This window comes from Orbicella franksi, chromosome 4 (assembly GCF_964199315.1).
Source record: "Orbicella franksi chromosome 4, jaOrbFran1.1, whole genome shotgun sequence".
Classification (NCBI taxonomy): Eukaryota; Metazoa; Cnidaria; class Anthozoa; order Scleractinia; family Merulinidae; genus Orbicella; species Orbicella franksi.
The window spans coordinates 8,764,062-9,050,720 of record NC_138148.1 but is presented as its reverse complement, the minus strand read 5'-3'; the positions used below and the strand labels follow the sequence as shown (position 1 = coordinate 9,050,720).

Sequence of the window (286,659 nt, the reverse complement as noted above, 5' to 3'; positions counted from 1 at the left end):
AGTTGGCAAACTCTGTGGAAGAGTTCACAACCAGCTTTCTTGATCCAATGAGAGATGATGAAGGACTGCGTAAAGACTTTGGAGTTCATCTCCTGGATGAAATCCTTGACGACGCCATCGAGTTCGAACAGAAAAAGGTATCACTACAGCAAAACATCATTTATTTTTTGATCCTTTCTGTCTCCTGCAATAACTGTGTCATATCAGTTCATTTTAGAATTGCAATACTACGCAACGTTCCATTACCACGTTACAAGATTTTAGACAATTCTTTGAAAACTTTTTATTGTCTTTAATGTCTTTTTGACAACTTTCTGGCTTCTAGCATAGTTTGTCAATGGAAAAGTAACAAGTGAGGGAAACCGGATTAACAATTATGAGACAGCGAACATTGATCTTTACAACTCCGCCTCTCACATGGCCTGGTCAAATGCAAGCCATCAGAAAGTTGTTCAAAATATGCCAAAAGGTTTTAGGGAGAATATTTTGTAAGGTCAAAATACGTGATAATCAACCGGCGGTTTCCAGATAGCGGTTCCAAGATGAGATTTTGTCAAGCAAAGTTCAGCAAACGCGACGACATTCTAATCATTATGATTTATCGATTAATTGATGTTTGAAAAAGAAAACAAAAACAACAACAACAACAACAACAAAACAGATAAATAACTAACAACCTCTTTCTCTCTACCGCAGTTTTTCACTCATCCAGTCACACACGAAGAAGTTCATCGAAAATGGCATGGTCGTGAAATTGAAGAGATGGAATGGAAATGGTTGAAACCACTCCTCACCATTTGCTGTCTATTCGATTTAGCGTTTTCTCTTATCCTGTTTGCTGTGTTTTCATTGTTGAAAACACCAACAAAACAAGGTATCTGTATGAAAGTGTCTTGGCTTCGCCTCGAGCCTGACTGTTACGCTTTTTTACGGGCTCTCGCAACTTCCCGCACGCAACCATGGCTCGGCAAATACAGGGTATCAACATATTGTTTCTAAAACACTAATAGTAACGAATTAAGGTCTAGACAGCCTTCTGATCACGTTTTAAGTATAAAAGTAAAACTATATCAGCTCCGAGGAGAACCCATTCCTGACTACTTCAAAACGGACAACCTGTCCACCTCCGTAACTTGGACTCACCAAACACCCTAACCTAGAAAGCTATTTATTCCAGCATTAAATATCTATAGCTCCCCTAATGTCAGAAATATAATATTAAAGATTCTCTGTCGACCAACATGCATTGCATACGTCACCCGAGGTTCCGTGGTCCACGAAACTTACAATTTGTTGTTGTCGATTGGTTTCGCTTTTCAATCCTTTATAATCCAAAGCATCCGTCTGGATTATGCGACATGTGTTGCCTTTAACGACAAGATTCATCATCGCCCTTAACATTGAGGAGAACATTTGGTAGAAAATGGTCTGTTTGTGACATATTTGAGAAGCTAAACAACGGCCGGTACGATATGATTTGCGAAGAACCTCCGTGGAAGGTTTAGACCACAGAGACTTTTCAAGAGAATTATCTCAGAAAATATGTCCAGAATTGGTGGAGGAACAGTTACGATGTACTCGGATACAAAAAAAATACTGCTCCCGTCTGCTGTAGACAGGCTAGTGACAGTGAATTGATTTGATTTTCGTTCGTATTTCAGCCTTCTGGAAAGACTATCGCATCGCCTGTCGCATCGCCTGTCGATTGATCCAGTTTCAGCTTAACTGTGGCGAGATTTCTTGAAATTTTATTGACGAGACTAAGTCCTTTCTTAGCTGTGTTTTATTCCTTGGGAAGAAAACTTTTCTTTCAAAATGAGCATACTGAAAACGTTTTACTATCCGCACGTGACCGGTTATCGATAAAAACACTGTAGGGATTCTAAAGCGCGTGTAGGGATTTTTGCATCACGACTAAGGCAGTACTCTAAGCGAAGAAAAAACTGTACATTCTGTATGAAAACGCTTGTGAAAGAAAATAAAAAAGCAAGTTTATTTTATGGAGTTGTTTCAGTTCTCGGCGTGGCGCCTACGGTGGCAGGAACTTTGTAGCTGACAGTTGTCACCTAGCGACGCGAGGTCAGAATTTCAAAATACGAAAGTTCTAAGCCGAAAGGCATCAAAAACAAACATATTACATCTGTTTTTACCAGTAAATTAAATCCAAGGCCGCCAAATGCCCAAAATCCTTTCGATTTCTCTAACGCTTTCTTTCAGAATCAAAACGAAAACAAACGCTCGCAAAGCATTCCGGTCGACAGAGAGTCTCTCAATGCCATTCTAAATTCTACGATTATCGGGGCAACGATTTATATAATTTATATGAAATACAATGTACAATACGAAACATAAAAGCGAAGATATTTAATTTACACATCACAACCATCACCACCACCACCACCATCATCATCGTCGTCGTCATCGTCATCGTCATCGTCATCGCCGTCGTCATCGTCATCGTCATCGTCGTTGTCGTCGTCGTCGTCGTCATAATTTTATTTAGTAATGCAGGTTACAAAATTGGCAGCCAATGAGGCTGATGTGGACCTACAATTAACTAATAAAACGTTTCTCGTTGCTCTGTACAGAAAGTGCGACCGGCAGCTCAACTACATGTTCAATCAAGTGCAGTCGACTAAAAAAAGGTTTGTGAACATTGTAATGTAATATTCATATTGCAATCCGTCAACTCCTATCAAAACTGTAGATTATGACCACGTCTTTCTTTAGGAGTAAAATATTCGTGTTTCCAAAACAGGACTATTTCCTTACCACATGTGCTGCGAATGTAGTTGGCATGATAAATTCGAATTTAAGGAAATTAAAAAGGTACAATTTTATGTGGAAAGCTGGCTGTCCAATTGTGAAATTAAGTTGCAGATGCTTATCTGAAGTACTTGGAAATTCCTTACTTGAAGTTTGCTCGTGACACCTGGAGCTACATAGCCCTCGTTGTACTGCATTATGCATTGTGCCTGGCGCCATCAAGTGTACCATTCAGTGGACTGGAATGGGCCATCTTTATTTTCTTCTTTGGACGCTTTCTGGTAGAGTGGAAACAGATTTTTGACATTGTAAAACGTTTGAGGCGTCAAAGGAAGAAAAATGGAGATCAATCGAACAGCATTGCTTTGGACTCACTCTGCATACATCTCGGGTAAATCAGTTATGTTAATTTTTTTCATCCGTTATACAATGGTACCGCGAGAGAGCCGATCACGGGTTAGGTTAGGAAGGAAATGAAATCGTAGAAAAGAGGTAAGTCTCGTACCCGGGGAAGGGGGGGGGGGGGGAGGGGGCGGCGCGCGGTTGGGGGGTGGGACTTCCGTGTGTAAAGGTCGGGGATACTCGTCATCTCGCTTAGGGTGTGGAAATCAAGCATTTTGATCTCATTTAAGATGTTCAAGACGAAACGTCACTATTTTTAACTGCCAAGCTGTCTTGAAGGGGTGCACTCGAAGAATTAAAAAAAATCGCTGTCATGTCCATTTTCAAGTGATATATTTTAGCTGTAAAATGAAGCTCAAAGCCTCTCCCTGATTGGTCTCCTTTAAGATCTTTTCACATGGCATGTTTCCCCCGAGGGCTCGTGCGTTTAAATTTGATAACTTTATCCGCGACCACCTAAGCCAATTCCAATTTTGTTTGCCATATATTTAATTAAACTTCTCTGTTTAATTAAATTCGTCTTATTACGCATTTCGGTATGATCGTGCAGGGCAACTGGATGCCGGAAAGCGATCATATGGCTTCGTAATATCACTTTTTGATTGATTCATGAATGAGCAATCGATCGATAGGTTGAAACTTAGCTGGATTTATTCAGTTCATTGATTTTGTAATAAGAATGGTTTTACTTTCATTTCAGTGACTGCTGGAACAAGTTTGACTCCGCAAGTCTGGTAGTGTACTTGATAATATTCATACTGAGAATATACGTTGCTACGGGGTCCGCGCGAGATGTGAATGACCGAGCTCTTTTTGTCGCTAGCTTTTTATATGGCTTTAACACCTTATGCCTGACGTTTAGAGCTTTTGGTCACGTCATGGAACAGTCAAAACACGTCGGCACAATCCAGATCGCGTTGTTTGACATACTCAGTGACATTCGCATAGTGATTGGACAATTCATTGTAGCCACGTTGGCCTTCTCCTTTGCTTTGGTTAAAGTGTTCATGGCTGAGCAGACTTTTATTGGGGAAAGCGGGCACGCAAATGACTTGTGAGTCAACACCTTCAAACTTTTTGATCTAAATCTTCACAATTTTCTTTTCAATAGATCACAGAAACTATTTATTGATTTATTTATTTGATTTGCCACACAAACAAAAATAGGATTAGAGTACAATGATTGCTAACTAACACAAATTAATATACAAGGTTACAATGAAGATACAAAACTACAATTTATATATCAAAGGATAGAAAACAAAATAGCGAGGGAAACTAATAAAAACTGTAAACTTAGGTTCCCTCTCAAGAAACACCAGATGACTAATAAGGTAATTAATGACAAGCTTTATTTATGACAGAGTTAATAGTTACCGATAATATATGCTTTAAGTTTTTTCCTAAAAGATGCCAGTGATGAAGAGCCAGAAATTTCCGGTGAAAGAGAGTTAAAAAATTTAGGACCTCGATAGAATACGGAGAATTGCCGGATATTTGTTCTCCATAATGGTAGACGAAAGGAGTTTGCATGCCTTGTATTGTAACAATGGTTAGGTTGTTTATTTTGAATATGTTTTCAAATTTTCGAGGGAGGATAGCGTTCCTAAACGAGAACATAAACTGACTTAGATGCGTTAAATGAATATCTAGAAATTTAAGGAAGTTAAGCTTCTTAAAAATAGGCTCTGTATGAGCATTACAATTGGACTTGTCGTCTATCCTAATCACACGGTTTTGCAAATTTACAATTCTTTGAAGGTTAGTTTTAGAAACTATTTGTGTGGATTCTGCACTGAGAGTCGAATGTTAGCAGTGGCGGATGGTGGGGAGAGGCCCGAGGGGCCCAGCTCCCCCCTTATTTTGGGTGAAAAAAGAAGAAATCAGTTAATTACAAACCGATGTTTGAATGTTAATCAGGATGGAGTAGTAAAACAACGGTTGTCTTATACTTAAAAATTTCTGATTCCTTTGTTTTCCAGTGTTTGTTATCAGACTGGAATTTCATGGTAAGTTCGCAAAACAACCTTTGTTTTACTTGTACTGAAAGTTATGCTGAGTTTACCCTTGTTTCTTTTTGTTTTACTTTGGAGTAATAGTGTTTGCAGTTACAAAAACTGCTTTTAAATGGTGTAATATTTCTCAAGACCGAATTGATTGTTTCCAAACCGGCTGAAGGATTGATCGACTTGACATAGACTTCAACCCGGTCTTCTAGTCTTAAGCATAATCCTTGCGAAGTTGTAGCCATTTCAAAGACTGAGAGAAGTGTTGTTACAGCAGAACGAGGCCAGAAGTGTAAACGGAACTAGCAGAACTAAGGTTGGAAACTCAATAAGTTTACAACGAAATCAACATGAATTGTTTAAAATTTACTTGCATGTATGTGCTGATTTTTAACTTGAAAATGACTTCAGAGGGGTCGAAGCGTCGTTCGTTGTTATCGTTAGCTTTTATCGCCAAATAATTAATCTATTTATTGATTTGTTTATCCATCCATCCATTCGTTTATTTATTTATTTGGCTCTTACTCTAGTTATATATTCACTCACTTATGTTTTCATTATCTGACAGTTGGTGGTCGATGTTCAAGCACCTGGGCTTTTCTCTTGTGGGGTTATCACAATTCCATCCTGTGACATCTGTGGACCTGCCTGCAGAAGCTCTTGCCCAGATTCTCTATGCTGCTTTTCTTATCTGGGGGGTCATCCTTCTCATAAATATGTTAATAGCTTTGCTTTCCCACACTTATGAGCAAACAAAGGTGAGAGAATTTATTTCAAAGCGTTCTTTTATCCCAACGGGCCTCTGGAGTTAAGGGTGCCAACCGTGATTGACTTCAACGCCATTTTCGATGTTCGTCGCTCAATATTCCTGTATCCCAATACAGATATTAAACTGCTGTCGTTTATTCGCCGTTGATCTTGTCGAGAGTTGAATAACGCTAGTTGAATAATCGAATAGTCAAGAGTCGGAGAGTACGAGAAAATTGAGGCGCAAGAAATGCTCGATGCGTATCCCAGAGAAAATCAAACTTCTTGAGTAACTTCACTCTCGTTCTCCGGTTTTCAAATTGAAAAGGATTTTCCTCGCTTACTGAGAGCAAAAATAATTCTGCTGAGTGGCAATGATATAATTTTCCACCAGAAGTTTACAATGCTAGCAACTTTTTCATACCATAAGATTGCGTCCATCGAGTCATGGAACTACACCCTTACAATAACCAAAATTTACCGTGAGCCAAGGAGAAGACTTGCCTACTTCCCTGATGTCCTGGAATATTAAGTCCCTGACCTGACATCGTTTGGCTTTTCACTGAGTTTGGGTACGGTAAGCACCTTATAACATAAGACTCGCTTGGACTCTGCGACTCTAGACCCGTCGGTTTTTCACGTTGTATCCGCCGATCATTGTGACTGATGAGAGATGAAATGGCTAAAGGAAATTTCTTGTTTTAGGTGATATGTAAACAAGGTCGGGAATCAGGCCCTACAGCACACTACCGTCGTAGTCTACTATTAACAAGTCAAAGTATCTTCATACCCGCTTCTTAGAGACAAATTATGTTGCGTAGTGTGTTAACCCATTTCTCTGTCACCGCAGTTCTCCTTCCGGCCCTCTCCGACTGATAGTCGCAATACTGATGCGTTTCGTTGAAAAATTTATAATGCTTCGAAAAAACGCACCAGTATTGCTCATATCAGTCTACGAGGGGTTCGAAGAACCACATCTCCCCGTCAGGTAAGTAACCCTCCGGGGAAATATAATTTTTCTTGCATGTTCTGAAATAGGCCTGATCACGGTTTTCGACGCCATCTTGACGGATAGGCAGAGCGGTCAGAAATTATAGTGTTTGTATGGGAATCCGATGGCAAATAACTTTTAAAAAAATGAATTTTACACAATTTGTGAATGGTAACATTACAATACTAGGTAGAACATTGTATTCACCAAGTTTGAAAGATGTAACCTGCTTAAAAGACGCTCAGTTAATTTTTCTAATCTCCATACATTTGTCTGTAAATTTGGCTGGGTTGCCGAGAAAAAAAATTATTTACAAATGTATGGGAAGTTAAAAATTAACTGAGCGTCTTCTAGCCCAGCTACGTCCTCCAAATTGGGTGAATGCAAACTACTACGTAGTATGGTAAAGTTGTCATTCATAAGTTGAGCAAAATCAGTACTTAAATAAAGTTTGCTATCGATTCCCATTCAAACACTGTACTTTCTTTCTTGTATGTCTGATTATTTTCTAGGAAAAGTCGGTAGAAAAGTGGTCTTTCAAGAGAGCGGTTACAATTAAGGCATACGCTGACTATGATCCAATACCAGTACCTCTCAATATCATGTACAGGTTCGGCCAGTTACTGTTTAGCTGTATGGCAAGGAGATCGAACGAAAAGGATGATATGACAAAAGAGGTAACGTTACTGGTGATTTTGAACTACTTCTTCTCAAGCTTATTAATAATTCATCACGTTTAAACAATGAAATCATGACCGTGACGGTGTTTGGATATCTGATCTCTACGATTTTCTTTCTCCATTTTCTCCTTAATTAAAGTTTCGATTGAAAAGATATATCAAACACTCAAGACAGTGTTTGACCAAATTTCCAAACACCTCGAAGTTGGTCAAAAATACTCCGCTGCGCGTCGTATTTCCAACTCTCTTCTCGGTGTTTGAAAATGTGGTCAAACACGGTCTTTCGAGTTTAATATATCACATGAAAGATTTCTACATTCGTTTTACGTTCATTTAGTGCTTTGTTCGAGGTTTATCCAAAAGCCGTATAACGAAATTTCATACTTGGCTTCACACTAGAGCTTGAAAGTAAAATTTAAGTGCATTTGGAACCTACTTTATGTGTGAAGGGGTAAAATGTACTCACTTGGACTTAAATTAGTGACCATGGAAACGTTCGTAGATCAAAGAAACCGAAGTGCGCCGCCAAGTATGGTCTTCACCACACTTGAGAACACACTTGACCAATAGGAAATGGAAGCCAACTGAAAGCAATGAGCAGCGTTGCTACAATTCTGATGAACGGACTGATAAAACTTGCTTGAATTTCATTTTGAGAGACAGCCTAAACCATCGCTTTTCATATCATACCACACCAAATGCTCTTCTGCAAATCACAAACCAGCTGTTGTTCTAAGTTTCAACCAGGGCATTTCTTTGCACCCGAACAACTCTGTTGAACATTGTACAGGTGACACAAAAATGCATTTTCTCGGTCGTTTGTCGTTTGTTCCTTTGTGTTGCTGCTATTGCTGTGTTGCTCTTTAGCGACGAAGCAACTCAATGCATTTCTTCATGATTTTATTGCCGAACAATCGCATTTGTGATATGTATGACTGATTTTACTGCGAAAATGCTTAATAATAATAATAATAATAATAATAATAATAATAATAATAAACGAATCTTTAGACAGGATTAACCCATCAGTACTATAAAGTACTGTTATCAAAGGGGTCCTGTAAGATTTAAAAATTTAAAAATTTAAAAAAGGTAAAAAGTTAAAAAGGCAAAACTACGTACATTGGAAAACATATAAAAACTCACGACGCTCTGTCATCAGGTGTGAAGCCAAGTTTTCTAAAGTGCGACTTGAGATTTTCAAGTGCACTTGAGGCATCTGCTTACTTGAAACTAACTTAGCTTCTAGTGTGAAGCCAAGTAATATAAGCCCTAGGTCTTAACAGACGAGTTCTCCTGGATAGGATACCACTAATTAATTATTTAACCAACAGCATCAGCTCACCAACTATTTGCCTGCAAATACCGTCGACCGCACTAACAACTACGTTCCATTGATAAACAGTTAGTTAATCATTGCACGTGCAATTATCATTACTGATATTATTACTAATTGATATGGCAATTTTTATTTGATATGTTTGAGTTTAGCTTGATGAGTTTACTTAATTACCCTTTTTAGTTTATTACTTGCGGGGTTGGGGGGGGGGGGTATCTCAAAGATTTAGGTGGGCTATTATATATAACACAGGAACTATCTATCAGATCCCGCAAACGCAACAATCACCGGTCATTTTGGGTTTGTTTTTGAGGAAAACTCGGGCAGGGAAATCACATGATCAGCGTGACGTCTTCGTTGCGTCTCCACTAAGACGCAAGGCCGATGATTTCAAATTCTTCTGTTTTCGCTACGGATTAGTGTGGACGATGGACCTAACCATGGAAATAAAACTGCGTTTTCAAATTTTTCTGGACGGGGCCTAAGTAATGTAACAATTTATAAATGTCGTTTGTCCTCTTGTTTGATTTTAAGTTCAAGAAGAAGGACATTTTTGAAGACCTTGAAAAGGGATACTTTGCAAGTTATAAAAATTTGCTTCCTGTAACAGGTAAATTATACACAGTATAACGTTTCCTTTTTTCTTGGTAGAACGATTATTCAGCACCCGTTGTGAAGACACCCTCTGTAACAATTAGACAGCGCTGGCGAGCTCGACGTTTCCAACGACTGATGCTTGGTGCGGGTTAGAAGCCCCGCGCCAACTTTCAAAGTCGAAAGAAACAGAGATCGAGTTGTCTAGGTATAACCTAGTGTCTAAAATAGTTAATGAAACTCATCTATAGAGATTTTGCACGGCAGCCATGTTGCATGGCAGGAACAATAGATTCTTTTTCCTAGGGAAAAAAATGTTCTTTCTAATGCAAAACATTTCCATTGTTCCTGCCATGCAACATGGCTAGCTACCATTAAAGATTTTTGTGTCCCCCCTCTGTGATTTAAGAACATTTCTCATATTTTGATCTTTTAAATCATTTAGACGAGAAGAAACTTGATCATGTGCTACAGGAGACCGAGAGAAACAGACAAATGGCAAGCCAGATTCTCACTGCTACCTTTCATTCCCAGACAAGTGGTCAAGGAATCCTGTCTCGTGGCCCAGAGGTAATCATTTCAATTGTTCCTCAGTACTTAACAATTCCTTAATAACTGGCCATGTTAAAACAAAGGTAATCCTTGCAGTGACGTTTTTTAGATTCCTGATCTTAGGGTTATTTTTACCATCTTATTTCTCCGTTTTCTCCTAAGTTCTATATTCGATTGAGAAGATATATCAAAAACTCGAGACAGTGTTTCACCTGAAAGTTCGTCAAAAAATATCCGCTGTGCGTTTCTTCTCGGTGTTTGGAACTGTGGTAAGACACGGTCTCTTGTGTTTGATATGTTAAAACAAAAGAGTTTGTGTTCGCGGGGATAATTATGTTTTGGGCCCAACTCAGACTCATTTTAGCCCAAGCCGCTAAACGAGGGCTAAAATGAGCTCTGAGAAGGGCCCAAAACATATTTATGCCCAAGAACATAAACTCTATTACTATCATTATCACTTTGGAGGGCATGAGAAAATAAAAAGTGAAAAAGATAACAACAAAACAGTCCGAACAATCACGCGAGCGTTTGCAAGTTGAATGGCTTTTATTTTCCCTCAATGAAAATACACAATATATCAAGCGAAGCTGGCTATAAATTACAAAATCTTACCATTTGAGTTTCAAAATTGTAGAAGACATGAAAGGAAAGTTCGATAGAGCTTATTTGTAAGTGTTGAAATTAATTGTACAATAGACCATTTTACAGTTGTCTGCTCAGTGACCTGCCTTTGTATGGCAGCGAGGCTAGAGTTGACCTTGTTTTGATACAGACCTCACTGCTTTTATCATGTAAATGCACCTAGTTAGCATCAGAACAACTTGTTTTACACAACAAAAGCGGTGAGGTCTGTATCAAAACAAGGTCAACTCTAGCCTCGCTGCCATACAAAGGCCAGGTCACTGAGCAGACAACTGTAAAATGGTCTATTGCTGAACTGACAGTTTGGCGTAATTGGTGGAACTAAGTGCGTTTGGGTGCGTTTGGGTGCGTTTGCCTTGAAGCTGCAAAACTTACGTGCTTTTCGCCGCCGGCCATGGAGCTACTACGCGCGGTATTTACATCAGTGGCTTCTCTTGAAAGAAACCAACGACTAAGAATGTCCGAACAAGAACGCCGGTTTCTGTGATTTTGATTGCCTGCTTGCATCGTACAATTGTTTGATTCTCACATTTCATTGGCTTATTTCAGCGGGCTAAAATCGGCAAATTCTTCATTTTAGCCCACAAAATGCGCCACAATGCCCGACAAAGTGATAATAATACTTGGTACTCCCATGCCTCCCTTTAACTGAATTACCCAAGAAGGTACATCCTTAGGTGAGGTGAAAGTTTGTGAGAATTAGACATTTCATTTTCAGGGTTTCCATTTTTGTCAGTTACTAGATAAAAATCGTGTTTTGTTTTAAATCCTGAACGATCCGCCGAGAAGTTTTAAGAATTTTTCAACCCATTCTATTTATTTCGAGGCGTGGAAAATACACAAGGGCATTCGAATAGAGGGACAACTTTTGACATGTGAAGGTACCAAGTCTTGCCGAACAGAGAAGTGTTATCACGGAGCTCGTTACTTACAACCCTTTTCTCCAGATTTTCCTCATTTTGAGGTAGGTAACAACAGTATAGTCCACGAACAAGTAAGGTTGTACTTAGAAAATAAAGAGTGTTGTTTGTATCAGGTCAGGTGACACTACACCATGATCTTTATCTATTTCCATTTCTTCATTCTTTTGTCTTAATCAGTAGTGAGTAAGGAACGTAACGAAAATGTGTTTATGTTGGACACGGCAATGCAAATGATTAAGCAATAGTTCTTATTTTGAGAAAGATATTGTAAAAGATATGCCACAATCAAGAAAAAATGAAGAGTAAGTTCAACCCCTCTTGCCACTATATATTGCATCATTTTGATGAGCAACAAAATTGCTCTCAAATTTGGAAACGTTCCTTTTCCTAACCCATTGGTTATTTCAGGTTGCCAGTGCCCTTGTCATTAATTATAACTTTTAATTAGCTTTAATCAATTTTTGCAAGAAGAAGAGTAAATAATAGATGTTGATGTTGTTGTTTCAACCAAACTCAATCCGGAATTTGTGATTGTATTATTATGGCCAAACAAATCTTAGATTGCAATTCAAACAATCCAGGTCTAAAGGTGGGTCGTTCAGATTGGGGACCAAAGCTTGTAGCTATGTCCCGTATACTTTGGATTAATCTTTTTACGCTTGGAATTTTACAATTCTTATTAGTATAGGTGTCCTCAATCAGCTCTCTGTTTTACGGTGAACTAGAATTTTTACACGTTGATAATAAGCACTTCATGGCTGGCCCCAAGGGAAACAGTGAGTTTTGTTTCCCTGAGACCCTCAATGTTCCCCGAGGTGAAGTGAGTCTAAAGTTCAAGTTGTTGTTTCCCGAGAGAGTTAGTGGGTTTTGTTCGCCCTAGGGAGTTAGCGAGTTTTGACCCACGACACGTGACACGCTCTCCTCCAATCGGAAAACGTATTTGAGTTGGGAGGTATAACAAAGTTATTTATTTATCTTATTAATTTATTTATTTTCGTTATCATTCCGCTCAAGTATATTACGGAAAGGGGTTTATTCACCCGAGAAGTCCCGGAAGAGTCTATCTTTTGAAGATGCAGTTGTTGCAGCATGAAACTTTGCCAGGTCAAAAGGTCGTCAGTTTTTGTCAATTTAGCATGTCGAAAATATGCAAATTAGGTCACATGACCTTTTAAGTCCAAAAAAACTGTAAGTAAAATAGGAACACTTTTTTATTTCCTTAAAATTTGATGTTAGTACTAGTGTACATCGTTTCTGTGCTTGGCAAAGTGAAGATACTTTGAAAGAAACTTTTAGAAAGATAGATAACTTTTATGGGGGGACTGGGTACTAGTAGAAAAAGCCGTTTATTTTCAAAATTTCTAAAATATCCAAAGATTGCCAAACATAGTTCCTTTGCTGTTGGCATCGGGACTTGTCCTTTACCAGTTCAGTTGAAACCTTTTTATAAACTGTTCCCATTTTTGTCTAAAGATTTCCCACGATTTTTCGGCCGTATCAGGTCACGTGACCTAATTTGCATAAGTTTGACAAGTCAAAAATAATTATTTTAGGTAGAATATTTGTTTATCAACAAGTTGGACCACCCCGTCACTTCTTTAGGAAAATAACTGCTGACCCCTGCCTTAATTTACCTGAGCGAATTATATCACCTGGTTATCTTTGTTTTTTTTTTTTTTAAACGTCTTTCACAGGCCTATTATCGATCGTTTTTAGTTTTTCTTCCAGCTTCCGTGAACATTCAAACAATCTGGATTGACTAAATCTGAAACTGGATTGGTTAAAAGACACGCTACCTTTAAAAGATTAGAACTGAAAACAAAGGAATATTAATTCAGAAACCAAAAATGAGCAAAGATCGTTAAGACTGGGGACGTTTGAAAGCAACATGTTGACCAATTCTCAGTCATCAGTTAAATCAGTGATGCAAACCTGCATTAAACCTTCATCCCTGCCATTGGCCAAATTGAAAACTCTGACTGAACCTAGAATTACTTTACTTAAGAACTATTGGTTAATTTTGGAGATTTAAGATTATTTTAATATACATGTCCTCTCCTCATCCAGCTCACTTCCAAATTACGGTTGGCTTCTAGAGATTTTAAGTCGGTTTGAATATTCAGCAATAAAGAGGGATTTGTAAAGAAAGAGTCACCGAAGGGGATAACTTCTAAGTAGAGATCAGAAGTAGAATGTACTCTTGTTCTACTTAGCATCTTTTCCTTACCCTCAAGCTATGCCCAAAGGATACCACAGAAAGAACTCTCGTGCGTTCAACTGGTAAAGAGTTCAGTATGGTCAATGAGAGTGCACACAAAATAATAGAAATTACATCATCTGTAAGGCAACGCGAGCAAACTTTCAAAAAAGTTGAACATTTTTTTCGATTGGCAAAGTTTGGGGCGAAATTTCTGACGAAAATCGTCGTATTCAATCGGACACAAAATGATCTCAGGAGCTGTTATTCGCACCCGCCAATTTCACATTGTTTGTTTGTTTGTTTGTTTTTTTCTTGCTACTCTTTCCACCAGTGAATTTCGGTGCCGTTGAAAAAAAACAAGACAAAACTGGACAAAACAAAGCGACCACGTTTCTCCGCGGTCTGCACAGTCTCAGACCATAGAAATGACGCCATATATTTTTAAATTTTCCACTCAAATGTGGCTCAAGTTCGTCTTTGTGTCTTGAAAGTTTTGTGACAACATTACAATGAACTTTGAGAGTGTAGAGCATAGAAGACTTTGATCGATGTGTAAAAATGCCCCATTATAATTTTCTTGCAGTTTGATGTCAGAATTGTTTCTCGCCGGAGATTTCATGGTGGCTCTTACTGTAGATATGTAACGTTTCTATAACATAAGAAATTAATTTGAAACATTGGGTCTTTCAATTTCAGGTTACCATTTTAGAAACAGGTACCAGACTTTGGCCCGGGGTAGGTGTGGTGAGAGGGGATTACGAAACGACTCAAATGCCAGGATGGCGCGAAGAATCTTTAGGATACCACACTGACGATGGAAAAATTTACTACAATGATACTACTGGCAGGGAAACCAAAGGTATTTTTAGATAGTGTAAACGAAACCTGTAGTATGTAAAAAGACTTTGTTTGTTAGTCCTTGTCAGTTGTAGAGGTGTGCTAATGCGTAGTGGATACCTTTTGGAATCATCTGACATCTGCAAGATTGCTTTCAGGTTTTCAGTCAATTATTTAAACTGACCCGATCGCGAAGCCATGAATTTTTCAAAGCAACAATGGCGTTGTCGATAACATTTATTTTCAGATCCACAATAATCTATAAGATACACGTTATTTGGAGTTTAAACTGTATTCTTCAGGGTCAATTCTTCGCGAATCGTTTTGAATGTTTGTTCTTAATGACCACAGGGAGCAGAAGAGTCGCATTTGAACGTATTTCCAGTTAAATTCACCGTACAATTGTTGCGCGAATCGATATGTTGGTGATTCAAAGCATGCGATCGTGTTACGCGTCTCTTGAACTGAAATCGTCTCCTATCCTCACTATGAATGCCGCATATAGTAATGACTGTGGGACCAACAGTGACAAACAGTAAGAAAAGAGACTTTCTCTCAGCACTTTGTGCCTCGCACGGAAAGCTTCGCTTTCCGGAATCGTCGCCCGAAGGGCGACGAACTTTCAAGCGGACAGGATTTCAGCAGACGGGTAACACGGCTGCATGTTTACAGCTTGATCACTTACAGTCAATAAATCGATTCGCGCTTCGCCTGTGGGAGAGGCGGCTGTGACAGGCTAATTCGTGCGACAACTGTACGGTGAATTCAACTTTCTACCGCCCTCGATCCATTGTCTTACGTCAAATTACTTAACAAACGTTGCGTTAAAGTTTTTTAGTGATCCACTATGAAAGACAAGTAATTCTATTTTGTCTTACCCAGGCCATATCATGGCTCGTCGGGGCGACCTCATTCGATGTACACTTAAGTTTGAGGAGAGATTCAACCAGAATGGTCAGGAAAAGGTTCCAGTTTGCTTTACTCTGAATGGTGAAAGAATAATTATCCTAGAAGATGAAGAGGATCAAAGCATTGTTTACAGCCCATCCTTGTTATACCCTTACATAGGCCTGAATGACGGATGCAGTGTGTTAGCCAAGGTTTGAGAGTGCATTTTAAACTCCTGGGGAGTTTTCCATTCTGCGAAAAATTTTGAATTTCCTGAAATTTCCAGTGACGAATGGAACAGCATTTTTCAGAATTTTCGGAAAAGAGCATCACCTCGCGAGTTATACCCAAATTTTCGGAAATTTCTTACCCCCAAAATTTTCGGTTAAATGGTTTGCAATTCAGCGGAAACTTTCGTATTATCCGGAACCTTACCCAGGAATTTTCCTCACCATCTAGGCTCGTTGCGAAATTTACGGATTTTTTTTGTTTGAATGGAAAACTCCCCTGGTTTGCTCTCCTTCCTGACTGGTTTCCACCTCATTGTGCTCTTCTTAACTTTCTGTTACAAAATATTACGAAATGCCGCGATTTTGATCAATTCTCCAGACAAGTTTCCATCGCACTGGGAATCCTGCTTTTCGCCTATCACACCATGTATCCCGTTCCCCGCCCATCACATTGGGGAACCCACTTCCCGCCCATCATATTGGGAATCCCGCTTCCCGCCCATCATATTGGGAATCCCGCTTCCCGCCCATCATATTGGGAATCCCGCTTCCCGCCCATCATATTGACAATCCCTCTCCCCGCCCATCATATTGGGAATCCCGCTTCCCGCCCATCATATTGAGAATCCCGCTTCCCGCCCATCATATTGGGAATCCCGCTTACCGCCCATCATATTGAGAATCCCTCTACCCGCCCATCACATTGGGAAACCCGCTTCCCGCCCATCATATTGAGAATCCCTCTACCCGCCCTTTCCTCCCTTCCCCCCCCCCCCCCCCCACAGAGTAAACTCCTTCCAAATTTTCCAACTCCACTAACCTCAATAAAACGAAAAGTAAACAGAAACGGACACCACCGACGCGTGGTAGGGATCAAGTTTGGCGACCTTTTCCAAAAAGAGGGTGGTTTTGTACACATCGTCATAGTCCGCCGTTGATTAACTGGTCGTCGTCGAGAGGTTATTTCGACAGTTGGGACGGGTTTTAAGGGCCGTTGCCGTTGTGGAGAGGTGGCCGTTGTAGAGAGGTTAAAATAACAGTGAATGTATGGAATGTCCGCTGGAACCAAAAAAACAATTGCCGTTGTAGAGACGAAGCCGGTGTAAAGAGATGGCCGTTACTGGAGGTTCGACTGTATTACAATGTTTCTTTTCCACAGTTTTTATGAAGCTCGATAAATAGGTTTGAAGGAGTTGAATTGAATCAAAACTTAAGCTATTGAAGCTCTCGGTGGCGATCTAGCAGTTGATTATGACAGTTCAAGCAACGTTATCGTTTCAAGGATTTTCTTTCCGCTCTTAATTTTGTCTTTAGATAAAGTTAATATCGTTATCCCTCAGAGCATCAAGACACAAGACAATTCCACTAGTGTTCTTACGCTAATGCTATAATCTGTGGTACGATCTAGCGCGTACACCACCAGGTGTTAAAGTTCACGACTAAGTTTTCCCCGATTCTTAGTTGTCTAAACTGAGCACATGACGCGATAGCGAGCATTGGCCCGTCCGAGGAAAATATCCGGATGGATAGTGCTCGTCCGCGAAAGTTTTTCTGTAAACAAGCGGGCTTATAGGAAAAATTTGAAAGACGAAATTTGTTGTGAAAAGTGGGTTTTGTCTGTTTTCTTTTCCAGATTGTACATTTGGCTTTCACGCCTTACATCTAAGCCCGCGTCCACACTGCGCCAGAGAAATTAGGCCTACCGTCCACACTAATCTGTCACGAGAACGGTGCTTGTCAAGTACGCTTTTCAAACCAGAGGAATTTGAAAACGCTGGCTTTGCGTTTTCGTGTGGACGTAGAACTTTCTGAAAGTGAAGCTTTTCTGAAACGACGACCTGACAACAATCATGTGATTTCCCTGTCCAAATTTTCTCAAAAACATATCCAAAATGACCAATGTTTGTTGCATTTTCGAACTCCTCATGCGTAGGGTGGAAGTGGCCTAAAAAAGTTTAAAATAATTCAATATGCATGCGCGGAAGAAAAATTTAGTAATGAATAACAAACACAATAGAGTGTTTATGTCTCAGAACTGTCGGCCTAATAATAATAATAATAATAATAATAATAATAATAATAATAACGAATATTTATACAAGATAACCCTTCAGTGCAAGAGTACTGTTATCAAAGGGGTCCTGTCTAAATAACATAATATAAGGATAAAAACTAAAATAAGTTAAGAATGACTTCGTAAATAGCTGCCTCTTAGAAATTTGATTTCTTTTTCTTTTCCGATTTAACTTTAATTTTATTTTTTCTTTAACTATACCTTTTAGATGTGCCCTAGGGAAAACAAGGAATACGAAGTTTCAAAGATTGGAAAAATAGAGAAACAGGTGGAGGATAATAATAAACAGCTGGAGTTTGTTAATAAATGGCTGGAGGATACAAACAGAAAACTTGACATCTTGTTAGCGAGAGAGTCATCCAGGGCCAAAACATATGTATAACCAGTTTTTCGAAAGAAATGAGTGGTCATGGCAGTTATTTGAGTATATAAGTAGATGTAAAAATAAACTTTATCGCGAAAACAACACCATCTACGAGTATATTACGAACACACAACGTGACCAGCTCCCAGTTGACTTGATAGCTCAGTTGGTAGAGTACTTCACCGGTATCGCGTAGGTCATGGTTTTGAATCCAGCTCAAGCTTGAATTTGCTTTATTTTCAAGATGCTTAAATCGTGTACATAACTGCGATGATCATTCATGTCTTTAAATCTTTTTACGCAGTTCAAAATTTGTGATCTGTCATATATTCTCTTGCAACCTTAAGCCCTTTTACGGTTATTTCTTCCCCAGTGGCCACGTAAATGTTAAAATTGCGAGCGATCTATAGTTTTTGCTGGAAATTTCCTCGCATCCACGTTGAATTTTGTCATAATGCAAAACTGGAAAAAATAACCGTGAAACGGGCTATTTTCTTTATGGTTGAATCACACACAGTTGTCCAAAAACCTGGGACGAGCAGACTATGACTAAACCCAGGACTACTCGGTCTTCGTTTAGACACAGTGAAGGCAAACTTCTTTTGCTCTTTCTGTTTCGATTTAATTCTCGGCAAACATGGTTTACAACCGATCAAGTAGCGCTTTAAGATTCAAAGAAATCACATATTTTGTGACTTGGTGTTTTCTGCATGCCAGTAAGGAGTTTCTTGATGTGTTTTTAACAAAATTGAGTGTGTTTTAACTAAATAGGGTTTTTTTAAGCAGTTTATACGTGTGACACGATGGAGTTGTTCAGAGTTTGTTATACTGGACAAACAAAGCTACCTTACTTAGAATTTTATACACTCACGTAGGTAATTTACTTTTACCAAACTCCACGAGCAATCTGTGTAGTTTCAGAAACTAACCAATCTTTATATACTGTAAGTCGTCGCAGTAATTAAAGGAGCGTCACAGTTTGCGCATCTTAAAATGTTTAGCGTAATTGTTTCAAGTTCGTCGTTTGTAATCCGTGTTAATTTTCTCCATCCTTAATTAAACCATCCTTGTTCCTTTATGGTTTTTTATCAGCTCTTCTTGTTGATGGGTCACCATAGAGGCCTAGTCCAGATAATCAGTAAACTTTTAGTTGGTCGTTCTGTTTACTTTAATAAGCAAGAGTTTTCAACTCTAACGGTAACTGTAACTGCTGTTGAAGAAACAGTTAAGTGACTTCGGTGTGATTGCTTGTGGAGTAAAATGTCCAAGAAAAAACTAGAAATCAGAAAATTAACTCCGACCTAGAAAAACAACGGGTTACTTTCAGTGCTCAGTGTTACTAGCTAAATTTGAGTACTCGATAACCCACTGTTTTCCTGTTTTGCCACGTGAGGCAAAGAACAAATCATTTTGCTTGGGTGAGATTCCAGCCCATTTGCGATCTCTGGATTAGCCAACGTTGCTTTTAGCCCCACATTCGAGTTAATTCTCTGATTCCAAACTTTTCTTAATCGAGTGCAAGTTGCAGTCAATGGAACAATTAAGGGTCGCATAGTTCCAAGCAACTTTATCACCTGTTGCTTTTTGGTGCTGTGCGAGCAGTGTGTTATAAGGCTTCTGTTACTGAAGCCAAAATTTAATAAACTTAAAAAAAAAACTTTTATAACCAGACAATCAGTATAGGAAATTAATGTTTTAATTTAGACACTGTACAGAGAAAATTGAGAACGATGCAAGTTCATTCGTCACAAGCGTGGAACAAAGGAAAAACTTCAACTTCAACATCTTGAAAGAGAGTCGAACCTTTGATCTTCAGCTCACCAATCAGACGCTGTAGCCCTAAATCTGAACGTCTAATGAAAGGAAATTGTTTTGTTTTTACCGACTTGTCTTGCCTTCGGAAGCGGCATCCCTCAGTTGTGCACGTGTGTTCTATCTCTCGTCGTAGATAAAGAATTTTAGGAATTGATTCACAAGAGAGTAAAAAAGAAAAAAACAGTTTTCTCAAGCTCACTACGCGAGCGGCGTTACACGATATTGTGAAACAACGTAAATGTAAGAGTCTATGGGAATATGGGAGCATAAGGTATTTTTTGGATACGTTTATTGCATTCCCTTACAAAGTCTTATATTTACGTTGTTTCGCACGTATCTTATATCGACACTCACGGAATGAGTTTGGGATACCTGTGGTTAAACTTGGTGTACTCTATCGGTGGGATTGTCAATAGAAGGGGCAGTGGCGTGCTGCAGTCTGGATCGAGCGGCAATGGTTGGAGCCTTGACCGGGGTTATTGAGTTGTGGTTTTAAACAAGACACTTTACTTTCACAGTGCCTTTCTTCGCCCAAATTTATAAATTAATGGGTACCTACCGATATGCTGGGGGGTATCCCTGCGATTGACTTGCATCCCATTTAGAGAGGGAGAGTAGAAATACCTCTACTTGTTGTTTTAGTAATGTTACGGAAACCGGGATATAGGCTCCGGCGGTTTGGAACACTTGGCCCTACGCAGACATAACCTCTCACGCTGTTGTGCATTTAACGAAACCAAAACGGTTATGATCGATTTACCACTAGGCTACATTTAAGAAATAGAAAACGTGTACCGCGTTGCTATCGAGTTTTAGTAGAATTCTACTAGTATACTAATGCAAATGTTGCAATCTGATTGGCTGAGCTACTCGTACACTATCAGCCATTAGTATAAATCTACTAGCGTTCTATCACGAATGGCTTTCTCTGATTGGCTACGTTCTTCACTATCTATTCTGTGATAGATAGTGAGTAGCGTAGCAGTGTACCCTTGTTAACAAAATGACGGCCCCTTCTTGGAGTTTTCAAAGTCTCTTTGAAGAGGATTTAGATAAAGTTTTGAAAGACTAGTAGATTTATACTATAACGATTAAATTATTCGCTCTGATTTCTATGCGTGATAGTATCACGTGATAGAAATCTCGAGCTCATGATCCAATTGTTTATCAGAGTGCAGTAGCTGTCGGTTGTCTATGAACTGGCGACGTTTTTTCGTTTTCCCGAAGTTTTGGAGGAACAATTAGATAGAAATAAATAATTAAGTTCCTGAGATGACTAAAAGAAGGTCATTAACGGTATTTTGACTTTAAAAACTTGAAATTAATGAAAAAACGAGTGCGTGCGCGTAAACAACTGCAAATTTCCAATGGCAATTCAGTGCGAGCAATTTTGTTGAAGGGAGAAGCCTAATAATACGTAGAAAAATAATTGGAAACCATAATTTGCGTTTATTTCAGTTAGAATTCTACTAAAACGTTCGGCCGAATCAACTATCACCTCATAGAAATCGAGAGTGAATAATCTAATTGTTAAATAGAAACGCGAGTGAGAGTTTGGGAGAACGAGAAATGCTGTGGGAATACAAGCCGTTAAGTGAGTGTTACCACGCTTTTTCGAGTGCTCCCAAACTTTCACGAGTGTTTCTATAACTCGATAGGAACACGGAGAACATGTGTTCTATTTCTCTTAGATAATACCGCGATGAAGAAAAGAAAAGCAACTTGTTTACTTTGATCATCAAAATGTAAATTCTCTTTGCTCGCGCCATCATTACGTGAACAGCTCATGGTAGTTTTGTGTTTCTTTCGAGTTCTAGGAACACGATTTTAAACCATTCAGCGCGCGTATTTACACAGCGCTATTTTCTAAAACTACATAATTCGGTACGGTGGCATTATTAACTAACCCCCTTAGTCGGTCAAAATATTACCATAAATGGCGATCTGCCAGTTAAACGACGATAAGTTTTAGTGCGATCAGTCGATGTTCAAAATTCAGAGATTTAAAGCTGAAGAAGATAATATAAATTTAGCTCAGGAATTTATCATAAATAGGGTTACCGCAACACTTTAGCAATCATGTTTTCCTTGTGATAGCTAGTTACCTCAGAATCTGGTGAGTTAAGATTTCAGGAATAAACCATGGTGACGGTTGTTTGAAAATGATAATATTAATATAAAAACATCAGTGCAGATGGTTGCGGATGGTCATGTGCCAAAAACTGAAATCTATTTAAAATTAATTTATACCGAAAAATTGAACGGAAACTGAAAGAGACCTCAGGATCCAAACCTGAAGGCTAAAGTTAAAAGAAACCGACAAAACTTAAAACTTCCGTTTCTCCGAACTCAGTCATACCGAGAGACAATCACGGGAAATAGTTATATGACTTAAGGTTGTGAAAGTCTAGCTGGGGGCCTGGATGTTTTCGAAAAATCCACATCGACGAAAAAGAGTTGGCGAATTTGCACGCAGGGGCTACTTAAAGCCAGTTTCGTTTAATTCTCGTTGGACTACAGGAGCCACGTTCACGAATTAACGTGATTAATATTCAGTTTGACAGAAAAAGCATTGGAAAGCGTCGAAGACTTCGTCCTGTTTTGAATCACAAGTAAGTTATCAGCTGGAAGTTGAATTTCTCGTTGTTCAAGGCATGGATAATGCTATTCACCGGATAACTCACTATCCCGTAGATAGGGTAGTTTGTTTTGTCAACACTTATCCACTATTCGGTGAATAGCGTTATCTACCTTGTGAACACTGAAATCTAACAGTGAAAAAGAACAAATTTATCATTCGATGCATTTTTACTTCCTTTTCATTGACCAAGAGCACACCAGGTGTTCTAGAAATAACCGTCTGCTCATGCACATTACTGTTCGACAGTAATGATTTGACTGAAGGTAATACTCTGCTTAAGCATATTTGTGTCATGTCAGAAGGAAAGACAACTCGATTAAAACCGACCACTTTGCATTGCCTTGCTATAATAAATGTGACTAACTCAGTGATCGAATAATAAAACATTTATTGAACTGAGTTTTCTCAAAAATATCGTGATCTCTGTCAGTGTTTCGTAATCACTTGTTTACCTCAGTCAAGGTAAGTAATTGATCCGCTCGCCACTAATAAATCACGATATTTTTCTCAAATACGAAGGTCATCTAATGAGCTCACAAGAAGGAAGACTGTTTATCAGAATGGGAAAGTTGTTTCACAGTCGGGCCGGAACGTTTCCTAGGATATTACCGGCTAGGTCTAGGAATAAGACAGTTATTCTGGTCTACACTTCTTATCCCATGAGAGATACTTTCGGAAAGCCTAAATTTATTTGTTCACAATGCGCACAGCTGCATTACTCAAAATGACAGTATAGAGAAAACTATTGTGTGTACTCGGAGCATTGGCGCTGCCAGAGGGTGTGTCCCTAGCTCTTAATCATGTCCATCATTGGACATACTTTCTTACATATTTTGTCAATGTGGCTCGACCATGAGGGTATGCCGATAATATACGAAATTGAAAATTGTAGAAATAACTTTTACCTTGTTTTATATGATCCGGCCTTCTAGCATTGGCTCAGACGCTTCAATACGGCAATGTTACTCAGAATGTTTCTGACGTCTCCAATATTTCACTTCTTTTATTGCAACCTGGCCTTATAGTTTCTGGCATTTTTGGTAGACTCTTTACTGAGACAGTTACCAGATTCCGTGCGCTTGTATTTGAATTAAATTTGTGGGAAATAATATTTCGTGTAACCATTCTTGTATTAGAAATGTTTGGGTATTGTTTGTTGTTGTCTGGGTTGTTAACCATTGGATAGTACACGAATCAATAATACGGTACTTTCAGATATTATTATATCTCTTAGTTAGTACGCGCGCTGTGATTGCTCAATTTAGCGGGCCGCACTCTCCTGTACGGCCCGCTAAAATTTAAAGTTAGTTTTGTTGCAAAACTGTTTTGTGATTTATCGCCAAGTGTTCTTAACTTTTATAGCAAGTGAAAGTTTAAAACTTTCCTTTATTTGTTTTCACACTAGAGACGGATAATCTGTCTAGACGGATTATCCGTCTGCTACATTTTCCGTCTTGGTATGGGCCGTTTTCACACTAGAGACGGATAGTCCGTCTAAGACGGGTTATCCGTCCAGCACAGATAATCTGTCTTAGTGTGAAAACGGAACGGTGTTCATTTTAGACGGATTATCCGTCTAAAATGAACACCGTTCCGTTTTCACACTAAGACGGATTATCCGTGCTGGACGGATAACCCGTCTTAGACGGATTATCCGTCTCTAGTGTGAAAACGGCCATTTGTATTAAAGCGTGCTACCGACTTAAAAAAATTGACTCGTTTTGCTTTCGAGGTGCGTCAGAAATTTGAAGCCGTTCCGCGTGAATAGAAATCGTTCCTGCGCCCGTCAGACACACAGTAGAGATATAATAAATATCTAACTAACCTCGTTTTCTCGGTCCGTACTGTAAGTTACGGATCCTATTTTTTTTTTTCCCTTCGATTTATGGCCCAAGCGGGGAAAAAACTCGGTCCGTAACTTACAGTACGGCCCTCGAACTCGGTTAGTAAGAGGTATGTATGACAAATGTTGCTCAAACGTTGGTGCTTTGTTGGTGTTTGAACCAAAACTTTAAGACAACAAGGTGTTATTCGCATGGATAACTGACAAGTCATCATCACACATATTTTGTTATGATGACGGTTGGACGATAACTCATATATACAGGATAGGGGGAGGGGTTTTAAAAGAGAAAGATGTCTCCCCTTTAAACGAAATTTTCAGCATTTTCACTGGCAACATTTTCAGCTTTGCAAATTAATAGGTCAAACTGGCCACTCGGTTCAACAACCAGAGATAAATGTTTAATTTCGAGCTTAATGTTAATGATTAGCTAATTAATGTGCTTTGCCCACTAGGTACGTCGTCGGCCACACAGCCAAATTATTCAGGTGAGCCATCATATACACTAAAATGGTAGAACGAAGTTCTAAAGTAATGCACTACTTCAAGCAACATCTTAGCATTGCAAAGTAGTGGGGAACAGGACAGAAGAAGGACGTGCCTTCTGCAATCTTGGTATTACTTCCCGTAGGCTTGGTGATCTTAAACAAGCCATGCCATCGAATACCACAAGCAAGAACTTTGCATTGCCAAGGAGCTGGGTGACAGGGCTAGAGAAGGGGCTGCTTACGGCAATCTGGGGAATGCTTATAATAGCGTCAGTGACTTCAAACAAGCCATATGGCACCACAAGCAAGATCTTAGCATTTCCAAAGAGTTTGGGGATAGGGTCGGCGAGGGATCTGCTTATGGGAATCTGGGCAATGCTTATCATCGCCTGGGAGATTTTAAACGCCCTATAGATTACAACCAGCAATGTCTTAGCATTATGAAGAAATTGGGGAATAAGGCTGGAGAGGGAGCTGCCTATGGCGACCTTGGCAATACTTATTTTCGTCTAGGTGATTTTAAACAGGCCATTGAGTACCACCAGCACAACCGTTCTATTGCCAAAGAGATAGGGGACAGGGTTGGAGAAGGAGCTGCCTACGGAAATCTTGGCAATGCACATTATAGCCTCGGTCAATTTCAAGAAGCAGCAGAGTACCACAAACAACATCTTCGTATTGCAGACGATTTGGAGGACAGAGCTGGTAAAGGAAGTGCCTTTTGTAATCTTGGCAACGTTCACGATGCTCTCGGTGATTTTGAACAAGCCATAACGTACCGCAAGAAATACCTTGCCATTGCCAAAGAAATAGGAGACAGTGCGGGCGAAGGAACTGCCTATGGCAATCTGGGATGTGCCTTTCGCGGTCTTGGGGAGCACGAACAAGCCATAGTATACTATGAGCAACATTTGAATATCGCTAATAAAGTTGGGGACAGGGCTGGCCAGGCATTGGCATGTTGTGTTTTAGGTTATTCGTTTGAATTATTGGGTTCTTTGCGCAAGGCTGTCGAGTACTATAAGTTCAGCGTAAATCTCTACAATGACATGCGAGCTCTTCTTTTCTCCGAAGATGAGTGGAAGATAAGCTTTCGCAGTTTACATCAACATGTGTACACTGCTCTGTGGACTACTTTACTCAAGATTCAAGACACTGACGAGGCTTTGTGTGCTGTTGCACAAGGACGAGTACAGGCTTTGACAGATCTCTTGAACTACCAATATGGTTTTACGGTGCCTCCATCAAGCTCATTTGCACACAGAGAAACCCTCTCTTATTTCTTAAGAGATGTGTCTCAACTAATAGTATTTGTAGCACTTGAAGGAGACACAATTATATCTTGGGTTTTCTGCAAGGGAAATGGAGTTCAATTTAAACAAAAGAAGATAGACAATATACCTGCCGGTGAAGATGCTACAACCATGTTACAAAATTTAATGAAAACAGCTTTCGGACAAAATGGCATTGGTTTGCCTGTTAAATGCGAGAATCGTTCATTGGATGAGCTAAGAGGTGACGAGGGATTGCTGCTTAATACCCATTCTTGTCAGGATACGTTGCATTCCACATCATTCTGTGACAATAACAACCAGTCTTTGCGACAACTGTACGATATTGTCATTGGTCCTTTTGCAGACCTGCTTGTAGGGAACGAAATAATCATTGTTCCAGATGGTCCATTGTGCATGGTACCTTTTGCAGCATTTGTAGATCCGGATTCCAGGTACCTAAACGATACTTTTAGGATCCGCATTGTCCCCTCGCTAACTAGCTTAAAACTGATTGAAGACTCTCCGCACGACTACCACAGACAGGACGGGGCGCTGATTGTGGGAGACCCATGCGTAGTGGAAGTTACCAACAAGCGAGGTAAGCCCATTTTGTCACAGTTGACACACGCCAGAGTTGAAGTAAGGAAGATAGGAGAAATACTCAATACTCAACACTCCACCCCTCACTGGAAGAGAAGCAACGAAAGACAATGTGTTGAAACGAATCTGTTCAGTTGAGTTAGTACACATTGCAGCGCATGGGGACGCACGAACGGGTGAAATCGTCTTGGCTCCAAATCCCGAATGGACTTCCAGAATCCCTAAAGAAGAGGATTATATCTTAAAAGTGGCAGATGTGCAAGCTGTTCAATTGCGAGCAAAGCTTGTTGTGCTAAGTTGCTGTCATAGTGGTCGGGGGACGGTTACTGCTGAAGGCGTGGTTGGTATCGCACGAGCTTTTTTGGGTGCAGGTGCTCGTTCTGTTCTGGTTTCACTTTGGGCAACTGATGACAAGGCCACCATGGAGTTTATGATAAGGTTTTACACAAATCTAAGTTGTGGGTATAGCGCCAGTTTATCCTTAGATCGGGCTATGAAATCTCTTAGAGTGACAGAGAAGTTTGGCGCCGTTAAATACTGGGCTCCATTTGTACTCATTGGTGATGACGTCAAGCTCCACTTTGGACAAAAGGAATAAGAGCTTTGTAAGTAGCTACAGGAGCCGATGAGCTTTGGTCTTGAAGTACTGATATATGTAAAGTAATGAAGCTCAACACTTTGTATGGACACCAAAAAGTCGCTCAATCTTACAAAGGACCCAGGACCCAGTATGTTCATAATAGACGCATAATGTTCATAATTAGTTTACAGTCGAACCGTTATAAGCGTCTGTACACGTAACTGTTTCTTTGGCTTTTGTTAGCGTTATGGAGCGTATTATAACCACCATTGTTCTACTTTTTCTCCAATTGCATTTGTTTGTACTTATATTTGATAAACTGAAAACTGGACCACGCCCTTCGTTGTCTTCGGGTGAACCTCTATTAAACAGCCACCTCTATTAATTGGCTAGCCTCTTCCAGGCGTTCAGTTAGTTGGGGTGCAGCGCGAAAATCAGCGCGCGAAAATGTAAAAAAGGCGCGGTGAGAGCAAGCTTTTTTGATTTTTTCGCGTGCTGTTTTCCGCGCTGCGCCCCAACTCACTGAACGTCTGGAAGAGGCTATTAAGCGGCCAGCTGTCTCGTGCCCGTGAGTGGTCGCTCAATAGAGGTTCGACTGTACTATAAAATATACCTTTTGAAATGGTCAATTATTTTCGTTCTCAAAATATTTTTCGACTGTCTCAGGCAATTGACCATGCACAAAATCATTGCAAAGTCAAATTACGGAGTCAAGTTAGTCAAATTAGGGATTGAAGTGCGTTGCTTGTGTCCTGCTTAGGTTTTGATAAGTTCACTTTCAAGTATAAAACACCATTAAGCGGCTTATTAGATTATGAGTTCGAGATTTCTATTGCGTGAAGTACAACTATCACGCATAGAAATTGAGAGCGAATAATCTAATTGTTTTAGTATAAATCTGCTAGTCGTTCAAAACTTTAGCTAAATCCCTCACAGACACCTCGAAAACGCCAAGAAGCGGCCTTCATTTTGTCAACAAGGGCACACTGCTACGCTACTCACTATCTGTCACAGAATAGATAGTGGGTAGCGTAGCCAATCAGAGAACGGCATTCGTGTAAGAACGCGAGTAGATTTATACTTATAGTGTATATTCCACATATAAAGCCTTCTTTACATCGTAAAATTTCGAAAGAGGGCCTCCGTTTTCACTATCTAAGGCACCAACTGGTCAAGATGCAAAGATAATAACGTTTACTGTTATTTTGGCAATAGTACACGCGCGGGTATGGTTGTAGCCCATCTCACCGATCAGCCTAGAAAGACCTACTTGTGCAAGTTATTTTGCAGTGTTTTGATTGCAACTTGGACCGAGACGTTTCAGTCAGTGTTTGAAAGGGCGATCAGCAAATGGTTGGCTGACCCCACCGATGTGCGCCATAATTATTTTTGTAGGCATAATATTTGTAAACCGTATGTTTTTGACTAGTTATCATGATAATAATTTCTCTTCTCTAGTTTTCAATTAGCCTTATAGATATCATAGCCTGCGTGCAGGTGACTACTATTGCCTTTGTTTCACAAATATGACCGTTAAAAAAAGTTATTAGCAGGCAGTGGAGGGTAACAACTGTTCGATGGCCATGGGCACCCATTTCGCTTTCATGGTGTTATCAGTAGAGCCGTGAACATAGCTCCCACTATTGTTTTAGCCAGAAAAATTTTCTGTGAAGGATGGGAAATGACCATTTATTATTTGGCTCAATGGCAGGTCCTTGAAATCAAGCTGTTTCCTTGCTAGCTGCCAGTGGCAACACACTGCATTTGCCAAGGTGGATTAAGTATCCAAATTGATATATGACCATCTGTTAAGAAGTTAGACCAGAACTAAGTCCCAAAAGTCGCAAGAGTGATCAAGTCAGATGTAACCATGTAATATCAATACACACTTTATCACACAGGTAATGAGAATGTACAAAATGGCCACCAATGGTAAATAGTATTCATGCTTAAGCTATTCTCCCAACTTGCATTTGTAAGAAATTTATCCAGGGCAATAAGAATTATTTTTATGCTGACATCAGGGATTACAAAAAGGTTAACTGTCATAGGTCTTTGCAGTCGGTGGACACTCACCATCTAGCTAGTGTCGGGGACGAGAGAGGTGCAGTTGCCTAATAAATCAGAGATTGGACTCCTGTCTAAAATGGAGGGTTAGCCTGCAGGCAAGGCACTTAACTCTTGCAAAGCCTCTCCTCATTCAGTAGTGCAGCAACCTGACAAAGATTACGGGTCACCTGGGATGGAATTTGGAGGATGGTGTCCCGTGAGTTCGAATGTACAGTTGAGAACCTGCAATCGTTAATTTGCCGCTGTAACACCTTTAACAAGACATCGCATATGATTGGCCCCATCTGCAGGGGTAGTGCGCTCAGGCCTTCGATACAGAGTACGTTCCCTATTTTTTTTCCAAAGGGTTTTTTTAGGGTTTTCGTATCGGGCAGCCGCACGTCAATTCATCGCCAATATATTATTGGGGTTATTCTTGCTCATATATATTATCCCCAGCCATTTTTTCTTCAAGCCTTAACATGGTTTTGAGTAGATCTCCTCTATGAACGTTTCTTCTATAGATATATACATGGTTACTTCTACACTACTGTCTACAGTAGGCTCATGGGCCGATAGACAGGATTATATTCAAAATATGGCAATATCATTAAGCTGCAATTGGTAGTTTTACCAAATTCAATTTCCAGTTAATGGTCTGGTCTAGACCAGTCTGGTGCTAATTGTCGTACATGGCACGACATACAATGGTGATAGAAATTGCATTGGGACAGAACCTGACTAGTAGACATTGCGTCTTTCAGGTTGACGAAAAGACAATGAACTGATTTAAGCAGGTTCTGGAGCTCCAAAAGAATAACAAACTTCCTCACTGTACTGAAAAGGGCACTATTACATAAATATGTTATTTTGTGCTTGGGGAGATTCTTGCCTTGCATGTATCTGTGGCGGTTAAGTCTTCGGGTAGCGACTTCCCCCAAGCTTTGAGCAGTGTTTTGCCCCTTTCATTTCAGCACCTCCCAATAGTCTTGTCCGATCCGGTGCTGGCTTCCTCAGCACCTGGGAGATAAGTGAGGCTTTCAAGGTCACGCGTTCAAATTTTACCTGCCTATTGGCAGGTCAAACTTGTCCGTTTTGTCTTGTCCGTTTCCAGTGCAGGGTAGTGCTGGTGATAAGCGAGGCTTGGAAGGTCAGCGTATTTACTATTATTATATTGTGATCAACTTAACCTGCCGTTACTCTTATCCGTTTCCAGTGCGGTAGTTCTGGTGACAAGTGAGGCTTTTAAAGGTCAGGCAAATCAAAGTCGCTTCCCATGCCAACTGCACGGTTGTGTCCCCCCACATTACGCCAAATGATATGTGGCTTTCTTTATTTATTGGTATATGTGCTATAATAATAATGGGCTATAATAACACATAAAAGTGAATTCTCACGGAATAGTGACATTAACTATCCTTGCGCAAAGCAGTTCGCGCGAAATTCTCCAAGTAAATTAAAATTGAATGCTTTAGTTTTTTCTTAACGTAAGATAAATAGCTGTTGCAAGAAATGTAGTGGATTTGGATAAATAAATAAAATACAAGAATGGAATACAAATCGACTCCCTACAGAAATGAACAAATGAACAGTTCTAATATGCATGGTCTGGTACGCTAAAATCCTTTGTAAGCCAAAACAGCACTTCTTACGGGAACGCTTGCTACGCAGGCTATATCCTCTTAACTTTGACGTACCCTTTTCAAACTCATTAATTATTCATGAGCTGATGACCCAATCAGCTCGCATCAATTGGGTCAGGTGCATGTATGTTGATACCCAATGAACATACCGATCAACACACGGTAGATTAGTTCAAAAACTGATCAAGACACTGATCAAGAAACTTGAATTTTAATCAGTCTTAATTATAATTCTAAATACAGCATTTTTCCCGCTTAAATCATTGCTTACAACAACAATACAGCAACATATTATTCCTTCTTAGACATCGTTACATTAATTGTACAGTTTTTGAATTTTCCTTTCTGGAAAACAACATCCGTTAAAGATTGATCCTGTTTCTCTGTGGTAAAACATGTAGTTGTACTAACAACACTTGGACCTAGGATCTTTGAAACTTTAGACACATTTTCTTCTGTAGGCTTTTCGTACTGCAACAATGCATTAGAACGATGCCCCGACCTTTCGCGAATCAATTTTTCTTCAACCCCAGAATTGAACAGGGAGGAAACACAAGTAACGCGCAAACTGTGAGCGGTTTTGCGTTTAAAGCCTGCCGCGTCGCACATGTCAGGCAAAATCTTGTTCAAGCTGTTGATGCCTACGGGCGCTTTATCGAATGCGAACCTAGTTTTTGATGGCTTAAAGTAAAATGCAGTAACTTCCTTTGAATGAGTCTCAACTAACCCTACATACAATCTGAATATCTCAACAAGGCACGGCTCGTGCTTTTCCTCAATAGAATGACAAACGTGCTTGACCACTCGCGGCACATACTTTAGATCACAAAGACCTCCATGATAAGTTTTAGAGGCATTTTCTTCAAACTTAATAAAATTTGGACCAATTTCAAAGTTGTTTACAACAATATTTCTGTGATCTCCCCCCCGCAACCCAAAAACTTTTCCGTTGTAGAAATAGATCGTGTTCAATAACGACTTAGCTGATGTAGTTCCCAGCAATTTCTTTTGCCAGAATACTGCTTCTTCTTGCTCGCTCACAAACTCCTTTTCCTCTTTCTTACACTTAATGTGAAGCCCTTCTCGAACGCCATTCTTCATCTCGGCATCTAAGCAACGTCGGAAAAGGACAAACCTTCAAAAAATAACACACAAAATTAAAGTCCTGAAACAGTGCATTTTAAATTACTAACCAATTCGGTCTAAAAGTTGTCAAGTACCTTTTGTCACTAGCGTCCAGAGGATTCAAAGCTTCTGATCCATTTTTCTCCTCCAAATAACGCTTGAGGGCACAAATGATACCATAAACAGACTTCAGAGGGTATCTTTCACCGGACTTTTTAGCTACCTCCATCACAAATTTTGACAACCAATAGTTCAGCGACAGAGCGTCCATTCCAGCAATATCTACACTCACAGCGGTAACATTGTGTAAATCGTAGTCCTTGAAGAGACCGCCACAATCTAAAACCGGAACTTTAACCTCTCTCAACCTCTGCCATTCGGCAAAAATGTTCACAGCCCACTTGTTTTTATACTTAGTTGAAACTGGAACAGCATCATTCACCAAAACATTTTCTTGAGAAGAGGTTTTTGGAACTCGAAAACGTTCTGATCTCCACTCGATCTCCATCACGCGGCATAATGTTAATTTATTAAAAATTCAACCTTTAAAACTTGCCCACATGGCCGCATATAAAAGATTCATTTCATTTACCATATGAATAAAAAACAGACAATAGCCTATTGAGCACGCCTACTAATTACCTATTCTTCGAAAAAAATTTTCATGCTACTTTGAGAAGCCAGCTCAAAAACTCGTGCTTCGTTTTTCATCAGGGGTTCCAAACACCTCGAAACAATAAAAGCACTCCGCCTTCGGCGTCGTGCTTTCATCTGTTTCTCGGTGTTTGGAACCCCTGATGAAAAACTCGCACTCGTTTTTGATCTATTACATAACATGGTAGAAAGGAACAATCGATTTTTTTTTTTGGAGGAATTGCTTACGCCCCCGAGATTTAACCTTAAGGAAACGCTTCCTCGCTAATTATCCTCGCTACTTGTTTCTCTTTCCTCTTCTATTTTCCTATCTGGAACGGATCTAGGGGTGGGGGGCAGGGGGTGGGGTTCGGGGGGTGCTATCAATCCCTAGAAATTAAAACAAATGAGACATTACAACCCGCTGACTTGGTCTCAGAATGCCGGAAATCCCATTTCCGAGGGCCTTTTGGCGCCTCGACCCCCTTACAGGGGACCACCTTTGGCGTTCCCTAAAACGAGCCCCCTTCTCAAAAACCCTGTATTCGCCCCAGTTCTTTAAACGGATCAAGATCTTGTCCATTTATTTGATCCTTTGCTTGCTGTCCTTGTGGTAGGTGATGATCAACGCACACGCAGACGCATTAATGATCCTGGGAGAGCCCTTCGCTAGCAACGAGCCGTTCAATTTTCAGACCCAGGACACCACCAGACGCATCAAAGAACTCCTGCCGATCATGTTACGTCATCGCCTGTCCTCACCCCCAAGGAAACGTACTCGCTCCATCGGAAAATGTCTGGATCGTTTTTGCTGTGTGCAAAGCTGGGCGCGTCTATTGGCTGCAAGCCGTTGTTTGACGAAGTGTGGAAAAAGTACAAATTCGATTGAATGGGACCGCGCGAGAATAACAGAACACTGTCAAGGTGCGGAACTTGGAAAAGATGCTCTGTTATTAGCAGCAAGCCGCGCGGTTCGAATCTGACGGTGCAAGAAGGCGACAAATTGGATAAGAAACATAATTATGATGATGACAGTGAGGCAGTGTTTTGATAAAATGCCGTACATGCCCCCCCCCCCCCCCCCAACCGGCTCCTGGTTGTTTTGCCTTCCCTTCAAAATAGGGGGACCTACTCCCTCTTCCCGCAAAACAGAAAGAAAGCAAATAACAAACAAACAAGAGCATTCTAAAATCATAACAAATAAAACGTTATTTAATATAGAAGGTAAATGGAAATTTCTGATGTTTAAAATCCTGATGTTTTGGTTAAAAGTTCGGCCTAAATCAGGTAGAAGTGATCAAAAAATTTCAAAGAGTACGTTATATACTAGGGAAAATGCAAATTTCAAGGCTAGTGCAATTTGATTGTCAAAAATTGTGGGTTTTCTTAGTAAACAATGTTCTCTTTGTAGTTTTCTAATCATTTCCTTCTGATTAAGGCTGAGATTTTAGCTGAAACATCAGGTCTTTACAATTCAATTGTTATATACTTTTTAAACAGAGCGCGGTAACGTTTTATTTGTTATTCTGAATCCAACTGGTTACAGATCCATTTTAAAAATCATTCAGTTGCAGACTAGTGGTGGGAAATTGTAAATATATTGAGCCATCTCTGAAATTTGTATTGTGTCTTTATTTCTGCATATGTTCTAAACGTTTTGGAGAATACGATATGTAAGGTTGAAATTTGCCACCAGGGTATCTTCCAGATTTTGGTAAATGGCAATCGTTCAGCTCTATAGCCCAGTATCAAGATAGCAATTTTCGTACTGGTTTCCATGCATTACTGTAAAAGTTGGGAGAATATCTTAGAAATCTACACATTGGGTCTTTGTTGATGTTTCCGTATTTGTCCCGACGTGTAGAATTGAGAATGTTACGATAACCGGAAATCAGGCATCTTGTTCTGGGTGTAGCGGAGGAAAGGGTAAAAGGGTGCCTTCTTTTTCTGGTGAATATTACAAGGAAAAGTTAGCAATGAAACTCTCTAGCGGACTCGGTAGGTTTCAAAAAGGAATCATCTTCGGTTGGAACGCTCTCCCCTCCCACGCCACCAACCCCCCCCCCCCCACCCTGCCCCCCTCTGCACATTCCACTTTTTGAATGGCTTGTACTGTAAGTAGTGACGTCACATGTTACCTGACGTCGTGCAGGCGAGTCCCACTGAAACTAGAACTCCCTCTACTTACAAGCAGTAGCTAATAAAACTTAAACCTTTGACAATTTGATGTCTGGTGAAAAAAAAAATGTCCTTCTGTACTGCTGGGGGCAAAGAACAGCTGCTTCTTGCGTTCTCGTCAAGGTTGAGTGTAAGTTTGTATCCATCGACTACATGTTGCTAATTACCATGACCACAATCACCACCGAATGTGATCGCACCAAATTTAATTTTCTTGCAAAGATCTGCTGTCAACAATAGGACTGTCCGCTACTGTCTTCTGCAATCAATCACCAGTGTCTATAGCTGCGTCTACTCTACGGCGAGGAATTTGAAAACGCAGCTTTATTTCTACGGTTAGGCTCACCGTCCACACGGCTAATCCGTCACGAAAACGTCGGAGATGTGAAATCGCGGGCTTTTCCTTTCCGTGTGGGAGAAGATAAATTTGACACCGGAGCTTTTGGAAAACGATGACTTCACGATATTCATGACCGTGATTTCCCTACCCAAGGGTTTTTTTTTTCAAACACGAATCCAAAATGACCGGTGATTGTTGCGTTTTCAGATTTCTCCGGCGTAGTGTGGACGGAAAACATTTGATGCGTTTTCAGAGTGAAGCCTCCGTTTCAAATTCCTCCGGCTTAGTGCGGACGGGGTCCTAATCCTTAATTCTGTAACTTCCAACAGGCACGATTAGCATCCTCGCATGTAACATACCTGAGTACCAGGGGTGGCTTGACCCACGTTCCATAAATTGGGAGTTTAAGCGACCGCGACGTTGACGCCGAGGTCATTAATAGATCGAGAATTTAAGCATGACGTTTTACGGCAGACGGCAAATGGCAAAGATTACCTCTGATTTCTTATTCGTTTCTTGTAATTATGAACTAAATCGCACTAAAATACAAAAATGTCCCCTACTATCCACCAGAAGTACAAATATCTTTACTCTACTGTAAAGACAGCTGAAGACAGACGGCAAATTAAAATTTCATTTTTGCCGTTTGCCGTTTGACGCAACGTCATGCTTAATCTCTCTAATGTGCATAAAACCCGGAAATGTATTACTGTTCAACACATAAGAAGCCAAAGCCTCATTAAAACTGTCAATCGTTCACTGATTCAAAATTCCTCTTATGATCTAGACTGCTGGACCTCTTACATTTCTTGTTCAAGTTTATGGCAGTAGATGTGTGATGTAAGTCTGCTATAGTTTCCGGCAACACTGATCATGTAACATCTGCTTCACAGAACTTAACAACCCCAACCCTTTTTGACCTTGAATACGAATAAATCCGTTTCTAGTCAACTTTCCCACTCGTAGATTTGTAAATTTTCTCTTTTGTTCCGGCTGCACGAGGACCAAGTACGATTTTGCAACGAATAAATTTTTCGCTTTTGTCTCACAACATTGGGCATGTTTATGTTCCCGGTTTAGTGTGATGTAGTCGAGCGTTTCTTGTGGGTGGTCATGTGCCAAAAACTGAAATTTAGTTAAAATTTAATTTATACCGAAAAATTGACAGAAACTGAAAGAGACTTCAGGATCCAAACCTGAAGGCCGAAGTTAAAAGAAACCGACAAAATTTAAAACTTCCGTTTGTCCGAACTCAGTCAAACTGAGGGACTTAAGTACAATCGCGTGAAATAGTTATACATGTATGATTTTCTAAGGTTCTGAAAGTCTAGCTGGGGGCTTAGACGTTTTCGAAAATTCCACATCGACGAAAAAAGGTTGGCGAATTTGCTCACAGTGACTACTTAAAGCCAGTTTCGTTTAATTCTCGTTCGACTGCAGGGGCCAGGTTCACGAATTAACGTGATTACAACATTCCAATTGACAGAAAAATCATTGGAAAGCGTCGAAGACTTCGTCCTGTTTGAATCACAAGTAAGTAATCAGCGGGAAGTTGAATTTCTCGTTGTTCAAGGCATGGATAACGCAATCCACTGGATAACTCACTATCCCGTAGGTAGGATATTTTGCTCAAATGAAAAGGTCACTTGAATGAGCATACAAGAAGAGAGCCTCTTTGACAGAATGGGAAAGTTATTTTAAAGTCGGGCCGGAACGTTTCTAAGAATATTACCTGTTAGGTCTAGGAATAAGACAGTTATTCTGGCTCACACTTCTTATCCCATAAGGGTTACTTTTTGGAAAGCTTCGTGAACATGTCGATTAGGTTTTCGGGGCACAAACTGTCATGGACCTTGTTCATCATTGTGGCAATGTGATTTTTCCCTCTGGTTGAAAGTCAACCCATTAAGTGATTGACGGATAGGCTGAGACCGTACCTCATCTGAGAATACTCCGGGATAATCCCAGTAATCCTGTCTTACGTATAGCCTCTGGAACTAATTCGATGTTTATTTCTCCACAATGCACACGGCTGCATTAGTCAAAATGACACTATAGAGAAAACTATTGTGTGTACTCGGAGCGTTGGCGCTGCCAGAGGGTCTGGCCCTAGCTCTTAATCATGTCCATCATTGAAGATACTTTCTTACATATTTTGTCAATGTGGCTCGACCATGAGGATATGCCGTTAATATACGAAACTGAAAATTGTAGAAATAACTTTTGCGGTGTTTTATATGGTCCGGCCTTCTAGCATTGGCTAAGACGCTTCAGTACGGTAATGTTACTTCGAATCTTTCTGACGTCTCCAATACTTCACTTCTTTTATTGAAACCTGGCCTTGCAGTTTCTGGCATTTTGGTAGATTCTTTAGACAGTTATCAGTTTCCATTCGCTTGTATCTCAATTACAAATTGTGGGGAACAGTAATTGACCATAATATTTCGTGTCATCATTCTTAGCTTGTATTAGAAATGTTTGAGTATTGTTTGTTGTTGTCTGGGTTGTTAACCATTGGATAGTACACGAATCAATGATACGGTAGTTCTAGATAGTATGACAAATGTTGCTCAAACGTTGGTGCTTCGCTTTTGATTTTACCTAGACTAGAACTGACATAAAACAAAAACCTTAACTACATGTTTTGAACCAAACTCGACAACAAGCTGTTATTGTCATGGCTAACGGACAAGTCATCACCACACATTTTATTATGATGACGGTTTGGACGATAACTCATATATGAAGGATGGAGGGAGGGGTTGTAAAAAGAGACAGATTTCTCCCCTTTAAACGAAACTTTTAGCATTTTCAACATTTTCAGCTTTGCGAATTAATCGGTCAAACTTGCCACTCGGATCAACAACCAGAGATAAATGTTCAATTTCGAACTTAATATAAATAATAAGCTTAATTTGTTTTGCCCACTAGGTACGTCTTTGGCCACACAGGCAAATTATTCAGGTGAGCCGTCATGTACACTAAAATGGTAGAACGAAGTTCTAAAGTAATTCAGTACTACAAGCAACATCTTAGCATTGCCAAAGCAGTGGGGAACAGGACCGAAGAAGGACGTGCCTACTGCAATCTTGGGATTACTTCCCGTAGGCTTGGTGATCTTAAACAAGCCATCGAATACCACAAGCAAGAACTTTGCATTGCCAAGGAGCTGGGTGACAGGGCTAGAGAAGGGGCTGCTTATGGCAATCTGGGGAATGCTTATCATAGCGTCGGTGACTTCAAACAAGCCATATGGCACCACAAGCAAGATCTTAGCATTTCCAAAGAGGTTGGGGATAGGGTCGGCGAAGGATCTGCTTATGGGAATCTGGGCAATGCTTATCATCGCCTGGGAGATTTTAAACACGCTATAAATTACCACCAGCAACGTCTTAGCATTATGAAGGAATTGGGAAATAAGGCTGGAGAGGGAGCTGCCTATGGCGACCTTGGCAATGCTTATTTTCGTCTAGGTGATTTTAAACAGGCCATTGAGTACCACCAGCACAACCTTTCTATTGCCAAAGAGGTAGGGGACAGGGTTGGAGAAGGAGCTGCCTACGGAAATCTTGGCAATGCACATTATAGTCTCGGCCAATTTCAAGAAGCAGTAGAGTACCACAAACAGCATCTTCGTATTGCAGACAATTTGGAGGACAGAGCTGGTAAAGGAAGTGCCTTTTGTAATCTTGGCAACGTTCACGATGCTATCGGTGATTTTGAACAAGCCATAACGTATCACATGAAATATCTTGCCATTGCCAAAGAAATAGGAGACAGTGCGGGCGAAGGAACTGCCTATGGCAATCTGGGATGTGCCTTTCGCGGTCTTGGGGAGCACGAACAAGCCATAGTATACTATGAGCAACATTTGAATATCGCTAATGAAGTTGGGGACAGGGCTGGCCAGGCATTGGCATGTTATTTTTTAGGTTATTCGTTTGAATTTTTGAGTTCTTTACGCAAGGCTATCGAGTACTATAGGTCCAGTGTAAATCTCTACAATGACATGCGAGCTCTTCTTTTCTCCGAAGATGAGTGGAAGATAAGCTTTCGCAGTTTACATCAACATGTGTACACTGCTCTGTGGACTACTTTACTCAAGATTCAAGACACTGACGAGGCTTTGTGTGCTGTTGAGCAAGGACGAGCACAGGCTTTGACAGATCTCTTGAACTTCCAATATGGCTTTAGGGTGTCTCCATCAAGCTCATTTGCACACAGAGAAACCCTCTCTTACTTCTTAAGAGATGTGTCTCAACTAACAGTATTTGTAGCACTTGAAGGAGACACAATCAATTCTTGGGTTTTCTGCAAGGGAAATGGAGTTCAATTTAGACAAAAGAAGATAGACAATATACCTGCAGGTGAAGATGCTACAACCAAGTTACAAAATTTAATGAAAATAGCTTTCGGAGAAAATGGCATTGGTTTGCCTGTTAAATGCGAGAATCGTTCATTGGATGAGCTAAGAGGTGACGAGGGATTGCTGCTTAATACCCATTCTTGTCAGGATACGTTGCATTCCACATCATTCTATGACAATAATAACCAGTCTTTGCGACAACTGTACGATGTTGTCATTGGTCCTTTCGCAGACCTGCTTGTAGGGAACGAAATAATCATTGTTCCAGATGGTCCATTGTGCATGGTACCTTTTGCAGCATTTGTAGATCCGGATTCCAGGTACCTAAACGATACTTTTAGGATCCGCATTGTCCCCTCGCTAACTAGCTTAAAACTGATCAAAGACTCTCCGCAGGACTACCATAGACAGGACGGGGCGCTGATTGTGGGAGACCCATGCGTAGTGGAAGTTACCAACAAGCGAGGTAAGCCCATTTTGTCGCAGTTGACACACGCCAGAATTGAAGTAAGGAAGATAGGAGAAATACTCAACACTCCACCCCTCATTGGAAGAGAAGCAACGAAAGAAAATGTGTTGAAACAAATCTGTTCAGTTGAGTTAGTACACATTGCAGCGCATGGGGACGCACGAACGGGTGAAATCGCTTTGGCTCCAAATCCCGGATGGACTTCCAGAATCCCTAAAGAAGAGGATTATATTTTAAAAGTGGCAGATGTGCAAGCTGTTCAATTGCGAGCAAAGCTTGTTGTGCTAAGTTGCTGTCATAGTGGTCGGGGGACGGTTACTGCTGAAGGCGTGGTTGGTATCGCGCGAGCTTTTTTGGGTGCAGGTGCTCGTTCTGTTCTGGTTTCACTTTGGGCAATTGATGACAAGGCCGCCATGGAGTTTATGATAAGGTTTTACACAAATCTGAGTTGTGGGTATAGCGCCAGTTTATCCTTAGATCGGGCTATGAAATCTCTTAGAGTGACAGAGAAGTTTGGCGCCGTTAAATACTGGGCTCCATTTGTACTCATTGGTGATGACGTCGAGCTCCACTTTGGACAAAAGGAATAAGAGCTTTGTAGGTAGCTACAGGAGCCGATGAGCTTTGGTCTTGAAGTACTGATATATGTAAAGTAATGAAGCTCAACACTTTGCATGGACACCAAAAAATCGCTCAATCTTACTAAGGACCCAGGACCCAGTATGTTCATAATAGACGCATAATGTTCATAATTAGTTTACAGTCGAACCGTTATAAGCGTCTGTACACGTAACTGTTTCTTTGGCTTTTGTTAGCGTTATGGAGCGTATTATAACCACCATTGTTCTACTTTTTCTCCAATTGCATTTGTTTGTACTTATATTTGATAAACTGAAAACTGGACCACGCCCTTCGTTGTCTTCGGGTGAACCTCTATTAAACAGCCTCCTCTATTAATTAGTTGGGGCGCAGCGCGAAAATCAGCGCGCGAAAATGTAAAAAAGGCGCGGTGAGAGCAAGCACCGCGCTTTTTTGATTTTTTCGCGTGCTGTTTTCCGCGCTGCGCCCCAACTCACTGAACGTCTGGAAGAGGCTATTAAGCGGCCAGTTGTCTCGTCCCCGTGCGTGGTCGCTCAATAGAGGTTCGACTGTACTATAAAATATACCTTTTGAAATGGTCAATTATTTTCGTTCTCAAAATATTTTTCGACTGTCTCAGGCAATTGACCATGCACAAAATCATTGCAAAGTCAAATTACGGAGTCAAGTTAGTCAAATTAGGGAGTGAAGTGCGTTGCTTGTGTCCTGCTTAGGTTTTGATAAATTCACTTTCAAGTATAAAACAGCATTAAGCGGCTTATTAGATTATGAGCTCGAGATTTCTATTGCGTGAACTACAACTATCACGCATAGCAATGGAGAGCGCATAATCTAATTGTTTTAGTATAAATCTGCTAGTCGTTCAAAACTTTATCTAAATCCCTCACAGACACCTCGAAAACGCCAAGAAGCGGCCTTCATTTTGTCAACAAGGGTACACTGCTACGCTACTCACTATCTATCACAGAATAGATAGTGGGTAGCGTAGCATATCACAGAACGGCATTCGTGTAAGAACGCTAGTAGATTTAAACTTATAGTGTATATTCCACATATAAAGCCTTCTTTGCATCGTAAAATTTCTAAAGAGGGCCTCCGTTTTCACTATCTAAGGCACCAACTGGTCAAGATGCAAAGATAATAACGTTTACTGTTATCTTGGCCATAGTACACGCGCTGGTATGGTTGTAGCCCATCTCACCGATCAGCCTAGAAAGACCTACTTGCGCAAGTTATTTTGCTGTGTTTTGATTGCAACTTGGACCGAGACGTTTCAGTCAGTGTTTGAAAGGGCGATCAGCAAATGGTTGGCTGACCCCACCGATGTGCGCCATAATTATTCTTGTGGACATAATATATGTAAACCGTATGTTTTCGACATGTTATCATGATAATAATTTCTCTTTTCTAGTTTTCAATTAGCCTTATAGATATCATAGCCTGCGTGCAGGTGACTACTATTGCCTTTGTTTCACAAATATGACCGTTAAAAAAAGTAGTTAGCTGGCAGTGGAGGGTAACAACTGGTCGATGGCCATGGGCACCCATTTCGCTTTCATGGTGTTATCAGTAGAGCCGTGAACATAGCTCCCATTATTGTTTTAGCCAGACAAATTTTCTGTGAAGGATGGGAAATGGCCATTTATTATTTGGCTTAATGGCAGGTCCTTGAAATCAAGCTGTATCCTTGCTAGCTGCCAGTGTCAACACACTGCATTTGCCAAGGTGGATTAAGTATCCAAATTGATATATGACCATCTGTTAAGAAGTTAGATCAGAACTAAGTCCCAAAAGTCGTAATTGATCAAATCAGATGTAACCATGTAATATCAATACACACTTTATCACACAGGTAATGAGAATGTACAAAATGGCCACCAATGGTAAATAGTATTCATGCTTAAGTAATTCTCCCAACTGGCATTTGTAAGAAATTTATCCAGGGCAATAAGAATTGTTTTTATGCTGACATCAGGGATTACAAAAAGGTTAACTGTCATAGGTCTTTGCAGTCGGTGGACACTCACCATCTAGCTACTGTCGGGGATGAGAAAGGTGCTGTTGCCTAATAAATCAGAGATTGGACTCCTGTCTAAAATGGAGGGTTAGCCTGCAGGCAAGGCACTTAACTCTTGCAAAGCCTCTCCTCATTCAGTAGTGCAGCAACCTGACAAAGATTACGGGTCACCTGGGATGGAATTTGGGGGATGGTGTCTCTTGAGTTCGAATGTACAGTTGAGAACCTACAATCGTTAATTTGCCGCTCTAACACCTTTAACAAGACATCGCATATACTTATGTTCTGTATCGATCCGGTATATGATTGGCCCCATCTGCAGGGGTAGTGCGCTCAGGCCTTCGATACAGAGTACGTTCCCTATTTTTTTTTCCAAAGGGTTTTTTAGGGTTTTCGTATCGGGCAGCCGCACGTCAATTCATCGCCAATATATTATTGGGGTTATTCTTGCTCATATATATGATCCCCAGCCATTTTTTCTTCAAGCGTTAGCATGGTTTTGAGTAGATCTCCTCTATGAACGTATCTTCTATGGATATATACATGGTTACTTCTACACTACTGTCTACAGTAGCTTATGGGCCGATAGACAGGATTATATTCAAAATATGGCAATATCATTAAGCTGCAATTGGTGGTTTTACCAAATTCAATTTCCAGTTAATGGTCTGGTCTAGACCAGTCTGGTGCTAATTGTCGTACATGGCACGACATACAATGGTGATAGAAATTGCATTGGGACAGAACCTGACTAGTAGACATTGCGTCTTTCAGGTTGACGAAAAGACAATGAACTGATTTAAGCAGATTCAGGAGCTCCAGAAGAATAACAAACTTCCTCATTGTACTGAAAAGGGCACTATTACATAAATATGTTGTTTTGTGCTTGGGGAGATACTTGCCTTGCATGTATTTGTGGCGGTTAAGTCTTCGGGTAGCGACCTCCCCCAAGCTTTGGGCAGTGTTTTGCCCCTTTCATTTGTGCACCTCCCAATAGTCTTGTCCGATCCGGTGCTGGCTTCCTCAGCACCTGGGAGATAAGTGAGGCTTTCAAGGTCACGCGTTCAAATTTGACCCGTCTATTGGCAGGTCAAATTTGTCCGTTTTGTCTTGTCCGTTTCCAGTGCAGGGTAGTGCTGGTGATAAGTGAGGCTTGGAAGGTCAGCGTATTTACTATTATTATATTGTGATCAACTTAACCTGCCGTTACTCTTGTCCGTTTCCAGTGCGGTAGTTCTGGTGACAAGTGAGGCTTTAAAAGGTCACGCAAATCAAAGTTGTGTCCCCCCACATTACGCCAAATGATGTGTGGCTTTCTTTATTTATTGGTATATGTGCTATAATAATAATGGGCTATAATAACACATAAAAGTGAATTCTCACAGAATAGTGACATTAACTATCCTTGCGTAAATCAGTTCGCTCGAAATTCTCCGAGTAAATTAAAATTGAATGCTTTCGGTTTTTTCTTAACGTAAGATAAATAGCTGTTGCAAGAAATGTAGTGGATTTGGATAAATAAATAAAATACAAGAATACAAATCGACTCCCTACAGAAATGAACAAATGAACAGTTCTAGTATGCATGGTCTGGTACGCTAAAATCCTTTGTAAGCCAAAACAGATGGAAACACGTACATCGAAAAGCTATTGAAACACAGTTAGCTACCATCAGCACACATAGATAAGAGTATACTGAATAAATATTATCAATTGTATTCCATTAAATATTTTCGCCCGCACATGATTGGTCTAAACGCGTCACGTGACTAAATATTCCCCAACTAAGACTGGAGAATATCAGAAAGATATTCCCCAATTTTCAAACCGTGCGTGTTGCGAAAAATATATGAAGGCTAATAAGCACATAATCTGTTCCTCAAAGCTCACAGTTTTCCTCGAGCTGCGCTCTCAGAAAACTGTTCGCTTCTCGGAACAGACAATGTCCGCGGATATTTCCGCGCCAAATGGAGGCTATTGTTTATTTATCTAAAAGTAAATAAACCACAAACGAGTTTCGTTCAAAAGCTATTAGCATCTTTTTGATGTTCTCTTTTTCTTTAACATTTAATTGCCGGTCCAATTAGTAGACTTAGTGGTGAACAGAGCTCGGAACTTTTCATAAAAGAACATTTTTTTTTTCTGGTGGTTTATTAACCCTTTGATAATTTTCACTGTTAGTCCCTAAAACGATCCCTTGTCAATTGTTCACCCAATACCAAGATTTAATAAGTGCCATTAATATATTGAATTCAATTCCCCAAAACGAAAACAGGAAAGTCCTTTCCTAGAAGGAAACCGACGAACTAAAAGAATATCAGGGAACATGTGCAGTCACAAGAGACCCTTTATAATTAGTTATATCAATGGCAGGAGAAATTCCTGAATAAATGAAACTGCAAGTTGATCAAAGATGAGTAAATGCCACTTGAGTAAATATCAAATGAAGACAATGCCAAATGACCAAATGCCAAATAGATTCCAAACACATCCTAAAATTCGTGCCAACACAAGAATCCTTTCCCTGCATGTTCATGCTCTATGTTTTGAGACAGTCATTTTTTCCTTCCAAACCAGATTTGCGTAGTGGAAGTTGTAGATTCAGTACAAGAAAATGCGGGATTGGGTACACCATAGTATCCAAAGTTATCTTCAGAACTGAGCGCTCCATTCGAGCCATCAAACTGACACCCGACAACCGAGCGGCTTTTCTGGCTGTCAATGTGAAATGTGTATCCATGGTTACCACCATAAAGAACGCCAGCGGTACAATCCAGGCAGGAAATTCCTCGGATGTTAATCATTTCAAACTTTTGGCATTTGGGACTTTTAACTGTTTCAAAAAAATAAAAAAATAGAGTTAAAGAAATGTATCAAGAGTTATAACGCACGTGCACAGCCATCATTCTCCTCACTAAACCTTTTGTCTAGCGACGTTCCCGTTGCCGTTGCCCTCGTGGTTTTCTTAAGCTCCCTAATTTTATTGTTGCTAGTAGTGCTTTCAGTCTGCCACATCCCGAAGTTAAAACACAGGGAACGGGGTCATCGATCTGCCTCACCATCCTTCCGCTCTTATGGTTTCTCTGTTGTTTGGTAGATGGGACCATATTAGGGGACGTATAAGTTGGCTTGTCTAAGGTGTAACATCTCACTTATTTCGTGGAGAAATCAAAGAATAAATGAATAATAGATAAAAGAGTATGAATGTCTAAAATACACGAGACACGAGACCCTGAAATCACTTTAAAACACCCTCGCACCGTATCCAACAGGTAGGACATTACTTTCCTGGTTGTTCTTTGCACAAAGGACGGCTCACTTGGGGATGGATCTTAGAAACTGAAAGAAAACTTCACGAACACAAACCTGGATCCATCAATATATCAAAATCATCAAATGACGTCCTCAAATAATCTGTGTAGTCGATATCACGGGTAGGGTAGTTGCACGTGGCTCTCCAGTGCGTGGATGCTGTTCGCACGAGTTGCACATGAGCGTGTGACATCTTGTACTCCGACCAATCAGGATTAACTTCGTTAACGGCAATGTAGTCTGTCTTGAAGAAAGGCTTATGTCGAAATTGGCCAACGTTTTCCAGAGAGAACGATTCCACAAGAGTCCATATAAACTCTGGTTCGCTCGTGAAATCACAATACATTGTCAGGTTGTTTTCATTGTTATCAAGAGTGACGTAATGTCCACTTTGCCTCCATCCTTGATTCCAAACCTCCGCGCAGTTTCTGGCGCGCCTTAACTGACACACTGCGCCGGTGAACTTTTGCGAGCAGTGGCAGATGAATCTCTTTCCCTTTTCGTCGCAATTGGGGGTGCACTGGCCTTCATTGAGACATGGATTAGTTTCGCAGCAGCTATTGTAATCGCAACAATCCCCGGAGAGTGAAAACTCGCCCTGTATTGAACGAGAACAACCGTTAAGTTTACTTAAAAAAAAGTCGATAGCCTGCCATTAAAATGAAAGCTAACACAAAGTCACTTAAAATGACTTAAATAGCAGTTTGATTCAGAAAATGGCGAAGTTCAAACATGAATAAAAATAGTTACAAAATCTGCTGGAAAAGTTATTTCTGAGAGATATGAGAAATTTCTTAGAGATTTCGAGCGGCGCGGCTTTCGTAAGCTATTCTTTTATGGAACGCATTTTTCACAAAAGTATATGGTTACATCTTGACTAACACTTGAAAGAAATTCAATCGTTTAGAAGGGTGTGTTGAGTTATGGATGCATTCGCAGGTTTGGAGACAGAGCGCTCGAGAAGAATACTGAAGTTGCTTGAGGCGCGCATGACCCGTAGCCGGAGGCAGCTTGGCTGAGTGGTCAGCACGTCGGACGCGCAATCCAGCAGTCTAAGGTTCGAGTTCCACTCTGACTATAGTTAATAGAGTGAAATGGTTAGGAAGGCCGGTAAACATCAAAGAAGCAAACAAACAGGCTAAGATTTACGTTGGAAGGCCCTTGACCCTGCACATCTTTTGTTTTATGCTCATTGACTATGCATGAATTACGTAATCGCAATGCTTCTATTGGTTAGTTGTATGAGCACACGTAACTACCTTTGGTATTGAGCCAGGTTTTGTGCAGGGTCAACCCCTAAAATAGCAAAAAAAAAAAACGTACAACAAAGAATTTGCTAGGTTTCCTAACCATTTCCCTCAATTATCTATGCTCTAACCTCTTCCTGGATTTTTTTCATGGTAACACACAGTTCAAATCCTCGGCTACGCTTGTAAATAGCCTACTGGTTTGCCTCCGGCCAGTTAGGATTCTAATTACAATGATATACTCATTTTGAATTATTTGTTTCAGTTGTTTGCTCGGCCCCACTAGCCTTACCTAAACACTGCCGAGAGAAAATAAACGTCATCATTTTTTTTATTTTTTATTTTTAGTTATTTATTTAACTCGATAAACGCGTGCTCACGGTTAGTCATGTTAGTGTTCCCAAACAATAAAAGTTCCCGATGAGAAATGAGTTCTTTTCTTATTCAAAAAGATTTCTTATTGTTTTGGAACAGCAATATGGCTGCCATGAAAGTGCTCCATATTGAATATTACACAATAACGTGTCTTGTAGTTGGTAACTCAGTGAGCTTTTTTTTTTTCTAACTGTTTGAAAAGTTGAGAAACAGAAATAATTTATTAATTCAACTGATAATAAACCGTGAAAATTACTTCACTGTGATTGGCTGAAAGCAGGCAAATTTATCATTAATGTTTGATGTTAAGTCATACAATAAATTAGTAATGGAATGAAAGCTCCGGCAATTAAGGACTTACTCTACTCAGTGTGATGTTTGAAAATTCTTTCAAAATGCACTCGCTTATATTACAGTCTCGTGCAATCTTCCGTAGGAAAAAAGATGGCGACTGGTACATTTACCCATATTTCTTAGTGCACGAAAACCTTAACAACGTTCATAAAAACGTACAGAAACGTTATACAATCTTCAAACCTAGGCTACTTAATGTCCATAGTACAGGGACGTATATTGTAAAAATTTGGTTTTCTTTGTGCCTTTTAGACTGTGTTAGGTTCGCAAGGCCTAGTGGTAAAATGCACATCCGCCATCTTTTTTCCTGCGGTGGAATGATGTTGAGAGATCTTTCAATTGCTATCAGAAAAAGCATCCAAAGGTACGTTGCTAGGTGGTTAGGGATTTCCTTTACCATTCAATTAAAGAGACTTAAGTTTAGTGAATTCCGGGCTTTTGTGTTCTTCGGGGAAAACAAAAGCTGTTCCTATATGATAAGTTCACTTTCAAAGATAGGTCCATATAAAAAACACTAACAATCTCACTAGGCGGTTAATGCTACAAACGGGAGTCATTAATTATTTAGACGAGTTACTAATGGCGAAGGAGAAAAGCCTACGTTAATTTCTTCTCAAGATACAGTTCAGGGTAAAAAAAAATTATGGAATGGAAATTTAAGATTTGGAATAAAACTAAGAATCTGCTATGCCTACTTCTTGTTATTTTGAATTGGAGGTGATCAACTAGAAAACCTCCGATGCAGTTACGACCAGGAGAGTACAGAAACTATGCGAGAAAGAAAAAAAAAACTTTACCTCAGAAGGGTAATCGATGACCAAATCGTAGTAATGAAGCTGTGGAGAAGCCACCAGTGCTTGGGGCTTAGTGCTCCTGTTTTCGTCGTTTAGCTGGCAGGTCAGGGTGTTATTAGTTGTATGGATGTTGAACGAAATGCAGCGACACTCACTTGAACAGCGATGAAAACACGACATGGGATTTGGGGTTGTAACTTGTTTGTACGTGAAACCTTCTAGGGCGTGACCTGCAACCATGTTCCTGTTTTGAACAAAGTAGAAACCTGTACACCCTTTCAAAGGACAAGCATGTAATAACGGGGCTGCGTTGAACCAAAGAGTCAATGCAAAACCGAGCATTTTGGAATTTTGGAATCTTTTGGTAAGCAGCGAGTTGATGTCGTGCACAAGACCAGAAGAAACAATGAAGTATTAATCCACACATCACGAAGCCAAAGCTGTACATTTCTTCAAATGTCATTTGAGTGGTTCGTTAGGTGTAGTGACGTCACATTGTATTTAACTTATAATCACCATGTTTATTACTAAATTACCAGGTGACCGCATTCACGAAACTACTCAGTTATGCATTCGTTACCATAACTACGAACAAAATTGAGTTGAGTGTTTAACTGCGATGATCATCTATATCTTCGTATCTTTCTCCGCAGTTCAAATGTGTGAACTTTCACATTTTCATTTGCATTCTTCACATAATATACACAATTTCCTTGAGAAATGGCTACGAAACTAATAGATATTTAACTGTTTTAAGTTTTTGGATTAGTTCATAGGTCTTGGTAAACTGAAATGTTATAGCTAAAGAGTACTTAAATGAGTTACATGTAAAATTAGCTAATTTGATAGATACATTTATTAGAGTGGTTTGCACGAGTCGATTTGTACTTAGGAAATTCAAAAAAGTCATCGAAGTTAAACGTCTTTTTGTCGAAAACAGTCTTACAAAATTCTGTTAGCAAACACAAGAGTTCATGTAGTGGCCAACGAAAGCCATAGAAATCTGATGACGACATTTTTAACAGTCAAAAACCTTTAGTCTTTTTAAACCCACGATGTTGTTTTTCTAAATAAACGTAAATGTGAAGAAAGGATCACTATACAGTAATTAACTTTAGATATATGTTAACATGTGACATTATTACTAATTTATTAACATCACACGGGTTTCAGCTAAATATAATCACCTGCGCTCTACAATTCAGTAAATAAAGTCCACAAATATTTTTTAACACCAGAGAGGGTAATCCGTGATTGGTAACTTCCGGAGACGCTTTATACTACAGAAATGCTATCTGAAGTTGCCTTTAAACAACGCGGCTTATAGTTGAGTGGACTACCACTTGTGTCGTGGAAAAAAGCTGACGAGCTAAATAAATTAGTTTTGGTTTTAGTAGAAACTGCCTTTGTTCCATCAGGTACAAATTGCATATTTTTATAAAATATTGTAAAATAAGCCGGAACAGTTCTAAGTTTAGCGAGGCGAAGGAGAAATCCTTTTGTCAAGTGTCAAAGTCGAAACGATGGAAGGTGAGAACATGGAGGTCTTCTTGAATTGTTCGGTCTATTTAACCAGTCTGCTAAGCACACAAAAACCGCACATTCAGTCCAAATAGACAACTACTAGTTCTACACGAGTTCTTGTTCTTGAGCCATATTTTGCTTTATAATAATTTGGAAGGAAACGTCAAGGAAACTCTACTAAACACAAATGAAATTTCGAGTTTCTTTTCTGTTCAGTCCTAGACTGGCTACACCGGTTTTTCTCTCGAAAATTAGAAAGAGAGAGAGGACGAGGTTTTTAAGATAAGAATAGACTGTAACGAGGTGAAGGCGACACAAGGGAAACCGCTTGTCGTCCGTACCACCCTAGCTTATTGCGTTTATTTACGTCCGGGGGAAAATTGAAAGCGAACTTTAAGAGAAAATACGGACAGCAAGCCAATCTCATACCCAGGGCTCGCACCCTCTTTGACCAACGGTCGAGAAACACCAAAGAACAATCGGAAAACGCGTTTCGATTTCCCGACCGCTGTTCGTTGACTTCGAGATCCGCCGAAATGCAGAGAGGTACTTGCGTTTACTCGTTCATGAAAGAACGGCTTTCAATTAAGTGTCGTAAAATAAAAACGAAAATGATCAGTCTAGACAATCATGAACACAAGGGTTGTGACACAGATAATCCACTGTGCCAATCAAAACTCGAAGCAAAGCAGAGCGCAGGAAAACGCGCGAGAACAAGACTTTAGATTCTGGCTTCTGATTGGATGAACTTCTTAAGCCAATCCCTAAGTGAAGTAAAGGAAAACTAAAACAAATGGGACATTCAAGTGATACTGTTCTATCATCAAGGAAACAATCCTCAACGTCACGATAATAGAATAGGTTTTTAATTCTGTAAAAGTTCTTTGATCACGACTGTTTTGTTTTGGCGTGCAGCAAATTTCGTTAAAAGTCTGTCAAATTGTCTTTGCTTTGATCAGTAAAGAACATTTTCGTTGGGACGCACTGAAATGCTGATAACTGTTATGTGCGATTGTTTTTCCTTAAAGATGTGTGGTTTTATCAAGCGAGCGACCTCCTAAGCGTCAACGTTAAACGCTTTCAATTAAGCTTTACGTATTAATTTACAGAAAAGATTTTATCACGAGAAAGCCAGCATTGCGATTAAAAACATACTCATGAATAAGAAACATACACTGCAATTATAGTGGCTTTGTCTTTTTTTTAACCGGCCAACGCAGTCTCTAATTTTCATGTCCCGAAGATAAATTCATGTTACTGAATTTTACAGACAGGGCCACCCGGCTGTCAAATGCTCCAATTTCGAGTTGTCCTAATTGTGGTTAATACACTTCTTAACATATCACTTATCAATCAACGGAAAGTGAAACAAAATACCAATTAACTAAAAGCCTCATTGAATGTTGTGTTTTGTAGACTACTACATTTTACAGTGCAGTAATTGACTTACTAAAGGAGCATCGATAGGTATAACTGGTTTTGCATTACTACGCTACACGATTGGCTTAAAAAAATCTCGCGTCAGGTTTTCATCCAATCAGAAGTAAAACCAAACCACTATCCGCGCCACTCACTCGCATACGTTTTCCCGCGCTTTGCGTCAGCTACAGGCATTTACTTGGAGCTTTGATTGGTTCACTGGATTGTCTCTGCGCTTTCTGATTGGCTTATTTGCAAACCTCTCGATCACGACGATTTTGTTGTGTCTCTGGTCAAAACAGTGCTTAAATTATGACCAGGCACCTTTGCTCGTGCAATAGACTTTCAGAAAAGTCCTTCGTCTTCAGTGTTTATTCAGGACCCGCCGGACGAAGCGACTTCGCCACTCGTTCGGCTGCTTCGCGGTCTAAAACCTCGCAGCTTGTTTCACTCGCCAAGCTTAGTTCTACCCTGAAACTTATGATGTCGACTTGTGGCAAGTCTACTCGTACACGAAATGCTATAAGAATACCATGACGAAGGTATCGTATAGCGCTTACGCAACCCATTATAGCACCCATTCCTCGGCTTCAGTTACCCTGCGAGACAGAGATTCCCTCACAAAGAGAGCTCACAGGGTAGGCCTCATTGAGTGTTATTAAAACAAGATCATTATATATATATATATTTTGGTGTCCATCAAGGAAGATACGTCTTTGGGGTTTTAATTTGGCATTCCAAAAAAAGATAGTCACCCTTTGAAGTAAGAGTAAACAGTGCTAATTTATTTGTTCTTCCGGTTACTTCCTAATTTGTTTGCAGGCAATTAAAATTGAACGTGGTAGTTGACTTTAAATAAGTTATATCTGTCGATCCGTTGTGGGAGTATTTAATGGGAGTATGGCAAAATTGCATATCATTGATATCAATGTATATATCATGAAGGAAATTCTAAATATATGCTCAAGCCAAGGCCTATCGAAAATAACAAACGTAGAGTGAATTCCCATTAAATCGAGTTTTTTTGATCAACTATTAAAATTTTATAGAAAATGAAACAGTGAAAGCTCAGTACAGTGGAACCCCTGTAATACGGACAGCTATGGACCAAAGCGGAGTGGCTGTCCGCAATATAGAGGTGCTCTTATTACGGACCTTTATAGACTAGAGTACGAATACGAGATTGATTAGTACTCAAATCTAAAGTCCCCTATTAAGGAAAGGTTTGACTGGTACTTTGATATAAAAAGAACATTTCGTGAGGTTCTTGTGTACTTAACTTGTAACTTGAGTCCTTTATGTACTGCCCTTTTTACCGCCAATTAATTGGCTGACCCTATTACGCAACAACAATAGTCCTATGCTACTGTTATTCTATCTGTTCCTTCTTGCACTTAATTTACTCTGTTCTTAAATCAAGTAATATCGTAGGAAACCCACGGGTGACCGTCTTCGAGCCTTTTCAAACAACCCGCCCCGTTTCCCGCCCGTTGCCGAACATTTCAACACGGATCACCAAATGCATGACATGGAAGGCTGCTGTTAATTAAAAGCAATGCAGAGGACCAACAACGCCACAGGCCTGGACGAAATGAATCTTATTTTCCACGTTATCAATCTAAGGCCACACGGGCTGAACGTGGATTTCATTTTTTAAACAACTTAAAGCGCGCGCACTCTTACCAATCCGTAATAGTTGCGTGTGCTACTGTTTATTTTTCCGCATCCTCATCAAAATGTAGCACGAAGAAGGACCAAGTCCAAATGTGACTCTTTGGCCCAATTAATTTACAATGTATGACTTTTGACTCCTGTGTACTTAACTTAGTAACTGAAGTTCTTTTTGTATTGTATTACCCTCTATTCTTCAGTTAATTTGTTGACCCTATAACCGGCAACAAAAATTATTCTTTTACAACTGTTATTCTATCTGTTTCCTCGTCCACTTTATTTTAAACTTAGCTACGTTGCTCTTCTTAATGGTTGTTGAACTTCATGCAGCTGTATACATCAATGAAATACATAAATAAGGCACAGTGAACAGAGAACTCACTTTATACAGATGAGGCGAAGATGAAGGCCATACTCTTTGTAGCTATGCTACTCTTTGGCTGTTCTATTGCCAAAGGAAACCAAGCAAAGCGATCTCTAACATGTTCCGGTAAGAAGACACGCGCAACCCAACATAGTGGTTGTTTGACTTTTTTCCTCTAAAATTTTACATGTGCCCTTTTTTTTCGTTAGGTTTTCCGAAGCAGCTCTCGGGTAGGCTGTATACGGTAAGTTTAATGTTGCATCATTATCGTAAACATTCCGCTCGCATCTAGCTTTGTAGAGTTTGCAAAACAGGTCAAAACAAGGTTCGATGAACGTACCGCTGGAAGCTGTGAAATTAAACCTATTGTAGTAACAGGCAAACCGAGGCGTTTTTTCGTTTTTGTTGTTTATAGTCATCATAAGCTCCCTAAGTTCTTAGAAGAGTATTCAACCATAATTTTTTCATGGATATTGCCTCAGTCGTAATCTTTTTCTGGCTACGGCCCTAGCTTTGTCAGTACTTCCGCAAAATGTTGAGATGGGGACTCTAATATGTGCAATGCTTTACAGGTCGAGGTGGACGAGTCAGGGTTTTCAGAAACATTTGACATGACATTCAACTTAGACTTGAACCTTCAACGTATGCAGGAAGAGGAAGGTGATGAAATTTTGATAATGGACTTTAAAGAGGTAACCGTGGCTTATAATTGTTAACGAGAACAGTTGATAACTGGTATTACTTAAAATTCTTTCAATTCGTTCTGGCTTCTTATGAAGCACTTTCGATCAGTTACAGGCGCGGATCTAGGATAAATGGTGACTGATTTCCGAAATAACGAGTGTCTCCTAGAGGGGTCCAGGGCCGTGCTCCCTTAAGAAATGTTCTGGAATTTTTTATTTCTAAAGTCCCCTTTTGGGGGTTCTTGAGCAATTCTGAACTATCTGACCGATTTTCGTAAAACGGTGGAAACCGGTATGGATCCGCGCCTGAGTTATGCTCCAGTGTGTTTAGTAGTCTGCGTAGCAGGCGTTTCCAAAAAAGCACGCCAAGGAAACCAAACTGCGAGCGAATGCGAAAGAAAATGGAGCATAAGCGCACTCCTTTACCCGCCCGCTTGCCTTGCTCGCTCGCTTGTTCTATCTCTCCGCCTGGAAAGGAAAGAAAACGGCTACTACGCAGGCAATATGTTCAGTTTCAAAACAAAGGATGACGTATAAACAGCTTCAAACAGTTTAAAAAGTCTGCACCTCCTGCCAAATTAAACCTGAAATGCTCCCTTACTTTTAGCTTTCTACACGTTTAAGTTTCTTCAAAATCTCCAGGCGTAATTTATTTGTTAATAATATTTCACGGGAGCAGTTTCCTTCTTTGGCAATGACAACCTTGAGTTTGTGTAAAATCCTGCAACACCTTCCTTATCTTTCCACGGATACCTGATTTTAGAGAATCAACAAATTAACAAAGTTAACATTTGTTGGTATATTTTGTAGGCTATAACGAGTGTCCGCGTGAGCTGCTATCGCTGTCGTAGTTTAGTTATATTAAAATTAAATTATGGCTGACAACGGTTTCAAGCTCTTTCCATCATTAACAGTTTGATCAATATTACATTGACACAGCATTGAAATATACATTTTTGCAATTTGCAAGCAATTGGCTTTTCATTGATATATAGTTAGTTAGCTTTTGATGAAAATCAGGGTTGTGACCGCCTTAAATTTTCAATTATTGATTAATATCAACTATTAATGAACTATTTCTCAACAGGGCAAGCTCTACGAGCACAGCCCAGAGGGATGCTACAGTGAGCCACTGGAGGAAAAAACTTGGCCTGAATTTTTGCAAGATTTACCGTTGACACATATCACCACAGGTTTACTTGGATATAAGGGAGCCTCAGTTGATTGTTACTCATTCCAAGATGATGAAGGCAAGGATAATATTTTGGTCCTAGGTGATAATCATGTCCATTGAGGTGACACTGTCGAGATTTAAGTGTAAGTCACAGGTTTATAACATTGCAAATCCAGATTTCTTCTGTTTTAGTGCTACTGGTTCATTTTTTGGTCTGTATCATACTTTCTTTTGTCTTTTGATCCATAGGCTTGGGAGGTAAGGGTGCTTACAAGGGGAAAACTCGACATTCTAAATGGGGCTTTTTGAAAAGGAGAATTATTTTTAATTTTCAACTTTCTTACCGTAATAATCTGTTCGGAGAACAAGCGGATGAGTCAATTTATCATTTGAGCGGCAAGGGCGCAGCTGATCAATGAAATGAAACATTAGATATAATTTATCATTTTTATGTTCAATCCATTTGGTAGGTGTTGGTGTCGTAACACTCGAGTCTGGAGACCAATGCATTCCCGTATTCTTCGCTGAGAAGAGAAATGATTCCGCTCTTGCGGGAAGGTAAAATACGCTTAAACCGTTCTCCAAAAACCACTGAGTATGACAATGTGTAAACAATTCTGTCATCTAAACAAACGATTGCAAGGTACAGCCTGATATTTAACTATAATGCTTACTGTCAGTAAACAGGCCTCGAAACATTTTGGTATTTGTTATTATAGCTATGTAACCTTGATTTTCATCAGACATTGACAAATTTCATAGGGGAGTTTCTCGGCCGCCAGGAAGATACGACGCAAATATCCTTTCTAAAAAAAAGGCATAAATGATCATGGTAGTTAACGTTATGTTCACAACTTAAGCCAGCTGTGAAATTAACTAAAACCTTATATTTCTTCAGGCCTTAATTTAACAGCTGCTTAACTTGTGTACAGAACATGTCTTCAAATCTTTCTCCACCGTTCAAATATATGATCTTTCATATATTCATTTGAAAAAAAAACTTTGTCAAGAAATGGGTGAAAAAGGGAAACTTTTAGAAACCTAAGATGGACAGGGGGGAGTGGCTTGCGAACAGAGCCTCCGGTTGCCGTACCCGACCGCTTTTAGAGTGCATGCTTAGGAAGGGAGGGGTGGCGGGAAGCTGCGTGGGGTAAGTAGGGAGATATATCTTTCGCCTGGAGTAGGGGGCAAAACCACACCAGGTGGGTTTTAGCAAAGACGTGATTTATAGCGTGAGAAAGTTTGACACTAAAAAATCGTGGCGTTTTATGTTGGAAAGACTCCTTATGTTTGCAGAGGACACGCTAACAATTCTTTTCCTTGCTCCCAGTTTTCTTGATTTAAAAACCACCGTCCAACCTGAGAAACTCAAGATACCAGACGAGTGCAAGCAAGCAGCGATCTCTCAACGCTCCATTCCAGCCATGATTCAAAAACTCAGGATGAAGACTGCAATGAAGAGGATGTTCCCCTTAATGTTTGAGGCTCTGCATGCCCGACGAAAACGGCGATTTCCCTGGGTTGTTCCGAAGCTGCACAAAATTCGAAATAGAAAATAACTGTATAAATTGTGCGCATATGGACAAAAATGAGTTGTAACACATTCAAAAAGAAGTGCAAGTCCAGAATAAATGATATGTGACACGAGAACTGATGCAGTTTGTCCTAAATTCTAAATGTTTAAAGGTACCGAGCGTAACCAGGGGGTCGTTATTGTGACGCGACGGGTCCAGATTGGAGCCCTAGCCGGGATCATGGTGTTGAACTCTTGATTAAGACAATTAACTATCATATAGTGCCTCTCTACAACCTGGCTCCAGTTGTTCAAAGAGCGGATAACGCTATCCACCGGATAACACACTACCGTAAACTTTCGATAGTGACGACCTCCCGAAAGGAGCGACCCCCTCCCCCCGAAAGTAACGTCAGAAAATTATTGCCTCTAGTAAATCCCGAAAGTAGCGAGCCCAGCCCCAGGAGAAACTTGCTCAACTTGTAGTACCTACGACAGAAAACACGGTGTAGACATGTATAGAGGCCACCCATATGTTAGTAACATGAAACTGGAACAATAACGAATTTTATCCCATTTTGAGAAAAGTGTTTTATGAATTGCCATCTTTTATTTCGTAAAAATAGCTCAGCTGCACCAACGTTATATAACGTTTTTATCTCCCCTAAAGTAAGGACCCCCCGAAAGTAGCGAGCTACAAAGGCTGCTAATTCCGAATGAATCGAGGGTCGTTACTATCGGAAGTTTACAGTATCTAGTGGTTACTGCAGTTTGTTTTGTCAACATTTATCCACTGGATAGCGGTTTGTCCGGTGGACGGTTTTATCCATCCATTGAACAACTGGACCTGTGTATAAATGGACTATAAATTTTGTTTTTGTGGGTGATCTTGGGATGGACTAGCATCCCATCCAGGGGAGTAGAAGTACTTTTAGTTGCTTCATGATACAAACATTAAGCCTTATGGGGCATGATTCTTGACTAACTCAGACTTTAACTTACATTTCTTGGGAATCAAACCGACATTGACCAGTTACAATGTCTTTTTGTAAGTTCTTCCTTTGCCCAGGTCACCAGTTTTGCGGCCTCTTCGATCCAAAAGTTAAAAACGCGTTTTATTGTTCGTGTTTTTCTTTGGGTGATTAACAAAAGCAATTCAATCGTTTCGGACACTCAGGCAAAAAGAAACTGAACTCTCTTTTGGAACTAAATATTCCCTCAAGAAGCCCGTGGGTGGCAAAGGTGACGGAAGTGATCGTCAAAAATCTCGAAAGGAACCACTTGAAGCATTAGCATCGTGGAGAGTCACCAGCTTCGTAATGGCGGTAAGAGTGATAGCCTCGAATAACCTCTCTAAAAAGTAATTATTGGCAAAATTTTCCTTTTCTTTCTTTCAGAGACCGAGATAATGCCAAAAATGGGTATTAAAACGAAAACACTTTAGGCGCTACCAATGTGACACGTGATTAATTTGGATAATAATATAAGAACCATCATGGCGACCGTCAGGGCCCATATTGCAAATTCTTCTCGTACCTTTATCTTCATTTTTAGGAGGACCCTCGGTGTACATTGTTTTGAAGAGTGACAACATGCAACATGGATGGTGCCTACGTAATCGTTATTTATTGTCTTTTGCTCATCACAAAACTCTTCTCCTACAAAAAAGCGTGATGTCGTGTAAGTAAGTCACTCGAGAAGTCCTTTAAGATGGTATTACCATGCGTCATCTTGGCGGGCCTATATACTGGAGCTTCTGGCGTTACATCATAAGTCAGATACTAACTGCAATATTCATAATGTTCATTAGCGTTCAAAGCTGTCACGGGGTAAGTATTCTAAAATGACGTTTTGGTTTTTCGATGCGAAGTTTCAATTGGGATATCTCGATGGAAACGAAAATAACTTGACAGCGCTCATCTGTAATTGTAGAGAATGTTGACAAAAAGCTGTTTTCCTCGCTTGGTGAAACGACTACATAATTAAGATTCTTAAGTCTTATATAAGGACCCCATCAACCACAGCAAATTAATGGAGGTCCCCCTAGAAGTGATTGGTTGGGGAGGGGGAAAGGAGTGGCTGTGCACAGGATGGCAGCTGATGGTGCCGAGTCAATGTTTTTAATTTTATTAAAATATTCCCAGCGGAATCTACCTTCGCGATTTTCAGATTTTGTCAGCAAAACAGTCTTCCAAAGACTACTACGATGGCGCGGACATTTAGCTAGCAAAGTCTACTCGTATAAACACCCAATAATTTTTTTTTGTGAAAGGCTGCCTTACATTCTCTCAGAACTTTCAGGACCTTAGGGCGTTCATCGAGTAAAATCCTCACTCTAGCAAAGAGGGTGACCTGGCTGATGGATCTGTCTTTGCACAGCTACGCAAAGACACTACAATGACGTCTTTGAGAAACATGACAGCTTTTCTGAACTAATCCAATATCGCTTCGGTTACTTTAGCGCGTACGTCAGTCACGCCACGATAACTGATCATACGTGGCAGTTTTAGCTTGCTCATTTGTAAATCGGGGTTAGATCGACCGTCTTGCTGAAGGAAGCAGATAGAATAGTGACAATAACAGACTTGCGAGCCAGTTTTATTCTTTCTTAGCGATGCGTCGTGGTCTTTCTTTATTGTTGTCTGCAGTGCTGATGATTGCACGGACCGCAATCTGCGACACATCTTTGTCCCCTGCAACATGGCCTCAAGGAGAGTTTGAACGACTGGAGAAAATGACTCTCAACCGGTTTGAGCGACCAAAGCCATTGGCGGTCAGCGCCGGCCAAGGGATCGTAGCGGGAACGACTGAGCCGTTGGCTGTGCATTCTGGAATGGACGCGCTCAGGAAAGGCGGGAACGCCATGGACGCATGTTTAGCGACTGCCCTTACAGGTATGAAAACAAGCGTAATGGAAGAGCGTTGTTGATACAGGACTGGATGCTCGCATGGGGTCAGACTGGTAGAGAATCGAGGTGGGAGAGGAAAAGAGAAATTTTGAGTTAGAGCTGCAAGGGAGTGATTCTTCTTGATTTAGTTGATGCGATGGCCATGGCGATTTTCTTTTTACCCGTGAATTTGGCTCGGACGGGACAAGAGAATTTAGCCTTCAGGTGAAAACTCTTTACAGAGAGACTATTTACATACATCCATTATGGTCATTATTTCGTTAAATTGCAGCCTTTTACTAATTTAAATCCAGTATTCAAGTTGATAGAATCAACATTAGGCGACACTGCCAAAATACCCGCCTTCGTACCCTAAGAGTCATCCTCTGGTAATAATCGGGAAGTCTTAAACTGAAGTTAAAACAGTATGTGAAAAATAGAATTTATGTTGTCATTTCTCACGTGAGTCTTTATTTTCAATCGCACGCACCCCTAAACATACCTTTTAAAAGTTAAAACCAGCGCCTAAAAATACAATTGTAAAAGGCTGGCCTAAATTTGTTTACACTACCTGACTACTGTACCATTCCTACTACCAGCTGTTAAAACAATAACAGTTTGCACGAAAATTGAAAGTCTTTCAATAAATGAGTCACAAATGAAGCCTGAAAGGATAATTTACTTCAGCGCTGTTCGCGAGGACCTGCCATATGGACCATATGGAGGTTGTGACAAACGCTCTTCATAGACACTCGGCGTAAGTTAGAGTTCGAACGCGGCGTTATTCCGCTAACTGAATCTACTCTGACGGGTCAGTGATCGTGAAGTTTGATAAAACGTATGTTGCCTTTTTGCCGTTTTGCCTTTTTCCTTTGGATACCGTACTCTCGTTGGTTAAAACGGACATGTTTTGTCGAAGTACAAAATAAATCACAGAAACGTGTGTTTCGTTGTTTACGCGAGAATACGTCTTCGCATATAAAAAAAATAATGCCAAGTTCTTTACTTTTATTACTCCATTGCTGAAAGATACTTATGCTCTTTAATTTTTTCTTTTTTTTTCTTTTTTTTCGTTTTCTAAAACATAATGCCTATTAAGTCTTATGACAGTATAACTCATGACTTTTGGGAATCTTAATTTGTGAACCAAGAATTAACGCATGAAAAGTTACGCAGTTGTGTTTTCACTTCAGAGGTCACGCTGGCAACTGGGTCCTACGTTTCATACGCTGGTGTCACGCAAATCCTTTACTACGAGAAATCCTCCGATAGGGTATACAGCATTAATGGCGGCTGGAATACTCCCTTAGAAGGAGACCCGTCCCAGATCCCTAAAGTCCACACTTCCGGTGATAACGGTGCTTCAGTTCTCGTCCCAGGATTCATTGCTGGTGTAGCAGACGCGGTCAACAAGTTTGCGAAGTTTCCTCTAAAGACGTTGTTCGAGCCCGCGTTATACTTCGCAGAAAACGGATTTAAACTGTCCAGCGGCATGGCAGCTTCCATCAAAGCTTACTACAACGACATAACACTTTTGAGAACAACTCAAGGTATTTGCAGCCTCTTAAATCATTGTATCTACCAAAAATAACTAACCCTTTCAGATCCAGCAATGATCATCAAAATATAATGGTCCTGAATACTTAGACGGTAGCCATTAGCAGGTAACTCGTCGGTTCTCCTCATTATAATTATAATAGTAGCTAGAAGAATCTTTTTATCTATACCTGCCAGGTCTAGAATACTTACCAAGGATTCTTGTTCATTTTAAAGTATTTTTATTCATTTTTTACAACAACAACAACAACAACAACAGCAAATATTAACCACGTACGAAAGAAAGTTGGTATATCATAACTCGCTAAGGATGCCATTTCATGGTCAGTAGAACTCGACTTCAATAAATTGACAATGTGTGTGTGTGAGCTTAACCAAATTCAACTTCCACATCACCAGTTAGAATGAAACATCCCTAATTAAACCTTAGAAAAAGAAGGACAAAGTTCCTTTTCCGGATCAAAGACGATAATAAATTGCTGTGAAACGGTCTCCGAGAGTAATGGTTTCGTATTGACGTTCAGAGGTTCCTCGCCGTATTGATAAAATATTAGTCACGTGGCTTATTCAGCCAGAAAATAACATCACTGTATTTTATATCTAGGTAAAAATATTTTTACCAACCCTGATACCGGGAAACCATACGCCTACAAAGAACTGTTCAAACAACCTGAGCTAGCTGAATTCATAAGGAACGTATCCACCGATGCGAAGGGGTACTTCTACAACGGGACCTGGGCCCAAGTCATGACATCACTGATTCAAGAAAAAAAAGGCTTTATAACTTTGGATGACATGCGCCGCTATCAACCTATGTGGGAGACTCCCGTCAACACGTCATACAATGGATATGAAGTGTTCGCGTCCGGGAACGACTGGGGTGGAGTTGAGCTGGTGGAAAAGTTACGTCTGATGGAATTGGCTGGAATCGGTCAGACACGTGGATCCAGTTACCTCACTAATGCTACAGAGTTCTTCTGGCTCGCTTCTATCTCTCGCTTTAGTTACTTTGTCTCATTTTTCTTGCACGGTAACCCCAATGGGCTGTCTATCTTAAAAGAGAGCTTAGACCTTGATTTGTCAGATCGTCTCTCCTTTGGTTCCACTGAGGCCATTTGGGAGAAGATCGGCTCTCCTGAAAAGATGACAGAAGTCAACGCCGTGATAAGGAAACTCCTCGGAGGAAAGGAAACTGACTTTATACATGGGTCAGATGCTATAGTTGCAGCTGATAAGGACGGAAACGTTTGCTCCATGATTCATACTATCAACAGCCAAATGTGGGGGACGGGTCTTTTCGTCCAAGGAATCGCCTTACCGCATTCGGGTGCCATATTTAAATCCTACGTCAAGCAGACAAGTCCTGGGGGTAGGCTGCCGGTAGCTCTACAGCCTGCTATTGCTTTCAAGAGTGAGGAATCATCTGAAGGTCGTCGACCTGTCATGGCGCTGTCTGTTGTTGGTTCGTCGTATCCCATCGTGGTTCCACAGTATGTGACGAATCTCTTGGATAGCGACATGAACCCCAAAGAAGCCATGGAGTCTCCCACCTTCCTGTTGCCGGATTTTTCTGACTTCTTCCAAGCCGTTCCTATAGAAGAGTTCTCAGTGGCCGAGAACGTGCTACAAGAGGTGCGTGACATGGGGCAAGGCGTGACCGAGTTGGAGTACTTGAAGGCATTTGTACCGATCGGCTTGGGCGTGGCGCTCACTATAGATGACAATGGGGTCATGTACGGTTGCACCCACCCCCTCAGAAGGGGACTTGCGGAAGGAGTTTAAACCTGGCGGCTGATTTCCTCTTAGCTTACACTTGGAACAAAATTGATTTTATGTGTAGGGAGATAAGGTGGGGTCAAACAAGAATCAAAGTCCACAAGCTAATTTAGACAGCAGATTTACATTTAACGCCATCGGGGCGCGGACAAACAAGCTCAAGCGTGCTTAAGGTGTTTTTCACTGCTTTTGCTTGGTGTAGATTGAGATTAGTCCACTTGAAAACTAGACGACATTAAAAACTAGAAAATCTCATCGATTAGTTGTAAAACTGGAATCAAAAGTCACGCTAACGCAGGATTAACTTAATTTCTTGGAACAACTTGGTCTTGCAGATCTGACATTGTTTGCCTATCAACACAGTCAAAACATGGCCCGCGAACAGGCGTTATTTCTCGTTTTACTTTCATTCCTTTATTTTCTTAGTGAAACCTGTCAACATTCTTTTCCGCCCTCATGAAAAGTAGGCGGGTTTCAAATTCGACAGGAACTTGTACATGTCATATCTGATGAGAGTACCAAAGAGAAGCGGTCTAACAGAAGCGAGCGTTCGGACGAAAAATCGGTTCTAAACAATCATAACAGCGCTGATGTTAACGCCTCGAGTTTAGAAAATGCTCTCAATAAGTGCGCTGAGCACGTTCTAACCATTAGAGATTTTCTTCGCCCTTTCCACTCATCCTCCCTCCCCAACAACGAAAAAAGTAATCACCCAGAGAGCAAATCTGCTAAGGACGTCCGCACGAAAATCTTCAAATTATACAATTATTCCCAACTTTTACTGCGATGAGACGAGTTTCTCGAGCCAGAAATGCAATAATAACAATGACAATAACAATTTCCAGGGTTGATATGTAAGTTGAGTCAAACAAAGGCAAACAATCTTCGTCCTACATTTTGGAAATGGGTCTGTAGCGTTAATAACTCCAAATGTTGTCAACCTTTTCATATGACTTAACCGTGAATGAGACATTTGAAAGTTGAAATCTTCGTATAGCTAAACGAAGAGCTCAAAAGTACGGAATTCAATGAAGCTACGGGCAAGAATAAAACACCTAATAAATAGAAATTTATTCTTTTTATCGAAAAATGTCGATAAACGGCAGGGAAAGTGATCCACCGAAAGAAACTAAACGACGGTCTCCGAACGTTCTAGCCTGCGAGAGGGCTCACCTTGGAGTCAAGCGCGCGAGGAGTGAAGAGCAAAGCGATCCGGTGGGAAGGAGTCTGGTAAAGAGGTGCCGAGAAAGTGAGCCTGCCTTGATCTCTGTAATTCGCGCTCTCGGCTACGCCGCGCGCTTGTACTCCAACATGAGCCTGCTCGTGGGCTACGAACGTTCAAGCTTGATGAATCCGCGCAAAGTTACAGCAGTGACCAATTTCACCAAAAAGTTCTGACCAGTAAAGGTAAACAACTCCACAAATGTAATGTTCTTGCATCAGCTTGTTTATTTAACAATGAACTAAAAATCAATCCCTTTACAGAGCCTTTCCTCCATTACTGCTGGCCAGTAAAACGGAGGGCTCTGGAACAAAATTAATCACTAATACATGGTGACTGAAATAAGCTGTGCATGGGCGACATGTTGTCAGATTACTACTCCTCGCATTCACTTGGAGGAACAAACCTTTCAGGATCCACGCCAAGCTCCACATCGAAAAAGCTGAAAGAAATTGCAGAATACTTCAACGTCTGCTATTAAGCTTCACAAAGCATTCCTTTTTATCAAATTCTACCAGTAACCTATTTTTGCAATCCAGATTGAAATGAATTGTCAGAGCTCCAAACCTTACACTTCAGGGCATTTTACCCACAACAATATATTTCACTAGTGAAGCAGGCGAGTACAGGGAGGGTTTTATAGGGAGGACAAAAGTTCCTTCTCCCAACTTTTCCACGGTTTATATATGAGATTTATTTCATATTTTCGTTCACACGAATTCGAAAAAAAAGGTTTTCACTCTATTTTGGCAAATTCCGGTATTATATACCTGGAAAACGATTAACTTTGAAGTGGCTTCAAATCTTTCCGTTCAATTTTATCACCTTTTCTCAAAAGGAATTTGAAATTGTTTCATACATGAAAAGACTGCAAAAGATAAGCGCGCACACCTTCAATTATCGTTGTTTGCGGTTTCCTAAAATGCTCCGTTTCCTACAAAGACCGGCACATTTTGCTTAAATACGCGGGAATTTGTTATATTCGCTGTTTTCGCGTGTTGAAAAGGCCAGCATCATAATTTTGTTAACAGGGTTATACGTCATATACTACAGGGGCACGTTGGCAAAAAGTGACATGAACAACATGCGAACCAACCTGGTGTGAATGAAGCCATACTTCTTGGACACCACATTTTCATGAACTGGAACACAACCCGGCTCGGTAACCGTCACATAATAACGATCTGAAATTAAATTATTTACAACGAGATTCGTCATCGCCATCGATCAAATGACACTGACAAACAAAATAATGCTGGCGCGCGCTGCACTCTGGTCTTACCGTCTCCCATTTCTCCCCCAAAAAGAGCCACGTCCACTCCCAGGCCAGGAAGAGCATTTGAACCGATGGTTGCTTCTCCATAAAATGTTGCATTACTCGGTATCTCAAACCTGTGGAAGGGTTCATCCAGGTCTTTCTTGACACACTTTCCAGTCTTGTTAATGCTTAATTCGATCTGGTACATGGTGCGCTGAGGGAGTAAAAATTAAAAAATAATTTAGGAATAATAAATAATTAATAAATTAATAAATCATATCAAACTTTGACTATTGTTATGGTTTGAATGTGAGCGTCCCAAGGGATGCTTCTATACGCTATGGCGAAATTGCACTAGGCTTAAATCGGATCCCATCGGGAAATTGTCGGTGATGACATTTTATTCCCTACAGTAGTCCACTTGTGAAAACGTAGACGGACCAACTGGGTGCTAGTCAGTAATTGCCAAGGGAAAGAGTATTTATGTCGCGTGGACGGGTTTATGGACGGGTTTAAATTTAAACCTTTGAAATTAAATAAGCTTTAACACAGAATTATTACCAGGTACTCCAAGGTTATCAGCAAAAGTTGTGCCAATTGAGCGGTTTTCATTTGAGCGTTGGAAAATCAAATGGGTTTGTATTTCAACGCTACACGATTGCCTTAAAATACGATTTTCATCCAATCACTTTTTCATCCAATCAAACCAAAACCAATCGTCATCACTCACTCGAATACGTTTTCCCGCGCTGCAGGTCCGCTACATATAGTATGGAGGTTTTGCACGGCAGCCATGTTGCATGGCAGGAACAATGAAAATGTTTTGCGTTAGAAAGAACATTTTTTCCCATAGGAAAACGAATCTATTATTCCTACCATGCAACATGGCTGCCGTTCAATACCTCTCTATATATTTGCTTTGAGATTTGATTGATTAATTGTATTTCTGCGTCCTTTGTGATTGGCCAGTGTGATTATTAAATTTCCTTTCCGTTTTGCGACACTCAATCGGAAAGCGCTCTACCTATCATTGTACCTCTCTATGGAGGAGAATGTACTCGTAGAACTTCTTCTCTTTTTTCTCGTCAATCTCTTCCACTATACTAAGTCTCTCATTATAAGCATCATATGATATCCTTGCAAACACAGCCACATCCTTTGACGGATCAAACTGGAAATAGTAAAATGATAATTATGAGTATATAATATCCATTTTCGGAATTAAAGCGAAACAAGTAACTCCTTATAATCGTTACCCCATGAAATCATTTGTCTATTTAAAAATTACCTAGGGAAAGCTTATCACAGAATTTCTAACCCTTGGCGGAAAAAAAGAGTGGTGGAAGGGATCCTATTATACTCAGAGAAAATGCCTAAATAATAAATCAAAATTTCCTCAAACGACCCCCCCCGCCCCCCCCCCCCCCCCACCACTCCGACCCTGCCCGGAAGGAATCCCAAACATTTTCGGTAGGGCCGGGTCTGCAGCTTGCTTCTTCCTCTGCTCTATTTCGCACCAGAATGTGCGAGTGATTTTTTTTGTTGCACCAGAACCAAACATCGAGCCCGATTTAAGACCCGGACAGACAGCTGTCTTCTGCTCGGCTCTGACGCTCACGAAACACACTGCTCTATGAAGGCCCCCGCATGGTTTCAAGATCTAAGGCTAGCTTATTGCTTTTGTCAAGAGGAATGACTTAATACAGGGCTAGGACTGGGTCTGTTACAATTTCCTCCCTGAACAAGTTTCACACCTATTAGCCCCAAAATAAGTAATATACTATTAAGACGAAAATTATCCGATAGGAAATCGACCAATTTTAGTTTTGAATGGACAAAAATCTTGTACCAGAATACCTTTAAGTATATTACAGTCCCTTTTGCATTTTCTAAAAGCTAAAGATAGAAATAGTTGCCTGAAATAACACCAAAAACAATTGTTCAAGCACAGGTAAAATTACATCATCAGTTTCATTTCACCAGTACGTTCAAGTGTTTTTATATGAACTTCAAAATTTGTTTTCGACATTTGGTGTTGTTGGAAATTTTTTTTTTCTGAGGAGATATTTTAAACAGTCGCACAGAAGTTTGTAATACAATCTAGGTAATCTCGGTACAAAGTTTTTGTCCGCTTGTTACTCGAAGTTGTGGTGGATTCCTCCTTAATGCAATGAGAATAGGGTTGTGATGAGCAAGCAAATTCTCTTATTTATTTTCAACTGACATGGCTCAAAATGGACAAAGACTAGTAAGGAGAACTTATAAATTGACTCTCGGAATCTAACTCACCGTCATTTGGCGTGCATGCCACTCGGCAGGAGTCTCTGAAAATGGACAAATGATTCTTTTGAATTCGTATGAAGACATTTGTGTTTATGGAGGGTCGTACAGGGGGGTCTCTGGCATGGTTAACGAACGGAAAAAGTAGAGGATCACGGATCACAGATATAAGAATTTCGTTTTACCGAATCACGAAAATAAGCAAGTAAAGCCCTGGTCAAACGGACTCGCAAGTAATCGCAAGCAGCCGCAAGTTGAACTTGCGTAGAGAGTTACGTTGGGTGGCTAAACGGACTCGCAAGTTTCCTCGCAGGTACCAGCAAGTCGCAATAAAACCCATTTCAAGGCAGACATATCCTGTATTTCATTGGTGAATAAAAGGTTAATGGACGCCTCTCAACTTGCGTCGACTTTTGTTGGGTGGCCACACGGTGAAAAACTTGCGTCGACTCGCGTGCAAATTTGATCTCGACCAAAGTGAGCGCAAGTCATCGCAAGTCAACGCAAGTGCACGCAAGGCTTGGCCAAACGGAGTCGCAAGTAGACGCAAGTTGAGAACTTGCGTTTACTTGCGAGTCCGTTTGGCCAGGGCTTAAGATACTCATTTTAATGACCTGTTCTTTACACTAGAAACAGTGTTTAAAGAAAGCAGAATAGCGAATGGCTAAGTCAAGGCTCCATATTGCAAATCGCATACCTAAGTCACTCTCGATAGACGACTCTAACCATTCCGGCGGAGGACTTGCGTCTCAAAATCACGTAGAAAAGAGTGGCTAAATCACGAATATCGGTTAATAATTCAGGTTCTTCACGGGTCACGCAAAACCTTCAGGTCACGAGTCACGAAGAATAATTTCCTAAATTCACGTTTCACGGAAAATAAAATCAGCTAATCACGCATCACGGGAATACCCCAGTACGACCCTCTTTATGAGATGTGCATTTGTCTAGTCATTGTTCTACATTCTCAGAAACAGTACCTAAATGTTCTGCTAAAATGTCTTCCCATCTCTACGAAACCTCCCTCTCTAGCTGATGAATCCTGGGCTCAAGTATATTTTTCAGGTAGTTCTTTTTTATAATTTAAACGGCCATTACAGATCAAAGAATCCTAATGAAAAGAATGAAAAAACAAAATGCCGAAACACTGAATTTGATGGTAAACTGTAGTTACAAGCCTCTTACTAGACTGATACACGTCTGTCCTACTAAAAAAATACTTCAAAGAAATAACATTTTTTCATTGCCAGTGGCTAAAAACTCTCTTGGTCCCTCCCTCCCCCAAGGAGTTGGGGGGAATGGCGGAAGTCCATCAACGCTGGCTGAGTGCTAGACGGTTCATAGCCTCTTTATTTACGCACGCGAAAGAAAAAGCGAGCGAAGCGAGCGCGAAGCACGCGGGGGTGGGGGGTGGGGTTTGCGAGCGAAGCGAGCACCCACCCCTACCCAGTCAAGTCTTGCGTTTTGGGCTGGCGTCCAGTTCTCTCGCGATTCTATCCGCGAGTACGATCAAATAAAAATACGAGAAAATAGAGGGCTGTGAACAGTCTAGCCGAGTGCTTAAGACTCCTGAGCAAGCACTTCGGACGGCGGACGTCAATGGCCGGCCTTCAAAGTAAAACCGACGATCAGCGTTCTTTATTGACAGACATAAATCAGGGTGAACGAAACTCGAGCCGAGCGCCCTGACAGACATCTGTCATCTGAACGGATATTACGTTAGTTTTCCGCACGAAACTCACTTCTTCCCTTTTTTTCGACTTTTGTTTGCGAGGTTTTCCTTTCGTAGTTGTTGGCGAAACAGATAATCGAATGAGCTGAGAACGAAGACTTCATTTTCAACCGTTCGTTTACGTTTATGACAGATGAAAGTGACTTGTAAGGAGGCTTTGCACGCACCACGGAAATATTTCTCTGATAGCCCATCTGCGATTTTGATCCAAAGCGATGTCGCGCTAGTTTGCAGAGGTACCAAAAAAAAATTACAACTGAGAAAATACAAAGCAATTTTTTTATTCTGAAACATATCCAGCTTTCTCGCAGCCGAAGTTTATATTCAATGGCACAGAAGAGAGAGGATATTTGGACTTATGGCTTAAACCTATGGAAAGATAGTTATGTAACTGTTGCGCAGTTTACTTGATATGTTACTTAGTTGTCAATAATTCGTAAGTTTGGAAGAAAAAGTCTTGAAGGTGACCACGAAAACAAAGGTGGGTGAAAAAGTCTTCGGATGATGCAAAAATTATTTTTTATGACTGCAGTGCAGTCGTTTGATTTCGATGACTTACGGGGTCCTTACGTAACGGGTCGATGGAACTTCTCTGCGCGTCAAAATTTTTCATGCAGACCGCATCGTCGATTTTTGGGCAAACGATCGCCAGAGATATAAGAAAACGGTTGTAGCCTTTTTAGCCGAGGTATGTAAAACGTTTGATTTAGATTACATCTGATCTTAATCTCGGCAAACAAGAATTTGTATAAGTGTCTTGATAAATCAGGGTCGGTCATGTGGGGTAGAGCTTATAGTGGTATACCAACATACCTGAAAAGAAAAACCCATGAAACCCAAAATTTTCCCTCAAATTCATGAGAAATACCAAGATTTGGAAAAACAAGGTGTAATTTGTATCATTAAAGGCCCAATTTTGGCGTCAAAACACCGTATATCTGATTTAAAATCTCTCTGTATACCGTATACCCCAAAACCCTGGATAAATGCATCTAGAAATCGAGACTTACCGCATGGTTCAGGTCTCTGAGCATTGACGAGCACCGCGAGAAACAGCGTTCCAAGAAGGGCGAGCATTTTGCTTTCGATGCTGAGGAGGACTGCAGCCAAATCGTGGTCCTGTCTCGGGTTTGCACAATTTTATCGTCAGCAGATATCACGCAATAGTCAGGTGATCCGTATTAAAACTATCCAGTGTCGGGTGTCTAAAGAAACATGGGCCAGAGCCAAAAATATCTTGTTTCTGCGTCGTCATGATTCTTTTATGGGTCATTCAGGTCAAAACAAAGAAACAAGAGAATGGGCGTCTGACAAAAACAACACCAACAGCATTTTATACAGGCCATAGGTATGTACGGCCCCAGAGGATATGTTTTTTTTTTTTTAACCGCGCGGCCATGGGCCGAGCGCGGTTCTAGGTTTACCCGTGGTTTATTATTTTTTTTAACCGCGCGGCCATGGGCCGAGCGCGGTTCATGGTTTACCCGTGGTTTTTTTTTAACCGCGCGGCCATGGGCCGAGCGCGGTTCATGGTTTACCCGTGGTTTTTTTTTTTTCGACTTCTGTGCGAGCAGACCCAAGCTTCCACTCGGCCAAATTTTGAGTCACGCAACCTGTGATGTTTACTCGCCAAAAGCTGTTGAAACATTAATAAATCTCATCTTTCGCGGGAAAAAATTAAAAACCCAGCGTTCGTCAAAAATTATATTTTTTCACCAGAAATTTAGCTCGGAACATATACATATTTATATTCCTTTGAATCGTCGATGAAATGACCTTTTCCGGATATTTTTTCCTTCGGGGTCAACCGAAACCTCCGATTACAAAATCACGCCGAACCTACACGTTGCAAAAAAATCTCTTCAAAACCCTGACTTCGAAGCGATATAACACTTCAGCGTCAATAGCTACCACACATCGGCAGACGGTAAATCTATTCCTTAACAATCCAGCTTTATCGTGTTAAAATTTCAGCGAAATCGAACAAAACCAGAATTAATTCGAATTTTTTTGTGACCTCACTCCCCAGACTTGACCTAACAAAGGAAGCAACGGTCGCCCATAGCAACCGAAAAACACCAACATAACAAAGCCGACGTTTCGGCCAAAAAACTCCAGAATTATCGCCTGCGAACTTAAACTTGACTGGGAACATCTTTTTCGAACTTTTTTCAACTGATTTAGACGAAAGACTGGCCTCGGCAGGCTACAAAAAAGACCAAGAGAAAAACAGAACAAGACAGCAGAACAAGCCGATAATATTTCATCGCATGGCTTTCGGCACGAAAACGAAAATACAGCTTACTTCTGGATAAATTCAGCCTTAGAGGCCAGCAACCGGTCCCAAATTACTTTCTGTATCCTTACAAATGTCCTGACTTCCATCTCCGAAAGATTTTGCCCCAATTTTGAGCAAATAAACACTTCGTCGACGGTGACCGCCATTACGGTGGCTTGCATACTAAATTAGCTAACTTGACAAAATTCTCCCGTGGGGGGGATATGACGAAAAGAGCTGAAAAATGGCCTGTAATTTCATCCCACTGTCTAAATTTGGTGAGAATCGAAAATAGCGTCAATTTTCTGTCACGTTTTCAATCTGTGGTCACTGGAGTGACCAAAATCGATACATCGGTCGGGATAGAGTTTTATTATTAAATTATATGACTTGTGTGACTACTTTGCTAGCCCTTTACTCGTGGAAAACACCAATTAAATTTAATCATGACTTTTAAGAAAGAAAGCTGTTGTTAATAGTGTTATTATCGTGTCATTTATATCGTTCATGCCCATACATATCCCGAAGAAAGTTCTACAAAGATTAAGACCATTAGGTCATCGGAGATTTGTCAATGGCTACCACTGATGGTGCAATAATACAGTTTGTGTTGATCAAGTGATGTGATGTCTACAGTAAGAAAAGAATCATCAATGACTGCTTTGGAATGTGCACTGCGTTCCGACGGTAGTGCTAAGCAAACAGTTAAATTTTAAAAGCGCGGTTATAAGATCTAACAGATCTTCTTGTTTTTCGACTTCGGTGCGAGCAGACCCAAGCTTCCACTCGGCCAAATTTGGAGTCACGCAACCTGTGATGTTTACTCGCCAAAAGCTGTTGAAACAATAAATCTCATCTTTCGCGGGAATAAATTAAAAACCCAGCGCTCGTCAAAAATTATATTTTTTCACCAGAAATTTAGCTCGGAACATATACATATTTATATTTGTTTGAATCGTCGATGAAATGACCTTTTCCGGATATTTTTTCCTTCGGGGTCAACCGAAACCTCAGATTACAAAATCACGCCGAACCCACATGTTGCAAAAAAATCTCTTCAAAACCCTGACTTCGAAGCGATATAACACTTCAGCGTTAATAGCTACCACACATCGGCAGGCGGTAAATCTATTCCTTAACAATCCAGCTTTATCGTGTTAAAATTTCAGCGAAATCGAACAAAACCAGAATTAATTAGAATTTTTTTGTGACCTCACTTCCCAGACTTGTCCTAACAAAGGAAGCAACGGTCGCCCATAGTAACCGAAAAACACCAACATAACAAAGCCGACGTTTCGGCCAAAAAACTCCACAATTATCGCCTGAGAGTTTAAACTTGAATGGGAACATCTTTTTCGAACCTTTTTCAACTGATTTAGACGAAAGACTGGCCTCGGCAGGCTACAAAAACGACAAAGAGAAAAAACAGAACAAGACAGCAGAACAAACCGATAATATTTCATCGCGTGGCTTTCGACACGAAAACGAAAATACAGCTTACTTCTGGATAAATTCAGCCTTAGAAGCCAGCAACCGGTCCCAAATTACTTTCTGTATCCTTACAAATGTCCTGATTTCCATCTCCGAAAGATTTTGCCCCAATTTTGAGCAAATAAACATTTCGCCGGCAGCGACCGCCATTACGGTGGCTTGCATACTAAATTAGCTAACTTAACAAAATTCTCCCGAGGGGGGGGATACGACAAATTTGGTGAGAATCAAAAGTAACGCCAATTTTCTGTCACGTTTTCAATCTGTGGTCAATGGAGTGACCAAAATCGATACATCGGTCGGGATAGGGTTTTTTTATGACTTGTGTGACTACTTTGCTAGCCCTTTACTCGTGGAAAACACCAATTAAATTTAATCATGACTTTTAAGAAAGAAAGCTGTTGTTAATAGTGTTGTTATTGTGTCGTTGATATCGTTCATACCCATACATATCCCGAAGAAAGTTCTAGATTAAGACCATTAAGTCATCGGAGATTTGTCAACGGCTACCACTGATGGTGCAATAATACAGTTTGTGTTGATCAAGTGCTGTGATGTCTACAGTAAGAAAAGAATCATCAATGACTGCTTTGGAATGTGCACTGCGTTCCGACGGTAGTGCTAAGCGAACAGTTAAATTTTAAAAGCGCGGTTATAAGATCTAACAGATCTTCTTGTTTGTATTTTTTTTGTCGGTGACCAGACGCAGACCTCCGCTCGGCCAAACTTTGAGTCACGCAACGTGTGATGTTTTTCCGCCAGAAGCTGTTAAAACATAAACACACGAACAATTTTACGGATATTGTTTTCTTTTTTGTGGGTAAAATATATTTTCTTTTCGCTTTATCAAAGCGTTGGATTTAAAGGGAATAATAAATACGCTGAAAAAAGGTATTACGTCAGCCATGGAATGCGCTGACGTTGCAGCTTTCACTTTCGCTACGTGACAAATAAGATCGTGTTTACTTTGCAAGTTTATTTCGGCAGAAGCGACGGTGATTAATTTATTTGTAATTTTGCGAGTATTTCTTGCGGTTTTAGGCAAATGAAGTAAATCCTTTGACTGTTTCATCGCAGCGAGTTCATAGATCGGAAAGAAAATTAAATGTTTGGAAGCCAAGCAAAGAACGTGTCAGAACGTGCAAAGATTACGTCATTGATAGGGAAATAACCACCGTACTAAAGATAGCCGTAGATAACGCAATTCTTGAATTATGTGACTCGTATGACTTCTTTGCTAACCCTTAACTCAAGGGAAAAAAACAATTAAATTTAATCGTGACTTTAAAGAAAGAAAGCGGTTTGTAATAGTGTTCGTATCTTCATGCCCATACATATCCCGAAGAAACTTCCAGATTAAGACTATTACGTCATCGGAGATGTCACAACGGCTACGACTGATGGTGCGATAATAGAGTTTATGTTGATCAAGTGCTGTGATGTCTACAGTAATCAATGAATCATCAAAGATTGCTTTGGAATATGCACTGCGTTGCGACTGTAGTACTAAGAAAACAGTTAAATTTTAAAAGCGCGGTTATAAGATCTAACAGATCTTCTTGTTTTTTTTAACCGGAGATGGTCCAGAGATAGCTCATGAGCTTGCAAGGGGCAAGCTAGTTTTTGTAATTGCCTCTTCCGCGCCCTTTGCTAGGAAAAACTAACTGTGCTTATTGGAGCTGACTCGCCTCCAGTCTTTCTCTTGTTTCGCGAAGCCGGTGCGGAGGTGCGTCTGATCACGAGAGCCCGAGCGACAAATAGAATGTAGAAGGCGCGCGCATAAGCTTTTGAGGTTTTGCACGGAAGCCATGTTGCATGGTATGAATAATGAAAATGTTTTGTATCAGAAAGAACATTTTTTTGCCCACAGGAAAAATGATCTACTAACTGTTCCTGCCATGCAACATGGCTACCTCTATTTTTTTTTACCTCTATTTTTAGTGCTAAGCTTCTCGGGAAAATGACGTAGGAAGGATATTGCAAACACTGCGCTACAAACTGGGAGAAAGATGAACAATGATAAAGCGAAAGGTTCCATCTTCACTTGTATACAATGAATGAGTTGCCAGTAATCGGATACCCGTGTTTGCGGGAAGAACTCTGGGATCGTCAGGGGGCAAACATTGCTAGTCGCTACAAGGAAATGTATGGCGAAAAGTTGTTTCGAGGTCCAAGAAAACGATTTTTGAGAGAGATCAACGCTTTTTCGCCGTCGTTTTTATCGCAAATGGATTTGGGCAATGTTGATATGTGGAATATGTAAGTTTTTCTTCGAATAACCGTGAAATATGTGGCAAAATCTACCGATAAACTCCGTTGCTTGCGTGAGGTTTATTGTGAAATTTACATCGCGTAATGGTCTGAAAATATTACAAAATTATTTAGGTATAAATCGAAAGGAAATAACCCAGTAAAGCCTTTTAAGTTGTGTACAGGCTACTTTTGGCCATTTGAAAGCTCAGTCGTACAAATAGTACTGGAAATAAGCCCGGTGGCGATCATTGTACTGTCTGGGGTTGATTTAATGACAAATGAGTCCGCGCGACTCATGCTGTGTGGCTACTGTGTTGCTCAAAGCCTTTGTTTTGCTTTTACAAGCACGTATTTCAGTGATTTTCCTTTTCTATAACAGATCAAGGGTAGCTCCTTGAGTATATCTCTGAGTATTTGTAGTTGAAAGTGCCATTTGTGCGCGATTATGCTTTCCAAAGTTTGGTATTGACGTTTGAGTGGAATTGCCCGACACAAAGGGTAGTAGTTCCTTCTGCAATTTTCGATTTCTGTTTTAGAGCTTCTTTTCTGTCTTAATATTTAACTTCTCGGAGGGTCTTTTCTACCATTTGCTCCGGGTAGCCTCTCGTGATCAGGCGTGTATTGAAATTTTAAATATTCTCTTCAATGTATTTCACAATAAACCTCACGCAAGCAAAAGGGAGTTTATCGGTAAATTTTATCCCTTATTTCACGGTTATTCAAACAAAAACTTACATTTGCCATGTATCAACATTGCCAAAATCCATTTGCGATAAAATAACGGCGAAAAAGCGTTGATCTCTCCCCAAAACCATGTTTTTGGGCGTCGAAACAACTTTTCGCCATACATTTCCTTCTAGCGACTTGCAATGTTTGCCCCCTGACGATCCCAGAGTTCTTTCCGCAAACACGGGTATCCGATTACTGGCAACTCTTTCATTCTCTCATCACATTCAGCAAGGAAAGAATTTTTCGATTTACGGTCACGCGCGAGCGCCAGAATTAGATTTATTGATTGACTCATTGATTGATTCATCGATTGATTGATTGATCTCTCCATGTCCTCCTGATCAAAGTCAATTTTGTCATTTCCGGTCGTAACCGGATTAACCGGAAATGACTTCAACATTAAAATGAGGCTTCAGTTTTATCAACATGGTGGTCGGGTTGAAAGGAGTTCTTTCGTTGATCGTGTTAATAGTCATTTTATTGTCATCATGGCTTGTTGCTGTATTGCTAGAATATTACACGGGGCACGGCAGGCCACTCAAGCCTCACAGAAATACAAATCTAGCTCCATTTCCAAGCGACAAGATGGAAAACATTCTCTGGTTCGTGCAGGTGAGAACGTAGCAGTTTGCATCATGTGACGGAAAGTGTTTCCGGACGACCGGTCTTTTCGTTTACAACGTTTTCGTACAGAACTTTCGGATGCTCACGTTGTTTTAGATAGAATGGCTTCTCTTATGCATTTCAAGTAATATAAGTCGAGGTCGATGACTCTTACAAAGTATGCAAACGTGAATTGAAAATTTTACACGTGGCTACTTGGTTTGGGTCCCGGTTCAGGTACTGCACTTAGCTACTATGTGCCATCGACGATCTTCCCTAGCTGTACACGTTTAACTCGTTTTTTGATATTGATAGTTTACGTTTTAAAGCAAGCTAGACTCAATAATATGATTTTGTGGTTTCTTTGTGGGTTGATATGCAGTTAGAAACCACCTTACCGGGAGCTAAAGCTTAAATAAGAATCCTGTCTGCTGCACTTTTAATGTTTACATTTTCTCTAAACAGCAGGTGGTATAACACTTTGTGTCAAAATTTTACACCCTGGGGAATTGTTTGACTAAATTGAAGGATCCTGTTACATATCTTTTCGCAACAGATATCTGATATTCACATCAGCAAATACCGTGATCGTCAAAGAGCTAGGGATCTCAAGCAGTTCTGTAATGAGAATATAGACGTAATCAGGCCTGTTGCCGTGCTAGCTACAGGTAAGCTTGCATTTAGAATTTGTGTGTTTTTCTAACAGGGAACAGTGATGGATTTTCCCTGGAGTTAAAAATCCAACTGACATTCTGTTTTCATTTAATTTTGTTTGACGCATTACTGAACTTTGATCCTTGTTTTTGTAAAGTAACATAATTTGCCAGTTTCTTGACTTACATAACATATGTAAGGTACTAGTATGTACATCTAGTGCACACATGTGCGTAACCTGGTGACTTATTTCCATGAAGTTCCATATCTTTGTTATGTCTGTAACTGAAATTAAAAATAGAGTTATTGTTAGTATTGTAAGTATCCAGATTTGTATTGTAAGTAGTTAATTTTTTCTTTTGCTGTAACAAATTAATTATTAAATAGATGAATGATGAAAAAAAGGAACAGCAAATAGTGGCAGTTGCTAGTAGTGAATCATGCAAATAGTCATGAGCTGTAGCACATAGTTATGGTTAGCCTGAATAAGTTGACCACAGCTAGCTTAAATGGCTCTAAATATAGGTGCTCCAGATAACCACAAAATGATATACAGTTAACCCAAGTACTGATAATGCTGACTTGACAGTGTTTAGCTCTCTGTCAATAATGTTAAGACAAGTTGAAGTGGTGTAGGCTTCATAGTGTGTTGATCAGTAATAATTAATAGTGAAACGGTGAAATGGAGTGTCGTTATTTTTACCAGGCGACTTGACAGATGCAAAGGATGTGTATCGACTTGGCTCTAAGCAGTACAAAGAAGAATGGGAGGAATATTACAATGTGCTAAAAGAAACAAAAGTTGAAGACAAGACTAAATGGTTAGACTTGAGAGGAAATCATGGTAAGGGAATTTAGAACTTATATGGTTGGAATAATACAAGCATCTTTGAATAAATTTAGAAATCAGTTTCATGGTAAAGTAACTGTTTCACTGGATGTCTGGAAAACCCGAGTAGCGAATAGTGAATATTCGCGAATAGCTAATAGCGAATAGTCCCAAATAGTGCGAATAGTCTTGAATAGTGCGAATAGTGGCGAAACAGTTGCAAAAAGTGGCAAATGGTGACAAATGGTTGTCAATATATAGTCACTGCTTTAGATCTAATATCCTGCGTTAATTAATTATCCAAATAAGCAACAGAATTTCAGTGAATTTATTATCTTTTCTTCTCCAGACTCAGGCTAGGGCTGTCCATCACCGACATTAAGAAAATAGAAAACACAAGGATGACCTAATAAAGACGTATTTATGCTTTGGCAGCGGGTAAAACAGAAGAAATTACATGTACGTTTAGAAACACCTTTTATCCTGATAAGCGTCTGTGCTTTTTAATGGAAAAATCCCATCCTACGTGGCTGCGAGGTTGACTGCGAGATACTGGGTACCCTATTTGCTATGATTTGCCACTATTTGCCACTATTCAAGACTGTTCGCCACTATTCGCACTATTCGAGACTATTTACACTATTCGTACTATTTGCTATTCGCTATTCGGGACTATTCACTGTTCACTATTCGCGACTATTAGCTATTTGCTATTCGGGTTTTCCAGACACCCTGTTTTACTTCATTGTCGTTGAGTACATGTATATTACGTTTTTGATATAAAGTAAATGATTTTTACTGCTCAAGTTTTTTAAATGTTACCGGTAAGTAATAGTTTCCTCCATGCAGTCTGCTACATAATTTAATGATTGGAAGTCAAGTTAATTTTTGAAATTAGTGATGTTGTCCAGTTTTGTTTAATGCCAGTAGTTACTTTTTTCTACCTCTTTATCTCTCGATAGATGCATTTAGTGTTCCCTCGCTTACAAGTGATGAGAACTTCTTCAAGTGAGTATGGGGTGTCTGGAAAACCCGAATAGCGAATAACGAATAGTCGCAAATGGCAAACAGTGAATAGTCCAAATAGCGAATAGCGAATAGTACGAATAGTGTGAATAGTCTCAAATAGTGCAAATAGTGGTGAACAGTCTCGAATAGTGGTGAATAGTGGCAAATAGTGGCAAATCGTAGCAAATAGGGTACCCAGTATCTGGCAGTCAACCTCACTGCAACGTGGGATGGGATTTTCCTGCTAAAAAGCACAGACGCTTATCAGGATAAAAGGTGTTTCTAAATGTAATTTCTTCTGTTTTAACCACTGCAAAAGCGTAAATATGTCTTTATTAGGTTATCCTTATCCTTAATGTCAGTGATGGACAACCCTAGCCTGAGTCCGGAGAAGAAAAGATAATAATTTCACTGAAATTCTGTTGCTTATTTGGATAATTAATTAATGCAGGATATTAGATCTAAAGCGGTGGCTATATTATTCGTTATTATTATTTGTCACTATTTGCCACTTTTTGTGACTGTTTGCCACTACTCGCACTATTCAAGATTATTCGCACTATTTGGAACTATTTGCTATTCGCTATTCGCGACTATTTGCTATTCGCTATTCAGGTTTTCCAGACACCCAGTGAGTATGGGCAAATGCACGTAGTATTAACACATGGATTAATTATCATCTTTGGAAACAAGGAAAGGGCAAGTTGAAATGATACTGAAAAATCAGCAAAGAAAAGTCAGATAGAAAATAAGTAGCTCCTTTGGACAGAGTCTTACTGTGCCAATTTGAAAACAGCTCTGTGAATGTTGGCTCCTGATTGGGCAGAAATATTCCTTTGTTTTATTCTGCCCAGGCGGTAGAGAGCAGGTTCACATCACATTCAGGAGCCAACATCAGCAGAGCTGTTTGGAACTGGCAGTGTAAGACTCCATCTGCAGCGGCTCCTCTCTTTCTCTCCAGCTTTCTTTTTGCTTTTTTCCCCTGAAACCTTTAAAATGGTTTTAACATGTATAACCTTTTGTTACTAACATCCACTTTACTTGAATTATTTCAGAGATTACTCATCCAGTGGTCTGGATGCAAGGAGAGGTTCCATGCCATACCAGTACATATACAGCACCAAGTTTGGTTCCTACGCTTTCAACGGTATTGATTTGAATCCTAATCCTGGACCGCGGAGACCGTTTAATTTCTTTGGACACGTGGATCAGGTAAGGAAGAGTACTTTTTATTGAAGAAATCAAAAAATTATTAACTTAGTTTAATTGTTAAAGGGCCTATCCCATGATAGCAATTTACATTGTACATTTTTAAACTTAATTGATTTAATGTTTGAGCTGTGCATAAATTACTTTAAACTTTGGTTTTATTGTTGGGTTTTAAGAATGGGGTCTAAAAACAAACATTGCACTAAAAATTTTAACCCGTAGCTAGTAAAGGTAGTATTCACTAGTGACAGAATCTTGAATCAGAGTTGGAGTTGAAGAATGCTTATGACCTAGTGAAAATTGAGGATCGGAGTTTTAAGTAGAGTCAGTCATAAGCTCGATGGGATCGAAGTTGGATGAATCAGTGAAAACTAGATTATCTGAGTCCTAAGCAAAAGTGGAAGAACCAACCTGGAATTGCAATGCCCAGAATCAAGTAATGTGATTGGTTTATTCTTCTCTTTCTTCCGATGCTGACAATATAGATCATAAGTGCCAGAGTCATTGGTGGAATCAGCATTCTACTTTGAACTCCATTGGTTTGATTTTCACAAGATCATACACTCTGCACCTCCAATTACAACTCTGACTTAAAGTCTCCTTTGCTCTAGTAAAAACCAGCCTTAAGATGAGAGACAACAAACTTAATTCAAATCTGACCCTGAATTATGCACAGCAGACTATTGAGCTGACTTGTCCTTATGTGATCTTCTCCATAAGAACAAAGTAAAGTATTGTTTGTGTCAACTCAACCAGGGACAAGACAGACCTATACAGCATTGCTATGCCTTTACTGTGGCTATACACTTGACAGCTTCACTGTTATTTATTGAGGTGACAAATTTTAATTTTTACCTTCCTCCAGGATCGTATCAATGAAATGGAGAGACTAGCTGATACCAGCAAATCATTTAACATGACAATTTGGTTTGGACACCACCCTTTTTCAGTCACAACAACACCTTATGTTAGAAAGATTTTAAGGTGAGTTACAACACAGCAAATGAGAGGTGCAGTGGCCTCATGCGGTTAGTGTGCTCATCTCTGATGGAACAGTCTGGGTTCAAGCCCTGGCCAGGGACATTGTGTTGTGTTCTTGGGCATGACACTTTACTCTCACAGTGCCCCTCTCCACCCAGGTGTATAAATGGGTACCGGTGAACTTAATGCTGGGGGTAACCCTGCGATGGACTAGCATCCCATCCAGGGCAGAGTACAAATACTCCTAGTTGCTTCATGCCATAGAAACCAGGGCAAGTTCCATACTGATGGGCCAGTTGGCTTGTATGCAGACTTTACCTTATAAGACAGCACATCATTCACCTACACCCCGATGTACACCTAAACACGCTCTTTGGGCTCGTCACGCAGTCTTGAGGAAGATTGTTTGATGAGCCCAAAGAGTGTCTGTGTAGGGGGCTACCTACACCGATGTACTCTGAAAACCACATGTGGCATAGGCTCCCTGTTTAAAATATCTTCATTATTGTTATTATCTTGTCTGTCACTCATTGGTTTGAGTCAGTCACAACTAAACTTATTGAAAAAAAACCAACAAGTCTGGAGGCTATAGCTAAGCAGTTTTTGAGAGTTTGGATCCTGATCAACCCCAACTACATCATTATACATGTTTATTTTAGGACTGGAGCTGTTTACCTGTGTGGTCATCTTCACACACTGGCAGAAGTCGTCCCCAAAATGCATGCTGTTCATGTTGATGGCCACTTGGAACTGGAGCTAGGGGACTGGCTTGACACAAGGAAGTAAGAAAAGCTGGGGAGAGGGGTAGGGAAATTTGTAGGCCAATGAGTAAGCCATTAAGATTGTTAAATCTTGTCGCTGGCCTGGTAGGAGGCTCTTGCAATGACTTTGTACTGATACCCATCCTCTTCTCCTCCTGTTCAACTAAACATCATGACTTTTGAGTTTTCTAGAGGCAGGAGGCAGATATCTGTTATTCTATGTATACATGTGATTCTATGGACACAAGTACAGTTGACTCCCAACAGCTCAAACCTTAAAGGGAAATCAAGAAAGGCACTCAGGAGTTCAAGTTATCGGGAGATGGGAACAAATAATCGGAGAGAGCGTCGTCCGCATTTGCTTTGGTTTTGTACTACTGCCCTAAGCAATTGGCTTAAAAAAACCCGCGCCACGTTATCAGCCAATCTGAAGTGAAACCAAAACCAAGTGCGACTCGCTCACACACGTTTTCGCTTGAAGCTTTGATTTGTTCACTGGATTGCTCGGCTGTTCCAGGCTCTTGATCAGTGGGGGTGATCGAAAAAGCGTGCGGGCGATGAGCGGGAATAGTGCCCATTGAGTGAGGGCCTGGAACAGGCTACTGGATTGTCTGTGTCCTTTGTGATTGGCCAGGGTGATTACTTTGGTTTTGGTGTCACAACACTCAGTTTAAAACTGCGCCAGTACATGTATGTATACTGGTTTGCTTTACTAGTAACATAACATATTCTCCTTGGTGTGGTTTAGTTACAGGGTGGTAGCAATTGATCATGACATTTTCTCATTTGTGGATGTCCGTCTGAACACATGGCCTGTTGTGCTCATCACCAACCCTAAAGATGCGCATTATATCATGCCGCCATATGAACCTTTAGGAAGAATGAGAAAATCCTCTCACATAAGGTACGTCTCAACTATATGGGCTATATACATGTATATGTAGGTATGCGCGGCTTCAAAGGGCATGCTTTTTTTAGCTGTTATGGTCATAGATAGGGTATCGATTTTGGCCATTTTGGTCTCAAATACCTGGAGGGCATGGGTTTTGCACTCTACTCTTGAGTCGGGTACTTTTTCAACGCAATTTTGTATCCCGCGTGATGAAAACCTATCACATAACCAGGGTATTAGGGTTATATTTTTTGCACGTACGTTTATTGAAGAAGGTACTTTTTCATCGTTATCGATAAGACCATCAACAAAAGCCCGTCACAATGCCTTTAACATCGGTCTGAACTAAGCAACTAATTATAAGACAGGTCTGTGAAGAGGATTTAGATAAAGTTTTGATCGACTAGTTGATTTATACTAAAACAATGAGATTATTCTCTCTCGATTTCTATGCGTGGTAGTTGACTCGAGCTCATAATCTCATTGTTAAATATAAAACAGCAAAATAGCTTGGCAGCCTGAGTTTTGTCCTCAGGTGAGGCCATCAGGAAAGGCAGCATTGCAAGGCGAGAATGAGAGCATGGAAGCGAGAAATAGAGCTGGAAGAAAAATAAAACAATGTATATAACCATATCTCATTGTTGTTTCAGATTTCTGGCTTTCTCTCCTGTCCCTATCGAGTCTGTCGTTGTTGAAATCGATGGTAAACCTCTCAACTCACAGGCTACTCGCGCTCAAGGCGCACTGTTTGTATGTCGGTGGAATCCTGCCGAGTTTTCTTCAGGAATTCATTCAATCACTGTAAAGGTTCAGGTAAGGAATTAGTTATTAGTCGCAAGAGGTACACTGCTTGGGTGCGAGTCTTGCGAGACCGTCATACCGCGTCACGACGAACTAGCTCTAAAACCGGGACTGTTACCGTAAATCCTTGAATTAAACCCCGTGGCGCTTATTTCAAATTTTGGAGAAAATGGAGGTTGCTTATTCGAGGGGGGCGCTTAATCGAGGTGGGGGCGCTTATTTAATTTTTCCCAAATCGTGGCCTGACATGATAATGTTTTTTTCAATACATCATCTGCGCGTAAACAACAACATAAGCTGTTTATCGACATAAAAAGCTGATCCTTAAGTTTAAATCGCGGCGCCGTTAGTACTTAACGTGTTCAACGTGTTCACTTAACGTGTTCATAAACTGAAACAATGTGCAAATCTAATACCACACGACGAAAACTATACATTCTTTGTTGGCTCAGTACTCGTCCACAAAATGGGCGAAGGTGAGGGGGCGCTTATTTCAAATTTTGGCCGATAGGAGGGCGTTTATTCGAGGGGGCACTCATTCGAGGGGGCACTTATTCGAGGGGGCACTTATTCGAGGGGGGGGCGCTAATTTGAGGATTTGCGGTATATACGCCCCGTCCACACTACGCCGAAGAAATTTGAAATCAGCGTTTTCATTCTGAAAACGCATCAAATGTTTTCCGTCCACACTACGCTGGAGAAATTTGAAAACACAACAACCACCGGTCATTTTAGATTTGTGTTTGAGGAAAACTCGGGCAGGGAAGTCACGTGATCATCCTGACAATATGGTTTTCGAAAAACTCCGTTTTCAAAATGTTTTCCGTCCACATTAAGACGCAAAACCGGCGTTTTCAAATTCCTCCGGTTTGAAGAACGTTTTCGAAAAGCTCCGTTTTCGTTACGGATTAGTGTAGACGGTAGGCCTATCCGGAGAAATAAAGCTGCGTTTTCAAACTTCCCGGCGTAGTGTGTGACTATGTATATCTGATGTGATTTTCATCATTTTATGATAAATAAAGAAAAATAAAGCTATGAAATAACTACCTCTTACTAACCTCGTCTTCTCGGTCCGTAACTTACAGTACGGACCGAGCTTTTTCCTTGCGATTTATGGCCCAGGCGCGAAGCAGTGCCATAAGTCGAAGAGGGAAAAAAATCGCTCCATAACTTACAATGTGGACCGAGACGGATCTAGTAAGATATTTATTATATCTCTATACATGTGTTTGACAGATTTGGGAACAGCTTCATATATTTTAGCATTGCTACCTATGATCTGTCTAGTGAAGAAATGATTTATTTTGGCAAAATGCTTTATTGCACAGGATTCTGCTGGTCGAGCTTCACAGCGGACTCAGCTGTTCTCCTTGGACGGATCTCGGCCGACACTGGATCTAATTCCAGCCTTTCTTTTGTTAACTGACTTCTTCACTCTGGTGAGTACTATGGCCTTATTGACTGACTGAGAGGGCTGGATGGAATATAGATAGGACGAGGTATCGGCTACGGAAGCGGATGATTCGTCAAACTGTAGAGCTATGAACATGCCGGTGTGCAGACGCAAAGACCGAGCAGGAAATTGCCACAAGTTCCAGTGAAGCGATTAATAATGGTAACACCAAAGCAGTCGAGAGACTAGTGGATCTTTGTAGCTAGAAGTGAAAAGACATTTTACTCCCCACGCCCTCCAGATGAGATACTAGTCTCCTTTACACATCTGCATAGAGAAAACAACAAAAGAACAGTTGCTCATGCAAACCCACCCTCAACCATTCGGTCTGTTCGAGGCAAACACTCATTTTCTACATTCTTCCTTGCAGGGCCGTGTTCTCTTTAGTGTATTTTTCGGGATAATCGTGCTTGGATTAGGATTGCTAAGGCACTGTGATCCATCTGCATGCAAAGGTATGAGTGCCAGAGATTACAGCTATATCTATAACAAAATTCTCGATTTTGATTGGTTCTCTGCCCTCCTATTTGTCACGTAATTTTCGTGCGATTGCGCGAATGTCCAATCACAGGCATCTTATGACAACTTTTTTGTAGTTTGATACCTGTAATGGAACACCTACGCTGATCGCACGTCAGTTATGGGCGTTTTACTGGTTTTAAAATTACTCGCCGGGTTACTCCCTGAATTGAACTCCACTCTGTCCAGTTACTAATGCTTATTGTTTCAGTGTGAATGTCAAATTTCTCCTCAGTGACGGATTTCCTCGCATTTCCTATGTCCTGTTGGAAGAGTTTAGCTTATATTAACTTGTTGTGATATTGTTTTGAATGGTTATGCCTTGGGTTTGGCGCCCAAAACCGGGTCCGGTCTTTTAAAGTTGTATACCAGGCTTTTTTCGTACCCACCAGCTTTTCGAGTTGTTGTTTTGCTCAAAGAATGACAAAACATACTGCCTCGTGCTCTCTCGAAAAAAGACTTTTGTTTGTGAGTGGTACAGTAGTTTTGAGCTATTGGCGATTGCATTAAGAAAATTTCTGTTCTTGATGATTCATTTGTCTCCGTCTTTGCCTGCTCACAGGGCAGGCTACCTGTTTTATGGTAGCCATTTTGAATTTTAATATGCGGTCATCTGGTGCCAGGTCTGGGACCGAGAAATCTTCGGAAACCATATTCTCGGTAGACTAGCGGACGCCCCGAGAGTTTTCGAATAATCTCGGCCCTCCCCGTAATTGTTTCGTCTCGAGACCTCGCATCAGATGACCTCGTATTTCAAATTCAAAATGGCTGCCACGAAACAACGGATGCGTTGTCCTGTAATTTGATATGACGTTCCCCTACTGTATGCCTGCTTATAATGTTATGGAGATATATTACAATTTGCGTCGACTGCAATTGGGATCACGGTGATCCTCTGATCGGGTGAGGTTAGTCCTTGAAAAGGATTGTTGCTGCTGACTGACCTTTGGACAACCTGGGTGGAAGTCATCTTCATCTGTAAATAAAGTTCTCTCTGGTGATCAAAACTTTAAATAACAACAATAACAACAACAGTTCTTTGCTGAACTATCGACACCCGAACAATCACACTAGATCAACTGCTGATACCCTTGAGTTCAAAGCTCTTGCAGTTCATTTTGTTAGGAAGTAAGTGGTGTTTTTGTCTCGTCAGGATTTCTGTGCGGTGTTTTAGGGAGATGGTGGAAGCGCCTGGTACTACTGGCTCACGCTGATGATCTCTTCTACCCTTTGTTTTCATTTGGTGTTTATACTGGTATAGGTAGGTGATATGTCTGTCTCCCAATAGACCATTTTCGTATTTTCGGTACTGGACTGGAACTACTATGGGCGACGAAAGTAGTCGAGACACTTTTAGGAAATGACGCTTTTCGATATTTAAGCACTTGTTCTATTTTATTCGCATCTAGCGTTAATTCTTTGATACCCCTGGCCCCCCAATTCAATGCGCTGTGGTCTGTGCAGTCCAAGAAAAAGAAAAATCAACATTGTTTGTGGGGGGAAGGGAGAGGAGAAGTGTGTCCAAGACGCTCGAAAATCGAATTTTACTGCCAAGTGTCTCAACACTTTAGTCGCCCATTGTAGCTTGCAGTGGGGGCTCATGCGGGGAAGATTAATGTCATTTGCCTTTGAAAAGACTCTCCACATTAGCCTCGGTTGCAAGTTAGTTCCAGTCCAATACCGAGAATACCAATATGGTCCAATGTATTTCCTCAGTACGGAGCTCGTGTTTTCTATGCCCATCAGTGTGTTTAGCACGAAGCGTTCATTAACCCGGCTCAATTGTTCATGTTGCGCGCTTAAATTGGTGAAGCAGAGTGGCAAAGAACCCAAAAGAGAGAAAAAAGCCAATGCTTTCACCGATCAACAGACTGTGATTTATGCGCAGTCGCTCTTCAGTCGTCTTTTCTTGCAATGTTCATGGAGACACCGAGGTTATTGGTCGTTTACCTTTTAGCAACATTTCAGGAATTCTTAGAAGAAACTGAAATTCCTCGCGGTTACTGTCCCAACATGAATGGAATGTCCAAACGGCAGTTGACCGTTTTTTTCTTCTTCCTTCTTCAGATTCCAAACTTTATGTCAATTTTCGTCCGTATGCGTGGTTTCTCAGCTCGGTTCAAGGCGTCCCCGTTTATTCGGAAAAAGGAAAACGCCGGTCTTTCCTCAGTACAAAATTGTACCTCATTTAAATAATACCCTTAGACAAACCCGTTTCAGCAACCATTTGAGATCAATCATCTGAGATGTTAATTAATAATTGATTTTTAGTATAAATCTACTAGCGTTCTATCACGAATGCCGTTCTCTGATTGGCTACGCTAGTCACTGTCTATTCTGTGATAACTAGTGAGTAGCGTAGCAGTGTGCCCTTGTTAACAAAATGGCGGCCGCTTCGTGGCGTTTTCGAAGTGTCTGTGAAGAGGATTTGGGTAAAGTTTTGAACGGTCGACTAGTAGATTTTTGCTAAAACAATTAGGTTATTCGCTCTCGATTTCGATTTCGATAGAAATCTCGAGCTCATAATGTGATTGTTTATTATTAAGGCGGTTCGGCATTTCTTTATATTGCGACATTGGCCAATCTGAATACGTTTTTTCCCAGGTCCCTGGGTTGTGGGTGAAATGATGCGCGGCCATCTTGGTGCTCTGTTTGTGCATGGAATGTATTTAAAGCAACACTGGATTCCAGGCTCCCTGACGTATTACTACGGGATCATGCAGGTAAAAGAGAGAAGCCTGATTAGGTTTTTTTCGGTTTTGTTGTGTGTGTGTTTTTTTTTCCTTGCCTTGTTAGAAAAGGATCGTATGGAATCCGATGACAAACCAATTTCTTGTATATGTATTAAGTAATTGTGTGACTAATGTGACTAGCGTAACCAGCGTAAAGTGACGTGCGGCGAATTTTACTGGTGTTATTTTATGCTGTTGAATCTGCAGCTAGTTCTGTTCAACTTGCCCTTGACGCTGTACCTCGCTTATTTTGTGGAACTGAACAATCGTCCACCTGTCAGTAAAGCTGCTCCCGAGACTCCTCCTCAGCCCCTCCTCGGTCGTTTGCTGAGCTTCCCGAGGAAAAGCCTGGAACATTTTGTGTTTGTGATGATGATACTATGGCAAGCTTCATCTTGTTATAATATACGTTACACGTATGGCTTAATGGCGTTTCTGTTGAGTCCCGCCAAGACGTGGTCCCTTGTATTGTCATTGTATTTGTTCTGGAGAGTTCATAGGCCCAAAGTAGGATAACTTATTTATTGACCTGGCGGGCAGGCCAGTGGATAGTTTTAAGGTTTTGTTAAGTGTAAATCTGAGTCTTGGATTCAAACTGAAATTGAAATCTTTGAAACTGAATAGCTGAAATATAAATTTTTTTTGGATTGTTTATTCGAGAATTGAAAGATCAGAGTTTTGAGATAAATGCAGTATTTTATCCTGAATTATTTGAGGCCGTCCAAGTAGTTTTGGGAAAAGCAAATCCTGGATTGCCCGACGTGTGCTCAAGATGGTGCAGTAGTCTTACCCTTTCCCGAATGCACTTGTCCTCCCGCACTAGAATTAACATCGCAAAATGGCTTGAGTTAACGGAATACTGTAAGGAACTAACCTCGTGAAGTTAGTTAACGGATTCCACTGAGTTGTAGAACATTAAACCCTTAGTTCCTTTCTATGACCAGGTTCTAGATTCTCGTTATCTCATCATCCTCAATTTATATGTACAATATAGAGAGAAATTAAATTTTGATCATTCTTGTATTAAAAGGGATAGTTTTATTAAGATTATTTATAAAAGATATCTGCGTAAATTATTACAATTATATTATTATACATTTATCAAAGGCATAACTCTGCAATTATGAAAACTGCTGCATGAATCTATCACGGACTGGGCCGGGTTGTTCAAAGCCCGATTAAGCTAGCCCAGGATAAGCGAGAATTTTGATTTCAGTTTTGGAACTTTTCAGTGAGGTTGTCTGTTTATATTGTTTGCCCATCAATTTTGAGTTTGAGTAATCTAAAACTACACAAAACACAAGCAGTGAAAAAACATTTTTATTCGAGAAAAATTAATACCTCGGCTAACTTAGTGTTATGCGGCTTTCGAACAACCCGGTCCTGGGGTTTTTAAACTATTTAAAAATAGTTTTATAGTAAATTTAGTTTAAGTACTTTTTTTAATTTCCAAATTACGTTTCTAGGGTAGCATTATTGTGTGCGAGACTACCTTTGGAATTTTCTCATAATTCAGGTCGACCATTGTATATTCAAACAATTTAAATTATTATACTTTTAGCCATAGTTATTAACAGGCTATGTTCATAACAATTCATATTAAGTTTGTGTTTCTTTGTCGATCTAATGACTTTATTTGTGTCTTCATATACAAATTGCAAACTGTTAGGAGGAGATTTCAGGTAAATTTGGACACCTTCAGTTGCTACTTTGGCCTATCTATAGATGATGTAAGTTTGCGTGGATGGATGCGTGGATACGCGCGCGGGTGTATCCGTGTGCGCCTACATTTACACATGTTGATGCATCCAGTCTTAACGTATTTAATTTATTGTTAATGGGTCTGTCTGTGGGCCTCATTTATATTCATAAACAAATGGCAAAGTTGAACTGAAGAGTTTCATAGGCAAATTTACACGACTTTACTTAGTCACGGTTCTGACTTCTGTAAATGATATATGTTCGCCTGGATACAAGGGCGCGTGGGTGTGTGTGTGCGCGTGTGCGTGCGTGCATTTTTGCAGATACATCGGGCCAGGAATTATTTCTCAACTTATTTTGTGTACTGGAATTGGTATGTTACTTTTTCAACTTATTTTACTTACTGGAAGGGGTATGTTACTTCAAATAAATGACACAAAACAGTCTGAAGGAGTGATTTATTTTCTGGAGTTTTGTTTGGGAACTTAGACTTTGATACTGCTGACAGCACTAGTTCCATATTGTTTCAGAGACAAACGTGGCAGAAATAGAGTACAGAATTTTGTTAAGTTGCAACATGCTTGGGCTTGGCCTTGGCATGGAAAGGTTTGAAAATATTTAAACTGTATTGAATAGATCTGAGAACGTTACATAACCCATTCAAGAGTGTATTTCAGCGGATGGACATTGTAGTGTCTGTAGTTCCCTATAAAACCACGGCGTGAAACACTGTAACATTTGAGAGATAGAAAACATGTACCGTGTTTCTATCGAGTTATAGAAACATCAGTGGAAGTTTGGGAGAACGGGAAACTCTGTGGGAAGACGAGCCGCAGGCGAGTGTTTCCACAGCTTTTTCGAGTTCTCCCAAACTTTCACGAGTGTTTCTATTAAAGAATTAGATTATGAGCTCGAGATTTCTATCGCGCGATAGAAATCGAGAGTGAATAATCTAATTGTTTTAGTATAAATCTTCTAGTCGTTCAAAACTTAATCTAAATCCTCTTCACAGACCCTTTGAAAACGCCAAGAAGCGGCTGTAATTTGTTAACAAGGTCACAGTGCTACGCTACTCACTATCTATCACAGAATAGATAGTGAGTAGCGTAGCCAATCAGCGAACGATATTCATAATAGAACGCTAGCAAATTTATACTAAAACCCGATAGAAACCCTGAGAACATGTTTTCTATTTCTTTTAGAAAACAAATGTACGAAAAAAATGAAAACAACTTGTTAACTTTGATTATCAAAATGTAAATTCTCTTTACTCGCGCCATCATTTCGTCAACAGCTCATGGTAGTTCTGTGTTATAGAAACACGATTTTTAACCAATAAGCGCGCGTATTTTCTTAGGACTGTTTTCTAAAGCAAACTGGTACGCAGATTACGAAGCCGCAAACTGCCTAGAGCGTGACTCTTGTTAAGCGCTCCCGTTGAGCAGGCTCGTCCCAGGTCTCTCCCGCAGCTTTAGCCTCTCGTCATGTTTTAGTTGCCTGCACGCTTACAGTATGAAATAAAATAATTTGGAACTCTTGATGAACAACAGCACATTACACTTAAGACATCAGGTTTACGCTATATCATTTTCTTTCTGCCGCCGTCGCTGATGGTCGGTTGCGTTCGTTACAATAACGCGAGGGAAAAATAACCAGTTGGCCACAGTTGCCAGGTTCAAATGGAATATACTTTGTTTCTTGCCTGGTTTTACTCCGCCTTCTGATTGCAAATGGCCAGGTGCGAGTGCTTTGAATTCGGCTTACCGCGACAGATATTTTTGCCGCTCTAATGGAGTTAAAGTAAGTAGTTGTCTTTGTTTCCTTCCAGATAATTATTAGCATTTTAAGTTGAAAATATTTAACAAGCGAAAGAAAATCGCATTTTGAACTCACGAACTACTCGACATCGACTGAACCGGCTTTTCTTGACTGAAAATTATTAAAATACTATTATATATATATGTTATTTGCCTGCCGGGAGCTCCACATGGGAAAAACTGTACCAGAGGTCTTGGGTACGCAATACTGACCAACTAAGGCCGGCAAATAACGTGTTAATTTTTTTCTCTACGATATTGCTTTGAAAGCAGCCTTTGAATTGACTTTTAATTAAATTCGTTCAGTTCAAATCTGCCGTACGTGTGTGTTTGGCATTTTGGGCGCAAAAAGTGATTAAAAAGGCTTTAATAGCTTTTTTTTTTTGCTTACAACATTTTCCGTTGTTTTATGGTGTAAAGTTGCCAAAATTGGAAATTTCGGAGCGGTCCGTACTCAGGATCCGCATGGGAAAATCCGGACAACTGAAGCGCTCGCGATTACATGCGATTAGCCAATCAGATTCAAGGATTTAGGATTGCGGACCGCTGAGAAGCTGGAGAAAAAAAAAAGATAAAAGCTAATATCTCACAACAGCCTTTATCTTCTCAGTCCGCGACATTGATTTTCGGAAACCCTATCGTTAAACGTAAAATAATCTAGATTTTGCCATTGCACAACTGTGCGCAGTTGACTTTCGTTCTTACTTTAATACACTTTTTATTTATAAGAATATTGTTTTTTCTGGCCGAGTCTGAATGTTATTATTTTTCCGTCGATTTTAGGCTGAAAATATTGTTGTGAATATTCTTGGATTATAGCGTATGACATTTCTATCTTCGAATGTATTTGGTGTCTGGATGATGTTAAAGTAACTTTGGAGCCAGCCTGCAGGAACAAGAGCATCATCTAACATACGGCTAGTGCGGTTTTTGTTGCTTTTTGGCTAGTTTTGCCGTTTAAAGAAAGGAAGAATTTTATACGGTTTACTTAAAAACATATCATTGTATCCACGGTATTTCAGCTAATTTTCAATACAAAATTATATTCTTTTCAAAGTCTCAGCTTCGGGTTTATTCTTAAAATATTCTTAAAATTTCACAAATTTGGGCCTCGTCATTCTTACAAAACATATTCTTGTAAGAAAGAAAGAGTGTACTGAACTGCAAATCAAGAAAAACTCGACACGAAGTCGAAGTTCGATTAACTTTTGAAAAAAGCCATTGAAACCATTTTTCGCTGATTATACTTATCAAATCAGTTTAAATTAATTATTCGTGAAGCCGGCTAAATTTAACCATGATCTGCATGTTCTTGCGTGTGAAATTAAGGGAGGCCTTGCCATTCTTCAGAACAATGCCGCCTTCTGTCCCATTCGAATGTGATTTTGCAACTTCCTCCATTAGCGCGACTAATACCGAATTGGCTACCACTGATAGAAGGCAGATTTAAAAACTTCCAGCGAAGTCAATGGCCTTGTTTTGCAACAAAATAAAAACAATAATTAATCACTTTGTCGAACTGCTTACCACTGCTGTACTAATTGGGGACACTCAAATAAGCCCCGGGGGGACCTTCCTGTAATGTCCTTTACGGGGAGGCTCCGCCCGAAGGGTTACCTTTTTCAGGCTTCAGGTATATAACAGGGTAGGGATTTCACAAGTTTTAAAAGGTGTATGAAAGGGTAGGGAAATCTGCGCTTTAAGTCAAACGTGAACACGAGCTGAATATGTACTTGTTTTTCTGGCTAACGTTTCCTCTGGCTATGCTTGATGTTCTCCGGTAAAATTGTTTATTAACCTCATTCCAAGGGTTTGGAAAAGGGATGCAATGTTCTTAAGAAGGTATGTGAAAAGGTTACCTTTTTTCAACAAAATGTATACGAAAGGAGTAACCTTTCTGTCAAAATGGTATACCAAAGTTTAAGGCATTGGACTTTAACTTGTGGCGGAGCCACCCCGTATATCCTTGTGGAGTGCACCCCCCCCCGGAAATTAAGCGGACAAATATTGTAAATTGAACAGAAACAGAACAATTTTCCTTTCCAGATTTCCTTGGCAACTTTATTATACCTTAGCCGCAGGTGTCACTGTTTTTATTTTATTCCGAGTATTCATCTTATTTCAATGTCAAACGGGCTGTTAGTGTGAATCAATGAGCGTTGGAAACCGAATGTTTAGTGGACTCGATCTTCCATCGATCGTCTGTTTTAGGGCAACGGTGGAGATCGAGAGTCGAGTGAATGTAGAAGACTATATAAGCGCTGTATCTACTGCTACATCGTCAACAATTCTGGAAGCACCAATTATTGCAAGTTTCACAAGACAGGTAACCGTTTATTTGTTCCAATTACGTAACAGCCATTTCGCATTTAACGAGAAGCAACTGAACAAGTCAGAACTAAGCATGCTACTCAGGGTGTTATTCCCACAGACGGCAAGTATTTCATTTACCATATATCGGAAGTTATGCCAAAAGTTTCGTTTAAGAAAAGCTGCAATTGTAAAGCTATCATCAAGCCACGGCCAAACGATCACAACATTTCAACCCAACACATCGCAACATTGTTAGGTGCAACATTTTGGGTGTTGTTGGCTAGAATTTGTTTTTTTTCTCCTCCATATCGTTTAAGGTTTTTGCAGTGATAATTATAATATTAGCAGTTCTACAACAAGCTAGTGTGGCTGTTGTCTTTCCTGGAATTCTAACTACCATAGTTTTTCGCACCCGAAACGATATTTTTATGATCTCTCCGAAAACAACAGGCGCTAATGTTGCCCAAATTTCCTATTGTTCACAAAAGTTTCAAGTGAAATTTTCCCATAAAAAGACCATTTTTCCTGTTATTTCATATCTATCTGACCCGAGAACGGATATTCTTCCAAAACGAACCCTTCAGTGATGTCACAGAGGGTGTGCCCTAGCTAAATTACCATCGTATAGATTGATGTAAGCCGTAGGAAGGGAAACCGCACGTTCTTAGTTGCTCATTTTCAATTTAGTTTAAAAACACAAACTGATGAGATTGAAAATTAATTCCACGCGAATGCCGTTTCCAAACATTTCGTAGTCTTCATTATTTTTTTGTCCGTGAACGCCTTAAAGCTATCAGTTATTCAATCCATTGTCAGTGAACAGCAAAACAAAATAGATTTGGCGATTATTAAAGTTCAGCTCAAAGCTGCTATCATGTGGTATCAAGTTTTTTTTTTCCGATGATTTTTACGTTTCCTCTTAATTAGTTCCCATTTCTATTGAGAAAATATATAAAACAACTAGAATTTCGTCCTCTGCAATTTAATTTTCAAGTCTCTTCTCCGAGATGAATGATGCCTGATGAAATATTGTCCCCACATAAAAGCTAATAGCCGAGTCATCGAAAAATTTTAAAGGCAAATTGAATCAAGTCTTAAGAAAAGTAATACAGTTTGTTTTTTGCAGATATGTGGAAAGGGCTTCTCAAACTCATTAATAATTCATCAAGTTAAAACAAAGAAAATCACAATCGTGAAGGGGCTTTGGGTACCCGGTCTTAATTAGCATAGATTTTGACGATTTTACTTCCCCGTTTACTCCTTAGTTTTGGTTTCGATTGAGAAGATATATCAAACACTCAATGCAGTCGTATTGTCAACTCTATTCTCGGTGTTTGGATATCCCGATGAAACTCTGTCTCTCGTGTTTGATATATTACATCATTTTTAGTGGAAGGTTTTTGAAACGGTTACCCCCTCTGTCAAAAATGTTATATAAAAGGCTGAAATGTTTGGACTTCGAGGTGGAGCATCCTCGTACAAAAACTTTGACGGCCACCATCCCCTCCCTCCAGACACTAATTTGTTAAATATATTCCATGAAATTGCTTGTCAACCCGGATTGGTTTTCTTTTCTTTTTTTCAGAAAGATGATCTCAGGAAACCAGTCGACCAACTTCAGTAACTTTCCTTATCAAACATGTTTGATGCCCAACCTTCCAGCAGATCTACAGCACCAGATAAGAGACATAAGTAACCACATGGTCGTACCATTGAACACGCTCCTGGCGGTAATGTCTTTCATCTCTAACGCGCTCGTCTTCATCACTGTAACACGGACTAAATCACTTCAACATCCTTCACTTCTGATGCTATGCAGCTTGTCAATCAGTGATTTGATCTGGGCGTTGTTTACTTTAGTAAGAAACAGTTTTACTCTCCTCCATCCATACATGTGCCTGAAGGAAAGTATCGAGAAAACATGCTTTAGTATTTTGTGTTACCTGGCAACGCTCAGTAACCTGGCCATGATAAGCAGAGACCGCTACCTAGCAATGAGCAGACCAATGTGGTACCGTAATCACGTGAGGTGATCAAGCACACGTGTCGTCAAGGCAACGCTCTTAACTTGGCTTTCAAGCTTGTTTACCACTCTGATAGTGTACATACTCAACAAAACAGCTACTAGTACATATAGTGTCAAAATAATTTTTATTATTATATTCCTTTTTTATGTGGTCTGCATTGTGATGATTTTGCTCAATTACATCAGACTTTTTATGGCAAATAGACGACACTCTAGAAACTTGCGGATACGAGCGGGAAACAAGCGCTCTGCCGCGGAAAAAGAGAGAAAATTGACTCAAATTGTTTCAGTGATCTTGATATGTTTCGTCTTCTCTTTTCTACCAGCATTGATCAGCCCTGTAATCATAGTCGCTTTGGGACTGCCGTTAAATCCCTTTCGGCCATTGAACTATTTACTGCTGACGTTTAATGGTCTTCTTAACCCATTGTTAAACTATGGTAGAAATAGAGAGATTCGAAAAGCAATGCTTAAGATGCTGGGAGGTCGGCATGGAGATCGACGTATCAGTAACCAGCTGCCGGCAGTTACAGACAACCGTAACACGCCGGCCATCGGAGAGTAACAGAGGATATTCCAACGAAATTAACGACATCATCAGCAAGTATCATCTAAATAAGAAGACTCAATTTTTGCTTACTCTCAGGAATATTCATATGAACTTCTTGCTGTTGTAAGCAGCCTTCAGTTAGGTATATAGTCGTGTTTTGTTTCTTTGCGATTTTTAAATAATTTTTTTTTTGGATAAGATGATCTGGTTATTTTTGGATGAGATGGAACGTTCTATAATTATGTCCTACCTACCATTTGTGGGAGGCGCGGTGGACTCATGGTTAGTGCGCTCGTCTCCGGATCGAGCGGTCCGGGTTCGAGCCCTGGCCGGGGACATTGTGTTGTGTTCTTGGGCAAGACACTTTACTCTCACAGTGCCTCTCTCCACCCAGGTGTATAAATGGGTACCGGCGAACTTAATGCTGGGGGTAACCCTGCGATGGACTAGCATCCCATCCAGGGGGGAGTAGAAATACTCCTAGTCGCCTCATGCTACAGAAACTGGGATAAGCTCCGGCCTGATGGGCCACTTGGCTCGCATGCAGACTTTACCTGTACCATTTGAACCTCGCACTACTCCCCCCACCCCCCCCCCCCCCCACACACACACACACCGACAGAAAGGCGCACGGGGGACGATGGGAAGAGTGAAATGGCGGGAGCTTTCCCCTTCCCGGAGTTTCCCGTGTGCTTCCGTTATTCCCTCTTCCCAGCTTTCAAACTGCCAGCCTACACGGCCAAGGCGGCAGGAAACAGATCTCTGCGGTGACAGGCTCCCAGCGAGGACGAAAAAAAAAAATTCGGTGAGCGAAGCGAGCGGACAAACGCGAAAATGAAGAATTCGGAGAGCGAAGCGATCGGGGCGGGACTCGGGGCGGGACTCGGGGCTCGCCTATTCGCAGGCTAGGCTAATAGCAGCAGCGCCTGTTCGAGTAATTCACTAATTTATGACCATGGCTTTATTTATGTGCCACGGATAATATGTTCGACATTCGAGGCCGAGGACCGAGGACGCTTAAACATATTTAAGAGCGTCAAAATGAACGCTTTCGTGACCCACCAAGTCATGCATCCTGCATGTCACGTTAACGTTCGATGCAGGGACATCGTATGCCAGTCTACATGACGTAAAAAGTTAGTCCGCTGAAAATGGAGGCTAATTTGAACGAGACCGAGGAACAGACCGAGGGGGACACCGAGAGGACACCGAGGAGTTGAGCGAGGATGCCTGAGCTACACGCTGTTCCAAATCAAGGACGAAGAAACGCCAAGAATGGCTAGCGTTAATCTACAGAGTATACCTAGAGCTGCTTTAGTGCTAGCAGAGAACCTGCATCTCGACGTGAATGTTGTTCGTACGGTGATAACTTTACTAGACAAGGACAACACTGTTCCGTTCATTGCTCGCTATCGTAAAGAACAGACAGGGGGACTAGATCCAACAGTGTTGCGGCATATCCAAGCTCAGTATGAACAGCTCAAGTGAGTTGAAATTTTAGTGTGGCATAGCTTTTTTTCTTTTCGAGAGTGGTGGCCGTAGAGGAAGTCAAATTTGTTGTCGTGTTTTTTTTTACTGAAAATAATTTGTAAACGTAAGCTTGTGCCCCTTGCAGCTGGGGTCACGTGACCAAATTTTTCCTTAAAAAAAGAAAAAAAAAGGTATATATTGTGGGCTATAATTCAAAGAATGCCAGAATCGACAATACTGAAATGGCCAAGTTTGAGGCCCCTGGCATTAAAGAGTAAGTTCATACGTCACTTTGAATTTTCGGAAAATTTAGAGGATTTGTACGCAAAATGTTGCTGGAGAGCAAGGCCTTCCTCTCCAGCACCTTTTTTCCATACAAATCTTCTTTTTTTTTTTTTCAAAAAAAAAAAAATCAGACCGTCATAAAATCTCGTTCTTCAATGACGGGGGCCTCAAACTTAACCATCTTGATATTTTTTACATGCTTTTTCCATTTCTGGCATTCGTAGCCCATAATTTTATAAAAAGTACGTCATGTGATGGCTTAGCTGCAAAGGGCCTATCCTAACTCTAATCCCAGATGTGTGCACAAGGATCAAAATTTTTGTTTCATTGAATTGTCTTCAAATAGACATGATATGCTGAGAGGTTGACTAACTATTTCTAAGTATCAAAATTCTTTGGGAGGTCAAAAAAAGTGTAATAAAGTATACCTCTAGAAGCTTACATGAAGCTAAACAAGGTGACAATTTCATTATATTATGCTTACTGTGTAGTTCCAGAAAATATCCATACCTCCTCCCCTCCTCCCCACGGAAGTAATTTTCCATATTATAACCCCCTCTCCCCTCTGGAATTTCCAAAGTCGGCCCACATGATGTATACCCCCCCCCCCACCCCTCTGGAAATTCCAATTTTTTTTTGCACACCCCTAGAAATATTTTTATTTCTAGTAAAAGTAAAGAAATAAGCTAATTATTTATAGTTGCAGAAGCTGAATTTTGATGCTTACATGTGTTTTCTGATAAATTAGTGTGTACTGAGGGTGGTAAAGGGGGGGTACAGATCACGTTTCACAGAAAATAAAGCAGCCCTTTCACAATTCACGAAAAATACAACATTGGCAAACATGCTTCATGAAGCACGCTTCACAGAAAATAAAAGAGAACATTTTGGAAAATCACGGTTCACAGCGAGTATGGAAATCACGATTCATGAGGAAAAAATTAGCCATTTCACATTTCACGGGAAAAAAAAGGGCCGATCACGAGTCACGAAAATGCCCTTTACCACCCTCTGTTCTGTGACCAACATATGAGCAGAAAGGTACGTCTAATGTTTCATGGTGAATTATTGCCTGTCACAGATGCATTATTCGTCACTTGTACAACCAATTCCACTTCATTATCCTGACAAAACAGCGGCACTTCAATAATGAATTCATATATACCAAAACACAAGTTCAATTCCAAGGGCACTGAGAAAGAAATGCATAGAAAGAAATGCTTTATACTATACCAGTAAAGCAAAACAATCAAAACAACTTTTTGTATCAAAGTTCCATGCACCAAACTTGCATGTTGTATTTATGTATTTGAGAAAGAATTTTGTTTCTCAGATTACATTTTGTGTGTTTGGCAGCAAAAAATCTCATTTTTGACATCTCTCTTGGCCTGCAAAGAATGACAACTGTGATTGCCTGAAAAGAATGCTTTTCGCTTTTTTGCATTCTTTTTCTTACAGTGTAATTCAATCTATATTGCGACATAACGTCCTATCATCTTGTCGTCTGGTGGGGAAAATTTGACATGTCACTTTCGAACTTGCATATTGATTTTTCTTTTATCTATGAAAATGTTGACTAAACACTACTCTGGAAACCTGGCAGAGCTAGAAAATCTTTACAGAACTAGATGTTTTTATGTGATGCAAAGTTTGCCAAGAATGACACTGCAAAGCAGCATGCCTGTGTTTGACAACATCAGTGCACACGCTGGGAGGGTTTGGAAACAAAGTTAATTGTTAATGGATTCATGCCATACACACTCCAATCCAGGACTTCCCTTGAATGACGTGGGATGCCTTTTGTGTAAATGTAATGCAAATTATGTAATTATTACATGATTTACCATGGGTGTCGAAGACTTTTTTCCCTTGTCTTTTTCGTGGAAGTATTAATTAGTTACATCACACACAGCTGGTAATTTTTTGTTAGAAATAATCTTTGTCTCCTGAACTATAACTGTTAGTTCTCAATGAATTATTCTTAACGGGATCGGAGAACTGTTAATTCTGTCGATTCCATATTACTATTATTCTGTAATGCAATTATTCAGGTCAAAAAGCTGACCCCCCCCCCCCCCCCCAAACCCAGGTGGAATTTCCAATCCCTTCCATGGGAGTATGGATATTTTCAGGAACCACACACTATCTACTTTCTGTAATTTTTATTCTTTAAGTTCTCACCCAGATAATGTTCCTTGATGGCTCACTCCTCTTTGCCCTGTTTCTAGTGCCAAATACATGTAACAGAATCTCCTACTTTCCATTGTTTTGTAAAGCGTTCACCTATTGTAGCTATCATATTTCCAGTGGTTGTATGTGTATTTCAAATCAGTGTAACAATGTAAATTCGTATTTGGCAATTTCATCTGAGGAGTTGCTGCACACAAGTTGTGTAGTACGAAACTAAATAGTAATAAAATGCCAAGTCAAATCTACAGTTGATCAGTTGGTCATCTGTTATAATCACGCCCTAGTTTACTATTGAGCACAGATCTGCAAATCAACTCGTTTGTATTTAGTAACAAATGTGTTATTGGCAAAAATCCTACTAGTTTTCTTGACTTTTGCCGCCTTTGGCAAACCAGTTTCCTGTCCTTTCCTCTCACACCCTCTATTCTCTTGGGTTTGAATCCCCTGTCCCTCACCACATGTTGCCAGATACTTTAATTTTAGTAAGCCAAATGGGAGTTTCAATAATTAGACCTGCATATGTGCATGCATTTTTATCCCTAATTTATTCTCTTCTTTGTTTTCTTTCTAAATAACAAAAGAGGAGAGTAAATAAGGGATAAAAATGCTTGCCCAATGTACTAATTCTTGAAACTCTGATTTGGACAAATAAAATAATCACCCTGGGCTACTACTGGACACACTTTTCTGATATGACATTTTTTAAAGCTACATGTAGCTTCATGAACAATCTGAGTAGTCCTTACTTTTCAAAGTAATGTTGGGGGTGTGTGTGTGTGTGTGTGGGAGGGGGGGGGGGGGGGTGTGGGGATAGTGAGCCCAAAAGAAGGCAAGGAAAAAGGAAGAAAATTCTTGGCTTCCATTTTGTTCGTCTCTTTGTCGCTGTTGGTCGTAATGTCCAGTGATATAAGAGTCTTCTGTGTGCTACATGTACCTAGTTAATGTGAGATCAAGATTTTGGACATGTGATGTGAACCAATGTATGGTTAATTAAAAACGTCTCAGGCCCTCCTACAGTTCTCTTTGCATCTCTTCACCCCTCTTTCTGGAAGGCATGATATTTAGGCTTATCATGGAAGAGTCACTAGACAGACAAGGATGAAGTTGCAACAGCATTAAAGTACATGTAATCCTGGTATCATGTGAACAACTATTAATAATGAACATGAATCATCTCTGGAAATCACAAAAGGGACTGAACTGTTTCAAGGCACCACTTGACATGAAGAAGTTAATAACTTCAAATATCATCTTATTTGTAGATCTATCAAGGAACGTGCTGAATCAGTCAGTAAGAAGATAGGTGAGAAGCTCACACCAGAAATTAAAAAGTCTCTTGACAATGCTCTCACCATGGAAGAGGTGGAAGAAGTGGTAAGCTTACAAAACACTTAAAAGTTTTAATAACATGTTGTTTTATGTTTATATCAGTTTATTCAGCTCTTTTTCAACCAGTGATCCAAATACAGGCTTTTAGAGAAAACATGATATTAAATGATAATTTTGGAATTGTCATTCCAGAAAAGATCTATTCATGTACAGTGTAAAATCACTTGAAAAGAATTTTTTATATCAAATGTGTCTCATCTTACAATAATCAAACAAGAAAGGTCAAAAGTATATTGTCTTTGTTTCTGTTTTTCACATGTTTGTTAATGCTAATTACCACCTTCTAGTATTTAAATCTTGCACTTTGTATGTCTCTGAGTCTGAAGATGGTAAAACAGAATAATAACGAAATATAACATTGCTAATCTTCCTTGCATCTATTGTCTATTATATATTTAACTTAGTAGAATTCTACTAGTATACTAATGAAAATGCTGTAATCTGATTGGCTGAGCCATTGAACACTATCAGCCATTAGTGTGCAGTGGCTAGAGGTCACCTAGGAAACAGCAATGTTTATTTCGTTTTTCCAAAGTTTTGAAGGAAAATTTTGATGCAAATGAATCAATCATATTCCTGAGAAGACTAAAAGAAGGACATTTTTTATGGTTTCTTGATGTTTAAAAAAGTTGAAATTATTGAAAAAACTAATGCGTGTGCACACACAACTTCAATTTTAAAGGACAATTCAATCTGAGCGATCTTTTTCATGCACAAAGTTTAATGATATGTCAAGAAATAATTGGAAACCGTTATTTGAATTAAATTTTAGTAAGGATTCTACTAAAACAATTAGATTATTCACTCTCGATTTCTATGAGGTGATAGTTGATGAGGCTGAAGGCCTCATAGAAATTGAGAGCTCATAGTCTAATTGTTAATTAGTAAAATGCAATTACTTGAATTAACCTTTATCCTTTATGTACTGAAATTATCAGCAGGTAATGGGTTTTGGGTCAAACTTATCAAAATTGAGGGCAATATTACATGTGCAATGACATTGTCTGATATATAACTTTATGGGCTTGATGACTAGTATGCACCATTCAAGAAAGGCAGCAAAGGCTCCCATGCCGAGAGAGCACGGCAGCTTGGACTTGGTGAACCTGCTGAGCTATTGTTAAAGAATCCAAGGATGGTTCAGCTTGAAAAGCTGGTTAAACCAGGCACAGAAGGTAATGACAGTAAGCAATCTTATGAAAAAAACATGTGGGAGGCTTCAATTGTCAGGGGCATTACTGATGAGTGTCCTACAACTGAATGTCAAACCTTCTCAAATGAACTTTACTCAGGAGGTTGTCACAGCACTTTAAGAATAATGAACGCAAGTGCTGTTTTTTGTTGTTATTTTATCATCCTCCGTGTCACAGTTTTAATGCCATGTCTAATAGCGGAATTTTACCCTTTCCTGGCCTCATGTGTACCTTGTCGCTCAGACCATGTTGTATCTTACCATATATTAAAACTCATCGAGGTAGATAAGAATTTTTTCATGAAATTTAGTAACTTGATCACGAGGAATTAACCAGTGAATTTCTTGTATTAAAGCTTTTATTTTGAGGAACTTCCTGAAAATCATATTTCAAGCAATGAGCTTGGTTTCCTCTTTAAGAATAAATTGTAATTATAATAATTAATATTGACTGTTACTTGATATGGCTTCATCGATTTGTTGTTCAATTTTTGAAAAGAACTACATGTATATGTATGCTTGCAGGAATTAAAGATGTGAAACAAGTCTCACTTGGTATACAGCACATTCTGGCTGACATTATCGCCAAAGATAGTTCCACTCTAAGCTCAATTAAAGCAATGTGAGTAGAAAATGTGGGTCATGTGACTGTATTAAAAGCATCCGATGTAGAGTGTCCATCAATACCCTTGATCTACACTCCATTGACATCTTGATCAGTACTTGATCGACATTCTATGGACACCTCAGTTGACACTCGATCGACACTCGATCAACATCTTAGTAAACAGTTGACTAATAATCGATCGATACATATGAGTCAGTCGATAGTTGGAGTGTCAACCGACTGTTGATCAAGTGTCAATTGAGTGTTGAGTGAGTATCGATTGGGGTGTCGATGGAGTACTGATCAAGATGTTGATGGAGGGTATTGATCGAGGGTATTGATCGACACTTGAACGAGGATGCTTTTAGTACATATTATCCAAAAATGCTGTGTTTTTCATTGTTATATGACTCACACTGTATAGTAGGGTATGTAGATAAGCTGTCAGACTCCTGTTTTTTTGTGCCACCATAGTACACTGTAGTATCAAACTGTATTAAACATCATGGCAAAGTGTCATAGTAAAGGTGAACCCCACTATCTCTTTAGGGGAACAAAAAAAAAAATAGTTTGAGATTTTGGCAGTTCAAGTAAGTTGATAGTAAGTAACTGAAAAAGTAACTAAGGGAAAATTTAATGCTTTCAGTTCAACGTAGCCGGGAACTCAAAAGAAATTCTCCAAATTCTCTCTAATCATTTCTCACAAGGCACAAAAATGCATGAGCTCAACAACTTTACGTGTATTAAGCTTAATCATTATGGTTTGTTAATTGTCAATAGGTTGGAGGGAAATACAATTCGTATTGAATCATCTTTGTCTCGTTCAGCCACAAAGGAAAAGAAAAATGGAGCAGGAGACAAGAAATATGAACAGTATCATGGCTTCAACTTGTCAGTTGCTGCACTTAAAGCTCATCAAGTAATGATTTTGTGAGAAAAATGGTAGCTTAGAACACTAAAGCCACTTTGGTTTCCAATTTGCATAATTTTGTCAATTTGGCAGCCCACAAGTTTGAAGTGACAGTTAGAGGCCATTGGAAGCTTGGGACAGAAAATGGAATAAATTGTTTTTGCTATTGTCTGTTTTTTTTTGCCAGGGGTTGATAAAACAGTAGTCCAGCCACCCTCAGAATTTTGTCAGGTTTCCTTGACAATTTGCCACTGATCCTGGCCAGGGATCCAACTCGGACGAGAAATCCCAAGTCCAGCACACTAGGCCTAGCCACACCTTCTCATGCAATTTCTTGATGAAACCTATAATTTTATATTTTTCCTACTCTTTCAGGTGCTTGCTTTAAACAGAGGTGAACAAAACAAGATTCTCACTGTTAAACTTATCATTCCCAAACATGTGGAAAACCAGTTCCTTTCTCATCTTCGTAAAACATGGGTGCCCCATGATGCTCCAGGTAGGTAAAGTCTGTGTACAAGCCTAGTTGTTCATCAGGTCAGCACTTGTTTCCAGTTTCCGCTGTAAGAGGCAACTTAGGAATATTTCCACTCCCCCCGGGATGGGATGCCAGTCCATTGCAGGGTTAGCCTCAGCTTTAAATTAAATTTGCCAATGCACCTATTTCATTCATACCTTACCTGGGTAGAGAGAGGCACCGTGGTGGGAGTAGCATCTCTTGCCAAAGAACACAACACCATGACCCCTACCAAGGCTCAAACCCAGGGATTTCATTAAAGACCAGGCACTGGACCCCCTAGCTTGGCAAGGGACTTTAGACCTTATATTTGTCCTGCCTGGTTGTCATACTCTGATTTCCACCTGCTAAACACTGATTGAAACCCCTGCACGCCCTAACTGCTCAATCTAGAGTGCAGTGCACAAACATTACATGTAGGCTGCTATGTGGCCTCCCAGTTTTTCCAGGTAGTGTATTACGCTGTGTACTGTAATTTCCTTTGACTAATCTATTGGTTAGGAGCAGTCTAAATGGAAAGGTCCTTTAGCTGGACTTGGCTTCATAAGAAATCTTTTCAGTTTTACAGCAGATCATTTATATTTTTAAAGGAAAGATGCAAACGTTATTCAAGACTTCAGTGGATGATGCATACAACAGACTTATTAAACCAAAGATTACCAGGCAGTCCAGGTAATTAAGTTAGTATATTATAAAACGATTCGAAATTACGAGCACAATAATATTTATTACTCCCTGAATTGTACGACGGAAGGTCCAGTTACTAATCAATCGTATCAATGACAAATTTCGAAAGTAAAAAGTCTTTTGGAACTTTTTTTTGAGCGAAAAAGTTAGTAGGGCTTTCCATAAGTTCCTAACACTATAGGAAACATTATGAAGGAAGCCATTTAAACACGCGTAATTGACGTGCGAATGGCGTAGGTATCTAATTATAAGAAGTTGTAATTGGATACCTGTAATTGGACACCCACGTGATCGCGCGCCGATTACGTGACAAATAGGTGCGCAGAGAACCAACCATGATCGAGAATTTTGTTATAGATATAATACATAATGGTAATAGGACTGAGTGGAGTTCAATTCGGTCTGTAATCATACAAGTGATTAACATAATCACGAGTAAAGATCACAATTAAAAATATGGAGAATAGCTTGCAAAATGGCTGTTAAGGTTCTTTCAAAACAGTCAACGGAGACTGAACCTCCACAATTTTACAAAGGCAGCTTTTGAATTGGTTACTATGAATAGTGATTATCAATGTTGTGATTGGTGGATTTAGTGGAGAGGACTTAACATGATTGGCTCATGTTACTGTCCGATTACAGGTGTCCGATTACAACTTTGCAGATTAATTATTGAGCAAAATACAGCAGTTTATGCACCAATCACATTTGAGGAAATCCAATTGTTATGATTTTCATAAGTATTACTGTATTGTACATGCGCAGCCCACGTGGAGAATTTGTTGATTGATCGTACCGAACAGTAGACTGCGAATAGTCCCTCTTTCGCTTAGTCCGTCGAGCGAGACGCGCAAGACTGCGAGAAAAATGGCCGCTATTCGTAGTCTAACCGCACAGCAACTTCATTTTGTTGACGTTTTTTTCTCTGAACGTCTGCGAGAAAAAATGGCCGCCACTCCAAGTCTAACCGCACAGCAACTTCATTTTGTTGACGTTTTTTCTCTCAAGGAGTTCATTAACCAAACAGGCTGAAAAAGAGAGTGTTGACCTATTCATGATGAACCTATACCGCCTCCTTCTTACCCCTCCCATAAGGGGAAAGAGTGTCGTTGGTCTAGACCCAGGCTTCTCTCATGGCTGCAAGTTAGCGGTCCTAGGTTCCACAGGTGCGTAAACACTAAAGAAAAACATGTTGCAATTTCGCTTCTCAAATTCATGAATAATTCATCAAAGTTTCAACAAGGGATCATGACCGTGACGGTGTTTGGATAATTAATATATATTTCTACGATTTTATTGCTCCGTTTATTCCTTCATTTTAGTTTCGATTGAGAAGATATAACAAACGCTCGAGACAGTGTTTCACCACAATTCCAAACACCTCAAAGTTCGTCAAAAATTACTCCGCTACTTGTCGTATTTTCAACTCTCTTCTCGGTGTCTGGAAATGTGGTCAAACACGGTCTTTCGTGTTTGATATATTACATGAAATCTAAATGACACTCTGGTTCGTGGCGTTTACTAAGATAAATGAGATGGTTTACAAGTGAAGTATTCCTTTGCTCTTCACTACAGGCGAGGTTCTAGAGACAAGGGTGATATATCCATTTGGAAAAAAAGCAAATTCTGTACAAGCCAAAAACGCAGTAGTAGAACTTGTTTTAAAGCACAGGTAATCTGTATTTCTTCCTCAAACCATATCTTTAATTTAATTCAATAGCAGGGCAACTTTCAAATATGTACAGGTGCATATATCATTTTTGGCCCAGAGCCGCCTGTCCGACTTATCTGTTGGGGCCTGGCACCATGGCTCAGGACACACGTGGTTTGATTGTCTAGATTCTTGGACTTACTAAAGATTTTCACTAAAACTATGCTGGTTACTCTCTAGAAAACATTCAGTAGTCGATATTTGCCCAAATCCATTCGATTACAGCACCTACAGACCTTCAGAAAGTTTTAAACTACAGCCAAGAACTACTTGTGTTGAAGAGATGTGCAAAGATGTGAAATCACAACCGTAATACACTACCCCCATTGCCCCTTTCAATACTGGAAAATGGTCAAATGCTGCCTTTTGTTAGATGAAAATGTTTTGTCAACATTGCGCAAGGGTGGGGAGGGGCAAAATAGGGTATAGAATGACGTTTTCAAACCTTGTAGCAAGGTTGTGGCTTACGGGGGAGAATTTTCAGTGAAGTCTTAATGAAGATCTTAGTCCAGGAGTCTAGCCAATCAAGTCATGCATCAGGGTTCGTACGGGTCCTGGAAAACCTGGAAAGTCCTGGAATTTTATTGTGGCATTTTCCAGGACTGGAAAGTCCTGGAAATCTGTTAAAGTCAAGTGAAAAAACATTAAATGTATGGCAGACAGTAAGGAGAATTAACATTGAGATAATGGGAGTGAAAGGGTTAATGTGAATTTTAGAGTCCTGGAAAAATCAATCTGAGTCCTGGAAAAGTCCTGGGAAAGTCCTGGAAATTTGTTTCTGAAAAAGGGTACGAACCCTGAATTGCATATTCAGAGCCATCTTTCCCTCGCGCCAAGGTCCCCGCGGACTAAGAGATGGCTGATGGCTCTGGAGATGAGAATGATACATATATTTACGCTGCTTTTATCCACACCTTGATCGTAAACTCGTTTAGGATAAGAGAAAATGAAATTCAGCCAGAGTAAAACGCAGCACTTTGATTTCATATCGGCTCATAATTCTGTACATTATAAATTGAAGTGGAATTTTTTGAAGTTTATAACACTTTAAAGGAAAATTACAGAATATATAACGAGGTAATTCAAGCAATTGTGCCTTCAAGCCATATCTAGTTGTAGACTCAGTACTGGTATCTCTTACAAGTATGTTGTTTCGTTAAACTAACATTTTTCCCTTACCCAATTTGATCGTGCATAGAGCAGTTTTCACTTGAGTGTCGAAAAGTAACTGGTTTTGCTTCAACTACGCTACACGATTGGCTTAAAAGAACCGCGCTACTTTTTCATCCGATTAGAAGTGAAACCAAAATCAATCATGACTCACCCGCACTCGTTTTCCCGCGCTTTGCGTCGGCGCCATGAACCTACTTCGAGTTTTGATTGGTTCTCTATATTGTAAGTGTCCTTTGTGATTGTCTAGAGTGATAACTTTGGTTTTGGTTTCTACGACTCTCATTCGAAAACCGCTCTATTTTCCAGTTTAATTCAATATGTTTTCGTTGAATATTCCTGTACACGCCTTCGGAAACAATTTGGTCCTTAAAAATTTGTCAAAATGTGATAGGTTAGCTCACAGTTTTGCTGTTGTTATCCTTTACAGATGTGACTATGTCGCTATTGGGAATGGCGTTGGATGCCGAGATGCTGAAACATTCATTAGCCAGCTGATCAAAGAACGCGTATTTGCGCCTCTGGAAATCGCTTACTGGTAAAAACAAACAGAAGTTTAACTGATTTATGAGTAGTGTTGTCAGAGGATTCCCTCAGAAATGATTCATTAACACGCTTAAAGCATGATAACTTGTACTCCGCAAAAAAGAGACGATGACAACAGATCAGCTACAGGTTCTGTCGGGATTTTTCAAAAAGTCTTAAACAGACCATTTAGTCGGTGCTTTGCCTTAGAAATATTCTTTCTCATGACAACACCTCCTCTGTGCTTTTTGTCGAAATAATGGCATGCCTTCTTGAGCTTTTGTAACAACATAATAATAAAAATAGACTTTTAATAGGAGATAATATTTTTTCAATTCAGTATCGTCAGCGAAGATGGAGCCTCTATTTACAGTGCGTCTCCAGAAGCAGCAGCTGAGCTGCCAAGCCTTGACACAAGTCTTAAGGGAGCTGGTAACTAACAGCAAAATGTTCATTAACCGCCAACCTCGTACCCAGGGCTTTATCTAGCCACCGTGTTGGATTTGATTGCCAGAGTGACCATGGAGACGAGGTTGCGGTTTTGCTGTAGCCGTTTTATTCATAACGCATTGCCTGTCGTTTTAATTGTGGCTATGTTACTTTTTAGTATCGATAGGGCGGAGGTTGCAGGATCCTCTGACAGAATTGGTGAAAATTGAGCCCAAACATTTGGGTATTGGAATGTACCAGGTAAGTGGGACGCCGACAATTACCCAGCTCAGGGGGCTTAGTTTTGGAGTTCAACGGCTGTTTTCTGACCTCGTTTTGAAATTGTTAAAGATGACTCGAAAAATGACCGATTATGTCTGTTAGGCTACATCAACCTCGTTCCCAGGGTCTTTTTCCAAGCCTGGGAAAAGGCCTTGGGAACGAGGTTGAAGCTACATGCCACTGACGGAATTGATTAGCATGCTAACATTATCTGACACTTTCATCAAAAAACGATCAATTCTATTTTTCCTATTTATCTTTTTATTTTTCATCCGGGCGATGCATGTAAGTGTGTCACATCACTAAGAATTCAATTTTTTCATTCGTATCTGTTTTATTCTGTCTGGTATTTATTAGGGAGTGATCAGGCCCCAGGCTTGAAAATAGCTCTTCTTGTGTAGTTATGAGGATTGCCGGCTTGTCTGGTTTTAATATGTTTCTCGCTCTGTCACAGCATGATATTCCCGAGTCCCTGCTCCGAGGAGCTTTGGATGGTGTGGTGGAGGACTGTGTCAGTTTTGTAGGAGTTGATTTAAATGTCGCCGGAGTCAGTATGTTAAGGTAATCTGTACATTACGGTGTCTGAATTGTCAATTACTCCTTTCTAAGCTTTCCAGTGGTTTGCTTGATATCAGAACAAGTAATCCCATGCCTCTAAGTTACATTTGGTGGAATGATAACCTGGTTATTTGAATTCTTCACCGCGGCTTGTGACAGTAGATAAGAGAAAATGCCAGTACCTAAGTAAAAGGGTTCCCCCGGTTCAAGCCAAGGTACTTGATAAAATATCATTAAATCAAATCAAGAAAACGCCAAATTTCCACTCGAATCAGTGAAAGAAAGGGAATTTTGTTGTAGCTCGCCGTGCTATCTTGTATTCCTTTCAGGCGCATAGCTGGTTTAAATGATAAGAAAGCGAAAGCGATTCTAGCGTGGCGAGAAGAAAATGGCACCTTCACCAACCGTGAGCAGCTGAAAGCAATCAAGGGGATTGGGCTCAAAACCTACGAACAGTGTGTCGGGTTCGTCCGAATAATGAACAATTCACGTCACCATAGCAACGGTGATGAGCCATCCGTCAGCGGGCAGCAAAGGACAGCGGTTAACAGCATCAGTGAAACGATTGTTGTGTTAGATTCCGACGAGGAAGGACAGACAACGGTGCGTGGGAAGAAAAGAAAGGGCGGCAGCACCGAGGACGAAGTAAAGAAGAAAAAGAAGAAATCAGCGAGCGAGCAAGAGTTTTGTCCAGAGCCACTGGACATGACTTGGATTCACCCGGAGTCCTATTCAGTCGCTAAAAGGTAAATTATCCACACTCAATTTCGCCTGTCAAAACTCTGACGATTGTTTGCGCTATTATTTTAATTAATCAAATGGCGTCTGAGTAATTGTTCTGTGCGATAGACAAACACAAAGGAAAGGACCCCATGGACTCCATTATGTCACCACAATGTCCATGTTCATTTGGTACTCCCAGAATTTCTCTTCTTTAGGAAATGCGTTCTTTTCTTATGTCAAGACTACCTTTATTGGAGACACCAATTTGAACGCCAGGGAAACGCTCTATATCGCAGAGCAGGAAAAGAATTTTGACATCCAGTTGCCCAGTGGGCCAGTACATTTCAGTTTTCAGTTGCCCCCATTGAACTATCACTTGCCCAATAAGTGTGTAATGTTCATTCCTTATCAACAAACAAGACTGCTGAGGCTAATTTCGCTTGCCCACCGTACCACCAACCTTCCATTTTCACTTTCCCAAGAGTAAAAGTTACTTGCCCTGGGCAATCGGACCTGGGTTTTTGTCCCAACCTGTGTCAAGCCGAAAGATACGAAATTCTTTCTAGGTTATTCTTGTTGCGCGCGCGCGCTCTTGAAAAAAATTAGCAATATTCACTGACTTGGTTACGCAGCGCAGGGATAACCTAATACGAGATTTCAGTATCTAAATAATTTTTCCATTTTTTAGGGTCATTGAGATGCTGGGTATGCTACCAGAGCAGATTGGTCAGCCAGTGATGAAAACTGCCATCGACAAGTTTTTACAGGCTCGCAGTGAGTAGGTCTTCCTCTTGTCTGCCTTCCTTCCTTCTTGTGTTAAAATCCCAACAATGCTTTGTTACCGAGACGAGTGTTTTTTTCCATAACACTCATTTCAAATGCGTGAATCTTTGTGATGGCCGATGAGACGCTCTAGCCAGAAGCACTGCGTACCTCTCAGACGGTTTAAGGCTGAGAAAAACTTTAGAAGTTGAAGAAACAACAGACACAATTAACCCAGTAGAGGTGCGTGGAGCAGGGAGCGAATGAAATGACAAGTTCTGAAGAAGTGCTTGGCTCTCCTTCACTAAACTTAAGACAGTCTCTTGGTAGTTAGACGATCTTTCTTTCTTTTCTTCACTTTGTGACGTGATTGTGTGCTTTGCATTGCTGACTTTGACCTGCACTGTTCCATAGAGATTGAAGAATTAGCGGGAAAGTTTGGTGTAGGCACACCCACATTACAACATATTATTGATGGTCTCAAACAACCAACGGATCATGACATACGAGTCAGTAAGTATACAGCATAACAAAATCTGTGTTCACATATGTCGTTTAGCAAACATTAAATCGTAAAGACTGAAATACGTTGCATGCGATTCATGTGGTATGGCATGCACAAAGCCTACGGGCTGACTTTGACAAGACGGAGATGACCGATCGACCTATTGTTTCCTCAATGCATGCAGGCTCTTCACCAACCGTGTACCGAAGTACTGACGAATCTTTTGCGGCACAAACACGTTTAATGTTTGACTTTATGTACCTGATTTGCGTTTAAGGGCATCCACCTCATATTTTTGTGTGCGATTGTTTTACTTTGTTACTTTTTTCATATTGCACGCCTCTGCAACCCAAAAAAGTGTCTAACATTTCTTTTCTTTTGAATATATCTAGATTTTCAGAAGCCCATGTTCAAACAGGATGTGACCTCACTAGAAGACCTTCATTCGGGAACCCGGCTAAGCGGCCGCGTCACGAATATGACGTCATTCGGGGCCTTTGTGGACTGCGGTGTCGGCCGTGATGGCCTGGTACATAATAGTAGCATGGGAAGATTCAAAGGCAAGGTCGGCCTGGGAGATCTTGTCGAAGTCACTGTTAAAAGTGTGAATATCCAGAAACAACACATCGGTCTGATTTTAACGGACATATCATCAAGGTTTGATCCACAGTTGTTAGTCTCCATCGGAAATTTATCTCAATCGTGCGCGCGATAAAAAGAAATGTATTTTGTTGACGAACCTAGTAAGCAAGGAAAGACTTGATCGCGTTAAGGTAATTTGTCAATAATGTAAAAAACGTGTCAATAGTTGATATAAATTATATTTATTAGAGCAAATCGAAATTCGAAACTAAGTATTCGTTAATATTGCTATTGCATCTGTTGTTGGAAATAACAATTCGAATTTTTGATATCCTGAAGAAAACTCGTCAGTAGGTTTCTGCGTAAATGTTGTGTTACTGCTATAAGCAAGAGAAATACAGGGTGTCATTAAATACGACATACGGTCCCCTCACTTGTTGCTCTTTTAACCATTATCGTCAAATCCTGTAAGTTATGTTGGTTTGGAACATCAGTCTAAATTCCAGGTCCTCTCTACCTTTTTCAACTACAAATAAGCGGATTATGGTAATCACGAGCCTGGGCCTTCAAAATCTCCTGACTTTGATCTAAAACTAAAATGTCGTAAAGAAAATGCGGAAGTGTAGGAAAGGCAATAAGGAGAAACCAGAAGTTGATCAGTTTTGGAGACTAAAGGAAATATGTCACTCCGATGGCGCTCCTTGAAAATTTTCAGTTGACCTTCCCGTTCTCTTTCGTTTGTAGAGCGGTTCTTAGTTGAGTGTCGCAAAACCAAAACCAAAGTTATCATTGCAGCCAATCAAAAAGGACACAAACAATACAGAACCAATCAAAATTCGAAGAAAACGCATGTAGCTGACGCGAAGCGCGGGAAAACGTGTGCGAGCGAGTCACGATTGGTTTTGGATTTACTTCTGATTGGATGACAAAGTGGCGCGAATTTTATTGGTCAATCGCTTAGCCTGGTAATGCAAAACCAAAGTAAATGCGGATTACTTGCGACACCTCAAGTGAACACTTCTCTTATCATATGACTGAGAAAATTACTTCATTGTGATTGGCCGAGAGCTGGCCAATTTTTTCGTTACTTTTAATTTGTACTACAGTTAGTCATGTATAATAAATGACGAATTGTATGAAAGTTCGGGAAATTAAGGATTTACACTACTCGTGATATGTGGAAATTCTTTCAAATTGCAGAGGCCGAAAGGCCAAATATCATCGGTAGTTAATTCCTTAATCCTCCGTAGGAAAAAAGACGGCGACTGGTACATTTACCCACAGTTCTTAGCGCACGACAACTTTAAAAACGTTTATTAAAACATACAGAAACGTTATAAAATCTTCAAACCCAGGCTACTCAATGTCCTTTGTACAGGGACAAATATCATAAACATTTGGCTTTCTTAGTGCCTTATAGGCTGTGTTAGGTTCGCAAGGCATTATGGTAAAATGTACAGCCGCCATCTTTTTTCCTACGGTGGATTGCACTTGCGTTCATGCGATTACATACTATACTAATTGACTCTTTGATGATGCTCTACCTTGGCATATTATGATCTTGACGTTCTTTTTGATCCAAAAGACAATTTTATTCTACGAAAAACGTGACTCGTACATCACAAGTTAGCTGCATAAAAAGGTTAACAGGGTTTCTTGTTGTAAAGCAGAATAGGCACCGCCAGACTCCAGATGTAAAGAAGAATACACATGGAGCTCGAAGTCATTTTTATACTCATGGCTGCCCAGGCGATTGAAAGCTTAATGTTCGAGCCATCTTTTGGAGAATACCAGTTTGTTAAAACCATTGTCACATGAACTGCAGCGATAAAATACACAAAATGAAAAAAGGAATAGCTGTAAGGAACCTTCCCGTCTGAGAATTCAAATTCATCGGAAGGTGTTTCAGTCTCGGTGACTGCGTCGTCGTTTCCTCGGTCTTCATTCGGGCACTCTTCATCGCCGTCTTTGACTTTCCGACGACGAAGCCCGATGATGAGCCGAAGTGAAGTCGCGATCAGTTTTCGTAAAGTGTCGGTAATCGGGGATATACGAACGCTGAAGTATATAATCGTGACTACCAGCAAAAACAGGTCCAACGAGGCTTGAATGTTAAGACTGGGTCTCATGTCTGCTTCGGACACGTATGTCGCAACAGGGTTACAACGCTCGTTAGGATTGTAAGACAACGCTGACCATGTCAGGTAAACTGAATATGTTGTCACCACGGAAGATTGCAGCAATCCGCCATCTTGAACCTTTGGGTGAATTGAAATAATTCCTGCCACTGCACACAGGACAAGGTTTATACTCACGAACATCTTGTTTGTTTTGCATCTACGCGAAGCACCGAAAAATACGTAAAAACAAACAATGGCCGTGGCAGAAATTGCGTAAAGAATTACAGTGCAAGCGAATACGGAGTAAAACCAGCATTTCCTTCCACTTTCCTCCATTTTGCGCGCCCACGTTTTATTCCAAAGGCGCGTGAAATCCACCAGCAAAAATAACTGAATGATAATGAAAACAAAAGTTCCCACAAGACCCAGGTACATCCAAACCTTACTGAATTCCATAGGAATGAAAAATGTGAAGAGAACTAGGCCGAAAAATAGGCCAAACTTGACAAGCCATAATCCATTGTGAATCAAAGCTCTGGGATCACTGTATAATTGAACCGAGTAAAGAATCAGCGCGAACAAAAGAAAGAAAGCGGCCATTGAAAAGCAAATCCTGTACACTGCTAAGTAAGCGGGATCCATGCTCAGACAGTTTCCCATTCTCGTAAGCTTATTACAAAAGTACGCGTTGCTCTCGAGCGCGCGGCGCGTGGCGGGAAGATACATCGCGCACGAAACAGCCGTGCCAACCAATAGGAAGAACGTGTAGATAAACCTCGTCGATTTTGATTGGTTCCACAATGGACACGGTTGAATGAACAGTGTGTAGAGCGTTCTCCCCATGAACGTGCCAAGTGACGTCATAATGCCTTGTATGGAGTGTACTTCTTGGTCAGGAAAGATGCTTGGAGCGATGAGGCTCCAAATGTACAAGAATATTGTGACAAGGATGGCAAAGGTTTTCGCCGTGAGGGCAATCCAGTTTACAGCTATCTCCCCGTAATCTGTTTCCCTTGGGTTGGACCAATTAGTAATTACCATCATTGTGTGAAGCGAGAACATCGAAAATATAAAATATAGAAATGAAGAGCTGTAACTTTCTTTAGCTTGCGAGGCATTCTTCAACACCTCTGTTGTCTTTCCGCTCGAAATCATGCGCTTTCCAAATTTTCTATAATACGTTTGTGGTTCCCGCAAACAAGCGAAAGCCAAAAGGCAGAAAATAATTAGCACATTAGCAACCGAATATAAATTCAAGTCAGGTTCGTTCCCAATTTTAATCGCGTAATCTCGCTCCGCGTTGCATTCACTCTGTCCGTATCTGAGCGAAGCATACGTCAGATACGTGGTGTACATCGTCACGAAACTGGTTTGCAGTAATCGCTCTGACCATGAATCCAAAAAAACGGAAATAACAATGGCTACTAAGCACAAAACAAAAGTTCCCGTGAGCAGTAATAAATTTGTTCTGCAACTGTTTTGTTTACTGTAAAATGTGAACAGTAGCACAGCCACAATTGATGACGAGAGAAACATGGCACCCGCAGATAATAACCGCAAAAAGTTCCAGAACTTTGCGGACGCATTTTTTTCCATCTTGTCCGTGAGAAATTCGTTCCAGCCTTTTGCGAAGTCCACCAAAAATACAAACTGTATTAACGTGTATAGGAATGATCCAGCAATTCCAAAATACATCCACACTAATCCAAACCCACTTCTTGGAATATTGAGCGCGCAAAATGCGAGCAGCGAAAGGAGCGCAAGTTTTGGAATCCAGAATCCTGAGTGAACTTTAATGCAAAGATTACTGTTTTCAGAAAAATAACAAAACAGGAAGTAAAGAACCATAAAGAAGATCGAGGTGGCGAAATAGATTCTGTAAATTAGCGAGTAAGGCAACATCGTTTGACAATTTTTCGACGAAGTCCGATTGTTAGTAGTACAGAAGACTTTCTCGGCCAGCGTAGTGTTCACACTGGGATAGAACAAGCCATAAGACGATACAATAACAAGAAGAAAGACTAGAAGATAAAACACATGAATTGCTGTAAAATCCCCGCTGGTCGTTGAACCTGGCCCGATCAAAGAAACAAAATAGAACTTTTTAGGCGGTGATTTCGTATTATTTCCAGATTTAGAGCTCGGTTCTTCTCCTTCGTTGTTTTCGTTGCGTGTTTTCGATCCCACTTGGTTTTCCTTGTTTTCCTGGTTCTCTTTGGGAGTTAATTCTCCTTCTTGCAAATTTTCCATCTAATGTTTTGGTGTACTTCAGCCAAGGTCAGCCCTTTTGATCTGTTTTCGGTGGCTTTTAGAACGAGCTTGTCTTCCCGGCGGTTTGCAATAAAAGAGCTTGATTGTAGGCCAGCTAAACACATCAACAGCTCTGTCTACTCTACCGCACAGTTGAATACACCAGTAATTCCGGCACGAAATCAGATACTGTATCCAGTGTTAATTCTCCGAGTCGAACAATTTAGGCATGCATGAGGGAAGGGACAAACGAAACACCAGCAATATTTTTACTGCCAAAAGTCAGATTTCGCTGGCGTCATTTACAAAATAAATCGATAAGTTTCCTCACCTCTTAATCTGTTTTCTTGGATAAGGTGCCGAGATCATTGGAAATAAAACTGATGTATTTTGTGTCAACTGGTGGTCATTTCACGCCACCTGTTGCAGCGAGGCCAAATAAACCATGGAAATTCAGCACTTGTGTGCATATTTGACTTGAAGTTTCCTTTTCCATCTCCAAGAAGTATATTCATTATTTTGCTGCATGTGTAAGAATTTCTCTCGCTAGCTTCCTATAGCTTAGTACGTGCCTATAGCTAACTGTTGTGCGGTATTAAGAACAGGAAACTAATTCATCGCTAGGCTGTCGCTGGGACAACTAGAACTCAGGCCCCGTCCACAGTACGCCGGAGAAATTTGGAAACGCAGCTTTATTTCTACGGTAGCCTGCGAACAGGCTCCCGGTTAGGCCTGCCGTCCACACTAATCCGTCACGAAAACGGAGCTTTTCAAAAACTCTTCAAACAACAGAATTTGAAAAATCCGGTTTTGTGTTTTCAGTTAGAATGGAAAACATTTTGAAAACGGAACTTTTCGAAAACGCTGACGTCACGATAAACATGCAATTTCCTTGCCCGAGTTTTTCACGAATACAAGCTCAAAATGACCGCTGATTGTTGCGTTTTCGAATTTCTCCGGCGTAGTGTGTACGGGGCGTCATAGTTGCTGTTAATAGACCTTTCCCGCATTCCACTTCAGTGCGTTCGAACAATAGCACCAGAGCGAGGTTGGGGTGGACATTTTCATACATTTACTGTATTTTTGTCCACTCTGACCTCCACTTGGCGCTATTGTTTGTTGGAATGCGGGAAAGGTCTATTAACTAAGATGTAGGCGCTAAAACTGACTCAGAGAAATTGCGAATTCGATTCTAAAACGGCAATTTTAACATTCTAATTTAAAATTTGTATCCATCCCATCTGAGAGTAAAGAACGTAAAGGATCTAACGTAACAACTTCTTAACCCAATAGCAGATGAAACGAAAAAAATAATACTATACTAATACTACTTTAGCCATGCCCCATGCTCATACAGCTAAATCGGGTTTTTACTGTAGGCATTAGGTGTTCTACCTTCATGCGTGGCTTTGTCTCAAGAGGACCTCTCTCTAAACATGATCATCTGTTATAAAATTTCGACCAATATCCTTCGACACTGAGAAAAGCGGCTTAAGTTCATAGTTAATGTTATAACCTATCTCCCCCTCTCTTGATGTGCTGCTTAAAACTTCCCATTCCCTTCATAAATTTTAATTTTCTGGGGCTGACTCAAATACTTAAAATTTAACTACAATCCATTTGAGACGTTATTATGGCGCGATCGAGGTTGAGGAAAGATGAAAATCAAACAGTTAAGTGTATATAGTTACCCCACTGAAAAAAACCCCAAGTGGCGGAGAGAGAGGGATGGAGTCGCTGGTCTTTTTTGTGTATCCTTCTTTTAGCTTTGTCCTGCTTCTTTTTCATTTGCTTCTCCTCCTCTTCCTTTGATCTGGCTAACACCCGCTGTTGTTGCCACAAGTTACGTTCTAATTCGCTTCGCTCAAACGAACGTAAATTATTTTATTCCCGAACTACAAATAAATCAGACGAGGAATATGGTGGGAGACACTAACCGGTTGGTTCGTTTTCTCCACTGACAGAGCGCATACAGAATTTGTTAGTTTCCTGCACGGGGGCACTTCCCACATAAAAGTGTTGTGGGGAACTGCCCCCCGGGGACTGCCCCCTGAAATCTTGATAGGAAGTCCTAAAAAGCACCGGAATCGATCGCGTTTTGCGAGTTACGGCTCGAATTCATTGACAGGTATCAATTCTGTCTGGCCTACCGTAAAGTGCTGAATACTTTAAGCGCTTTAAATGGTTCCAAAACACAGGTATGAACACCTAAATGGATTTTGGAGCGGGGGAGCGATATCTGCGAGGTTTTTTTTTTTTACCGATTCTCACCTCCTCTTCGATGACGTGTTCGTACTTCGCACATCTCTGTTGTGCGATTTCCTACCCAGCCTATATCTTACCCCCCCCCTCCCTATCTTTATTTTATCTTATTTTGATCAGTGATTTTCTCGTTTGTAGCCACTGTACATGTAGAAAACTCCCATTTTATTTCATCGCGTATTAAAAGAGTCCTGAGTGCGACAAGTTCCGTATTCTACATTAAGTTAGATTTATAAGTCGTTTAACAAATCCAGCGACTTTATAGCTGAAGGACCTGCGGCGGAAAATTACATAGAAATTATACAACCGTGATGCATGGCATAACAATTTAATACTATTCCATAGCGAGAATTTTGTGCATGTAAAAACATACTTCTCTGGGTTTGAATTTTTTATTATTATGGTATCTAGGGAGCATGAATGAGAAGTAAATATGTCTAAGTTACAGATGCTTACAGATTTACACTGGAATTACACTGAATTGCCCCTGACCCTGTGAGGGCTGGAGGTATCGCGCGCATGGGATGAAGGAGATGAACTGCAGCAGATCGAGTTAAGATTGCTTCGCTTGTGAGGTGTAAGATAAATTCATTCAGTGCACAAGTTTATAAGATGTGGGTGGTATGGTCTGTTTATGCAGCATATTTGCACATCTTAGCACCTGGTTCATCAGATTACCTTCTTGTGAGCCAATCCGCATCGGCCACATTTTGTATCGCGGCGAACTCCAGTGGCGCATGCGCCATCTGAACCGGGAACCTTCGAAAACTTCCTAACTCGACAAAATGTAAATTATGTTTGTGCCGCGGAATTCTCCTACGATGAATAGGTATTTTCTATTGAGGTTTTGGCTGTTGGTGTACTTTGCAGCACCTGGATCGTTTGAATCGTCGACCGACCCATGTTTTTGTGCGGTAAGTTCTGTTTGCCTTCCTGACGTTCAGGTTACTTTTGTTGTGATCGCTGAATCGTTCCACCCGTAAGCAGCTGGTCTGGTTGAAGTAATGACTTTAGCTTATTCGCAGACTGTTTTTTTAGAATTTACTTCTTGGACGGAAGGTCGATGTGTTAACAATGTCGATTGAAATGACTTGATTTCTGTAGCTTTTCAAATTATCTAGCGAGTGATGGCGAAAAATTCATAAGTTACATTAAAGCTAATATTTGTGTTATTTTTTTTCTGTGTGGTGGTTTCCCTGGGAGTGAATTGGGAAGGCTTTTGACACGATCGCTGAGCTTACTGTTGAATTTGACAACCACCACTGAATAAACAAGGGCTACAAATGTCAGATATATTTTAAAGCCTGTTTTTTTGACTTAAATCAGAGACATCGATATCGTTACGTGTTACTGTAAAATTAATAATCATAAAATGTTTGCAAGCTTTAGCGTAATGCATGTACGCCAATATTATTATTTTGTGCATGCAACAAGCTTGAATAAAACTTCGTATTTTATTGTCACAGAACTAGACCCCTTTTGGTTTTGTTTCTTATTAGGCTTAAGAGAGACAAAGAGTACTTTTCTCCTGTACAAATTTATTTCTCGTGGCTCTTAACAGTTGGTGCATTTTTGCATGCAAATTGTTGACTGACTTTACCAAGCTACAAAGACCACTCATTCAGGCGCGGTCCAGACGTTTAGTAGCATAAAAATTATAAGCTTGAGTTTTACATTGGCAAATCTTATTTTTACTCTCTTGTTGTATGTTCCTCAATACATGATTCATTTCCTGTTAGATACATAAGTATCTGGGTTTCAATACAGATGCCAAACTAAGTTCAGAAGGAGTAGGTAAAACAATTATTTCAAATTAATCTAATTGTTATCATGAAATTTTAGAAGAAAAATTGAATCACACTGAATTAAGTTTGTATCACATTTTCTCATCAGAACGTCCTTTGCAGATATAAGTTTTTTTTCAGTTCCTAAAGCCAGTATAAAAAGAAGTTGTCAATCACATAGTTATGGAAGGTCAGACCCAAGTTGTTGTATCAGGCATATATTGTTCACTGGATTATAGCATTTGTGGCAAATGAGGTTGAAAATAGGTGGTGTGATATGCACGTGATATAAATTTCTTTAAAGCAATTCTGTAATTGTGCCGACCTTTCATATAACACTGAAATAAATTTTAATCCTTGTATACATCAGAAGGTTCTACAGCCCTCACTTCAGCAGAGAGAACTTTGTATGTGAGACAGTGACAGAAAACAGAATTCATATATTACTCTCTTCATCGATTTGCATACACTTCCATAATATTGATAATCAGCTCTTGCTCTTCAAGACTGTGGTGTAAGAAAAATTTCAAGTAGCCCAAAGGTTCCTAACAATGAAATCCTGGGTGCAAAGTGCCTAAGCTTATATGAGAAGAGTGAGTTTTTTCAGTCACTCAAAATCAAAAGTTGAAGTACAGCCCTGCTCTTTGGTGTACAGAGATCAACCGTACATATTTACAGTATTAATACTAAAAATGGAGTGGTTTTTTTTTTTTTGAGGGGTTGGAGTATTTATTTGGTAGCAAATGCTATTTGGAAGCAGGAAGCTAAGTCATTAGTCATTCCTATTTGAGGATGCGATTCTGGCTAATTTTGCTGGCTGAAAGGGAGTTTGTAATGAGCTGGCATTAACAAAGACTGTGAAGGTACAAAGGCAAGAAAGGCCATCTTGTGCTTGTTAATGAGCCAGCTTACATGTGGTGTTGTCTTCTTTTATCCGTGATTGTACATAAACTACATCACTTGCAAAAAAATTCGGATGTTAAAGTCTTGGACATTTAATTTTGGGATACTTTTTGTCTTATTTAGGACAAATTTCAGACCAAAATTTCGGACACTTTGCTGAAACATAGCTGAATTATGAAAATAAAATTTCGCCTACAAAACACGAGTAAGACTGAAACAACATCTGTGAAAATGAAAGTTTTAAATGCACCCTTGAGGTTTTACAGATAGAGCGACAGGAAAATAACAGAAATTCTATCATCAGATGCCATAACGTATCTTAAGCGGTGTCTCAACTAGAGTTCACTCTGTAAAGGAAACTAAGAACTTTGGAGCTACTTAAAAGCTGCACACTGTGCTGTAAATATTTCAGACATGTAAAATTTTGGACCCCTAAAAATTTTGGATAGTTTTAGTTTCGGACACTTTTTTGTCCAAAATTAAAATTGTCTAAAATTTTTTGCAAGTAATTAATGTACATGTTGTAATGTTTTGTTTTATACTGGCAATGTGATGTTTGTTTGTTATGTTGATTAGTTATCAGGAAAACCTGAAGAATGTTGTTGTGATGTGGAGACAGTTGATCAGATAAACAAGGAGATTCATCCTGTGATAAGTGAACTGGTTAAAAAGAACTTCTTCAAATTCTTCAGGGTATGTGAATATGTGATTGTACATCTGCAGCCATGACAATACAACTGTAGTGTTGCTCAATGCCGTAAAATGATTGTTTACAATACTGCCTCGTGTTGGAGCTGATTTACATGTTGCAACCTTGTCACATGCTATGTCCAAGGCCATAACAAGGGCTGCTTCCTATTCAATCAAATTTTCTTGTTTACATTTCTGTAAATAATTGTGGCAAGTGGTACAATTTTTGCACAATTTCCCAAAAAGAGGACAACCTTGGGAGCTACAGCCAAATTTTTCGAAAATTTCTTACCAAATTATAATTTCTGTTCTGGACATTTTGATTCATCCTATAATTTCCAGAATTTTTGGCTGAATGGTTGGCATTTCGGAAACTTAATAAGTTTTGGACTTTGACAATCCTTGGGCAATTAATTCATATATTCTTCACTATCAGGTAAATTTGAACAGACCATGCCCATTTTGGCCAGATGATGGTGCTTGTGCACTCAGAGACTGTTCTGTGGCTCCTTGTAAAGAGGTTTGTGATCATGATACATAAGTCATTATCATGTAATTTGCAGCCATTTGGCTGAGTAACCAAGTTAACAAGCCCGCGGTGTAATACATGTGTATACTTAATAATAAGACGGTCCATAGCCCCGCAAGGGCTAGGGGCTGCGAGCTATGGGTCAATAGTCCATGAGGCGAAGCCAAATGGGCTATTGACCCGTGGCCCTTGAGGGCAAAGGGTCTAATTGTTTTAGTATCACCCAACTAGTCGGACAGAAAAGGCAATAATAAAGTTAGCAAATGCAAGTTGAAGAAATATTTGTTTGGGAATAAAATGAAAGAAAGGGTCCCACTCAATTGCGCCAATTTCACTGCTCGAGGACCATTACTGATAGTCCTCTAGTAGCGTAGCCAATTAAAATGCAGGACTTGCATTAGTCCGCTAGTTGGGTCACTGATACTAATAATTAATATACATGCTGAAAGAAGCATCTAAGAAGGAAATAAAATGACTGCAAAATTAATGGAAAAAAACTTTTGGAATGTTATTACTAAAATTAAAACACGTTTTCTGGCAAGGGTTTCAGAAAAACTAATAAGTACTTTTTTACCTGGGAAGGGGCAGATGTACACCGGCTATATCAGATATTTCATTCAATGTCTTAATTAAAAGTCACTGTATATACATTGTGCATGTATGTATTTATGTAACGCAGAAATTGTAGTACTTGTAAAGTAGACCAAACACCAGGGCTGTATAAATAACAAGAGCTGTACAATTTGTTTGACAGTCCTTGCCACCTATTTTGCAAGTGATAGAATCTTGTAACTGTTTGGCTCGATAGATGTTCATGTACATGTATAATTCTCAATGTTTTTGTTTATCCCATTTTTCAGGATGAACTTCCAGAAGGCATAAAAGCTGAGGTATGCTCCCTTAGGATTTGTTTTTTTTTACCAGTAATTTTTATTGAGACTATTTCAGAGCTGAGCAGTGGCCAAGATGGTGAACCAAATCAATAAATACAATAATTATATGAAAAAGTATCAGTTGTGACAGCTACTGTACAGTAGTCAATAGCACACCATTTTGTTTCAATTATTTCATTGATTCATCACTGTGTAGAAATGTGTTCAACATGTACATCTGATCATCTATCTGATCACGTGATAGATGATAATTTTAGAGCAATTTTCAACTGAGGGTCGTAACACCTTTAAACCAAACCAATTACTTACCAATTAGCAAGACTGCTCACCGAATCTCAAATTGTGGTTAAACCAAAATCAAAATCAATGTACATGTAATTGCATGATTACCTTTGACACTCAATTGAAAACCACTCTACAATGATTAAAAGAGGTTTTGACGTGATAAGTGTCGAAAATAATTCCTTAAAACTCAACATACCACTTTGTCATCCTATGACAGCACAAGTAAAACCACTTGACTGTATTCCTTTTCCTACATTTTGCATTTGGCTATATGTCATTGCTTTGAGCTTTAATTTGGTTGATTTGTTCATTGTGTGGTCGGTGTCCTTTGTGATTGGTCAGAGTGATAACTTTGGGTTTGGTTGTATAACTCAAATGAAAACTGCTCTAAAAGCGGATTCTGAGGTAATTTAGATCATGTGTAAATTATTTTGCATTTTATCTTATCCTGCTATATGCTCATTAGTTACTTATTCAAGCTGGTGTTGGCTTTAAATAAACTGTAATCTAACTTGTAACAGGGGCGACGGCAACCGAATAGGAGTGGTAACCATAAGGGTGGCATGCATAAAATGCAATCAGATAGTGAGGTAATTTAAAATATAAGTCCTGATTATAAAAGACCTATTTTTCCTAAAACATTGTAATATTTTTAGTACACTAAAGTACTAGATCAGACTGTAAAAAAGAGTTTTTTTCTATAAACACATGCATTAGGCTACTTAACCAGTTTAAATACTGGCAGATTTAGATGTGCAAAGGAACCTTCTTGTACACTTGGTCTTGAGTTTTCTGTTAAACCTAGTGAATGTTTTTTTAATATTCATTTGGAATTCTTTTGGAGTTGAACCATGTTCAAACATTCCTGGCCGAAAAGTCATGTAGATTGAAAAAGGCACTTTGCCAATGTGATTGATAAAATACTACATGTACTTGTAGTATGAAATAATTAATAGTAATTTGAACTATGTATTTGAATAAAAAAGTTCACGTTTTTATTTAAAGCTGCTATTATTAGACATGAAGATATAATGGGTGAAAAGGGAACAATTACAGATGTTACCCAAAAGGTGATAATTATTTATAATTTGCTCAATCTGTCCATGGATACTAATTTTGCAATTACTTTATGATAATAATTGCAAAAACAATACATCACATGTTTCCATGGTTTGTCAGCACTGTCAATCATGTGCAGCACAGGATGTTAGATGAACACAAGAAGAAACCACCCTTATGTGGTTTACCTGCTGTTGAACTAGTAGAAATAAGTGGTTTATTGCTTTTTACGAATTTTTATATTCAATACATTAACCTATTATACTTGCTGTGCTTCTAATCTCTTCAGGAAAGAAAGGGTGAAACTTGTCAGTCACCAGCCAGTGAAGATGTTCTGAGTGAAATTGATAACACCATAAGGTAACAAACCTTCCACAACTTAAGTTCAATTCAGTCCCATGTTTAAAATGGAGAAAGGGGGAGGAGGCTTGATGCAGTGGTGAGAGTTTTCACCTCTCACCAATGTCGCCCAGGTTCAATTCCAGCCCGGTGCCACATGTGGGTTGAGTTTGTTGTTGGTTCTCGCCTTGCTCCGGGATTTTTCTCTGAGTTCTCCAGTTTTCCTCCCTCCACAAAAACCAACATCTTCAAATTCCAATTCAACCAGGATAGAGGACCTGCATGAAAACCAGCTAAGGCTGGTGTGGCTTCTTCTCTAAATATTGTAATTAATTTTTTTTATATTTCGTTTTTAAAATGTTAATTCTTCTTCCTGACAGCCTTACAGTTTCAGTTCTGAGAATTTGGTGGTACATCAAGACAATAATTATTACTTTGTTGATGATTTTCGTTATTCTTGTCGCCTGTTTGCTTGATATTGTATATTTGGTATTGTATATACATGTACTGTGATGAGAAATTTGGACAATTGTAGGATTTTAGTGTTACTGTTGCATTATTAGACCTTGGCCTGCCTAGAACATTAATTAAGGTTTAATGATCCAATAACTAACCATTTTTAGTATCACCCAACTAGTGGACTAATGCAAATCCTGCATTTTGATTGGCTACGCTACTAGGGGACTATTAGTAATAGTCATCGAGTAGTGAAATTGGCGCCATCGAGCGTGACACTTTCTTTCCTTTTATTCCCAAATAAATATTTCTTCAACTTGCATTTGCTAACTTTATTATTACCTTTTCTGTTCGACTAGTTGGGTGATACTAAAACAATATTATTAGACCCTTCGCCCTCAAGGGCTACGGGTCTAATTGTTAAGTAACATTTTTATACCTATGACACAAACCACACATTCACATTGAGCCTGAGGTGTGGTGGGGGGTTGGGTTTCAGCTTACATGTAGCAGAGGGAGAGCACTAATTAGAGAAATATGGTAATTTTATTGCGATACATGTAGGTCTCATTCCCAGTGTGTGCACATGATCTTTGTGTCAGAACTGATTCATTTGGTAAATGTGTTTCTTTTTCTGCAGTGACGAAGATAAACAAGCATTTGAAGCGTGGCATGCTCACGATGATGTTGAAGATAACTTCTGCGAATTAGATGGTGAGTGGCACTGTCCTATCCAGTAGTGTTGCCCATGTAGAGAATGACAGACGTGGAGGGAGAGCGCATCTTAACTACCCAATCAAAGGGCTATTTCTGGATGCAGATGGAGCATGTGGTCAGTGACAGGGGGGATTGGTGGAGTTTTGTCTGTGGCCTCCAAAATGAAGTAGATAGGCTTCAGATTAGATCAGATCAGTTTTAAGATGTGACATGCCTTCCTAGAGAAAATTATCGTATTTGCTTGGAGGTCATTATCTCACTATTCACATAACTACAAATTCTGTTATCAAACCTGTACGTCATTGCATTACTTTTTTTATACCATTGTTAATCTGTTTCAATTTGCAGATGAGTCATCCTCTGGAATGGAGTATGTGGACCTGTTGCGGAACCCTGAAAAATTCACTGGATATGCAGGCTTCTCTGCTCACAGAATATGGAATAATATTTACAAGGAAAATTGCTTCAAGTAGGTCATCTCAGATCTTTTTTTCGCTAGAGAGAAATTTAATAGTTATTGATTATTTTTTGTCGTTGCATATACAGCTGTCATTTTGTTGGCACTATTTCTAATAATGGTTTTCTGTTCTTTTAGACCTACATCCCCCTATGGCAAGACCTATGCAGTGGTAACATCAAAAAATGTTAACAGTAAGTCCAGTTTAATCTATGTAGCTTTTCAGTAGTACAGGTGTAAGATGGGCTTTCACTGAATATCATGCATAACTATTCAATATTCTTTTGATGTTTGAATTTTTGGTTTTAGCTGTTAATGAATGTAATAATTTACATGTAATACTGTAATTTCAGTGTTTTTTTTTTAAGACTTGAAGTAATATATCAAACACTAAAGATCGTGTTTGACCACATTTCCAAACTGTCACCGAGAAGAGAGTTGAAAATATGACACGCAGCGGAGTATTTTTGACAAAGTTCGAGGTGTTTGGAAATGTGGTCAAACACTGTCTTGAGTGTTTGATATATGTTGTCAATCGAAACTAAGACAATGGAGAAAACGGACAAATAGAATCGTAAAAAATCTATGTTAATTAAAATCAGATATCCAAACACTGTCACGGTCATGATTTCCTTTGTTTAAGCTTGATGAATTATTAATGAGTTTGAGAAGTAGGTTTCTGCCTAGATACGAGTCCATCAGAGAGCAATAAGAGAGATACGTACGTTGTTTAAGAGTTTCCTCTAGTCAGGGAAAATTTGTGAAAACTGCAAATATTATCGCTGGCGATTTACAAAGGAATACATGTGCCTGCCAGACTGCTCTGTCAGCTGCCCGGTTATATTTACAGCACTGTAATTTGAATAGAAGTGGATGATTCCTTTTCTAGAAATGTGTCTTGAGAAGCGAGTGTTCTATCGCATGATGTCCGGACTCCATGCTAGCATCAACATTCATCTGTCGGCACTGTACCTCTTTAAAGGTAAGAACTAAGGCCTGACGAGTGCTAAATCTCTCAAGATAAGGTCTTTGTGACATTCTTTAAATTTCCTGAAAGAAGATCAACAAATTATGAACTGCTTTCTTGCTCAAGTATTTTTGGATTAGAATGTAATATATTTAATTTCTGTCCTTTTGAACTATCATAAGTGAGATCTTCGCCATAAATAAAAATCGTCCTTGCAACACGTATCATACTGTTGTCCCACCACTGCTTTGTACCAAGGGTAAGCTAGGTCAAAATCATTCTGTTTAGTTGTATTGAACGAAGAGAACTGTTTTGTTAGGTAATGGTTTGACGAAACCAAGATGGGGTTTGAACTTTGAAGAGTTCAGAAGAAGGTTTGATCCTGAAACCACAAATGATGAAGGTATTTTTAAATAAAATGATGTTTTCATATGCATGTCAGGGATTTTTCATTAAGGGCCGGGTACCGGGCAAATTGACCAGCTATGAGGAGAATTTTGCCCGGCTGGTTTGCCATCTAGCGGAAAGTTTTTCTCACAAAGAAGTTCAGTTCTAATAATTATAGTTTTGCCCACGTGTGAAAACCAGTTGCCATCCTGCTGAAAACATTAATTTGTCAGTATCTACTGTGAGTGACGCTGCTGCAGTCTTTAGCACAATCATATGGATAACCAAATTGCACGTAGTTTTGTGCCAGAGGAAGGCTGGACTGTAACTGAAAAAGTCACGTTCAAGAGATTTTTAATATGTAGTCACAATTGATAAAATGGGATCCAATGGATCACAAGCATCTACATGTAGTCTGAGACCTTCTGCTGGATATGTTGGTTACATTATTTTCTTGTTTTGTTTTTGTTTTTTGTTTTCTTTTACCTTTCTGATTATTGCGTGGATCGTAGGATTTAGAAATTTTATTGGCTTAGTTTGTCAAATTCTACGTAACCCGTGCTTAGCTCGTATTAGTGACCCCGTACTGTAAATGTAAGGTCCTATCAGTTCGAGCTATTGTAGAGTTCATCTTACACATTTCTTTTGGTCCTTAAAATAATGGCAGGTCCAACGTGGTTGAAGAATCTTTACTTTGCCTACACTGTGGTGCTGAGAGCCATTACAAAGGCGGCACCGTTCTGGGAGCAGGAGCAGTTCTACACTGGAGATTTTGAAGATGACCTACAAATTCAGGAACTTGTTCAGGCTCTGCTAGCCAAGTCAAAGTGAGAGTTTTTTCTTTCATAAAAGGATGCAAAGTATGTTGTAGTTCTAGGGTTAAGAGAAGTTGGGGCTTAACTGTGTCAGCACTTCAGTACCCGTTACGCTTTTATGCCATGGGGTGATTACCAACTGCTTGTTCCCGTGCCCACCACATGACATTATATATCACTATACCTACCACGAAGTAAGAATTTATCAACATGTACTTTCTCCTTGGATTGTCACTAGACAGGTTATGAGAATAGAGAAAACATCAGCTGGGACCAATTTATTGTGTCATGATACACATCCATATTCTCACAATTAGCACTCAAGGTATTGTAGGAGCTATCTTGCTACATGTCAATGATTGTATACTTTCTTGTCTTTTACAGAACCTGCCCAAGCACTTTTGACGAAAAGCTAATGTTTACAGACCCAGCAAATGCCAAGATTCTGAAGGTACTACGATAATCAGTTGAGTATTGCGCGACGGAGCTTTGCTGACAAAGTTTTGGACTTAATATGACGGTGTTGCCACGGGTTACTTTCCTCGTTTGCAATGGTAACAATGTCGTTTCCAGTAATCTCGCGCGCTTTGCAGCCAACGACGTCAAAGGCCGACAAGTCGCCACTGGAAAAGGAGCCAGTTGCCCGTGACAACAACACAGCAAAACCTGGTCACCAAACTTTCGTCGCGCTTTACTCAACTGATTATCCCAGGCAGCTTACACGCAGCTGTTACGTGAGTAAATACTTTATTTACATATCTATTCATAAAAATAGCTTTGAAATAAAACAATCCCAAGGCTCATAATATGAATTTTAATTTACATTTTACTGAAAGCACCAGGAAAAAAAAGATTATATTAACTTTGAATGAACTAATTACACGTAGATATCAGAGCACGAAAGGGTTTTGAGTAGCATAAGCAGACGAAACATATTTCTAAAATATTTAGCTTCATCGAAATTTTTTGTTTGTGTTATCAGGAACAAAGCTGTTAAAAAAAAGTCTATTAGAGAAGTATAAAATTCAATGCGTGACTGCCAAACTCTTTAGTTGGACAGAAACGGCAGATGTTGTGTCTGTTGTGTCCAAATGCATTTGAGCTGGGCAGTTCTTCTTTAGCAAGTGAATCAAATAGCCACATCAGAACTGGCCGATTGTCAGTTATTCTTGAAATAACGTCTAGTCTTTTAGAAGCTTCAAAATTTCATTTCGTTTCAGAATATCGATTCTGCCTTGAATATTTACAGAAGTTGGAATAGAAATCATTTGTACTTTTGAACGACTTTAAACTACAGAGAAATCACAACTTAAGAGTTGATTAAACTTAAGGCAAACTGTAGCGAACGGAGTTCAGACTCCAAAGCTTAAGAAAGGACTAACATCGAACGTCAAGGGAGTTCAGCGATTTTACAGTTTCAGCATTTTTCTGAGTGTTTTCCTGAACTCCCTTTTACGAACGGAGTAAATAATAGGATTGCAAACCGTGCTCAGAGAGTACAGCCAGTGGGTAGATAAGATCGCCTCTACAGCAACAGTGCCTCCTGCGGCACGATACATCGCCATGATCCACAATGGCAGGTAACAAAGAACGAATGCACTGATTATGATCACGACATCTCTAGCAGCCTTGCCTTCTATGAGCAACTTGGAGAGTCGCATTTGCGTTCTTCCTGGAGGTCTCCTCCGTTTGTGTGCATGACTTGCATTGAGCTGTAAAGTGGCAGCTGGAGCAAGGCTCTCGGCGATTTGATATTTAAGATTTTCTGAGAGGTTATTCTGAAATGTTCCATGAGAGCTGGAAGATATGAGGTGCTTCTCTTTGCCGGAATTCATCCGACATGTTCGTGCTTCAGTAAGGGCTTGTTCGTAGGCTGTGAGTGGAATGATTTTCAGTTTTCTTCCTGGATGTTGCTTCTGATCATTCACTCGAGATGAACTCTCTCCCTTGGTACCACTGGCATTTTCCAATTTATTATAATGGCTATTCTCTGCGGTGATATCGTCTGAAGATGGTTGCTTGATGGAGCCCTTTTGCCCCTTTGTTTCTTTCTGCCTTGGGGCCTCACAAACTCTCTTTGGTGAACCACTACCATCTTCAAGAGTTGCATGCCGTCTCTGATGATTGGCTTCCGTTAGATGGATCTGGCTATCCATTTTACCTTTCATCTCTTCTTGATCTTGTTCCACTTCTTGCGGTAGAGTGCATCGTTTTTCCAGGTGAACAAGAAACCTCTTCCCTTTGTAACCACGTTTTCCTTTATTATTGTTAATCTGGTTTGGGCCGTCCTCTCTTGTGTCGACAGGACGCACTGTTAGACATTTGGCTGCACGTACATTTCTTCTCTCACAAACGACCTCATTCTTATAACTTGCGTAGTCATCAGGTTCTGGCTGGTATGCAGGCTTTTCTTCACCTTCGTTTCTGTGGCTTGACAGCATGTTACGCACAATCACACTTAGCAACTGAGGAGACGTCGTCACCACTTTTTGCGATCCATTTTGATGTTTTTCTTGCCCATCGTGTTGCTTTGGATTCACGTGATCTCTGGAGCATTGCTGTTGGTTCCGAGAATCTTGCGTTTTTGAATTCGGCCCGTCGCTCTCGGGCTCGGAAACGCCTTTATTGATGATTTCAGCACTGCGTTGAAGCCGATGGACAACTTTGAGCACTTGGTAGTTTAGAATGAAGATCACTCCAATTGGCACAAGAAATGTGACGATTGACACCGGAATTGCTGTTTGGCCGTCCCACTTCTGCTCGCATGTGAAAATGTCCGGATTGTAGACGAAATCTCCCCATCCGAGGAATGGGGCGAGAGAGATAAGGACTGGTAAAATCCACAGCAGTATGACCACGATAGAGGCTCTCTTCTTTGTAATGCGGCTACTGTAGTTGAGCGGCCTTCTAACGATGGCGTCGTACCGCTCATACGACACAGCGCACAGATGGAAACAGGTACTGTGGTGAAGTACTCGGATGATGAAGGCAGCTCCATGGCACCAAGTGGTACCGAAGATCCATTTCTCGGCAGCGACGGCCATAGTGCGGCTGCCTGCTACCAGTGTTGCGACAATCCAATCCGAAAGCGCCAAACTGGCTAACAGAAAGTAGCGCATGTGTCGAAAGTCGCGATACAAAATAACCACGAGTAAAACGAGAAGATTTCCAACGAAGCCCAGTAATGTGCTGAGACCTAAGAGCACCGTAAACACTATCATCAGGCAAGGAACGACTAAACGTTACCCAAATATCGAGTGTTTACCACCAAACGACGACTGCTTTGTAGTTAATTGGGCTAAAAATTCATGTTTTGACATCGAAATGGAAATAAATACTGTGCGTCAAAGGAAGCTCGTTTCCTTGAAATTCACTGACCAGATGGGATGTGACGAAAGATGAACTAACACCCTTTTGATCCGTTATCAGCTCAAAAAGAAGTTTATTTGAATCAAAATTGTTCACTCATGGTTGGCAAATATATTTTGAAAGAGCTTCATCTGTTCACAATGCAGCAAGACCAAAACACGATTGAGTAGTTCAATACATGCACCGGATAATCGCTGGACGAATCTATAAAAGAATAGACTTTTTTTTCATTTCCACCTTTTATTCTTGCAGGCGTTTTTTCAAAGGTTTAATTAGACCTAAATTTGAATAAATCGGTGGAGGTTAGCTCTTCATGGTCTTTGAACCCTCGGAGCAAAGGTATTTGTGTTTTTTAAACCGAGTAAGTTACGTTTATGGAGTTAAAAAAGTACCTTGAAAAGTACCTTGATATTCCGCTCTCAGTATTCTTGTGAAAATTCTTACAACCGCGTCTTGAATTGAGCGTGCTGAAAAGACACAAAAAAACTATCATGTCGCTTTTAACCGGACATTATGGAGTCACTTCTGTTAATTTGAAGAGTTTTTTAATTTCTCTGTAGTGAATAGAGACTCCTAATTACGTTTTGCTTCTAACATTGTCGGCGTTAATAATCACGCGGTGAAAAGTGTTCAGTTGCAATTGTAGAGCAAAGTTTTGTCTTGCGACTTCAGCTACCTTAGAAAACTGTACTGGTGCAAACTCGTAAACTATCGAATCCAAACAAGAATTACCGATTTCCGCCTTTTTCTTTAAAAAAGGACTTGTGTGGACTACTCCGATGCCTTGCTTAGTATAAATAGATCGTTATATTTCTGAATAACAAACTACAAAATACGGATCACCTGCAAACTTGATTCATCAACACGTCTGAGCAATCAGCGCTTTTGAAACAAAGGGAACTGTATATTCACTTCTGTCACTCATGACGTTTAGGGGTGGCTAATGGTCCCTCCAAAACTCTTGCATGGTCTCGCAAAATTTTAGTCGAATTTCACGGGTCTCGCAGTCTCGTTTTTTTAGCGGTCTCGTGCGTCTCGCAGTCTCGATTTTTATACGAAGCTGTCTCGGAGTCTCGATTTTCCGCAAAGCTAAGGGTCTCGAAGTTCCGATTCGTTTATCTGTTTTTATAAAGGACGTCTTCTCGTCACTTGATATTGAATTTCAATGACGCAAAGTTAATCCTTACTTCTCCTAAATCGTCTGAATTCCACAAAAAGCTATAAAAGCTACTGCAACGTCCGTTTTGGCGCCAGAAAAATCGAATTTCTATTTCCAGCCATTTCGAAGAAGCTGGATAAAAGGCTGTACAAGCTCATTCTAGTTCTCAACTAAATCTGGGACTCGAATTTTAAGAGTCTGAACGTTTCGCGCTCGCATTCAAAACACTTTGATGTCTCGGTCTCGCAATCTAAAAAGTCAAAATATCTCTGGCTCGCAGAGAAAATGCTTGTCTCGCCGTCTCGCAGTCTCGCAGTTACCATTCGCCACCCGTCCGTTTGCTTCTTGTGCTGTGAAAAAGTGAATTACTTCCTAGTTTTTTGATGAATGTATCTGAATTTAAAAATTGTTAGAGTTAACAGAATCGACAGCAACACGATGTTCACCTTTTAGTTCCGTTGGCCGTAACGTCATTTCTAGTGAATGTGCGTGGGCAGCTTACATGCAGCTCAACATTCAAGGTTAAATGTGGCCCTCGCAAGCATCTGGTTGCTGCAACAGGAAAATGGGGTCTCGATTCCTGCAACGATCCCTTACACCTCCAAGGTGGCATTGACGACCATTTCATGTTGATAAAACTTGATCATGGCAGTCACATTGGTTCCTCTATGTAAACCTTTTTTTTTTTTTTTTACCAGAATTTCCAGCCTTGAGAAAAGCCTTAATAGCGAATATCTTCTGAAATCTTCGGAAATTTCGTTGAGCCAAACAATTATTCTTTGCCTTTGTTTGAAATTATGGTTCGTTTCTTTGCCATCTGCTTTTTTCAGGGAACGAGGGCGTCGGTGGAGTTTTCATGTCTTTAGAACAAAACCGTGTTTGGGTTACGTCCTACAACTTGTTTGCTTCTCACTGAATAACAGTGGTATCTATTTTTGAGCAGCTCGTTCAGTAAAAGAACTCTTAAATGGAGATGCGTTAACCTTTGGGGGTAATCTGCAATCGCCCGTCTGAAAGAAATAAAAACAAAAAAAAAAAAATAGCTGCCAAAATTTGCGCGAAAATAACCCGACCTTTACCGCCAAAGTTACTGCGCCTGGCGGTCTGGAAAACCGCTGACTAGCACAAGAAGTGATCGCTTTGTAAGTTGCGACAACATTGTTATTTAGTGTTAGTATCACCCAACTAGTGGACTAATGTAAATCCTGCATTTTAATTGGCTACGCTACTAGAGGACTATTAGTAAATAGTCCTCGAGTAGCGAAATTGGCGCAATCGAGCGTGACGCTTTCTTTCGTGTTATTCCCAAATAAATATTTCTTCAACTTGCATTTGCTAACTTTATTATTGCTTTTTCTGTCCGACTGGTTGAGTGATACTAAAACAATTAGACCCTTCGCCCTCAAGGGCCACGGGTCTAATTGTTAATTAGACCTATTTGCTTTATTAACTCCGTAACATTTCGATAATCAGCTCGGAATAAAAAGAATCCCATCCGAAAATGTCAGACACAAAAATTCTTCCGAAAATAACTCCTTACTTAGTTTCAGTTGTTGAAGAATAACATTTCTTTAGATGTGGCAATGCGGAGGCAGCGTGGCCGAGTGGTCAGGGCGCCGGACTTGAAATCCGGAGGTCATTTAATACAGTATTTTAGAGACTTTTGATTGTAGATGCGATGATTGCCGAACTTGTTGCCGACTCTGTTGCGTTCGCGGCCGTCACAAGAGAAATATCCATGATAAGAAAATTTCTGACACACTTTTGTTCTTCGATGCTTGAGGAATGTTCTGGCCAAATTTCATGGACATCTGCGAAACCTACATACCCTGTTAATTCATTTAAAGAGATGGTATTCTCGCGAAAAACTATTGCGGGTTATCGCCGTTTGAAGAGTTGTAAACATGTCACGCCTTTAGTCGGATGCATGTCAACAGAATATACCGCCAGCCGATGAAATCATGGCACCCCTATAAAGTTCACAGCGAGCGAGATGATTTTCGCGGGAATTCCAAGGCAATAATAGTGTAACAGTCACGTTGTCCTTGTTGAACTTCAGCGTGCGTTTATAAAGCAGTCTTCGCCGCTCATGAGTAATGGGGAAAACCAAGAGAAATAAGCGGGGTAAAAGTACGGGTACGAGTATCCACGATTCCTTGCCGCTGTCGGTCAAAGTTTTCTTCCTGCCTTCAAGAAATTCCGCTCTTGTCTTCTTCTTTAGGTCCTGGCTTCGATTTTTTCCCTGTCCAAGACCTTTCCCTTCCTTTTTTAGCACGTTTCATGACCTCAATAAGGAGTGATAGGTAGCATGGAAGAGCGAATTAATTCGAGAACACAACTGCGAAATTGTGCATTGGTGCGTCTTTTGCGTCAGCCATTACTACAATTTGATTAAGAAGTAGTATTGAAAAGTGTACATTATCAAACCTCACAATGTTTTTTTTCTCTTTTTTTGTATTTTTGTATAGGAAGAGTTCAAGCTTCACTTTAGGAATATTTCTCGTATCATGGACTGTGTTGGCTGTGACAAGTGTCGATTGTGGGGCAAGGTTCAGGTAGGCTCTCTTCTCTCAGTTACTTTCCTATTACAGCGTCAAATACTTGAATTTTCCACTCCCCGTGGAGCATAGGTTTATGCCTATGGAAGCCTACCACCATCAGGTTCTGTTTTGTGCTAACCCCCCCCCCCCCCCCCATCAACCACTTTACTCTCATTCAGTCCCTTCTCGGCCCTTCCAGCCGCGGTAAGACTCGGGGTAATGAGGGGGGCGGGGAATGGGGGGTGATTGTATCAATTTTGCATCGGGTATCTGGTAGTTCGTGGGTTCCATTCCCGGGGAAGTCAGATGTTTTCTTGATTCCACGCTCGTGACAACTGAATTGACGTCTCTCTCATTTGTCTTTATTTCTTGTTCTTTTAAACAGGTTCAGGGCCTTGGTACCGCCTTAAAAATTCTATTCTCAGGTCACGAACTGGACGACGGCAAATTCAACAAAAGCAGTCAGTTTCACCTGAAAAGAACAGAAATCGTTAGTCTGTTCAACGCCTTTGGAAGGTAACTGAAAACTATTTGTTAATTTACTTGAATTTTATTTATTTAAATCGTACCTCTTTTGAACTCGCTCTCATTTATTCATTCCTTGATAATGGCAAGGAACATTATATCGTTAGCTTTTACTTGCAGGTGAATTTTATTTATAATTTTATTTTTCAGGTTGTCCAGTAGTATAAATTATCTACAGACGTTCAAATCAATGAAGCACGGGTAAGAGTTTCCATGGCATTTTTTCATTTCGTATTTCGCATTTGTCAGTGCACATATGTCATTTTCTATTTCATGTTTCACATTTTCACATCTCTCATTTCACATTATTTATTTTACATATCGTATCTTACGTTTCCCGAGTTACTTCGCAATTTTGTGTTACTGTTGCTTTTTTTTTTAATTTTTAGAAACCGTAAGAGTGTATATAATGGTTCCATTTCGCTGGCAAAAAGTAGAACACGAAATTGCACTTTGTAAAGAAATATAGCGCGGCGCTCCACGAAAGCGGACGACCGAGAGGACATTGCAGAGTTATTTTCCAGCTTATTTCCTGATATAGACATGTTATCAGTTATTTCATCACTCAATTTTCTTTCCATTTTCTTTGCAGGCACAGATAACAGCGAGTTCACGGTGGCCTGGTACCATCGAATGATTTCGGCGCAGTTTCCTCTTAGAAAGAAAGAAACCACCAAAAGAGAAACCTGGATAAAGCAAAAAACATTTTTTGATGCAATTTATGTTGACTGCACGGAAGTTCGATTGTAAAGTTGGTTGCATTTGTGACCATTACTATGACAGCGTATAGTCTTAGTCAAGAAGCCTTGAAGTCTAAGATTTTGCCAAAATTTAAATTATTACACAAATTAAGCGATTTCTAATAATGCCTGTGAAAATTGAATTTTTAAAAGTAATATAACGGAAGTTAATCGCCAGGCAGTTGATTTTATAGTAAAAGATAAAAAGGCAAACTGTAAGTGCTGTTTGTTAAGCCAGTTATCTTTGATAATAATAATCACCCTTTTGTGGACTTTTGTGCGATGAACGTTTTTGGATTTGTAGTACTAAGTTATTAGTATTTCAGTGTTGTAAATAGTCTCAGTAACGACTTGGAAGATAATTTCTGAGGGAAAACTAAAACCACGTACAGTAATTTGCGCTGAGTAGTAATAATAGTATTTTTGTGACATCAGGTGTTGAATAAAGAAACCACATCACTTGCAATAACAGTCCTTCATTGACTCTCGTAAGACCCAAAACAAAGGATTCGTAGGTAGCCAAACGCAGCAAACAATGTCAGCCCCCGCCCGCCCGCCCAAGTGGCCAAACGCGGCAAACAATGTCACCCCCACCCCCCTCCCACCACCCAATCTCGTTCCCAGGGCTTTTCCCTCAGCAATCTCTAAGTAAAAGTCCTGGGAACGAGGTTGCACCACCACCAAACAAATAATATTAGATTTGATAATGAGTTAATTGTGTCAGAAATGCAAAAAAAAATTGGGGGTCTTCGTTTCAGAGATAAAAGTCTACAGGGGTTTATGGTTAAAAATACCGAAGGTGAGTCGACGGTGGCAAACTATCTTAGTCACATTTTGTAGAAATGGGTCTGTAACGTAAATAATTCCAAACGTTGCCAACGTTTTCACAAAACTTAACCCTTCAAGAAGCATTTGAAACCACCGCGCAGATGAACAAAGAGCTTAAAATAACGAATTCGATGGTGCATTTTGCAAAAAATTCAAACTTCTAAGCGATAGATTTTCTTCATTTTTTCGCTAAACGTAGAAAATCGGTAGAGAAAATGATCCATCACAAAAAAAATAGGGGCCACCGAACGTTCAAGATCGCTAAATCCAGGCAAAGCCACAGCAATGGCCCTCCGTCCCTATCATTGTTCATTTTATTACTTAGCGCGCGCATCGATGCATGACGTGGGCGTGTGAATTTACTCGCGCAGTACGGATGCGCAGAAACAATTAGCGCGAACGCCCTTACAGTGATGAGCCCAACGCGTCTTAGAGAGTCCTTTCCCAATATAAGCCCGACCGTTTTTTGAACTGCACAAGTCCTTCTGAAAACACGTGCCGTTTTCTCAGCGTAAGCGTGAACACGCAGTTGCAAAGCGAGCCATTGTTGTCTTTTTCTTTTTTGTTCTTCCTATTTATTTTTTCTTGATATTTTTTTGTTTGGTTTTCCTCTTATGTCAAGGATTAATATATATTTTTATATGACAAATCTACTGCCATGATGTCTTTAATTACTCTGAAAAACTGCACACCACGCAAAAACTTGCTTAGTAGCAGTTTTCACTAACTTGTCTGCTAAGGTTAGAGTTTTATTTGTTACCATACCAAAATATGGCTTGGAAATTTCTGTACATTGTGCGGCTTCTTTTTCTTTTACCCTCTGGTGTCTGTTGCTCTCAGATGGACACCAGAGGGTACAAGAAGAGACCGTCCAAAATCCACCTGGAGAAGAACTGCAGAAGCAGAACTTAAGGCTCTAAATCTTACCTGGGGGCAAGCTTCACGGCTTGCAAAGGACCGACAGGAATGGAGGCGACTTGTTGATGCCCTATGCGCCACTGGGCGTTTAAAGGACTGATGGTGCATAGTTTGAGCCGCTTTAAAAACACTTTATAAATCACCTTTGAGTCGTTGCAGGTGTTTTGGTCCTAAAAAGACTACAAGAAAAGATATTGTACCAAACAAACTTTCGTGACCGTCCAATTAAGGCAAACAATGACGTAAGAGGCAAGCATGTGACGTAAAATCCGTAAACGTGCTCAATTTTTTAATAACAGTGTCCGGATTAAATAATGTTTTTCAAAGATGATGTGATCGGGCTTTACCAAAGTTGTGGAAATCCTGCCGTTGTTTTTTCATTTATTGTACAGTTTTGTTTATCAAAAATTGGCCTTTTGGCTTGTTTTACCAAGCGAAACGAGAATAGCTGCTGCGGTGATAACGATGGGATATTTCCTGTTTTGACAGTTGCTAAGGAATCGATAGCTTATATTAACCGCGGTCACGCAATTGAACCATTGTTTGCAAATTCTTTTCGCCAATTTTGTTATTACAAGTGACAATATTAAGATTCCGTATGGGGTTACCCAGCGAAAAGCAATCTTCTCGAAAGTCGGTTCTGCAAGTTTTCGTCGGTGGAACCAGTTTATAAAAGGAATGTACTTGTGAGAAGGTGAGGACACTTCTGTCGTGAAATAATAACTGTCACAATATGCGTATTTTGAGGAATTAATATTTTACTGATTCTTGCGTGTAATTATCATCACTTCCCGTCTCTCTGTCGCTCGGAAGATGCTGACTGTTTAGCGCTGAGAAGCACTTTTACTCGCGTTTTGTGAATTAAATATAATTATTTCAACTTTCCTGCAGTGAAAATCGGGTAAAACAGGTCTACAACAGCCATGAAAAGGGGACAGGTCAGCCCAATGCACCCCAGCGTCGAGGAGCCGTCCAAAGCGGTGAAGTACATCATTTTCTTCATCAACGTACTGTTCTGGTTCCTGAGCGTTCTTATCCTTGGTGTTGGAATTTTTGTGATGGTGGAAAAACGCGAAGTCTACAGCAAACTGACAGATCTGTATTACGATCCAGCAGTCATCTTTGTGGTGCTCGGCGGCCTAATGTTTATTATAACTTTTACCGGCTGTATCGGCGCTCTGCGGGAAAATACCTGCCTGTTAGCGTTTTACGCAGGGACTATAACCGTACTGCTTATCTTGGAAATCGTCTGCGGAATTGTTGGCTTCGTTAACAGCGACAAACTGGAGGAAAAAGTCGACGAGAAGCTTCGGAACGCCATCGTGTTTTACCGAGATCCGACGAAGCCCGATCTTCACTTCCTAATCGACTCGGCGCAAGCCGAGCTGGGTTGCTGTGGCTCCCGAGCTCACACCGATTGGGAGGCGAATCTCTACTTCAACTGCTCGGCTCTCCAGTCAGTGTCAGCTTGCGGTGTTCCCTTCTCTTGTTGCAAGACGGAAGATCTCCGCGCGAACAGACAGTGTGGATTTGGAGTGGACAAATTGAGCCCGATCGCCCTCCAGGAGCGGATCAATGTCGAGGGTTGCCTTACCGTCTCAGTACAGTTTCTTAAAGACAACTTAGCCCTGATCGGTGGCCTGTCATTTGGTGTGCTTGTTCTGCAGATATTAACCGTGTGCCTTGCTTCCATGTTCAGAAGACAGATCCTTGACCTGAAAGCATCATATGAGGGCTTTGAATAGCTAGTTGATGAAAAAAACTCGGTTTGTCATTGTGCAGAAAAACAATTCTAGTCAGGTCGCGAGAGACAAATGGTGTGAACTCTTATATATTTTATAATTATTATTATTATTATTATTATTATTATTATTATTCTTATTATTATTATTATTTTAGTACGAGTTAAACAGAATTATGATAAGAAAATTGAAATTTTCTATGTTTTATTTATTTTATTTTATCGTCAATCCTCACCAATGTAAGGAATCCGTTTTAAGGGCAAGAAAATGTCTTCCATATTTACGCCGTTCACTCCAATATTTTCAAGAACAAGGTACTTGAGGACAATTTATAGAAATAAACTTATGATTCAGCTTTATAAGTAGCTTGTTATTCTTATCAGGTTCCTAACCTTGACCATAATTCCCGTGAAGTTTTGCAAGGTAATCTATTTAAAACCTTTAAGGCAGAAACCAGCAAGAGTTGGCACCGATATCTGTCTTTTCTCAAGTGCTAATGCTAATTAAAATTTTATTTTGTAAAGGACCTTGCAATAAAAGGAGTTTTGCTGAATTTTATTTCATTCACGCCAATACACGTGGTGTGATCTTGTATGAAACGCGTTTCGCAACACATAAATCGTGTAACTGCGTAAACTCTTTTTTTTTTAATAAGAATATCGTTTTTCCGGCTAAGGCTGAATATTCTTATTTTTCTGCAGAATTTAGGTCGAAAATATTCTTGTGAATATTCTTAGATTATAATGTATGACATTTCTGTTTTCGAATGCATCTGGTGTTTGGATGGTCTTAAAGTAATTTTGGAGCCAGCCTGCAAGCATTAAAGCCTGGTATCATGCACACAACTTCTTTCGGAAATGTTATTAGCATTGAACATACGGCTAGTGCTGTTTTTGTTGCTTTTTGGCTTGCTTTGCCGCTTAGAGAAAGGACGAATTTTATACGATTTAGTGAAAAACATAATTGTGCTGCATTTACAAATTTTCAACACAAAATTTTTTTTTTTTCACAATCTCGGGTTTATTCTTAAAATATTCTTAAAATTTCGCGAATTTCAGCCTAGATATTCCTATTAAAAAGAAAGAGTGCATTTGGCCAACTTGGCTTCGAGATCCAGCGTCACTGTAGCTTGTGAACAGTATGCCTCTACAAGACGTCCAGTCAGTTGGGGGATGTGAGAAAAACGGGAAGAAAAATTAAAGCATTAGCGAGGAGTACGGAGTGTAAAAGCGGTCCTCCAACCACGCCCCTCTCCTTTGTTCGCTCACCGTTTTTCAGGCACTTTTTTTTTCCGCGCCGCGTAAAAAAGACGCCTGATGGCAGGTTAGCGATTCGGGTCATACACCTTGTGTATAAAGAACCAAAGAGCCAGTCATGACCCATCTTACCGCTCTAACTTGGACCGATCGTACATGCAAAGAGAGTTAAAGTCGAAAAACAAAACCACAAAAACAAACTAAACAAGAAATTGGTTTCTCTTTAATGTACCTGTACCACTCGCTCAGACCGGTAGTAAATGCACAAGGTATTGGCTTAATTTACATGAATCCAATGTGTAGCAGATCTTGTACAAATCTCACACTAACAATTCATGATTTCATTACAAGCCGGTTTGCATAGAGATCACAGTGCCTCGAAATCGCGCTGTATTGACACTAGGAACAGTCACTGAGCAGTCTTGTAGACCGACATATCAGTAAATAAGACCCATGTAGTGCCGGTGGAAGCCATATCGGCCCTTTTAACATCAGTATAATTCCTGATAATGCGGTCGTTTATTACACGCCAACTCGTCCTAGTGACTGATCTGTCTTTGGATTGGCTGTAATGGCCTGCACGGCGACTATGGCTTCGTTGATCCTGGTCTGAAGCGCTCTTAATTCTGTTACGTGCAATAAACGGATAATCTTGGCCGCTTCATTCACTGCTGAGTCTGCAATGAAAAAAAAAAAGGAAAAAGGAAAAAACGACACAAATTGATGGCTGAAGAAAGCTTCGTATGTGAAGTTTATACGAAATAATTCATATATGAACTGCGGTTGTAGATGAAAGTGAAGAATGATCATCGCAGTAAATTTTCCAATTTAAGCAACTGGAAAGAAGAAGCCTGAAAAACTCAGGGCTTCAACGGGATTTCATCGGGATTTTCATCTACAACCGCAGTTCATATATGAATTATTTCGTATAAACTTCACATCATTTCACTCCTCACGGGAAGATATGAACTCAATAAATTGACCTCGCTCCCAATGTGTGACTTCATAGCTCAGTTGGCAGAGCATCGCACCAGTATCGCGGAGGTCACGGGTTCGAATCCCGTTGAAGCCCTGATTATTTCAGGCTTCTTCTTTCCAATTGCTTAAATTGGAAAATTTACTGCGATGATCATTCTTCACTTTCGAAAGCTTCGTATGTTAGTAATACATGTAGATGTCCCACAAACTGTCGTTCAGAAACTTTGTGGTCATATTACAGTTTTCACATACAAACGCTACTGTTCAATTTGCGAAAAAAAAAAAGACTTGCTTGATGGCCTTAGATTTCAGTTGGAATAGTTGCTTGTTGCACTGTAAGTCCGTCATCCATCCATCTCAAACACGAATTCTGAACAGGTGTGGAGAAAAGTTATTTGCTACCTGACTTATGAGTTGAACGAAGTCCTTATCTTGCTGAAGCACAAACTAACCCTACCCCATCCTTTACCCTACTCTTGACAACACCCTGACACCCTCCACCAGGGGGCTTTTAAAGCTCTTCCAATAAAGGCTAACTAAATGTACAAAAACTGTTGTTGAGATTCACACACCTCCTGTGTCAAATCCTAAGTTAACTTTCTGAAGTGGAATAACATCAGTTTTCTTTTCCTACAAAAGAATGAGGTCAAAATAGTATTAACTATTTTTTATCCATCTTCTAGGAAAAAGAATTACTTCCATTTTCAAAATAATCCTTGTCCACAAGAGAAAACAACCATTAACAGTTCCTAGTACTTACAGATTTTCTATCTGCTTTGGTAGCTACTGATGATAACTTCCCTTCAATTAGAGAACGAATCGCCTGCGATGTTGAAAATACAGACAGACAAAATGAAAGTTATTGGCAGTTTTGAACTCTTCTATCCACACTGCAAGTACTGAGCTATTAGTCAATCAACACATTCAATTTCGAAAATTTCCTGGATTCCTTTGATTAACAATACTTGTGTTCATACCTGGAGTCTTCACACTTTGTGCATGATGGGCAAAAGCATGAATAAAGATGTTCATAAGATACTGTCTAAGCCAACATTTGACAGAGTACCCAAGCCCAACATGCAAATTAGATTTCGGAAGAAGACACACTCAAGCAATGCCAAGGTAGACCATGCGGCATGAAGAGGTCTACGTTAACACATGTTTGCAAACATCCAATCAAGAAATTTTTGACAAAATTAAATAATTAAATTACTTCTAAATTAAATTATAAAATATGGTTTTGATGAACCACATGATGTTTCTAAAGTTCATAATTTAATGAATGCATGTTTTGCATGAGACATCATCCATCGTCAGTTGTACAGTGAAAAAATATAAAAAGAATATGCAATAAATAGTGTAACAAAGTGAGATATTAACAACAATAATTAAGTATGAAGGCGCGAACCCCCCCCCCCCCCAAAAAAAGGTAAAACTATTTGAGCTAAGAAAGGGGACTAATTAGTATGAAAGAGAGAAATTTTAAATTATAAAATGTTTTAAAAGGAAACCTAATAGTCTGAGTGTGGCAGGGTAGCAAAATGGGGTGGAAATACAAAACCAAAGATCATCAGACAAGGGTTAATAATGTTTTTGTGAAGTATGGATTTGAGCCTACTGGCCCATCGGGCCAGGGCCTATCTCCAGTTTCCTCAATGGATGAGATACTGATCATCTATCACTCATACTAGAGAATAAAACTGGAAAAACTTAATGTACAGTGTACTAGTCTGAAACCTACCTGTAATAGAACAAAGTGATCAGGATGTTCTGGTAAAGTAAGCAGTCTTGATAGGGATGCCACACCAGCCTTTAGGTCAGGATTGTCAACTGCAGTAATAATCATCACTAAACTTGATCACTGATCGATGATGGTGTGATCAAGTTTCAAAGAGCAGTGCTCAACAAATTACAGAAACATTAAAAGCATAACTAGCTTAATTCACAAAATAACAAGAACAGTACCTGTAAGATTAATTAGACTATCATCAAGTGAGCTCTCCCTCAGTCCTTCAGCCTTCTCACTTTGTGGCATGTTGTTGTACTTTTCAGCTATACATGTATATACAAAATAATACAATACCTCAAATAAACAGCCTAATACAAGCACTGTGTTTTCATTTTGGAACAAAAATTAGCACATAACTTAGATCGTTTCAAATGTTGACAAATCTGACTTAGCTATCATCATCATCATCATCTTTTTGTAAAAGAGTCCCAGGTACACATTCACTTCATTTGGTGTTAAATTACAGTTGAACTCTTATTAAGCGGTTACCTATTAAATGGCCACCCCTTATTAAGCAGTCAGTTATCAAGGTCCTGAAATCAATGTCAGTAAAATACTGCAAATAAAACCCCTATAAACCGCCCACCTATATTAAGTGGCCGTGGCCACCATTTGGTTGTCCTGATGAGAGTTTTTTTAATTGTCTTTAACCCTATTAAATGGCCACCCTAAATTCAATACTCACAGTTTAGCTTTGTTTTGGAAAAGGTGATGACAGATAGAAGTCCGAAAGAGAAAGTGATGACTGATAAAAACATTCTTGGAAACAGATCTTTATCATGATTGTCTTGACGTGATTCATGTTCACTAAGAAATTAACCAGGTGGTAAAAAATATTCAAAGTGCACCGACCCCTATTAAAGCAGCCACCTCCAGTTTCCCGAGGGTGGCCGCTTAATAAATTGCACATTTTGCCACAAACTAAAATGAGAGAGCAAGAAATATTAAGGAGAAAGAAATTCAGAAACATTCTAGGAGAAAAGATTAAACCAACCATTTTCTGCATATTCAACTCTCACAGCATGAGCTAGTAACCAGTCTACCACACTGAGTTTCTGTGATAAATCCACAGGACATTTCAGGTCATCCAAATACTGGAACACAAATACATCAAGGAGGGATTAGACGCATTACCTTTTCAGTGCCAAGAGCAAAGAATATGGTGATATACAGGGGGAGTAGAAATACTGTATAATTCTGAAAGTAACCTCCCCCTCCTCCACCACCCACCCACCCCCCCCCCCCCCCATCCTCCTGAAAATAACTTCTCCTTGAAAGTAACATTAAATTTTTACCTTCCCATTGAACCCCAAAAGTAACGGTCCAACCCCGCTCCAAGAAAGTGATGGCCAACCTGAAAGTAGCGGCCCTTCAGTTGAAGAAGTCACTAAAAGAGAAACTCTGATTTCAAGCACAATGCAGATGGAATAGCCTGACTGCCGGGCAGAACGTTGTTAAAAATTACTTGTGATTTTAACTGAGTTTTTCTTGAAACTATGCTTGTCTGGCAGCAGTGTCAAATGATATAGTGTAATCAGTTATATTGCAATGTAACGCAACCATTATACTTTCGCCCTACAGTACCACCATTTTAGGCCTTTTCTTAAATTTTTAAAACTTAAGCTGGTTCTGAACCCCATGCCAGTGGAGAATTATTTTAAACTTTGCCAAAGTTGCATCTTATCCTCTTTATCAAAATTCAATAATAAAAAAGAGTTTCATTCAATAATAAAAAGGAGTTTCATTTTTGAAATATCGGTACTTCAAGCTAAAATTAAGGGTGTTTTTAGCAGGCCATACTATTGCTATGGTAATCTATTGCATCATGAAAATGATACCGTGTTCACCAATAATTGGGCAGTTTTTTGATACCTAGCTGACTTTAGCATCAACTGATAAAGAGTGGTTGTAATGACTCATCAAAATGTACGTCTTGGAAAGAGCTGGAAAATGTTTTGAGCCACCTGAAGCTTATCTTTATCGATGGCACTGAGAAAGCGGCCCATAATATTGCTGAAAGTATCATTTTTAAGGTAATAACAAACTACCTTTGCGAATGCTTTGAGCCATTCGCTACTTTTTATGTCTCTTAGCTCTCCTCGGTCCTCTATTTTATACCATCGTATCTTTTGATCTTCAAGCCATGCAACAAGGTTTCTAAATTCGTCTTCATCTGTAATCGAGAGCAAGAGGGCCTTGTGCTGTAACTACACTTCTTAAAGCCACGTGTACATAAAAGAAAAAAAAATAGCGTACTTTAAATACTTACTGTGCACATCAAAACTTTCAGGATGATGATGTCCTAAAGCCTTAAGTTTTCGTCGATACATTATTACATAAATATAGCTTCAAATTTTCTTAAATTTCGTAGAAGTTGCGACACTCTGCGACACGACTTGTGCCAGGAGCTGAATGAGCCTTGGAGAGGGACTTGGACGAGAAATGAAATCGCGGGCTCACTATAGAAGAACATGGCGGACGGTCGAGGAGAAACTGTCCACGTAAAGATAATTGCTAATTTACCACTGTTCTGAGGTTTTTTACGAGAGTCTGTCAATTATAAGGTCCAGCTAGAGAAGAAATTTGAGTCCTCATTTAAAAGAATGGTGTATTTGTGGAGATATTTACTTCGTCGAAGCGTCAATGACTGTCGGGACAGAAAGAGCGGGATAAATATCACAGATCGTCTGTTGAGGCATAAAATTGGTTGTGATCGGTTCTGTAGAGGCGTTCACACGGACACAAGGACTTCGTCGGAACTTTGGTTCGACCTTGCTAAACTGGAAACAATGAATCGTCGAGAACTGCAGCAGTTGTGCAAGAAATGTGGCGTAAGAGCAAACAGCAAGTCTACGACGCTTCTAAATAACTTAAGACAATTCCACAATCACCATCTTACGAATTCATCGTCAATTCTTCACCACCCTTTCATAGTTCAAGCTAATTCTTCATCACTTATCCCAAATAAAGATAACAAAAAGCCGTTTCTTCCAAATGGACTGAAGCTCGATAAAACTCTTAGCCTGTTCAGTTCTGTTGAGTCGCCCGGTAAGTGGATAAGTGGCGAGGTGGACAAGCTAAACAAGGCGGTTAAATCAAAGGGAATTATCAGCAAAACTGTAGGAGAGTACAAAGGTATTCAAGATGAAGCCCAACAAGGTGACTTGCTACTTAGTAAAGAAATGTATTTAGCAAAAAAGGCTAGTGTTTCTGCAATCTTGAATAGCACCTCAAACAGGCTTTTCATGATCAGCCATTGGCAGAAGAAACAGATAGAACAGATGGGAAAAGAGAAATTTACTGAGTACAAAACAATGTTAGCAACAAGTGGCCGCAAATTTCACTCATGTGTGACTGACATTCTGCAAGGTGATGCAGATGAAAGCGGACATTTTCCAGACTTAGTTGCAGGCTTTATCAAAAGTGTCTCCAAAACAGGAATTTTAAAACTTCTCACCAAAGACAAAGTATTAGCCACTGAGGAGCATGTAACACACTCTTCTATTGGCTACTCTGGCACATTTGATGGGCTAGCAATTTACAATGGAGTGCCATGTGTAATTGAGTGGAAAACATCACAAAACTCAAGGCCAACACTAGAGAGCTGTTACAATGCCCCACTGCAGGTTGTAGCTTATGCCGGGGCTATCAATTCTTACCCTGTAATGAGGATTCCAGTAACAAATTGTATGATTGTTGTCGCACATCATGACGGCTCAGCGGCAGATGTTCATTGGATGGACTTGGATACTTGTGAGAAATTCTGGAAAAGCTGGTTAATCAAGCTTTTAAACTACAAGGAGAAAACCGAAGGTGGTTCAAATTAATAAAATGGAAATAACAAAAATGTGACTTTTTCATCTAGTGTTGTAAAATGGGTGGACACCTACATGATTGTTATTTGTTTTTCACCGAAGAAAATAAATTTTATTATTTTTTGGTACATGACTGGTACACATCACTCAATGTCAAAAGTTTAAGCTTAGCCACTATCATTGAGCTTGCCAGGCTCTTCTAAGGGGAGATGTAACCCTTCCTTTGGGAAGGTTTCCACGAAATTAGAAATTATACTATATTTAGGGGATTTTAAAAAAAATTATAAGCTTTATGGCTGAACCCTGTGTTTTCCTTGTTGTTTTCTTCAGACAATACTCGGTTCTATGCCAGAAACAATCCAGTTCAGTGATTTCCCCCCTGAAAAAGGTGGTCCAATAATTTCATATCACCAAGAGCATTAAAGCCACAATTTTCCAAAATAGCAGATGCTGGTAACATCGAGGCACCTGAATTTTCGTCCTTTACTCCTTTTACTCCTGCAAAAATTACTTTTGCCAAAGTGATTCAAAATCAGTTCATTTTTGAACTGAGATGTTTAGAAACTTTTTGGTGATATTTAGATCTTTTTTTTTGAGAATATCTGGAAAGATATTAAGGCTATTTTACTTGATATTTAAGTGGAAAGGCCCAGGGAGGTGGGGGGGGGGGGGGGGAAGGAAAAAGAAACAGGAATGTTAGCTCCTCACCCCTGCCTTTTCTGTCCACTCCCCCTCAGGAAGGCCGATGCTTAGCTTACATGGTGTTGCGCTCTTGGGGTAGTTGTGTTAGTTACACCCATTCTCCCAACCCATTTGTGTTTTTATCCCTTTAAAGTAAAAATATGTTTTCTCCTTGTTTGATGGCAGGTGTTCTGACATACCTCATTGAAGGTCAATGTGAAGAGGACCAGATCAACATTCAATACATATTTTTACCTTCTCTTTTGACAACACATAACAATGAGTGATCAATGGGATTTACACCTGACTTAAAGGAATTTTGATACAAGTGATAAACTCCCTAGGGCCTAAAATCCTCACTGCACATGCCAAACTTACAATATGTTGCAATAACGCACCACGTCATGTATCAGGCGTATGAAGTGCAAAGTTGCTACGTTGGAACTAGTCCATCCATACTAGATGTTTATTTATTTTATTATTTATTTATTTATTTATTTATTTATTTAACTTTTACGACGAGTTACTTTTCTTCGAACACGCAAGATTGAGGAGGGAGCGTGAGAGTGGCTTTGTCTTTCTCCAGGGCCACCCAGTTACGTTGGGGCTTTTTCAAATCCCCAGCGGTCAGTTCTTTCACTAGTGATCTCGACGAACTCAAGACAAAATAGAGGATCTATGGACAGACTAGGTTGGAAGCGTTACTGGGACTTCGCCTGCAGTTTTCTTCTTTTTTTTTTTATGAGGCAGGGGACCCCATTTTTCTGTTTTCATAGGTCACTTCTTGAATTGTTCCTCTCTAAAACCCGAAGATCTGAAGTCATCAGGTCTTCGAAACGTCCTTTCTTGTCGTTGTCGTCCTTTCTTGATTGCTTGTTTTTTTTATGTAGCAGGTGACCCCTTTTTTCTGTTTTCGTAGATCACGTCTTGAATTGCTCCTCTCCAAAACCCGAAGATCTGGCGTCATCAGGCCACCGAAACATCCTTTCTTGTTGTTGATTTTTGCTCTCGTATGTACTTCTAAATCACTTTTAATTAACTGGAAAAGATTCTGAATGTGAAAACTTGTAATTATTTAGCTTTCTCTTGTGACATGCATTTAAGTTTTCTACTAATGTTAGCGTGCGCAACTTACAAATATCCTCCTGTTGGACCAAATCAACGCGATAGAATAATTTCAGTTGTAAAATGATGCTCTGTAGGCCTATTGGTGATTAAATCGATGCACCTATTTTAGCTAGAGATTTCCAAACATTTTTTTTGAAAAAGCAATGAAGCGGATCTGACGTTACATGAAAAAAAGCTTTTGAAACAGAACGCTCTTCTCCTCCCCCGTCCCTCTTCGACCACCAAATAGGAATTTCTGAAATGAGATAGTCGTTCTCAACAAATGCTGAACGTAAATCCAAATAAAGCTGCTTTTTCTTCAAGTACATTGGTTGGTTTTTTCTGTTTTTTTTTCTTTTTCATAATTAAAGCAACGTCTCCTAATGAAAGTTAACGCAGCCAAACTTTGCTTCAGCTGTTGGTCACTGAAGCGTGCGTTTTCACACGTCTTTCCTTTTTGTTTTTTTGCTTTTTACAGCTTTTAGGAACACACGTACGTATACCCAAGCTATAATTAATATAATCGACGCATCAGAATTAAATTTTGTCTATCCCCTTAATAAAGCTATCCTGCAGCTTAAAATAGAACCACACCACAGTTGAGATTGACGCCGGACATTGCACGTGCCCACCTTCCTCGCAGCAGCAATAAACAGTGAAGCTACTGTACTAAAAACCGGAGGCCAGTTTTTAACTGTCGCAAGTTTTGACAACATCGCGGCGTCTTTCTCAAGGGCAAGTGGTAATCCAAAAAAGAAAATTATTCGTGAATTTTGAGAAGCTACGGGTTCAAAAGACCTCTTAAAACAGTGTAGTCGAATAGCGCCACCTTATACAACGCAAATTATTGTTCGAGTCCTTTTAGCCGCCTGCCAAGATCTCTCAACCTTATTGTTTGAAAGAGAAGAGCAGATAACTGGAGCTTACAAGTGTGCTGAAATATGAAGATCATCGCAGTTATTTACACAGCTTGAAGGACCATTGTCACGATAAAGCGCATGTGTGGGCTTGATTGACACCAATTTTTATTTTTTTTATCCAATAGAAATCGTAATACTATCAAGCGCGCCACAAATTCACCGCGGGTCAGTTTGGAGTTTCATGAGCTTTTCGAAAATCTCTTTATCCGCCGGCTTTTGACCGTTTGTTTGTAAAGAATATTTATCATGTTTACGTTGTGTGAAGGCCGTGTCTGTTGAAAGGAAGCACATGCACTTTATTATTTTCCAACTTGCATGCACCTCTGCAGCTATATAAATTCCCGACCAAACGATCGCAACATTTCAACGCAACATATCGCAACATTGTTGGGACCAACTTACTACATTTTGCGCGCATTTAGCCACCCTGTTGCGATTTGTTTTTACAACTGGGTGTTGTTGGCTCAAATTTGACCATTTTGGTCAAACTTGACCCAACAACACACAGCATGTCGCAACACGTCGCAACAAGGCCTAGGGTGGCCAAACGCGCGCAACATATAGTAAGTTGCTCGTTTCGTCGAGCCAGCATGCGCCGTAAGGAACGAAGACTGCACTTAAAGCAGCTGTGAAATTAAAGCCTGAAATAAAATTCAGGCTTGAGCGGAATTCGAACTCATGACCTCTGCGATATCAGTGCATTGCTCTACCAACAGAGCTATCAAGCCAGCTGGAGCTGGTCACGTTGTGAGTTCGTTATATACCCGCAGATGGTGATGCTGAGAGTAGCATTGATATGAAGTTGACTGAAAAATGTTTAATTAGAAATCATAATGGTGGTGAATTTCTCATGTCTCCATCTAAATTGTTCCATTTTGCAAAGGTATGAATCATTTCGCAAAACACCGGTCGCCTTAGTGCGCTATCATTAACTGAAAAATACACGATTGTTTTCGTTATCTTTTTACAACATACAAAGGTTGTCTTCGCAAGAAGAACTCAAAAGGTCTCAAAAGGTTACGTTGTCTTCACGACTTTTATATAAATGCTGTTTTCTCAAATATATAAACGAAGTTACTAAGGCAACGCATCCTGTTCAGTCTGTAGACTTCAGGAAAAGATGGGACAAAACTGATTTTCAAGGTAGTAAATTCGTTAGGATGTCATTTAGTTAGGGGCAGCCAACTGACGGCTTATTTCACGAGCCCTGCAAACGGCTAATTAGCTAATAACATCAATAACTCCTCTAGCTAAGAGTTCACAGAAAATCAGAAAATAACCAATTGCGAATATCTGCCTCAATGTTAAGCCAAATTCTTAAACTAACAGTTCAAAGAAAAGTACATCGAAATTCAGGAAAGAGAACTAATAAATCAATCAAAGAACGTCTTTCTTGCCGAAGTTGAGTGTTTCGAAAAACATTTTGCTATTTCCTCACTGCATCCCAACCTTTGAGATTTTTTTTTTGTTTGTTTGTTTTCCGGCAATGTTTATTGTACTTCTCAACCTTGGAAGTCTTTCTTCATGCTTTGCATCTTTTTATATCACAGTCTGTTCCGGAACAAAGAGATATTTTGAGAAGTGAACACTGTTTCCTTGCATAAATCATCTGTCCCGACACGCCAGGAAACAAATGTCTTTCATTGACATGACAACTGGCTGACAACTGCACTTCAAAGTTGCCCTCACGGCAGGCTATTCAATTAAGCCTACGATTTGGTGTCCACCTGTTTTTTTTTTTTTGTTATCGAATAATCACTATCTAGCTGGCAACTGTTTTGTGTGTGGTTGTTCATAATACATCCACCTGTAAAATTGTTTAGTTCTTGGTATACCTCGGAAAGCTAACCCGAGTGAAGCAAATGTACGTACACCATATGATGCTTTCTCCTTGCAGATTGAATAAAATCGCTACCCGAATTAATTTGATAGTTAAGTACCTCCTTCTGATAACTAGGTAAAACTGCTTAAGTTGCTGAATCAATACCGAGTTCGAGGGAGTCGTCTGGAAAAACGTTGGTGCAATAATAGGCTTCAGTGTTTTCCTACACCTGCGCGCTCAAATGGATAAAAATAACGAAGCTTTGTTTGCCAGATTTACACGATATTGAGTTTCCATTGCCAGTTCTTGGAAACATATGTCAATAACAACTGGTACTTGAACTGCACTCTATCCTGTACAGAAGAATAAGGGTTCCAGTTCGAAGACACAGCTGTCACGAACGGATATTGGGCTTAAGGGCCTCTTCATGTCGAATAGTCCATATAAAGACAGCTCTTTTTATTAATTTTGAAAGACGGAGTTTAAACTGCGTTAACATGAATTTTCTACTTCTTTATTTCTCAATTGGATCTCTTTTGGGCATTTTCCATGCGAGTGACGGACAAGAACATATTTTTTTCAGCCCAGTTAAACTTGTGCTTAAGGCTCTGGAGAAAGCGGTGTCGTTTTACGAACAATATGGAGATGATTTAAACCTGGATGCGTGTTTGGGTCTTAGAATCGCCGAAGGTTGGTAATGATCACGCGTGCTGCCTTTATTTAAATGACCCATATAAAACGGGTTTGTGCATCTTGAAAATTTTACCCTAATTTTTCAAGTTCGTCGTTTGCAATCCGTGTCAATCTTTTCCATCCTTTACCATTCTAGTTCCTCTATGGTCTATTATTATCTCTTTGGGTATTTTTCGATCTTGGCAATCTTCAACTTTCACGTTTCCGAATTCATAAGTAACTTTGTACGTGGAGTAAAAGAATTGCTCTAAACACAATTGATTAATTTTGCAGTTATCCAGAAAGAAAATTCCATTGTATACTGGGTCTCGCTGTTCTCTAATCATTAAAAACAATCTGTTGCCATTATAGAATTAATTCACTGAAAAACATCCCGTGGAGAGCAATTCAATCATGTATCTTGTAATCATTTCAATATTGTAGTCCCAAAGTCAAAATATTTTTTTTGCCTTATTTGTTCAGGTATACGTTAAATTGATTTCTTTGTTATTTTCTTGTTATTCTAAAGGTAATCTATTTGATTTAATCCGTCAAAAGAAAACTACAAAAGCTTTGCTCGAGTCTGGCATGTACGAGCAGGTAACGGCACTTCAGGATAGGGTCTCTCGAATTGGGTCAAAATCTTTAACGGTGCTCCAGCGCTCGAACCCAGAGTACTACAACCTGGTTGGGTTTACTGTGTCCAAGCCCTGGCTAGTAGTCAAACCATACAAAAGAATCGACCAGAATCTTATCTCGGCAGTCGACAAAAGGAAACTATCGGATGACATATTACATGTCTACGAACCATGCCTGGCCAAGCTCCTCGGCAGTTCGGGGTATGGGGACAAACCTTGTGACGTTTCTCAGGAATGCTGGGAAGCGATGGTGCGCCCGGGTGAGATCGGTTATGTGCTCACGCATCAAGCTCTCTATTTCATGTTTGGCGAACAGAGAGGTAAGAGAAATTATAACAAGCTGTAACAATAACGACAATCACAGTTAAAATTGTCACATATTGAGAGATTTTATATTAGTGTCGAAAACGGGCCCCCCGAAAATAACGGCTCCCCGAAAGTAACGTTGACTTTTACCTTCCTACTGATTCCCGAAAGTAACGGTCCCCCTGAAAATAGCGGCCCACTCGAAAGTAGCGGCCCTTTAAAGAAGTCACTAAAAGAGAAAGTCTCTGTTCTCAAGCGCGGGTCATGCGGATGGAACAGCCTGACTGCAAGACTGAACATTGACTTGAAGAGTTATCTGTGAATTTATTTCGAACTAGACTGAATTTTTCTTGAAACAATGAGCTATGAGCTGTATTTGTCTAGCAGCATAGTCAAATGATACATGCACTGTAGCATGTAGGGTAATAAGTTGAATTGTGATATATCGCGATCATTATACTTTCGCTCTACAGTACCAACCGGTTTAGGTTTTGGTTTATACAGTCTGCTTTGTTTATGTGGGTAGTTGGAAACAAACATAAATGAAAAGTTTAATTCCTTGTTTTACTCGTCCGCTTTGTCTGAAACGACTGTTACTGAACTAACGTTTTTAGCCATCTGAAATTAACGGCTACCCGTAAGTAACGGCTGGCCGAAAGTAGCAACGGAGACCGTTACTTTCGGAATTCTGCGGTGCCCCGCTCGTGATTGGCTGAAAACCGCACGCCACTTTCTCATCCAATCAGAAGTAAAACCAAAACCAATTGTGACTCGCTCGCATACGTTTTTCTGCACTTTGATTCGGCTACATGTGTTTGCTTTACATTTCGATTGGTAAATGACTTTGCTGTAGTGTCTGTGTAAAGTTTGTGATTGTGATAAGCCAACATTTATGAGTTTGGGCTTTAAGATGGAGGCACGGTGTCCTCGTGGTTCGTGCGCGCGGATCGAGCGGTCCGGGTTCGAGCCCTGGCCGGGGACATTGTGTCGTGCTCTTGGGCAAGACACTTTAATCCTCTCTCCATCCAGGTGTATAAATGGGTACCGGCGACTTTAATGCAGGGGGTAACCTTGCGATGGACTGGCATCCCATCCAGGGGGAGCAGTGATATTCCTAGTCGCTTCATGCAGGCAGTTCCTGCCTGATGGACCACTTGGCTAGTATGCAGACTTTACCCTTTGGCTTTACGACACTCAGTTGCTCTAAGAATGAATCTCCTCATCATTCAATTTTTTTGTTGGCGATATCTTTAGTTCCAATAGTTAAGTGGTCCTAAGTGGCCCGGTGTATTTAACAGTTATTCCACGAGCGCACGTTGCATTCGAGGTGATAGATAACCAACGAGGCGCCGGCTATAATGAAGTCATATCCAGCAAACTCGAGTGAAATTACTATCTTATTAGATACGCCTCCAAAATATAGAAAACTAACATAAAAATTAAAAACGCCCCAAACGTTACGCGTACGCTTAGCATATTAGTAGGTTTGGTAAAATAGCTAGCTCTATAGCTGATACTTTGCAAGCATGGTATAATGACTGACTGATTGATTGGTTGACTGATTGACTTAGTGATTGATTGATAGACTGAATTATTGACTGACTGACTGACTAACTGACAGACTAATAATAATAATGACTGACTGATTGATTGAATATTAATGACTGACTGATTGATTGATTGTTTTCATCTACAGGATGCCATGATACATTCTCCAAAAGGATGAAGGAGCACAAAAGTTCCTTAGACTCAGTATACGCCAAAATGTGCTCCAATATTTACTCTCAGTTACGATTGATCGAGCAAGTTCATCCAGTCAAAAGAATCGACGCTGACCTTATGATGGAGCAAAGCGTGGTGTGTAGCCTGCTGGGATACTACGAGTTTTTAACACCTCGGCGCCTGTCGAACATTTTACAGTGGCAGCGGTCGAGTGGATGTTACGGAAACATCGAAAACGAGAACGACTTTGGCCAGCATCAGACCAGGCGAACCATGAGGAAACTTCTGACGGGAAAAGAATTATCAGGTGAGAGATTTTAAAGCACACTTGTTTTTTAAGAGCCCGGTCAAAGTAATTCGCAACCTTTGTGATATTCTGCGTTAGTTCTTTACCTTTTCACAACAACAAATTATTATAATGATGCTCCTCTTGCATTGTTGATGATCGCCCGAGCCCTTCGGAAGAAGACCGAGAATTACCCAAGGGACGTACGCCGACTATAACCCTTGGATACGACCAGGGTCTCGAAGATTGAGTAGAATTGCCTGAAGATATATTTTGCTTTTATCAAGTGTGATTACATTGAATTGATTCAAAAAGTTAGAATATCAAAGATGAGTGTTATTTTTGTCTGCGTTATCTAAAACTAGTATGATTGGTCCAGGATTGTGGTAGATATACAGTCGACTCCCGATAACCTGAACCCTTGCTAATTATATTCGAAACAAAACTGATTTTACCTTGGATTTCCGTCATACATTTACTGTACTTTTGCAACTATCTCTCTTGAAAGGTAATTGCATGAGCTCTGTAGCAGTACCCCGAGGTTGTTCTCTTGAAACTGTAGCAGTACCCCTGTTTTCCATTACGTTTAGACGTTCTGATTTATATGGTAATTTTGAAATGAATTGTTCCATTTTCAATCAGTTAATAGCAGTATGACAGTAGGAATTCTATTCTCACGTAACGGGGCCGATTTTTTGTCCTTTGGTTATTTCACAGATGGATGCGAATCACATATAACCGGAGTTGGTACTGCACTGCTATCGATTTATTTTCGCTTCCTGTTTCTGAACAACATGCCAGACGGAAATTCAACTATGACGAAGACAAGTACATGAGTGCAGAATTACAGATTACCTACCGTAAGAAGCCTATGAAAAATTAATGAAGTGCTCGTTTCAGCTAGTAACAAGTACGTGTCAACTAGTGCAAGCCCTCCCTAGCCTGCATTAGGGAGTGACGGTCATAAAGGCGAAGAACAAACATGGCCATGCGAAAACTGTCTTACCATGTTTTTTTCTCGGATATTCTCGCTGTCTTAGAAGTTGAAAATCAATTAAGTTGCTAAGCTGTTTTTGACTTAAGTTTCCTAATTTTTTAAGCTTTTATGTTCCACAATAAGGTAATGTCTCGAGAAACAGGGAATAAAACAAGAGAGTACACTGACTAAACACGACTACTTTCAGCCAGGTTGATCGATACATGAAACTACAAGCCCCCTGACGCCAGATTATAAGAGGTTGAGACTTTGAAACGCGTTGTCATCATCGCGTTCTGTTCTTGGGCATGACAATTAGATCTCCTAAATAGAACTATAAACGCTTTTTGGCTTGTTCCTTCCAAGAAATAAAAATACGCATATGCTGGGGAAACGTGTTATTGAATAGCATCGATCCCTCTCAGCGAAGTTTTAAACTGGATTTTTCTTGCGTTTTCTTTTTCTTTTTCAAAAAAAACCTAGTATTTTGTAATGCCCTACTTTATTGACTTCGTTATTAAAAGGCAAGGTGGGCATTAATGTATTACCCGCGGAATGACATTCATTTACGGCATCGTCAATTACCAGTTAAGCCTGTAATGTCAACATATATGTGGTCCTTCTGGGCTTGTAGAAGAGTTATGCATCGGCATACTGGAAAAACATTAAATATTAATTTAACGCTAGTGTTCAACCATTGAAAGTATTGCAGTACTGTTTATTCTAAGCTTTACTGCAGGGTGACTTGAATTTTACGTCTGTGGATGAAACCCTGGTGTGCTATGACAGTGCTGTCCAATGCTTTCATGGGAATTCCACAACCACCATCTTGCGAATTCATCGTCAATTCTTCACTACCCTTCCATAGTTCAAGCTAGTTTTCGTCATTTATCCCAAGTAAAGATAATAAATAGTCGTTTCTTATTCTTTTAAATGGACTAAAGCTCGATGAAAGTCTAAGCCTGTTCAGTTACGCGGAGTTGACCCGGTCAGTGGATAAGTGGCGAGGTGGACAAACTCTGGGAACAAGGAGGTGAAACCCTGGTGTGCTATCATTTCAGTGTGAGTTATTCCACAGCACTGTGTAATGCTTTCATGACTGTTCAACATATGTAGTTTTTTCATGTGCAGATTTGCACTAGAACTTTCCAAAAGAATCACAATCGCGATATCGTTGTTATATTTCTGGACGCAGTCTATAAAACAATTGTTAATCACCGTCCTCAACTTTCACAGAGTTGTTATAGCGTGCAATGCCAACTGAAAACTGGTCCGCACAATCATCCCAGGAAGTTTCATTCGAACAAGTATCATTCAAAAGGTGTAGGATCTCTTTCCAGACATCCCTGTCAACCTGCCTGCCATAACCAAGATGCTGATCGTCAGCGTAATCTTCATTGGTGGTAGTGGTGCATTCCCCGTCTAGGGCGACGTTGTCGACACAGGCGGCATTGTGAACAATATCGTCATCGGAATCCTCGTCACCATCGTAATCTTTATCATCGTCGTTATCAGCTGATAACGAAGACCTTGTTGTCAGTATGTGGCAAATCCTGTCATTAAATTGCCACAGAGGGTCATTGCTAGATGGCGATGTAACATCAGATGCGTGATATTCATCCCTTGATTCCCAAGTCATTCCTTCGCTCTCGACTGATTCTGACTCCTCGCTGATGTCGGAATGAAAGCACTCTTTGATTTCGGTGTCGTTCGTCATCTCCTTGGTTTTAAAAGTTTCCCAAAGAGAAAAAAGTCCAGCATCGTTTTCCTCTCCAATCACCACAGCTGCGTTCTCATGAAATGTATCTGAGGTGACTCCGAATGAAACCTTTCGGCTTCGATACATAACTGGTGTGGCCTTTGCTGCGAAAGACCAGTTCGATCTCCAAGCATTATTTTCGAAACTATCGTCGTCGACATCGACAGTGCTTTCCGACGGTTTATCTCTATTATCTTGATCGTTTGCTCTCTCAAAAGAGCTAGGATAGTCGTTATCGTCTGGCTTGTAACCGAAAACAGTTTGCAGAATCCTACGCACCATGAATTCTGCGATTTCTAACTCTTCTTTTTCTTGGTCAAGGCATGAGTTAGAGTATGAATCATTAAGAACGGCCACAAACATATTTGTTATGAAAATCACTGTAGTGAAAACGAAACCAACGAGAAACAGTCTGCCCATTATGATCCCGCCTTCTTCGATTTCCCGTATCAATTCGTTGTTTCCAATGATCGTGAGAAACTGCGAGATGAAAGCTTTGCGAAAAGACGAGAACAACTCATTTTCTGACCCGAATGCAATCATCCCCGATAGTGCGTAACCAGTTGATAGCACGCAAAAAATCACGAAAAACGAGATTAGTGACGGTAAATGACTTCTCATGAAGGACGACAGCTTTATCACTTGATGGTTGAAGTGGAAACACTTTAGAAGGCGCAGTGTGGCTATTGCAGATGTTGTACATAATGCCACGGTCTCAGCCTCGGACCAAAAAAGCGCTTGATGGAAGCTCACTGGAACAAAAGGATTCTCTTTTAATCTGCCTAACGTTATTTTACCCTGTTGAGATTTTATTGCTTGGAAGATCAATGCAAGAGATGCGGTTAAAATCTGAAAAACTTCCATCCAGTTCCACAAGGATTTGAAGTATGAGCATTTTTGTTGGAAAAACTTGATGCATTCTATAATAAAGTAACAAAGAAGAAAGACCCCAAACAGCAGCACAAACAACAGATACGTGTTGTGGGCCTGTGAATCGGTAGAAGCAAAAGGTAACATTCCGTAGCTTTTAAATGTACCGGAAAATCCAGATGGAAGTGTCTCATAGAAATACGACATGACACTGAGGATATTGGTCGATGGGTTAAACAGTGAGAACTCGACTATCACAGCTCTGGTTCGAGAATCGATCCAATTATTTTCAACTAAATCATTGATAACCCTTCTGGCTGCAAGCTTGTTATATCCCAAGTTAGCTAAGTATCCACCTCCACGGTAAACAGCGAAACGACCCCAAGAATCAAAGCTGCCGAGAGCTTCATCCTTGCTATACTTCCAGTTCTCTGGACATGACCATGAAGATCTGTCGAACGATCCTGTTTGGGAATCCCAGAAATCTGTATCTTCATCTTTAGGAGAGTACGAATCGTGACAAAAATTGATCATTTTTCTGAAAATAGCAGGGACTTCACACGAGTCTACGGTGGAAAAAAAAAGAATAAAACGTTTTAAATAAAGTATCGTAGCTTCTTTAACTTTCTGTCGCCCATTTTAGAATATACTCAGGGCTGGGGAGGGAGATAGACAGCTAAAGAAACTTGTAATCGTGCCCTATCTTAAAACGTAACTGTGAAAGCTTTATTGTATAATATATTCGAGGGAAGAGAGTTTGAATGAAAAGAATGTTCTTTCGGTGCTATCGCACAGATTGTAGACCGGGTCGACGCCCAAACCATTTTACTAAAAACCATAAATATTTGAATTCGATTTTGTAAGAGACTCTAAGAGGCGCTTTTAGTACAAAACACTGCTTGTGACGAATTATATTTTAAGTACACCTTAGTCACACAGAGATACGCCTGAATCACACTGACTTTTGGTAAAAAATAAAAAATAAGCTAAGTGACTCAATCTTACTTTTCATTATTCTGAGTTGTCTCAGGCGAGGCATGCCGACCAAGACTGAACGCTTGTTTCCAATATATTCTGAAACTTTCTCCTCTTGGCCATTGTACCAACTGCTTGAAAAGATCGCTCCAACAAATACCTCATTCATCCATTTCCAGAACTGGGTATTGTTTCTTATCTGAAATATAAAGCAAATAGGGTGGAAAACTTTTAAAGACGGCGTTAAATAAGATTTCATTTACATGCTTCATGTCTGCAGAGAAACTAAAAAAGATTTGCCTTGCTTATTCCGTGCTTCAAACTGCTTAGACTTAGATTTGCATGCATATTCATTTACTGGTTTTGGAATCTCTCGTTGAAAATGCTCGACCGGTAGGGTAGTAATTAGCAGTTCCATGCAGAGTTGGCGTCGAAATCTTGGTCTATGGCAGTAAAAATTACTACTTTCTAGCACAGTTTAAATTTGGTGTCTCAGCTTTTTCGTTCAAGTAAATCCAGTGTTGAATGTATATATGGCAACTTTAAGGAAAGGTTTTATCAAGGCTTGGAGCACAAGTTGAATAAAATTTCTGTCTACACATACAGTTTTTGATATCTATCACTCACCTTGTCAAAACGCTGGAATCCATTCTCCGTAGAATCAGTCAGTTCATGTCTATACACATTTTTGTCGCTATAGCATACAACCATCAACAGCAAGAAGAACAATAGAAGAAAGAATAACTCTTTGATAAATTTGAACATCTTCCTCTCGTTGGTTTTAAACTTCTTAGCTTGTTTTAATTCATCGGAGGACAAATGAAACATGGGCTGAACATTTCTCTCCTGCGCTGATCCTCGAAGCCGCAACCCACGACCACATTTGGAAGCCACAATAAGTGACGCAATAACAATCTTGATTGGCTGAGAAATGAATACGTCACCAGTGACTGATAACACGACAGACGACAACCATCGAGCTGACTTCTCTCCTCCCCACATGAGGGAGTAAAAGATTGTGAACAGCGCTGAAGCGATAGATGCGCTGACACAGAGAAACCAAGCTATATATGTGCAAAAATGAGGTAGTAAACACTCCCTTTTTTGACTACTCGACTGATTGTATTTCCTTCCTTGGAGATGACTTTTAGGCTCACTTTTGCGAAACAAGAACGTAATTAAAACGCTTGGTGGCAGCGTGATGAAAACTGTTTCCAGTGCAATGATTAGTTGACTCGGAGTAACTTTGAAAGGTCCTATAGCGATGGTCTGTTGATTGGCATTCTCCGTTTCGTAAAACATTGCTGATGTTACCATGTACAAGAAAAGAAAACAGCAACAGCAAGAGGCTCTTTGAACACGCGTAAACGAATTCCTGGGCTGTTTGCTGACCACTGACCACCACAAGTGCTCGTCAGCAAATCCATTCTTCTGAAGCATGCTGAATTTTCTTTTAAATTCCATTTCACTGCCCTCTACACTCTCAGAATAAAGTGCTCTTGTGGTATTTCCATCGTCCCGCTCCAAGGCCAGCCAACGATAGCAGGTAAATAGCCAATGAAGGCCTGTTTGGCAGTCAGTAACTGAGATCTCGCTAAGGAACCAGGATGCCGTTTTGCCAGAGTTGTCATGGCCGATCTGCACCTTGATTAGGGACCCCAACGGTTGCCGTAGACTTATAAGGAAGTTGTCCGTGTTTCCCTGGGCAAACAGCTCTCTGTCCGTCAGGCCTCCATCTGTCAGGCTGATTACGTCACTGGCAGACTCCATTCCGTAAAGGATCATGGACACATTAGCCGAGGTTCCAGAGTTCCTCCACCCTCCGGTTGTAATGGAGACTTCATATTCGTATCCAACGCCACCAGTATATTTTAACAATATCAGAGGACCATTCTAAATCAAACGAAATAAACGGAATGTTGAACAAGTTCAGTATTTTTTATCATCACTCGTCAAAAACAACAGAAATCCTAAAGTTCCCAGTGATTGATTTTTTATATATTTGCCCTGTTTCCATAGTTTCCGGTACAAAACGGAAACAATCTGCGTTTAGGAACCAATGTATGATCAGAAATGATCAGAGCAAGCAACATTGTCATTTCCATTGAAAGTCCATTTACAAAATTTCTAGTCCACATTGGGTGATGCCACAGACTATATTCAAAACACTGTGCATGCTTACATTGAGCTCCACTGATGGAAACTAAGTTAAACAATAAATGAAAGAAGAAAAAAACCAATATGCCCAAGTATTTTGTCTAAACGGACTACTTATGCAAATGTAAACGTTGAGAAGTTGCTGCATGCTGTATGGAGCTTTCGCCAATAACTGCGTGCTTGACCTCCACTTTCCAAAACTTGCTAATCACCGGACCGGAGCAGACTTGAACTAAATAACTTTGTTTTCAGTCTTTTATTACTCTGTTTAAGTGCCATGGGGCGCGGTTGTCTTATGGTTAGTGCGCTCAGCTCCAGATCGAGCGGTCCGAGCTGGGGACATTGTGTTGTGTTGGTGGGCAAGACATTTTACTCTCACAGTGCCTCTCTCCACCAAGGTGTATAAATGGATACCGGTGAATTTAATGCTGGGGGTAACCCTGCGATGGACTAGCATCCCATCCTGAGCGGAGTGGAAATATTCTTAATAGCCTCATGCTACATAAACAGAGATACGTTTCGGCCTCATGGGCCACTTCGCTCGTATGCAGACTTTACCTGAAGTGCCATTAAGAAGCTGCAACCATTAAAAAATTTTCCGTTTAAGGCAAATACCTTGACGATATCCTTTTTGTCCGCTCTACGAGCAAACAGCAAGACAAGAAAGTAGACCAGGGATACAGAACAAACTGTGAACAGAACAAGCAGGTCACTAGGATCCGGGTTCTCCATGGTTTGTTTGACTGCAGCAAAATCAATGGTATTCGGTGCAACAAGGACTTCCCCTCCGAAAGATGTCAAGTGATTACAGAGGCATTCCAGGTTAGAACCGTTAGATTTGTGGCCTGCCTGTTAGTAGAGAAAACAGTAATGACTACAAAAAAAAATCATTTCAGCTAATACCTTTGAAAGAGATAAGACCTCCCCGATTGATCATTATACGATGTATAACGAGATACAGAAACTCATCGGTTAAGCTAGGTCTCATCTTAGATTCTTATCATATCAGCTTTAACACGTGTGAGTCTGTATAACACAAAAACAGTGCAAAAATTGAAATATAATGCACGTACTTTTGAATACGTCAGCCATAGCATGTTTGGTGTACTATATGCCAAAGCACAAAAACCTTGCCTTACATCCCTCGCTTGACCACCTTTCCTCGGCATCATCCCAATACGCGCACCAAAAGGTAGTCACTTGAACACTGTAGTTCGCTGACTTTGCAGGGTCGTACCCAGGATTCACGACAACAAATTCATCAGGTGGAGGTGAGGTGGGTGGAGGAGGTTTAAACTTAATGCATTGATCCGGTGAAGATCTCTCAGGCGAAACTGATCTTCTTTTCCTTGATGATTCGACCGTTTCCGTCCCCTCATTTCCCAGACGGAGGCCAATGTAATACGTTCCGGGTCTTTTAGCAGCGATCAAGATATCTCGCACGTTGTCGTCCCCATTTCGGCAATGTGAACGTGAACTGTTTCCTTTACTTGGTAAAACGACAACGTCATCGAAAACAAGTTCACTGGGTTTTTCACCGTATCTGATGTAAGCCGTAACGGAGGCTTGCAAGCAAAACCATGTGGAGAACTTTATGGTTGTTTGGGGTTTCTGCACGTGAATACTGTGATACTGCATCAATTCAGGATTTAAGAAATGTTCTGTCAGAGGCGTGGTATTTCCATAATTCTGCGATACCGGAATTTCAATAACAGTGTCGTCCGGAAGATCTTTAATTTGCAATGCGTGACCGTTGTTATCCTTTAGGTCGATGTTTACTACGCTAGAGTTGACCTGGTTGGTGCTGTTTGGTGAAGCTTGAGGGTTAAATGTGTACGTTATCATCTGCAAAAATGAAAAGCAATTGTATGGTCAGAAAAAAGTGTGATGTTACTCAGTCGATGTTGCTCTGTGTTTACGAAACTGGCTGGGAGCTGAATTAATTACATACATAGGCTGGTTTTCACCGGTGCATAAGTATAAGCATAAGCATAAGCAACATCCGCGGTCACAGCAGGCTCAGGTCGCAGCGAGTCCTCGTAATGTCTCACATGTATGGCTTGATACCACTGAGAGGACGATACAACAAACGACAGAACAATACCCCAATCCCCAAAACAATACCAGACGCTAACAAGCAAAATGCTTACAAGCTTACGAGAGCTGCTACGCTTCTGACACAGTAATGATTAGAGCCTTTCATAAGGACATTACACCTAACATGAGGCGCTACTCCACAGCACCTTTACTGCACCTTATGCACTTTTGAAAAGCAGCTTTATCTGTCTAAAGGCGCGACAAATTCAGATTTTGATACCGAAAATGTGTCGTTGAATTTGACGATTCCTCGTTACATCTAAGTTGTTTATTACGTGGTAACGTCAAGAATCAGCATCTTTTCAATAGTCATAGCTGCAGGGTTTGTTCAGTCACAATCATTCAATGTCGAGGGTTACACTCTATCGTTCGAAAAGTCCCAACTTACACAAGTTTGGTTTGATAAAGCTGAATGGAATAAGTATGCGTTTAGAAATTATTTACCTGTATTCCAACTTCGGACGTTTTTCTAAATATGTTTGCCAGTGTTTCGTTGTCTAGGTGAGGAAGTTCAAAGCCTGCGTCTTCATTGTGGACTTGTAAGTGATCTAAGTCCTGGACTTCCTGTTTGCCCAGAATAGTGGATTCAAGTTTGTTTTTGATCACCGTATATTCTTCTCCAGGTTGCATCAGCGCGAGCATGGTGTTGGTAATCATTTCTGTGAGGTTACCTGAAAGTCTTTCACTTCTTGACCATTCCTAGAAAGGAGAGTTTGTTCTACGTATTTTAAGATGTTATATTGAAATTGAAATGGGAACATCAGAAATGTTTAAATTCATACTGATAGCGACCACTGGTTACAACTTAAAGTAAAAACGTGCCTCGAGGGTTTCTTGTAGTGAGAAAAGATAGAATTAAGAAAAGATAGAATTAAGAATTTAGAATTATAAGCATTAAATTTGATAAATGAAGAGATTCATCTTCACTGCGGCTTCATAAGTTCTTAGTGCATCTTGCACGCAGTCTTCATTTAGCGTTGCCTGACGGCTCTATAGTGAGTGAAACAGACGAAAATAAAGTGATTATCGTGTAGAGGGAAACGCTTCGTGAAAATTACTCCAAAGAAGACGTGTTCAGTGGAGCTGGTCCCGCAAAACATCACTTATTTTCACTATCACCCTTCATCCAAAGCAGACAGTGAGAACCCTGAGATTTCCACTTGTTGCAAATACTTCGACTCAACAACATTTATAGCCTTTTGACCGTAATTTATTTCACAAGTCTAGCAAGTTTTTTACAAAGCCAAAATTGTACACGACCAAAACCATGTGCGAACACCCGGGTTACAGAGTTTCTTACTTAGTACTTCATATAAAGTCCACGTAATGTCAAATCCCATTAAAACTAGAAAACTACAGTTCTGCGGCAGTGACACCAATGGCCTAGGAAGGTAGGCAAATTTTTGCTTTCAAATTGCGCCTTAACAATCCTAAATTGCACAATTAAATGGAACAGCGTTGCCTCCGACGTTGCAAACTGCAGCATTATCGTCGTTTTACTAATTTCCAATTCATCCAACCTAATTCCACAACATGAAACGCAGGCGATAACACGTGTAACAACGCTTTTAAGTTACAGCTATGTTTTCAGTACTTTGTCATCGTTCAGAAATATTTACCTCCTCCGAGCGTGACCCGTTTCTAGTGCTATTTATATCAAACTGGACCTCATGCAGCTTTGCTAAAGATGCAGACATTTTAATGTTGCTGATGCAATACATGTAGGACCTGGCCACGTCTCTCAGAAGTCTGGTATCAGATCTGTATTTGGCCTTCAGTAGAAGCACTGGTGCCATGTGAAGCAGCTTCTCAACGACAAGCACCTGGAATTGAATAGATTACCATAAGAAGGGTCAAATAGAATAGCGAAAACAAGGTTGCACGATGACTGGTGAAGATCAAAGAAGAGCAACTGAAATCTTCCAAAGATTGCCGGAGATGAATCGAGGTCTTGTGAAAAATATCTAGCAGAAGTTTTCGATTGTCGCCCAAAAGGAAGCTGATTTTGCTCGTTGTGTCGTCAATAAAAAATGGCATGAATAAGTTATACATAGGTTTTCGGGCGCAAATTTCTTAAATCACGAGTTGTATTGACCATTGATTGACTTGTTCCCATACAATTAACCTTAGTTGAAATAAAAAGAAGCTAGTGTACATGTTACCGTCATATTGCCTGGCAATTTAGTGACGCTTTCCGTTGCTCTTCCCAAGATAACTGCCATCTGGAGTAATCGTTCGAGGGTTCCCACTCTAACATCAGACATCTTAGAAATGATGTGTTCCAATATCTGTAATCACAAAATAATGTACTTTAAATGCTTCATGAACTAGCTATTAGCTGACTAATCTTTTTGGCTTTGTATTCAAAAGAGGAGTACGCATGATTTCGCGTTAAAAAATGTTATTCGTTGTTCTTCCTACAAATTACACAGTACTGTGCAATTTACGATTTCTATCAAGGTTCTAAAACTTGGAATTCTCTGCCACTATCTGTCACTTGTTCCACAAGCTTTCCAAGCTTTAAGAAAGATATGATTAAATTTTAAATGAAATAATGATGAATTCGTCATGCAAAGGCTGATACAAAGCTGGTTTAACATCATGAGATCGTTTGTGTCGCAGGGATTGCTTTGTTTTAGCTGTTCAACTTACTTTATACGTACATTCATTGACTCCTACCTGTTTATGTAAAGTTTCATTGACTCTATCCTCTGACAACTTTAAAAGAAGAAGTAGAACTTCAGATTCTTGAATTGCCAAATTGATTTGTCCCAGCGTTAAAAGACGATCAATCTTAGTTACTTGTTTTAACAATTCGGCATGGGTAAGCTCTACACTTTCGGGTAGGGATGGCGGGTCAGCCTGAAAATTAAAAAATGAATTAGATAAGGAACTATTTTATTTTTTATCTTCATCACACAAATTTTAAGTTCCAATGTATCTTCGATGTTTCTATGGAATAACTTCGCAGCAAATGTTGCTAGCAGTCAAACAGACCGTGCTCTCCGATCCCTTAAAGAGACTAATTTTTGACATCTTTCCCGCGCCTAACTTTACACTAGTCGAACTCCATACACCATAAAACCTATAGGAGTCGTTCAGGAGCTAAATTGTAGATCATATAACTACGTGGAGGTTTAGGTCTTGCTAGATCAGGCATACACTTCGCAAACTGTTAAGATAAGCTTGATCGATGAGCAAGGGCACAAAGACAAAAATGATGGGAAAATATAAAGAAAAGATATCGATTAATCAATGGCACACATGGACTCAAGCCACTCAGGAATGAGATTGTATGCTGATACTAGCTATACAAGGATTCTTCCCTTTCCCGAAAACAAAGGCAAAATAAATTGTGTTCTTACCTGAATTTGCAGCAGTTCTTCAGTTGCAGTACCTAAAACATTTATAATAGCGACCTTGATTTGCACAGAGGCTTCATCAGCTGTTGGTAGAATATGGACGGTACTGTGGGGTAAGCTTTCGTATGACAACAGATCGAATCTTCCGTCTTCCATCTTGTGGTAAAACTGGTACATTAGATGCTCGCTCTTATCAGACCACCCTTCACAAGAGATGTTCAACGATGTTCTCAACGTGTCTTCCCTCTTCAGCTTTGTTACATAGCATGTCCCCTCTGAAGGAGCTGCCGATGTCTCAAAATGGAAAGCTGCCCATCCGCGCGCTCCTTCTGGTGATACAACGTCGACAGTCAACCGATAAGAGAAGCCTGGTGCGACACTTTTAAGCACCAAATTTTTGGAGTCCAATTTTGTTGCCAAGAGGTCCGCTAAGCCCGTTTGATGCTTCCATTGGGGGTGGGAGCGGTTCCCTTCCTGCCTGAACATGTTCCATCTATATGTAAGCACGGCTCGATGGCAATAATTGAGCACTGGTTTGCAAGAAGTTCTTAAAGCAGTTCTTAAGGAGATGCGAGAAGATGAACTGACCATTGAGTCACAGTTCAATACACACCTATCAAATGATAATGCAAGAAATTAGATGATGTATTGAAATAGGACATATTTCCTTTTCACAAATTGTGATCACCTTCGTAATCTATGAGGTCACGTTGACAACGGTATAACTTGTAAAAACACCTTGAATTTATGCTTTGTATTATCATAACTCCAATAACGTACTTGAGGAAACCCATTTTTTGTTATCAAATTGTGATCAACTTTTTGAAAAGTGTGACTAGAATTCTACAATATGAATTAAAGACCGCCTAAACCTTTTTAAAACTTTAGCATGGTGACTTAGATGTTCTGATTAGATATTTTCATGGTGCTTGATGCTGACTTACTGAAAAATGCTGAAATATGCACAGACCTACCTTATTTCGATATCAAGCAGGTCTTCATCACGGATATGTAAAGTTTGCATGTAGTGAGCAATGCGCTTGTTCTTGTGTACAGTTAGCAACACATAATAAGTGTTATTATTGATCAGTTGTGTCGTATTCAAAATCACCCGACCATGTTCTGGGTAGTCCTTAAACACGGAATTTGGTAACTGTATGAGATTTTTCCCGGTTAAGTTTGTAGCCTTGGAGAGAATCTCTGGTTCTTCATTGCTTGAGAGTGTCTTGTTGAGTAAATGGTTGAGTAGGCTTTTAACCCTGTGTGATATGTTTCCATCTGAAATACTGAAATCAGAAGCGTTCTCTTGCGCTTGAAAACAGAACCACGTGAAGTTTAATGCACGTGAGGCTTTTTCATCTTCCGGGTCATGAGAAGGAGTACCATCAAGAACGATTGGCTTACGGATTGAGCGTTGAACTTCCGTTCCTCCAGCAATCGTGGCCACAAGAGCCGATTCTTCAACCTGCAGAAAAGCAAAGTCTCTGAAAGCCATTGATTTTCCTGCAATCCGTAACTCGAATACAACAAGTTTCAATCCCACTTGAAGAAATCTTCTTCCGATATTTAATTCCCGCGTGTTGTGAGCAAACAGTTCTCCATTTTCGGAATTATTTGGTGGTTGAAAAGAAAGGTTGCTGACAGTCCAGCTGAAAGAAATCTTTCCAGTTTCGTCCTTTGCCAAGGAAAACGACGCCTCGAAAGTTCTTGACTCGTCGCGTCTAAATCTCTTTGGTCTGTCGGGTTGTAGTCCAGCATTTAGAATGTTCACCTCTGGTACGGCATATTTGTCGAGGAGGTCCTCTGCAATATTTTGTTGCTTTGAGGCTGATTTAATGGAAGCAAATACAATTAGACAGTATCATCCCGTTTGAGTTTTTGTTTTTGTTTTGAGATTCAACGTAATCTTTAAACTTGGATAACTCTGTGGAGGACCTTCAACTTAAATAAACTCTAGGTATATGGGGTGTCTACCTAGAAAGCTAACCCTTATCCCTTATCCATAAGATAAACACTGCGCTTGAAAGTAGAAACATAGCTATTGGATCAAGTATCAATTGCTGCCACTGACATTTTTTTTTTGGGGGGGGGGGGCTTGGTCCTTTTTCACTGTCACTCGCAAAAGGTTATATAGCTGGAGTTAAGTTTAATCTAATGCGCCCCCTTATTGGCTGATTTATGATCACGTCGCAACGGCTAAATCTAAATGTCGCAGGCGGGTGACAATTAAGAAATTGTTGTCCGCTCTCAACTAACCAGAGGTTACTTTGGCTCGACATTTTTTTTTTCCATTTCTTTTGAACCAAACCCAAAAATAAACATCTAGACTCTCGGGAAAAGTAAAAAAAAAATGTTCTCCTCGGGACCAGTAATTAAGTTGCATAACTTAAATGATCAATACTTCGTTTTCTTGAAGATCTGAATTTAGAGGGAAGCCAAGTAGTCTCGGTTGGTAAATTAATACCATCAGATGACATGATAAATGACAGATACATGCATGTATCGCATTACTTTTAGGGGTAAAACGTCGTGTGATAATCGCTGAAAGGAGCCCCTTTCGTTACCTTGACAACCATACAACTCCATCCTCATTGATATCCAGAGATGCCAATCCACTGGCGACACACGGATGTAGCGTGCCCTGATTGGTGGGTTTAAAACATGGTAAACAACAGTGTTCATGTCTTTGTTTCCGACCAATTCCTTGATTGGTAAAATAAAAAACTGTTAGTGACCTATTCTTTTAAAATTTTCTCTCCTACCGTATTAACTGGCTCCATCTATTTAACTTGAGAAAATTACGACATAAATTAACGGTCCTCGGTCAAAATTTAAAATCAATGTCACCTGATTCCTGGTTTTCTGAACGATTCTTTTTGATTTGTCTCTTTGTCTATGTTTGTCTTATGTCTTTGCTTTAAAATCAAGTAATTAAGGGGCGCGAAGAGGAGGAACGACACGAGTGTCTGCTACCTAACCGGTCCCTGATTTGCAATCCCTTAAAGGTACGACAATCACCCCCGTCAGTGTCATGTAGAGGTTAACGTCCTCTCCCCTTCAGTCCACCTTTCGCCCAGTCCAACTAATTAACAATTAGATTATGAGCTCGAGATTTCTATGAAGTGATAGTTGATGAGGCCGAAGACCAAATTAACTATCACCTCATAGAAATTGAGAGAAATCGGATTGAATCGTCATTTAAATCGGATTGAATCGGATTGAATCGTCATTTAAAATTGAAGTTGTGTGCGCGCGCATCAGGTTTTTCTATAATTTCAACTTTTTTAAAAGTCAAGAAACCCTAAATGTCCTTCGTTTAGACTTCTCGGGAATTTAATTATCCATTTGCTTCAAAATTTCCTCTAAAACTTTGTGAAAAACGAACAAAACGTCGCCATTTCCTAGACGACCTCCAGCCACTGCACACTAATGGCTGATAGTCTTCAATGGCTCAGCCAATCAGATTACAGCATTTGCATTAGTACACTAGTAGAATTCTACTAATGTGGCTTATTATTAGACACTATGTCTTTCATTTTCTAGCTAAACGAGGCATGGTTCACTTAACTATTTGTCCCTGTTCCCTATAGTATTGAAAGATCACTCCACGGTCACTATACTGCAGATTGAATTTGGTCACCCACTGGTTATACCCATTTCGTCCTTGTATTGCTAAACGTGTCACCCAGTGTGGACTACCCAGATTAACCTGGAGCCACTGACTGGCATCAACCTGGCGGGCTGACCACCCTCCTGCTCTCTGCAAAGTTTCTTGAAGGTGGAGCCTTCCCTGGTAAGCGTGGTGACCGAGATTGTGAGAGGGATACTCTGACGAGGCGCTTATCTGTCCGTCAAGGATTGAACCACTTTCCATACCGAGAGCGTCTTGACATTCTGGAGATTTTATGTAATCGATGCAAAACTAATGTTAACTTTGGTTGAAAGAAAATAATTCTACTGGGTACAACACTAAAGTCCGTTAAAAAAAGGGCGACTGCTACGTTTGTTCCAGTTTAAGAGCAGTTAAGTGAATATGATTAGAGACAATAACTGGTTTAATTTTCACATCCGTCCGATTGAAGAAGTAATATATCAAACAAGAAAGACCATGTTTGACCACATTTCCAAACACCGAGAAGAGAGTTGAAAATACGACGCGCAGCGGGGTATTTTTGACGAGCTTCGAGGTGTTTGGAAATATGGTCAAACACTGTCTTGAGAGTTTAATATATCTCCTCAATCGAAACTAACTCTTAGGAGAAAATGGAGAATTAAAATCGTGAAAAATCTATGTTAATTAAGAACAGATATCCAAACACCGTCACAGTCATGATTTTCTTTGCTTAAACGTGATGAATTATCAATAGTTTGAGAAAGACGGGAAATAAGCTGATAGAGAATGCAAGGAACTATCCATAAAAAAAAACTGCATCGAGACACCTTAAATTGTGGTGTTGTTTTTATTATCATTTAGATTGGTTCAAATTGCTTTTCTTATTCTTAACAGCACTGTTAAAAGAATATCTGACCGTCGCAGGGAATCACTTCCCAGTTTCCAGGATAAAACAGTTTACACCAACAGTCACAGGAAGTAGGCGACGTCTGAATACATACTGAATGCCGCGGACAACCTAGGAATGCAAAAGAACAGTAGTATTAGCGCTTGTCTCAAATATCAGCAAAGGCGATATTCATTTTATCTAATGCATCAGTGCTAGTTATGGAACGCTTTCGAGTGGTATAACGTGGAATATCCCAGGAGTCACTTCAGTTTTCTCGGTTTACACACCATCCTTTAGGCAACCTCCGGGGGGGTACTTTGAGAATTTCTGGGTGGGGATGTGCCGCTGGGATCCTGGAAACCTTAGCCTATACCAGAGCTAGTTCAGCTGAATTTTGCTACCCTATACTAGAGTAAACTCCCCAAATCCCCCCATCTATCGACACTGTTGAGGCTGAGTTGCATAAATTTAAACTTGCCGATTTGATTTTTTTATATTTTTGAGTGGCAATTTCTGGTTTCCTTAGTCTGGATAAAATCTTCAACCAACGAGTCAGTTTTGTGAAAAATTATACCCTATTCTAGACCCACACGCTCTGATTTATATACCCTATCCTAGAGTAAACTGCTTGAAAACCATACCCTTCACAGCGGCACATATCTATATAGCCCATATATGGCAGTGCTCCCCCCCCCCCCGGGGAGGCAACCTTAGCCAACTTTATATAAATGGACTTTATGTACATGTGAACACATTTAGCACCGCTGTGGTAATTGAGCACAATGTGAAATGGACACTCAAGTATTGCAAATGAAAAAATGGTATGAAACAAGGGAAGGTTTTGATTTCTAACTAGTGGAAGGGCCACGTCTCAAACCGAAAGAGGGAAAGTACCAAAAATGACAACAACTTTACCTGCACACCACATTCCATTCCCTGTATATCCTCTCTGACAGTGGCATGTGAAGGATCCAACATTGTTGGTACAGACACCAAGATCGTGACAGTTGTGGACGCCACTGGCGCACTCATCAAGATCTCAAAATTAAACACAGACTCCAATAACGTACAAGGGGATTCCCTCATTAATAATAGAGACCTTAAGCACCAGAACGGGAGCCACGCCGACGGCATACCGGAAGTATATTTTCTGTCCCAGTCATGCGCAGAACCTGAAAAGCTGATTGCAATCTGCCGTCGTCCTGACGTTGGCGACGCCACATTCACTGTTTTTACGTAGTGCGGACAACGTGATAGTTCATCGCTGAGTCCTTTTCTTTGATTTAACGTATTTTTTCTTACGACACATAAAGAACTACCTTTCTGGTGTTTACTGTTAAAGTTTTTTGAAAAGAAATTCTACGATTAACATCCCTGAAGAAGAAACAGGCGCTAGTACAAGCCGCCAGTCGGCAAATTCACAGAATAACACAAGCTCGAAGAAATCCATTCGGTAAAATCTATTGCATTTATATCTTCTGTGCCCTAGTTATCACTGATCCAATTAAATATGCTCGCCATTTGTTTATGCTGATGTCTCTCTCTCCCCCCCTCTCTCTTATTTTATAAGCTTATATTTACATTCCTATTTCTAAGATGGCGAGAAGGTAAAATGACCTTTGGGTAAAATAATTTTCAGTGTCGCTATAAACAGTATAAACAGCGAAACTGGGACAACTTACCTTTTATTCCAAGGCAAAATAAATGCATCTTATTGTTTACATTTAACGTCGTTTAAACTTTTTTTAGCCACTAAAAATCGTTTCTAAAACTGAAACTAAAAAATTCCGGCCAAAACTTCCACTCCTCTTCATCCTCTCTTGATTGAAATGATTTGAACGAGAAAGTTATCACAAGCAGCTTGAAACGTCCGTTTTATTGTGATAATTCAACAGCTCTGTAATGTACTGGACAGATGATCATGACAAATGATGTGCCGTGAGATTCTTGCTGTAGATCCATTCGAGGTTGCCGTCGCGGTGTTGCTTAACATGCTCAGCCTTTACGCGGATGTACCGTCGCCGTCGCCATCTCCCGCCTTGGTGCTTAAGGTCTCTAATAGGTACCTCTTAAAAATACCATAGTACTCTTCATTGTGCAGGTTTAGCCTTGCATAGATGCAATAATTGTTTTAATCTCTTTGTTTCAGTTGCACATTGAAATTTAAAGTATATCAAATTAAACCAGCTTCTGGAATTAACTAACTATATTGCCTCACACCGATCTTAAGCAATTCTTCATCCGACATCACTTCTTACCCGTTAATCCTAGTCTGAAACAAAGACTTTTGGTTCGAAAAACAAAACCTGATCTCAGAATGTCCGTAGAAATTGTGTCCACGCTCTTCAGCAAACTTTCATCGTTAAGGGCACATATACCTCACCCTGAGAAGACTGGAAACTAAGTAAGAAATACCTGAACAGTATCTCCCATTTCCAGTGTAACCTGGCCTGCATCGACAATTATAGGACCCTGGTGTGTTTGAACAGGTGCCATTGTCTTGATCACAGTCGTGAGTTCCATTTTCACATTCATTTATATCTGAAAAGTATGATAGACGTAATGTATCAAGCACGAAAGACCGTGTTTGACCACATTCCCAAACACCGAGAAGAGAGAAAAAAAATACGAAAATAAGACGAAAACCTAAGTATTTTTGACGAACTTCGAGGTGTTTGGAAATGTGGTTAAATACTGTCTTGAGTGTTTTATATATATTCTCAATCGAAACTAAAACTAAGGTGAAAACGAACCAGTAAGATCCTAAATATCTATGCTACGCTAATTAAGATCATATATCCAAACACCGTCACAGTCATTAATTTTTGTTTAAACTTGATGAATTACTCATTAGTTTGAGAAAAGGAAACGGAAATTTAAATTGTTAAAGGTCTCTCCAAAACACGTATATTTTGCCATCAACGCAGATAAAAACTTTGCACTAAGTTTAGCCACTCACCGAAGTTTCAGCCTCTAAACTGCAGGTTTTCCTTACGAAATTCGTCTCCAAAGGAGCCCGACATTTGTACATCGTTGCCGCCATTTTGAACAGTACTCAGCAGCCAGGCCGTGTTTCTGTGACGTCATTCCGTCCGAGAGATTTTGTCCAAATGGCTTCCGGCAAGTCTTTTAACTACCACTCTAAGTTCTGACTGCTCTTGAGCCATATTATTTTGAGCCAAACATGCTCCAAACTCTGAAATGATAGCATCGAAGATAGTGAAGTGGATAATCGCTTGGAAAAAATAGATTTTGCTGACCTTGTGAAGGATGTCAAACCACTCACGGGTTTTTCTCCTTCCCGCCAATTTCGAGTGGGACGGAATGACGTCACATAAACACGGCCTGGCTGCCAAGGCACTTTCAAAATGGCGGCCTCCGAAGTAGCCTCGATTTCCGCCGCTTTTTCGAGTCCGGTCTACGTTCCTCCCCGAGGAGAGACTGCTGGACGCGTGAGCGGTAAAGCATGTCTGTGACGTAACTTCGTAATGTAATTCTTGCGGTGCTTCAGGTGGCCGGAAATATCATCTGATGACAATCATAGGCAGGCCCACATGACGCCTACGGCTCGTAAAATTTGTGGCGTTTTCCCCACTTCTTTTAACTTTGGCTCTCCAACCTATTTTGTTTCACACTATTGCTGCGGAAGGGCATTACATGCTGTGTTCTATAGAAGTTTTTTTTTTTTAAAGTAGAGCAGAGCTGTTTGACTATGCTGTAACAACTGTCATGTCAAAGGTCGCACATATGTTGGTGTGCATGGTGTTGACACCATGTTTGTGTTTTGCTAGTTCGAGACTGGTGTCGCTTCTCTTCAAGAAGACTAAGGTACACATCAATTTAACTGAGTGTTTTGTTTCTTAAAATCGATGTTTATGTTTATCCTCCCTTTGTTTACTTTGTTCGTTATCTCATATTCTGGCACCACATGATTCAAATATAGACTCTAACGTATAAGTCTGTTGACTATTTTGCGTGTTGTATATGTCACCATGGTTTAGATCAGACATGATTTCATCAGGTTGACGGTATTTGGTCAAATATCCTACTAATGCGATCCACTTCATATCGCACAACTTCTTTGCTACTGCGAGAAAGCTAATTTATGCAGCCTGCTCGATTCAGGCAGGCAGATTTCTTATTGGTTGAAATTAACAATGCCAAGTCCACCAGTCAGCCGTGAGTTCGGGGGAGGAGCGCTGGCTCTTTTCCCGAACAGCGGCTGGTAATCGAGCCTACCTCCGAAGTCGCCTCCTTCGAGACGAATTTTTTCAGGATAGCGGGCACTTCTGGGGCTGAAACCTCGGTGAGTGGAAAAGCTGAATGTTTACTTGCTATAGGCGAACACGAAAAAAGTAAGCTTTTTGGAGTGACCTTCTCCTTTAAGAATTCTAACTGGTGGGAGCTGATTATTCACAAGTTGCGACCGAGGAGTTGTACTGGAGATGACGAACAACAGCTGAAGCTAGTAGTGAAATGGAAAATTGAGGCGGTATCAAGAACTTCAAAATCTCAAATCTAGCGCCCTAAACCGCTCGGCTACACTGCCACTCAGGGCCGGGTTGTCCAACGCCCGATTAAGCTAACCTAGGATTACCGTGAATTTTAATTTCAGTTTTGAAACTTTTCGGTGAGGTTTTCTGTTTATATTGGCTGTCCTTCGGTTTTGAATAATCTCAAACAACTACGTAAAACATATATAAACAGTGAAAAAATTTTTTTATACTTTTAATCTTGGGTTAGCGTTAACCAGCTTTCCAACAACCTGGCCCAGTTCTCCCAACTCGATGTTCTCAGGTCATTTTTCAAGCTCAAAATTTATATTCTCATTGTTGTTAACCTCAATCTTGTTTCAATGTTAGTGTTCAGAATTTTGTTATCGCGCAGCTTGATAGGTAGGTAAAGTCTGCATGCGAGCCAAGTGGCCCATCAGGCCGGAACTTATCCTGGTTTCTGTAGCATGAAGCGGCTGGGAGTATTTCTACTACCCCCTGGATGGGATGCTACTCCATCGCAGGGTTACCCCCAGCATTAAGCTTGCCGGTACCCATTTATACACTTGGGTGGAGAGAGGCACGGTGAGAGCAAAGTGTCTTGTCCAAGAAAACAACACAATTTCCCCGGCCTTTTCCTGCCTTTTCCTAGTAGTCCGAAGTATATAAGGGTTTCGAATGATGGAGTTATTCCTAAAACCATGATTTGCTGTACAGTAAATTTTCATGCACCTCAAGGAGAAATTATATTATAGCTGCCGTACCTACACAATTTCCAGGAACGCCGGTGAAACCTTTTCTACACGGACATGAGTAGGAGGAATTCTCTTCAGCAAATTTACAGTAAGAAGACTGCCGATTACATCGGTGACTCCCAGAGAGACAGGGGTTAAGTTCTAAAAATGAAATTTCTGAGAATTTGTCACTGCAATTCCTGTAATTAGTTGAAAAACGTTCCACATGTCGAAAGTAAAAAGAAAAAGAATAACAAAATTATGAGAAGACAAAGAAGGCGTCAGTCGTAAAATGCATTTAACATTGAAGCGCGTCTAGGTAAATATCAGGCGCGTAAAAGTAGTGTGTCAAAGACAATACAGGGTGAGAGAAACTATTTAACAAATTGACATCAGTTTTCTAGCATGCGTCTGTCCTGGTATTGATCATGAATTTCGTCATATCATTATCAAAGTAGCGTGGATCGACAAGGCAATAGCCGAGTGGATCCAGACTACTGGCGTCAATTTGTTTTTTACAATAACAAAAAGGCAAAAGGGTTAAAATTATAAATTCATGTGTCTTTCCGCTTGTCGACGACGAGAATAAGCCAATGAGCGCGCGAGAATTTCTGTAGTCACCGTAAAATGTTTGCTTTGTTATAGTTTGTTCAGTGGATTCACAGCCCAGATAAGTGCGTCTGATTTATGGTTTATACGTAGACGAAATATGCGTTTGAGTGATACAATGCGTGTTTTTTAGCCTTCTTCAAGACTTATACAATGGACCATATTAGTATTCTCGGTGTTAGAGTAGAACTCGCTTGCAAATGACGCTGCCTGACGTTTAATGTGTCTTTTTTCGGTATCTACCTAGACGCATATAACATGTAGAACTTATACCCTAGCTACTGTACCTGTACAATTCCCGGGAACGCCAGTGAAACCGCTTTTACATGGACACGAGTAGGATTGTTCTCCAGTTTCTTGACAGATAGAAGAACGCAGATCACAGTGATGACGGTTGGAAATACAAGGATTAATGTCGTCTGTGGCTAAAAGATACGGCAATTGTCAGTTGAAACACGTTCTATATGTCGTAGGTGGAAGAAAAACATTGGCGGTGGCAGTAGTTAACTAGGAATACAAATTGTATGCAGTTCAAAAGAAACTAGATCATCCGGATAACCTAGTCAAACAATCGAGTTATTCCTTAAACCATTATTTGACGCATGTCACATGCATATTCATTCCAGCTACCGTACCTGTACAACTTCCTGGAACTCCAGTGTAACCTTTTTTACACGCACAAGAGTACGAATATTCCCCAGTTATTTGGCAGTTAGAAGACTGCCAATCACATTGATGACGCCCAGAAATACAGGGGTTAACGTCTGAAAATAAATTTTAAAAAGTCCGAGAATTGTCACCATTTGAGCTACGTGTATTTATAATTCTAATAATTGGCTAAAACCATTGTTATATGTCGTGAGTAAAAAAAAATATAACAATGTGTGAGTAAGTCTATGTAATGGAAGGAGGAATGTTCAGTGAGAATGGCTGGCTGAAATACTCATTAGGACTATTGAAATTCTTCTTTTGAAGAACTGGTTTTACAGTTGTGGTTTCAAAGTAGCATAGCATACTAAATGTACCGTATACAAATGTGAAAGGACTATAAAAAGTGAAATAAATCAATGTGGTCTTGCAGTAGAGGAAATTTAGTTCATTTGAATTGAGCTGTATAAAATGTTGTACCAGATTCCTGTTTCTTTTCTGTTTAAGATTGAGCTTGGGTTGTATGGCACGTGATCAAAACTTTCTCTTAGACCTTTCCTAAGTAATATATCAACCACGAGAGATAGTATTTTATTAAATTTGCAACACCGAGAAGAGATCTGAAAATATGAATCGCTGCAGAGAATTTAACAAGAACTCCGACATGTTTGGAAATATGATAATCACTGTCTCAACAGTTTGATATATCTTTTCAATCCAAACTAAAATTAGGGAAGGAATGGAGAAAGAAAATGTAAAAATATCATCAGCAATGGGAACATATCAAGCTTGAAGCTCCTAAAATTAAAGACGCAATCTGTGCTTCCTTAACTAAACCTTGACATAACTTACCAACACAGAGACGTAACTGACAAGCGTATATTCGCGATAACTGGTATACATAAAAATTTGTGCAATTTCGAACTGATATAGGATACCGCCAATAACAACAATGCGAATTCCAGTGAAAGCAAGCACGCATCTGAACAGCCCCATCTTCCACCGCGGGATGACTGCCATACAACCAACCAGGCGCATGCGTATTACAGGCATGGGTTGGTGGACAGTATTCAGGCATCCGTGTCTTGTTAGGTATAGAAAAGCGAATCCATTCGCTGTTAGTTATCCAGATTTCATGTCTGTCACAAAGTAATGTGCCTGTCGTCCCTGAATCCACATCTACTGATCTTGTGGGATCAGTTATGTTAACGTAATCGCTGCATTCTGAAGTGTAACAATGAAAAGTCTATTATTATAGATTTTATTTTCAGCGAAATCAGAAAATATCTGACTACGGTTCTAGTTAAAAGAGCTACGTCACGGTTTCCACTTCTTGAAAGTTTTAGCCTAAATTTTTCCAACCTCGTTCCCAGGCTCTCTCTCCTCTGCCTCCCTTGGTCGTGGAGGCAGAGGAGAGAGAGCCTAGGAACGAGGTTAAAAGTTTTCAAGTTCGTCATATGTAACCCATGTTAAATCTTCTCCATTCCTAACCATCCTTGTTCTTTTATGGTTTAAAATTATCTCTTTGGTGCTTTTCTATCTTAGTAAACTTCCTTCAGTTGAAAGGTAAGTTTGAGAGTGGCCAAAGTAACTCAAAACACCGTGACTGATTTCCTTTGAGGAAAATCAAAAAAGAATAACTTGAACGCGTTGTTTTGTCTATCCATGACATAATATAAACAATGTTGGTAGACACCTCAACGAGAAGTGGGATATAACACTGTTTACTTTTGCGTGCATGTTACTTATAAGACAGAGAAGCTACAGTCAAACCTCTGTTAAGAGGTCACCCTCAGGAAATAGCCTGGTAACGCTTAATAGAGGTTGACCGTTTAAAAGAGGTGTTCAAAATTTAGCACCGTATGGGGCAAAAAATTGAACAAGAAAACAAAAGTAAGCACGCAATCCACTTTCATTGATTGTAACAAATGTACTGCGCCCGGGTACCGCGAGATATAAGTGGTTGTATGTTCTAAGTAGTCAACAGATTTTATGGTGATGTTGTTGGTAAGGCAAGCGTCAAGCACCGTTACCTTAACGCGGATCATTGACCTTTGGCATCTCATTTAACCTTTAGTGAAAAAAATCAGCTATGTTCGACTGTGATTTGGAGTTGTGTAACTTAATTTGGTGAAGCAAGTCACTGACTTTGTTCAGCGTCAGCAAGAGTTCATCGTGGCCATAAAACGGTGCTCCGGTCGAACACCTAAGTAACAAGGTACACGTTTGACAGAGGTGAATTACAATAAAATCAAGCAATTGGAAAGTCCAAACGGTGACTGCGTCTGCTTAATAGAGGTGACCGCTTAATGGAGCTCAAATATCAGTGTATATATGAAGCGAATTTCGGGAATTTGAATTGTGACCTTTTAACAGAGGGTGACCCCTTAACAGAGGGCCGCTTAATAGAGGTTTGACTGCATGTAATTCACTTTCATAAGACACGACGAAAATTTGAGAACAACAGAAAAATCTACAAATTACGGAACGCAGGTAAGTGTCGGTTTCCTACATTTTTCACATGTCAAAATGGGTCAGACTTGTTATATCCTTTACGACAGAGCCCAGATTCGCTACTGGCCCTCGAAACAGTAAAATACGTTTTTCTATGTTTCATGCTCTGATAAAACAGAGCGTTTCAGCCAATCAGAGCGTGCGTAAAATACAAACTGTATTATAAATTGGATCAGTTGTAAAGGGTTTGTGCACAAATTACAACATACAGGTAAAAAAATGAAAGCATCTTTCTAAATATTCATGATTATTCCGATACCTTGTTGAGCTGAGGTCATAGATGAGAGCAGCAAAACAAGCAGTACAACCTACGGAAGTTAAAGAAAGAAATCAATCTACAAAAAATATTCTCAGACTATTATAACCTGTTCACTGGAATTAATATATGAAAAAAAAAAGAAACGAAAATAAAATAGTCAAACTCTTAAATTGTAAGACTTGGCACAGCAGGATTCCCCTCTCATGCAAACAATCGTTCATGGTCTAGGTCAGAAAAAATTACCTACGAAGGTTCTCCCCTCTCAAAAGATTCAACTTCAATGGGTTTGAAAGAACGTCCAACGAACAATGGGTAACCAAGATTTCGTTTGCACGTTCTGTTTTGTACTTACAACCACTTAGCTTTCTCAGGGTTGATTTGCGAAGTTTAAATTTCAGACGACCTCCATTTTGGCTTTTGACAGTTGACGCTTTGGGCGTCAGCACGCCGTAAGAATTCTCCTTACTTCTTGCCGATATTATTAGTGATGTTCTCGCTGTTCTTGTTGCTATTTTTTGCACTTTACTCCCTCAAAGATTAATTGAAATTGAGAGTACCGCCGAGTAAGCGGGAAAAACCCTCAGGGCAATGACGAGAAGCAACAACAAATTCGAGGAGTTTGGGAAACAGGTTTACAGCCGCTCCCTCTTCTAAAAAATCGCGACGTTCGACGGTTGAAACGAATATACACAGGCTAGCTTCTAATTCAGCTTAATATTGAGTATCCTTCTCCAATTTTTCCCATTTCCGTAAAATTGTAATCAATTTTAGACATTAAACCTTAAGTTTTTAAAATGCGTTGTTAAAGATGAAAACTGAGGTAAGAAACATTGACTTTCAAGATACTTTTTTAAGAAAACCGTAGGCATGTTCAGTTTTAAAACAATGTGATAAACCCCATCTCACAAGTTGTACCTCGAAAGCTCTTGCTGCAGCAATGGTGAGCTGCTGAAAAAGAGCGTTGGGATACAAAACTACTGAACTTCATTCAAATACTTCGTTAATTTTGGTCATTGTCGATGCAAATGTTGCCAGAGATGACACCTTCCAAGGAAGTTATGAAGTCCATCGGTAAAAAATTATGACAACTTCTTATAATATAACGGATAATCCCTGTTGGACCAGTTCCTCATAAGATTCTTGACCACAGCGTTTAACTTTAATTCCTTATTTCTTTCTAAAAGTAAAATATTCGACTGAGTTTATATGGTGCATGCCATACTGCTATAACTGCTTATTTTTTGTTCTAGTTCAGGATAATGTTAACCTGTAAGCCTAGAAAGGCATTGTGTAAAAAGGAAGACACTGTATTCACAATACTAACAAGTGAAGAAAATGTTCTCGAGGTTTCAAGTGACATCTCTGTTCAATCTAAATTGCTTTCTTCAGTGAGTTTGCAGCGTGTTTTTCATCTGACTGTGTGGCGTGAATTGAAGGCGAGATATTTTAAATTACGAATACGAGACTCCTTGAAGTATTGTTGAAAGACAGTTGCCACGAGAGCTCTTAATTCATTCCTTTTACTGAAAGCCGTTGGTTAAAAAAAATACCTCCTCCGAAATATTTGAACTTTCCGAAAACACCGTCCCTGATGAAAGTAATCAGCGTTATTGAATCGATGAGTGAACTTTGCTGTATTAGTTTAGAAACCGTACACCAGTGGTTAAGTAAAACAAAGAGACCAAATTTTACTTTTGAAAAAGAAAAACAATAAATATATTTGACACGGTACGTCGTACACTTTTGGCAAGCACTTTCTCACGGTGTGCTTATAAACGGATTTTGAGAATTTTTAATTAACAAAGGATGCTACTTTTTGTTCTCGGCAAACGATAGTTACCTGTAGAAAACATTTAATTTTGCTTACAGTCCCCACTGTGACACTTTATTTTTCATTAACTTTAGATTATTAGAACCTAAGGAAGAGAGAGACCTTGCTCACCTATTGACGTGAATCTCGGCATGATAAAATATGGCCAAGGATAATTTTTCAATTGCTCCCTGAAATAGCCAGGCTGGACATATACGTCAAAGGCACAGTATTAAAATTTAATTGAATTCCTCACGAAGCAATTCAACTTATCATTCCAGAAATGCGAGGAAGGTTCTAACAACGCCTTTGGTGTTTGTTCGGAAGGATGACAGTAATAAAACATACTTGACATTATTGCTTATTGATTCATCGAAAATAAAACAAAATAAAAGAATGAAACAATGTTAGTTGCAGGGTTTTTTTTACCCAATTTGTTAAACTGTTTTTACTATTAATAAGCGTGAGAATGATTCTGTTCTAAAAATCTGTTCTTCCATTTGTTTACCAGTTACTATTTTTAACACTGCTCAGCTGCCTTGCATTAACTTTCTAGATTCGCTATTGAAGCCACACTTCATGTGAAACTCGTATAATTAGAATGATTGAGAATTAGAATGGTTTTTGTCCCATTTTTTAAAGACCTCGCTCTGGATGACCTTCCTTTTTCCATGTGCTATAGTACTGTACCAAAACGTACCGCGAAGCTCTGAAAAAAATTCTGGTAATTTTTGTTAACGCCATTCAGGACATTTAGACCAATGGTTTTTCTCTCTGCTAATAAGTACTCAATTCATTTCCTTCCAAACGAGAAAAACGCTATTTAAAAATTCATGGTTACCAATGACCTTCCTTCAGAAGATTACTAATAGAGATTGAGAGGTTCTTAACATAGAAAAAGTTTCCATAACACTGAATTACAAAAAAGAACATCATTTGCGTTCAATACTGCCAATTAAAGTTCCCTTGACGTAGTCAAGGCAATACTTCTTGAAAGGTTTTCTTAAAACTACACGCAGCATATTTTATAAGATATTCGTACATTTTCGTGAAGACTGAATGAGTAAAACTGTTACAATGCATCACCACAGAGGATATGTGAACGAAAAATAATTTGTAGCAGCCATGTACCACGAACAAGTGCACAGAGTTGTGGCTCTTCAAACTATCGTAAGTATTTTATGGCATTTACAAAAAAACATATCTCTTCATAGACACTTCATGGAGTACATTGCTTCTTCTATCATTAAAAAAGCAGTGTATTGGAGTAAAGTTTGAATTTGGGCTTCGAGCAGCTGATTATTTTCAAGCTTTTTAGTTTTTTGTAATGCTGAAGTAGTGAAGAACTTTCTTTAAGTTTTAATGTGAGAATTGCCGCGCCCTTTGCCGGAAGATGACATTATTAGGGTCACACGTATTTTGTAATAGGTTAGTTGTTCTCAAAGTTCCGCGTAACAAGTTTATCTTGTCACTTAACTTCTGAATGAAAAAAAAAAACAGTTATTGCGCCATGTCTACATGTATCTATCTCATGCAATTTAATGAACTGAAGCTAGGTGAAGGTAGTTGATGTCAATGCTCTGTCCGCAGGTTTTCCTGTCTTTGCTGACAACTTGTTTGTTTCATATTGCATTCGTTCTAAGCATGGACGGTAAGAAGGTGTTCATAACTGTTTTAAGTTTAGGTGGTTTGTTAGTGGGTTTGACTATAGAGGGCCTCCGAGGCAGGTAGCATTTACCCTTGATCCCTTCAAAATTTCACTTTTTCTCCCTTGTTCCCTTTGTATAACATTCCATTGTTCTTTAAAATTAATTTGCCAAAGTTCCCTTTAATAGTAAAGATATTCACCTTGTTTCCTCGAGTCAATTCCGAAGATGTTTCTTGGTCCCTTGAAATATATGATCATTTTCCCCTTTCCGCAAAACCACTGGTAGAACCTGGTGGGCACATTTGTATCGTGAAAAACTGTCGAGAGCTCGTATTGAATACTCAGCTTGGCCGATAGCTTTCTATAGCGTTTATTTAGTGGAACAACTCGTCCTCAGCCTTATCAACTACGAGCTTGTAAGAGGCTCGCGCAGTTTTCACTAAGCTTGTGTGATTACATCTTCTCATCGATGATGTCTTGTCGTCGAGTGTCAAAGAAAAGGGGAAAGCATTTTTATGAAGACTCAAAGGATTTTAGGGTCATTATTTTCTTGTGAAGAAAAAATGCTAGAATATTCAGTGGCCACAAAAAATAATAAAATACAAAAAACTGAAGGAGACGCTTTAAAAGCATAACAATTTGACATTGAGGTGGATTCTTAGAACTTCAAGGCTTTGCGAAGGAAACACAGATTGTATTTATATCTAATCGTACCCTTTTGGTACGCTTTGGCGGTATATCGGGCGAGTTTGGTCGAGCCATGGCTCGTAATTCCGCGAGACGTTGTCGAGGCAAAATAACTAAGGCGAGACCTAGCGAGCCTTTAATACCACCGAAGCGTACCAAAAGCAGGTACGATTAGGTATTTACCATACCCAGATTCGGTCAAGCGACCATGATATCGAAGCCATATCATGTCTTGTGACGTGATATCGCAGGATATCAGGACAGTAGACACGGCTTTTGATTGGCTAATTGCGAATTTGGATACGGTAAACCTAAAAAACAGAACATTTACGACAATATACTAAAAAAAAAACGATTCAACTAAGAACTTAGCCAGCCTTACTTTTTAATTACAGAATGCACCAACTACAAAGTCATAAACGATCCCAGTCGTTCTGTTTTCAGTGCTACCAGCGGCGGCTGTGACGACTCTATGAGCGCCATTTTCGGTGTATATTGGATTCGCTTTAAAGGAAGTGGCGGGACCGTTATTCCCGAATGAGCACCGCCCATACACCACTGCGGAGCCAATGCATCGGGATGGATCCGTGGTGGCCATCCTGCTGTGAATGATGGGATTGTTGAGCGTCAACTTTGCTACCATTTTAACGGAGATGAATGTATATTTCAGTATGAAATATTGATTCGCAATTGCGGCACGTTTTATGTTTAAAAACCACCTTCTATAACTCGATGTTCTTTGCGAGTGTGCACTGGTAAGTATAATGTACTAACGTTGGTTCATTCTTGAAGGTATTATATATTTTCCGGATATTTCGGGGGGAAATTATAGAAATATTCATGGTGTCTTTTTTTTTTTTTTGGCTTAGCCCTGTGTTTTCCTTGCTATTCGTAAATGTTTGAATATGGGTTGGAATCTTCGAGTTAGAGCTGGGGAAACAAAAATCCGCAAGATTTGCAGTCTCTTGCTGATCCGAAAGTGCGTTTCCCAATTATAATGACACAAAACAATGATTATAATCACAAGTGAACACAAGATAGGGCAAATCGTGTCATTCTTATTAACAATTAACTCACTCTCAACTAGACATCGACAAATGTTTCTACAATGCTGTGGGTGTCGCCAATCAGAGTGTAATCCCTGACAATCTTTTTACTACAAGTATGGCGCCAATGATGCGCCCCATTATGGTCGTCTCCATGGTAACAGAGGTGATGGTTGGTGTGCAAGTACAGCAAACGGTAATGACTGGCTGCAAGTTGATCTGGGGAAAATATTTCAATTGTGTGGTGTTGCTACTCAGGGAGACGGAGATTTCGGTTTCGGTGATGAATGGGTAACAGACTTCAAGCTGTCTTATTCATCCAATGAAAACAACTGGACAATTTATGAAGATGGAAATGGCACTGAAGTGGTAAGGTTGATGGTCTTAACTGTCATCTTACAAAAGCTCTCTCCAGCAGAACATTTATTAGGGTAACAACTATGTCATTTTTGAGTTACATAGCACTGGCATTTGTTAAAGATACGATGTCATGAAGCCCTTGCATTATTTCAGACCTAAATCAAGACTTTGTAACGAGCCACAGTTGTGTGATATAGGTACCAAATTTGGGCCCTCCTACATTTGGAACACCTTGCGCGTTGTCAAATGGACAAAGAAGCGTATTCGAAGGGAGCGAGTGGAGTAAAAAGCAGAAAGAATTGTCCTTATATAGCTGTTCAGTCTTTATCCAAATCTTAAACCCACCGCGGTGTTACATCATAGTGAAGTTCCCAAAACTGATAAACTATCGGCAGGCCCGATGTTTGGGCAGATTATACGACATGCCTTTGATTGGATAGTGTACGCGTCACGGGTGTAATTAGACAGAGTGTAAGTTAACCGAGACTTGTTTCCATTCCGTTGGCATTTGTCAAGAGGCTCGAAATTCCTCAATGTTAAACTCTATAGCATACACAATTTCAGGCCAAAGCAAACCCTTTTTCAGGCCAAAATAGTCAAAATCCGTGCATTAGTTCAGACCAAAACAGCACCGGTACAAGTCTATATAGCTCGTTTAACGGAGTACCCTCGGTAATCTTTCTAACAGGAATTTCACAGGGAAGGTGACAGTGATACAGTTGACAAACACAAGTTACCAGTGGCAGTGTATACAAGATACATACGGTTTTATCCAACTCAACAATATCGCTGGAACTGTCTTAGAGTGGAGGTGTATCGCTCGGTAGAAGGTGAGTTTGGACCATCATTATTTCCTCATTTACTTAATTCCCGATACCATCTGTACTCTTCAACTCTATTGCGAGTAAAAGATGGCTGTCTAGTAGCATAACTGGTGGTGCTGAATGGTTATAGTGTCAGTATACGTAGAGACAAGCTGAAGACCAAGAATACGTTCAATCTGGTTTGATACATCTTTACATCTTTGTTTACAGTTCAGTTGATCTCAACAATTACGTAAATAGACCAGCCGAAGGTAATAGGTTAATTAGAAATTAAGAAACTAAACGTGAAATAGTCTTTCTGGACGTTTCGGCCTGAACCCTCAGTAAGTGAATCTTGGTTAAATTGTTAAGCCCCACTTAATTTTAAAATCTGACTGTGAGCTAAAGGAATTTCATCTACAACGACCAATGAAATATTTGCATCATTCAAAAATGTATTATTCTTAAAAAATGTTTGCAGATATCGATGAATGCACGACGAACACTCATGACTGTGATTCATCAGCGACTTGCACCAATACAGAGTGCTCTTTTACTTGTACATGCAACGATGGATACACTGGCGACGGCAGATCGTGTATCGGTGAGTTACAAGCACATAAATCATGTCTAATTTTGTCGATGAGCCATTTGTCTTTCGAAGATGTTTACCCCAAGAAAATAGTATCCTACCATGTCGGGTAAGGTAAGAATTCAGGATGCAATATTCTACCTTTCCTCCACTCATTGCATGTTTAGCAAACATGATCCGATTGGTACGTCATAGCAAGAAGGTTTTGTTAACGAGCTACCATAAAAAGTGGATAGGAAACAGCTAGTGGGTTTCGTTACTGCATATTTTCACTTGTTTCATTTGGGTCTGTCCCCTGAGAGCAGTATTTCAAAAGTTAAAACTATCAAAGGTCCTTGCTGATGCATAAATTAAGCCTTTTGTTTCGTTAAAAAAAGAAATTGGTGTTAACGTCCCCTGCTTTTGGCCAGGCAATCATCTGAAACTTATGTTTTCTAAAATAGAGGTGATTTACATCAAGTACTAACTGATCCCCATCTCAAGTTTTAGCTCTCCGAAAGGCCGTTTAAACCAAAGTTCTTACAGTTAATCATTTATGGTTTTTCTCTGTGCAACGGTGGAAGCGGAGGCCTAACGATGTGCGCTTGATTAACTATTGTAGATCTCGATGAATGCGCAAGTGGACAACACAACTGTCATCAACATGCTGTCTGTTCTAACAACATCGGGTCATTCACGTGTCATTGCCAGAGCGGCTATACTGGAGATGGATTGTCCTGTGAAGGTATACACAGCTGCTTATTTTATTAAGTATTTAGATATGTCTATTCCTGTGGAATTTGCGAATGGATCAACATGGACCATTTTTTGTTTTATCTGAGTAAAGGAACATGGCGATCCTACCGAGGTCAAAAGAGGTTTTTTCCAGACGGGTTTGCCCATTTCGTCTCGGGGCTAATACTGAGAAAGAAATACTTGGGCTGATTTTCAGCCCTCCGTATGACTCTTGATGTGATTTTTTACTTTCCAGCTTGTGGTAGATTGCGACAACTATCCCCCATTGACCATTATCTCCATTCTCATTACCGGTCTTCAAGCCAATGCATTATTTATTGTAAAGAGAAGTTAGGTGATGATCACTTCTGAAGTACAAAAAAATAAAGCGTTAACTAAATAAACATTGTGTTCTTTTACATCATTAGCTTGTCCTAAATATTCACGATGTATCCAAACGTCGCCCAATTCCTGTGAATGCTGGTGCAAATACTTTTATCCTGAACGTCCGAAGGTTGATGCATGCAAGAATCCTGGTAGGTAAACCTTGGATCTGCATTGACACCAGTTCAAATGGAAGGGCATAACTCAAATTAAAATGGTGAAGCAACAGCTAAACTGATGTTGGGAATTGATTGCACTTTGTTAGTCAAGTGTTATAGATGGTTTATATTTTCGCGCAGACCAGCCTGTACCACTACAGAACGGCTGAAACTTCCTAACCCAAAGTGTGACAGACCTAAGTTACAAGGAAAAATGGATATCAATTTCAATTCCAATACAACCCTACTGATGCACCTTAATAATGGAAAAATTAATGCTGTTGTTTATGTTTGTTGCGGGCGGTTGTGGCGGCGGTAGTAGTGGTGGTGGTGGTGGTAGTAATAGTGGAGGTGGTAGTGGTTCGATGGAAGTGGTGGAAGTAGTGGTGGTGGTTTTGTTCAACCTTTTTTTCACTTTATTGTGACTTGCTTTGTTTTTCAGGTAATCTTCTTGGTCATTTAACTGAAGTGTCAATCCTTGAGACAGAAACGCAACCTGACAGTCCTATCAAGTTAAGACGCGATCAGACAAGGAGGTTCGAGGCATCTTTTAACTCGGAAAGCATCGTGGATTCAGGACAAGCTTCGTTTTACTGGAGACTACAACAGCTTAGACTGTCACCCTTTAACATTTCGGAAACTCCAGAGCTCCTTGTACACACCACTCGTGAGCTCAATATAGTGCCAAAGTTACTGTCAACGGGACTAAAACTTGTAGTATTTGAATTGCAAGTGACCGGAATTGAACTGGCTGCTCGTGATTTCGCTTTCATACTGGTAGAAACATCAGCTCTCGTGGCTTCCATTGCGGGAGGATCTGAGGTTTTCCGATCGATCAACAAGCCAATCTTGTTGGATGCTAGCTTTTCTTACGACCCAGACAATTCCAACGAGGACGGAACTTCCTTTGGAATGACCTTTAATTGGTCTTGTTTCAGCGCTGCGAACAAGAGCGTCTCTGGTTTTAACAAAGTAGCCACTATGGTGCTTTTCAACAACTCGGGAAACGTATTAAAAACTCTACTTGACTCAGTCGCTGAAGGAACTCTGTTGCAATCGTCAAACGATATATACGATATATTTCTACCTTTATTAGAAACTGGAAAAGCGCTTTTGGATACCGGGAAACTGATCAGCAACGAGACATACCATGTATTGCTGACAGTTCGCAAAGACAATCGAAAAGAGAGTGCGATTCAAACCGTTCACATTTATGATGGAGAACTCGCAGACATTCGCATAATGTAAGTGTAAGATGGGTACCTATGTGGTAAGCCTCTTATGCAGATAAATTGAAAAAGCCACAAAATTGACTTGTTTGTTTTGTGCATCCTTCCTTTGCATGTCCACATCAGCTTTTTAGCTGCCATTTTATGACCTGCATGACAAAAAAAAAAAAAGCGCTTGGAAGAATTAAACAAAATGAGGAAGTGGCTACGTGGGTCTACCAAGACGAACTTCCATCAAACTGAAGAAACAATTCAAAACAAGCTGAGGGTAGAATGACACCAAAGACACAGCCTCTAACAAAACAAATTGTGACCCTGTAACAGTGTGGTGTGAGAGATTTCACACACCACTAACGGTGTGGTACACAATGTAACAAGGGAATTTTGCCTTCAATTATCTTTGATTTATTTCTTTCAGGTGCTTCGTAAATTGTCTCTCACCAGCCAGAACATCATCTGGTATCTCCGTCCGAACTGACTGTAGCACTGCTAGTTGTCTCAAGTCTCTTAAATATCGATGGAAAATGTTCAGAAAAAATGGTAGTCTTCCATATTCCAAATGGATACCCCAAACAAACTTTTCAAATTTCTTGGCTACTCCAGAGGATTTCAAGAACTTGGTAGTTAAGGAGCAAATGCTTGCACCTGGTTGGTTATGTCGAATCACAGTTGATGCTCTGACACTAAATGGCTCATACGGATGGGCAACTTACCAGTTTGACACGTTAGATCCCCCATTTGGTGGAACATGTCGTGTCACACAACTTAATGCGGAAGCCATTGTTGGCGTTTGGCTCAACATCACCTGTCATGGATGGAGTGATGATAGATTTCCTCTTACATATGAATTCTACCATGCATCAGACGATGAGCAATACGATATGTTGTCGTATGGTGTACATTCCTCCACCATCGTTCATATTCCACATTCAGATGGAGAAGATGTTGTTCGTCTCAAAATTGACATCGTCAATGTCGTGGGTGGCGCAACTGAAATAGGCCTGTCGATCAAGGTATGCATAGTTTGGATTTCAAAACAAAAGCTGGTATGATTTGTTAACTAAAACACATGCAGTATTTTTTATATAAAGACATAAACATACAGTCACTGATGCGGCAGCTACAATCTTGTCAGCCAAGTTACCTATAAACACGGCCTTAAATAGTTTTGCCTAAAACTCTGTTTTTCGTAGAATCATCACAAGAAACCGAGAATAAGCCGACTTTTGCCGGCTTCCAGAATCTCTAGCATAGCAAGTGGATACCTGGTCTTATGGTTAGCGCTCTAGAATATGGACCCACACGTCCGACCTAATGGGTTTTTAGACAGGACACCACTCCCAGTGACGGTTTTTCCCTTAAAGCAGGAGCATAACAGGTTGCCTGCGAACTTTAAGGGCAGCCTGGCAGACATTTCGCGCTGGCACAATTTACCCACAAAAAATATGAGTGATTTTTTTATACACTAGAAGCGGCCAAAAATATGAAGGGAGCCAAACAAAACTTTTAAAAGTAATACACTCGCGCCTTTGCATCAGGTTCTCTTTAGCTTAATCGACTGTTCGTTCTTTCCGTCACAGGTTAATCAATCAGATTTCACACTAAGCGAAGAACTACTTTACAACCAAATTAATAAAATTCTTGATGTGATGGAACATTATTATTCTCTGGCTGAGATAAATTTGGCGATCCAAGAAACAGATTCTCTCCTTGCACTTCTCAAGGCGGCTGACTATCGAATCAACGAAACGTTCCTGCTTCACGTAAGTTTGGAGTAAATAGTTATGAACTAAGTTTTCAATAGAGCGGTCCTTCAAGCAATTGGTAAATGAAGAGCAAAAACAGACCTAATGTGATCCATTCACGTCTTGCAAATGTTTTACAAGGATTAGTTCCCAGCTCTCCCAAAACCTTGAATGAGCTACTGCTTATGAAAAGGAATACCTCTATTTAATACACCTATAAAAGTACGCTGAGGTACCGAGACCAACACCTCATATCTACCGTGCGAGTTGAATTAAGTTTTACTTACACAACAAAAGTAGTTCACGTTTGTAAATCATTGTAATCACTTTTACATAAAAGCCTCTTTCAAGCCTCTAACCTCATTGCTCATTCCTAGTAACTTTTATTTCTGTTTAAGAAACTAATAGGGCTCAACAGACTGGTTGTTTTATTACAGATTAAGGACTACGTAATAACCAGGATTTGCGAAGTAAGAGTCGATAGACTCGAACGGTTAGTGCAGATTGCGGTTATTTTAGGCAAAACCACACAGGATGCAGGCAATATCTTCCACATTACAACGGTATGTAAAATATGCTGCGTAGATCATAAAGTTTTTATTGCGACGAATTAGGGCAAATAGGAACATAACCAAAAACATGTGTCTAAATGTTCAGCAAGTAAAGTTCCTCAATAGAGAGAGTGAAATTTCGCCCTGAAAAATGAATGACAGAAATTTCTTCGAACAATTATAACAACCCCAGAATAATGCGTCCTGTGTCATTCTTGGTCAACCTTTCCGCATCATGAGTGAATATACTTTAAGTTTTTATCGCGACGAATTAGTAATCATTGAGTTTATTACAAACAAAAAAAAGATTCTAGAGTTTTGAACTTTTTAACGATACGGCGGCCATTTTGAATCCCATTGTTTCAAATAGCTATTATGGGATGCTTAGGAGGCAAATGCATACTTATTTTCTACCTTAAAATCCATGATGTCTCTCATATCAATAGAAAGTTACTCGACTGAGAAGGCAAAATTTCTCAATGAAAATGATGACAGAAATTAAAAGAACAAGCAGAAAAACTTAAATAATGCGTCGGGTGCCATTCTTGGCCAAGCTTTTAGTATCACGAGTGAACATACTTTACCAGTTTTACTTTGTTCTGGTTTCAGTTTGCTTTGTTAGACAAGCTACTGGAAATGTCCTCTCTGCTTTCCATGCTGACTGACCGCCGCTCAGGGGAGACCCGCTTTGTTAATAATGGAGACAGATCGCTGATGCATTGTAATACAAATATCTTGAAATACACCTCTCGTAGAATCCTTAAGGCTGTCAATTCTACCAGCTACGACCAGGAAAATGAGGTATGTGATCATGAATTTCAACTTAATATGATCAAACCTCTGCATGAGAAGCCCTACAAGCACCTCGATCTACGCATGCCTCATAATGAAATGTGACCCCTGTGGTAATATACTAACAAATCAAGGACTGCAATTATCTTCAGGTAGCCATAGGAAAAAGAATTCTTGGTCTTTGCCAGAATCTGACAGAAAAGATTACCAATACACTACTCTCGCTTAAGCTGCCTGGTGAAGAATATATCGTGATCAAAAATGAGCTGCAATCGATTATTTGGGGCAAACAAGAATCGCACGACCTCCACCAGCTAACAATCCAGGAAGGAAAAGCAAGCTTTAAACTTCCTTCTCTGGACGACAAAGATCTCAAAAAGATATCCGGGAATACATCTGACGTTGCAGTAGAGGTATGTAGGTCAACCTTTGAACCATGCAAAAGATAGTAATTAAAGATTTAGTTTCCTAAGGTTAAAATTCAATCATGGCTAGTTAGAGATAATTTTTTTGTCGTTTGAACATCTATATATGCATTGTCACAATTAAAGCTCTTTAAGGTTTTGAAGCTTGAACTTAGGACTATCTGGACCATCAAAATTCAAATTCGTATTTAATCTTTGAAACGGTCCCAACGGTTGTTAACATGTTAACCTTTCGGTCATATTACTTGTTGCCACAAGAAACCATTTAGTCACTTATCGTTTGACCAACAAAGTAATTGTTGGTCCAGAGAACGTTTGCTCTCCTTATCATTAGGTCCCCTTAAGTTAACATTTAGTCTAATTAGTCGAATAAATAACGTTCATTTATTCAACATATCTTTGCTTTCTGTTTCCTTTCAGATGATCAACTATAATTTCAACCCCTACACAACACACCATAGTAGCAGTAGGGTCAAATCAAACGTTGTCAGCCTTGTTCTTAAAGATGAGAATGGCGAAGCTTTGGATGTGACAGATCTGCCGTCAGACATACAGATCAATATTCCAACATCAGAACGCGACCCGGGCAGCACTACAAGCCAACCTCAAACAGATGACTTCCTGAATCCTGGAACTATACAATATCACGTCATTAACACTCATACGACCAATACCACCTTAAAATTGTCCCTGACGATGAAAACACCGAGCGCTATTACTGCCTATGTAAAATTTGGTAAACATCCAACACAGACTTCATATGACAAAGTTATTGACTTGTCCGAAAAAAAATTGGTGTCGGATTGTAAATCGTCAGAGAAATGTTCGTATGATATCTTGATAAGTTGCAACGCATCAGGGAAATATTACATAGGTCTCTTAGGGCGACAAGGGAACCGAACAGTCCATTCAAGAGTCAAGCGGTCTTTACTGTCAGCGAGACCATCAAAAGAGAAATGTGTTAAGTTTAAAGATCCTCCTCCTACACTTGCCCCTCCAGTGGAGTCTACCATCCTTGTACCCCAATACGATCCCGACAGTTCGATTAATTACAGTTTACAAGTAAATGCTATTTGGTGCGTGTACTGGTCAGAAACTGGAGAGAGATGGACAAACGAGGGTTGCAAGGTAACAGATTTAATTATCTCTTATAGAGAAGAGAAATAATACAATATAATTATCTTGCTTTTTGAATTTATAACGTTGAGCGAATGCTGTCAGTATCGAAAGAGACTGAAATGCCCATAGTTCATTTCATAGATCAGTGAAGTGTCATTTGACGAGCGTTAAAGGGTTGTAGGAGGGTGTCCTCAAAACTCGATTATTCAGCTGAAAAAAATTGGTTCTTGCATTCGGTTTCTCAAAACACAAGAACATCCACTAACGAGTATTGGCTTCCCAGACAAATTTTAGATAGATTCACAATATCCTTAGTTCACCACCTTGGAGAATAACACTTTGATTCTTTCAAGTTAATGTATGGAAGATCATATATTTGAATTGCGAAGAAAGATATGAAGACATGATTGATTATCGCCGTTATACACACAACTTAAACAGTTGTGAAATTGGGGCCTGAAAAAAATTCAGTCCTGAACGGGATTCGAACCGATGACCTCTGCAATACCGGAGCAGTGCTTTACTAAATGTGCCATCAAGCCAACAGGGAGCTAATCAAACTTTAATTCTTTTTTTTTTTTTTCTGATCCGCCGTTTTGCTGTTTTGGAGTTGATATTCCAGTCTTTTACGATGGAAAAAATGAGCAAGAATATGCTATACACTTGCTGCTTTTGATTGTAATGGCCCTTTCTTAAGGCAAATACGCTGATTTCTATCCCATTGTGAAGATGAATGAATTTTTTTATAATTCCAGGTGGGCCAAGAATCAAACACTTCTTCACTGACCTGTCTTTGCAATCACCTGACCGCATTTGGAGGAGACGTTCTTGTTGCACCAAACACCATTGACTTTGTACTGGTCCAGCAAGCGTTTGACAATCTGGATCCAGGAGATCTGCTGGTCCTCATCACAGTGTGTTCTGCCTGTCTTGTTTACTTTGTCGTGTTGGTAATTGCACGAAGAGCAGACAATCAAGACATTTTAAAGGTTTGTATCAACAATCTCTATAATGACATAGCATCTTCATCCTTAGATAACTTTGGAATCCTTTACCTATCTGGATGACGTGCAGGTTAGCAGTGCACCACGCAACGGTCATGGAGGGGGGGGGGAGTTCATTAAGAGATGTACATTACATGACGAAAACACGAGCCTTTTTAGGCACTGAAATACCAACAGTGTAACAACCCAAGTATCATTAAGATGCTAGTGAACTAGGTTCGTATTGACAAAGTATTGGTCAATCGATTTTTGTTTTCTGCCAGGTTCAAGATGATGTCCACAAAATTGGACTAAACAAAACATGGTATAATTATTGCACGTACATCACATGTTACTTCATAAGAAAACTATACTCTGCTCTCTTGCTGATTACATTGTTTTTCGAGCCCTGGTTGCTGAGGCCTTAGTATTATGTTCTAATGAAGAGAATTTGTTCTTACTGCGTCTCTCTCTCAACGGCCAGATAACAAAGTGCTGGGTTTGTCTGCGTTAGACTGACATGCCATTCAGAGTAGTAGCAAAATTAATCATAGATGCTGAACGCACCGGTCTGGTAAGCTTTCGTAGGCTTTTTTACGTAACTACATCCTTTAATTGTAGGACAGGCCACTGATTCCTCTAGCAGAGTACTAAAGTGGTGAATACAAGTACGAAGTATCCATAACAACGGGAGGATGGAAGAACTCTGGTACCACTGCTAATGTATCCATGATCCTTTATGGCTCTGAGAATACAAGCAGAGTTATCAAATTGACATGTGACCAACCACATGACGGGAAGTTGTTCGCCCGAGGAAACACTGATAATTTTCTCGTCCAACTGGAGAAGCCGCTTGGCACGATGATCAGCGTCCAAATCGGCCATGACATTTCAGGTGACGACCCATCTTGGTTTCTCAACGAGATTTTAATCATGGATCATCAAAAAAAGAAGCAATGGGTGTTTCGATGCTATTGTTGGCTTGCATTGGAAAGAGATGATGGCAACACGACCAGAGTATTTTACATAGATGATAATAAAAAAGATGATGAATTCAAAAGGACCTTCACTTCTTTGCGAAGGAATGGTTTCTCTGATGATCACTTGTGGCTGTCCGTAATTACCAAACAACCCAGAAATCATTTCACTCGTGTCCAAAGAGCCTCCTGTTGCTGGTGCCTTCTCATGTTATCAATGGTAACTTCTGCCATGTTTTACGAAACTGAGGACGCAAAACAACCAAACATTCAGATCGGACCTTTTTCGGTCACGTCGAGTCAACTTATTATTGCACTGGAAAGAGCTGCCCTCTTTTTGCCGGCAAGTCTTCTAATCGTATTCTTATTTCGAAAATGTGAGCCTAAGAGAAACTGGTATCATCTCACCAAAACTGAAACAAAAGGACCCTGTGTACTTCCTCATTTTTGTGTCTACTTCGCTTGGTTCCTCTGTATCTGCACAGCTGTCACTTCGGCCATATTTACAGTGTTTTATTCGCTGATGTGGGGAGGAGATAAGTCGGCCCGCTGGTTGACATCTGTGGTGCTCTCATTAAGTGGAGATGTAATCATCTCTCAGCCCATTAAGATAATTTTGGTCTCTGTCATTATAGCCTCACGGTGTGGCTGTAGGACGAACACCACCAGGACGTCTAAATTAGGAAGGGACCAGAATCTGGAACCATTCCACACTGCAATGTTAGTGGACGTCAAACGTGCTAGAAAGTATAAAATCAACGAAAGGAAAATGTACTCATACTTGAAGGAACTCACGTTTTCGCTGTTCTTTTTCGTGCTTCTTTTGGTTGTCTGTTATGGTGATAAAAACGAACACAGATACAATCTAAAAGATGCTACAGAGAGTGACTTCCAGTATTTTGATGATAAAGGGCAGTATAAAGTAAGTTCGCATATTCCTCAGCTGGTTTAGTCCTAACTGTCTCCACTTTTTCCAGTGGATGAGGGAATTCAATATGGTCTACGAAAAAAACGCCAAAACGTAATTGACATTAGCAGTTATTTTGAGGTATAAAGCAAGATTTTTTGCTTGTAACGTTCCAAATTTCGACTCGCACTGCTGTTCGTTTACGTAAGTACAAGAAAAATTTACCCAAAATGGAGACCTAGAAATCTGAATTGCTTCGTCATTCCGTGAACAAAATGGCGAAGGAATGATGGTTCCTCGGAAGATCATTCCAGACATAACACACTCTAACCATTTGAGGGTCTCTGGTACTTTGGAGGTCATCAAATTTCGCGTAAGACAATCCTGCGTTGTTTAACACCATACTTCAGTATTTTGTAGGAGTCGTCTTCGGCTATTTAAAATGACTACTGTAGTCTTTTCTTATTTTTTTTTATCATAATTGTGAATATCTTACTAGATTACCAACGTGACTCAATTTTGGGGATGGCTGAAGAACATTTTTGTGCCAGCGATCTTTACTGCTGAAACTTACGATGATCAAGAGAAGAAAGAGTCAGAATACATTGGAAACAAGCGTTCAATCCTGTTCGGCATGCCTCGTCTGAGACAACTTCGAGTCAAGAAAGGTATGCTCAGTTTAACGTCTCCTTGCGAAGACTTCCAAAGTAGGTTATAAAGACGTTGTTAGATCGGGCTAGCAGGATCACTACTGTTTTGATTTACCTTCTTTCGGCAGATTCCTGTGAGGTTCATGAATTGTTTAAAAGTATGATCACGTCTTGTTACGATTTCTACTCCATAAAAGAAGAGGAGAAAAGAACTTGGGCTGACCAAAATATTCTAAATACATCAACACTTTTGTGTCCAGAAGACTGGGAGTACAACGAGGATGCCCAACTCGGCAGCTTTGATTCTTGGGGTCGCTTCGCTGTTTACAGCGGCGGTGGGTATCTGGCTAATTTGGGATACAACAAGTTTGCAGCAAAACGAATTATCGGCGACTTAATAAGAAATAATTGGATTGATCGTCAAACCAGGGCTGTGTTGTTGGAGTTCTCATTGTATAACCCATCTAGTAACCTTCTTGCAGTAATGACTTATTACTATGAGGTCCTCCCGGTGGGATTTGCTGGCGTTTTCAAGTCCTATGGAGTTTTACCGCTCAGTGCAACGGATTCTCAAGCTCATAACACTTACTTGTTCTTTGCCTTGTTGTTTGGACTTCTGCTTGCTTGCTATTTTGTCTTAGAATGCATCAAACTTTGTCGTCAAAAGCGTTTGTATTTCACATCAGTGTGGAACTGGTTAGATATGCTGCAAATATTGACTGCATCGTCTGCATTGTTTCTGCAATGGATGCGATCAAAGGAGGCAGGAAAATCATTTGAAAAACTGAAAGGAAACCTTTTCATACCAGTCAGCTTTCACCAAGCCCTAATTCTGTTTGATGCTGAAAACCTCATGATTTGTGTAGCGTCAGTTATTGCCACCTTACGCCTTCTGAAGTGCTTTTATTTCAATCCGCAAGTAATCATTTTCTCGTTTACGATTCGCAGGTCATTTTCTTCACTTGCGTCATTTTTCGTGATATTTTCAGTAGTTGCTGTTGGCCACGCCCTTTTAGGAATGACAGCATTTGGGCAGAGTGTGCACATGTTTTCGTCGCTGCCAGAGGCTATTTTCTCTCAGTTTCTTATGCTTCTGGGGAGCGATATACCACTGGACGAACTCAAAGATGCAAACCCCATTGTGGGGCGTCTCTTCTTTTTCACGTTTGTCTCCAGCACCACGATAATTTTGGGAAATATGTTTATCGCAATCATTAACGATCATTATGTTAGTTCATGCACTGATAAAGGAGGTGAAGATGTCGAACTTGCAGAGTTCATTATGAGCAGGATTCTGGGAACTGTATTTGGTCAGAAACCTAGAAAAACTGGAAAGTGGAATGAAAGTACAAACCACGAGCTCTTTGAACCTGAACGAGAACACCCGGATGGCCCCTCGTCTCCCAATTGGACACCGGTCATGTATCGTAGCTGTACAGGTAAAACAAGCCGCACAGGAGGTCCCTTGGTAAATAGCAGCGACAGTTTTAGTGAGCATGTAGTTTGGGAAACTTACCGACCAGAACATTTACTCATTAAGAGTTCTAACGATAAAGCAGGCGTTTCAATGTTAATTTGAATCGGCTGTCCACGTGCATCGTACGCTTCAACCAGCAAATGACGACAAAATTGGATGATGACGATGATAGCGACGGCGACGATGATGAGGATGATGATGATGATGATGATGATGTCAATGACGACGATGATGGTGATGACGATGATGATGATGACGATGACGACGACGACGACGACGACAACGATGATGACGATGAGGAGGAAGAGGACGACGATGACGATGACGATGACGACAACGTTGGGAGCACATCAAGGAAAAACCTGAAGGGGAAGAACTTTATGCCGAGGAAAACGAGTTTGGGAAAGAGTTTTTTTACTCTTATTTTAAACTAAATATTACGCCATATTCACTGCACTCTTTCTATTAACAAAGTAGTTTTTAACAACAGAAATTACTCTAGAATGGAAGAGTATCCAATTAATAATGAAATCTATATCAGAATAGTCTTTACTCAAGGCGTCGCTTACAGTGGTTGGGCAATTTCTCAGTGTAAACTAAGAGAGAACTGAGCATTTCCTATTTTGAACATTTTGCTTCATCACTGAATGCTTTAACGAGCTGTGATGTACATATCATTTTTAGCCAGGAGCCATAATCGGGGATGTAGACCGTAAGTCTCGGGATTCGCGCGCACCTATGATATGGGACAATTTTTCTATTTTTAGAACAAATTGCGCCATCCTGACGTCATATATCCGCGCGGATTCACCCACATGTCAGGGGCTCTCGCGTGGATGTTGTCACGTTGCGTGATCAAATGATGAGAGTTGAGAGATTCTCTTGCGTATTTTTCACAGCGATGGCAGGGAACAAGGCAGGAAATACGAACCAGGGCGCTTATATGTAGTTTTATGTTCTGAGCTAACGGAAAAGGTGGGTTTTTCAGGGTCGAAAACGAGACTTCAATCTCGCGCGGGGAATGAATAATAAGATCTGGTCACGCTAGTTGTACATGTAAGCTTACGCGTATGCTTAAGAATATAGCAAGAAAACTCTCTACTCCGGTATCGAGTTAATTTGTGAGTTTCTCAGACAATGGTTAATCATAACCAAAACCTGTTTTGATGGTTTCTTATTGTTTCTGCTTGTTTGGTGAGTTTGCAAAAATTTTTGAAAGGAAAGTCTGACGCGTACAATTAGCTCATTTGCATAGTGCAGCTCGTGCACTTTCAAGTCCGAGTCGGTGTTTTCAATTGTCAACAAATCTTGACAAAGATTTCTTTCGTTATCTTTTGTGCTGAGATGCTGCAACAAATTTCACGAACGCAAAAAAGGCTACTAACATCATGTGTGTTTCTTCAACATAAGCATAGTGAGGTTTTACACAGCGAAAATGAAAATGGACAAGGAGTTTTGATAACTCATCAACAAAATCGAAATCGTTATTCGAAGTTGATGAAAGAAAGCGTCATCGTAACTTTGCTGATTATTTCTGCTTTATTCACATATTTTCAGCTTAGCTTTTAATATGTTCTCAAACATTTATCAATCTTAAACATATTTAAAAACAATAGAGTTATTGTTTGAGTTCGATGTACGCTTTCACACGAAAGTGCCGCGGAAGTACAATTTGTCATGTTTACTGACTGTACAAAACACGCATCGGCGGGCGCTTTCATTTATCGACAACAGAGAATTTACTGGATTTTTACACGAATAAAACTGAGCGGTATCTACGGACGTAAAGTTATTAAGTCTCAATGAAACATCAAGCGTTGCTGACAATTCAGGCGAAACTCAAGCTAGCAATTATTTTGTTTTACTTTTCGGTCGCGATAGACTGACAAATCCTCGCAAGCGTGTGGCAAGAGGAGCTAGGAAACTATGAAGTCCTGAAGCTCTGCTATATCTAAATATATCCAGCTAGTTTTTTGCTGTGTAATGGAACAGCTGTTAATCTTCAACATATGTGAAATTTAAAGTGGAGTAATGTACAGTGGAGTAATGTACAGTAAGAGAAGCATCCGTCGGAACACAACTTGGTCAGCGATATATATAAGCTTACAGCGGAACATACCTAGATTCGACACTGTCTTACTTCACTCAAACTGGAGCAGCTTACGAGGAAAATACTTAAGCAAAATTCCAACAGACGTAAACGCGTTGAGTTGTGGGGCAAAAATATGAAACATTTCGGGAATTTCGGACGCCACTTCCCCCGCGCGACATCCGCAAAAATCCTCGCAGCATGTACGCGCGTGTGCCGCAGGTGATGGCGCAATTTGTTCTAAAAATAGAATTATTGTCTCATATCATGGGGACAACCCCAATACTTGAAATGGCGCGCGCTTACGGTCTCCGTCCCCGATTATGGCTCCTGTTTTAGCCTATGTTTAGATACAAATAACGGTTGAAAATGATACTGCAAATATAATGTGAAAAATAACTATAAAATCCAAGAGGCCTTAAACTCCACAGATTTCGCACGTGGCAAAATCAAAATCTAGTGAACTTCAATTTTTTGAATTTTCTAATTTTTACCAAGTGTCATATTACCCTGTCCTGATTGGACATTTCCCCTCTGACTTAATGATGATAATAATAATGCTAATAATATACATGAAAAATTACTCGATTCTGATTGGCTGAGAGCAGTGTAGTTCAAGTGTAACACCAGTGCAAAAAGTGTAACACCAGTGCAAATTACACATAGTAATTCTAGATTATGATTATCTGAAAGAAAATAGGAAATAGTACAGAAACTTTGAAAAAAGTTTTCTCGATTGAGAAAAAATGGCTTCAAAAAAGATCTTCCGGCATATCCTCCACCCGAATTTTTTTCATGTTTATATTACTAATAAGTAATCATACGGTTTTTCTCGTTCAATTTAGAATTAATTAGCACTTGTGAGTTTTTAAAAAAGCTCACTCGTGCAAATTAATTCCAAATTGAACTCAAAACCGTATGATTACCTATACTAATAACATTTATAATCCGCAAATTTCATAAAATATTCAAATGCGCATGACAAGATTAAAAACGGAATAAAAAGGCTAAAAAGCTAAAATTACACTTAAAAGCAAACTTGCAATAATAAAAACAACTATGATAAAAATGCATGACGGAAAAGGTGAGTTTTTAGCTTGGCTTTAAAAATTCTAACAGTGCTGGCGCTTCTTATGTCAAATGGTAGCGCATTCCAAAGTTTCGGGGCAACACAGGTAAAAAATCTTCTGTAAATGGGAGATGTATGCAAGGTTAAAGCTCCCAAAAATATTTCGATTTGGAAGCTGGGTCACTCTTGCTTCCTTTTTTCTTAATTTGTGACATACTCCGTGTGTTTTTTTTAAATAAGGATTTTTCATACTGTTGTTGTTGTTTTTCGTTGTTGTTTTATTTGTCGTTTTGTCAGCGCTCGAACCGTTATAGGAGTAAAATTATACAATTCAAGGTGTATAATTTTCAAGAGGAATAAGGAATACATCTCATACCAAATTATTTGTTGAGTCAATAACATTAAAAAGGATATGACCTAAATAAATGGTCGCAAGTTATGTGTAGGTCGAGTAACTAATGCTATGCAGTGGAAGTTCTAATCAATGTCTGCGTTAAACGCGAAATCTAGAAAATGTTTTTTGAGAGATTTATTATCCCAGCCTTTATTAGGGACCTTTAGATTGGATTAAAAGCACGAGATTAAGTAACAGTGCGAGTTTTTGATCTTCGAACCAGTAACATTTCCAGAGCCCTAGCTCTTTATTTAGGTAGAGAAGGAAGCTCGAAGAATCATGGGTATGCGACATGATAATGTGTAGTCTGCAAACTAGCTAGAACTGAGATGTCATACTCGTACTCGATCTCCTAATAAAATCTTGAATCTCGTGTCATCCTTTTGTTGTTTGTGTACCGACGCACTGGCCTGCTGTTCTCGATATGTTTTTATTGAACAGGAAAAAGATTGGTTCTTCTTTGAGCGCCGCCTCGATATTTATAGTCGTTCATCTCCTACAAGAGGAAGGGTGGTAACTTCCTGTCAACCCGGTTACGCAGAAATGGATGTAAACACCCCAGAGAGAGGCGAGTGAACGAATAGTATGAGGACGTACTTTGGTATGGCTTTCCCGTTGCGGAAACAAAAATGTATTGGCTGTGAAAACATGTTGACAAACGTAATACGTAGGTCGAAAATAGTAAATTATATCGAAGGTAATAAAAAATCTATGTCGAGCCTTCCAAAATATCTGATGACTCCAGCAGTAGACAACACGAGTTGAAAAAATGTAAGTGGCGAAAAAATAAAAACATGAGACGAGAAATAGAGAACGCTAACCAATTGTCTTGCCAGTTTGTGGCTTTTACGGTTTCGATCCAAAATGGCGGTGTGTTGGCTACCTGTTAAAAATTGCAGGTTTTTTCTTTCTTGCTTGACTAACAGAACACGCGAAATTGCAGCTTTGTTCGGCGTCACATGACAGTTACGAAATTTTGTTTCGGTTCGCCGAAGAGTTCGAGAGGAAGCAACTTGCACACCAAAGTACCTTTGCAGACCTCACACACCTAATAATAATAATAATAATAATAATAATAATAATAATAATAAAGTATTTATATAGCGCCAATCCACTATTTGTCCATGGCGCTTTACATTAAATAAAAAAATATATATATTTAAAAAGCTAAGAAAGGGGAGGGGAAAAAAAAAATAATAATAATAAATAATCTAAAAATTAAAAGAGTTAAAAAGCTTGTTTAAAAAGATATGTTTTTAAATGCCGTTTAAAAATGTCAATCGAACTACTGGATCTTAGTTCAAGTGGGATCGAGTTCCATAGTCTCGGTGCCGCCACAGCAAATGCTGTCTCTCCGTATGCAATCGTGCTACCTTTTGAACGTTCTCTTGATTATGATAACAATAGTTGTGTGGATAATACACGTGGCAATATAAGAACACTTTCGGAGACCCGAGCGAAAACGAGAAATGTGATCGACAAAAAGCACTACGTTCGCCTAGCTATGAGAGGTCTGCAAGGTACTTTTACCCTGCGAGCACAAAATGCAGACTGCAGGCCCCCCGGCGGCACAAAATACAAACATGAGTCAAGAACGAACGCTTTGCCACCGCTCGCCTCTGCTCGTGATTTACTCAGGTGTTTTTATGATGTTCTAGCAAAAGAGAGACTGCTCGCAGTCAACAAAATAACTTGAGACGGTTCCTCAATTAAGATTGGCAAGTGCCGAACTTCACTAACGGTTACTTTTTGTAGCTCGTAAGACTTATTGTGCAGTTGTCAGAATGATAACTGCGAGCTGGAAAGGGTTTACTAAATATTTGTCGCGTCAAAAAAATGTGTGAGAGAGGAAGGGGAGTGTATTGGCCAAAGATAACGTTGCGATCATGCAGTGAAAAGCAATTTGAGAAAAAACTTTGAAAAAGACGCTAAAATTGACAAATTGTAGTGAAAGTATTTACTACTATAAATTAGGCCATGGTGTAAAACATCTTTCGACTTTATTTTGTGTTTATTTGGTTTCATAGAAGTTGAAAATTTAAAGATTCCTGTGATTTCGGGTTGCGCTCATAAATGTTCGCTTTAAAGTGCAAAGAGCTGCCTTATACATGAAGCGAGAGACCAGGGTATGAGTTTAGCGCTTTTGTATGTTTCAGGATATTTGGATAGAGATTTTCTCTGTAAGTTTGCGCGGCAGATAACAAAACGAGACAAAGGTAAACTATTCATTCTTTTTGGCTGTTGTTGTTCACTCTCATCTTACTCATTATCATGTAGATTGTATGCTCCCTGTGATTTCACACTCAATTTTTGACTGCTATTCAAATGAAAAAAAAGATTGACCCGCAGTACCTACATATGTACATTTCAAGTATAGTTATACTTGAAATAAGGTACCAAGATTTTCAGGTTTAAATAGATGCTAATAAATAACCTGTAATGGATTTCAAAAATAACCCTCAACTCTCAACGAACCACATGACGAGCAAAATAAAAGGTCGAGAGAATTAACTTCAAAAGAAAACAACAAATGTAGGAATCTCGCGAGCCGTAGGAGTCCGTGTAGGCACTTCACCCCATTCAACACATTTTGTTATTTTACGCGTATGACGTCATGTGGCTAATCAGCAAAAACCGCTGGACAGGCGAACACTTGGAAGAGCCTAAACAATGGTGTAACTACAGGCGGGTTGTTTTCGAAATTAAATTAAAAGAAGGAAACAACCTTAGTTAGTGGTATTTTAACAAGCGTGAGAATAATAAGCGTGAGAACTTTTCTGTTTTCAAAATATGTTCTGCAATTTGTTGGCCAACTACTATTATGACTCTTTCAGCGGTCGTGCGGTTAACTTTCTAGATTCCCTGTTGAAGCCAGAAAACGTGAAACACAAATAATTAGAATGACTGAAATTATACTTATTTTTGTTCCAAGCTTTTAATGACGTCTGAAGGAAATGGAATTTTCATGCTCCACAATAGTATACCAAAAAAAAAAAGACAGGCACGCTCTGAAAGCCAGAAATTCTGTTAATTGTTCTCAAAGCCATTCAGGGCTTACTCAATACTCAATTTATTTTCTATTATACCAAACTAACAAAACACTGCTGAAAAATTTATGATCAGCCATATCCTTTCTTTAAAAGATTGCTTTTATTCAAAAACAGGCTTTAAACATAACAACAAGTTTCCATAACAATGTATTGCAAACAGAACGTATCAATAAAAATATGTTTTATTTGTGTCTGTCTATTTAAGTTGCCTTGACTACGGCGAAGCACTGCTTGTTGAAAGCTTTTCGAGAACCTTCAAGCAGCAAATGTTATGAGGTGTTTATACCGCTTAGTGTGAAGGCTGTCTGATCTAATCGAAATTTTTACGATGCATCAAGAGAGAGAAGGAGTGAACGAAATGTAATTTGAAGAAGCCATGTACCATGAACAATTGCAGAGAGTTGTGCCTCTTCAATCAACCGTAAGTATTTTATGGCGTTTAAAAATACGGTATATTGCTTCATTTATTGTCCAAAAAAAAAGCTGTTTTTCCAAACGTTTATGACTATCCGGAGTAACTGAAAGTTAAGTTATGAAGTTGTGCTTTGAGCAACAGATTAATTTTCAAGCTTATTAGTTTTTCGGATGCTAAAGAACATCTTAACATAGATAACTGAGATCGAGTGAAGTTATTGAAAACGCACTAATTAATGTGAGAAAAGTGATAGATGGTAGCTAGAATCTTGACCACATCCTCTTCCCTCAACGGAGTGGAACTATGTTAATCATGAATTAATGTGGCGGTGATCCATTTCACTCAGCAAAATTCTCGACCTTAACAGAGTTGTCGACCATGAACTCAGACGTTAAAAAACGGTATATTTCGTTTAAGCGGAATATGTACCGAGCGCTAGGGATTTTTATCTGCGCTTCAAATTTGCAAGATTTCACTTTTGTTGCTTCTACTCCTGGACTTTTTTCAATTGTCATATATTATATAAAGAAAGCTTTTATTGCCCATCGCCGAAAAATGACAATCAGTTGTTATTTACGGTATCCAAATTCGCAAGATTTCACTCGCGTTGCTCAGTCTACTCCTGGACTTTTTTCAATTGTCATATGTTATATAAAGAAAGTTTTTAATGCCCATCGCCGAAATATGACAACCAGTTGTTATTTACGGTATCCAAATTCGCAGTTGGCCATTAGAGGCCTTCTTTTCTGTCCTGGTATCCTAAGATATGAAGTAAACTGACTTGATATGGCAATGATATCATGGTCACTTGGCCGAATTTAGGAACAGTAGATACCTAATCGTATCAGCCTCGTTTGGTCTCGCTATGGGTATTTTGGTTGGACCAAACTCGCCTGATAAGCCACCGAAGTGTACCAAAAGATATGATTTGGTATAAGAGTCATTTGCATTTTTTTATACGTGGTAACTTGTGTGCAAAGTGCCGCTTAAAGCCTCCTTGGTCAGTGTTATCAAATTTATCTTTGCCGCTTATCTTCTGGCTAAGAAAAATAGTTATTTCGCTGCTGCTTCATATCTACATGTATCTATCTCAAGTAATATAATAAAATGAGGTAGCTGATGTCAATGCTTTTTCCGCAGCTTCTCCTGTCTTTGCTGGCAACTTCTTTGTTTCACAATGGCTACGTTATAAGCACGGACGGTAGGAAAATGTTCATATCTCTTTTAGGTTTAGTTGGCTTTGACCATGCTATAACTCGGAGATTTTGGAGGGGAAATTCACTGCTTTTTTTTGTTGTAACGAGAGAACACATATTGTATATTGGGTCCTAGCCAATAGCTGTCTACAACATCAATGGAAACAACTCATTCACAAGCTCATCAAAAACGAACTTGCAGCCCAAAGAAACCAATTAGTTCAGTCAATTAGCCCGGTCAGTTTTTGCTAAGTTTGTCTGATGATATACGTACCTTCTTCTCGTCGAGTATTAAGTAAAAGTAAAAGCATTTTACAAATGATTAAAAGTGTTTCAGGGTCATAATTTTTCTGTGAATAAAATATACCAAAAGTACTCGAGGTGACGGTGGCGAGATGCCTTAAGAGCCAATGGCTATGAATATAGACCAAACACCGGCACAAGTCGAAAATCGATTTCGCTCATTTTTTGCCCATAGATTGGTCTTAGCTGGAAAACAAACGGACCACAGTTAGTTTCTGCCAATACAGGTTTTTTAGGAAGAAATCTGCGAAAAACGATTTCGCCCAAACTGGGCTCAAATTCTACATCCCGCTTTCCTGAATTTCTGAATATTTGATCGCATCGCACACCGCACCACAGCTACTTGAGAATTTTTTAATGATTTCTACATTCAGCTCAGGTCTTCATGGCACGACTGAATGAAAAATAAAATAGATCGAAGTTAGTTTTGTGCCCGAAACGAGATCGAAGAGACACGCAAAATTTGAGAATACGTTGTAAGCGAATTATGGCACTAAAATATCGCCATATCTTTCTATGGGCTACGACTTAACAAGCCATAAAACACTTTCTACGAGTTAGCTATACACCCACCTGTTTGAAAATCAAAAAATATCTCTGGAGAAATGGTTTTAAGTAGGCCATATCGGCCTGTGTTTCTCACAAATTTTGCCCTAAATGAAATGTGAACAATTGCGTGACGCAGACAGTCACCCTGATCTAACAAACAGCAGAAAGCTATCTGAGAACATTAGGGTGAAACAAGAAATATATAGTAGAACACTTTTGATTTTGATGTTTTTAAAGGCATCGCTTTAGAAATCTCGGAAATAATTTTGTAACGTTAATTAAAAACAATTAACTTGGAGTTTGGTGTTACTGCTCTGTCGTTTTAGACTGTCGTTCTGTATTTGATCATTTTCATTACAAGAACAGAACGAGTTCTAGAAAGGTAATCGTTCTAAGTTCATTTGTTAAGCGCAATAACAATTTGATATGGTTGGCTTCTCGCATTACGTTATCTGAAGGAACGCTGCTTAATTAAATTACAGTATTTGCGATTTCCACGGATTCCTTGCGCTTTTATTTTTTCAGCTTGTCGATCGACATTTGGTGTCTTAGTTTTCTATAAAGAAGGAAGAAGTAAATTCAAAATATAGCCACCTAAAACTAAACAAATCTTAAGTTTAAATTGAAGATAACAGACATCAACGGTGTAAGTCAGTCCCGGCAAGTATTCAATTTAAATTGAACAATTACCGTGCTGGACGGTTTGCTTTTCCAAGTTATGCAGATACTGAACTGTAGTTTAATACGTGTCCACGAATTTTCCTTATTATTTTCGCGATGCAATAGGTTACCATAGGAATAGTATGACTTTCTAATACGCCGTTAATTACAGCTTTAGGGGCTTATAATTCAAAAACGGCACGATAAAAATTTTTGTTTTATCAAATTTTAATAAGCAACGTTTGGCAAAGTTTTTAAATTAAATCTGTACATAGGGTTCAGAGCCACGTTAAAGTTTTGAAAATTTAAGTGCATGCACCAAATTAAAATATTGTACATTTTTACAACTTATCCTCTTGGTACAAAAAATAGCTTTTTCAGCAAAACTAAGGTCATTTAGCCTCATGGCAGCCAGCCTGCAGTCACGTTCTTTATCAGGGATGTTGTGGGACGTTTTTACAGATTTCTTCAAGTGGATTGACGGAAACGAATATTTATTCGAGGGTGACTGTACCTGCGTAACGTAATTGTTTATACTTGAACAGCGGATTTTAGGCAAAATTGATGAAAAACACAGGCCAAGCCGGGTTTCTTAAAACCGTTTCCCCAGAAATGTTTTTCATTTTCAAACAGGTGGGTGTATAGTTAACCCGTAGAAAGTGTTTTTAAGGCATTTAAAGTTATAGCAGATAGAGAAATTTGGGAATGTTTTAATGCAGTAATTCGCCTTCGACACATGGTAGAATTTTGCGTGTCTGTTTGATCGCGTTGGGACCCAAAACTAACCTTGATTTATTTTATTTTTCACTCACTCATGCCACGAAAACCTGTGCTGAATATAAAATCTATTGAAAGATTCTCAAGTAGCCAATGTGCGGAGCGTGATGCAATCAAATATTCAGAAAATTCAGCATAACCGGAAGTAGATTTTGAGCCCAATCGGGGCGAAATCGTTTTTGGCATATTTCTAGCGGAAACTAACTATGGTCCGTCTCTATTCTTACTAGGACATATCTATGGGCAAAATAGAGGCGAAATCAATTTTTCGACTTGTGCCATTGATGGGCGATTTTGGTCGGTTTTTATAGACATTCACTGTTAAGAGCATTATATTGTGACATACAAACTTGAGTATTTAAGTGCATTTCTAAAACGTTAAGGCTTCGCAAAGGAAACGTAGACAGTAAATATCTTCTTGCTCATGCTAGTCATACATCAGGTAATTGTTCACTTTACCTGATCGTACCTTTTTGGTTCGGTCCGAGGGGGCGGGGGCGGGAGGGTATCAGGCGAGTTTGGTCGAGCCATGGCTCGTAAACTAACGAAACGTAGTCGAGGAAAAATAACCATGGCGAGACTAACCGATCCTGATATACCGCAGAAGCGTACAAAAAAACGTGAGATTAGAATAAGAAAAAATAAAATTACCGTACAAGGGTGGCCAAGATGTCGTGGCCATATCAAATCAGTGATTTGATATTGTAGTATACCAGGACGGTAGGTACGGCTTTTGACCGGCTAATTGCGGATTTGGGAACGGTAAATCTCAAACACCAAACATATTTTTTCTTAACTACAGAATGCACCCGCCACGGAGTCGTAATCGGTTACACCCGATCTGTTTTAAATGATGCAGGCGGCGGCTGTGACTACCCTTTTCCGATGGACTTTTTCCAGTTACATTGGATTCGCTTTAAAGGAAGTGGCGGAACCGTTATTCCTGAATACGCACCACCCATACACCATTGCGGGGCCAATGCATCGGGATGGATCCGTGGTGGCCATCCTGCTGTGAATGATGGGATCGTTCAACGTCAACTCTGTTACCATCTTAACGGAGATGAATGTATCTATCAGTATGAAATATTGATTCGCAACTGCGGCGCGTTTTATGTTTACAAAATACCTAATATAACTCGGTGTTCTTTGCGTGTGTGCACTGGTAAGTATGTATTAACGTTGATTCATTCTTGAAGGTATTATGTCGCTCTGCTTTAATGCTTTCAAATAATAGAGGAGTGAAGTGAGTTGACTGGCTAGTTAATTAGTTAGTTCTCTCCGCGCCAGTAGGCGCTTTAGGTTGCATGTTTCGCTCTCCAACCAGCCCACTCTTGTGCCGAGCTCTCGCTTCTGCCTAGCTGGCCCACCCCTCCTGTCTCCGCTCCTTTTTCATCTAAACTGCCACTCCATCACCAACATACAGTCATTATTCCTTTCCATTCTCAGCACATTCCCAATCCACTTCCATCTTCACCTTCGAATCCCTTCACTGATCTTATTCAGGCCTATTATCTCAGAAATGTCCTCTAAACACTTCCTAGCGAAACAAAGGCTAGGAAGTGTTTAACAAGTACTTGTCAAAATTCGTAAATGTTTGAAACCAGGTTCGTATCCTCGAGTTGGAGCTAGGATGATAAAGAGTGACAAGATGTCCAGCGAAGTCATCTTTTGCTGATCAAACACAAACAGTTTAATCACAAGCGAACAAAAGATAAGACAAATTCTGTCTTTCTTAGCAATGAATTCTCCTCCATCTAGACATCGACAAATGTTGCTACAACGATGTTGGTGTTTCCAGTCAAAATGTAATCCCTGACAATCAGATGACAGCTTCGTCTTTTTATGAAAATGACGATAACTTCCAGCCTGCTTATGGTCGACTCTATGGTACTAGAGGTGATGGCTGGTGTGCAAGTGAGAAAAGCAGCAAAGACTGGCTTCAAGTAGACCTTGGAAAAGTATTCGAATTGTGTGCTGTTGCCACTCAGGGAGACGGAACTTACGATGAAGAGGATGAATGGGTTACAGACTTCAAGCTATCTTATTCATCTGATGGAAATACCTGGACGAATTACAAAGACGGAAATGGCATTGAAGTGGTAACGGTGATGTTGTTTACTGTAATTAAAAGGAAATTGGAAATTTGTTCTGTAGAAACTGTATGTGTTTAGGATAATTTTTACGTCAATTTTGTTGCACATAGCACTGCTATTTGATCAAGATGCGATGTTATGAACCTCTTGTCTTATTTCAGACCTAATCAAAACGTTTGTAACGAGCCACTTTTGAGTGATGTCTACCATACATGTATATGGGCCCTCCAATATATGGAAGACCATGCACGTTGTCAAAATGAGAGACGAAGGTATTCGAAGAGAGCGGGCGGTTTAAAAAGCGGAAAAAATTGTCATTATGTGAAGTTTATATGAAATAATTCATATATGAACTGCGGTTGTAGATGAAAGTGAAGAATGATCATCGCAGTAAATTTTCCAATTTGAGCAATTGGAAAGAAGAAGCCTGAAAAAGCCCTGATTTTTTCAGGCTTCTTCTTTCCAATTGCTTAAATTGGAAAATTTACTGCGATGATCATTCTTCACTTTCAAAAATTGTCATTAATATAATTTGTCTGTCGAACTCACTGAGGAGTTACGTGAATTCAATGACACTATCATCAATTCGTCCTTGTTTGACGAATCACAGCGTGATTTGGATTCGTTAGTTGATACCTATCATCGGGTCTTGAAGTCCACCCTTGATGTTTATGCCCCCGAAAGGACCCGTGAGGTAGTTCTTCGTCCTTGTGCGCCTTGGTATTCAACTGACATTAGTGTTCAAAAGAACATAAGGAGGAAGCTCGAACGTAACTGGCGACGTACAAGATTACCTGCAGATAGAGAACGGTATGTGTTTCAGAACAGTGTTGTTAATGACATGATTGCCTCCGCGAAGCACACATTTTATTCATCAGTGATCCAGGAAAACTCAGGGAACTCTGGACTTCTTTTTAAGACAATAGAGAAGCTTCTGCACTCCAATCCAGTCCAGCGTTATCCATCTGGGCCTAATAACTGTTCTCTGTCCGAATCATTCGTTGAATATTTTAGTGACAAAATTGTTAAAATCCGCAATGATCTTGACAAAGTTGATGGAACTCTGAATGACGGTCAAGTTACTTCATGCAATGCTGAGTCTGAAAGCTGTCTAGCTGGTCAGCTGCTAAGTGAATTTAAACTGGTCAATGAGGAGGTCGTATCTGGTTTTGTGAATCACCTGTGTTCAAAGTCCTGTACACTTGATCCAATTCCATCCTCAGTGTTCAAAGGGTGCCGTCATTATCTGCTTCCAATGATCACTCGTATAGTTAACTTGTCTCTTACAAGTGGCCAAGTACCTGATAGATTCAAGGTTGCCATGTTGAAGCCGTTGTTGAAAAAGAGTGGAGCTGATCATGAACTATTTTCGAACTTTCGTCCTGTCTCGAATTTATATTTTCTATCCAAAGTTACGGAGAAAGCAGTTGCAGCACAATTAATGGACCACCTTAATGATAATGAAGGCTTATTAGAAGAATTTCAGTCGGCATATAAATCTCATCACAGTACAGAGACTGCGCTTGTGAGAGTTCAAAATGATATTTTGAAGGCTATTGACAATAACAGATCGGTTATATTACTATTGCTCGATTTATCGGCTGCGTTTGATACTGTCGATCATTCGATTTTGTTATCTAGACTACAGAATCGCTTTGGTATTAGGAACACTGCTCTTAATTGGTTTCATTCGTATCTTCACTCACGCGAACAGTTTGTTTCTGTCAATGGAATTGAATCGTCAAAGAAGAATTTACCCTACGGGGTACCACAGGGTTCTGTACTGGGACCCTTGTTGTATTCCCTTTATACAAGTCCGCTGGGTGACATAGCCAGAAAGCATAGCATACCGTTTCATCTCTATGCAGATGACACACAGTTGTACTTGTCGTTTACGTCCAATTGCCCTAATCATCTATCAAGCTCAAAGATGGCAGTAGAATTATGTGTTAAGGACATTGGGGACTGGATGCTGCGCAACAAACTTAAGTTAAATCGGGATAAGACTGAACTTTTGGTTATTAGTTCTAAATATCGTCCACGACCACCCCTCGACTATATACGAGTTGGTGATGAAGTAATCAAGTCTAGTAAACAGGCCAGGAATTTAGGAGTTGCATTCGATCAATGTTTGGATTTCAAAGAACACGTTAAAATAACCTGCAAGAGCGCACTTTTCCGCATTCGTAGTATAGCTAAAATTAGGCGATACCTATCCCAGAGTACTACTGAGACCATTGTTCACGCTTACATAACATCGCGTTTGGACTATTGTAACGCCCTACTGTACGGTCTCCCAAAGTATCTGATTAATAGACTTCAGCTTGTACAGAACTCAGCAGCTCGCCTTGTTACCTTGACTAGAAGGCAGGAACACATCACACCAATACTAAGGAGCTTACATTGGTTGCCAGTTCATTTTAGGATTATTTTCAAAATATTGTTGTTAACTTACAAAGCTCTGAATGGACTGGCCCCTGATTACATTAGAGACCTACTGCGATTTAACATTTCTGGTCGGACACTACGATCTTCAAACAACAGGTTGCTTGATGAGCCTAGAGCAAATCTTAAAACGTATGGTGAAAGGGCTTTTTCCGTGGCGGCACCAAGGCTCTGGAATAAACTACCCCTCCAGATCAGACTTTCATCATCAGAGGCAGTTTTTAAGGCTAATCTTAAGACTTATCTTTTTAAGCGTGCATTTGATTTGTAGTTTTTACTTTTTATCTGTAGCCTAATTGTATTATATAGCGTATTTAATTCTTAGGATTTTAACTTTTAGGATTTAGGATTTTAGGTTTTTAAAGAATTAGGATTTTAATTTTAAAGTATTGTAAAGCGCCATGGACAATTAGTGGAAAATGGCGCTATATAAATGTATATTTATTTATTTATTTATTTATAAGCTATCAGCAGGCCAGATTTAACGACACTGTAAATGACATGCCTTTAATTGGTCAGTGTACGTGTCATAGATGTGATTGGACAGTTAAGTTAACCGAAACTAGTTTCCATTGTGTCAGCATATGACAAGAGCCTCGAAATTCCCTGATTTTGACTTAACAGCATAACCAATTCCAGGTTAAAACATACCCTATATATGCCTTATTTCAGAACATGACAACTTAAAACCACACTTTTTGGCACTGCGCATGCCTTTATAACCTATTTAAGGGATTACTCTCGGCGATCTTTCTGACAGGAATTTCACAGGAACGGTGACAGTGATAAAGTTGACAAACACAAGCTATCAGTGGCAGTTAATGCAAGGTACATTCGATTTTACCCTACTCAGCAACATGGCTGGAACTGTCTTAGAGTGGAGGTGTATCACACGGTAGTAGGTGAGTTTAAACCATCATTATCTTCTTATTTATTAAATATTTTTCGGGAATTGTGTTATCATTTCCAATCGTAAACTCTCTTGCGAGTAAAAGACACCTTTTTTAGAACATGAAAAGGTGCTTTCACACAACATTAGTCGCTTTAATACTGAAGTGGACGAGCTTGGGTATGTTTTGTATTACATCTAGTAATACGCCTCCATATAAGGACGAGCACAAGTGGTCTGTGCGTCAAGACGAACTATCTGAACTAAGAGACGAAGGCCTGGTTCATACGTCGCATTTCTGCCGTGTCGAATTCAATTCAATTAAGTGCGGTAGAAATGCGGCTGTCGATTCAGACGTCGCACTTGTGTCGCACTTAATTCAGAGTTAATACTGCCGGGTATGTTGGTCGACGGAAAATTGGTTTAAATGTAGTTTATTCGATATGGCGGACGAAGGTACTGAGCCGACGAAGGACTTAAATTTCGCGAAAAATTATCCGCTAATGGAAGGAGAGGGAGAAAGCTGCAAATGCAGCAGTATGTGTTGCAATATGTTCAGGTTGCATTGGGTCGAGAATGGCCAAGTTTCTTCTTTTTCTTTGGTGGGACTAAATTTACGCATGCTCAATACATTAACATAATGTATGTATTAGATTCGACACGGCGGAAATTCGACGTTTCAATCGGTTTCGCATTTCTGACGGATAATGCGACAAGACCAGTCGGAACGTGCGGCAGAAATGAGGCAGCCGATTCAGACGTCAAATTTCTGTCAAATTTAACTCGTTGATTGAATTTGACACAGCAGAAATGCGACGTATGATAATATTAGATTTATATAGCGCTAAAATTATAAAATATTCTAAAGCGCTTTACAATGTAAGATTAAGATTACAGTAAAAATATAACAAAATGTGTTTATTATTCTAGATAGTAGTAATACGTGTCAGTGTAATCATTAAAGACGAGCAGAGCACACTGAAAATAAGTCCAAGGCAAACCATTTGGTTTTGAATATCTCAAGGACGAAATGAGGGCTTAGTGCGTCTGATAGTTTGCCCCTTTTAGAGGTATGAAATGGCAAACAGATAATTCGTCTGGAAAAACATGAAAAACAATTACGATATTATCTTAAATTGACTAAGCTCAGTGCACAGTACAGTTAATCAAAACAAGCAGTTAGGCCAACTGAAGTCTGAAAGTAATAGCGTAAATAGAGATAATGAAAGTAAACCTGCAATAGCATGTCAGAACGTTTCGGGCAAAGCCTCCATAATTGCATTTTCCTTAAGAGTGTAGGCGTCGCTCAATAATTTCAATTAAATCTATCGGTGAGCTACCCGCTCAATATTGTATGTTTACAGATATCGATGAATGCACGGCCAATACTCATGACTGTCATTCGTCAGCGACTTGCACCGATACAGAGTGCTCTTTTTATTGTACATGCAACAAGGGATACTCCGGCAACGGCAGATTGTGTGTCGGTGAGTTACAAGTACATGAATCATGTTTAATTTTGCCTCTGAGTCAGTTAAATTTCAAGGATTGCTACTAATAGTGAGTAGCTTTTTAGGAGATCTCCTGCGCGCCCAGGGCGCGCGAGCGGTGCCTCCATACCTTAAAGAATTTGGTAACTGAGCTCAGAAAATTTGGTTCTGACGTCACCGTACGAACGAACGTCCGTCCAACCGTACAGACTCTGGGGGAGGGGGAGGGAAACCCTAACGGGGGAGCACAAGAATGTCATCTTTTCTTGGCGGGATTGAAGAAAAGAAAACTCGTTTTTATTTCGATTTATTTGTTATGTCAACAAACGATAGCGGAGGTTGATCTAAAGTTTTTGATCTAAAGATAGGGTTTAACTGATGCAGAACGCGAAAGAGAATGGCAGAGGCAAAGAAGTAGCAAAGAAGATCGCGAAAGAGAGCGGGCTAGGATTAGGGAAAGGTGGCGAAACAGTACTAAGCAATACCATGAGGCAGACAGAGTCAGGGCTAGAGAAAAGATATGAAATAATACCTAACGATGTCGTGAAGCAGAGGGAACGAGGGCTACAGAAGGGAATCGAAATACCCGAAAAATTGACTTCTCACGTTAATTCACGTGCAGCCGTGCAAGTCACATGATTCATCAGGTGATCAAAAAGAGAAATCAAACGTGTTTGGTGTGTTTAGGGAAAACACAGCCGAAAAAAGTGGTTAATTCGTTGATCTGTCGAAAAGATAAGGTCAGGTCACTCATCACAACTTTTACTGGAAGTGTCTGTTAAGAGGATTCACACTGAAGTAAACTGCCAAACTGCGGTGAGCGACTCTTTGTTGTTTCAACCAGATATCTTCAATTGCCGCTTTTCATGTGACGTCATCATTTTCCGAAATAAGAAATTATCAATCCTTCTGAAGTTTTAGTTTCAGGAGACGTAAGGCCCTCTAATAACTTGACGTTTTGCAGCGTGTAAGCTCGACAGAGTTCCTCATTTTGAAATAGGGCACGTTTGAATTTCCAGGTTTGTGCGTTGTGTGACATTGAAATGGCGGCCCGATAAGGCTCTCGAGTAGTCAAAAAGATGAGTTATTGCTCACGTTTTTGTTAACTAAACAGTTGTTGCCCTATAACAAGTGTTAATTTCAATGTTTTGGAGCTCTAGAGTAATAACCTTTCGTTTCAATGGCAAAACTCGATGACTGATGTTTCTGTTACTTTACGGCCGCCATGTTTGTGTCCCTCCGAGGGGCACAAACATTGCGACTTCATCACGCAAAGCTCTATAAATTTGAGTGAAACACTTCTCCGAATAACGGGAGAATGAAAACCTGCACAGACCTAAATCTTGGCGAGGTTGTTAATATATCAATCATCTTTTATATCTCAGCTTCTTGACTTAATTTATTGAATGGTTATGATTTTTATTTTTGATGGCGTGACACTGCAAACCAGCCATAGGAGTTGTAAAGTCTTCTTGATTCCAAACCACGCTGTAAGAGATTTTATGAATTGCACTGTTTTAATGTCGCGAATCTCTAAACAATAACACTTGAATTGCTTCGCCGAAGTTGTTGTAAATTGTCCAAAATAATAGTTTTGTGTTGGGTTTCCCAATAACTTCGCGTCTAAAAATTATAAAATCGTATTTGTAAATACAGCCAAGGCAAGTTTTGAGGTTTTCTTTCCGCTAGTAGGAACAGCCGCTTCGTAGACTGAGAAAATTTCTTTTTCTGTTATGGTTGGAAATCAAGAAAAGAATTTGCTTCTTAATCCCCACTAGTGGTGATTTGCACATTGCTTACAACGTATGGAGATTTCCGCGTTTTGTTTGTTCAAGTTATTCGGTTTGATGAAATGCTTATTAGTGATTTTTTTAAAAGGTTATTTGCAAAAGGCTCCCATCCAAATATAATCTAAGGAATTCTAGCGATGAACTTTTACTTAGTTAACCACTACACTAGGTGACCGTTCTTTTACCTGTGCTGCACCGAAACTTTGGAATGCGCTACCATTTGACATAAGAAGCGCCAGCACTGTTAGTATTTTTAAAGCTAAGCTAAAAACTCACCTTTTCCGTCATGCGTTTTTATCATAGTTGTTTTTATTATTGTAAGTCTACTTTTAATTGTAATTTTAGCTTTTTAGCCTTTTTATTCCGTTTTCGCGCATTATAAATGTTATTATTATTATTATTATTATTATTACTATTATTATTACTATTATTAAAAGCTAAGACTGGTGAAAATACTGCCGATAAAATAATTAGAAAGCCGTCGGAAAAATTAATATTCAAATACGCTTTAGCAAAATTTTTAATATTTAATATTTTTAATAATTTAAGTTTAAAAGCTTAAATTATTGAACTCGAACACTGCACCCTTCCCTCGTTTTGTTTGTTCAATTTAATCGGTTTGGTCAAATACTTACTGGCGAATTTTTTTTTAAGGTTGTTGGTATACAACTGGCAAAGCTATGGTCGATAAAGCTGTCAGCAAAAATTATATTAAATCAGCTTCTTTTCCGAGAGAATAATACTTGAACATCACATGTCGTTGAAACTTTGAACTTCGGCTTCTAAAAGCATTTCTTGAATTTGCCTAAAAGTGTAACTAACCCCAAATGTTTTTTTGGAAGTTAACTACTGAGCATATTGGGATCTGGGTCGGGAGCCTAGTGACGTCATCGAAAGATATCGCTGAAAACACTCAAGAGACGTTTGACTGGGATTCGAGCGTTGTGAAAACATATTTGGGGTATCTGTGCTTCATATTTCATCAAAACTGGACAAGACTTTTAAACGGAAGAACTGTATCATCTAGCAAAACAATTCGGAGTCTAGCTACCATTAGGACGGCTACGATGTATTTAAGTGCGGGTCGCCAGTCACGATCGACAGTTCGTCGACCCATTTGGCTTATAAAGGTTAAAACCAAGGGTGAAGATTAACTTAAAGCTGATGAAGAGTTATAAAAATGTCAATGAACACAAAGAAATTCGCGGAAAAATTCGTCTTTTCGCTTCGCTATTGCCGACCGACCGCATGTGTTCGAAGTCAATTACTGAATTAGTGTGTACGAACATAAACATTGCGAGTTACACAAATTTGCATTTTTCGTACCAGTACAGTGGAACCCCGCTTACCCGGTCACCAACTGGCCAAAAAGATCTGGCCGTATTAATGGGGTGGCCGTATTAAAGGGGTTCTTTAAACAAGAAAATTACTGACTGAACTTTTTTCAGGTCAGAATAAAGTGGCTGTAATAACGAGGTGGCCGCATTAACGGTCCATTAACGGGGTGGTCGTAAGCCGGGGTTCCATTGTAATTAAAAATCATTCCACGAGATCTTGACAAAAGGTTCGGTATGGTTTCAGTTATGAATACATTTCTTCTTCACTGTTCTTTTTTTTTTAAGTTTTTTTTTTTTTTTTTTTTTTTTTTTACGTACGCTAGTAACGTGAGTGTTCCGTTTTGTCGAAAACGAGTGCATTCTCCTTTCAGCGCTACATTCTCTGTCCGTAAAGTTGAATCTAAATGGGTTGTTTTACTTTCCTGATAAACTGATCAATGCTTGACTCGTTTTAAGTTTGTAACTGAAATAGATATATTTCTTTGCTCAAAGAACAAAACAACTGGGTATGCGGAAGGGCCTTTGAGAAACGCGGCGTTGTCGACCTCGTGCTTGTAGACCTTGTAGCTTGCGTGTGGTTGTATATAGAATCTAAAACTACATGGCTAGTTCAGCAGTTCAAAGCCTCACTAATCTTAATCGCCTCGTTGTAGGACGTACGTGTCGCTGACTATTCCTTTAGAAAACTCTCTATTTCGAGGACAAAAACGCGATGCGATTAATTTGCCGCATAATCATCTCCCCTACAATCCCGGACAAAAGTAGTTGGGACAGTTGAGCTGGATCACGTATCCCCCATCCCCCCTAATCAATGTTGGAAAACGTCGTTTTTTTTGTTTGTTTGTTTCATTTTTTTATTTTATTTTTTTCAACAAAAAGGGAAAAAATCACCTGATTATCAATATTGTAAGTGGGGGAAGGAGAGAACTTGCTTCGTGTCCCAACTTTTTTGTCTGGGATTGTAGTTCCGTTATTCTGGTCTGGGACTCTGGGGCTCGTTTCAATAGAATAGTCAGATGACTCCCAGCTTATCCCAAATTCGTGTGCCTTATCTCCCTTGACAACGTCGAGCTTTGCACTGGAAGCTAGAGGAGAATATATACAGGCCATGAAAATATCTAGGTTTCTACAGTAGCGTCGAACCCGAAATCGAAGAACTGCTCGATGGCTCCCTCTTTCGGTACGACTCGCGCAAGTCAGCACAATTCTTTCGTCTTTTTCTCGCCTCTGGACGAGTGCCGTCGAGATACAGGTAATGAGGAAAGACGATACCTCTCTCCTGAGCTTGCTGCACTGCTACTCCTCCAACAACACATCTAACTTGAATTCTGCAACGATTTTGAATCACGCTATCCCATGTTCGCAAATATTCTTCTCAGAAGCAAACCCTTGTTAGTCCTTCGATGACGTCACGGGTCAACTCGCCCCATTGTTGGCTATTGCTAGGTCGTGGGCGCGGAAGAGGCCAATTTTACAAACTTTAAAAATGGCTACAACGATAATTTTTTCGCCGTGGTGATCAGAAAAACAAGGATATTTAAGTTGTTATAGAGTGGGGGCTCTGCGTAAGGGCGTATGTGTAGAGGCGTAGGGGACGCTTAAGGGGGCTCGTGACGTCATAATACAGTCAAAGCCATGCAAGCGAACACCCTTGGAACTAGCTAAAGCTTAAGTGACTGCTTGGGAGAAGTTTACGCTTATGGGAGGTAACAAGTTATCAGTAATGTGTGCATGTGACTGGAACCATGACTAACTGTGGTATTCAAGTGATGTGTCCCATTAGTGCGTCCCGATTTGTATTTTTCAAAGGTTCCAATCCATTTCTATGATAAAAAAAGGAAGCTGTGGGTTATCAATATTTAAATTCGCTGAACTTAAGTGTATGCTTGAGAATCATTATGTTTCACAGACGTCGACGAATGTCAAACACAAGACCATGATTGTGATCAAGATTGGGAAGTCTGCTCAAACACCGCAGGATCGTATACTTGTGATTGCAAACCAGGCTTCACTGGAGATGGCAAAAACTGCACAGGTATGCTTGAGGATGTGTGTTTTCTAATTTCGGAAGCAAAGTTTGATATGCGTGACACAGATAAAAATTCGAAATTAGTGAACAGAATGGTTCGAACATTAATGAAACCTAAAACGATTTTGTCGACGAACAACTACAAAAAGATTCTGTGAGAAAGCGTATAGGTTAAGGTACTCAATATTGGACCCTGCTTCACATGCATTGGTTCGATCATCTGCGAGTGGCATTGGAAAATTTGAAAACTGTCAAATATCCATACTTTCGTAGACGTTGCAACTTCAAATTCTCTCCTTGTGTATCGCAAAAATTACGAAAAAGTAAACATTTTCTTTATAGCTGTTTTCGTCCTTTTTTAGATATTGATGAGTGCGCAAATGATCAGCATTCCTGCCATCGTCTTGCCAAATGTTCCAATATTGAAGGGTCCTACACGTGCTCCTGTGTTCTTGGATACCAGGGAGACGGCATCCGACAATGTGCAGGTGCCGACATTTATTGTGTTGTTTCGTTAGAGCGGTGTTCAGTGGAGTGTCGAAAACCCAAAAGCAAACCAGTCACATACCAATAAGACTACTCAGCCAATCTCAAACCGTAGTAAAACCAAATCCAAAACCAAAGTAATTGCCAGATTACTTTGGACACTCAATTGAAAACCGCTCTAAACAAAATTTAAAAAGTAGTGCTAACATACCATGAAATTCCTTAGGCAATCATCTAAGAAAAAAAGTTGAATTGAACTGAGTTACATCAGATAATAATTTATCTCCTCGAAGGAATTTAAACCAAAGAATCTGCAGATAATTTGTTAAACGCTTCTCTGTCGATCAGTGGTAGGGTAGGCATAACGAAAGGCATTTGGTCCACTTCTGTAGATCTCGACGAGTGCGCAAGTGGACAACACAATTGCCATCAACATGCTGACTGCTCTAACAACATCGGGTCATTCACATGTCACTGCCAGAGCGGCTATACTGGAGATGGATTCTTCTGTAAAGGTATTCTATAACAAGCTTTATAATATAAGCCTAGAAATTTCGGAGATTTGATTGGTTGATAGCATTACCATTTCCGCGTAATAGTGGTATAACAGCAAAAGGTTGCCATGACAACACTAAACACAATTACGTTCCGTTTTTCAAAAAAATTGCGGCAAGATTCTCGGAAATTTCCGCAAAGGAAAGACAAAAGCTCGCCGAAAAGTAGTAAACAAAAATACAGTCAAAACTACTAAGACGTGGATGAATGTTTAGACGTCATGGGCAGAAAGCAATGGTCATAACGATGACATTGTCAAATACGAAGCTAAAGAACTGGACTAATGTCTCTCGCGATTTTTTGCCGAAATTCGCAAAAGCGATGGCTCCAATTATAAGCCGGAGAGTCTTAGAGTTACGTTAGCTGCCCAAACAAAATGACCGCAAAATATCCATAGCGAAGGACCGAGAATTCGTCAAGTGCAGACAGGTCCTGGAGGGAAAAGCAAGAGCTCTTCGCGAAAAAGGCCACGGCAAAAGACCAAATACAATAAAAGCACTTACCGTCCAAGATGAAGAACAGCTATGGTTAAATCGTGTACTTGGCGAACAAACTCCCAAGTCACTCTTTATACTCTGCTCACCCTTCATCTTAGTCTTCGTGGTGAAGAAGAAGAAGAAGAAGAAGAAGAAGAAGAAGAAGGAGGAGGAGGAGGAGGAGGAGGAGGAGCAGGAGCAGGAGCAGGAGCAGGAGTAGGAGCAGGAGCAGGAACAGGAGCAGGAGCAGGAACAGGAGCAGGAGCAGGAGGAGGAGAAGGAGAAGGAGAGGGAGAAGGAGAAGGAGAAGAAGAAGGAGAAGAAGAAGAAAAAGAAGAAGAAACAGTGGCCCGTTTCATCTCGCCATTATTGAAAATCCGAAATCCGATGTGTGATACAAGAAACAGAGGATTGGTGTCCATTAGATCAACTCCTTCATGAAAAATATGGCCTTGGAAGCGGAATTGGATGTTGATAGAAGAAGTTAATCAACCATTCGGTAAGAAAAGCGCTTGTGAAGAAGCTGAAGGCCTCGAATCAGCCAACAAGTGCTATCATCGATGTAACAGGCCACACAAGCGAGCGTTCACTGGCAGACTACAAGGAAGGTGGATTTCATCCATCATCAACTCTCCTGTCTGCCAACAGGTTCAGAATTCCCGTCCAGTTCTTTCCAGTTTACCCAATCAGCACAATCATACAGCGACTCCCTGCCAAAGAGTAGTCCATCACTTTCAAAGCTGACGATAAATAGGTGACGATAAATTACGGAGCTAGTGCTGGTGTTTTTCAACAAAGCAGCAACTTCACAATGGAAGAATCTTACCCATACCTTATTTTAATTTGTTGTTTCGCTTCACTGCTGCAGTGACTGAAAAAACCGTGATATGAAAATTACTTTCATCGAACTATTTCTTGGTGTTTGCCTTGAATGATTTGGACTGTTTTCACAAAAAACTCTCAATCACTTTTTTTTTTTCATTGACGTAGAAAGATTGTTACGAATGCAGACGCCTGTGTGGTCTGTTTTTTCAACCGTAATGAAATAAAGGTCTCATGTGCGTTACCGAAAATTTCTCGGCATCTATTATTTAACAAATAAAGAAGATTAAGTCGTGTATTACTCTGTGATAAAACACGACGGGCGTTTGAGAACACGAGGGAAATGTAGAAAACACGAGCCGCAGGCGAGTGCTTTCTACATTTCTCGAGTGTTCTAAAATGTCCGGAGTGTTTTATCACAACGTAATACACGGCTTAGGCTTCTTCATTTGCTTTGTCATATAGAAGTAATGTGGCGAAAAACAATAAAACACGCTTTTTCCATGTTTTATACTCTGATAAAACATGGGTTTTCGACCAATGACAGCCGCGCAGTGTCCTATCTACATTATAAAAACAAATAATAGCAGGACCTGCACGTGGTATTTTGCAACAATACCGCCTCATAATATTTCATAATTTTCCAAATACCAATCGAGTATTAAATATGTAGCTCTTTATTTTAATTAGCAGTTAGCTATCCCTGTGAAATTCCCAATGAATTAGCATGGACCATCACTGAAGAATTCATGAATGAATTAGCATGGACCATACTTTGTCCAATCGAAGACCTCTCATATTTTAAGTAGAGTTAGTGTTAGCTCACTGATTTGTCTCGCACTGTTCACATAGACAATATGGTACAACTTGTAACGAGGTGCCCCTGTCTGATCTAGTACCTCAGTCGTCGTGGTCTCGAGTCCCAGCGACGTCAAACATTCTCTTTTTACCTCCTACGGTTCGCCGTTTCCTAATGCTGAGAAAGAACTAACTGGGTTGATTTTCAGCACCCCAGTTTACTCTGGAGATGATTTTTCACTTTCACGCGTGAATTACATTGCGACAACTATCGCCCATTGATGATTCCCTCTATTCTCATTACCGGTCTCCCGTGCAATGCATTACTTATTGTGAAGAAACGTTAGGCGATGATCACTTTTAAAACATGAATTAAAAATATGCTACTAACTGATTTAACATAATGCTTTTCTACATTATCAGCCTGTCCTAACTTTTCACGCTGCATCCAAACGTCGCCTCATTCCTGTGAATGTTGGTGCAAATACTTCTATCCTGAACGTCCGAAGGTTGATGCATGCAAGAATCCTGGTAGGTAAACCTTGGATTTGCCTTGACACCAGTTGAAATGGAAGGGCGTAAAATTAGCAACGAGCTAAACCAATGCCAGTAGGGATTTATTGCACTTAGTTTATCCAGTCTAGATGGTTTATATTTTCACGCAGACCAGCTTGTACCACAACACAACGGTTATAAGGTTATGACGGGCCTAATAAGTTATAAGGAAAAATGGATATCCATTTCAATCCCAGTACCACCTCATTGATGCAAAAAATATCGCGGATCCGTTACCAGGATTGATCAGAATAATATAGGATATAGCATTCTCTGGTAAAAAGTCCTGAATACTTTTTACCAGCGAACGTTACATCCTATATTATCATTGATGCACGTTCAAAAAAAAAATGTTGTTGCCGTTGTTGTTGTTTTTGTTCTTCCTGCTGCTGTTGCTGCTGGTGGTGCTGGTAGTAGTGGTGAGGACGGTGATGGTGATGTTGCTGGCTGTGGTGATGGTGGTAGTAGCGTTGGTTTTGCCCGAAATTTGAATTAATTTTTTTAACTTTGATGTGATTCACTTTGCTTTTCAGGTAATACTCTCGCTCCCTTAAATGAAGTGTCAATCTGTTGTACAGACACACAACCAGACAGTCCAATCACGTTAAGACGCGATCAAAGAAGGAAGCTCGTGGCGTCTTTTAACTTGGGAAACATTCATTCAGGACAAGCTTCGTTTTATTGGAGAGTTGAAAAGCTTACACTGTCACCTTTCAACATTTCGGATACTCCAGAGCTCGTAGTGCACGACACTCATGAGCTCAATATAGTGCCAGAGTTACTGTCAACAGGACTAAAACTTGTAGTATTTGAATTGCAAGTGACCGGAATTGAACTGGCTGCTCGAGATTTCACTTTCCTACTGGTAGAAACGTCAGCTCTCGTAGCTTCCATTGCGGGAGGATCTGAAGTTTATCGATCTATCAGCAAGCCAATCTTGTTGGATGCTAGCTTTTCTTACGACCCAGAGAATGAAGACGGAACTTCCTTTGGAATGACCTTTAATTGGTCTTGTTTCAGAGCTGCGAGCAAGAACGTCTCTGGTTTTAACAAAGCAGCCACCAGCTTGCTTTTGAAGAACAAGGGAAACGTTCTAGATACTCTTCTTGACTCAGTCGCTAAAGGAACTCTTTTCCAATCGCCAGGCGATATATTTCTACCAATATTAGAAAATGGAAAGGTGATTTTGGACCCAGAGAAACTGATCAGCAACGAGACATACCATGTATTGCTGACAGTTGGCAAAGACCACCGAAAAGAGAGTGCGATGCAGATTGTCCACATCCATGATGGAGAGCTCGTAGACGTTCGCATAATGTAAGTTTAAGATGGGAACCCTTGGAGTGAGCCTATTTTGCTAGTATTTTCACAAAGCCACAAAATGGACGTGTGTTTGTTTGTCCATCCCCTGTGCATCCAAACTGTTCGGAAAGGCAATCCAAATGACAAAGTGGTTACGTGGCTCCACTAAAAGGAACTTCCATCAAACTGAATAAAAACTTCAAAGGACATTCATGACATACATTGTAAGCTGATCTCCTAACGCAAAGGTATTAAGAATTTATGGGTGGAAGGTTGGCAACAACATGGCCTCTAACGAAACAAATTTTGACCCTGTCCCAGTGTGGTGTGGGAGATTTCATCGAGTAATACCGGTGTAGTGCACAATGCGAGGAAGGAATTTTGTCTTCAATTGTCTTTGATATATTTCTTTCAGGTGCGTCCTAAACTGTTTATTACCAGCCAGAACATCATCTGGTATCTCCGTCCGAACTGACTGCATCACTGCTAGTTGTCCCAAGTCCCTTAAATATCGATGGAAAATGTTACGAAGAAATGCTAGTCTTCTATATTCCAAATGGATTCCCCATACAAATTTTTTAAATTTCTTGGCTACGCAAGAGGATTCCCAATACCTGGTAGTCAAGCAGCAAATGTTTGTACCTGGTTGGTCATACCGAATCACAGTAGATGCTCTGTTACCAGATGGTTCATACGGATGGGCAGCCTACCAGTTTGACACATTAGGTGCCCCATCGGGTGGAACATGTCATGTCACGCAACTTACTATGGAGACCGCTGTTGGCGTTTGGCTCAACATATCCTGTCATGGATGGGATGATAGCAGAGTTCCTCTCACATATGAATTCTACCATGCATCAGACCATGGGGAATACGATATGTTGTCGTATGGGGTACAGTCCTTCACCGTAGTTCATATTTCTCCCTTGTTCGGAGAAAATGTTGTTCGTCTTAAAGTTGACATTGTCAATGTCGCGGAAGTCGCAAGAGAAATAGGGTTGTCGATCAAGGTATGCATGGTTTGGGTTTAAAAAAAATGTCGGGATGACTTTTACGCTACACTTGCAGTATTCTTACAAAAACACAGAAACCTATTGTCACTGATGCAGCTATAACCTGTAGGTCAAGTTACCAGTAAATACTGTAATTAATATTTCAGGCCAAAGCCCTGTATTTCCTAGGGAAAAAGAAGACTGTATCGCCGTAACAAACAGAGAGAACGCCCACTTTTTTCCGCCTTCCAGAATCTCTAGCATAGAAAGTGGAGACCTTCGGCCTAAGAGGTTATTGGCAGGACACTTTACTCCCAGCGGCGGTTTTTCCCTTGAAGCAGGAGCACGCATTTTAAAGGCAGTCTGACAGACATGTTGCATGGTGAATATTTACCCCCAGAAAATGCGTTCTACTTTGATATAATACGAGTGACAAAAATCTAAAGACAAGCGTGCAGGACGTCTAAAGGTAAAACACTGGCGCCTTTGCATCGGGTTCACTTTAGATTTATCGACTGTCCCTTCTTTACTTTACAGGTTAATCAATCAGATTTAACACAAAGCGAAGAACTACTTTACAATCAAATTAACAAAATTCTTGATGCGATGGAAAATTATTATTCTCTGGGTGAGATAAATTTGGCGATACAAGAAACAGATTCTCTCCTCGCACTTCTCAAGGCGGCTGACTATCGGATCAACGAAACTTTCCTGCTTCACGTAAGTTTAGAGCAATTAGTTATGAACTTAGTTTTCAATAGGGTGGTTTTTCAAGCAATTGGTAAATAAAAAGCAAAGAAAGGCTTGATCATACATTAAAGTCTTGAAAATGTTTCATAGTGCGTTTAGCTGAAATGGAGAGGCCGTTTAATCACAGTCTAGTCACACGAGCAAAGTTGAATTACTAGGATAATTGAAAGTCTTCAAGACCTTGAATGAGCTATTGCTTACGAAAATGAATACCAGGGTACCTCTAGTTAATTACACTGAGATACAGAGACAACAGCGTTATATCTGCATTGGATTGCATTTTGTATACACAACAATAAAAGCTGAGTTAACTTTTTAACACCATTCTAATCACTTCAAGATAAAAAGCCTCATTCAACTGACTCTAACTTCTTATCATTGCTCATTCCTAGAAACTTTTTCTTGTGTTTAAGAAACTATTGAGGCTCAACAGACTGGTTGTTTATTTACAGATTAAGGAATACGTAATATCCAGGATTTGCAAAGTAAGAGTCGATAGCCTCGAACGGTTAGTGCAGATTGCTGTTATTTTAGGCAAAGCCACGGAGGATGCACGCAATGTCTTCCACAATACAACGGTATGCAGAATATATTTTGTAGATCATAGTTAGGATCGTTATGATTATAGGGTAACTAGGAACATAAAAAAAAAATCGAGTTTATTGGAAACGGAAAAAAGACCCAGTTACTTAATTAATCGAGAGAGCCAGAATTTAATGAACAACACATGACGTAAACGCGTACAGAATAAGTATAGCAACCCCACACATGATGCTCTGGTTTTCATTCTTGGTCAAGCTTTTAGCATTGCCAGTGAATATACTTAACTAGTTTTAATTTGCTCTTTTCAGTTTGCTTTGTTAGAAAAACTTCTGCAAATGTCCTCTCTGCTTTCTCTACTGACTGACCGCCGTTCAGGGGAGATCCGCCTTACTAATAATGGAGGCAGATCGTTAATGCATTGCAATACAAATATCATGGAATATACCTCTCGTAGAATCCTTAAGGCTATCAATTCCACCAGCTACGACCAGGAAAATGAGGTACGTGATCATGAATTTCAAATTAAATTTGGACATGATCAAGCCTCTGCACGAGAAGCCCATCTTGCGCATGCCTCGTAATGAAAAGTGACCTCCTTCAGTAATTTACTAACACATTAAATCAACAACCTGATACACGTGAAGATGTGTGCGTTAGCTATAGCAGGTGTTTTGATTGTGTCAAAAAGTTAATTAAAGTATTGCACATTTATTAATCTTAAAACATTTTTAAGCTCCTCAAACTACAATTATTTCCAGGTAACCATAGGAAAGAGAATTCTTGGTCTTTGCCAGAATCTGACAGAGAAGATTACCAACATACTACTCTCGCTAAAGCTACCCGGAGAAGAATATATCGTGATGAAAAATCAGCATCAATCCACTATTCTGGGCAAACAAAAATCGCACGATCTCAACCAGCTAACAATCCAGGAAGGAAAAGCAAGCTTTAAACTTCCTTCTCTGGACGACAAAGATCTAAAAAAGATATCCGGGAATGCATCTGACGTAGGAGTAGAGGTATGTAGGTCAAACTCTGGACTATGAAATGGTGGTAATTAAAGAAGAATTTCCAATGATGCTTAATTCAGTTTGTGTAGTTTAGTTCTCAATCATGGCTAGTTAGAGATCATGTTTATTCTCCTTCGAACATCTATCTTTGCATTACCACAATTAAAGCTGTTTAATATTTTAAAGGTTCAGCTCATGACTATTTGGACCATCAAAATCCAAAATGGTAATTAATCTTTAAAACCGGTCAGACCAGTTGTTAACATGTTAACGTTTCGGGCAGACTTCTTGTTGCTACAAGAAACCATTTGGTCCACTTATCGTTTGACCAACGAGAAAATTGGTCCAGAGGACGTTTAGTCTCATTAACATTAGGTCCCTTTATCGTTGCATTGCATTGGTCCAGTTAGCATTAGTCTAATTAGTCGGTTGAATGACGTTCATTTATTCAATATATCTTTATTTTTGTTTCGTTTTAGATGATCAACTATAATTTCAACCCCTACACAACACACCATAGTAGCAGTAGGGTCAAATCAAACGTTATCAGCCTTGTTCTTAAAGATGAGAGTGGCGAAGCTTTGGATGTAACAGATCTACCGTCAGAAATACAAATCAATATTCCAACATCAGAACACGACCAGGACAGCACTGCAAGCCAAAGTCAAACAGATGACTTCCTCAATCCTGGAACTATACAATATCACGTCATTACCGTTCATGAGGCCAATACCACCTTAAAATTGTCCATGACTATGAAAAAACCAGCCACTATCACTGCCTTTATAAAATTTGGTAAACACCCAACTCAAACTTCATATGACGAGGTTATTCATATAACCGAAGAAAATGGATTTCAGACCTTGGCTTCAGATTGTAAATCGTCAGAGAAATGTTCGTACGATATCTTGATAAGTTGCAACGCATCAGGAAAATATTACATTGGTCTCTTAGGACGAGAAGAGAACCGAACAGTCCATTTAAGAGGCAAGCGGTCTTTACTGTCAGCGAGAACATCAAAAGAGAAATGTGTTAAGTTTAAAGATCCTCCTCCTACACTCGCCCCTCCTGTAGAGTTTACCATCCTTGTACCCCAGTACGATCCCGACAACTCGGTTAACTACAGTTTACAGGTAAATGCGATTTGGTGCGTGTACTGGTCTGAAACTGAAGAGAGATGGACAAACGAAGGTTGCAAGGTATCAGATTTAATTATCTGTTATAGCGATAAACAATGTAAAGTTTGAAATATGAGAGTGTAGCGAAGGAAAAACGGCTTAGTATTGCTAGATACGCATCTGATATAAATTAGGATTTATTGAGTTGGTTCTTTCTTATAATTCTATCGTTTAGTGAATTTATGTAGAAACCCAACGGTCATTTTCCTGCTGAATAACGAGTCATTTTTTTAGCGCTAAATCACGACTGCTGGCTTCCCAGACAAATCGTTGATAGATTTGCAGTATCTTTAGATAAAAGCAGTGGAGAATAACGGTTTGATTCATGTTGCCAATTTGGAGTTGTAATTCCAGTCTTTTGTCTTTTACGATGGACAAAGTGAGCCCGCAACCGCTACAACTGCAGCTATTGATTATAAACCCTTTCTTAAAGCAAAAACGCTGTTTTGAATTCTAGTGTCAAGATGAATAAATTGTTCTATAACTGCAGGTGGGACAAGATTCAAACACCTCTTCACTGACCTGTCTTTGCAATCACTTGACCGCATTTGGAGGAGAAGTTCTTATTGCACCAAACACCATTGACTTTGCGCTTGTCCAGCAAACGTTTGACAATCTGGATCCAGGAGATCTGCTGGTCCTCATCACAGTGTGTTCTGCCTTCCTTGTTTATTTTGCTGTGTTGGTAATTGCACGGAGAGCGGACAATCTAGATGTTTTAAAGGTTTGTATGACATGTCATGTTGGCAGAGCACCCCACAACGGTCATAGCAGGTTATTGAGAAACTTACATTACATGACGAAAGTAAAATCCTTTTAGACACCGAAATACAACAAAGTAACACTCGAAGCTGCATAAAGTTGTCATTGAACTAGGTTCGTATTGAGAAAGTATCGGTCAATCCATTTTTATTTTTCGCCATGTTCAAGACCAAGTCCATAAAATTGGACCAAACGAAACATCCATGCACGCACATCATATTCTCTTGTTTCATCAGAAATGATACGCCGCTGGTTTGCTTACTACATCGGTTTTCGAACCATGGCTGAGGCCTTTGTGTCATGTCCTTAAGCACACAATTTGTTCTTACTGCCTTCTTTCTCTAAACGGTCAGTTAAGAAAATGCTGGGTTTGTGTGCGTTAAAATAGCATCCCATTCAGGAGAATTAGAAATACTAAATATACATGCTGAACGCACCGGTCTGGTAAGCTTATGTGGACTTAAGATTCTTTTACGTACCTACATCTTTTAATTGTAGGAGAGTCCACTGATTCCCCTGGCAGAGCATCAAAGTGGTGAATACAAGTACGAAGTATCCATAACAACAGGAGGATGGAAGAACTCGGGCACTACTGCTAATGTATCCATGATCCTTCATGGTGCTGAGAATACCAGCAGTGTTATCAAATTGACATGCGACCAGCCACATGACGGGAAGTTGTTCGCTCGAGGAAACACTGACAATTTTCTTGTCCAGTTGGAGAAGCCGCTAGGTACGATGATCAGTGTGCAAATCGGCCATGACATTTCAGGCGACGCCCCATCTTGGTTTCTCAACGAGATTTTAATTGTGGATCATCAAACAGAAGAGCAATGGGCGTTTAGTTGCTACTGTTGGCTCGCCCTGGAAAGAGATGATGGTAACACGACTAGAGTATTCTTTGCAGATGATAAGAAAGAAGACGATAAATTCCAAAGGACCTTCAGCTCTTTGCGAAGGAATGGTTTCTCTGATGATCACTTGTGGCTGTCCGTAATTAAGAAACAACCCAGAAATCATTTCACTCGTGTCCAAAGAGCCTCCTGTTGTTGGTGCCTTCTCATGTTATCAATGGTAACTTCTGCCATGTTTTACGAAACCGAGAACACACAACAACCAAACATTAGGATCGGACCTTTCTCCTTCACTTCGAGTCAACTTATTATCGCACTGGAAAGTGCAATTATCATTTTGCCCGCAAGTCTTCTAATCGTATTCTTATTTCGAAAATGTGAGCCTAAAATAGACAGCCAAGGAAGGCGGTACCATCTGACCAAAACCAGGACAAAAGAACCATGTGTACTACCTCATTTTTGTATCTACTTCGCTTGGTTCCTCTGCATCTGTACAGCTGTCACGTCAGCCGTGTTTACTGTGATGTATTCTCTGATGTGGGGAGGACAGAAGTCGGCTCGTTGGTTAACATCTGTAATGCTTTCATTAAGTGGAGACGTAATCATATCTCAGCCCATTAAGATAATTTTGGTCTCTGTCATTATAGCTACACGTTGTGGCTGTAAGAAGAAGACAACTAGGGAGTCTAAGTCAGTCGAGGAGCAGATTCCGGGACCATTCCACGATACAATATCAGTGGACGTCGAACGTGCTAGAAAGTATAAAATCAACGAAAGGAAAATGTACGCATACGGGAGAGAACTTACGTTTTCACTGTTGTTTTTCGTGCTTCTTTTGATTGTCTGTTATGGTGATAAAAACAAACAGAGATACAATCTAAAGGAAGCAACAGAAAGCGACTTCCAGTACTTTGATGATAAGGGACAGTATAAGGTAAGCTCGCACTTCCTCAGCTCTTTCAGCGCTAACTGTATGTGTTATTTTTTCAGCAGATGAGGGAACTAAATAGGGTCTTCAGTGATATGCATTAAACCAAGAAAAGAAAGGTTTAAAAGTTTGATACCCAACAGTAATTGACATTAGTGGCATAAAGCAACGGAAGGTTTCGTTCGTAATAGAATTTGGACTCGTCACCGATGAGTGTTGTTTTGTAATTCTTATTTCACTTGAGAACCTGGATTGTCGCGGACAAGACCTTGCTGTTTAACACCCTAGTTGTTTACCGAAAACAGACATTCAAACCGACGTCGAACTTCATTAATTAGACCGTGGAAAAAATGACGAAGGAATAACGGCTCTTCAGTTAACCATTGCGCATGCAGACATAACAGATCCTAACCCACTGACTCTTGAACCGATCGACAAAAACCGGTCTTGGGAAGTCACCATATTCCATACTCGCAGACAATCCCTTGCTGTTTAACACCCTAGTTGTTTCTGTGGGTGTTTTTTTGGTCGGAGCCTTTTCTTATTTTCTAATTCATAATTTCGGATATTTTGCTAGATTACCAACGTGACTCAGTTTTGGGGATGGCTGAAGAACATTTTTGTGCCAGCGATCTTTACTGCTGATTCTTACGAGGATCAAAAGGAGAGAGCGTCAGAATACATTGGAAACAAGCGTTCAATCCTGATCGGCATGCCTCGTCTGAGACAACTTCGAGTTATGAAAAGTAAGCTTTATGTCGTTTGTGATTCCTTTCCAAAGAAAGTCATAGAAAGGCATTGGTAGACTATAGAATGAAATAGTTTTGTAGCTTTTTGTCATGGTTAGACCAGGAAAACAAGACCATCTGGTCAAACCGATTACATGCGCCACCGGAACTATTGTAGACCTGGAACAGAAAAAAACAACTACTGAAGAGGGACAACAAACACACCATCAAACACAAAGATATTATATATTCAAAATTTCAAAATTTTAGAAAACCAAGTTAAATTTAGTCGAGGTCGTTTCCAGTAGTTTGAAAGCTGGTTGTATTGCATGCAACTTAAAAGGTCAATTTTATCACCGTGCCTTCGGCTACCTATAGCTACTTCTTCTTTGTTTCTTCTTCGCAAAACTATATAATAAAGGGTAAATCTCGTTCGGTTCGGTAAATCAGAAAGTGTGTTAGAAGACAGTTAGAAGGGAGACAGAGTATCGTAACATGTAAGTCTACAAAGCTTACGTCTTCGAATTTCAAAAGATTTAATTGATTGAAAGTAGTTTTTTTTCAAGAAAGTTTCAGTTGTAAGAGATTATTTGCGTGAGGAAACTCCGTCTATAAATGCTGAGAACTGCTTTTTTAGAAAAAAAGGTGGCATAAGGCCAAGCTCCATGCGATGTTAATTTATTATCGCCATACACAAGAAGTAAAACCACGAAAACGACAACATGGTACCATTGTTTTCATTTGTCTTGCTTCGCCAGATTCCTGTGAGGTTCACGAATTGTTTAAAAGTATGATCACGTCTTGTTACGATTTCTACTCCATAAGAGAAGAGGAGAAAAGAACTTGGGCTGACCAAAATATTCTAAGTACATCAGCACTTTTGTGTCCAGAAGACTGGGAGTACAACGAGGATGCCCAACTCGGCAGCTTTGATTCTTGGGGTCGCTTCGCTGTTTACAGCGGCGGTGGGTACTTGGCTAATTTGGGATACAACAAGCTTACAGCAAAACGAGTTATCGACGACTTGATAAAAAATGATTGGATTGATCGTCAAACCAGGGCTGTGTTGTTGGAGTTCTCATTGTATAACCCATCTAGTAACCTTCTTGCAGTAATGACTTATTACTATGAGGTCCTCCCAGCGGGATTTGCTGGCGTTTTCAAGTCGTATGGAATCTTACCTCTCAGTGCAACGGATTCTCAAGCTCATAACACTTACTTGCTCTTTGCCTTGTTGTTTGGACTTCTGCTTGCTTGCTATTTTGTCTTAGAATGCATCACACTTTGTCGTCAAAAGTGTTTGTATTTTACATCAGTGTGGAACTGGTTAGATATGCTGCAAATATTGACTGCATCGTCGGCATTGTCTCTGCAATGGATGCGATCAAAGGAGGCAGGAAAATCATTTGAAAAACTGAAAGAAAACCCTTTCGTACCTGTCAGCTTTCACCAAGCTTTATTTCTGTTTGATGTTGAAAACCTCATGATTTGTAAAGCGTCTGTTATTGCCACCTTACGCCTTCTGAAGTGCTTTTATTTCAATCCCCAAGTTATCATTTTCTCGTTTACGATTCGCAGGTCATTTTCTTCACTTGGGTCATTTTTCGTGATATTTTCAGTAGTTGCTGTTGGCCATGCCCTTTTAGGAATGTTGGCATTTGGGCAGAGTGTGCACATGTTTTCGTCAGTACCAGAGGCTATTTTCTCCCAGTTTCTTATGTTTCTGGGGAACAATATACCGCTGGACGAACTCAAAGATGCAAACCCCATTGTGGGGCGTCTCTTCTTTTTCACGTTTGTCTCCAGCACAACGATAATTTTGGGAAATATGTTTATCGCAATCATTAACGACCATTATGTTAGTTCATGCACTGATAAAGGAGGAGAAGATGTCGAACTTGCAGAGTTCATTATGAAAAGGATTCTGGAGATTGTAGTTGGTCAGAAAACCAGAAAAAATGGAACGTGGAATGAAAGTACAAACCACGAGCTCTTCGAACCCGAACAAGAACATCCAGATGGCGCCTCGTCACCTGATTGGACACCAGTCATGTATCGTAGCTGTACATATAAAACAAGCCGCAAAGGGGGTCCCTTGGTAAATAGCAGCGACAGTTTTAGTGAGTATGCAGTTTGGGAAACTTACCGACCAGAACATTTACTAATTAAGAGTTCTAACGATAAAGCAGGAGTTTCCAGTGTTAATTTGAATCGGCTGTCCACGTGCATCGTACGCTTCAACCAGCAAATGACAACAAAATTGGATGATGACGATGATAGCGACGAAGACGACGATGATGAGGATGATGATGATGATGACGATGACGATGACAACGACGACGACGATGATGATGATGATGATGACGATGACGATGATGACGATGATGATGATGACGATGACGATGAGGAGGAGGAGGATCACGACGACGATGGGGAGCACATCGAGGAAAAACTTGAAGGAGAAGAACTTTATGCCGAGGAAAATGAGTTTGGGAAAGAGTTTTTTACTCTTATTTTACACTAAATATTACGCCGTATTCACTGCACTCTTTCTATTAACAAAGTAGTTTTTAACAACAGTGACTACACTAGAATGGAAGAGTATCCAATTAGTAATGAAATCTGTAACAGAATAATCTTTACCCAAGGCCGTTGCTTACGGTGGTTGAGCAATTTCTCAGTGTAGATTAAAAGAGAACTGAGCATTTCCTATTTTGTACATTTTGCTTTATCACTGAATGCTTTAATGAGTCGTGATGTACATATTATTTTTAGCCTATGTTTAGATACAAATAACGGTTGAAAATCATACTGCCAATGTAAAGTGAAAAATAACTACAAAATCCAACAGACCTTAAACTCCACAGATTTCGTACGTGGCAAAATCAAAATCTAGCCCATTTACGATGTGAACTTCAATTTTTTGAGTTTTCTAATCATTACCAAGTGTCATATTATCCTGTCCTGATTGGACATTTACCCCTCTGGCTTAATGACCAACCTTCTGTAAATGGGAGATGTATGCAAGGTTAAAGCTCCTAAAAATATTTCGATTTAGAAGCTGGGTCACTCTTGCTTCCTTTTTTCTTAATTTGTGACATAGTCCGTGTTTTTTTTTTTTATGTAACGATTTTTGATACTGTTGTTGTTGTTGTTGTTGTTGTTGTTGTTGTTTTTCGTTGTTGTTTATTTGTCATTTTTTCAGCGCTTGAACCGTTATAGGAGTAACTTTATAAAATTCAAGGTGTATAATTTCCCACGGGAATATGGAATACATCTCATATCAAAATATTTGTTGAGTCAATAACATTAAAAAGGATATGACATGACATAACCTAAATAAATGGTCGCAAATTATGTGTAGGTCGAGTAACTAATGCAATGCAATGGAAGTTCTAATCAGTGTCTGCGTTAAACGCTAAATCTAGAAAATGTTTTCTGAGAGATTTATTATCCCAGCCTTTATTAGGGACCTTTAGATTGGATTAAAAGCACGAGATTGAGTAACAGAGCGAGTTTTTGATCTTCACACCAGTGATATTTCCAGAGCCCTAACTCTTCATTTAGGTTAGAAGACAGCTCTTAGAATCATGGGTATGCGACGTGATAATGTGAAGTCTGCAAACTACAAGTAGCAACAACTGAGATGTCATACTCGTACTCGATCTCGTTATAAAATCTTGAGTCCCATGTCATCCTTTTGTTGTTTTTGTACCAACGCACTGGCCTGGTGTTCTCGATGTGTTTTTTTATTGAACAGGAAAAAGATTGGTTCTTCTTTCAGCGCCGCCTCGCTATTTATAGTCGTTTATCTCCTACAAGAGGAAGGGTGGTAACTTCCTGTCAACCCGGTTACGCAGAAATGGATGTAAACACCCCAGAGAAAAGGAGAGTGAAGGAGTAGTAGGAAGGGGTACTTTGGTATGGCGTTTCCGTTGCGGAAAAAAACCGTATCGGCTGTGAAAACATGTTGATAAACACAATACGTAGGTCGAAAATTGTAAATTATATCGAAGGTAATAAAAAAAAATCTATGTCGAGTCTTCCATAATATCTGTTGACTCGACCAGTAGACAGCACGAGTTGAAAAAATGTAAGTGACGAAATAAAAACACGAGACGAGAAACAGAGAACGCTAACCAGTTGTCTTGCCAGTTTATGGCTTTTATAGTTTCGATCCAAAATGGCGGTGTGTTGTCTACCTGTTAAAAATTGCAGGTTTTTCCCTCTTGCTTGATTTACAGAACACTCGAAATTGCATGTTAGATCAACATCACATGGAAGTTACAAAATTTTGTTTTGGTTCCCTGACGAGTTCGAGAGGGAGCAACTTGCACATCAAAACACCTTTGCAGACCTCACACACCTATGCAATCGTGCTACTTTTTGAACGTTCTCTTGATTAGTACACATGGTAATATAAGAACACTTCCGGTGAACCAAGCGAAAACGAGAATTGTGATTGACAAAAAGCACTATGATCGCCTCGCTATAAGAGGTCTGCTAGGTATTTTTACCCTGCGAGCTCAAAATGCAGACTGCAGGCCCCGCACAAAATTCAAACATGAGTCGAGAATGAGAGAACGCTTCGCCAAGGCTCGATTCTGCTCGTAATTCCCTCAGGCTTTTTTTTACGATTTTCTAGCGAAAGAGAGACTGCTGGCAGTCTACAAAATAACTTGAGATGGTTCCTACACAAGTTATTTTGGCATTCAATTAAGATTTCCACGTGCCGAAATTCACGAATGGGGCTCGTAGCAATCCTCCGTAAGAAAAAAGATGGCGACTGGTGCATTTACCTATAGTTCTTAGCGCACGAAAACCTTAACAACGTTCATAAAAACGTACAGAAACGTTATAACATCTTCAAATCTAGGCTACTTAATGTCCTTGGAACAGGGACGAATAATGTAAAAAAAAAATTGGTTTTCTTTGTGCCTTATAGGCTTTGGTAGGCTCGCAAGGCATTGTGGTAAAATGTACAGCCGCCATCTTTTTACCTACGGCGGATTGCTGTGCTTCCGACGTCGCCCTGTCTTCGCACGAAAATATATATATATTTTTTTTGCCAGAATAATAACTGCGGGCTGGGAAGGGTTTACCAAATATTTGTGGCGTCAAAAAAACGTGTGAGAGAGGGAGGGGAGCGTACGTATTGGCCAAGGTTAACGGTCCGATCACACAGCGAAAAGGAATTTGAGATAAAACTTTGAAAAAAACTGTCTCAAATTATCTAATTGCAGTGAAAGTATTTACGACTATAAATTAGGCTATGTTGTAAAACATCTTTTGACGTCGTTTTGTGTTGATTTGGTTTCATAGGAGCTGAGAAATTTAGAGATTCCTGTAAGTTTTCGGATTGCGCTCAAAACGTTTGCTGTAAAATGCAAAGAGGTGCCTCCATTGTCAATCTTTATACGTGAAGCGAGAGGCCTGGGTATCCGTTCAGCGGTTTTGTAGGTTTCAGGACAAGTGGATAGGTATTTTCTTTGTAAGTTCGCGTAACAGATAACAAAACGAGACAAAGGTAAAGTACTCATTCTTTTTAATTCTTTTTGCTCACTCCCATCTTACTCAACTAGATTGTATGCTCCCAATGATTACACACTTACATTCTGACTGCTATTCAAACGGAAAAAAAAATTAGCCCGCATTGCATACATGTGTGGCTTGGAAGTTTTACTCCAAATAAGGCCCCAAGATTTTCAGGTTTAAATAAGTGCTAACAAATAACCTGTAATGGATATCAAAAATAACCCTTAACTCTCAACCAACCTGAACAGGTCCTTCTGATAACAAAACAGAACAAAAACTGCCCTTTAGAAACACGTGAGGAGCAAAATAGGTCCAGAAAATTAACTTCAAAAGAGGACAACAAATGTAGAAATGTCGTGAGCCGTAGGAGTCCGTGTAGGTACTTCACCTCAATTTAACACATTTTCTTATTTCACGCCCTTGACGTCATGTGACTTAAAGCAACCAATCAACAAAAACCGCAGGACAGGCGAACAGTTGGAAGAGCATAAACAATGGTGTGACTACGGATTGTTTTCGAAAGAAGGAAACAGTCTTAGTGGGTGTTCTTATCTAACTTTTTCAACCTTTTCTATCATTATTAAGCGTGAGAACTATTCTGTGTTCAAAATGCGTTTTTCTATTTGTTTACCAATTACTATTTTTAACTCTTCTCAGCTGCCTGCAGTTAACTTCCCAGATTGGCTGCTAAAACCAAACCTCGTCAAACAAAAATAATTAGAATGATTGAAATTATGTTACTTTTTGTCCCAGTCTTTTCAAAATCTCTGAAGGACTTGGAATTTCTACGATATTATACCAAAAAAGAAGAGACAAGCTCTGAAAGCCAGAAATTCTGCTAATTTCACTTAAAGCTATTCAGGGCTTACTAAATACTCAATTCATTTCCTACTGTACCGAACCAGCAAAACGCTGCTGAAAAATGTATGAGTAGCCGTGACCTTTCTTGAAAAGATTGCTTATATTGAATGAGTTTAATGATAACAAGTCTCCATAACAGTGGATTACAAAAAAGAACATAATTTGTGTTCAATACAAATTAATAAAGGGAAGTTATCAATAGTTTTGGTTTCGGTCTATTTAAGTTGCCTCGACTACGAGGTGTTTATACATTTTCGTGTGAAGGCTGTCTGACTAGGATTTTTACGTTGTATCAAGAACGAAGATGTGTGGACGAAAAGTAATTTGAAGCAGCCATGTACCATGAACAATTGCAGAGAGTTGAGGCTGTTCAATCAATCGTAAGTATTTTATGGCGTTTAGAAGAAAAAGCACTTCTCTTCCTTGTTATTTAGAGATATGTATTGCTTAATTTTTCATCGTTTTTTTCTTCTTCTAAACGTTAATGACTATCGAGAGTGACTGAAGTTGTACTTTTAGCAACAGATCAATTTTCAAGCTTACTAATGCTGAAGAACATTTTAACATGGCAAACTAAGATGGAGCGGTATTAGTCACGACGTGCTTTACTGGTTGCTATAATTTTGACCACATCCTTTTTCTTCAACGGAGCGGAACTCAGAAATATTAATCATGAATTATTGTGTGGGTGATTCATTTCACTCAACAAACTCCTTGAACTTAACAAAGTTATCAACCATGAACTCAGCTAATAAAAAAACGATCTCTTACTATGTCTTAGACAGAATGTTTTTTTATTTAAGCGAAATATGTATTCGTTGTTTCCGGGCGTTACGATTCAAATTAGCAAGATTTTCACTTGTGCTGCTTCTATTCCGAAACTTATTTCAATCATTATATATTTATATGAAAATAAAGTTTTTATTGCCCATTGCCGGAACATAACAATCAGTTGTTATTTACCGTAGCCAAAATTGCAATTAGCCAATCAGAAGCCGTGTCTTCTGTCCTGATATCCTACGATATGACGTAACTGACCTGATAAAGCAACGATAAAATGGTCACTTGGCCGAATTTAGGTACGGTAGATTTTTGATACGTTACGACGGCATATTAGCATTTTGTCTCGTTGTGGGTATTCGGGTTCGACAGAACTCGCCTGACACGCCACCGAAGCGTACGAAAAAGGTATGTCACTCGCATTTTATACGCGGTAACTTGTGTCCAAAGTGCAACCTAGAGTCATCCTGGTATCAAATATATCTTTGCCGCTTATCCTCTGGCTCACAAAAATAATTATTGCTCCATTGCTTCATAACTACATCTGTCTATCTAACTCAAGTGAAATGAGGATAATTGAAGGTAGCTGATGTCAATGGTTTGCCCGCTGGTTTTCCTGTCTTTGCTGACGTCTTTGACGTCTTTGTTCCATATTGGACACGCTTCAAGTACGGACGGTAAGAAATAGTTCATAACTGTTGGCTTGCAAGTGAGTTTGACTATGGAATAACCCGGAGATTTTAGAGACGAATTTCACTACTTTTTTGTTTTAACCTGAGGGGAAAATGAAGTGCTCAAATTGTACTTTGTGTCCTAGCCAATGGCTTTCTACTGCGTCAGTGGAACAACTTGTTATCAACCTCACCAGTAACGAACTTGCAACCCGAAGAACCCAATTACTTCAGCCAGTTAGCTCGCTCAGCTTTTGCTAAGCTTCTCTGATGATACATGTAACGTCTTCTAGTCGAGTTTTAAATAGGAGTAAAAGCATTTTAAAAATGATTTGAAGAATTTTAGGGTCATAATTTCTCTGTAAAAAAATATGCCAAAGGTAAAAAATATTTAAAAAATTAACGGAGCGACACATAAACTTGCACATTTAGGGGTTTCCACGCTAGTCATATGCCGGTTAACTGCATTTATACCAAATCGTAACTTTCTGGTACGTACCTTGGGCGAGTTTTCTCGAGCTATGGTTCGTATATCGGCGAAACGTAGTCGATACAAAATACCTATCGCGAGATAAACACTAATAGCCAAAAAGTTACGATTAGGTTTTTAACGTACCTTGATGACTACGATATCGTAGCCATATGAGGTCAGTGACTTGATATGGTATGATATCAGGACGGTGGGTACGGCTTCTGATCGGTTAATTGTGAATTTTGGAACGATAAATCTCAAGACAGAACCTTTTTTTCTTAATTACAGAATGCACCAGCTACAAAGTCGTAAACGATCCCACCCGATCTGTTTCAAATGGTGCAGGCAGCGGCTGTGATGACTCTATGAGCGACCTTTTCGGTGAATATTGGATTCGCTTTAAAGGAAGTGGCGGAACCGTTATTCCTGAATACCCACCACCCATACACCATTGCGGAGCCAATGCACCGGGATGGATCCGTGGTGGCCATCCTGCTGTGAATGATGGGATTGTTGAGCGTCAACTCTGTTACCATCTTAACGGAGATGAATGTATATTTCAGTATGGAATATTCCTTCGCAACTGCGGCGCGTTTTATGTTTACAGACCACCTAACATAACTCGGTGTTCTTTGCGTGTATGCACTGGTAAGTATGTACTAACATTGGCTCATTCCTGAAGGTATTATTTCGTTTTACTTTTATACTTTTAAATAAAGGACGAGTGAAGTTAGTTGATTAGCAACCTTCTTAGCATATGATGAATGTAGAGCTACTCAGTAGAAAAGTCATCATTAAACTGTTATTATTATCATTATCATTATCATTATCATTATTATTATCATTATTATTATCATTATTATTATTATTATTATTATTATTATTATTTAGTTTTCTCCACGCCAATAGGCGCTTTAGGATGCAAGTTTCGTTCTTCAACCAACCCTGGCTTGTGCCTCGCTCTAGCTTCTGCCTAGCTGGCCCAACCTTCTGTCTGCGCTCCTTTTCCACTATCCTTCTCCATGTGGTCTTTGGCCCCCCCTCTTTATTTTATTTTATTTTATTTCATTTTTTTTTTTTCAACCTGCAACTCCATCGCCACCATGCATGCAGTCATTGTTCCTCTCCATTCTAAGTACACGTCCAGTCCGCTTCCATCTTCGCCTTCGAATCTCTTCACTGATCCTATTCACGCCTGGTAATGAAGAAATGGTCTCGTTTCTAATATGTTGTGCCCGCCATGTTCGTACTCAGGCGCGAGATTTGGGGTGAAGAGCGAAACAAAGACTGGGAAGCGTTAAAATTCGTAAATGTTCGAAAACAGGTTGGAACCTTCGAGTTAGAGCTAGGATGGTAAAGAGGGACAACACTTTTAGTGAAGCCATCTTTTGCTGATCCGACGCAGACATTTTAATCATAAGCGAACAAAAGATAAGGCACTTCCTGTCCTTCTTAGCAATAAATTCTCCTCCATCTAGACCTCGACAAATGTTTCCACAACGCTGTTGGCGTTTCCAGTCAAAATGTAATCCCTGACGATCAAATGACAGCTTCGTCTTTTTACCGTGATGACGATAATTACCAACCGGCTTACGGTCGACTCCATGGTAACAGAGGTGATGGTTGGTGTGCAAAAGAGAAAAACGGTACTGACTGGCTTCAAGTTGACCTTGGAAAAGTATTTCAATTGTGTGCAGTTGCTACTCAGGGAGATAGAAATCACGACAATTATGATGAATGGGTTACAGACTTCAAGCTGTTTTATTCATCTGATGAGAAAAAATGGACAAATTATAAAGATGGAAATGGCATTGAAGTGGTAAGTTTGATGTTCTTTACTGTAGTTAAAAAGGAAATCTGACATTTGGTATGTAAAAAACTGTATGTTTTTAGGGTAAAATATTTGCGTCAATTTTGTTGTACATAGCACTGCTATTCGATCAAGTTGTGATGTTATGAATCCATTGCCCTATTTCAGACCTAATTAAAACGTTGGTAACGAGCCAGTGTTGTGTGATATCTACCATACATGTATATGGCCCTTCCATATTTGGAAGAGCATGTGCGCTGTCAAAATCAGAGAGGAAATTATTCGAAGAGAGCGAGTAGATCAAAAAGCAGAAAGAATCGTCCTTAATACATTCTGTCTGTCGAACCCATTGGGCAGTTACGTGGATAAGCTATTAGCAGGCCAGATTTAACGACATTGTAAACGTAATGCCTATGTGGTCAGTGTACGCGTCCTAGTTGTAATTTGCAGTTAAGTTAAGCGAAAGTAATTTTCATTACGTCAGCATTTGACAAGAGCCCTCATATTCCCCAGTTTTAACTATACATCAATTCCAATTCCAGGCTCATGCCCTATTTGAAACAAAAATGGCCGAAATCTATGCAACATTTCAGAAAATGACAGCCTAAAATCACATTTGTTTGGCACCGTGCACGCTTTTATAGCGTATATAAAGTATTTTAAAATATTAATGGAATTTTAGATCTGTATATATGCCATAAGAAGTGATAGGTAACTTTTAACTTAACTTAACTTAATTTGATAGTAATCTTATTGGAAGTGTCCTTGATTAGTCGGCCTCCGAGCTGACTGCAAGTTTTTAGACACTTAAATAAAGTATGGAACAGCAGGTGAGTTCCTTCTATACTAAATATTTCTGGAAATTGCTTTTATCATTTCTAATCGTAAACTCACTAGCGAATACTAAAAGATATTTATTTTGCATTATGAAAGGGTGCTTTCACAAAACATTCGCTGCTTTAATGCTAAAGTGGACCAACTTGGGCACGTTTGTTATTACATCTAGAAGTGCGTCTCGACATAAAAACGGGCACAAGATGGATCATACGTCAAGACAAACTATCTGAACTAAGAGACGAACTTGGCTGAAAAAGATAATCCGTCTGTGTTTAAGACGATCATTGCATCAATCATGCCTCTAAATGGTAATACGTGTCAGTATAAAGACGAGCAGAGCACGCTATTTTGCATATCTCAGGGGCGGAATGAGATATTATTGTGTCTGATAGTTTGCCCCGTTTAGAGGTATCAAACAATAAACGGATAATTCGTCTGAATAAACATGAAAAATAATTATATTATCTTAAATTGACTGAGCTCAGTGTACAGTACAGTTAATCAAAACAAGTAAGTAGACTATAAACTGAAGGTAATGGCGTAAATAGAAATCATGAAAGTAAACGTCAAATAGCATGTCAGACTGTTCCGGGCTAGACCTCCATAATTGGATTTTCCTCAAACGTATGAGCGTCGCCTAATTTTAATTAAATCTTCCTGTGAGCTACCCTATGTTTACAGATATCGATGAATGCAAGGCGAACACTCATGACTGTCATCCATCAGGGACTTGCACCAATACAGAGGACTCTTTCACTTGTGCATGCAACGAAGGATACACTGGCGATGGCAGATCGTGTATCGGTGAGTTACAATTACACGAATCATGTTTAATTTTGCCTCCAAGTCATTAATATTTCAAGGTTGCCTACTTCAAGAAACCATATCACACCACGTCCGTTAAGTTAAGAATAGAAGTTAGCAATATAGTTGTCGTAAAAATCGTACAGAAACTCAGCTGGGGAATCTTTACGAGCGCTTTCCAGTTCTTTACACCAAAGTTGCTGACTCGTGAAATTTCAATTTAGATAGTGCAATGTAAAAACAATACATTGATGCTAGAATCAAAATCAGACCAAGGACGTCTCAGTGAATTCGTTAGTATTCAGTGAATTCCCACGATAACCTGCTTGTTCTAGTCTGAAAACAAATGCTAGAAAGAAAATTTGATATAATATTGTGTCCGGTGCATCCATGGCACGTTGTCAAGGCGACTAAATCTCCAAGTTTCTAAACTTCTTTTTATTGTTGTTACTGCTGTAGATGTTGATGAGCGTGCCGATAACCAGGATCATTGCCATCCTTCACTCGCCGACTGCTTCAACACCGAAGGGTCGTATACGTGCCATTGTCTTCTTGGATATGTAGGAGATGGCACGGATTGTACAGGTATGTTCATCACATTACTTCCCATAACGTTAGATCACTCTCATTCACTAGACATAAAGACATAGTTACGCCCTTGTTGAGACAATCAAGCCTTGGCAACTGTGAAGAATTCTGAATAGCCAAGCAATCTCAAGATCAACCTGTTTAAACTTTCGTCAATCGTAACGTTTACATAAATGTTGGCAATGTACATAGGTTCCTACCCTTTGACTGATATTGAAGTAGATAAGTCAATACTCATTAAATCAAAATTGGATGTGGTATAATTAAAGGAACATATTTCACTTTAATACGGTCAAAGCCACGCAAGCGAACACCGTTGGAAACTAGCTAAAGTGACTGCTTAGGAGAGTGTACGCTTATGGGAGGTAAAAAGTTATCAGTTATTTTTGCTTGTGACTGGAACCATGATTAGTGTTCTTTTAAAGGCGGTGTGCAAATGAAGTGTCCGATTGGTGTCTCCCGTTTCAATTTTTCAAAGGTTCCAATCCATGTCTATGATAAAAACAGAAACTGTAGGTTATCAATATTAATAGACCCCAAATTAGTGTGTATGCTTGAGAATCATCATCATCTTCTGGTTAATTTTGACCTTATCGGTTGATTGCAGATGTCGACGAATGTCAAACACAAGACCATGATTGTGATCAAGATTTGGAAGTCTGCTTAAACACCGTAGGATCGTATACTTGTGACTGCATACCAGGCTTCACTGGAGATGGTAAAAACTGCGTAGGTATGTTTGAGGATGTGTGGTTTCTATTTCGAAAGAGAAACTTAGGTATAAGTACCACAGATGGTTTTAGGATTGGTGAAATATAACACGATTTTGTCGACGAACAACTTTAAAACGATTCTATGAGAAAGTGTGAAGGTTAGGGCACTAAATATTTGACCCCGTTTCGCATGCTTTGGTTCTATCCCGGCCCTGAGAGCGGCATTTGAAAATTTAAAAACTGTCAAAGATCCATGCTTTCGTAGTCATGGGGAGTTCAGCTTCGCTCTTTGTGTCGTAAAAATTACGAAAAAGTAAATCTTTTCTTTAACAGTTGCTATCGTCGTTTTTAGATATTGATGAAAAAGAACTCGCAGATAATTATTCAAACGTTTCTCTGTCGATCAGTGGCATAACGCAAGGCGTTTGGTCCACTTCTGTAGATCTCGACGAGTGCGCAAGTGGACAAAACAATTGCCATCAACATGCCGTCTGTTCTAACAACATCGGTTCATTCACATGCCATTGCGAGAGCGGCTATACTGGAGATGGATTGCTCTGTGAAGGTATTCTATAACAAGCTAAATCCCACATTTACCCAGAGTGTTCCACATGCCGCTTTTTATTTCAATTAGCAGAAGTCCATCACTGTGTAATTCGCAAATGAATTAGCATGGACCAAACTTTGTCTAAGACCTCTCATATTGTAAGCAGATTTAGTGCCATCCTAATTTGTCTCGCAGTGTTCACGTAGACAATATGGTTCACACTTGTAACGAGCTTCTCCTGTCTGGCCTCATAGCTCAGTCGTGGTGGTCTCGAATCCCACCGAAGTAAAGCAATTTTTACTTTATAAAAAGATTCTGTCAGAAAGTGTGTAAGTGACGGTACTGTATATTTGACCCTGCGTCACATGCATTGGTTCTATCCCCTGAGAGCGGCATTTAAAAGCGAGAATTTAAAAGTTGTCAAAGATCCATGCTATGGCACGTAGTCGTAGCAACTTCAAATTCGTTGGTTGTGTATCACAAATTAAAAGTTACGAAATAGTAACATTTTCTTTTATAGCTATTTCGTCTTTTTTTAGATATTAATGAGTGCGCAAATGATCAGCATTCCTGCCATTTTCTTGCCAAATGTTCCAATACTGAAGGGTCCCACACGTGCTCCTGTGTTCTTGGATACCAGGGAGATGGCATCCGACAATGTGCAGGTACATACATTTATTGCGTTGTTTTATTAGAGCGGTGTTCACTGGAATGGAAGCCCAAAACCAAACCAGTTACATACTAATAAGAGTACAAAGCCAATCTCAAACCGTAGTAGAACCAGAACCAAAAACAAAGTAATTGCCAGATTACTTTCGACACTCAATTGGAAACCGCTCTAAACAAAATAAAAAAAAGTAGTGCTAACGTCACCTGCAATTCCCTAGGCAATCATGTGCGAAAAAAATGTTTAATAGAACTGGGTAAAATACATCAAATAATAACTGATTCACAGCTTAAGTTTAGCTCTCCGAAAGAAGTTAGAGCAGAGAGCTCGCAGATAATTATTCAAACGTTTCTCTGTCGATCAGTGGTAGGGTAGGCATAACGAAAGACATTTGGTCCACTTCTGTAGATCTCGACAAGTGGACAACACAATTGCCATCAACATGCTGACTGCTCTAACAACATCGGGTCATTCACATGTCACTGCCAGAGCGGCTATACTGGAGATGGATTGTTCTGTGAAGGTATTTTATAAGACGCTAAATCCTACATGAGCCTAGAGTATTCCACATTCAGCTTCTTGTTTTAATTAGCAGTAGTCCATCACTGTGAAATTCACAAATGAATTAGCATCGACCGCATTTTGTCTAAAACGTCCATATTATTGGCAGAATTAGTGTCATCTCAATTTGTTTCGCAGCATTCACATAGACAATATGATACATCTTGCAACGAGCAGCTCCCGTCCAGCCTCGTAGTTCAGTCGTCATGATTTCGAATCCCACCGCGGTTCAAATAAATTTTTTTACCTCGCAAGGTCCGCAGTTTTCTGACGCTGGGATCGGGAAAGAAATAATTGGGTTGATTTCCAGGACTCCAGATTACTCTGGAGTTTACGTTTTTCTTTCCAGCTTGAAGTACATTGCGACAACTATCTCCCATTGAAGATTCTCCCTATTCTCATTACTGATCTTCCGGGCAATGTTAAGTGCCAACTAATTTAGCATAATACTCTTCTACATCATCAGCTTGTCCTAAATATTCACGCTGCATCCAAACGTCACCCAATTCCTGTGAATGCTGGTGCAAATACTTCTATCCTGAACGTCCGAAGGTTGATGCGTGCCAAAATCCCGGTGGGTAAACCTTGAATTTGCCATGATACCAGTTGAAATGGAAGGACGTAAATCAATTGTTATGAATTTACTGCACTTGGTTAATCCAGTCTAGATGGTTTATATTTCCACGCAGACCAGCTTCTACCACAACAGGTTAGAACTTTGTGACCAAGATTATGACAGACCTATTAAGTTATAACGAAAAATGGATATCCATTTCAATTCGAGTACCACCGCATTGATGCACGTTCGAGAAAGAGAAACAAATGTTGTTGTCGTTGTACGTTGTTGTTTTTGTTCTTCCTGCTGCTGCTGCTGCTGCTGCTGCTGCTGCTGGTAGTAGCGGTGATGAAGGTGATGGTGATGTTGGTGGTGGTGGTGGTGGTGGTGGTGGTGGTGGTGGTGGTGGTGGTGGTGGTGGTGATGGTGATGATGGTAGTAGCGTTGGTTTTGTCCGAAATTCGACTTAATGTTTTAACTTTGATGTGTTTCACGTTGCTTTTCAGGTAATACTCTCGCTCATTTAAATGAAGTGTCAATCCGTTATACAGACACACAACCAGACAGTCCAATCAAGTTGAGACGCGATCACAGAAGGAAGCTCGTGGCGTCTTTTAACTTGGGAAACATTCATTCAGGACAAGCTTCGTTTTATTGGAGAGTTGAAAAGCTTACACTGTCACCTTTCAACATTTCGGATACTCCAGAGCTCTTAGTGCACCACTCTCGTGAGCTCAATATAGTGCCAGAGTTACTGTCAACAGGACTAAAACTTGTAGTATTTGAATTGCAAGTGCCCGAAATTGAACTGGCTGCTCGAGATTTCGCTTTCCTACTGGTAGAAACATCAGCTCTCGTAGCTTCCATTGCGGGAGGATCTGAAGTTTTTCGATCTATCAGCAAGCCAATCTTGCTGGATGCTAGCTTTTCTTACGACCCTGAGAATGAAGACGGAACTTCCTTTGGAATGACCTTTAACTGGTCTTGTTTCAGAGCTGCGAGCAAGAACGTCTCTGGTTTTAACAAAGCAGCTACCAACATGCTTTTCAAAAGCTCGGGAAACGTAATAAATACTCTTCTTGAATCAGTCGCTGATGGAACTCTTTTCCAAACACCAGGCGATATATTTCTACCATTATTAGAAAATGGAAAAGCGATTTTGGACCCAGAGAAACTGATCAGCAACGAGACATACCATGTATTGCTGACAGTTGGCAAAGCCCACCAAAAAGAGAGTGCGATGCAGATTGTCCACATCCATGATGGAGAGCTCGTAGACATTCGCATAATGTAAGTTTAACATGGCCGGGGACCCTTGGAGTGAGCCTCTTGTGCTAGTAAATTCCCAAAACCACAAAATGGACGTGTCTTTGTTTTGTGCATTCCTTGTGCATGCAAACGGTTCAGAAAGGTAATCCAAATGACAAAGTGGCTACGTGGGTCCACTAAAAAGAACCTCCATCAAACTGAATAAAAACTTCAAAGCACATTCATGACATACATTGTAAGCTGATCTCCTAACGCAAAGGTATTAAGAATTAGGCTGGCAACAACATGGCCTCTAATGAAACAAATTTTGACCCTGTCCCAGTGTGGTGTGGGAGATTTCACCGAGTAATAGACCATTTTACAGTTCTTTGCTCGGTCACCTGGTCTTTAAATGGCAGCGAGGCTGCAGGTGACCTTGCTTTGATACAGACCTCACTGCTTTTGTCATGTAAATGCACCTAGTTTGCATTAGAACAACTTGTTTTACACAACAAAAGCAGTGATGTCTGTATCAAAACAAGGTCACCTCCAGCCTCTCTGCCATTCAAAGGCCAGGTCACTGAACAGGAAACTGTAAAATGGTCTATACCGGTGTAGTGCACAATGCGAGGAAGGAATTTTGTCTTCAATTGTCTTTGATATATTTCTTTCAGGTGCGTCCTAAACTGTTTATCACCAGCCAGAACATCATCTGGTATCTCCGTCAGAACTGACTGCATCACTGCTAGTTGTCCCAAATCCCTTAAATATCGATGGAAAATGTTAAGAAAAAATACTAGTCCTCTATATTCCAAATGGATTCCCCATGCAAATTTTTCAAATTTCTTGGCTACGCAAGAGGATTCCCAAAACCTGGTTGTCAAGCAGCAAATGCTCTTACCTGGTTGGTCATACCGAATCACAGTAGATGCCCTGTTACTAAATGGTTCATACGGATGGGCAGCCTACCAGTTTGAGACATTAGGTGCCCCATCGGGTGGAACATGTCATGTCACACAACTTAATATGAATACTGCTGTTGGCATTTGGCTCAACGTATCCTGTCATAGATGGGATGATAGCAGAGTTCCTCTTACATATGAATTCTACCATGCATCAGACCATGGGGAATACGATATGTTGTCGTATGGAGTACAGTCCTTCACCGTAGTTCATATTTCTCCCTTGTTCGGAGAAAATGTTGTTCGTCTTAAAGTTGACATTGTCAATGTCGCGGGAGTAGCAAGAGAAATAAAGATGTCGATCAAGGTATGCATGGTTTGGATTAAAAAAAAATGTTGGGATGACTTGTAAACTACACTTGCAAAAACACAGAAACCTATTGTCACTGATGCAGCTATAACCTGTAGGCCAAGTTATCAGTAAATACTGCAATTAATATTTCAGGCCAAAGCCCTGTATTTCCTAGGGAAAAAGAAGACTGTATCGCCGTAACAAACAGAGAAAAACGCCGACTTTTTTCCGGCTTCCAGAATTTTCTAGCATAGAAAGTGGAGACCTTCGGCCTAAGAGGTTATTGGCAGAACACTTTACTCCCAGTGACGATTTTTCCCATGAAGCAGGAGCATACGTGGTTACCTGTGAATTTTAAAGCCAGTCTGACAGAAATGTTGTATGGTGAATCTTTACCCCCAGAAAATGCGTTCTACTTTGATATAATACGAGTGGCAAAAATCTAAAGACAGGCGTACAGAACGTCTAAAAGTAAAAATACTGACGCCTTTGCATCGTGTTCACTTTAGATTTATCGACTGCCCGTTCTTTACTTTACAGGTTAATCAATCAGATTTAACACAAAGCGAAGAACTACTTTACAACCAAATTACCAAAATTCTTGATGCGATGGAAAATTATTATTCTCTGGGTGAGATAAATTTGGCGATACAAGAAACAGATTCTCTCCTTGCACTTCTCAAGGCGGCTGACTATCGGATCAACGAAACGTTCCTGCTTCACGTAAGTTTATAGAGCAATTAAATATGAACTTAGTTTTCAATAGGGTGGTTTTTCAAGAAATTGGTAAATAAAAAGCAAAGAAAGGCCTGATCATACATTAAAGTCTTTAAAATGTTTGATAGTGCGTTTAGCTGGAATGGAGAGGCCGTTTAATCACAGTCTAGTCACACGAGGAAAGTTGAATTAGTAGGATAATTGAAAGTCTTCAAAGGAATAATTAGCCAGGTCTTCCAAGACCTTGAATGAGCTATTGCTTGCGAAAATGAATACCAGGGTACCTCTACATTAAATACACTGAGATACAGAGACAACAACGTTATATCTGTCAGGATGCATTGGATTGCATTTTATACACAACAATAAAAGCTGAGTTAACTTTTTAACACCATTCTAATCACTTCAAGATAAAAAGCCTCATTCAACTGACTCTAATTTCTTATCATTGCTCATTCCGAGGAACGTTTTCTTGTGTTTAAGAAACTATTGAGGCTCAACAGACTGGTTGTTTGTTTACAGATTAAGGAATACGTAATATCCAGGATTTGCGAAGTAAGAGTCGATAGCCTCGAACGGTTAGTGCAGATTGCTGTTATTCTAGGCAAAGCCACGGAGGATGCAGGCAATGTCTTCCACAATACAACGGTATGCAGAATATATTTTGTAGATCACAGTTAGGATAGTTATGATTATACGGTAACTAGGAACACAAGAAAAATCCAGTTTATTGGAAACGGAAAAGACCCAGTTACTTAATTAATCGAGAGAGCCAGAATTTAATGAACAACACATGACGTAAACGTACAGAACAAGTATGACAACCCCACACATGATGCTCTGGTTTTCAATCTTGGTCAAACTTTTAGCATTGCCAGTGAATATACTTAACCAGTTTTAATTTGTTCTCTTTTCAGTTTGCTTTGTTAGAAAAACTTCTGCAAATGTCCTCTTTGCTTTCTCTACTGACTGACCGCCGTTCAGGGGAGATCCGCCTTACTAACAATGGAGGCAGATCGTTAATGCATTGTAATACAAATATCATGGAATATACCTCTCGTAGAATCCTTAAGGCTATCAATTCTACCAGCTACGACAAGGAAAATGAGGTACGTGATCATGAATTTCAAATTGAATTTGGACATGATCAAGCTTCTGCACGAGAAGCCCATCTTGCGCATGCCTCGTAATGAAACGTGACCTCCTTCAGTAATTTACTAACAAATTAAATCAACAACCTGATACACGTGAAGATATGTGCGTTAGCTATAGCAGGTGTTTTGATTGTGTCAAAATGTAAATTAGAGTATTGCACATTTATTAATCTGTATAACATTTTTAAGCTCCCCAAACTGCAATTATTTCCAGGTAACCATAGGAAAGAGAATTCTTGGTCTTTGCCAGAATCTGACAGAGAAGATTACCAACATACTGCTCTCGCTAAAGCTACCCGGAGAAGAGTATACCGTGATGAAAAATCAGCATCAATCCACTATTCTGGGCAAACAAAAATCGCACGATCTCAACCAGCTAACAATCCAGGAAGGAAAAGCAAGCTTTAAACTTCCTTCTCTGCACGACAAAGACCTAAAAAAGATATCCGGGAATGCATCTGACGTAGGAGTAGAGGTATGTAGGTCAAACTCTGGACTGTGAAAAGGTAGTAATTAAAGAAGAATTTCCAATAATGCTTAATTCAGTTTGTGTAGTTTAGTTTTCAATCATGGCTAGTTAGAGATCATGTTTATTCTCCTTCGAACATCGATCTTTGAATTACCACCATTAAAGCTGTTTAATATTTTAAAGGTTCAGCTCATGACTATTTGGACCATCAAAATGCAAAATGGTAGTTAATCTTTAAAAACGGTCGGACCAGTTGTTAACATGTTAACGTTTCGGGCAGACTTTTTGTTGCTACAAGAAACCATTTGCTCCAGTTATCGTTTGGCCAACAAAACAATTGGTCCAGAGGACGTTTGGTCTCATTAACATTAGGTCGCTTTATCGTTGCATTGCATTGGACCAGTTAGCATTTAGTCTAATTAGTCGGTTGAATGACGTTCATTTATTCAATATATCCTTATTTTTGTTTCGTTTTAGATGATCAACTATAATTTTAACCCTTACTCAACACACCATAGTAGCAGTAGGGTCAAATCAAACGTTGTCAGCCTTGTTCTTAAAGATGAAAGTGGCGAAGCTTTGGATGTGACAGATCTACCGTCAGAAATACAAATCAATATTCCAACATCAGAACACGACCAGGGCAGCACTGCAAGCCAAAGTCAAACAGATGACTTCCTCAATCCTGGAACTATACAATATCACGTCATTACCGTTCATGAGGCCAATAACACCTTAAAATTGTCCATGACTATGAAAAAACCAGCCACTATCACTGCCTTTATAAAATTTGGTAAACACCCAACTCAAACTTCATATGACGAGGTTATTCATATAACCGAAGAAAATGGATTTCAGACCTTGGCTTCAGATTGTAAATCGTCAGAGAAATGTTCGTACGATATCTTGATAAGTTGCAACGCATCAGGAAAATATTACTTTGGCCTCTTAGGACGAGAAGAGAACCGAACAGTCCATTTTAGAGGCAAGCGGTCTTTACCGTCAGCGAGAGCATCGAAAGAGAAATGTGTTAAGTTTAAAGATCCTCCTCCTACACTCGCCCCTCCAGTAGAGTCTACTATCCTTGTACCCCAATACGATCCCGACAACTCGGTTAACTACAGTTTACAGGTAAATGGTATTTGGTGCGTGTACCGGTCTGAAACTGAAGAGAGATGGACAAACGAAGGTTGCAAGGTATCAGATTTAATTATCTTTATAGCGATAAACAATATAGAATTTGAAAAATGAGAGTATAGCGAAGGAAAAACGGCCCACAACGGCTTGATATTGCTAGATACGCATCTGATATAAATTAGGATTTATTGAGTTGGTTCTTTCTTATAATTCTATCGTTTAGTGAATTTATGTAGTAACCCAACAGTCATTTCCCTGCTGAATAAAGAGTCATTTTTGGAGCGCTGAATCACGACTGTTGGCTTCCCAGACAAATCGTTGATAGATTTGCAGTATCTTTAGATAAAAACAGTGGAGAATAACGATTTGATTCATGTTGCCAATTTGGAGTTGTAATTCCAGTCTTTTGTCTTTTACGATGGACAAAGTGATCATGAGCCCGCAACCGCTACAACTGCAGCTATTGATTAAAAACCCTTTCTTAAAGCAAATACGCTGTTTTGTACTCTAGTGTCAAGATGAATAAATTATTCTATAACTGCAGGTGGGACAAGAATCAAACACCTCTTCACTGACCTGTCTTTGCAATCACTTGACCGCATTTGGAGGAGAAGTTCTTATTGCACCAAACACCATTCACTTTGCGCTGGTCCAGCAAACGTTTGACAATCTGGATCCAGGAGATCTGCTGGTCCTTATCACAGTGTGTTCTGCCCTCCTTGTTTATTTTGCTGTGTTGGTAATTGCACGGAGAGCGGACAATCTAGATGTTTTAAAGGTTTGTATGACATGTCATGTCGGCAGAGCACCTCACAACGTTAACGGTCATAGGAGGTTATTGAGAAACTTACATTACATGACGAAAGTGAAATCCTTTTAGGCACCGAAATACAATAAAGTAACACTCGAAGCTACAAAAAGATGTCATTGAACGAGGTTCGTATTGAGAAAGTATTGGTCAATTCAATTTTATTTCTTTCCATGTTGAAGACGAAGTCCATAAAATAGAACCAAACGAAACCGCCAGTAAAATTATTGCGTGCACATCATATTCTGTTATTTCCTGATTTACATCAGAAATGATACTCTTGCTTACTACGTCGGTTTTCAATCCATGACTGAGGCCTTTGTTTTATGTCCTAAAGCACACAATTTGATCTTACTGCCGTCTCTCTCTAAACGGTGAGTTAACAAAATGCTGGGTTTGGGTGCGTTAGACTAGCATCCCATTCGGGGGGAGTAGAATTACTAATCATGCACGTTGAACGCACCGGTCTGTTAAGCTTATGTGAACTTAAGACTCTTTTACGTACCTACATCTTTTAATTCTAGGACAGTCCTCTGATTCCTCTGGCAGAGAATCAAAGTGGTGAATACAAGTACGAAGTATCCATAACAACAGGAGGATGGAAGAACTCGGGCACTACAGCTAATGTATCCATGATCCTTAATGGTACTGAGAATACCAGCAGTGTTATCAAATTGACATGCGACCAACCACATGACGGGAAGTTGTTCGCTCGAGGAAACACTGACAATTTTCTTGTCCAGCTGGAAAAGCCGCTAGGTACGATGATTAGTGTGCAAATCGGCCATGACATTTGAGGCGACGCCCCAGCTTGGTTTCTCAACGAGATTTTAATTGTGGATCATCAAACAGAAGAGCAATGGGCGTTTAGTTGCTACTGTTGGCTCGCCCTGGAAAGAGATGATGGTAACACGACTAGAGTATTCTTTGCAGATGATAAGAAAGAAGACGATAAATTCCAAAGGACCTTCAGCTCTTTGCGAAGGAATGGTTTCTCTGATGATCACTTGTGGCTGTCCGTAATTAAGAAACAACCCAGAAATCATTTCACTCGTGTCCAAAGAGCCTCCTGTTGTTGGTGCCCTCTCATGTTATCTATGGTAACTTCCGCCATGTTTTACGAAACCGAGAACACACAACAACCAAACATTAAGATCGGACCTTTCTCCTTCACTTCGAGTCAACTTATCATCGCACTGGAAAGTGCAATTATCGTTTTGCCCGCAAGTCTTCTAATCGTATTCTTATTTCGAAAATGTGAGCCTAAAATAGACAGCCAAGGAAGGCGGTACCATCTGACCAAAACCAGGACAAAAGAACCATGTGTACTACCTCATTTTTGTGTCTACTTCGCTTGGTTCCTCTGTATCTCTACAGCTGTCACGTCAGCCGTGTTTACTGTGATGTATTCTCTGATGTGGGGAGGACAGAAGTCGGCTCGTTGGTTAACATCTGTAATGCTTTCATTAAGTGGAGACGTAATCATATCTCAGCCCATTAAGATAATTTTGGTCTCTGTCATTATAGCTACACGTTGTGGCTGTAAGAAGAAGACAACTAGAGAGTCTAAGTCAGTCGAGGAGCCGATTCGGGGACCATTCCACGATACAATATCAGTGGACGTCGAACGTGCTAGAAAGTATAAAATCAACGAAAGGAAAATGTACGCATACGGGAGAGAACTTACGTTTTCACTGTTGTTTTTCGTGCTTCTTTTGATTGTCTGTTATGGTGATAAAAACAAACAGAGATACAATCTAAAGGAAGCAACAGAAAGCGACTTCCAGTATTTTGATGATAAGGGACAATATAAGGTAAGCTCGCACTTCCTCAGCTCTTTCAGCGCTAACTGTATGTGTTATTTTTTCAGCAGATGAGGGAACTAAATAGGGTCTTCAGTGATATGCATTAAGCCAAGAAAAGAAAGGTCTAAAAGTTTGATACCAAACAGTAATTGACATTAGTGGCATAAAGCAACGGAAGGTTTCGTTCGTAATAGAATTTGGACTCGCCACCGATGAGTGTTGTTTTATAATTATTATTTCACTTGAGAACCTGGATTGTCGCGGACAAGCCTTTGCTGTTTAACACCCTAGCTGTTTACCGAAAAAAGATATTCAAACCGACGTCGAACTTCATTAATTAGACCGTGGAAAAAATGAAGAAGGAATAACGGCTCTTCAGTTAACCATTGCGCATGCAGACATAACAGATCCTAACCCACTGACTCTTGAACCGATCGACAAAAACCGGTCTTGCGAAGTCACCATATTCCATACTCGCAGACAATCCCATGCTGTTTAACACCCTAGTTGTTTGTGTGTGTGCTTTTTTTGTCGGAGCCTTTTCTTATTTTCTAATTCATAATTTCGGATATTTTGCTAGATTACCAACGTGACTCAGTTTTGGGGATGGCTGAAGAACATGTTTGTGCCAGCGATCTTTACTGCTGATTCTTACGAGGATCAAAAGGAGAGAGCGTCAGAATACATTGGAAACAAGCGTTCAATCCTGATCGGCATGCCTCGTCTGAGACAACTTCGAGTTATGAAAAGTAAGCTTTATGTCGTTTGTGATTCCTTTCCAAAGAAAGTCATAGAAAGGCATTGGTAGACTATAGAATGAAATAGTTTTGTAGCTTTTTGTCATGGTTAGACCAGGAAAACAAGACCATCTGGTCAAACCGATTACATGCGCCACCGGATCTATTGTAGACCTGGAACAGAAAAAAACAACTACTGAAGAGGGACAACAAACACACCATCAAACACAAAGATATTATATATTCAAAATTTCAAAAGTTTAGAAAACCAAGTTAAATTTAGTCGAGGTCGTTTCCAGTAATTTGAAAGCTGGTTGTATTGCATGCAACTTAAAAGGTCAATTTTATCACCGTGCCTTCGGCTACCTATAGCTACTTCTTCTTTGTTTCTTCTTCGCAAAACTATATAATAAAGGGTAAATCTCGTTCGGTTCGGTAAATCAGAAAGTATGTTAGAAGACAGTTAGAAGGGAGACAGAGTATCGTAACATGTAAGTCTACAAAGCTTACGTCTTCGAATTTCAAAAGATTTAATTGATTGAAAGTAGTTTTTTTTCAAGAAAGTTTCAGTTGTAAGAGATTATTTGCGTGAGGAAACTCCGTCTATAAATGCTGAGAACTGCTTTTTTAGAAAAAAAGGTGGCATAAGGCCAAGCTCCATGCGATGATTAATTTATTATCGCGATACACAAGAAGTAAAACCACGAAAAGGACAACATGATACCATTGTTTTCATTTGTCTTGCTTCGCCAGATTCCTGTGAGGTTCATGAATTGTTTAAAAGTATGATCACGTCTTGTTACGATTTCTACTCCATAAGAGAAGAGGAGAAAAGAACTTGGGCTGACCAAAATATTCTAAGTACATCAGCACTTTTGTGTCCAGAAGACTGGGAGTACAACGAGGATGGCCAACTCGGCAGCTTTGATTCTTGGGGTCGCTTCGCTGTTTAAAGCGGCGGTGGGTACCTGGCTAATTTGGGATACAACAAGCTTACAGCAAAACGAGTTATCGACGACTTGATAAAAAATGATTGGATTGATCGTCAAACCAGGGCTGTGTTGTTGGAGTTCTCATTATATAACCCATCTAGTAACCTTCTTGCAGTAATGACTTATTACTATGAGGTCCTCCCAGCGGGATTTGCTGGCGTTTTCAAGTCGTATGGAATCTTACCTCTCAGTGCAACGGATTCTCAAGCTCATAACACTTACTTGCTCTTTGCCTTGTTGTTTGGACTTCTGCTTGCTTGCTATTTTGTCTTAGAATGCATCAAACTTTGTCGTCAAAAGCGTTTGTATTTTACATCAGTGTGGAACTGGTTAGATATGCTGCAAATATTGACTGCATCGTCGGCATTGTCTCTGCAATGGATGCGATCAAAGGAGGCAGGAAAATCATTTGAAAAACTCAAAGAAAACCCTTTCGTACCTGTCAGCTATCACCAAGCTTTATTTCTGTTTGATGTTGAAAACCTCATGATTTGTATAGCGTCTGTTATTGCCACCTTACGCCCTCTGAAGTGCTTTTATTTCAATCCGCAAGTTATCATTTTCTCGTTTACGATTCGCAGGTCATTTTCTTCACTTGGTTCATTTTTCGTGATATTTTCAATAGTTGCTGTTGGCCACGCCCTTTTAGGAATGTTGGCATTTGGGCAGAGTGTGCACATGTTTTCGTCAGTGCCAGAGGCTATTTTCTCCCAGTTTCTTATGTTTCTGGGGAACAATATACCGCTGGACGAACTCAAAGATGCAAACCCCATTGTGGGGCGTCTCTTCTTTTTCACGTTTGTCTCCAGCACAACGATAATTTTGGGAAATATGTTTATCGCAATCATTAACGACCACTATGTTAGTTCATGCACTGATAAAGGAGGAGAAGATGTCGAACTTGCAGAGTTCATTATGAAAAGGATTCTGGAGATTGTAGTTGGTCAGAAAACCAGAAAAAATGGAACGTGGAATGAAAGTACAAACCACGAGCTCTTCGAACCCGAACAAGAACATCCAGATGGCGCCTCGTCACCTGATTGGACAACAGTCATGTATCGTAGCTGTACATATAAAACAAGCCGCAAAGGGGGTCCCTTGGTAAATAGCAGCGACAGTTTTAGTGAGTATGCAGTTTGGGAAACTTACCGACCAGAACATTTACTAATTAAGAGTTCTAACGATAAAGCAGGAGTTTCCAGTGTTAATTTGAATCGGCTGTCCACGTGCATCGTACGCTTCAACCAGCAAATGACAACAAAATTGGATGATGACGATGATAGCGACGAAGACGACGATGATGAGGATGATGATGATGATGACGATGACGATGACAACGACGACGACGATGATGATGATGATGATGATGACGATGACGATGATGACGATGATGATGATGATGATGACGATGACGATGAGGAGGAGGAGGATCACGACGACGATGGGGAGCACATCGAGGAAAAACTTGAAGGAGAAGAACTTTATGCCGAGGAAAATGAGTTTGGGAAAGAGTTTTTTACTCTTATTTTACACTAAATATTACGCCGTATTCACTGCACTCTTTCTATTAACAAAGTAGTTTTTAACAACAGTGACTACACTAGAATGGAAGAGTATCCAATTAGTAATGAAATCTGTAACAGAATAATCTTTACCCAAGGCCGTTGCTTACGGTGGTTGAGCAATTTCTCAGTGTAGATTAAAAGAGAACTGAGCATTTCCTATTTTGTACATTTTGCTTTATCACTGAATGCTTTAATGAGTCGTGATGTACATATTATTTTTAGCCTATGTTTAGATACAAATAACGGTTGAAAATCATACTGCCAATGTAAAGTGAAAAATAACTACAAAATCCAACAGACCTTAAACTCCACAGATTTCGTACGTGGCAAAATCAAAATCTAGCCCATTTACGATGTGAACTTCAATTTTTTGAGTTTTCTAATCATTACCAAGTGTCATATTATCCTGTCCTGATTGGACATTTACCCCTCTGGCTTAATGACCAACCTTCTGTAAATGGGAGATGTATGCAAGGTTAAAGCTCCTAAAAATATTTCGATTTAGAAGCTGGGTCACTCTTGCTTCCTTTTTTCTTAATTTGTGACATAGTCCGTGTTTTTTTTTTTTTTGGTAACGATTTTTGATACTGTTGTTGTTGTTGTTTTTCGTTGTTGTTTTATTTGTCATTTTTTCAGCGCTTGAACCGTTATAGGAGTAACTTTATAAAATTCAAGGTGTATAATTTCCCACGGGAATATGGAATACATCTCATATCAAAATATTTGTTGAGTCAATAACATTAAAAAGGATATGACATGACATAACCTAAATAAATGGTGGCAAATTATGTGTAGGTCGTGTAACTAATGCAATGCAATGGAAGTTCTAATCAATGTCTGCGTTAAACGCTAAATCTAGAAAATGTTTTCTGAGAGATTTATTATCTCAAGCTTTATGAGGGTCTTTTATATTGGATTAAAAGCACGAGATTGAGTAACAGAGCGAGTTTTTGATCTTCACACCAGTGATATTTCCAGAGCCCTAGCTCTTCATTTAGGTTAGAAGACAGCTCTTAGAATCATGGGTATGCGACGTGATAATGTGAAGTCTGCAAACTACAAGTAGCAACAACTGAGATGTCATACTCGTACTCGATCTCGTTATAAAATCTTGAGGTCCATGTCATCCTTTTGTTGTTTTTGTACCAACGCACTGGCCTGGTGTTCTCGATGTTTTTTTATTGAACAGGAAAAAGATTGGTTCTTCTTTCAGCGCCGCCTCGCTATTTATAGTCGTTCATCTCCTACAAGAGGAAGGGTGGTAACTTCCTGTCAACCCGGTTACGCAGAAATGGATGTAAACACCCCAGAGAGGAGGAGAGTGAAGGAGTAGTAGGATGGGGTACTTTGGTATGGCGTTTCCGTTGCGGAAAAAACCGTATCGGCTATGAAAACATGTTGATAAACACAATACGTAGGTCGAAAATTGTAAATTATATCGAAGGTAATAAAAAAAAATCTATGTCGAGTCTTCCATAATATCTGTTGACTCGAGCAGTGGACAGCACGAGTTGAAATAATGTAAGTGACGAAATAAAAACACGAGACGAGAAACAGAGAACGCTAACCAGTTGTCTTGCCAGTTTATGGCTTTTATAGTTTCGATCCAAAATGGCGGTGTGTTGTCTACCTGTTAAAAATTGCAGGTTTTTCCCTCTTGCTTGATTTACAGAACACTCGAAATTGCATGTTAGATCAGCATCACATGGAAGTTACAAAATTTTGTTTTGGTTCCCTGACGAGTTCGAGAGGGAGCAACTTGCACATCAAAACACCTTTGCAGACCTCACATACCTATGCAATCGTGCTACTTTTTGAACGTTCTCTTGATTAGTACACATGGTAATATAAGAACACTTCCGGTGAACCAAGCGAAAACGAGAATTGTGATTGACAAAAAGCACTATGATCGCCTCGCTATAAGAGGTCTGCTAGGTATTTTTACCCTGCGAGCTCAAAATGCAGACTGCAGGCCCCGCACAAAATTCAAACATGAGTCGAGAATGAGAGAACGCTTCGCCAAGGCTCGATTCTGCTCGTAATTCCCTCAGGCTTTTTTTTACGATTTTCTAGCGAAAGAGAGACTGCTGGCAGTCTACAAAATAACTTGAGATGGTTCCTACACAAGTTATTTTGGCATTCAATTAAGATTTCCACGTGCCGAAATTCACGAATGGGGCTCGTAGCAATCCTCCGTAAGAAAAAAGATGGCGACTGGTGCATTTACCTATAGTTCTTAGCGCACGAAAACCTTAACAACGTTCATAAAAACGTACAGAAACGTTATAACATCTTCAAACCTAGGCTACTTAATGTCCTTGGAACAGGGACGAATAATGTAAAAAAAAATTGGCTTTCTTTGTGCCTTATAGGCTTTGGTAGGCTCACAAGGCATTGTGGTAAAATGTAGAGCCGCCATCTTTTTACCTACGGCGGATTGCTGTGCTTCCGACGTCGCCCTGTCTCCGCACGAAAATATATTTTTTTTTTTTTGCCAGAATAATAACTGCGGGCTGGGAAGGGTTTACCAAATATTTGTGGCGTCAAAAAAACGTGTGAGAGAGGGAGGGGAGCGTACGTATTGGCCAAGGTTAACGGTGCGATCACACAGCGAAAAGGAATTTGAGATAAAACTTTGAAAAAAACTGTCTCAAATTATCTAATTGCAGTGAAAGTATTTACGACTATAAATTAGGCTATGTTGTAAAACATCTTTTGACGTCGTTTTGTGTTGATTTGGTTTCATAGGAGCTGAGAAATTTAGAGATTCCTGTAAGTTTTCGGATTGCGCTCAAAACATTTGCTGTAAAATGCAAAGAGGTGCCTCCATTGTCAATCTTTATACGTGAAGCGAGAGGCCTGGGTATCCGTTCAGCGGTTTTGTAGGTTTCAGGACAAGTGGATAGGTATTTTCTTTGTAAGTTCGCGTAACAGATAACAAAACGAGACAAAGGTAAAGTACTCATTCTTTTTAATTCTTTTTGCTCACTCCCATCTTACTCAACTAGATTGTATGCTACCAATGATTACACACTTACATTCTGACTGCTATTCAAACGGAAAAAAAAATTAGCCCGCATTGCATACATGTGTGGCTTGGAAGTTTTACTCCAAATAAGGCCCCAAGATTTTCAGGTTTAAATAAGTGCTAACAAATAACCTGTAATGGATATCAAAAATAACCCTTAACTCTCAACCAACCTGAACAGGTCCTTCTGATAACAAAACAGAACAAAAACTGCCCTTTAGAAACACGTGAGGAGCAAAATAGGTCCAGAAAATTAACTTCAAAAGAGGACAACAAATGTAGAAATGTCGTGAGCCGTAGGAGTCCGTGTAGGTACTTCACCTCAATTTAACACATTTTCTTATTTCACGCCCTTGACGTCATGTGACTTAAAGCAACCAATCAACAAAAACCGCAGGACAGGCGAACAGTTGGAAGAGCATAAACAATGGTGTGACTACGGATTGTTTTCGAAAGAAGGAAACAGTCTTAGTGGGTGTTCTTATCTAACTTTTTCAACCTTTTCTATCATTATTAAGCGTGAGAACTATTCTGTGTTCAAAATGCGTTTTTCTATTTGTTTACCAATTACTATTTTTAACTCTTCTCAGCTGCCTGCAGTTAACTTCCCAGATTGGCTGCTAAAACCAAACCTCGTCAAACAAAAATAATTAGAATGATTGAAATTATGTTACTTTTTGTCCCAGTCTTTTCAAAATCTCTGAAGGACTTGGAATTTCTACGATATTATACCAAAAAAGAAGAGACAAGCTCTGAAAGCCAGAAATTCTGCTAATTTCACTTAAAGCTATTCAGGGCTTACTAAATACTCAATTCATTTCCTACTGTACCGAACTAGCAAAACGCTGCTGAAAAATTTATGAGTAGCCGTGACCTTTCTTGAAAAGATTGCTTATATTGAATGAGTTTAACGATAACAAGTCTCCATAACAGTGGATTACAAAAAAGAACATAATTTGTGTTCAATACAAATTAATAAAGGGAAGTTATCAATAGTTTTGGTTTCGGTCTATTTAAGTTGCCTCGACTACGGCGAGGTACTGCTTCTTGAAAGCAAGAAACTTCAAGAAGCAAATTTTATGAGGTGTTTATACATTTTCGTGTGAAGGCTGTCTGACTAGGATTTTTACGTTGTATCAAGGACCAAGATGTGTGGACGAAAAGTAATTTGAAGCAGCCATGTACCATGAACAATTGCAGAGAGTTGAGGCTGTTCAATCAATCGTAAGTATTTTATGGCGTTTAGAAGAAAAAGCACTTCTCTTCCTTGTTATTTAGAGATATGTATTGCTTAATTTTTCATCGTTTTTTTCTTCTTCTAAACGTTAATGACTATCGAGAGTGACTGAAGTTGTACTTTTAGCAACAGATCAATTTTCAAGCTTACTAATGCTGAAGAACATTTTAACATGGCAAACTAAGATGGAGCGATATTAGTCACGACGTGCTTTACTGGTTGCTATAATTTTGACCACATCCTTTTTCTTCAACGGAGCGGAACTCAGAAATATTAATCATGAATTATTGTGTGGGTGATTCATTTCACTCAACAAACTCCTTGAACTTAACAAAGTTATCAACCATGAACTCAGCTAATAAAAAAACGATCTCTTACTATGTCTTAGACAGAATGTTTTTTTATTTAAGCGAAATATGTATTCGTTGTTTCCGGGCGTTACGATTCAAATTAGCAAGATTTTCACTTGTGCTGCTTCTATTCCGAAACTTATTTCAATCATTATATATTTATATGAAAATAAAGTTTTTATTGCCCATTGCCGGAACATAACAATCAGTTGTTATTTACCGTAGCCAAAATTGCAATTAGCCAATCAGAAGCCGTGTCTTCTGTCCTGATATCCTACGATATGACGTAACTGACCTGATAAAGCAACGATACAATGGTCACTTGGCCGAATTTAGGTACGGTAGATTTTTGATACGTTACGACGGCATATTAGCATTTTGTCTCGTTGTGGGTATTCGGGTTCGACAGAACTCGCCTGACACGCCACCGAAGCGTACGAAAAAGGTATGTCACTCGCATTTTATACGCGGTAACTTGTGTCCAAAGTGCAACCTAGAGTCATCCTGGTATCAAATATATCTTTGCCGCTTATCCTCTGGCTCACAAAAATAATTATTGCTCCATTGCTTCATAACTACATCTGTCTATCTAACTCAAGTGAAATGAGGATAATTGAAGGTAGCTGATGTCAATGGTTTGCCCGCAGGTTTTCCTGTCTTTGCTGACGTCTTTGACGTCTTTGTTCCATATTGGACACGCTTCAAGTACGGACGGTAAGGAATAGTTCATAACTGTTGGCTTGCAAGTGAGTTTGACTATGGAATAACCCGGAGATTTTAGAGACGAATTTCACTACTTTTTTGTTTTAACCTGAGGGAAAAATGAAGTGCTCAAATTGTACTTTGTGTCCTAGCCAATGGCTTTCTACTGCGTCAGTGGAACAACTTGTTATCAACCTCACCAATAACGAACTTGCAACCCGAAGAACCCAATTACTTCAGCCAGTTAGCTCGCTCAGTTTTTGCTAAGCTTCTCTGATGATACATGTAACTTCTTCTAGTCGAGTTTTAAATAGGAGTAAAAGCATTTTAAAAATGATTTGAAGAATTTTAGGGTCATAATTTCTCTGTAAAAAAATATGCCAAAGGTAAAAAATATTTAAAAAATTAACGGAGCGACACATAAACTTGCACATTTAGGGGTTTCCATGCTAGTCATATGCCGGTTAATTGCATTTATACCAAATCGTAACTTTCTGGTACGTACCTTAGGCGAGTTTTCTCAAGCTATGGTTCGTATATCGGCGAAACGTAGTCGATACAAAATACCTATCGCGAGACAAACACTAATAGCCAAAAAGTTACGATTAGGTTTTTAACATACCTTGATGACTACGATATCGTAGCCATATGAGGTCAGTGACTTGATATGGTATGATATCAGGACGGTGGGTACGGCTTCTGATCGGTTAATTGTGAATTTTGGAACGATAAATCTCAAGACAGAACCTTTTTTTCGTAATTACAGAATGCACCAGCTACAAAGTCATAAACGATCCCACCCGATCTGTTTCAAATGGTGCAGGCGGCGGTTGTGATGACTCTATGAGCGACCTTTTCGGTGAATATTGGATTCGCTTTAAAGGAAGTGGCGGAACCGTTATTCCTGAATACCCACCACCCATACACCATTGCGGAGCCAATGCACCGGGATGGATCCGTGGTGGCCATCCTGCTGTGAATGATGGGATTGTTGAGCGTCAACTCTGTTACCATCTTAACGGAGATGAATGTATATTTCAGTATGGAATATTCATTCGCAACTGCGGCGCGTTTTATGTTTACAGACCACCTAACATAACTCGGTGTTCTTTACGTGTATGCACTGGTAAGTATGTACTAACATTGGCTCATTCTTGAAGGTATTATTTCGTTTTACTTTAATACTTTTAAATAAAGGACGAGTGAAGTTAGTTGACTAGCAACCTTCTTAGCATATGATAAATGTAGAGCTACTCAGTAGAAAAGTCATCATTAAACCGTTATTATTATTATTATCATTATCATTATCATTATCAATATCATTATCATTATCATTATCATTATTATTATTATTATTATTTAGTTTTCTCCACGCCAATAGACCCTTTAGGTGGCAAGTTTCGTTCTCCAACCAACACTGTCTTGTGCCTCGCTCTAGCTTCTGCCTAGCTGGCCCAACCTTCTGTCTGCGCTCCTTTTCCACTATCCTTCTCCATGTGGTCTTTGGCCCCCTCTCTTTATTTTATTTTATTTTATTTCATTTTTTTTTTTTCAACCTGCAACTCCATCGCCACCATGCATGCAGTCATTGTTCCTCTCCATTCTAAGTACATGTCCAGTCCACTTCCATCTTCGCCTTCGAATCTCTTCACTGATCCTATTCACGCCTGGTAAGTACGAAATGGTCTCGTTTCTAATATATTGTGCCCGCCATGTTCGTACTCAGGCACGAGATTTGGGGTGAAGAGCGAAACAAAGACTGGGAAGCGTTAAAATTCGTAAATGTTCGAAAACAGGTTGGAACCTTCGAGTTAGAGCTAGGATGGTAAGGAGGGACAACACTTTCAGAGAAGCCATCTTTTGCTGATCCGACGCAGACATTTTAATCATAAGCGAACAAAAGATAAGGCAAGTCCTGTCCTTCTTAGCAATAAATTCTCCTCCATCTAGACCTCGACAAATGTCTCCACAACGCTATTGGCGTTTCCAGTCAAAATGTAATCCCTGACGATCAAATGACAGCTTCGTCTTTTTACCGTGATGACGATAATTACCAACCGGCTTACGGTCGACTCCATGGTAACAGAGGTGATGGTTGGTGTGCAAAAGAGAAAAACGGTACTGACTGGCTTCAAGTTGACCTTGGAAAAGTATTTCAACTGTGTGCAGTTGCTACTCAGGGAGATAGAAATCACGACAATTATGATGAATGGGTTACAGACTTCAAGCTGTTTTATTCATCTGATGAGAAAAAATGGACAAATTATAAAGATGGAAATGGCATTGAAGTGGTAAGTTTGATGTTCTTTACTGTAGTTAAAAAGGAAATCTGACATTTGGTATGTAAAAAACTGTATGTTTTTAGGGTAATATATTTGCGTCAATTTTGTTGTACATAGCACTGCTATTCGATCAAGTTGCGATGTGATGAAGCCATTGCCCTATTTCAGACCTAATTAAAACGTTGGTAACGAGCCAGCGTTGTGTGATATCTACCATACATGTATATGGCCCTTCCATATTTGGAAGAGCATGTGCGCTGTCAAAATCAGAGAGGAAATTATTCGAAGAGAGAGAGGGGATCAAAAAGCAGAAAGAATCGTCCTTAATACATTCTGTCTGTCGAACCCATTGGGCAGTTACGTGGATAAGCTATTAGCAGGCCAGATTTAACGACATTGTAAACGTAATGCCTATGTGGTCAGTGTACGCGTCCTAGTTGTAATTTGCAGTTAAGTTAAGCGAAAGTAATTTTCATTACGTCAGCATTTGACAAGAGCCTTCATATTCCCCAGTTTTAACTATACATCAATTCCAATTTCAGGCTCATGCCCTATTTGAAACAAAAATGGCCGAAATCTATGCAACATTTCAGAAAATGACAGCCTAAAATCACATTTGTTTGGCACCGTGCATGCTTTTATAGCGTATATAAAGTATTTTAAAATATTAATGGAATTTTAGATCTGTACATATACGATAAGAAGTGATAGGTAACTTTTAACTTAACTTAACTTAATTTAATAGTAATCTTATTGGAAGTGTCCTTGATAAGTCGGCCTCCGGGCTGACTGAAAGTTTTTAGACACTTAAATAAAGTTGATTGATTAATTGATTGATTGATTGATTGATTGATTGATTGATTGATTGATTGATTGATTAATTGATTGATTGATTGATTACATAAAGGATTACTCTCGGGTATCTTTCTGACAGGAATTTCATAGGGATGGTAACAGTGATACAGTTGACACACACAAGCTACCAGTAGCGGTTTATGCAAGATACATTCGGTTTTACCCAACTAAGCAACATCGATGGAACTGTCTTAGAGTGGAGGTGTACGGAACAGCAGGTGAGTTCCTTCTATACTAAATATTTCTGGAAATTGCTTTTATCATTTCTAATCGTAAACTCACTAGCGAATACTAAAAGATATTTATTTTGCATTATGAAAGGGTGCTTTCACAAAACATTCGCTGCTTTAATGCTAAAGTGGACCAACTTGGGCACGTTTGTTATTACATCTAGAAGTGCGTCTCGACATAAAAACGGGCACAAGATGGATCATACGTCAAGACAAACTATCTGAACTAAGAGACGCACTTGGCTGAAAAAGATAATCCGTCTGTGTTTAAGACGATCATTGCATCAATCATGCCTCTAAATGGTAATACGTGTCAGTATAAAGACGAGCAGAGCACGCTATTTTGCATATCTCAGGGGCGGAATGAGATATTATTGTGTCTGATAGTTTGCCCCGTTTAGAGGTATCAAATAATAAACGGATAATTCTTCTGGATAAACATGAAAAATAATTATATTATCTTAAATTGACTGAGCTCAGTGTACAGTACAGTTAATCAAGACAAGTAAGTAGGCTATAAACTGAAGGTAATGGCGTAAATAGAAATTATGAAAGTAAACGTCAAATAGCATGTCAGACTGTTCCGGGCTAGACCTCCATAATTGGATTTTCCTCAAAAGTATGAGCGTCGCCTAATTTTAATTAAATCTACCTGTGAGCTACCCTATGTTTACAGATATCGATGAATGCAAGGCGAACACTCATGACTGTCATCCATCAGCGACTTGCACCAATACAGAGGACTCTTTCACTTGTGCATGCAACGAAGGATACACCGGCGATGGCAGATCGTGTATCGGTGAGTTACAATTACACGAATCATGTTTAATTTTGCCTCCAAGTCTTTAATATTTCAAGGTTGCCTACTTCAAGAAACCATATCACACCACGTCCGTTATGTTAAGAATAGAAGTTAGCAATATAGTTGTCGTAAAAATCGTACAGAAACTCAGCTGGGGAATCTTTGCGAGTGCTTTCCAGTTCTTTACACCAAAGTTGCTGACTCGTGAAATTTCAATTTAGATAGTGCAATGTAAAAACAATACATTGATGCTAGAATCAAAATCAGACCAAGGACGTCTCAGTGAATTCGTTAGTATTCAGTGAATTCCCACGATAACCTGCTTGTTCTAGTCTGAAAACAAATACTAGAAAGAAAATTTGATATAATATTAATTGTGTCCGGTGCATTCATGGCACGTTGTCAAGGCGACTAAATCTCCAAGTTTCTAAACTTCTTTTTATTGTTGTTACTGTTGTAGATGTTGATGAGTGTGCCGATAACCAGTATCATTGCCATCCTTCACTCGCCGACTGCTTCAACACCGAAGGGTCGTATACGTGCCATTGTCTTCTTGGATATGTAGGAGATGGCACGGATTGTACAGGTATGTTCATCACATTACTTCCCATAACGTTAGATCACTCTCATTCACTAGATATAAAGACATAGTTACACCCTTGTTGAGACGATCAAGCCTTGGCAACTGTGAAGAATTCTGAATAGCCAAGCAATATCAAGATCAACCTGTTTAAACTTTCGTCAATCGTAACGTTTACATAAATGTTGGCAATGTACATAGGTTCCTACCCTTTGACTGATATTGAAGTAGATAAGTCAATTTTCATTAAATCAAAATTGGATGTGGTACTTTAATACGGTCACTTTAATACGGTCAAAGCCACGCAAGCGAACACCGTTGGAAACTAGCTAAATCTACTGCTTAGGAGAGTGTACGCTTATGGGAGGTAAAAAGTTATCAGTTATTTTTGCTTGTGACTGGAACCATGATTAGTGTTCTTTTAAAGGCGGTGTGCAAATGATGTGTCCCATTGGTGTCTCCCGTTTCAATTTTTCAAAGGTTCCAATCCATGTCTATGATAAAAAACAGAAACTGTAGGTTATCAATATTAATAGACCCAAAATTAGTGTGTATGCTTGAGAATCATCATCATCTTCTGGTTAATCTTGACCTTATCGGTTGATTGCAGACGTCGACGAATGTCAAACAGAAGACCATGATTGTGATCAAGATTTGGAAGTCTGCTTAAACACCGTAGGATCGTATACTTGTGACTGCATACCAGGCTTCACTGGAGATGGTAAAAACTGCGTAGGTATGTTTGAGGATGTGTGGTTTCCATTTCGAACGAGAAACTTAGGTATAAGTACCACAGATGGTTTTAGGATTGGTGAAATATAACACGATTTTGTCGACGAACAACTTTAAAACGATTCTATGAGAAAGTGTGAAGGTTAGGGCACTAAATATTTGACCCCGTTTCGCATGCTTTGGTTCTATCCCGGCCCTGAGAGCGGCATTTGAAAATTTAAAAACTGTCAAAGATCCATGCTTTCGTAGTCATGGGGAGTTCAGCTTCGCTCTTTGTGTCGTAAAAATTACGAAAAAGTAAATCTTTTCTTTAACAGAGTCTATCGTCGTTTTTAGATATTGATGAAAAAGAACTCGCAGATAATTATTCAAACGTTTCTCTGTCGATCAGTGGCATAACGCAAAGCGTTTGGTCCACTTCTGTAGATCTCGACGAGTGCGCAAGTGGACAAAACAATTGCCATCAACATGCCGTCTGTTCTAACAACATCGGTTCATTCACATGCCATTGCGAGAGCGGCTATACTGGAGATGGATTGCTCTGTGAAGGTATTCTATAACAAGCTAAATCCCACATTTACCCAGAGTGTTCCACATGCCGCTTTTTATTTCAATTAGCAGAAGTCCATCACTGTGTAATTCGCAAATGAATTAGCATGGACCAAACTTTGTCTAAGACCTCTCATATTGTAAGCAGATTTAGTGCCATCCTAATTTGTCTCGCAGTGTTCACGTAGACAATACGGTTCACACTTGTAACGAGCTTCTCCTGTCTGGCCTCATAGCTCAGTCATGGTGGTCTCGAATCCCACCGAAGTAAAGCAATTTTTACTTTATAAAAAGATTCTGTCAGAAAGTGTGTAAGTGACGGTACTGTATATTTGACCCTGCGTCACATGCATTGGTTCTATCCCCTGAGAGCGGCATTTAAAAGCGAGAATTTAAAAGTTGTCAAAGATCCATGCTATGGCACGTAGTCGTAGCAACTTCAAATTCGTTGGTTGTGTATCACAAATTAAAAGTTACGAAATAGTAACATTTTCTTTTATAGCTATTTCGTCTTTTTTTAGATATTAATGAGTGCGCAAATGATCAGCATTCCTGCCATTTTCTTGCCAAATGTTCCAATACTGAAGGGTCCTACACGTGCTCCTGTGTTCTTGGATACCAGGGAGATGACATCCGACAATGTGCAGGTACATACATTTATTGCGTTGTTTTATTAGAGCGGTGTTCACTGGAATGGAAGCCCAAAACCAAACCAGTTACATACCAATAAGAGTACAAAGCCAATCTCAAACCGTAGTAGAACCAGAACCAAAAACAAAGTAATTGCCAGATTACTTTCGACACTCAATTGGAAACCGCTCTAAACAAAATAAAAAAAGTAGTGCTAACGTCACCTGCAATTCCCTAGGCAATCATGTGCGAAAAAAATGTTTAATAGAACTGGGTAAAATACATCAAATAATAACTGATTCACAGCTTAAGTTTAGCTCTCCGAAAGAAGTTAGAGCAGAGAGCTCGCAGATAATTATTCAAACGTTTCTCTGTCGATCAGTGGTAGGGTAGGCATAACGAAAGACATTTGGTCCACTTCTGTAGATCTCGACGAGTGCGCAAGTGGACAACACAATTGCCATCAACATGCTGACTGCTCTAACAACATCGGGTCATTCACATGTCACTGCCAGAGCGGTTATACTGGAGATGGATTGTTCTGTGAAGGTATTTTATAAGACGCTAAATCCTACATGAGCCTAGAGTATTCCACATTCAGCTTCTTGTTTTAATTAGCAGTAGTCCATCACTGTGAAATTCACAAATGAATTAGCATCGACCGCATTTTGTCTAAAACGTTCATATTATTGGCAGAATTAGTGTCATCTCAATTTGTTTCGCAGCATTCACATAGACAATATGATACATCTTGCAACGAGCAGCTCCTGTCTAGCCTCGTAGTTCAGTCGTCATGATTTCGAATCCCACCGCGGTTCAAATAAATTTTTTTACCTCGCAAGGTCCGCAGTTTTCTGACGCTGGGATCGGGAAAGAAATAATTGGGTTGATTTCCAGGACTCCAGATTACTCTGGAGTTTACGTTTTTCTTTCCAGCTTGAAGTACATTGCGACAACTATCTCCCATTGAAGATTCTCCCTATTCTCATTACTGATCTTCCGGGCAATGTTAAGTGCCAACTAATTTAGCATAATACTCTTCTACATCATCAGCTTGTCCTAAATATTCACGCTGCATCCAAACGTCACCCAATTCCTGTGAATGCTGGTGCAAATACTTCTATCCTGAACGTCCGCAGGTTGATGCGTGCCAAAATCCCGGTGGGTAAACCTTGAATTTACCATGATACCAGTTGAAATGGAAGGACGTAAATCAATTTAGTAGAGTGAAGCAACGAGCTAAACCATTGTTAGGAATTTACTGCACTTGGTTAATCCAGTCTAGATGGTTTATATTTCCACGCAGACCAGCTTCTACCACAACAGGTTAGAACTTTGTGACCAAGATTATGACAGACCTATTAAGTTATTACGAAAAATGGATATCCATTTCAATTCGAGTACCACCGCATTGATGCACCTTCAAAAAAGAGAAACAAATGTTGTTGTCGTTGTACGTTGTTGTTTTTGTTCTTCCTGCTGCTGCTGCTGCTGCTGCTGCTGCTCCTACTGCTGCTGGTAGTAGCGGTGATGAAGGTGATGGTGATGTTGGTGGTGGTGGTGGTGATGGTGATGGTGGTAGTAGCGTTGGTTTTGTCCGAAATTCGACTTAATGTTTTAACTTTGATGTGTTTCACGTTGCTTTTCAGGTAATACTCTCGCTCATTTAAATGAAGTGTCAATCCGCTATACAGACACACAACCAGACAGTCCAATCAAGTTGAGACGCGATCAAAGAAGGAAGCTCGTGGCGTCTTTTAACTTGGGAAACATTCATTCAGGACAAGCTTCGTTTTATTGGAGAGTTGAAAAGCTTACACTGTCACCTTTCAACATTTCGGATACTCCAGAGCTCGTAGTGCACGACACTCATGAGCTCAATATAGTGCCAGAGTTACTGTCAACAGGACTAAAACTTGTAGTATTTGAATTGCAAGTGCCCGAAATTGAACTGGCTGCTCGAGATTTCGCTTTCCTACTGGTAGAAACATCAGCTCTCGTAACTTCCATTGCGGGAGGATCTGAAGTTTTTCGATCTATCAGCAAGCCAATCTTGCTGGATGCTAGCTTTTCTTACGACCCTGAGAATGAAGACGGAACTTCCTTTGGAATGACCTTTAACTGGTCTTGTTTCAGAGCTGCGAGCAAGAACGTCTCTGGTTTTAACAAAGCAGCTACCAGCATGCTTTTCAAAAGCTCGGGAAACGTAATAAATACTCTTCTTGAATCAGTCGCTGATGGAACTCTTTTCCAAACACCAGGCGATATATTTCTACCATTATTAGAAAATGGAAAAGCGATTTTGGACCCAGAGAAACTGATCAACAACGAGACATACCATGTATTGCTGACAGTTGGCAAAGACTACCGAAAAGAGAGTGCGATGCAGATTGTCCACATCCATGATGGAGAGCTCGTAGACATTCGCATAATGTAAGTTTAACATGGCCGGGGACCCTTGGAGTGAGCCTCTTGTGCTAGTAAATTCCCAAAACCACAAAATGGACGTGTCTTTGTTTTGTGCATCCCTTGTGCATGCAAACGGTTCAGAAAGGTAATCCAAATGACAAAGTGGCTACGTGGGTCCACTAAAAAGAACCTCCATCAAACTAAATAAAAACTTCAAAGCACATTCATGACATACATTGTAAGCTGATCTCCTAACGCAAAGGTATTAAGAATTAGGTTGGCAACAACATGGCCTCTAATGAAACAAATTTTGACCCTGTCCCAGTGTGGTGTGGGAGATTTCACCGAGTAATAGACCATTTTACAGTTCTTTGCTCGGTCACCTGGTCTTTAAATGGCAGCGAGGCTGCAGGTGACCTTGCTTTGATACAGACCTCTCTCCTTTTGTCATGTAAATGCACCTAGTTTGCATTAGAACAACTTGTTTTACACAACAAAAGCAGTGATGTCTGTATCAAAACAAGGTCACCTCCAGCCTCTCTGCCATTCAAAGGCCAGGTTACTGAACAGGAAACTGTAAAATGGTCTATACCGGTGTAGTGCACAATGCGAGGAAAGAATTTTGTCTTCAATTGTCTTTGATATATTTCTTTCAGGTGCGTCCTAAACTGTTTATCACCAGCCAGAACATCATCTGGTATCTCCATCAGAACTGACTGCATCACTGCTAGTTGTCCCAAATCCCTTAAATATCGATGGAAAATGTTAAGAAAAAATACTAGTCTTCTATATTCCAAATGGATTCCCCATGCAAATTTTTCAAATTTCTTGGCTACGCAAGAGGATTCCCAAAACCTGGTTGTCAAGCAGCAAATGCTCGTACCTGGTTGGTCATACCGAATCACAGTAGATGCTCTGTTACCAGATGGTTCATACGGATGGGCAGCCTACCAGTTTGACACATTAGGTGGCCCATCGGGTGGAACATGTCATGTCACGCAACTTACTATGGAGACCGCTGTTGGCGTTTGGCTCAACATATCCTGTCATGGATGGGATGATAGCAGAGTTCCTCTCACATATGAATTCTACCATGCATCAGACCATGGGGAATACGATATGTTGTCGTATGGGGTACAGTCCTTCACCGTAGTTCATATTTCTCCCTTGTTCGGAGAAAATGTTGTTCGTCTTAAAGTTGACATTGTCAATGTCGCGGAAGTCGCAAGAGAAATAGGGTTGTCGATCAAGGTATGCATGGTTTGGGTTTAAAAAAAAATGTCGGGATGACTTCTACGGTACACTTGAAGTATTCTTACAAAAACACAGAAACCTATTGTCACTGATGCAGCTATAACCTGTAGGTCAAGTTATCAGTAAATACTGCAATTAATATGTCAGGCCAAAGCCCTGTATTTCCTAGGGAAAAAGAAGACTGTATCGCCGTAACAAACAGAGAAAAACGCCGACTTTTTTCCGGCTTCCAGAATTTCTAGCATAGAAAGTGGAGACCTTCGGCCTAAGAGGTTATTGGCAGAACACTTTACTCCCAGTGACGATTTTTCCCATGAAGCAGGAGCATACGTGGTTACCTGTGAGTTTTAAAGGCAGTCTGACAGAAATGTTGCATGGTGAATCTTTACCCCCAGAAAATGCGTTCTACTTTGATATAATACGAGTGGCAAAAATCTAAAGACAAGCGTACAGAATGTCTAAAAGTAAAAACACTGACGCCTTTGCATCGGGTTCACTTTAGATTTATCGACTGCCCGTTCTTTACTTTACAGGTTAATCAATCAGATTTAACACAAAGCGAAGAACTACTTTACAACCAAATTACCAAAATTCTTGATGCGATGGAAAATTATTATTCTCTGGGTGAGATAAATTTGGCGATACAAGAAACAGATTCTCTCCTCGCACTTCTCAAGGCGGCTGACTATCGGATAAACGAAACGTTCCTGCTTCACGTAAGTTTAGAGCAATTAGTTATGAACTTAGTTTTCAATAGGGTGGTTTTTCAAGAAATTGGTAAATAAAAAGCAAAGAAAGGCCTGATCATACATTAAAGTCTTTAAAATGTTTGATAGTGCGTTTAGCTGTAATGGAGAGGCCGTTTAATCACAGTCTAGTCACACGAGGAAAGTTGAATTAGTAGGATAATTGAAAGTCTTCAAAGGAATAATTAGCCAGGTCTTCCAAGACCTTGAATGAGCTATTGCTTGCGAAAATGAATACCAGGTACCTCTACATTAAATACACTGAGATACAGAGACAACAACGGTATATCTGTCAGGATGCATTGAATTGCATTTTATACACAACAATAAAAGCTGAGTTAACTTTTTAACACCATTCTAATCACTTCAAGATAAAAAGCCTCATTCAACTGACTCTAACTTCTTATCATTGCTCATTCCTAGGAACTTTTTCTTGTGTTTAAGAAACTATTGAGGCTCAACAGACTGGTTGTTTGTTTACAGATTAAGGAATACGTAATATCCAGGATTTGCAAAGTAAGAGTCCATAGCCTCGAACGGTTAGTGCAGATTGCTGTTATTTTAGGCAAAGCCACGGAGGATGCACGCAATGTCTTCCACAATACAACGGTATGCAGAATATATTTTGTAGATCATAGTTAGGATAGTTATGATTATACGGTAACTAGGAACACAAGAAAAATCCAGTTTATTGGAAACGGAAAAGACCCAGTTACTTAATTAATCAAGAGAGCCAGAATTTAATGAACAACACATGACGTAAACGTACAGAACAAGTATAACAACCCCACACATGATGCTCTGGTTTTCATTCTTGGTCAAGCTTTTAGCATTGCCGGTGAATATACTTAACCAGTTTTAATTTGTTCTCTTTTCAGTTTGCTTTGTTAGACAAACTTCTGGAAATGTCCTCTTTGCTTTCTCTACTGACTGACCGCCGTTCAGGGGAGATCCGCCTTACTAATAATGGAGGCAGATCGTTAATGCATTGCAATACAAATATCATGGAATATACCTCTCGTAGAATCCTTAAGGCTATCAATTCTACCAGCTACGACCAGGAAAATGAGGTACGTGATCATGAATTTCAAATTGAATTTGGACATGATCAAGCCTCTGCTCGAGAAGCCCATATTGCGCATGCCTCGTAATGAAACGTGACCTCCTTTAGTAATTTACTAACAAATTAAATCAACAAACTGATACACGTGAAGATGTGTGCGTTAGCTATAGCAGGTGTTTTGATTGTGTCAAAAAGTAAATTAGAGTATGGCACATTTATTAATCTGTATAACATTTTTAAGCTCCCCAAACTGCAATTACTTTCAGGTAACCATAGGAAAGAGAATTCTTGGTCTTTGCCAGAATCTGACAGAGAAGATTACCAACATACTGCTCTCGCTAAAGCTACCCGGAGAAGAATATATCGTGATGAAAAAATCAGCATCAATCCACTATTCTGGGCAAACAAAAATCGCACGATCTCAACCAGCTAACAATCCAGGAAGGAAAAGCAAGCTTTAAACTTCCTTCTCTGGACGACAAAGATCTAAAAAAGATATCCGGGAATGCATCTGACGTAGGAGTAGAGGTATGTAGGTCAAACTCTGGACTATGAAATGGTAGTAATTAAAGAAGAATTTCCAATAATGCTTAATTCAGTTTGTGTAGTTTAGTTCTCAATCATGGCTAGTTAGAGATCATGTTTATTCTCCTTCGAACATCTATCTTTGCATTACCACCATTAAAGCTGTTTAATATTTTAAAGGTTCAGCTCATGACTATTTGGACCATCAAAATGCAAAATGGTAGTTAATCTTTAAAAACGGTCGGACCAGTTGTTAACATGTCAACGTTTCGGGCAGACTTTTTGATGCTACAAGAAACCATTTGGTCCAGTTATCGTTTGGCCAACAAAACAATTGGTCCAGAGAACGTTTGGTCTCATTAACATTAGGTCCCTTTATCGTTGCATTGCATTGGTCCAGTTAGCATTTAGTCTAATTAGTCGGTTGAATGACGTTCATTTATTCAATATATCCTTATTTTTGTTTCGTTTTAGATGATCAACTATAATTTTAACCCTTACTCAACACACCATAGTAGCAGTAAGGTCAAATCAAACGTTGTCAGCCTTGTTCTTAAAGATGAGAGTGGCGAAGCTTTGGATGTGACAGATCTACCGTCAGAAGTACAAATCAATATTCCAACATCAGAACACGACCAGGGCAGCACTGCAAGCCAAAGTCAAACAGATGACTTCCTCAATCCTGGAACTATACAATGTCACGTCATTACCGTTCATGAGGCCAATACCACCTTAAAATTGTCCATGACTATGAAAAAAACAGCCACTATCACTGCCTTTATAAAATTTGGTAAACACCCAACTCATACTTCATATGACGAGGTTATTCATATAACCGAAGAAAATGGATTTCAGACCTTGGCTTCAGATTGTAAATTGTCAGAGAAATGTTCGTACGATAACTTGATAAGTTGCAACGCATCAGGAAAATATTACATTGGTCTCTTAGGACGAGAAGAGAACCGAACAGTCCATTTTAGAGGCAAGCGGTCTTTACTGTCAGCGAGAGCATCGAAAGAGAAATGTGTTAAGTTTAAAGATCCTCCTCCTACACTCGCCCCTCCAGTAGAGTCTACTATCCTTGTACCCCAATACGATCCCGACAACTCGGTTAACTACAGTTTACAGGTAAATGGTATTTGGTGCGTGTACTGGTCTGAAACTGAAGAGAGATGGACAAACGAAGGTTGCAAGGTATCAGATTTAATTATCTTTTCTAGCGATAAACAATATAGAATTTGAAAAATGAGAGTATAGCGAAGGAAAAACGGTCCACAACGGCTTGATATTGCTAGATACGCATCTGATATAAATTAGGATTTATTGGGTTGGTTCTTTCTTATAATTCTATCGTTTAGTGAATTTATGTAGTAACCCAACGGTCATTTTCCTGCTGAATAAAGAGTCATTTTTGGAGCGCTGAATCACGACTGTTGGCTTCCCAGACAAATCATTGATAGATTTACAGTATCTTTAGATAAAAGCAGTGGAGAATAACGATTTGATTCATGTTGCCAATTTGGAGTTGTAATTCCAGTCTTTTGTCTTTTACGATGGACAAAGTGATCATGAGCCCGCAACCGCTACAACTGCAGCTATTGGTTATAAACCCTTTCTTGAAGCAAATACGCTGTCTTGTACTCTAGTGTCAAGATGAATAAATTATTCTATAACTGCAGGTGGGACAAGAATCAAACACCTCTTCACTGACCTGTCTTTGCAATCACTTGACCGCATTTGGAGGAGAAGTTCTTATTGCACCAAACACCATTCACTTTGCGCTTGTCCAGCAAACGTTTGACAATCTGGATCCAGGAGATCTGCTGGTCCTTATCACAGTGTGTTCTGCCTTCCTTGTTTATTTTGCTGTGTTGGTAATTGCACGGAGAGCGGACAATCTAGATGTTTTAAAGGTTTGTATGACATGTCATGTTGGCAGAGCACCTCACAACGTTAACGGTCATAGGAGGTTATTGAGAAACTTACATTACATGACGAAAGTAAAATCCTTTTAGGTACCGAAATACAACAAAGTAACACTCGAAGCTACAAAAAGATGTCATTGAACGAGGTTCGTATTGAGAAAGTATTGGTCAATTCAATTTTATTTTTTTTCCATGTTGAAGACGAAGTCCATAAAATAGAACCAAACGAAACCGCCAGTAAAATTATTGCGTGCACATCATATTCTGTTATTTCATGATTTACA

The 286,659-nt window shown here is 39.8% G+C and overlaps 20 protein-coding genes and 3 pseudogenes across 22 annotated transcripts in view; 18 read left to right on the top strand and 5 right to left on the bottom strand.

The window, feature by feature from the left end:
* LOC145485491 (short transient receptor potential channel 4-like) overlaps positions 1–7,652 on the top strand; it is an 8,944-nt gene extending 1,292 nt beyond the window's left edge. Inside the window, 8 exon segments of the mRNA XM_081464153.1 lie at positions 1–137; positions 697–874; positions 2,589–2,645; positions 2,881–3,157; positions 3,827–4,222; positions 5,151–5,177; positions 5,743–5,932; positions 7,425–7,652. The exon segment at positions 1–137 is cut by the window's left edge and continues 61 nt beyond it. Of these exon segments, the coding sequence (XP_081320279.1) occupies positions 1–137; positions 697–874; positions 2,589–2,645; positions 2,881–3,157; positions 3,827–4,222; positions 5,151–5,177; positions 5,743–5,932; positions 7,425–7,652 (1,490 nt within the window).
* Positions 7,653–9,435: 1,783 nt separating this feature from the next.
* On the top strand, positions 9,436–18,290 carry LOC145485490 (uncharacterized). Its single transcript, XM_081464152.1, has 6 exons — positions 9,436–9,541; positions 9,971–10,095; positions 11,546–11,683; positions 14,539–14,701; positions 15,562–15,779; positions 18,080–18,290. The coding sequence occupies exons 1-6, from the start codon at positions 9,436–9,438 to the stop codon at positions 18,251–18,253; spliced, it is 924 nt and encodes a 307-aa protein (XP_081320278.1). The 3' UTR covers positions 18,254–18,290.
* A 5,201-nt stretch (positions 18,291–23,491) lies between these two features.
* LOC145485488 (tetratricopeptide repeat protein 28-like) lies at positions 23,492–27,620 on the top strand (annotated as a pseudogene).
* Positions 27,621–38,408: 10,788 nt separating this feature from the next.
* Positions 38,409–40,869, top strand: LOC145485293 (tetratricopeptide repeat protein 28-like). The gene has a single exon (XM_081463980.1). It carries the CDS (start codon positions 38,419–38,421, stop codon positions 40,867–40,869), a length of 2,451 nt encoding a protein of 816 aa, XP_081320106.1. The 5' UTR covers positions 38,409–38,418.
* Positions 40,870–45,419: 4,550 nt separating this feature from the next.
* On the bottom strand, positions 45,420–49,218 carry LOC145485487 (uncharacterized). Its single transcript, XM_081464151.1, has 3 exons — positions 48,982–49,218; positions 46,263–46,806; positions 45,420–45,747 (listed from the first exon to the last, which is right to left on the bottom strand). Exons 1-3 carry the CDS (start codon positions 49,216–49,218, stop codon positions 45,452–45,454), a joined length of 1,077 nt encoding a protein of 358 aa, XP_081320277.1. The 3' UTR covers positions 45,420–45,451.
* Positions 49,219–53,985: 4,767 nt separating this feature from the next.
* Positions 53,986–58,071, top strand: LOC145485285 (uncharacterized). The gene is made up of 6 exons (XM_081463973.1): positions 53,986–54,082; positions 54,166–54,200; positions 54,529–54,648; positions 55,727–55,889; positions 56,284–56,371; positions 57,144–58,071. The coding sequence occupies exons 1-6, from the start codon at positions 53,995–53,997 to the stop codon at positions 57,370–57,372; spliced, it is 723 nt and encodes a 240-aa protein (XP_081320099.1). The 5' UTR covers positions 53,986–53,994; the 3' UTR covers positions 57,373–58,071.
* Positions 58,072–59,647: 1,576 nt separating this feature from the next.
* LOC145484409 (glutathione hydrolase proenzyme-like) lies at positions 59,648–64,879 on the top strand. The gene is made up of 3 exons (XM_081463027.1): positions 59,648–60,220; positions 61,408–61,764; positions 62,376–64,879. Exons 1-3 carry the CDS (start codon positions 59,941–59,943, stop codon positions 63,551–63,553), a joined length of 1,815 nt encoding a protein of 604 aa, XP_081319153.1. The 5' UTR covers positions 59,648–59,940; the 3' UTR covers positions 63,554–64,879.
* A 94-nt stretch (positions 64,880–64,973) lies between these two features.
* LOC145484462 (mammalian ependymin-related protein 1-like) lies at positions 64,974–71,162 on the bottom strand. The gene is made up of 6 exons (XM_081463083.1): positions 71,050–71,162; positions 68,317–68,351; positions 67,064–67,198; positions 66,052–66,241; positions 65,866–65,953; positions 64,974–65,211 (listed from the first exon to the last, which is right to left on the bottom strand). The coding sequence occupies exons 1-6, from the start codon at positions 71,114–71,116 to the stop codon at positions 65,145–65,147; spliced, it is 582 nt and encodes a 193-aa protein (XP_081319209.1). The 5' UTR covers positions 71,117–71,162; the 3' UTR covers positions 64,974–65,144.
* Positions 71,163–74,291: 3,129 nt separating this feature from the next.
* On the top strand, positions 74,292–92,855 carry LOC145484406 (transmembrane protein 62-like). The gene is made up of 14 exons (XM_081463024.1): positions 74,292–77,402; positions 77,950–78,061; positions 78,754–78,891; positions 79,839–79,884; positions 80,940–81,096; positions 81,959–82,077; positions 82,734–82,856; positions 83,584–83,739; positions 84,378–84,540; positions 85,857–85,967; positions 86,352–86,436; positions 87,654–87,761; positions 89,105–89,223; positions 89,440–92,855. The coding sequence occupies exons 1-14, from the start codon at positions 77,217–77,219 to the stop codon at positions 89,746–89,748; spliced, it is 1,932 nt and encodes a 643-aa protein (XP_081319150.1). The 5' UTR covers positions 74,292–77,216; the 3' UTR covers positions 89,749–92,855.
* A 5,809-nt stretch (positions 92,856–98,664) lies between these two features.
* LOC145486103 (S1 RNA-binding domain-containing protein 1-like) lies at positions 98,665–115,487 on the top strand. The gene is made up of 17 exons (XM_081464816.1): positions 98,665–99,123; positions 102,847–102,958; positions 104,010–104,148; positions 104,691–104,787; positions 105,553–105,691; positions 106,058–106,181; positions 106,790–106,871; positions 107,895–108,052; positions 108,462–108,558; positions 110,198–110,305; positions 110,633–110,724; positions 110,900–110,982; positions 111,458–111,564; positions 111,891–112,307; positions 112,973–113,058; positions 113,461–113,559; positions 113,944–115,487. The coding sequence occupies exons 1-17, from the start codon at positions 98,915–98,917 to the stop codon at positions 114,264–114,266; spliced, it is 2,472 nt and encodes an 823-aa protein (XP_081320942.1). The 5' UTR covers positions 98,665–98,914; the 3' UTR covers positions 114,267–115,487.
* A 152-nt stretch (positions 115,488–115,639) lies between these two features.
* Positions 115,640–120,845, bottom strand: LOC145486102 (uncharacterized). Its single transcript, XM_081464814.1, has one exon. The coding sequence runs from the start codon at positions 118,501–118,503 to the stop codon at positions 115,777–115,779; it is 2,727 nt and encodes a 908-aa protein (XP_081320940.1). The 5' UTR covers positions 118,504–120,845; the 3' UTR covers positions 115,640–115,776.
* A 339-nt stretch (positions 120,846–121,184) lies between these two features.
* On the top strand, positions 121,185–139,844 carry LOC145484419 (ERO1-like protein beta). 2 transcript variants are annotated; one of them, XM_081463038.1, is made up of 17 exons: positions 121,190–121,679; positions 124,029–124,145; positions 124,579–124,662; positions 125,532–125,561; positions 126,371–126,439; positions 127,198–127,268; positions 128,344–128,417; positions 128,769–128,889; positions 129,016–129,071; positions 129,767–129,859; positions 130,164–130,247; positions 130,899–131,058; positions 131,431–131,497; positions 138,043–138,129; positions 138,500–138,630; positions 138,790–138,840; positions 139,232–139,844. In XM_081463038.1, exons 1-17 carry the CDS (start codon positions 121,560–121,562, stop codon positions 139,239–139,241), a joined length of 1,425 nt encoding a protein of 474 aa, XP_081319164.1. In that variant the 5' UTR covers positions 121,190–121,559; the 3' UTR covers positions 139,242–139,844. The 2 variants fall into 2 exon arrangements, with proteins under 2 accessions (XP_081319165.1, XP_081319164.1); XM_081463039.1 differs by lacking the exon at positions 126,371–126,439 and having other exon boundaries at positions 121,185–121,679.
* A 1,752-nt stretch (positions 139,845–141,596) lies between these two features.
* On the top strand, positions 141,597–143,404 carry LOC145486100 (tetraspanin-33 pseudogene; annotated as a pseudogene). Its single transcript, XR_014049253.1, has 2 exons — positions 141,597–141,819; positions 142,017–143,404. The product of XR_014049253.1 is annotated as a tetraspanin-33 pseudogene (transcript).
* A 439-nt stretch (positions 143,405–143,843) lies between these two features.
* LOC145486101 (tRNA-splicing ligase complex subunit RTRAF-like) lies at positions 143,844–149,249 on the bottom strand. Its single transcript, XM_081464813.1, has 8 exons — positions 149,160–149,249; positions 148,939–149,063; positions 147,885–147,984; positions 147,067–147,153; positions 146,843–146,931; positions 145,862–145,924; positions 145,674–145,731; positions 143,844–144,800 (listed from the first exon to the last, which is right to left on the bottom strand). The coding sequence occupies exons 1-8, from the start codon at positions 149,218–149,220 to the stop codon at positions 144,646–144,648; spliced, it is 738 nt and encodes a 245-aa protein (XP_081320939.1). The 5' UTR covers positions 149,221–149,249; the 3' UTR covers positions 143,844–144,645.
* Positions 149,250–149,490: 241 nt separating this feature from the next.
* On the top strand, positions 149,491–150,833 carry LOC145486099 (uncharacterized). Its single transcript, XM_081464812.1, has one exon. The coding sequence runs from the start codon at positions 149,494–149,496 to the stop codon at positions 150,715–150,717; it is 1,224 nt and encodes a 407-aa protein (XP_081320938.1). The 5' UTR covers positions 149,491–149,493; the 3' UTR covers positions 150,718–150,833.
* A 4,896-nt stretch (positions 150,834–155,729) lies between these two features.
* LOC145485283 (UPF0764 protein C16orf89 homolog) lies at positions 155,730–159,785 on the top strand. Its single transcript, XM_081463971.1, has 4 exons — positions 155,730–155,925; positions 156,437–156,865; positions 158,548–158,880; positions 159,577–159,785. The coding sequence occupies exons 1-4, from the start codon at positions 155,733–155,735 to the stop codon at positions 159,693–159,695; spliced, it is 1,074 nt and encodes a 357-aa protein (XP_081320097.1). The 5' UTR covers positions 155,730–155,732; the 3' UTR covers positions 159,696–159,785.
* Positions 159,786–161,045: 1,260 nt separating this feature from the next.
* Positions 161,046–186,979, bottom strand: LOC145485486 (uncharacterized). Its single transcript, XM_081464150.1, has 19 exons — positions 186,973–186,979; positions 183,071–183,265; positions 177,973–178,098; positions 176,473–176,595; positions 175,585–175,686; positions 174,660–174,949; positions 173,620–173,758; positions 172,030–172,882; positions 171,059–171,668; positions 170,373–170,555; positions 169,856–169,981; positions 169,313–169,516; positions 168,138–168,392; positions 167,564–167,665; positions 166,731–167,441; positions 166,212–166,445; positions 164,067–165,332; positions 163,470–163,638; positions 161,046–163,030 (listed from the first exon to the last, which is right to left on the bottom strand). The coding sequence occupies exons 1-19, from the start codon at positions 186,977–186,979 to the stop codon at positions 161,046–161,048; spliced, it is 7,680 nt and encodes a 2,559-aa protein (XP_081320276.1).
* Positions 186,980–188,268: 1,289 nt separating this feature from the next.
* On the top strand, positions 188,269–200,514 carry LOC145485485 (sperm receptor for egg jelly-like). Its single transcript, XM_081464149.1, has 17 exons — positions 188,269–188,275; positions 190,047–190,201; positions 190,264–190,374; positions 191,054–191,195; positions 191,650–191,772; positions 192,362–192,484; positions 192,903–193,010; positions 193,459–194,260; positions 194,664–195,258; positions 195,826–196,008; positions 196,389–196,553; positions 197,151–197,342; positions 197,486–197,746; positions 198,179–198,886; positions 199,633–199,827; positions 199,913–199,951; positions 200,482–200,514. The coding sequence occupies exons 1-17, from the start codon at positions 188,269–188,271 to the stop codon at positions 200,512–200,514; spliced, it is 3,942 nt and encodes a 1,313-aa protein (XP_081320275.1).
* Positions 200,515–200,589: 75 nt separating this feature from the next.
* On the top strand, positions 200,590–203,973 carry LOC145485484 (polycystin-2-like protein 2). Its single transcript, XM_081464148.1, has 3 exons — positions 200,590–201,759; positions 202,244–202,412; positions 202,523–203,973. Exons 1-3 carry the CDS (start codon positions 200,590–200,592, stop codon positions 203,971–203,973), a joined length of 2,790 nt encoding a protein of 929 aa, XP_081320274.1.
* A 21,611-nt stretch (positions 203,974–225,584) lies between these two features.
* LOC145485483 (polycystin family receptor for egg jelly-like) lies at positions 225,585–249,368 on the top strand. Its single transcript, XM_081464147.1, has 18 exons — positions 225,585–225,672; positions 226,330–226,455; positions 226,812–226,937; positions 227,253–227,450; positions 230,010–230,117; positions 230,675–231,458; positions 231,859–232,453; positions 232,973–233,155; positions 233,638–233,763; positions 234,037–234,228; positions 234,487–234,747; positions 235,218–235,937; positions 236,407–236,640; positions 237,177–238,466; positions 239,038–239,206; positions 239,947–241,467; positions 247,796–248,155; positions 248,986–249,368. Exons 1-18 carry the CDS (start codon positions 225,585–225,587, stop codon positions 249,366–249,368), a joined length of 7,464 nt encoding a protein of 2,487 aa, XP_081320273.1.
* Positions 249,369–256,829: 7,461 nt separating this feature from the next.
* Positions 256,830–258,113, top strand: LOC145484467 (uncharacterized). The gene is made up of 2 exons (XM_081463089.1): positions 256,830–257,107; positions 257,633–258,113. The coding sequence occupies exons 1-2, from the start codon at positions 256,865–256,867 to the stop codon at positions 257,825–257,827; spliced, it is 438 nt and encodes a 145-aa protein (XP_081319215.1). The 5' UTR covers positions 256,830–256,864; the 3' UTR covers positions 257,828–258,113.
* Positions 258,114–276,977: 18,864 nt separating this feature from the next.
* On the top strand, positions 276,978–278,672 carry LOC145484469 (uncharacterized). Its single transcript, XM_081463090.1, has 3 exons — positions 276,978–277,278; positions 277,701–277,823; positions 278,345–278,672. The coding sequence occupies exons 2-3, from the start codon at positions 277,743–277,745 to the stop codon at positions 278,498–278,500; spliced, it is 237 nt and encodes a 78-aa protein (XP_081319216.1). The 5' UTR covers positions 276,978–277,278; positions 277,701–277,742; the 3' UTR covers positions 278,501–278,672.
* The window catches only part of LOC145485482 (uncharacterized), a 13,271-nt pseudogene continuing 5,128 nt past the window's right edge, over positions 278,517–286,659 (top strand).

Excerpts from the sequence above, each read along its gene's own strand:
- LOC145485490 (XM_081464152.1), top strand. The coding sequence starts at position 9,436 with ATGTCGTTTGTCCTCTTGTTTGATTTTAAGTTCAAGAAGAAGGACATT. Across the intron at positions 11,684-14,538 it reads CAGATTTTCCTCATTTTGAG|GTTACCATTTTAGAAACAGG; the intron begins GTAGGTAACAAC and ends TTTCAATTTCAG. Across the intron at positions 15,780-18,079 it reads GATGCAGTGTGTTAGCCAAG|ATGTGCCCTAGGGAAAACAA; the intron begins GTTTGAGAGTGC and ends TATACCTTTTAG.
- LOC145485293 (XM_081463980.1), top strand. The coding sequence starts at position 38,419 with ATGTACACTAAAATGGTAGAACGAAGTTCTAAAGTAATTCAGTACTAC.
- LOC145485487 (XM_081464151.1), bottom strand. The coding sequence starts at position 49,218 with ATGGTTGCAGGTCACGCCCTAGAAGGTTTCACGTACAAACAAGTTACA. Across the intron at positions 46,807-48,981 it reads TCATCGATTACCCTTCTGAG|GGCGAGTTTTCACTCTCCGG; the intron begins GTAAAGTTTTTT and ends CGTTCAATACAG. Across the intron at positions 45,748-46,262 it reads TGATATATTGATGGATCCAG|TTTATTTTTTTGAAACAGTT; the intron begins GTTTGTGTTCGT and ends TAACTCTATTTT.
- LOC145485285 (XM_081463973.1), top strand. The coding sequence starts at position 53,995 with ATGAAGGCCATACTCTTTGTAGCTATGCTACTCTTTGGCTGTTCTATT. Across the intron at positions 54,201-54,528 it reads TCTCGGGTAGGCTGTATACG|GTCGAGGTGGACGAGTCAGG; the intron begins GTAAGTTTAATG and ends AATGCTTTACAG. Across the intron at positions 54,649-55,726 it reads TGATAATGGACTTTAAAGAG|GGCAAGCTCTACGAGCACAG; the intron begins GTAACCGTGGCT and ends ATTTCTCAACAG.
- LOC145484409 (XM_081463027.1), top strand. The coding sequence starts at position 59,941 with ATGCGTCGTGGTCTTTCTTTATTGTTGTCTGCAGTGCTGATGATTGCA. Across the intron at positions 60,221-61,407 it reads TTTAGCGACTGCCCTTACAG|AGGTCACGCTGGCAACTGGG; the intron begins GTATGAAAACAA and ends TTTTCACTTCAG. Across the intron at positions 61,765-62,375 it reads ACTTTTGAGAACAACTCAAG|GTAAAAATATTTTTACCAAC; the intron begins GTATTTGCAGCC and ends TTTTATATCTAG.
- LOC145484462 (XM_081463083.1), bottom strand. The coding sequence starts at position 71,116 with ATGCTCGCCCTTCTTGGAACGCTGTTTCTCGCGGTGCTCGTCAATGCT. Across the intron at positions 68,352-71,049 it reads TCAGAGACCTGAACCATGCG|AGACTCCTGCCGAGTGGCAT; the intron begins GTAAGTCTCGAT and ends GTCCATTTTCAG. Across the intron at positions 67,199-68,316 it reads GGCATGCACGCCAAATGACG|TTTGATCCGTCAAAGGATGT; the intron begins GTGAGTTAGATT and ends TACTATTTCCAG.
- LOC145484406 (XM_081463024.1), top strand. The coding sequence starts at position 77,217 with ATGGTGGTCGGGTTGAAAGGAGTTCTTTCGTTGATCGTGTTAATAGTC. Across the intron at positions 84,541-85,856 it reads CAATCACTGTAAAGGTTCAG|GATTCTGCTGGTCGAGCTTC; the intron begins GTAAGGAATTAG and ends TTTATTGCACAG. Across the intron at positions 86,437-87,653 it reads TGATCCATCTGCATGCAAAG|GATTTCTGTGCGGTGTTTTA; the intron begins GTATGAGTGCCA and ends TTGTCTCGTCAG.
- LOC145486103 (XM_081464816.1), top strand. The coding sequence starts at position 98,915 with ATGGCTAGCGTTAATCTACAGAGTATACCTAGAGCTGCTTTAGTGCTA. Across the intron at positions 110,306-110,632 it reads CCTCTGGAAATCGCTTACTG|TATCGTCAGCGAAGATGGAG; the intron begins GTAAAAACAAAC and ends TTTTCAATTCAG. Across the intron at positions 113,560-113,943 it reads GGATCATGACATACGAGTCA|ATTTTCAGAAGCCCATGTTC; the intron begins GTAAGTATACAG and ends GAATATATCTAG.
- LOC145486102 (XM_081464814.1), bottom strand. The coding sequence starts at position 118,503 with ATGGAAAATTTGCAAGAAGGAGAATTAACTCCCAAAGAGAACCAGGAA.
- LOC145484419 (XM_081463038.1), top strand. The coding sequence starts at position 121,560 with ATGTTTGTGCCGCGGAATTCTCCTACGATGAATAGGTATTTTCTATTG. Across the intron at positions 129,072-129,766 it reads AACATCAAAAAATGTTAACA|AAATGTGTCTTGAGAAGCGA; the intron begins GTAAGTCCAGTT and ends TTCCTTTTCTAG. Across the intron at positions 131,059-131,430 it reads GCTCTGCTAGCCAAGTCAAA|AACCTGCCCAAGCACTTTTG; the intron begins GTGAGAGTTTTT and ends TGTCTTTTACAG.
- LOC145486101 (XM_081464813.1), bottom strand. The coding sequence starts at position 149,220 with ATGTATCGACGAAAACTTAAGGCTTTAGGACATCATCATCCTGAAAGT. Across the intron at positions 146,932-147,066 it reads TAGTCTAATTAATCTTACAG|TTGACAATCCTGACCTAAAG; the intron begins GTACTGTTCTTG and ends TTATTACTGCAG. Across the intron at positions 145,925-146,842 it reads ATCACTTTGTTCTATTACAG|GCGATTCGTTCTCTAATTGA; the intron begins GTAGGTTTCAGA and ends TCAACATCGCAG.
- LOC145486099 (XM_081464812.1), top strand. The coding sequence starts at position 149,494 with ATGGTGTATTTGTGGAGATATTTACTTCGTCGAAGCGTCAATGACTGT.
- LOC145485283 (XM_081463971.1), top strand. The coding sequence starts at position 155,733 with ATGAATTTTCTACTTCTTTATTTCTCAATTGGATCTCTTTTGGGCATT. Across the intron at positions 155,926-156,436 it reads GGGTCTTAGAATCGCCGAAG|GTAATCTATTTGATTTAATC; the intron begins GTTGGTAATGAT and ends GTTATTCTAAAG. Across the intron at positions 158,881-159,576 it reads GACGGGAAAAGAATTATCAG|ATGGATGCGAATCACATATA; the intron begins GTGAGAGATTTT and ends GTTATTTCACAG.
- LOC145485486 (XM_081464150.1), bottom strand. Across the intron at positions 176,596-177,972 it reads AAATGGGAGATACTGTTCAG|ATCTTGATGAGTGCGCCAGT; the intron begins GTATTTCTTACT and ends TTTAATTTTGAG. Across the intron at positions 175,687-176,472 it reads GAATGGAATGTGGTGTGCAG|GTTGTCCGCGGCATTCAGTA; the intron begins GTAAAGTTGTTG and ends TTGCATTCCTAG.
- LOC145485485 (XM_081464149.1), top strand. Across the intron at positions 190,202-190,263 it reads GTGTGCAAGTACAGCAAACG|GGAGACGGAGATTTCGGTTT; the intron begins GTAATGACTGGC and ends GTTGCTACTCAG. Across the intron at positions 199,828-199,912 it reads TTGTTTACTTTGTCGTGTTG|ATAACTTTGGAATCCTTTAC; the intron begins GTAATTGCACGA and ends CTTCATCCTTAG.
- LOC145485484 (XM_081464148.1), top strand. The coding sequence starts at position 200,590 with ATGATCCTTTATGGCTCTGAGAATACAAGCAGAGTTATCAAATTGACA. Across the intron at positions 201,760-202,243 it reads ATGATAAAGGGCAGTATAAA|ATTACCAACGTGACTCAATT; the intron begins GTAAGTTCGCAT and ends ATATCTTACTAG. Across the intron at positions 202,413-202,522 it reads ACAACTTCGAGTCAAGAAAG|ATTCCTGTGAGGTTCATGAA; the intron begins GTATGCTCAGTT and ends TTCTTTCGGCAG.
- LOC145485483 (XM_081464147.1), top strand. The coding sequence starts at position 225,585 with ATGGCTCCCTCTTTCGGTACGACTCGCGCAAGTCAGCACAATTCTTTC. Across the intron at positions 232,454-232,972 it reads AAATAGGGTTGTCGATCAAG|GTTAATCAATCAGATTTAAC; the intron begins GTATGCATGGTT and ends TTTACTTTACAG. Across the intron at positions 248,156-248,985 it reads TTCTTTGCGTGTATGCACTG|ACCTCGACAAATGTTTCCAC; the intron begins GTAAGTATGTAC and ends TCCTCCATCTAG.
- LOC145484467 (XM_081463089.1), top strand. The coding sequence starts at position 256,865 with ATGAATACTGCTGTTGGCATTTGGCTCAACGTATCCTGTCATAGATGG. Across the intron at positions 257,108-257,632 it reads AAATAAAGATGTCGATCAAG|GTTAATCAATCAGATTTAAC; the intron begins GTATGCATGGTT and ends TTTACTTTACAG.
- LOC145484469 (XM_081463090.1), top strand. The coding sequence starts at position 277,743 with ATGCCGTCTGTTCTAACAACATCGGTTCATTCACATGCCATTGCGAGA. Across the intron at positions 277,824-278,344 it reads AGATGGATTGCTCTGTGAAG|ATATTAATGAGTGCGCAAAT; the intron begins GTATTCTATAAC and ends GTCTTTTTTTAG.